The following is a 233117-nucleotide window of genomic DNA, read 5'->3' as shown; positions in this document are numbered from 1 at the left end:
ACACACTACAAAAGAAAAGACTAAGTCCATTTCATAGATAAATACATGGTCCATTTAGTCTGCGTCACATTTCCAGCAGTTGCTAATACCGGGTACTTAAGAGGGAATTGTGGGATACTGAACAGAGACTGCTAAGAAATAAACATAATCTTTCCACTACTCAGGGCCAGCTGAGAAGGCCAAACACGCAACTGAGCGGATAGAAAGCAACATTTTGATTTCCACAAAGTACTCTCACCCATACAGATGTTACGGGAGGTCCACCTACCCAGCTGAGACAGGGGTGAACACAACTGAACTTTTAACAAAAAGGCAGGACTAACAATTCACAAAGGCAAGAGATAATTTTTTATTTTTTTTTTTCCCCTGCCAGGCTGAAGGATTTGGACAGTTTATACAGAAACATTTAGACTTTCTAAGCACACTGTGCTCTCTCAGGTCCTTTTGTCACCTATTGTTTAGGAGGCTTCATTACCTATGCTTGAAAAAAAGCATTCTGAGCTGAGATTTCAGCCTTCAGCCTAGTAAAAAGGAACATTTTTGACAACTGCATTAAACGCAGACACACAAAAATAACCAACCAAAAAAACTGACTCTTTTCTGTTGGTATCTTTGCTTATACTTAAAGCTTCTTCTCCACCAACACTCAAGAAAATTTCAGTAATATGCATGGGCAGTCTGAGTCCCAGCACAGTGCCTGGGCAAGGGGGAGAGTCATGGGGGTTTTTTCACCTCTCGGTGCAGGTTGCTTCCCCAGATGGAAACGGCTCTTGCTCTTCGCTGTCCTGTGGCTCCCAAGCATCAGTTCTCTTCAGCTGTTGTCCTGCCCAGCACTTGTCCTTGGCTCATCCCGAGTTTTGATGTCCAAGTGACACAATGGCATTTACAAACACAGGATGTACCTTTTCACATTAGAAATTATGCTTTCAGTATCGGGTCGCTATCCCCAGACTACAGACTGTGCTCCAGGAATTGCCTAAAAAGTCAAAAAATACAGAAAATGTAAAGCCAAATTTAAAAAACAGATGAGAAAACCTTTGTAATGTCAATAATTTCATGTAATAATTTCATTAGTTCATTCCTGTAGCTTCTATAACTGCACATCAGCTCAAAAATGGAAAAGGAACATTTTCATTAAAGCAGTACTTCAATAATTCTTAGATTTTTACAACTGTAAGAGACTACAATTACATCCCACTGTGCTGAGATGGAGACATAATGCAGAAAGAGGACAAAAGACCATTTTAAAAATACATAAATATGTAAAAATACGAACAGTAAAAACCTACTCCCCTTCTCAAACTGCACTTGCAGTTATGAAAACAGCTAAATTTACAAGATAAATTATAAGAGAAATGGTAAATTGACGTATTGGGTGTGTTACAGCTCCCTTACCACGTTTCAACAATTTTTATAGCATACCTCTAGTAGTTGAGTAAGAGTTATATTCAATACATTATGCTCAGCAGGAATGTTTTTTATATACCAAGTGAGCAAATTAAGTGTCTCTGGAATTTCCATAGAAGCTGTTAAAACGCTGATAGTGACTTACAGACTGCCATTACCAAGCCATTATCACCAAATCGTAAGCAAACAGGACAATCACAACCAGTTCCTTTAAATATTTGTTCTTACTGGAAAGCAGAGACCATGCTGATCCGCTTGCCATGCTCATGTGCAGAAGGACAAAGAGAGAAAAGGTATCTGGGTTTTGATATTTACTTCCAAGAAAGCAAAATCCTCTCACTCTCACCCAAGTAATTCTCAACAGTTAATTAAATTTGTGCAGCAAATGGAGACTGTAACATACTAATATATTAGGTATGTATGTGTGGGCATCCATGTGTAAGTGTGTAATAGCTTTGATTTCCCATTCAGAATTTTATCTCCCTTCTTTGAACAGCTGAACTGTACAGAGCCTCAAACTCTTCCCAAATTTGAATTCATCATTTCATCCTTAAGTGCAATTCCATCACTGGCATTTATTTGCAAGGATAACAAGGAATCAGTAGGATTTTATAAAGAGCTGAAAAGATATCTAAAGAGAGGGAAACTCTTCTGCCTCTTTCACTACACTTTCATCTGCTAGCCTTTGTGCCTGCCTTTCTACACTTCAACAAAATACAAAGTGGAAACAAAGCATCATGTTGAGATGCCTGTACCTCCCTGTTGCACCCCCCACTGTAGAGGACAGCACTCTGGAGGATAAATCCTTCACAAAGCACATGCTCTCCCAGCTTTCCAGTGGGAGCACAGTCCATACTTCCCCAGTGGCATGTGCTCATCACAAAAACTAAAGCGATATACTTTCCAACACAAGGTGCATGCTTGCATACTTACCTCTGCTATTGTGCAAGCCTGCTTTATTTTTCCAATTTTCTTTGGTTTTTTTAAGCTAGAGAATAGTAACGTAACATCTCTCACTTGTTTCTCTGCCTCCTTATCACTCACAATCCTGTCCCACTGGAACGAGCTATTCATCCCACTGTTGAGTCTCAGCACACAAGGCAGGGCAGGCATAAACGAAGAGGCTGCATGCGTCAGGGAAGTTTCTGGTAAGAGCTGCTGGGAGTCCCAGGCCACGTTCTGGGCTGTGAAGGGTGACAACACTTGAGCACGAATAGCTGCTTTGTTGCTGTGAGAACTACCAGTGACAATTGGGTTTAAATCCATAGCTTTATCAACAACAACAACAAAAAAAACCCTTGATCTAGGTAATATTTGAGAATATTCTCCTACTGGCCATCTAAACTCCAGTTTTAATTTAAGGCATCCTCCCAAATTACTTTTTTTAATTACTTTGGGTTTAAACTGCCTTATAGTCACTGCTGGAAAATGCCTTTTTTTCATGTAGGACTATTGAAAACAATTCACATCTTAGAAGCATCTAAAAAGTTACGTTGCATTTGACCTCAGGTTTTTTGGTCCTCAGCACAGGATCTACCAGCTCCTTTCTCCAGTAGTTGCTGGTCTGCGAACCAAGTATATTATATCATGAACAACTAGTATTGTGCAAACTATTCACTCCAAAGCCACTTTTCTCTAGCACGCCTGGATTTTGTTAGATTTTATGGTGCAAAACGCTGCTGTGGTAGGTGGTAGCGCAGTAGGAAGTACCACCTTCCAGTGAGTGATAGCTGGGGTTCGCCGTATAAAATCCATTATCGTTTTAACCACACGGCACACCTCCTCCTTCCCTGGATGAACACACTGTAAGCAGCTGCTGGAAAAAACCAGCTGGGACTTTATCTAGCCAGGAGACACAGCATCCCTGTGCTACATCTGCTATTATTATGCAGATACAGGAGCTCAAAACATTTCATAACCTTTCCGTTTTCATTAACTAAAACCCCCAAACCCTACGAAAAGTAATCATGCAATACTCTGAGTCTCACAGATTTTACGTTTTGTTACACTACCCATACAAACGCCACATGAATAAAAAGCACCGCTTGAGCCCACAGTGGAAATTTTATTGAGTTCCTGGGCTGCAGCTGAGCGGCACAGGAGGTGACTTCTGTTGTTTGTGCAGTGTAGTCGTTATTCCTCCATTTCCTATCTTTTTTCCAGCACTGCCCATGTACAACGAGCTACCGCTGTCGTGGTAGCAGGCAGCGCTTTTTCACACACGTGCAGGTGCTCCCACCCTCCCCAGCGTCCCTGAGCCCCAGCCCTGCCTCCTGGCACTGAGCAAACAAATGCCTAGCTGCAAGGACTGATCCCTTCACCCTCCCAAACCGTCCCTCCTAGCCTGCACGTGAGCGCTCAGCCAAGGCAGCAGCAGCTGATGGGTGCCGGCTCCTTATTCTCAGGTGTTTCAGCCTCACAGTGACAGAAGGGGTAACACAGACATTCAGAAGAAGCGCCCAAAACTGGAACTGATTCAGGACTGAAATAAAATAGGAATACTTGACTCCCAGAACACTGCATCTTCCTCTTTCAACTCCTCCTGCCCTTTCCCAATTGCTCAGACAACAGGAAACCAGGCCATGCTATTACGTGAGAGAACGACCAATATTAAGAAATCTCCTTTCTCCTCACGCACAACCCAGATGAAGTATGCGCTAAAGCTTCCAGCATCCTCTGGCAGAGACACACATTCCTTGTTGGCAGGAATGGACAAATTGGGCAAATCCTGTTTTCCATTTCACTTCTCCTCCCTGACAGTTACATGAAGGATATTTCGGCCGGACTGTGAACTCTACTCACCATCTCTCTCCAGCTGGTGCAAAATGCCTGCTGTCCCCAGAGCCCCCTGTGTGTAGACACTAGAGGTACAGACCTCTTCGGTGAGATGCCAATGCAGGGCCCGTGCTGGAGGTCCAGCATGCTCTGGATCAAACCTTGCTCCCCCAAAAAAAAGCTCTGGCAGAGCTGTGTGATGCTGTTGCAGCCCGACGTGGGCAGATTTCTGTGCTACTTGTGGCCACTTCCCGAGGTCTGATCCAGGGTCCCTCGTGCTGCCCTCTCCTCCAGTGCCCAATTCCCGAAACACTGCTATTGCCTTTGCCAGATGTCCCCTTGTCACAGTTCTTTGCCAAGGAAAACCTTGGGGTTTTCCAGCCCCACCACAGCTCCTACGCCTCACTCCATCACCAGGCCAGGAGGCATTCCCCTCCTTCACCCCATGAGCCAGAAACACCTGTGTGTACTAGGCAAGGAAGCAGCTCTTAAAACCCAAAACACTTCCAAGTGCACGTTTTGTGTTTGCGGCTCCAAACCATGCTCTGCGGTCCCGATGCCATCCAGTTTGTACCACAGAGCTGGGCTTTGGCTTTGCTGCTGCTCAGGCTCTGCTGAGATGAATTGAGGAGACAAACCTCGGTGAGCTGGCAACCGGCAAATAAACTTTGGAGCAGAGCAGGGTAAAAATAGCAAAGTCTGAAGGAAGGTCAAGCTGCATGCCTGCTACCTTAGAGACCCTTCTAAGCCAAAGAGAACCCAAATTCCTCTTGTCATCAGGGCTGTTTGCATGTATCCAGATAGCAGCTGCATAGCTCAGCCAGGCTCCCTTCCCACTGCAAACATCCAGAGACAGCCTCAGATCAAAAGCAGCAGCCACCTACCCAGTATGTGCGAGCACATACCAAGGATGTGTCTGGAAGCATGAAGAGCGATCTGGCCCAAACCCAGAACGCTTCAGCCTGTTTGGCTGAGGTGTGTGGATCTGGCTCACCTTCAGTGTGCCATCTCCCAGCTCCAGCCATCGGCTCAGCCGTCCCCTCCCAGCCCCTGTAAGTTACACCACTAATTCCTCCAGACCTGCTATAGGAAAATGCGCATTACAAATGGCCACTCACCGAAACACATATAGAAAATGTCAGAACTCACAGGAAAATATAAAATTGAGTGGCATGGGTGGGGCTTCTGCAAAAACACGAAGCTTTTGCCAAAGCAACTGCAGGATTTGCCGTTTCAGGCAAGTAACCGGGTTTCTTGGCCAAAAAAAATTTACCCTGGCATACCCGAAGCCATTCACTGTAGCAGAACTATGACTGTGCTGTCCGTCTCCAAGGCACAAAGGCAGGGTGTAACAAATGTGCACAGAGCTGGGGTGGGTTACACTGGCCAGCAACCAGATCTTCACTGGTCAGCATGGGCCATGAAGGTCACAGAATGCATATGCAGAAGAGACTATAAAGCAAAGGTTGAGCTACTTCTTGCCATAAACTGTGTCAAAGGGATGAAACCAAGAAAATGCCCAGTCTGCAGAGTATCACGTGGTCTTCTTCTCAGGCCCTCCTAGTAGGGCCTTCTTGGATGTAAATATGAGAGATTTCTTCTAATGCTTCGATGTGGAAAATCTCTAGGTCAAGACACATGTAACAAGACAGCAAATCCAAGGCCTCGGTCAGAGCTTTATGAAAACTGCTGCTTTAATTCTCCCTTATTGCAAAAGAAAGGAGCCCGGTAAAAGGGTGGTAATTAATTCTACAATACTCAATAAGGGAAAGTTTGTTTTTAATAAACAAAATGGAACTACTGAATTAGCACAAACGCGTTCAGTTAGAAGAGCGGTGCATCTCAAAAACATTTCTATTAGAAGCAAGAACAAAGCAATAATAACCACACTCTGCAGGAGTATTACTTACTTTCTAGTGATTAATAAACTCCAGGAAAGAATAAAATAGATGTTTTTAAGTTTTTTCTTCCCCATTTCCCCCAAACTGAAATGCACAAAGGAGATAAATGCTTACTGTGAAACCTAAGCCAAAATTCATTATGAGCTTACCCTGTTACAGGAACATATTGAGTTCCCCTCCCCAGGGAGCTCAAATTATTTGTTATAATGGAGATAAATGAATAATAGGGAAGGTTTCTTTCTTCACTGGAAATTCAGTAAGTATCCAGAAAATACCCCCTGTATTTTCAGGTGCAGGCAGTTAAAGGTCCCAGCTGTCCCTGGCCGGTGCAGCAGGAGGTGGGTCAGGTACCTGTACCCCTGAAGCAGTGCCTGGATGCCACCTGGACACCTGTGACGGTGTGGCCGGGTGCCAGGCAGTGGGTGTGCAATAACCCATGTGCTTTGCAAAGGAGGGAGAGAAAAACTCTAAAGGTCTCCAGCTTCCTCAGAGCTGACCAAAAAGAGCTGTAGGTTAGTCAGCTGTCATTGCAGTCTTTGTTACCATTTTTCAGCTCTAGAATAGCAAAGAGCTTTCTGATTTTTATTAACTGTCTGTCAAGCAGGGGAATGTTTCCTCCCCTGCCAGCCCCAGCAGCCGCAGCTCCAGCAGAAAGCGGTGGGAGCTCAGGCACACACATCCTCAGCCAACAGCAACGGTTAATCCCTACCAAAACAACGCCAAAGAATCAACTAAAACCTAATTGCAATATTTCTCATCAAAACAGTTAGCTCAACAGGAAATAGGGCGTCATACAGGCAGTAAAAGTTGTTTTGGGTTTTTTTATTATCCTTTGTTTTTCCAATAAACTGTAGGAAAACAAACTACAGATCCAGTCACCCCTGGACGTGTGCCTCAGAATACTCCTTTTATCACTTTCATCTAAAATACCCTCTTATCCAAATCTGCCTGGCAATATTTTCTGAGAATTCAGTCTGTCATCATGAATGTGGCAAACAGATTTTATGGCCTCAATGCCAGACCACGGCACGGGGGCGGGTGGGCTTTTGGCTGTCAGACGCTCTCTCTAGGACCTCAGGCTGCACAATTAATCTCTCACCATCTCAGGACCCTAACAAAATGCACGTGTCTGAGTCTGGCAATGCAAGAGAACAACCTGGAAATGTTCATGAAATTTTCAGATGTTGTAATGAAGGTGACAGAGAAAGGCAGACAGTCTGTACGGATTTGGCAAGCAGACATTGGTTTAAAAAAATTTTTTGCAGTAATTTAATCTAAAGTGCATTTATCCAGACCTGTCTTCGCACTCTGGGGATACTGAATCCATCCCTTGCACCACACCACAAAGTTGTCAAAGGAGCCATTACATCATCTCTGCAAATGACATGCCCTTTTCGAGTGGCAGCTTCCTCTCCATGTGCAAAGTCCCCCAAGCCCAGCTGTGACATTCACGTTTCAGTGCTGCATATGTCGGTCATTGCAGACTTACCCTACGGGTCACGCATCGTCACAGTGGTACTGGGCACTCTTTGCTTGCATCGCAGCAGCTAGAGTCTGGCATCATCAGCTAACGTGTGAAAATGACTTTTTCTAGACAACTGGAACTGCTGTAACAGCCTCCTCTGCAATGTGCTTTTTTGGAAGCCAACTGAAATGTAGAAGTCACAGACATGTAAAGAGGAGGTAGAAACATTCAGGATCAAAGCAATGGTATGTTTTGTTTGCTTTCTAATTTAGGGTTGGGCATGTCCTTGGGTTTTTGCTTTGTTTAGCTTTGTTATTTAGCAGCACAGTGACAGTGGGGTCTGTCTGGTACTGTTGATCAAAAGCAAAAGAGTGGGCAAAGTACTGAAAGGTCCCTAGTGCTGGGGTATGTGTGTGGTGGGGATTTGGAATGTGCAGCAGTCTCAGAGGAGCTGCATGTTCACATGTGCCCATCAATTTTACTCAAGCAAGTCTTCACTTTTCCCACCCAGAGCTCAGTTTGTAAGCACTGGGCATGGTGCAAGCTTCAATACCAGAAAGTCAGTGGTGTGAAATGCCCAGAGGAAACATCGCTGCCTCCAGCTTACAGCCTGAGCGCCGTGGGAAAGATCATCTTCCTGCAAGCACAGCACAGACTTCAGCACAAGCTGCACATCCAGCACTTCAATGAAGGAAGCCAGCCACCAGGCAAAGGCTTGCACATGCCTTTTGCCCTCTTTCCTCCAAACACGTATTTGCCAAAATCAACCAAACAACAAGGTAGCATGGGGTTGACTGAATCTGTATTTGGTTTCTGGTCAAATTTGCTAGAACAAAGCCAACAAGAATGCAAGACAGTCTTCTCCTGCCTAGTGGAGGCAGGGCATTAGGCAAACACTACATGGCAAAGGAATCAAACCCTTCTCTTCATTGCCTGTGTGCACAGCACACCCACATGTGCCTATTGCAACACCTGGAGAGCAAGATACTTGGAGCTAAGTCCAAGATGAAAATTTTGTTTCAATTCCCCAGTCTGTTCTTCCTGTTTTCAGTTTCTGCCTCCAAAATGAAACTCTTGACAGTTCATTTCTGACACTTTGGGTTTTGTGCTGGTGGTGGATGCTCAGTAGTTAAACCTCATACCCCTGCGAGGGCTTTGGCTGCCCTCCAGGACCGAAGAGTAAAAGATGCACTTTCTAGGAAACTACAGGACACAACAGGCAAATTACTACAATAGCATGGCACAAGCACTGAGCTATGCATATGCCCCATGGTCCTTGATTTTAGTCTCACCTCTAATGAATTCCCAGCAAATTTACCATAAACAGATAAATCCCTAAGAAATCAGAGCTACCACTGATAGTTCAGAGGAGGGACAGGAAGGATTCAGGCAATGCATTTCAGCAGCTCAAGAGAAATAAATTACATTGTAAGTCACTCTCAGGATGCTTGTAAAGGGAAGTCTGAAAGAAGGAAAAAGAAATAATTTTGTAATACTCTGTGGGAATCCCCAAAATAAGGATATTCCTTTGAAATAGAAAACAATCATTCATTCCAGCTGTGTTCACATCCTTTTTGCCTTCCAGGGTTAATCTGCTGAAAGGCTTTTAGCTAAGATTAATGTATATCCAGTTGTCTCTGGACTTTTCTTTTTTATCCAAAAATTAACACTCACCAAACAAACAAACAACTATTGGCAATAACATACTAGCAAAAAAGGGAACATTTCAATTCAGACACAATTCCCACAACATTGCTTTTCATTCTGGAAAAATAGTTACTTGAATTTGTTTTCCAAAGAAAAAAAAAGGTTAAAAAAGCTGCTCTACTGATTTATAGCTTTGCTCAGAACACAAGGAGATTAAAGGGATTAATATGTGGAAGTTTAGCTGCCAGTCACCTGTGTGGTATGGGTAGTGATCACATCAGCATGGTAACTGATCTACCGATGACAGCAATGGTTTCATCTTATACCAGCAAAACCTTAAAAACCTTCTGCAGCAAAATACACCTCTCACTGCAGTGCACTGAATCACTGGGCTTGTGTTTGTGCTTAGTGGGTCGTGAGGCAGGGCTAAAATGTCTTTCCACCTTGCTGGGTCTTTTAAGCTCCTGCACGATGGAGAAACACGGTGCCACGTGCTCACCTTCAGCCCTGCCACCCCATGCATGCTGCGGGGCCATCCCTCTGTGGACACCCTCACCCCCAGCTGCCTCCCAAGGGCCTGCAGCAGCGGGACATGGTGAGGCAGAGCAGACCTGCTCCATTTAGCCTGTGCCCCTGCTGAGCCCCGTGCTCCCAGGAGGGAGGTTTATTGAGCAAGTGCTTGCCCCCACATAACACTGGGATCGGGATCCCTCCCCAGCACCTGCCTGGCCAGCTCGCCCTGCCCTGGTGTCTCTGTACTGCCTCACAAGAGGCGGTGGAGAGGATGCTTTAGCATATCTGAATTAATTCATCAGTTTGCCAAAGCCAGCCAAGTCTTTGGTCAGATGTAATTAACCTTCAGGTGACTGGGGTGGGGAGGTCAGGCATTGTTCACAGCCTCAGAGATGCAGGGGGGGGACCTTGGGCTGGCCTTCCCTCTCCAAAACTGCTCAGCAGGGGTTCAGCATGTCAGTAACAGGGCATCTCTCCAGGGTCATTGTGTCAGGCCTTCTGCTCTCAAAGAGAAAATGGAAACAGGTAAAGCATGGCTCCGCCACAGCTGGCTCTGGTGTCAAAGTTTCACCTGCCAGGTGGCTGGAGGAAACACGGCAGATCTGGAGATCCCATCATGCTGCCTGCCCACCACCAGAACAAGCCCCCACCCCCCGTGCACAGGGCAGACATGCCACCTCAGTGGTCCTGGCCAGGGGCCCGACACGCAGGGACAAGCAGCATCAAGCGGCCACCCCTTTGCCGACAGAGCCCCACAGAGACAGGGCCACCAGCAGCCCCGATGTGCAGCAGGGCATGCGGCCATCTGTGCTGCCCCCGCCCAGGGTGGTTTGGTGTTGAATCAGGGGACTAGATAATCAATTTGCAAAAATCCCACAGCAACTTAAAAAAAAATAAAATAATAAATTAACTTGATCCCCATGGTATGCTTGAGCAAGGCCATCTGCTGAGCAAATAAAGCAGTAACAGTAGATACGGTTTACACCACAAAAACAGACCAAGATGAAAAGTAAGACTCCGGTGGCCCTCTTTTCTGTCTGTGGGTGTCATAGACAAGAACCCCGGCTACGATCTCCACAAGACACACCTGCTTTCTACCCCTGGAACTGTGCTGGAGGAAGGGGCCCTTGTAGAAGTTTCAACAAAGACAAAGATCTAGGGAGAAAAAAAGGGCTTAACTAGTTTAGCAAAATTAATTCTTCACCAAAACACCATAAAACAAAACCCAAAAAACCAAACATGCAAACGTATGTATCAAAGCTGAAAAGGAGGAACATCCGTAACCAGAACAGAGAGAAATAAACCAACCAAGATGGCACCATCAAGCATGCTTGATCTAGTCTTGACATGCAAGGTTTTAAGGCATCTTTCTAGACCTTACTAGATTCCTTGATACACTGCCAAATATAACGTGGCTGTATTTAACTTACTGATTTTTACTTCTAACCTTTAATTTAGGTACTCACCATATGGAATGTTATTTAGTGCAAAGTTGCTGTCATTTCATGGTGCACAGCTACACATGGGTAACTGTTAATATCGCCCTTCCCAAAAAGAAACAATATACTTTTTACAGCAGAATTACTGCCTCTCCACATTTAATTAACCACTACCAAATTTTTGATTTGCAATAGCCACCACCTCTGCATAGGCCCTGTGATAAAAGGTATTTTTCTTTTTTTATAAGGAACCTGTTTCCAACTCAATTGAAAAAATATAAACAGAGGCGAGGACAACTTCCCAGAAGAGCATCACAGATCAGCAGAGAACATCTGTGGTGCGGTGGGAGGTTGGATGAAGGCTGTGCAGAAACACATACCTGCCCAAGCAGTATGGAGAAGGTTAATTCTACGGACCAAAGAGAAGTCCATTGACGAAACCGCACCACTACCACTTTACGAGGTCCATGTGTAGGTGGGTACACACAGCAGGTGGCCAGAATCCAGATATTTTTTTCACTGACAGTTTTTTTCAGTGGAAAATGCTGATTCAATTTTAATGAAACTGGAAGAAAATAGAATGAAACAATCTCATGAAAATGAAGTTGGAACTTATTCCATCACAAATGTTTTAGAAAGATGTATTCCAATATGGATTCTTTTTAAAGAACAATCTTTCAAGCTGTATGTACTACACCACATTTTCTTCTAAAGTTTAAAATGGAAATAAAATTAATTCTTGCACACAGTCTCTGCAAATGCTTAACTTGGGGCAGGGGGGAGCTCCCTCCAGTTCTCAACTTTTTTGCAAAGTAAAACAATCTGTTCTCTGATCAGCAGTACTAGCAGATGTATACCTTTGGAGACTACTCCAGTCCTTCTCTGTGCTGATCCACAGAAAAATGTGTATCTCTTACAGCTACAGGGAAGTTTAATTGGAGCTGCAGAAGTTCATGCTTTCAGGTTGGGAACTCCCCCTTCTAGGAACCAGCATGTGAACCAGGATGGGCTGACATTTGCCATTGCCTTGCTTCTGTGGAGTCATAAAATGTTGTAACATACAACACTTTTGTTTATTGAAATTTTTTTGTTTGTTTTTAAATAATGAGAGAAAGATTTTCCAACAGCAACTCACTAGGAAAATTCTTCAGGATGATCAAAAACTTCTGAAAAGGCTGAAGTGCTGACAAGGAATGGGAAATTCAGACATCACGGAAGTTCTGGAATTAATTCCCCTAACATGTGTAAAAACAATTATCAAAGAAACCTTAAAACATGAATTTGTTTACTTGTTTTTGAAGGCCTGATGTTTTCCCTGGAGGGTAACTGTGAAAGCACAAGCCTAACTGCATCCAAACCAGAATCCCCTGAGGAACTATTAAAAAAATGCTACATAAAGAGGGAACATTCCCAAATGTGCCAGGGCACTGCAATATCCAAACACTTCACTGGCAAATGAAATGCTAATCATACTATACCGAAGTTATAACAGACATGTTTTAGACTGTATCAAAAAAAACAATTAAAAAAACCTCAAACAAACAGCAACAAAAAAACAACCCAATGCAAACAACACAACCAACCAACCAAGAAAAAAAAAAAGAAACAACACACCCCCCCCCCCCCCCAAAAAAAAAAAAGCAATCACAGAGTACAAGATCTAAAAATGAGAGCATCTTGGACAAAATAACGTCAACCAAGCTAAAACTAGTAATGACACGGTAAGAGGTGGGAAAAGAGGCTCAGATATTGGTGCTATTCCTGGATCACTGCTATACCACTTCTACCTCCTCCTTTTCTGCTTATTAATAGTTGCTGCTGCTTTTGCCTGAGAGTGCAGTAATTCAGCCACATATCAGAGACACATGTCCGTAAAGCTGGAAGGTTTAGTGTGGGTTGAATCATCAAATGTCTTCTCAATAATGCCAAAGTCTAGGTTGCATCAGTAGACCACTGAGAAAAGAAGGATTCCTGATCTTCTAACCTTCCTTGAGACACTGCTTCCAAACCCGTCAAGGGTCTTCTGCAGCCTCCTCTGAAGTGCTGTGAAATTTACCCTCAGAAAGTATCACAGGCTGATGCTCTCTTCATCTTTTCCTACTTTCAGACAGCTGAAGCTAGCCTGGCACAGTGGGGGGTTCCATTTCAGTATCCCCCCTGTAACTGGCCTACTCCTGGCAACATCTTCTACCAATTTTCATCTTGCAGGTTTTCTGCAAGAAAGCAGACTGCAAGAAGTCATTTTGTTCTCTTAAAATATACAAAAAATACTTTAAAAAGTAGTTGGGGTCCTCTGAGTTCAAACTATGTACTCCTCAACTGTTTTTCTTTGCATGTAAAACTCAGTAGCTAGCTGCTCTGGAAAGCCAGAGCGTGCAATGTGCCGACGTCGACATATCACTGAAGAATTCAGCCACTGCAGTTTCTCAGCATTGGGTGCAGACCTCTTCCAAGCACGTGCAGCCTCATGGCAACACACACCCCTGGCTGAGGCTTCAGCAACTTCACAGGTCAAATAACCAAAATAAACCCCAGAAAATTCAACGTATGCTGCATGAAATACTGCCTTTTTCTTCAAGGGAAGCTCTATTTAACAGATATTCTGCTTTATTTTTTATGACAGCATCTGTTTATTTTATCAGGCTGTCTTCCAGAACATACAGAGCCTTTTGCGGTGCTCACTTTTGAGTCTGATTTGGTGCTCACTTGCACGGCAAAAACAACAAATCATGAAAATAAGATGCTGGCAAACAAGCAAATGGTTGAGACTGTTGGTATATGCAAAGCTGGCAGCATGCGTGCAGCCACCTCCCCCTCGTCCGCACATTGCTCAGGCTGTGGCATCAGCTGTGCCGTGCTCCATCAGGGTGGCAATCTAGTCCTGGCACCGGTGGGGATGCAGCCAGCCCTGAGCAGGCTGTGTGTGGGCTCGGCAGCACCACAGAGCACAGGGGAAGAGCAGAACCCACGCAGTGCCCCTTGCTGTCGGCGATAAACAAGTTTGGCTGAGCCCAATGCTGGGGTCTCAGCTGCAGCCACATCAGCTGTCCGCTGCCTCCCACCATCCATGTCATACGAGGGTTTACTAGTGGTACAGAAGCACGTTGAAATCACTTGGGTGGGAAGCAGCACCCCAGATCATTTGGATTTTCAGAATCTGCAAGGGTTGCAGAGATGTAACAGGTGCCCTGCATCCCGGCTGCTGCCCAGCATCCTCCACGTGGCCCCAGGGTTTCCATTTGCAGTGGAGTCATAACCATCACCTGTGACTTTCCGTAACAGATCGCTAACAGTATTGGGAAATGATCATCTCTTTCCCATTCACTTTATTTTCCCCTTACTTTTTTATTATTTACAGTCTTTTTTTTTATCTTTTCCCCTTTATTGCCTTCTTTTCTCAATTGCATAACTGCATCAACCTTCAAAGCTTTTTAAAGATTATGTTACATGTATAAAGAAAAGTAAGGAATCAGGCTAAAGATGTACCAATTACTATTGCCCTGGAATAAAAATAAGGGACAAAATCAGCTGCAGTTTCTCAAACACCCAAAAAGAACAGATTTGCCCTCTAGCAGCATTAAAGAAGAATTACATGCCCCTGTTGTGGCCTATTTGCTTTCTTCTGCTCCCACTGTAACACAATTAGACCCTAGCGAGCTTGGGTGCTGGAAGAGCCCCAGACAGAGAAGCCCAACTGCTGCCCCTCTGGCCCCTCTACTGTGCTCGCCCAGGTCACCTGCAACATTAATAAACTCTCAGATCATGGATTGCTGCAATAGTATATTTTAAGGATAGCTAATGAGTGATTAATTAAATACAACTCAAAGACAAACATACTTCTGCCTGTATTTATGAGATTTTTCATGCAGATACAGTGCAGTTGGAAAGCAGCATGTCACCTTTAAACAGCATTCACCTCTAAAGGGAAAAAAAGAAAGCAAAAACAAGGGAAAAAACAACCAACCAAACAAAAAAAATCCCTTTCTTATTGCCAGTTTTCTGCCAGCTTATCAAGCACAAAATGGAGGTGAATAAAGCCAATTCCCTGGACTGAAATACATCTCACACTGCAGATAAGCAGAGTTTAATTCTAAATACAGCCAGCCCCAGACCCACAGAAAACAGTGCTGGCAGGAACCTCAGTGGGTCATCTCCTCTATGCCCAGGGCACAAGGCAGGACCAAGCCACCGTGACAGCTGCTAACCTGGCCTGACCCGTGCTGACACTCTGCCAGCCCGGGAGAAGCCCCGGTCCCCCGAGGCTGGCTGTTCCTCACTCACCCAGCCCAGCACACACAGCCAGGGTCTTGCTTTTGAGCCTGTGGGATCATTTACAACCACCAGAGCTCCACCTGGGAGTAGAAAGGACAGTTAGCTTACTCCTTTTCTACAAGCAGAAAAACTTCACTATCTCCCCAGGGGTACCACAGTCCCACTGCCCGATGCTGTATCACCGAGCAGCTGGCCGTGTTTCACCTAGGACAGCAATAGGGCTTGTACAGAAACAAGAGAGGAACAGTCTTCATATAGTAACTCTGGATTTTTACAAATTCTCAATAAAGTCTTTCTAGACCTCACTGAGCACCAGCCAGGACTGCCCTTTCAAAAAGCGAAATCCTGCCACATCCCATCTTCCAAAGCCTCTCACACCCTTCAATCCCTCTGCCTGGGCTCAGAGAACGACACCACCCCATGATGTTTATCAGCCTGTCACCAAACAGAAATTGGGAGTGGAAGATCTCCCCAGCAGACACCGAGGGACAGCACTTGTGTAAATTCAGCTAAATCAATTGAACAGCTGGCAAATGTAATCCCGGCTTGTTGTTTGGGTTGTTTTGGTTTTTGTTTTTTTCCCAGAAGTATAAATTCACGTTAAAAAGGACCCTCAGTTCAAATGCCACAGTACTTTCAGAAACCCAGTTTGTCTTTGCAGACAGCCAGTTTGTGCTAACCTGCTCGGTCCTGTCAGCTCTGTCGCCATGTCCCTCTTGCTCTGCACAGACCTGTCACACAGCCTATCAATCCTCATTACGGGGCAGGAGATGCCTTCTGCAAATCATTATTGCAGGGAAGCCACGAAGCCGAAATACCTATGAGAAAGGGCAGGTTATGCATCACTTTTCTCAAAGGCACAAAATTAGGAAGTTGGGAATAAGTTACATGGAAGCTAAGCCTAACGTGGATTTTGAAGACAAAAAAAAAAGTCACCAAGGGCCAATGCCAGTGAGAAGTTTCTCCAAGGCTTCCTACCAGGGCCGTGGAACCACCTTGGGCAGCCAACACCTGGTCACACACCACTGCTTCCTCAATGTCGCCTGCAGCTGTGAAGACTGACAGTATTTTCTTAACGTTTTGTTACAACTAACATATGCAAGATTTCCACCATGCCCAGAGGGCTATTGCACAGCCATAGAGACGAAGGGCCACATGCAGGACAGAGAAGCTCACATCAGACACTTCAAAGGATGATTTCTGGATTTAAATGAGGTGGGCAAAACAAAGTCCCTTTGGTACAATGCAAATTAGCTCTTATCACATCTTTCTCCTATTAGAGGGAGAGGACCGGGACACTCCACCAACCAGGAAAGGAAAAGCTATCTTATTTACAGATGCTAAGCCACTGTCTGTTAAAAAAACCCCATTCTTTAAAACATGGCAAAAAAGGCACAGGCATCCCTCCATTGAACCTTCTCCCTAGAATCCTCCCTGCATCCCTTTCCGTTACTCATTTCAGCAGGCTGATGCTGCGCCGTGACTCACAGCCCCATGCCGAGACCAGTCACTTGGCATCAGCTGCCAGGCATCACCCAGCGCTCGCTTCCCGCTCTGCCGCCCCTCCCTCCTGCCCACCTCCCCAGCCCAGCAGCACCACCAGAGCTCCCCACACACCCCTCCAGCTGAGGGCAAACACCACCCGGTGGGAAGGAACGCAGCCAGGATTTTTGGTGGGTTTGGGGTTAAAAGAAAAGGAGAAAAAAAAAAAAAAAAAAAAAGGTCTGTCTAAAATTGTAAAAATGAATGTGTTCAGTATACTTTCATACTCAGCTGGGAAGGATTTGTAGTTCTATGTTCTGGAATTAGACTTCATTGAAAAAAATTCTGAGGGGGAACTCTTTACAGCTAAAAGAGGGGATGAGAATCAGCAATGCAAGACCAAATACTTACCTAGCCCACAGACATTAAAAATAGGAAAAAATTATAGCATCTCTGTATCCCCAACTCTCATCACACTGGCTTGCAAGCTGGGAAGAAATCAGGATGCTTCAGTCATCATGGACTGGATGCCTGAAACAGGGATTTAAGGATAACACAGCTTGTTACAGACTCCACAGTCATTGCAAATGTACCCTATGCACTACATAGGTATTTGAACCCTCCTGGCTACACTGGATAGATTTATCACTTAAAGGGGAAAAATGCAATAACTACCTCACTTTAACAATATAATGTGGAGCACCACCTATTACCTTGCATAAACAAGAGCAAGGTGAATTAAAAATTAGGTTAGCATAGGACTGATCAGGCTTGAAATCACACCAGTAAAAATTGTTTTTATAAGGAAAAGGTTTTTGTGGAGACAAATCCTGAAAGTCTGTGGCACTCTAAACCCCCCAAAAAAGCTAAATCCGGCTGCTTAGGTGATTCAGCTTAAAAATAATTATTTTTAACCTAACAATGCTTGGTTCTTCTTAATCTCTTTATCTACCTGGGTGCTTTTGTTAACACTTGGGTTTTGGTTTGGTTTTTTGGTTTTTTTTTAAATTTTTAATTTTAATCATCCACCTATGATTATGAGAGCTGAAAACTTCAATAAACGAAAGCTGAATTTCTGAAGTGGTAGGTTGCTTCTAGAGGATGGGAGCTCAAAAGGAGGGGCAGGGAAGAAAATCTACTGCTGAATCGAATGAGTAAATTTCATGTTAAAAATTTCAAGAGTTCATGATAGATTTGTGCCTTCATGTCTTTCAAGAGATTTGCAAAAATATATCATTATTTCCTACAAAATGTTACAAAGAGAAGTTTGGAAATTCCTCTGAATACAGTGTACCTAAAGCACTCTGGTGGCTATGAAATGCAAATAATTGCTGGATGGGAGGAAGAGGAGCACAAATAGAGATGAGAAATTACAAAAAAAAAAAAAAAAAAAAAGAAAAAAGAAAAAAGCAAACCAACAACCACCACGAAAAACAAACCAGCAAGCCCAGGCAGGAGCAGTCCCCCAACCTCTTCAAACTCGGTGGCCCGATCTTGAACACTGTGGTGTGCTCAGGGTTTCTGGTTTAGATGGTTGCTGAGCCACAGGTGTGTGGGACAGTGCTGCGCACACACTGCTCTCTGCCAGAGTACTAGGGGACAGGACAGTCCTGACCAGTGTGAGCTCTGGTCTGGAGAAATGGGCTCACCCAGAGAGGCGGCTTTTCCAGAAACCTGGCAGCTAGCGAAGGGAGAGGCCTGGAAAGGCTTCTGAGAGATGGCCACCAAGAAAGGCACTGAGCCAAGCAGGGCTGATGGGCCTCCCAACTCTTTCCGTACCCTCCATACAGCTGCAAGCTCTTTCCCCTCCTGGAGAGGCAAAACTGCTTTATCTGCCAAATCAGTGTGGTGGAAGAGGAGTCTTTACAGTTCAACCTTTTCAACCTCTGGGTTTCATGAGGGGCACATTTAAGCTTTTTGCCCTAACTTCTGAGTTAAAAGAAGACTACAGACTACCACATCCCGCCTTCCAGAGTTCCTGAGGGAAAAAAAGGTCACTGAATTTCCCTGTCTTCCCTGGGATTTGCTCCCGAGAGCTTAGAGTTTGCATGTTTGTGTGCCTGCTTTGCACTAAAGCACACCAGACCGTAATGAGCCAAGTGCAAGAGGAATGCTCTGCAGATGGTGCCAGATGGATGCCAGACAAACTCTTCATTTTACTGTCCAGCACAACCACTAAGCTTTTGCAGCCTGGTAAAACTTCCAAAGCATCCGACACGAGTAATTTACTAGCTAGAGGGATGTGTCTTTCCAGTGCCAGTTCAGGTCTCGTTTACTTATTCTCCTCACGTAGCACAATTGGCAGAAGTAACAGAGCAAGATCAAAAGGAAAAGAAACTAGATGAGAAGAGATGAAGTATGAAATAATACTGGTAACAGACAAGTTGCAATTCATGATCAAAGGAATGAGTCTGGCCCCAGCTATATAAATAAAGGAGTACCCTCCCCCATATCTGAAAGGAAGAACTTGCTGTTTGCCCTCATGTCACGCAATGCTTTCAAGTACAGTTATACTTGGGTAGCTGAAAGAAAAAAAGTGACAGAGCACCTCAGATTTTATTTATTTGCTTTAATCATCACAACAGAGGGCTCTTCCGGGATCTCACTGCTTTCCCATCCATGTTGCGTATAATTCACAAAACCAAAATAATCAAACCGCAGAACATCTCCCATTCCAGCTAAACCAGGAGATTGTCAAAACCGTGTGTCTCATGACCATTACCAGCTCAAAGGGTCCTCAGCAGCCAGAGCAGCACTGGCTGCCCCCAGCTTACACTACATGTCCTACACATCTGCCCCGCAAACCATTAGGCACCCAGTGCCCAGCAGTGCCAGTATCTGTGAGTTGACCTCACCCCCAAACCTCATCTCCCGGAATGAAACACAGCACTGCCTGGCCACTTTTGACCTCCTTCCTCCAACAGCTCTTCTATGGACACATCAACCTACAAGGCAGCAAAATTCCCACCTCCATCTTCCCAGCCAGGGAAGGCAGCAGCTTGATGCTACTTAGCCCATGGGGCTTCTTGGTCATCTGCATTAAACTGTAGGCAAGAGTCTCAGAGAGGGCTTGATAATCAGGTGGTGGGAGCACATGAAAAGAAACGGTTTTTCACCCCTACAAACTGACCTCAAATCCTGAAAAAGGAAAAACACCTCAAGCCTCTTGCTTTTCAACACTAACAACCCCACAATGAGACAGCTGCTGCCAGGTCTGCCACTGATGCTCAAGTGAGCAAAGGAGATCTCCTCGTGGGGTTACTGCTGGTCCTGCAGCACCCATCACACAGGCTCGCCCTGGGGAATGGACTTTGTGGCCCCAGGGGAAAAAAAAAAAAAAAAGTCTTCACTGGTTGAGGGAAACAAAAAAAAAAAAAACCCAAAGACTGCTATTGTGCAGTTCTGACAAAGTAAAATCAAAATAAATATCCAGAAATGTCAGTCTAGAAATCCTCACTTTGGCTTTAAAAGTCTCAAACACCATCCACTTCCCATCTTATTTATTAAGGGTGATAGAGTGCACCCCTTTGGCCACAGGACTCTGGGGAAACGGATGCCATCAGGGTGAAATCTAGACTGTGAGTCGGTGGAAGACTCAACATACTAAAGATCAGGAAGCAGCAGAGTTTCTGTGACACATCTCAGATCTGAATGAATTGTTGGTTTTCCCACACACACACTATCCCATGCCAGAAATGGGTCCAGACCCATCTCCCCACTTCAGGAGAGGTTAGTGCCAGCAGCAGCACCAGCACTGCCTTCCTCAGCGTGCAGATTTCTTGGGCTCTGACCTTTTGTGTCAGAGTCAGAAAAACATTACAGGGTTTCTTACTGAAATCGGTCGTCTCACAGCACACATGTGCATGGAGATTTTTCAGTGAGAAGTGCATGAGCCTGACACCATAACTAATGCATGCTCTGCGAAGCTGAGTATTAAAAAGCTTTGTGTACCCGTGGGAAGGACTAAGTTTTGCAAGACCTGGGCTCATATTTGTATGTTTTGCCAACAACCCGACATGCAGAAAACTTGGTTCATCCAAAAGTCTGCAGGTTTTGCATTCTATTTTGTTTTTCAGTGTCAGCTTTAAAATACACAAAACATCCTTGCAAAACAGAAATTTCCAAGTAATTTGATGTTTGCATGCTAAGATTTTTCAGTGCGATCATTCCTGCACAGAAGGTAAACATTAGTAAACACATGAAAAGGAAACATGCCAGCATCATTGGAATTAGTTTCTCCATTCCTGCTGGCAACTGCTGAAACACCTCCATGGAAATCTGAACTTCATAAAGCTGCACCTTCTGAGAGAAAACAGCTCCTTTGACAATCTCTGCTAAGCTACCAGGTCAAACAGTCCATCTCTTTGCTTTCCCTCGTCTCTTATCTATTTAAATCAACCATGCTAAGGCATCTTTCTTGCCCTATTATTTTTGGGCTTGCACTTGACTTCAGGGGAGCTCTCGCCTCCGTACAAGCCTCTTGCCAACTACTGTAATACCAATCATTCCAGCAAAAATTTTGACTGGGTATATTTTCATAGACATTTTCTTTATGTACCTTAGTCACCTAATAAATAATTGCCAAACAATACATGACTCCTGGCTCTGTGAATGGGCACAATGCTGCAAGGACTAATGAAAGCATTATCCATTAACACACGGTGTTTCACAGAAGAACAATAGCTGTGTGGATTTATGGCTGTGTGATATAGAAAGTGATGACAGCTGAAAGCAGGGAAGCTGGGTGGCAGCTGCAGAAATTAGTTTTGTTTGGCTTTGAATGCAAAACGGAGCTCCTCTCAGCCTTATATTTTCAGCTGACTTGGCTGCAAAGTATTTCAAGGGTATCTGATTGAAGTGGTGATGTGGAGCTGCCTCTCCAGGCTGTTTTACTGCCTGTGTGACCAAGAGCCGTGTTGTCATCCCGTCACTTGACAATCTGGACTTAATTTACTTCCCAAGACACAGAGACACACAGGCTCTGCCATGGGGAGAAGAGAGCAACCTTTCTGGGCAAAGACAAATGATGTCCCATGCTCCTCCATCTCCATGCTCCTCAGGTTGCCTTGAATTTTATTGTGTCCTTCAAGCACCCAGACTGAGTCTGTAACTCCTGTTTGACTTCTTCCCTCTTATTCCCACTTTACCCTCCTCACCACTCTTCCAGGTATGTCCGTACCTAGGGTAGTGGCTCTGCTTGGGCTTGGGGTTTGTTTCCTAGGGCAGCCAGTTCAACTACAGTTACAGCTGTGGGGTGACATTTTCATTTGATGCTTGATAGGATTGAGGGGAAAAAAGGGTTCAAGTTCAGGCAATGAGAGGACATTGTGAGATGGCACTTGGTTTGTGCTGGAGAAAGGAGGACTACAGAGGCAGAAGGAGGGAAATGAAAAAGAAAAAAAAGGAAAAAAAAGAAATCTCAATTGTTTCCCCCTGCCTGCATGCTGAAATGCAAGGAGCCTGGTTAAGAAGAGGACATGCCTGATAGGGCAAGGACAGCAGAAGAACCTGGACCATGAGGATTACAACTTCCATCTGAATGACTTCATGAAAAGACCATTTAACAACTCCTGCTTCCTGAAGCTGTAGACTCTGCTGAAAAGCAGCTCAGGTCTCTCTAAAAACACCGTACCTTCCTTAGACAGCCACATTACACGTTAGCAGACCCAGTAAGGTACGCAAAGTTAACATGAAAAGCCAAACTATTCCTGAGCAAGTGCTTTCTCACACATCATTTCCAGAAGAGCAAAGCCTGTCCCAGGGCAAGGGCTGGGGCTGCTTGTGCAGAAGCACCTTCCGACACTGAGCGTCCAGATCCAGCCCAGCCATCCCACTCTCCTGCCAGTCTCTTTCCTGCAGGCTGACATTGAGTCGCTGCTGAACAAGGGCAGTGGTCAAACTCATGCTGCTCAGACAAGGAATCAGCTCACTCTGGGAAGTTTTTCTGAAGACCATTCCAAGCCCACAAGGTACATTCTTCCACCTTTGTGCTGTTAGTGGGGCTTTGCAACTAGACCTCACTGGGGAAACAGCGCAGTATCCCAGCAAGTTAGAGTAGGGTCCTCACTCCATCCCAAGGCAGAACAAAATAAGGAAAGCACAGACCCAAACCTCTTCCTACCAGCTGAAGGATTGTGCCTGATGACCTGGCTCAGAGTTATAAAACAGGATGTTTAGGGGTAAAAACTCCTCTTTCTTACTTTAATAATTAAGGTCAATAATACTTCACAACATGTCCTTCTAATAATGACAATTTTTAAACTAAACATCTTGATTTATTCAAAAAAGTTTTTGCTTTTATCTAGGCTTTTTGTTGTCGATCAGTTTTTCTTTAAAACAGAGAAGTACCAGCAAAAAATAAATCTCTAGGGGACAAATCCTACAGTGCTTGATTACTACTGCAGCCCTTCAGTTACAATAGCATTTGGATGCTTCAGTAATTCACTCTCAACTAAATGTATAAAACATCAATACTACACACTATTTTAAAAAATTATCCCAGAGACAGCTTTATTTTTCATTCTATTCAACACAAGTTTAATGCACTTTCTCTAAGCAGCAGCAAAAGAGAACAATTTGCATTCATATTCTTGTCTCCTTACCCACTCCGATTAAAAGCCCATGAGTGTCAATATTAGAGTACCCATCAGTTCTAAGAAAAAAAAAAAGAAAGAAAAAAACCCCAACAGAAAATCCTTATGGCCAACCCTGACAAAAAGTAAGCTGCTTTCTGTTACTGACCACCACCCGAGCAGAGCTGCAGCCCTGTCCAGCAGCACTTTTAACCCGTGCACCAGGCTCTGAGGGACCCAACATGTGTGTCCTTCTGAACTGCCACCTTTTCCCTTAGCTTGGAGTTTGGCAGCATTATAACATTTATAATTCATCGGTTTTATATCTACTTGCCTGCACAAAGAGCTCAGAGATACAAGATTAAAATCACTGTTGCAAAACTGAACTCATCAGAAGTTCCTGCACCAAAAAAAGTACAACCTCGATTAATAATTCATCTGCCCAAGGAAGGAACAATATTTGCTTTACAGTGCAAGTCTGGGGGCTGATTTTTATGGCCTGGAATGTCCAAAGGAGTATTCATAAAATAATGAAATGTAAGAAATAGTCTGGCAGGCTATTTTTAGAAAACTAAATTATCAAGCTGGAACTTCAAAGCTAAAGCTAGAGCAGCACAGGACTAAGCAGAAAGGAACACAATAACATCACCATTTCTTAAATTGTTAAATATTTGCTCTTTTGAGTAAAATTGTACTTTTATAATCTCTCCATTTAGAGAAGAGTTTGGGGAAATATTGATGTACAGTCTGACAGCTGAATCACCTCCATTTGCTGTGCATCCCATTTGCTTTTTTTGTATTATTCACTACCACAGAGACACGGTGACTTAACATTAATTTAATTTACATATATTAAATGTGCTCAGAATATTTGCACAGCTTGACTAGAACTATGGGACCAGCTTTCTCAATTCAGCTAACTTCATGGCAAAGCCCACAGGATGCAGTTATTTTGCTAAACTGGCTGTGGAACACAGTCACCTCTTAACTCTTTGAATTTAAATATTCACAAAGTTAATTACTTCTGCATATTGGCAACAGCTTGACAAGCCTTATGCATTAGCTTCATCCTTTCTTAGACCCTTGTTCTGCATCTGTGTCTGCCTCAAAGCCTTGCAGAAATCCTCTGTGTTGATCAATACATTTTTCCTTTTGGAAATCACAAAATTTGCCGAGTATAAAGACGACCGTCATAATTTTGAAAGCCTAGGGAATCTGGACATTCACAGTTACCTTTTTGTTCCTTGCATCAGCCTACGCCTTGGACTGCAGTACTAACTATTGCAGATCATGGATTAAAGCAACCCTTTTCGGCCATTATTTAGAAGGATCTTTATTAGAAACTTGTTCACAGCTGGGTGCATTTCACAACCACTACCAAAAAAAGCAGTCACTGTGCTAGCTGATGGAAATGTCAGGACTGTAGTTTGTTGCTTTTAAATGCTGGAGATGAATTAAGGAGAGCCTAAGCCTTAACCCACAGAACTTGCTCTGAATTTTCAAAAGGTCTGTGGACTAATGTTTTGCTATACTCACGACAGAGAAGGGGCATCTGTGTCACTGCTGTTGGAGGTGGACTGGTACCCCAGCTTTGGGGCTTGGCCCTCTTCCAGAAAGAGTTTGTTTCAGTTGCAAGGAGAAGCTTGTAGCTATGACCAGCTACTAGGAGCCCAGCAGATGTATTGCAATGAACATGGCAGGTTGACTCAGTTGGAAAAGATCAGAACTTGGAAACTGAAAAAATAGGTTAATGAAACGCAGCCACATCTTGATGTTTTAATGAGCTTATGTTTGAAGTATGTCATCTTCTCTCCTCAAGTGAAGAGGAAGTGGCTTGAAGTGCAATGTGCAACAAAACACGACGATGGCTCCACAGTCACCAGCTCACACAGTCATACAGTAACACTAACAGCATTCCTCTGCTACCGTGAACATCGTCTGACCCAAAGACTTCCTGCTCTCCTGCACACACAACCCGATGTAGGTAATTCACAAAGGTTTTGTGAAAGGAAACACAGAGGCAGGTGTCTGTGGAAAGAACAGCAAAGAGCGCTGCAAGCTGCGCTATGGGCATACAGGGAACAGAGGAAACACACAGCATGAGGACATCCAGATGTGACGCTGGGAAGAACTGTTTGGGGGCACTTGGGGTAAGTGTCTACTGCAAAAGCCATAAAACAACCACCAGTGCCTGGCAATAAATTTACATCTTTAGTAAAGGATTAAAACCACCCTTCTATAAAGAATGATTGTGAAGGAGATGAGGGGATCTCAAGAATGTTACCAGTGTCTTAAGTCCCTTTAATAGTAGAAATGTATAAGATTTAACTCCCAGGAAAAGCTAGACTAATCATGCTCCATTTTAATACCAGAAGCCAGATAGGAATTTGTGTAGTCCTTGCCAGTCTCACCTGAGGAAACTCTCCTTTTGGTCTCCAAATGTGGTGATGCATTTCACTCTGAGACACTGAGCAAGACATATAAGCACCACCGTCTCCTGGGTTTAGTTACAGTCCAAGGAGAAATAAATTCCTTTTTAGTCTCAGCAAGCAGCCAGTTGAAGCCTTAAAGCATGGGATTAGCACAAAATCAATATGATGCAAACAGCAAACCTGTCTCCTTCTAAAGCCCCTTAGAAATACCTATACATGAATCACAACCAGTATTTTCTATATACATTCATTTCTCTGTTGTGTTATAAAATCCCTTCCATAAACTTATGAAGTTCTAGCTTAGATTTCAGGTCCTTGTTCTCAGAGATTTGCAGGGGTTCATCCCCCAGAACTTCATCTCTTGGCTGGCTGGAAACCACCTACTCTGCAAATTGGTCATCTATGCATTCAGGCAATTCATTTTGTGCCAGTAGTATTCCTTTAATTGTTTCAGGTAGCTCCTTTAATGCAAAGCTCCTCCACACGCACCATGTAGTAATCTTAAAATTATGGAAGGATGGTGGCCAACCTCTTTCACCTCTTACAAGAGATGTGGACAGTAAAGAAACTGGAACAAGCAGCAGAATCCCAAGTACAGCCATTCCCTAAACCAAAGCACATCCAAACCAGCTCAGTCAGGGGGATCAAAACGAAGTGCAACAAGAAGCAAACACAACTATCAACTTGTGTATGACTCGTTAACTGACCACTGCAAATAGCAGAAATTTAACTAATAACTCACTAATAGTCAAAAGCATTAATAGGCAACCACAAACATTAAAACATCTGATGAAATTCACATGCTGGAGAAATACTTGACTTGAGAAAGTGCTGAACCCATCTCCTGTGTCTTAACCTAAACCTTGTGCACAGTAGACAGATTTAAACAAAAGCACAAGTCAGAGCCTCTGAGAGCAGCAGCACCACCCCAAGACTGAAGGGGATTTCTCTGTCAGACCACCCATGTCCCCTTTCCTAGAGAGACCGCTCAATCTGCTGGAGATCAGGCTGTAGTCTCTAAGTAAATGATTAAACCACCTCATTGTTTATGCACTCTGACCTAACATGTACTCAATAAAAAAGTTCAATTGCCTTACCTGAAAATTTACATTAGCTTTAGAAGTTTGCTGCTTGTCTGTGACCACTTCAACAGCTCTTCACCACTTTTGATGCTCATGGTGTATTTGGATGTCTCAGCAGTACACGTTACAACCTTTGCAGAATGTCTTTGGCCAAGCCAAATAAACAACGGCTTTTGAAAGCCTAAGACAGAAATCTTGTTCCCTGTTCACTGTAGCATTTTTTCTTTGCTCTTGTCCCAGTTCAAGTGCACCTTTCTAGAATGTGAGCACCTGGCACTAAACGCAAGATGCCAAGTGAGGCTTTGAGGCCATTGCCGCGGGTTAACCCTGGTCGGCAGCTCAGCATTACACAGTTGCTCACTCGCTCCTCCCACAGGGGATAGGGGAGAGAACTGGAAAAGTAAGAGTGAGAAAAGTCATGGGTTGAGCTAAAGACAGTGTTATACGCTGAAATTAATAAATAAATAAACAATGAAGAACAAAACCAAGAAAAACAAGTGATACAAACCCCCCCAGTTGCTCACTACCAGCCAACTGATGCCCAGTGAGGCCCTGAGCAACGGCAGCCCTGGCAATGTCCCCCCTAGTTTTTATTGCTGAGCCAGATGTCATAAGGTGTGGAATGTCCCTTTGGTCAGCTGGGGTCAGCAGTCCCAGCTGCATCCCCCTCCCCATTTGTTGTGCCCACCCAGCCTATGTGCTGGTAGGGTGGTGGGAGAAGTGGAAAAAGCCTTGACTCTGTGCAAGCTCTGCTCAGCAATAGCTACAACATCCTCGTGCTGTCAACACCATTTTCATCAGGAATCCAAAACACAACACCATACAAGCTACTATAAAGAAAATTATCTCTATCCCAGCCAAAACCAGTGCAGCCCTGAAGGAGAATACTAATATTTCCCTAAGCCCTGAACCTGTTTTTTAGTAGAATCAGCTACATCAGCCTCTGGTTAACCGATACATTTGGATCCACGTCTTAGTCTCCTATTGATGTGTCATCCTCCATGTTAAATAAAATAACCTTGTTATCGATTCCTAAGTGTTATTCAACCCACCTCTCCCACTCCATCAAAACATCACTCAGTTCTCCAGGGCTACCATCAGCCTTCATCTCACCTGAATATTTATGGGTCACCCATATTTGCTAAGAAATATCTTGAGCTGGAACTAACCACTCACCATCCTAATAATCATCTTTTAAAAGTAAACAAGGGCTTCATAAAGCAAATGAGAAACCATCTTCTTTTGCACCATATAAGTATCAGAGAGGCTTATTATATTGTAAATGCCCTTTTATGGCTAGCTCAGGAAGCAAACTTTGTTAGGTTGTGACAAACCTTCCTACAGAAAAGGCTATACGTGCAAGGATACGTAGCAAGTTACTGCTAGTTGTGTCCTGCTCCCACCCCTGCAGAGAAGCTTTGCAAGGGGAAGCAAGGAAACTAGTTCAGCTCTTTGAGGTGATTTTAGGAAGGGGATATGTGCACAGAAGATGAAAAGTGGCATATACTAAAAGAAAATTATGAGAGTAAGAAAACAAAAAAGAGTCAGCAGATGAACCAGCAATGGGATTTGCTAATTAACCATCAGCTGCCATGAAGGTAAGTGGAGAAGAAGTGCACTGTCCCTAGGCTGTCACCATCGCCTCATCAGGGCTCACTTCTCCGCTCACTTCTCCCAGATTTTTTTTCTCCCTATCCTCACCATTGAAAGACAGAGTCCTCAGGGACAAACTGATCAGGAACAGCAAACCACGAAGCTTGGCAGCCAGGCAAACCTGGCACTGAAGCACTGACAGCTCAGAGATGACGTCTCTGTGCAAGCTTGCGAGACTTTTGCATCCCACCATGGAGATGAGCTAGATTTCGTGTTAGCTCTGTGGGTACCATCCTTCACTCAAGACAGCCTGAAAGCTGGCAGAGCTTCACGTTCACTGAGGCTTTGCAGTACAGCCCTTGTCATCTTTCGTCTGATCCCAAGCTGGATATGCAGAAGAAACCACAAACGAGAAATCCTCTGCTTATTAAACTATGTATAAAATTACTGTGTCACATGGGTGCCATCTGTGTTAGCAGTGGTGGGGTGGGTATTAAAAGCAAATGGTGGAAGAACGGAATTCGTGTTGCTCTAGAAAGGCAATTTGTGCTAAATAATACTCCATAGTAAAGGTGTTACTTTAAAAGTTATTTGAAAATCTGGTAAGGCAGTTGGCAAAGTTTTATTAAAGTACCGATTAAAAATTAGGAAATGAAATTATGATATAAGAAATACTAATAAATTTCATTTGCATTTTCCACTTAGCCCATACCTGGGATAAAAAGGACTCTTAATGAAAATTACTATCTAAAAGCAATGCTCTCAGAGAATTTTCTATAAGCATTTTTTAGGTCTGAGTTATCACTCCCCCTTTTTTTTTTTGAGCAAAATATATCTAATTTCCCATTTACAGAGCCCAATCTCTGCTTGATTTGCAGTCCAGAATTTGCAGCATTGTGTTAATTCATGAGAAGCAAAGAGATAAACCAGCTGGAAACAAAAGGAAAACAGTCAGGTTTGTCTCACTATGTAAGAAGCAAATACAAGGAATTAATGAACAGAAGAAATAGGAAAGGCATGGTGGAAAGAGAGGGAAAAAAAAAAAGATTTTACTTTGCCGTTACTTTTGAATGACTGCGAACAGCCCCTCCCATCTATCCAAAAGCACTTGCTCTCTGCAAAGAGATCCCTGACTCCCACAAAAAATTAACTGCTTAAAGATGGCACATTAACACATGCCGAGTCCCTGTCTCTATCTCTGGACTGCACGAATCCAAGCAGTCGCCCTGTCCAGGCTGCAGGGCTGCATCTTGTCATCCTAGACCAGACAAGAGCCCTGAGCTTTCTGGCAACCCCCTTCTTCACTCCCTCTCCCCCTCACATTTGGGCAGGGGAATTTATACCAGAGCCCACTGGATTGTCACTCAATCCTTTTCAGAAAGGGAGTCTGTAAAAAAATAATTTGAAAACCATTTCTACCCCTGCAAGCAGGAGAGCACTGCAGGTGTTGCTTTAAAAACAAATTATAGATTCAATTTCCCAAAGAGCAGTCTTAGTCTTCTTTCTTCCTTGACTAAGTACACAGAACAAAAAACGCTCCCTGATTTCCCCCTTTACAACTTTCTGCTAGTGATAACGTGACAATCTGCTACCTCTTTGGTCAGGAAAGCACCTGATTTTAAAAAAACAGAAATGTCCATCCTTCGTTGCTGGGAGCCTTGCAGACCCCATCCCCATCTCTCTACCTGGAAATCAGCCCAAGAAAATCAACAGCCCCCTAGCAGAAAGTGCTTGTCTTCTGCAGACAGCTCTTCCTGGCCAAAACAAACGATGCAGAGGAGCACGGCACTGCAATTGCCTGAGCTGCCTCTTCTCACTGGTAACACATCAGGCAGAAGCAATACCTTGGGGACAAAGCTAGAGGAATTGGTGCTCCCCACAGGTTTACAAGAAGCGATGTTACTGCTTTCCCGGCCACTGCGTTGGGAACACCTACCCCACCTTGGGCTTTGCAGATGCAAACACCTCTTGCATCCCAACCAGCATCAAATCCGTGCTGAAGAAAGGTGTTTTAAATCAACAACAAGGCTGAAATACCAAAGAACAGTCATCAGATAGTATGAATAATCCTGAAAGGTAGAGGGGCTCAGCCATCAAAATGGAATTCAGCTTGGCAGAGACAGATCCCAAATCCGTCACAGGAGTAGCTGAAGAATGCAGAAATGAGGAAAACTAGTTTTGGCATTTGTTTTTCTTAACTTGGACATGTTTTGAATTTTAAATGGGAAGGGCGTGTTATTGTAATGAGAAGGGGTAATATATGTTGTTTTCTACAAAAATAGGCAGAAGTTACATCACTGTTAACACAGTAACACAATTAGCAATTTCCATGTAAGCATGGGAGTGCATTAAAACAGGTAAGGCAACCTGGCTGGACCATCTTTTTACAGGATATACACCATGAACCTTTTACCTTAAGTCAAATAATCATTTTCTATGAATTACAAACACTTTCACTACCTTTTTGAAGTAAATATTTTTCAAATGAAGTCTCGAGTGGTTGGCAGCAGGAAAGGACAGACCATCTATTTTTTTAATTAAAGTTAGTATTTCTCTTGGTGTTTCAGTCTCTCAGTGACAGAACTGGAACAGAAAAGTCTGTGGGGAGTCCTAGAAACAGCTGAAATTCAACCCAAATTGTTAATCTTTAGGAAGTGGCTCATGACAACCCTGCCACTTTCTTGCCCCTTCTTCTTTGCAGATGCCCGATCTCCAGCAAAACACAGTTGCCTGCTGTGCCAGGCAAACTGGGGCTGGACTGTGCGCAAGGCTGAACAGAAAATGAACAACCCTCAGATCACCAACCTAGAATATTATCTGACCTCTGCTCAGCTCTATCTTTCCGATATGTTACTCTTGCATGCCTATCTGAGAAAAGCGAGCGAGCAGGGATCTCTTTTACAAAATATGCTGGCTTGAAAGCTGGAAAAATGCCTTCTTGGCAGAGCTTGGGCTAGAAACTTAGTCTTTAAAAAGGCAGCCGTAGGTATTCGCTTGCACAATCTGCCTGACTGCATGTGTCGAATCTCTGGCATTTATTGAAAAACAACCCCAAGATTATTGTTACTGTCAAATTATTGTTACTGTCAAATAGCAGCAGGCCTCATCACGGGAGCTTGGTGCCACTCACATTCACCTTTTTGTTTCATTTTCTCCCAGAGGAACTCATAGTGTTGCACCAGGGGTTGGAAAGCACAGACTTAGAAGAGCGGGGTTTGAAGAACTTACTGGAAAACATACACAACTGAGATAAAATAAGTGTACCCTTTGATATTAGATGTTCAGAGGGAGATTGCTTAAGCCAGAGAAGCAGAGCAGAAGGAAGGGAAGGGGTAGGATCATATCTTCAAAGAAGGTACACCTTTGATTTTAGAGTGGAAGAAGTTATGGAAGAAAACTGACACCTTGTTGGTAAGACACAAATAGGCTAAATTATACAAAGGTTCCTCTTGCCTTATTAACAAGGGATCCATTCTCTTCTGTAAGATACTGGGAGAGACGAATCTGAAAGGCTGCACTGCTGTGACAGAAAGCAAAAAGCTAGATGGACAGGCTACAACTGAAAGCACTGAGAAGAAGCCTACAGGTTAGTGTAATGAAGCTTCTGCAGAGAAAGAAGTTTAATTTTACTTTAATAACTGCTAGACCATCTCCCAAGGAAAAAAAAATAAATTGCAAACATTTGCATCCCATGGTTGATAGTGATCAGTTCAGCCCATACACCCTCTCTGAAGGCCAGCAGGCTGTGAAAACCCATTTTCAGTTTAACAGACACATGTCTTACATCAGCTAGTCTAATCACACAAGTGTTCAAACACACCCAGGTGGAGAATTCGAGGGTGTTTTTTCCGGCAGTGCTGTTGTGGCATTTAGGGATTCACACACAGGGCAGGGAGGACGTCAGAAACATATTCTGTGTTCATGTCTCTGGAGTTGGGGCCTGGAGCATCCCTCTGGCAAAAAGGAGTTGCATGAACAGCGATAAGGAGAGGACTATCACACTTTTAACCGTAGGGTCCCTGTCAGGCGCTGCCAGGAAAGGGGTTCAGGCTGCAAATCTTTATGAGAGTCAGCTGGCCAGGAAACATCCTGCACCATTTTAGGTACAATGGGATGCCCCACGTAGTCTCCAGTTGCCATCCTTCCAGAAAGATGTCTCTCTTAAATCCCATCACCTTTGTTGTATTTGCCACCAGAGTCCAAATATCTCAGATTAATAAAGACATTACAAGCGGCACCAAGACCCTAGGTATAGACAGTCAAATCACACTTTAAGCATCCTACCCAAATAATCACTTGGGTAGTTTGCAGCAGAACTGATATTTTGACCACAACATTTTTCCTCCATTTTTACCCTCTAGCCTTGCTACCATTCAGGGTTCACTGGGTGCATGGATGCACTTTAGGATGTTTTTTCTGGAACAGGTAGCAAGAGCCACTTTCAGGCTCAGGAACAAGAAAAGCCAGTAAGACATTGCTCTTCTCCAGGTAAGTTTATATAAATATTCAGTGAATAAACTGTGAAATCTAGAGGGTATTCTCTCACAAACAGAAAGTAATTGCCATGAATGCAATCAGACAAAACAACACAAGTGGTTTTAACTGGGGATGGTTGGGAAAACTCATGATAAGCTTTTCAGTCCAAAGCTTTCAAGGCTAACGATGCATATTAGAGTTCAGTTAATACTATTTAGCATGCTTTGCTTGTTCTTCTGGTCTTGCATTAATCACAATCAGATTGAATTTCCCCAGGCACATTTATGACACCAATATATGCAGTAACGTCTGCATATCTTATTCTTGCCAGGATTTAGGCACCATCTTCTTCCACAGACTAAAAGAAAGCTGAGGTTTTCTTACCTTGATGAATTGATCTCAAGAAGTTTCTTTTTAGTCTTCCAGGTCTCAGAGAAAGTGGCAAAGAAATTCTGGTTGCTCAGAATCAGTTACATCAGATCACAGAAAAAAGGTGGCACAAAGTGGGCACTGACTGCAAATCTCACCTGGGAAAACAGCATTTTAGTTTTTCCACAGCAAAAGAAAGAGAAATACAAGAACTTTTCAAGGAGGTTTACAGTCTCAGAAGTTAGAAAGGGTGCTCTCTATCCTATGCTGGGATCCATTCCTTAAAAGGCTTTTGCAGAGTTTGTCTACTTTTAAATACCCCTGCAATGACAGAACTTAAACACGAGAGATGATGTATGATCCAAAGATCTTTACTGACCACCCCTCCCCATGGCCCCACAACCTCCCCCCAAAAAAAGCCCAAACAACTCTTTGGTGGTTTCACTTCATTGGCTTTGTTAACTTCCCAAAATTATTAGATCGCTAAATGTTGTTTATCTCATGGTTGTTCAGAATGGTTAGATAAAGCTGAGGATTGATTTTAGCAAAGTAATATCCGATGGCTAGATGCTCATAGATGTTGAGAGAATCAGGAAGGAATCATGCAGGAGCACTGTGTTGTCATGGAAGGGACACAATCACTTCCATAGCTTCTCTCCATTTATAATTCCTATAATTATATAATCTCATAAGGAAAATAACCTCCAGCATCTCTAAGTCAATGACAGTTATGTTCAGCGACAGCTTTCTCAGATCAGTTATAGCATGTAATGTACGTTCCAGACATATTTTCTCCTATTCTTCCCCATCCTTAGACAGGAAAGGTCACCAACGTACAAGTTCAATGGAGCTCTAGTGGCGGCATTTAGGTTGGGGAATTTATTCACTTTCAAGCTAAACAAGTAGTAGGTTGTTTTGTACAAAATTAATCTTAGTTTGAGCACTGACACTCAGGAGATAATTATGCAGCTAAGCGCCACTCCACAAGCTCTTCTGTTCCCCATAACCCCATTCAACATCATCAGCCCCAGCATGGGAGGCTGAGGCCAAGTATCTGAACAGCACTAAAGCATGTGTCCCTGCAGAAACCTTGGCAGAGGGGCTGTTGGGAGTTAAGCATGGCAGCACGCTTCCCAGAACAGGCAAGAAGCTGGGATTTCCCAGAATAGGCAAGAAGCTGGGGACAGTACCTTTCAGCTTCAAAATGAGAGCAACCTGCAGGCATTGTCTGGTGGGCAAGAAACACCACATAGTCAATAGGGGGCCAAGAATTATCTTCCTCAGCTTTTTTTCTTAAGTCTTCAGGGACAACCATGCCTTGTGAACAGCAATAAAAGATTTTTCTCTTGTTTTCGAAACTAGAGCTTCATTGGGGTAGGATCCGATTTTATCACAGTGTTCCACACTGCTGCCTTGGCTCCTACAGAAGTGGTCAGCTTTTCACATCTCCCACCTGGACGAAATACTTCATGCCTGTCTGCCCAGGATAGCCCTCTCAGTGCTCCTCTGTGCTGAGCAGCAGCATTTTTTATTATTATTATTTATTTATTTTTTTAGTATCTGTCTGGTGAAGTTGGACAAAACCCTTTTCTTTCTAGACTACACAGCAATTCTGTGAAGTGAGGCAGCATTGGGGCTATTGCCCTACCCCAAACCGGACGCATGGAAGCATCTCTCCTGAGGGCCACGAACTACAGATAAGCTTAATCGACTTCATCACTCCCTCAACCCTTCCCAAACACTGTGGGTTTGAAATAGCCTTTTATCCTTTCTTAATGGATTTTTTTTCTTTATTCACAGGGCTGGCTCTCCTCAGCAAACTCAGCCTTTGTGTTAGTGCTCCTTCCTGTAGCTCTCCACTACTCAATTCCCTTTCTTTGCTCCTGTCTTGGCTCTCCAGGTGGTGGCAGTTCCTGCAGCTTATTATGACCACTAGACAAATGGGTAAACTTTTCATGCAGACATTTTTCTTATCTAGTGAAAGTAAGTATGCTTTTACCCAAGTGTGCAGAATATGCTTCGTTTCTTTTTAAAGATACACACTTTAGTGTAGCCTTTGTAGAAGAGAGGGAAAGAGATCAATAAATAAAATAAATAAACCATAAAGGCATCTTTTCCAGAGTCAGAGGGATGAAAGGGAAATGGTACTGAGGAGGCCACGAGGTTATTTGTGCACTCGGTGTTCATTGGTCTACCAGCATTTCTAGAACATGTGCTGAAATTAAGGAAGATTGTATCACAGGATGCAGAGTTTGGGCGCATTGCTCAAAGCCTTAGCTCCCGGAATCATAGTAGTACATTGCAATTTTAGTATCTTGGAAGAAAGGGGGGAAAAAAAAAAAAAAAAAAGTAATGAAAAGTAGTTTCCAGCCCTGGTTGCTGGGAAAACAGCACATATAAAAATATGCTCCAAGACGACACAAAACATAATGGTAGAGCTCAGGAGGAAAAAACCCAGGAGTTTTGCTTCCCAAATATGGCTTTTTAGCCAACTAGAGTGCATCACCATCATACAACTAATTTTTCTTGTGAGAATAGCAGTGTAATGCAATTAACATTAATTTGGAGAGGGATAAGGAAATGGCTCACCATGACCACGCATAAAGGATGGATCACACGTACAGGCAGAGCCTCTGGCTGTCAGCAGTCCAGTCACAAGTCGGAGATGCAGGGTAGCGTGGCTAACACTGAAAAGCAAATTTAAGCAGGCTTGGAAGTTAGCTGACTTAAAGTTAGTGTGAATCTGAAGTGGCAAAGGCATTTAGGAGTGGACAATGAAGTCAACTGAATGTGACAGAAGGTTACTTGGATGAAATTACTTTGTACGCAGGGGCTGAATCAGCGGGGGTAAGGCTGTGCAGGCAGAGATGCTGTCAGGCACTGGGATTCAGTCAGGCACAGGCAGAAAATAGCAGCTGTCACAGTGAAGAGGTACTGGCTATGGTCAGGGAGACAGGTGGTGCCACCATTTACCTAAGACAAAGCACCGTTAGGGAAAATGTGATCCCCATAGTCTTCTGTCTTAATGTCGTTATTTACCATTTTTCCAGACTTCCTTTGAATCTGATGGACAAGTCTTAAGGGCAGGGACTAGACCTTCCCAACACCAACCAGAGGAAGAGAAGTGTACTTTAAAGTTTGGTTTATAAGCCATTTCCCCTGATAACTTATGCAAAACTTACTGCAGAGGCACCAGCTGAAAGTTTGGCCCATGATATTGGACTATGAACAGTTTTCTCTTTTGAATATGTCACTTCTCAAGTGACCTTGAAAATATCTGTTTATGCTCCCCTAATTTTTTTTTTCCTTCTATGTTTGAACAAATGACTCCTCTCAGTTCCTCAGTTATCTCACAGTGGTTTTTCCAGCAATACAAGTATCAAATGCTTAGACGTCAAATCACAGAAGCCAGGCAGGGGTGGAACAGAATCAGCTGGATGGCATACTCGCAGCATGTCCCAAGATACTACAAAACCAGAGGTGGCTACAAATAAGTGCATCTTTTCCCCAAGCAGGGCATAAACCAAAGTTGCCAGGAAAATGGGACTGTAACCTTGACTGGTCCAGATTCTAGGACTCACTGTACTGAGTCCAGATCAAAGTCAAAATTAACATCTTTATCTTAAAAATAAGGTCACTTTAAAGCTCTAATATCTGAGAAAACATCTAAAAGGTTAAACTGAATCACCATTCTTGAAGAATCAAACAAATAGCCAATTATATGCTAGCTCTGGCATACTAAAAACTATTAGGTCTTAAAAATGTAATTCTAATTATATTCTGTCTTTCTAATCACTCTGCCATGAAACATTTAGGATTTAGGATTTCCCAAGTCTAGAAAATTAAGGTTTTGTTCCTTAGAAAAAATACAAGGAGAGCCACCCCTCAGGAAAACAGGAAGGATTAATCTCTAACTCCAGCAGCCCGTGAGAAACCAGATGCTGAAATCAGGTAGATGCAAGTGTAAATGATGCAAAACAGCTTATATTCAACAGACCTATATGAAGGCCTTCAGAAACAGTCAAAATTTCTAAATCCTGGCCTTAGACCAGTGATCACTAAACAAAAAAACCAAAAATCCCTCTGGTGAAGGCACTGGTGATAGCGGTACTGTTTTTAAGATGAGATAGAAAAATCAAGATCCTGTACTGCTGTGGTCATTAAGATCCCTTAGCAATCTTTCTAAAACAGGACCGCCCAGCTTTCTGCTTTGCCTCTAATTTAACTGTTTCCTCCCTCCACTGCCTATTGAGAATGACTTCATACAATTTGAGTTTGGAAAGTACCTTTCCTTCCTGTCCTTAATTTCGTGTAGCATTGCAGCAAATTGGCATATATATCACATCTGTTTGATGCAAGGTGTCCAAGGGAAACATGTACAGGCTTTAACAGCTTTGGATCCTGTGGAAGACAAGTACTGAAAAACATAATTATATAAGCAAGTTAAACAGCAGATCCAGGCTCACTTTGGCAACAACAAAAAAGGATCCATTAGTTGCACTGCTTTGATATTGAAGAACGCATTTTTCAAAGGGCATCTAAATTTATGCTTCCTCATTATAAGCACAATTATTTGGTACCAACAAGGCAGTTCAACAGCTAGCTAAATGGTTTGCACACAGAGCTGCTTATAGATGCAGAGTTCACATAGGGAAAATGTATTCACAGTACTGATACCTCCCCTTGAAAATGTCACAGTACTGCTCTAAAGCTCTAGAGACAAAGCCTCAGCCAGCGTGTAGTGTCAGCTCCAAAAATGAGGCTGTGAGGACGTTTTGTTTTCACAACTTAGTATCCACATCAGCCACTTCCAACTTAAAACCGCAAGTCATGAAATGAAGGCAAAGTTTTACAGTGCAATGCTTTCAGTTCAAAGCAGCCTAATAATACATGGGTAAGGAGCTCTCTCTTCCCAGCTATGCCCTTTTTCTTAAAATTCAGCATAAAATGCTTCAAAGACTTGAAGAAATGTAGTATTCTTGATCTGCTGTTACTCTATTGAGCATAATTTTCCCTATTCTTATTCTTCATTCTATTCTTGAATTAATATGGATGGTTTCTTCTACCAGAGTTGATAGTATTTCATTGTCTTCCCCAAAGATCTGGCAACTTATAATAGCACAAGAAGTAGCCATTCATAAAGGCAGAATTAGAAAAAGAATTATCAAAAATCCCTTTAAGTCCAAATCCTAGTGAATCCTATTTGTATAACAAAATATTAGAAGGTAATTATCTTTCCTTGCCATCTCATAAATTTCCCGGTAAAATATTTCCACAACAGAATTACTGTGGTGAACAAACCAACAACTGTAACAAAAGAAATGAGACGGAATTCATTCTGCCACAAATCATTGGTTTCATACAAAACAAAATATTGTTTCATACACATATTTATGTGTATGAAAATAGGGTTTATCAGAACAGCATGGTCCGATGCAGCTGTTTTCCTAGAAGAAGCTTGATGCTATGAGATGTTAAACATCTTGAGTGACCGCAATGAGTCAGAAATCAAGTATACTCTGTACCTCCCTCATATGGCTAGGACCCATCACCTTAATCATTCAGCGGTTACAGTGGGAGCAGCCAGCTGCCCTTGTCACCTACCTGCAGTGCCTGAGGCACCTCCACTCTTCCCACACATGGGAATTGCCAGCAGTAATGTAGAAGGGTGTAGAGTAAGGGTTTAAGCATTTAGGTAAGCCTGGGAGCTGTGAAGCATTAGTTACACAGGATCAAAGTTTCTAAAGATATTTTTTTTAATAGCTTTGCAAAGGGAGTTTGCCAATTAAAAAGCATATCTGCTGAAAGATTTACTGGGGGGAAATATCACTGTTCAGTGTATAGTAGGAGAAAAGGTAATAAAATGGATGCTAGAAATGTAAATGCTATTTAATTAAACTTTGGAGAGAGTACTGTGCATCGTTTAGAATTAGCTGCGTAGGTTCATTCAGACCCAGTACCTAGTTTAACAGGAGGGAGTTTGTGCATATATTCAGTCTCCGAAGAATAATTTCATACAAGTTTAAAACAGAAGCCTTTTTGTATTTTTTTCTTTCTGAAGAATAAGCCAGACAATAAGAGCATTGAAAACCATTTCAAAGTTGAATAACATGAAACTCTAAATGTCCTCTCTAAAGATCCACTGCCCCTCCATGAGAGGTATCATTGCTCAGCAATCTCATGCTGATCCACGTTTTGGATACCGCTGTCTGTCCCAAGTTCACCAAAAGGTCGTTCTTGGACTCTAAGGATGCAATTTAAAACTGAGCTCTGAAAATAACCTTTCATCTATAATGATGTGTTATAATCTCCCTGAAAAATACTAATAATTTGTAAGCCTTGTTGAGGTAATTGTGTTTACCCAAACCTGTAAGTGTGAGGTATTGAAGTGCTGGAGTTTAGATGCAGGTGGTCAAGTCCCTGTGCAAGTACATTCATTCTCATTTAACTTACTGATTATTTTTTTTCTCTCTCCACACATCTTCAGCTGTCATTTAGAGCCAAAGAAAGAAGGAAAATAAAAGCTACTTCTGCCAGCCTTCCTCCCTCTTCTAGCTGTATTTCTTTCTTTCTTCTTTCAGAAAAGTCCTCCTGTGAAGGATAGCGTCAACTCAGTGTGGCAGAAAACAGCAGCTAGAGGCACATACAAATAGCAGAAAGACTGATAATGTCAGTGGGTTAAAAGGGTCATATCATTACTGAGAATCTGCTGTACCAATTACATATATCCTTGCATATTCATAATGAAGACACTCAGGATACCCATCTGCCATGAAAACAGATGTAGCTCTTGGCTGCTATGATGGTGGTCAGCACCTCAGAAGAAACAATGCAAAAGAGCTATGAGAAAAGGGGCTGGGTCCCAGAGATCTGTCGTGAGATGGACTAAACCTGCACCTTCATGTAGGTCTCAATAACATGTGATGTCTTTTCGTAAGCGCCATGTTTTAGACTTGCATTATTTCAAGGGACTCTTGACACCCACTAGAAAAAAAAGCATCTAATATTTTCCCAAAGGAAATATGAGGGTAAGGCAAATGCTCAAAAGCTCAGAGGAAGAATCAAGAGTCCTTAATACTTATTTTTAATCTTTCACTTTTTAAATATCCAGCTTTTTCTAGGTCCTCAAGACTGAAAATTGCATTTCTTTTGCCCTTTTCTGCTTCACGTTCAGATAAGCAGCAGTTATCTAGAAACACACTGAACAGAGCAATTGAGGGTTGGTTGTTTTTTTTTTTTATGTAAAGCAATAGATTACAGAAGGTTACATACAGCATGGGAGCAGTATATTGGGGTAACATCACCAGGAACGAAAATAACATGGCATGTCAAGTCAAAATCAGTTATGGGGAATTTTGCTATTATTTCTACAGTGTTGTGCCATCATAGATGAGATTAAAACGTGTTGATAGCGGGAATGGGGAGGGGAAATAACTTCGAGGTAATCTGTCCTGTAAAATGACATCCAGGTTAGAAAAGGAATTAATCTCCTTTTTCATTTCCAGGGAGATAAAGGCAGCCAAAGGACGCCCACACTGGGGGTAAGGAGGCAAGGTGGGATTCTGAACTTATTCAGGGGGTCTAATGTCATCATCTGTATCTACACTCCGTTAAAGCAGAGAAATCAGTGGTTACAGGCTGAGGGGTACTGACATAATTTTGAATGCCCACATCAGGCAGAGATGCATTTACTGCAGAAGCCTCCTTTCTGTCCTTGGCTGTAATAGGAATCTGAGTAGTTCATGGGTGTATGTGCTTGGGGTACCTAACTTAACTGAGATCCCACCTGTGAGGGTTTCCAGTGTCAAGAGACAAGCTGCCCAACACCTAGAAGATATTTCCACAAGCTATGTGCTTTAGGAAAAGGAAGCCAAATTTATCTGAAAAACTAGAATCTCCAACACATGGGCTATTCCATCAAAACAACATCCCCTTCACAGAAAATCAAGAGTATGCAAATCAGATTGTTTCTGATAAGATTTTTTCCTCCAAACATCCCAGAAGAGTTACTGTTATACAGAGGAATCACTAATCACCATCAGGATTTCCTTAGTCCAATTTTTTTTATTTTTATTTTTTTAAATAAACTCTGGCAAGCTGCACTGTAAAATGAAATCCATGTCTTTAGATTTTGGGGACATGATTACCAACCCTGACCTTGACTGACAGAGATCACTTCACTTCTTGCAAAGATATGACCACTCCACACCCTCAAGCACATTGGTTCTTTAAATAAAGTCTGCAAAATTTGCCTGAAATTTTTCAACAGGATATATCAATTCAGAACTGGAGGTAGAAAAAAATAATAAAATGAAACACACCACCACTCAACTGTAGCTCAAAATAAGGCAGATGTTCCTTGCAGGATTTTCCACTTCTCTTTTTTAAGTTACTGCATAAAATCTAATCACACTGTGTAGCTGCCGCAATATGCACAACGTTTATCACTGAAGTTTTAATTAGTTAAAAATCATTCTCATCAGTAAAAACACAGATGGCTCCTAAAAGCAGCTTCTTCTATACCAAACTGTCCTATCCATCTTCATCACACACTTTCCAGGCACTTAACAGAACAGTTGTAAGATCTGGGCTCCTTTGTGGTGCAATGTAGAACATTTTGAAATATATGCTGTCATTTGGTTAACTGCAGGACTACAGTGAGTTTGAGTCAATGGTTTTTTTTGAGATCTTTGACATGAGAGCAGCATGTCTAAAAGTTATTAGTATTCCCTGTAAATCAATTCACCAGCATTTACTCTATCTGTCAGTGTATAACAAAGAGTCATTTGCTCACTTGGGCTTCCAAATAGGAAATATTAGTACATCTCATGAAATGTCTTGAAAAATTGTAGTTATGATGGAATGAGTTTTTCAGCTTGCAAAAATCTGTACTGCCACCACCTTCTCTGCAAGCTACATGGGAGAAAATGCCGGTGCAAAAGGTAACGAGTGAGGCACAAAGTCACAAACTTCATTATTTCCCTTTTCATGGGCGCCACTGCGAACATGCACTCTGCTTTTCTGCAGGTGTCTAGTAATAAAGTCAGCACTCACCATACCAGCAGCTGGGTGACTAGTAGAAGAGTGATACAGCTACCAATGAAACACTTGAAACGGCCATTACTCTTACAGAACTAATGAGAATTAGAGTGGAAGACTTGGACGGAGTCATTCACACACTGACATATTTATACAACTAAGATCTACCTATCTGATCTGCTTCTACCAGTTGCTTTTGTTAAAGGTGGATTGGGAACCAGGCTGAGAGAAGGTTGTCTTAGAGTGAAAAATGGTGTGCAGAAAAATTAACCCTTTTTTCCTTACCTGCCTATATAGTATGTTCACATAAACAAGTACTCTCTAGCTTTCTCTTATGTTCATACACGCTCTCATTCTTCTTTCCAATCCAAAATACTAATTTCCTCAAGAACTTGTGGCTATAGGACATTAGACTAAGATCCACCAAAAGTTATCAAAAGAATTACTGATCAGCGAAACTTACCCCTGTTAGCATCCAAATTAGCATCAGACTGATAAATATGCATTAGTCTGAAATTGCTGGTCCTGCAAAGTATGAATGGCTAAAATGTCTTAATTTGACATCACCTGCATTGCTACTGGACCTTGTGGTACATCAGCAACAGCCACATCAGGATGCCATCCACAACCTAGGAGTTGAAGTTTAATAGAATTAAAAGAGCAAAGGACTGGTCTTCAGAAGCGAGTTTCCTTTTCCATCAGAAAGCACATAGTCTTCACCTTTATAAGAAGGTAAGTTATAATGAAAAAAGCAGCGCATGTTCTAATATTTAATTGAGGGCAAAAGTATTTCAACAAAATTTCCTCATAACAAAGACAGGGATAGAGGAGAATTTAATTACAAAACCGATTGAAAATGTGTTAGCTTTTCCGTTCTCCCTCCTGTCATGTTTCTCCATTAAGCATAATGAGAAAGCTCACAGACCAGGTACTCCGATGAAAATGCCAGTTTATGAATATAGTGTAAGCTACTGAACATACTGCAGGCAGGAAACCTTTTTAAAAAAATTTCTCTTTGTCTCCATGACAAATAATTTCTACCCACCATTGCACTGATACGCTAAATACAAGGCTGCCAAACAATACGTGGTGCTCACAGCACTGCGACTTACCTTTGGATTTGGTTTAAGAGGATGTAACACCACTGATTTCAAAGGAAATTTTTCAAGGTGGGATTGGCAGTGTTAATGGTCGGACTCAATGATCTGAAAGATCTTTTCCAACCTAAACAATTTATGATTCATCTCACATCCTTGCATGAAAATTGAATAGTAAACTGGTTCTAAAAAATAAGCACCTTCAAAAACAGATGCCTTCAGTAAGCCAAAGGCACAGTTACCAAACTACTGAGATTATCAGAAGCACTAGGAAATCCCACAGAGGCACTCAAACCTTTCAAAGTTTGATCAAAATGCTACTGGAGCATCTGAGTGGGAATGACACTGGCAGCTCCAAGATTCTCAGTCTCATGAAGATGTCCATGAACATTTTCCATTCATTTCTGCAGGTGCACTGTCAGCTAAGCACATGCAGGCCACAACAGCATGTGGTCAAGCTGCCTGTTGGGAATGTCAGCACGTGAGTGAAATACTCAGTTCAATACTTTTAATGTACAGATTTAGTCATTCCTCCAGTTTGTGTGCCACCCTAGAAAGATCCATCAAACCTTTAGAAGTATCTTTGTTATGTGGAGGAACCTGCGGTCAGGTATTTCCACATACAGACCACTCACTGAGTTATTACCAACTGCTACTATGGTGTAGCACATTCTCTGCTGGCTATCTGCAAGTCATGGTGTATGACAGATTACTTAAGTCACTGGGTATTATTTCTCCTCCCAGAGAGCTTTCAAAATGGCTGTTTTCATTTATAGAATAAATATTTTGGGAACCATTCCATTGCCTGGATATTTGCACAAACCTAAGCCCTTTTCTATAAACCCTAGGAATTAAAAGAATTAAAAAGATAAGAAAATAGCTTCAAATCTAGCAGGTAAGTATGTCATCTTCATTTGAGTTCAAGTAATAATAATAATCTATTCATAGCAATAGCAGGAACAGCAAATGTAAGAATCACAGAAATTAATGTGGTAGTTGTGGGATGGTATGCAAAACCGGGGAGAGAGGGTGCACTGAAAAAAAATATTGTTCTAAGAAGAGTTTGTTTAATATATTATTTCATACCTATAATAAAATAAAATAAAAAATAATAAAAAAAAACCCAAACGTGCATCTCTATTTTTCCTTGCTTTTCTTTCCCCCTGTGAATCCAAAATGATTATCTTAGTTGGAACATTAATTTCATCCAAAGGGATGCTGTGTTTTAACCAAAGATGATAAAAAGTATTAAGCCACATTGGGCTTTATGAACTCAGAGAGGAAACTCATTAAAGTTTAGATGCTGTTAGCAATCCATCATGCTGCCTTCAAGGTAATTTTGAATCGAGGTGTTAGGCTTTGGGAATACGTTTTTCTACCCAATTCACAGTGTCATTTTTCAGCTCCCATTAGAAGTTACTGAACACCTATTGTGCTTCTAGTGGGAGGAAGCCCACCACCTCATCACCAGGGTGCAGCTCTTGAGAGCCATCTTCCATGCTTAGACACAAACCTCTGTGTGTGACCTTCAACACGTTCACCTGATTACAGGAGGAACCGGGTCCCTTACCACTTTATGAAACACCTCTCAGTTGTAGTGGGGACAAAATTGCTTTAAAAGCCATGACTTTAAGGGTATCAGTGCTTCAGCTCTTTTGCTGCAAAATGGGACTGACTGCATACTGTTCAAGACAGCATCTAAATAGATAAAAAAGAAAGCATGAGGAAGATCATATCAGAAACCCAACTGAAAATGCTGCAAAAAAACCCAGAATGTGTAATTTGTCTCAGTTCAGAAGGAATAAATAGCAGAGCTGGGAATTGAAAGCAGAAAGCAGATCTTCTGGCCTTAATTTTGAAAATATCTGTATCCAGCACTACCTTTCCCCAATGAGAATTGATAGAAAAGCAGCTGTTTGATTTCTTCTTCCTCCTAAGGAAAATCTCACTGTAAACAAGATGACAAAGTGAAGCAGGATCTAACCAGGACCAGGGCAACGTGTGGCAGGGCTATCAGTCCTGATGCTGCAAGAGCTCTTCAGGGACTCAAGGGAAGGCATTTGCTCCCCAGTCCATGAGCCTGTCTCAAAGGCTAGCTTTGCCCAGCCGTTGGGTAAACTGGATGAAATAAATCCCTGAGGGAGCTGGGAAGAGGTGTTCCAGCATGGGTGGCAGGCAGTGATTTGACTTCAGTAATAACTGATGTAGCTGGGCATCAAAAGCCATGCTAATCTTCACAGAAAAGATTAAAAAAAAGCTATGATGAAACAACAAGTTTAGGATTAAAAAAAAAAACCAACCATGGAGAGGATATCCACAATCACTTTAAGGCAATCTGATTTTTTTTATGAGATAAGATCCATCCTACATCTCATAACAGCAAACAGCCTAACCTCATGACAACAGAAGTCCTTAACTCCTCTTACATTCCAGCAGAATCGAAACATTTGTAATGTTATGATCTTACTACAACAAAATTACACCTGCCAACTTTTACACAAACCAACAGTATAATAAGGTATATAGGTATATAAGGAATAAACTAAGGTACAGCCTGACTCCATTTGCATTGAAACCGCTGCAGAAGGCAGAGACCTTCCCGCATGTAACCCCCTATGGCAGCTGCTCAAACCGCCTGTGCGGCCACGCTGCCCCGTGTCCAGGCGTGTTTCCAAATGCTTTCGGCCCTTCCTGTGGAGCCTGCTTTTCCTAGAAGAACCTCACAGTCAGAGCCTGTTTTCTTGACACCCTGCTCTTTTTATTTTAATTACTTGGAATGTGTTGGGTGGGTTGTTTTTTTTTTCCCTATATGTTTAAAGTCATTCGCAAATGTGGCTATAGTTGTTTCTCTTTCCCATATCACTATCTGTTATGGTATTTGCCAGACTTACGCACCTCCTTTTCAGCAAGCTAAGGAGCATTTCAGGCTACTGGTCACCTCAGATTTAGATTCAAAAGATCTGAATTCTCTTAACGTGCTTCATGTTAACCACTGTAGGACAGAAACACTTCACTACGGAAAGCGAGGCAAACAACGAAGAGCACAGAGATTTCACTGGCAGAAGGATGCCATGTCATAGAAGATTAATAGGTATTTAAAGAAGATACGTAGGTGCCCTTTGTAACTATTTCAGACCTGCTACAAAATATAACCAGCTGACAACAGTGCTAAACTGCTTCCCTGGGTACAGTTGTTATCACAAATAAGAAAAAGAGGAGACATGTAAATAGCAGTACATGTCCAGTAGGACAACCTTTTGTAGATATGGCCTGAAAAGGCGGCAGTGCAAACCATCATAGGAGGGGAGCATGGCGCTTTCCAGAAGGACAGCCAGTGTTGTTAGATACAAAATTAAGGACAGTCCAAGTCACAGCAGCCCCAGCTTAATTAGATTTGTAATAAGCAGCTCTTCAATACCAACAGAGACCTTTGTTCACAAAGGATGAGGAATCTGGGCAAGGAACATTTTCAATAGTAAGGCAAGTTCTGGAAAATATCTGAGAACACGATACTCTAAATGATAATAATTTTTTAAAAAGAATTTAAAAAGATCCAGTACTGTGTTTGCCATTTACTTTTCTACTGCTTAAATGGTGATGAACATTTAGGGGTAGACCAGTAGCGGTGGATGGGGGTAGACCATGGCTGACTTGGAGGAATAAGGAAATGCAAAGAGTAACCAACAGCAAAAGAAAAAAGAATAAATAAATAAATCCACGAAAGAAAAAACCCATGCCTTTGAGACAAATAACATGTCATATCCCACAGAGGAGGCAGATGGGAGCATTCCCAGAAAAGGAGAATGTTACAGTTAAAACTAACAAAGAACAGAATGGAGATTGCACTGCACCCATTGAGAGTTAATAAGATGTCATTCCCAGTACATAAGATAAAAGAGGTTAACTGAAAAGAATCAGTAGTAACTCAGAGACTAAGTAGAAGTAAGTTGGCAATAGCAGAGGCAGAGATAACAGAATATTTAAATTAATTGCTTACTTCCCTGATCACATGGGGAGATGAGGAACTGATGTCAAGGAAACTGAATTTTATTTTCTTAGGAAGAGATAGTAGGAACTAGGACAAACCAGGCTATTAGCAACAAAATTAAGAAAAACACTGGCTCTCTACAAACTTCACCACAGATTTTGGCAGAGACCCAAGTGGAAATGCTTTTACACCCAGGGAATAATCTGAGAGTGTGACAAAAATCCCTGCTACATGGTGCTGAGTGAAGGACCTAGACACAGTTTAAAGGGTAAAATTTAAACCCTAAACTGTGGAGAGAGCATCAATGAGAGCAACAAGATAGTCTCTAATATGCATCTTAGTCTGGAAAAAAAACATATTCTAAATGGCTTAATGAAGGAAGAAATATCAAACCTAAATGTGGTAATGCTGAAGAAGCAAATGTTAATTAAGGACACAGGAGAGCCTGTGTGGGGCTTGACTTGGTACCCTGGGTAGAGGTCAGAAATAGGTCCTGATCCCAGTTTGATCTCTGATCCTTGATCACACATGCCAAACCTCTGCTGTTTGTCTTGTTTCATTAATTTGCTAGCAAACTCTTTGGGGCCAGTGCTGTTTCTCACACTCCACAGGCAGAACACCTCTGTTACAGATCCAGAACATAATTCACTCAGTTGTCGCGTGAAAGTGATGAAATCCAAAGACAAGGCCATAAGATAAAGCAGAAGATGACTTAGCAACTAGAGGAAAATCCTAGAAGCAGTTTTAATTGAAAAGCAAGAATAAGCACTGCAGAAGAGCCATGGGAAAAAGTAACAAATGCTATAGATGTTATCACAGGGCGTACTGTCTCAACAGTGAGCTGTCGTAAATGACTGCGACAGTGTAGAAGACAGAAATCATAGAATCATAGAATAGTTTGGGTTAGAAGGCACCTTAAAGATCATCTAGTTCCAACTGCCCTGCCATGGGGCAGGAACACCTTTCACTAGTCCAGGTTGCTCAAAGCTACATCCAGCCTGGCCTTGAGCACTTGCAGGAACGGGGCATCCACAACTTCTTTGGATAACCTGCTCCAGTGGCTAGCCACCCTCACAGTACAGAACTTCTTCCTAATATCTAATTTAAATCTATTCTCTTTCAGCTTAAAGCCATTACCCCTTGTCCTAACATACATGCCCTTGTAAAGTCCCTCTCCAGGTTTCCTGTAGGTCTCCTTGAGGTGTTGGCAGGCTGCTATAAGGTCTCCTAAGAGCCTTCTCCAGGCTGAACAACCCCAACCCTCTCAGCTTGTCTTCATAGGAGAGGTGCTCTGGCCCTCTCAGCATCTTTGTGGCCCTCTTTGGGACTCACTCCAACAGGTCTCTGTCCTCCTTACATTGGGGGCCCCAGAGCTGAAAGCAACACTCCAGGTGGGGTCTCACAAGAATGCAGGAAAGGGGGAGAATCACCTCCCTCAGCCTGCTGGTAACACTTCTTTTGGTGCAGCCCAGGACACAGCTGGCTTTCTGGGCTGCAAGTGCACATTGCTGGGTCGCGTTGAGCTTCTCATCCACCAACACCTCCAAGTCTTTCAACACAGAGCTGCTCTCAATCCATTCTCCACCCATCCTGTACTGATGCTTGGGATTGCCCCAACCCCACATGCAGGACCTTGTACTTGGCCTTGTTGAACTTCACGAGGCTCACACAGTCCCACCTCCCAAGCCTGTCAGGGTCCCTCTGGATGGCATCCCTTCCCTCCAGCGTGTCGACTGCAGTACACAGCTTGGTGTCACCTGCAAACTTGCTGATGGTGCACTCAGTCCCACTGTCCATGTAGCCAACAAAGATGTTAAACAGTACTGGTCTCAGCACTGAGCCCTGAGGAACACCACTCGTCACTGGTCTCCACCTAAATCAAATTCAGAAGAGCATGTGAAGACTAGCAACAGCAGCAGATACAGGCAGCCTGATGTACATGAATATTCACACGTTCTTGTTGGGGGAAACGCCAGGCATGCTTTAGGCTATCCATTTACTTTCAGAAGAAATATCCGAATCCTTCTTCACCAAGGCAAGCATTTCATACCAGCTTTCCACCCTGTTGTACCAGTGGATGCAAAGTTCTCTTACAGTGTTTCTCTTTTCCAGCTAGATAAACATAGCCCTTAACCAGGTTTCCTTTGTTGACAAGTATTCCCCAAGCTTCTTTTTAAATTATGCACTTTCAATTATTTTCCTTCTAGTAATCTTCTTAGAAAAGAAAATGAACATGTCATGAGCAAACAAAGCAGAACAAATGCACTTTAAAACATATGAGTATTATTAAAAGAGTTTTCAGTTAGGTAGCAGAAAAAAGGCAGGTAGATGACATATTTTATGTATTAATGCTGTAAGCTGCAGCACTGTACAGAGCGATCCAAGCTCACTTCAGAGGAGTTACCTTAGATCTTGCAAACCCTGCGCCGGTCTGGTGCACAGTGTGGGTTGATTCCCCTGCCAGCAGTAGAGGTGGAACCAGTCTGCTTTGAAATCCCTGTTGTTTCATTCAGGCTTAAGGAGACAAACTGCCTTAGCTGCCAGTGGTCCAAGTTAGCACCGGGTAAATCTCAGCAGTCACAAGATATTTGTTTTTGCTTTAATTGTGAACAATTACAGGCGAGCAGTTGAGCAAGTCATGAGATAACCTACTGAGGTGGTGGAAGCACGAGCTAGGTAATCCCCAGCGGTGCTAAGAGGAGTTTCCTTGCTCTTTACAAGCAGTGGGAAAACTTTTCTCCAGCTCAGCATCAGCTGGAGCCTTCTGACACTGCTCTCAATGAAAGCTCAACATCTCCCGGTGAAATTGCATGGGACATGACAGACATACCCCAACCCTCCATTGTGCAAACCCCTACAGGCTGTCAAAGGCAAGAGGTAGCATGCAATATTTCTTGGGTGTTAACATTAATTAAAATAGTCTTTAACCTAAACCTGCATTTTTCCTTTCAGGTCAGTGCTAAGTCCGGTGGGAGAGGTGGCCTCATGCTCCCTCTGGTCTCCAGCGGGCCAGGTGCTCCACAGGGTTTGCCCTTGCATGGCCCTGGTGACACAGACCGAAGCAGGCACTCAGCCAGGAGTGTGGGCACGTCAGACCATGCTTCCTCTATACACCAGCACAACATCTCTCTTTCAGGCTGAACTACTGAAGTTTTCTTGTTTCTTACAGAACATCTGTGAAATTGTTTTCCCAGTAGCTTTAAAAACTCTGTGTTCCTTAAGAGGGATCAAAGCATGTTAAGTCATCCCTGGCATGCTTTAACAAATATATCCATATTAGAATAACATCCTATTTAAATACAAAATGGCCATAACCTGCAGATACAGCTCAGAAAACTAAGAATAGTGTTGAAACCATCATTACAGGATAGCATGTTGGCTAACGTTATAAAACAGTGGTGTCACATTTTGAAGTGTTTGCTCATCTCTGGCTGTTCTATTAAGGATGAGAAATGAAGAAGTCAGAAAAATATCTAGTGAAAGCTCCCAGCTGAGAAAGCGTAGCTGTACAGAATGTCCTAACAGCCCATGTCATCTCCTCGTGAAGGAGCAAAAAGTTGACTTTGCAGTGACACACAGTGTTCTGAAAAGAGTAAAAAACTCCTTAAGACAAGAATTTATGTCACAGACTAGAGACAAAAGATCGAAATGGTCACGTTATCAAGGAAGTTCAGTAAAATATCCTTTTGAGGAGACCAGCTAATATCCTGTGCCAGTGAATTTGGAAAGGCTGATTAGGTAACTTTTTGGTGAGCAAGGATGGAGGGCGTACACTACTGCCAAGCTGAAGACCAGAGGTCTTACCCAACATTTGGATGTTTTCTACCTTTTCTAGTTAAGATTTTAGATTTCATGTCTCTACCTCAGAGAAGCCCAGAGTTGTCTCTTTTCATTTTCTTCCCCCCACCCCCTGCCCTCTTTTATAATATTTTTCTACCTAACTGCAAACAGTTTTGATACCATGACCAGATGTTCAGTCCAGGGGGAGGTTCCTGTATGAAACAAGCCAGTCTAATGCTAAAGTGAATGAGCACAGAGAACCAGTCTGAGGTGCCCTTCCATATATCAGAGGCTTGATGGACTGCACTTCTGGTGATTAACTCTACCTGACTGTTGAACAAGACAGTTTTGTTTAAAAAAATTAGGATAAGGCCTTCAGTGTTTTGTGCATTTCAGTATATTTTTTTTTTGTCCCCAAAACTAGTTTCCTTTCCACACTGACCATGTGGGAATTCCCCCTCATCACTCCCACAAATCTCTGAAATTATGACAATATTGTAGTACAATGGCATGTAGAAATCATAAACGTGAGCTTCATTGTAGCAATTGTATATTCACAAAGTTAAAAATATTCCTTGTTATAGTCTAAATATAGGAAAGAAGGAAAAAGGAGAAATAAATCACCTTACTTTGTAACTAAGGAACCAAAGCCCCAGGACATTCAGAAACAGTCTCCTGGAGCCAGTAAACATTTTTAACAGTTTTCAAACAAGACTCAGTCTTATGTGACAAAATATCCAAAGCCTGCAGTTCAATTTTTAGACATTTTTGCCCCACCTAAATCAAAGCCACTCACAGAGTCCCTGAGCCAAGCACCACATCATATACACCTTCCCCTCCTCAACTCTATCCAGTATATTAACTTCAAAGTGGTTTCACCAGTACTTGGCATATCTGAATTCACTGGGATCACACAAAGACTAGATCGCATATCCTACAATGGCCTCCAGTGGGCCATGAGAAACTACTAGAAGAAATAATAATAACAGAAAAATCTCTACCTTAAATCATTTCCTTCTGCTTTTACCTTCTCATTTTCAATAGGTCTGTTAGCTTGCACAGGCTCATCTACTAACCCTTTAATCTACAAATCAGCTAAACATTGAAGTTTATCTTTGTTTCTATACCTATTCAACCAAGCAAAGAGATATACATTTCACATTGGTGTTTTGCTTAAATCCTGTAGGTCTCAATACCTTTGTAATGTGTTCAACAAGCAACAGGGGCTTAACTTTTCTCCTTATTAATGACAGTTAACAAAAGGTGATGACTAGCAAATAAATACATGACAAAAATTCCCAGTTTTATCAATAGTAGAGGTGGTGATGCCTGACTCCCCTTATCAAAAGACCTTCCCAGACACACAAATTCATTGAACATAAAGCCCTGGAGAGAAAGCTTCTGGACTGCTTTTTGAATGTGACAAGAATAATTATTTTCTTTAGTATAAGTCTGGTGGAGGGAGGGGGGGGGGGGGGGGGGGGAATCTGTGGGGTGGAAATACTGCTTTGCTATTTAAAATTTTGAAAAACTATTTTACTGAGTAATCACTGACATTCCATGATGTCATGCATAGTTTGAAGGATGATATTATAATATTTCAGAGGTTATTCCAGTACTTGACCATGCCTTTGTCACTCTGGCAAAACATTATATTAACTTGGCTAATAACACATCTCTGAATACAAAAGCTTAAACATGTTTGAGAGAGAGAGAGGCAGCTACGTTCCCCAGGTATGTTATTTACTCTTGGCTTACTCTGTTATAGGTTTGCAAAGGAAAATGCAGCTTTCCTGCCTGCGTTTCTTCTCCAAAGTGCAAAGCGTTGCATAGTCACACAGGGAGCTCAGATGGCATCACTAGCAATGCAGGAACATAAGGATGCTGGAAGGGTCTTCAGCATCATCAAGGCTGTTGCTGCCAGGCAATGGTAGAAATAATTGCGTAACTGACCAACTTTTACCTCAGAAATAGAGCTCCGCTACACTTGCAGAGGGGTTACTTCAAAAATCTTATATTTCTGGCAGCTGGATACCTTCTAATTTTCAGCTAAAGCGCATGTACAACAAACAAACACCTATTACTTTTTGCATTACTCCTCTATTAGTGGAAACAGTTCTTTTCCATCCTGCTTCCTGCTACTCCTCAATCCCCAGACAGATAAAGGCTCCAAACTTTGTGCCAGCAGCAAATTCCATTAATGCATTCTTACTTTTTCTGCCTATATCACTAAATAAAAATAAATACAAAAGCAATAAATGAAGTCCAACTAGCATGTTTTGTTTTAAAACACCCTGTTACCTCCCCACTCCTTTCCATGACAACACCACAAGAACATGCCCAGATTGCCTTCCCCCTTGCATCTGTGCACCAGTCTTAAGGTCCATTTGCACCCCGGGGGGTATCTCCCCACCAGTGAAATTACTCAATGTTGTACAAATATTTCGAGCAACTGACTCCATTGCACAATTTTGCTGATAAACTGTAATGGCTTTGGAAAGGAATGTGCCTTTGGCATTGCAAGACATCTTTTCTCGAGCCCAAACCATTCCTTAGAGAGAAATAACTGTATGTGCCTGCATACATTCCTTCCACAGGCCAAGGAATCAGAGACTCTTCCAAGTGTCACCGATTAAATACACATCCATGTCAGAGATTTATTCATCGTATTATACCTATAGTTTTAGGAATGTTACCAACTAGCTACCTAGCAACCATGAAAATCACAGGGTCAGATAATTTGTGCCAATCAGACACACAATCAGTTGATTAGCTGCACCTAATTTGGAGTTTGATTTCTTAATTTTTCAGCCACCTGTTCTCAGGCAGATTTTAACACTCCTCATGTTCCTCAATGAAAAATAGCTCAGCTAATAACACTGAATTTTGCATAAATATCTTCCTGTCAGGAATTAAGATCTGTACTGCTTGTTACATATACAGGAGGAAGAGAAAAATAAAAAAATCCATTTGCAAGAGTCCTTGGACGCAGCAGTATACCAAATGGTGCAGAAGCATGTGACATTCCAACACACAGCAAGTAGAAAATGTTTAACAACATTCTTTTTTATTCAGTAGATTCCACTAAAACTTTTTTGTTATTAAAATGACTCAGCGTACCAGTTTATCACACAGTGTAAGCGCCTTTGTTATAAATAGATGCATATGCCAAAACACCACCTACACATGAAGACCACCAGCTGCATGCTGTTAACAGACCCTTGATGATATATCCATCTGAAAACAGAGGACTTGTTCTTCCTCTCCCAGGGACAAAAAGAAAAAAAGCCTTTCATCACCTGTGAGAGCCCTGCCTGTGCTCACTGCTTAGGCAAGCACATGCCAGAGCACTGCTGTGGAGCTGACCCAGTCCTGGTCTCATCATATCGACTCTTCTGTGCTTGCTCCCAATCAGAGATGTGACAACGCCCCAGCTATATCATGCGTTCAATTGTGCCATCCGTAATAAGGGTTATGCACTACCTGCCCTCTGCAACAAATACTGTTCTAATTAACGCAGAATCCCTATAAGAAAAAATCCACGTTTATGACACCTTTAGGACCAAAGTACACTGGACCTTGAAATAGCTGTGATATTTATGCAGAAAAGAAACAAAAGCATATACAGTTTAAAAAGGGTCTGTGATTTGACCCAGAAAGAAATAATGTCCTCTAAGAAAAACACACGCTAAGAGCTCCCAACTCTAAGGGCTTCTATATGAAAAAATAATGAGACCCCAATTCTTTCTTCAACTACCCCATCAAGCTGTACAGCAGCATAGTGATGGGAGATGCTTTTGTGCTATCGTCACAGGCAGTGCATGTGCAATGGCTTGGGCAAATGGAATGTTGACCCAGGATGTCAGAGAAGCAACTCACACTTAAAACCTTCATTCATGCTGCTAGCTAGAAGGAGAAAGCATCCACCTCCCCCCTCTGACACCACATATACCTTCCAGACACAAACCAAAGCTTGTGGAGGGCACAGTCCCTCTTGGGACCCCCCCCTGCCCCCCAACCCCTTACCTTCGGCTCTCCAAAGTCCTGGAGCAAAGCTGTGAAGGAAGCAGACAGTTCTTAAGGTTACAACAGCATAAAATTGAACATTACTGTTCATAAAATGCTTTTAGGTGTCTGAGGGTATCATCCAGACAGTGTTGCATTAGGTCTAAGGTGGAGGTACCACCAACCCCCACAGGCAACCTCCTATCTATTCGCACTTCCATTAGAAAGGATGTTAAGAAATGGATATAGAAATATAAATATTTTCTGACTTCCTGCCAGTTAAATGCATGAGGAAGTTTCAAATAAATTTTTGGAAAAGTATTCCTGCAATATTGTGGGAGGACTTGAAGGAAGATGACTGCTACTCTTGATTTCACTTCAGGAAAAACATATGCTAAATTGTAGGAATTAATTTTCCCAGCTAATATTTTGACATTTCTACAATATGGTCAAATTGAAATGATAATAACTATGTTTGGCTTGTTCATCTTGTGTGATGTCTGAATGTATACTGGTGGGAGGAGTGTGTGTATGCTAATTAGTGTGAATTTGCATGAGATGAAAGCATCATTTGTGTAGAAGCCATGAGACAGCGTAGAATCTTCTTACCAGCCTGATTTTTAATTCATCCAGTTTAACTAATAGTTGTGTGTGCCACCAAGCCACTGACCGCAAGTACAACTCCACCTGCATTCAGAGTTACATGAACTCACTTTGACGCTGATGCACACAAACACACCCGATGAGAAAACACGGACCCACACCTTGACAGCATCTAGAGCTCCATGAAGGGAGATAACCCTTTAAAGGGAGGCTCTGCTCCAAAGATGTGGCCTCTTCATGCACTTGTGCAGAATATCCACATCATTTCACTTTAGGAATTGTATTTTTTTCTAATTTCTAGCCCTGCACATACAGGCTTGGGTATGAAAATCAAACAGTACGCCTTCCTTGTGGTAACTCAGAGGGATTATTTCATGCATGTGTACAATCACCAGTCTCAATCTCTGGCTTTGACCTAGGTGGAATGGTGCAATGGCTCCAGGCCAGGGTTCAGCCTGGTGCTAACACTGGGCTTTCATACAGAATCGTTTCAAACTATTGTTCTGGCTGTTTTCCCCTCCTTGGTTTATTGATTCAGCAGGGAGGTGTCATCTCTGCTAAGAGTGTACTCTGTCATCCTTATTCATGCAAATAACACGTCATTCCAATGGTTTAATTAAAAATACAATCACTGATTAGAAGAGAAAAACCATAACAGGCCAAAACAACTGCCAAAAATACCTCCATGAGCACTGATCCTGTTCCTTCTGAAGCCTACAGAAATGCTGATACATATATATATTCAAAGCCAATTCAAACATTACAGAAAAACAGTATCTCAGCCATGCACCCTACTTTGAGAGAAGCTGCTTGGCTTGTCTAGAGGGCTGCTGAAGTGGCATGCTTTTGCCTTTACACCCTACAAATCTGACTGGCATGAGGTGCTCTCTGTTGTCTCCCACACAGAAATCTGCAAAATGTCTTGAAGAAATTATCACCTTTCCTTAGGAAACTCTCAAGTCTGGCTGCCCAGGTTCCCTTTGGATTTTTCTTTATCAGACACATTTTAAAAGTTATTCTAGAAAGAAACGTGTAAGACCAAGACCTATCCCAACATCTTCCTAAATAGCCACCCTACCCCTGACCGCCGCAGTCTGTGTTCTGGCTAGTCTTACCCAACAGCCATGGTTTTGTCTGTATCAGCACTACTGGATAAAGGTTGCGATCTGGTGCCCACTCAGTTTGGTTTTAAAAATTGTACTATGTATGAAATGAATTCTAGCCTACATCCACTCGTAATTAGGTTGAGACTAAAACTCATAAATATATCATGTAACTTACTTTCTTCAACTGGTTTGGTCCCACAGGGCCCAAAGAAAAAAGCAGCAGGAATCAAAATGATTTCCACGATTGACTGTGGAAGACGCACCTCCGACAGCACAACACCCCTTGGCGAAGGGAGTGTCTTACTTTACCACACAGCCCGCAGACCTTTTAAATACTATGCAGATGCCAGACTAAACCCAAAGAAGCAACAACAATTTAATTCTGCAGATACTGAATTATGTCTCCTGACTGCCAGCCAGCTGCCACTTATTTTCAGATTAATAGGCAGTATGGCAATGCGCAGGCATCCAACCTCAGGCAAAAACCAAAGGAAACAAAGTTTGTCCAGCAGGTGACTGAAGGAAATGTGCATGTTGGGAGTCTTAATTCGCTTTTTTGCAAGCAACTTAAAGATGTAATACTCTTCGCTCATGAATTCAGAAGATGCATACATTTTCAGCCATCATCCCACAACCTTCCATACCATACGAACAGCTGCAGCATACTATACCCAGCCTTTAAGTTAACATACACCGAGCAACAAAGGATAGTTCAGACCATCACGGCATATTGCAAATGAAATTCTAGATCAGCAACTAGCAATTAACAATTCATATAGCACATTTTAATACACAATCTGCTTGACCTAAATGATTGACAAGGACCTGGAAGTGTGTTAGCTGCAATGTTTTAGCTCATGTGATTTTAAATATGCCCTATTTTTCCTAATTTAGGCCCAACCCTTTTTTAAAAATTACTAAAATATCATGTGAGGGCATGAACATTGGTGGATGCGTGTCAAGGTTTACACTTCCTAAAACTTCTGGCAACAGTATTTCTTCTGAATGGCAAACATTTCCTTCTTTAGCAGATCATTTAGCAACATCCTAGCACAGAACTAACTGTACCCAGGACAGTAAATTATAATGTTTTTCATACCATACAGCTGGGGTGAAGAAGGCTTTTAAACTTGGTCAGAGCCCTTTAAAAGTCACTATCTCAAATAATTGAAGAGCTGGAGGAGACACATTTTAGGTCAGCATCTTAATGCTTTGACTCCTGCCAGAATTCATGAAAAACTTACTTTAAGTCTGATATTTTAAATCCCACCAAACCAGTGCCCTATCCCAGCCCCTGGCATGGGCTGATGGGCAGGGAGCCCGCTTTACTCTCTGGCACTGTGCTCTCTGGGGCACCCATTTATTAGGGACAGCTCAAGGGGGTGCATCCCCACTCCTGAGCTCACCAGCTCCTAACACCAAAGGAATAGCCAGGCAAGGACCGAGGAGTAGCTGGCACGAACCCAGCCAGGGTCCGAGCAGCCAGGCACGGGATTTATATGGGGTGTTAGTGCTGGGATCAGAGGGATGTAGAGGCAAAGGAAATGGAAAGAGCTGTCATACAACTCTCTGAGGGGTAACAAAACAAACTGATTCCTCTGGGAAAGCAGCTTAGCATTTGTGCCAGCACGTAATCCTCGAAAGCTCTCAGACCCAAAGGCTCCAGAGATGGGGGAGAGATGCTGTGCAGCAGGCTCACAGCATACAAAGCAAGGCAGTGCTGACAGGGGGTCATCCACTGCCAGTGCCCCAGGTAAACCTGGCCACAGGTAGCCAAACAGGGTAGAAAAATATTCAAAGGAAAATATCAGAGCTAAGGAAAACATACTAACGTCTAAAGTATATTTTTTCTTATGAGATGCAGTATGAAAAGCAACCAAGTAGTATTATTTGTTTTAAACCTAGTAGCGTAAGAGAGCAGATCCTGCTAACCTCAACTTGGTTGAGCAGTCCTTATGCCTATGTCGTCCCAGTGAAATTAATTATTCTTTTCAGAGAGCAAGATATTTCTTTATAAAGGAAAGCCAGAATCAAAACCTCAGGAATCTTCAACCACTGTACATGGACACACTATCTGCCTCAGAATTAAAATAAATGTAAAAGAATGGATTAACAGTGAGATTAATGGGAAAATGCATGTTTGCCACAGCCAACATAATCAGAGTAGAGGGAAGAAGGCAACAACTGACACTTCTTCACTGCATTAAAAGGTAAAAAATTATTGGCAAGCAGAATACTGCATTGGGACAGACAAAGCAATAATTCTCTTTATCTACACCCCAGGAAAAAAAATCCATTTGCCCTAAGGAATACAGCAAACATAAAAAATGATGATATGATAATAATATAGTGAGAAACACCAAGAAGGCAGACCAGCCTGCACACAGCTAATACTTCGTCTCTGATCGTGAGAATTACCGAGAAGGCAGATCAACCTGCAGACAGTCAATACTTTGTCTCTAATTGAAAAGCTAAACAATACTGGATAGTCACGAAGCTCTGCAATTTAAATAAAGCTGCACATTGTGAATGTTATCGGACACCGGTGGTTGACAAAGGGGCAGCAGAGGTTCACAGAAGCAAAAACTTCCTCTGTATTAGATGCATTTCAGCATGGAAAATTAGATGAGTCAATATCTAATTTGGTATTTAATATACCATTTGAACATTATAAATGTAAGCGGATGTTGGCATGCAGGGACGATAGTGGTGAATGAAAGCAAAAATTACTTGTAGCAGAATGCTGCTAATTTGCACATCATTAATCTTCATGCCTCGTAATTCAAATACATAATAACAGTATTCTCTCCCCACGTCTCAGCAAGAGCTGAATAATGGTGCTGTACTGTAATCTCACATTATGCATTCAATTTTCTTGGAGTCAGGGCTGATAATACCAGCTATTATTGAAATTGAATTGCTTAGTATTGCCTGCACAGTGCCACGCTTGCGGCTGCTTACAGACCTGTGCCTCTACATAAGGCATCTAGATGGACGGTGGGTGTCTTCCGTAAAGATTATTTTTTTCTTCCAAATTAAAAGCTTGAGACAAGATAATTTACTTGTTTCTGAAAATGTGGGCTTGTGAATGGGAGATGTGTTTTCTTCTGCGGATCTTTTTTGGAAAACTGCTACTTTCTGTGTTAGGGTGACAGCTTGGACAGGGCAGGTGCTTCTTCGTGATCTTGTATCATTCTTGCCATCAGTAGGACAGCTACAATGTGACAGCTAAAACTTTACCAAAGGCTCCGCCTCATGGCATTTAGCAGTTTCCAGGGCTGAGCAGCCAACAAGTGCACTGTCTGCTTGGTGCCACCAAGTGTGTTCCCACCTCAGCAAGGCTTTAACCTTGACCAGAGGACAGCCAGGCTGTGTAGATCCCAAATGTGAAGTCTGGGATCTGGAGCCTGGGGTGGGCTAGGTAGGAACAAGACTTATCAGTGGGAAGGTAGAGACAGACGAAAACAGGGACAAATGGGAGGCAACAGCAGAGAGGAGTCAACCGCTGGGGAAGACTGAAACAGGTGCATGTCAAACCATGATTCCCTCCAGCATGAAGGGTGGGAGCGTTAAGCCCCAGGCTCGCTGTTTTGCCCTGAGCATCCCTCACTGGTTTTACTTCACGTACAGCGTAACCCCCTGCCACTGCCGCCCTTCACTGCCACTGCCTCGTTAGCCCCAGAGCTCCCTGTGGTGGACCTGCAGCCCTGCTGGTAGCCCGTGTCAGCATCGTGATGAGGCTGCACAAAGGAAACGGTTTTGTTTTCTTTTGCACAACCTCAGACAGTACACATAAACAGGCTGAAAAGGATATTATAAAAGTCAAAGAATCAGGCAGCCAGCAGTCGGGATGTGTAAAATTGAAGGCATAGAGGGGGATCTGAATTCAGCTCCCTTACACATATACATGAAGATGCAGTCTTTAAATATCTGATCACTCCCAGGTTTTCCACAGAGCACCTTTGAAGGCCTCTGTACACAGGAGACACCACAAGGACAGCCCTCCTCCTTCTGCTGCCACTGCCCCCAGCTCTATTTACTGCCTGTTGCTCACAGTTGCTCCTGAAACCAGAGCAATTAGCTTTCATATAGGGTCTCCGTGACATTACCACCAATGGTGCTGTAGCGATTTTTAAATAAATATCCTCTACCTGGTGAATGAATACAAAAATTAATATACAAACAGAGTAGCCTGACTCCAACTGTGCTCAGTGGACCTGCAAATCCAGATACCAGGGTCTCACATGAGGGCACAACCAGGGATCACCCCTGAAAAGCTGGCTTTACATGACCAAGCGTCCAACAGAACAGACCTGGGCAAGAAACAGCTGTTTGTTGTTTATTATTACTACTACTGTTATTACTATTATTATACCTTAGTAGCTAGAGATAGGTTTTCTATAGATAGATCAATATTAATTGGTCTATACAGAAAAAGATATATTAAATTAAAACTCTGAGGATATAAGAAAAAACCCCACAACTATCATAGTTCCCAACAAAACCAGAACACAAGAAGGCAGCATATCTTAATGTCTCCGTCAAAGGATGCTCCTCATCCTTCAGGCACAGGTTTCTGATACAGATACTCTCGTCTGTGCCTCAGGTGACCACAGAAGACTCAGTGTGGAGGTGGACAGGGAGAAGAACAACTAGATGCCAGCATAAGAACTGAAGCCAAAAGACTCTCACATTCCTACCAAGCTGCATATCACTGCCTCTTTTTGAACATCTGTAACCTAACATACCCTACCTGCTCCAACTTCATTACTTTCACAGATTTCTTTCAGAAAAAAAATCACATTGATTTTATGTATTAAAAAAAATCAATTGTATTTATTTATACGCACATATGTATAAAATACGTATGTGTAAAATACAAACATAAATAAATAAATAAAAATACATGTTTGGCTAAACAAAATTGCATAAAGGGCTTGCCTTGGACTAAGTGTCATGTTCACCCCAACTTCTAGATTAGGAATGTCGTCATCTGAATGAGTGTTGGGATTCACCGAGCAGACTGACATGCTGACCGCAGGTGCCTGAGATTCCTACTGATCAGAACAGTGGTGAGGACATTCTGAGAATTTACGGGGAGAAAGGACCCCAGAGCCTTCTGCTGATGCCTAGGGCTCCCAGTTTAGAGTTTCTGAGATTGCAATGATATTTGTCAGTACTCAAAAATTTCATTCCTCCTTCCAAGCCATTTGTATGCAAAACTGAGCCAGAAGAGAGAGCTAAACCAAGATATTATTTCCGTGGCATGTTTATAAATACTCAATTCCATAAGACAGCAGATTCAGAAAGCACTCCAAAGGATTGTCCTCATTAAGACAGAAGACATCATCACAGAAATATGCCTTTTGCTGTTGAAGTGATTTCCCTGGATTACAACTGAATATACGCCAACGAGTTGGAAGGGTTCCATAGCATGGGAGTAAAGTGTTTGAGGCATGCAAAGTTCTGCTCTAGCACATGTTCCTGCTTAAATATACTCAAAAGGGAGTCCTTTTGGAGATGGAGAGGGAGCGTTATTGATAGCACAGTGAGAGCAATCATCATTTGTTGAATACCAGCTATACCTCTCACTCTTAATCAAGTTATACGAAAATTAGAAGCCTACAAACAAACAAGAAGTGTATCGAATATAATTAGTCTCTGATGTTACCTGGAAAATCTCCAAAAAAATGTCAGAAGTAGCAACTCAACTACTAACACCTTTCTGAAGGTCTATCAGTTAATCTGTTTTACAAGATGAACAAATGGAAGTATTTGGGGTTTTTTTCACTTTTTACTGTAAATTAACAAAGGAAATGGACAGAACCGAGTCACTAAGCCCTTGAGAATGAACAGGCTTTGGGAAAGGCCTTTTATTATACCTTGCTCACTACAGAGGTTGAGTACCAGAGAAAACAGGACCAGAGAGGCAGAATCCTCAGGTAATAGTCTTTGATTGCATTTGGATCCTTTTCACTTTCACTTCTGCTAACACTGTAGTCAATAAGCATAGAAGTCTGTTTAAAACAGATATTGGAGAAAATATCTATTTGCATGAGAAATTTGATGGAAGTGTCATGATTAGCTCAGCTGTAATAGTAAATAAATAAATAAATAATAAATAAAAAAAGTGATTCCAATTCCACGCACATTTCTATCTCACTGCCAGGGCGATTTCTCTCTATAGAACAGATTTATTCTTCTGTTATACTAACAAAAAAAAAAAAAAAAACACTGAAAAAAACCCACAAACAGTCAGAATAGAAATGAGTGAAGGATTAGGCCACTGTAAGGCCTTAAGGTGTCTACAGCAATCCACTTCAAAATCCCATTTCCATCTAAATTAGCTGTAATTTCATAATTAGTCAATCACAGAATTTCATTAAACAGTCCCCTAAACCTGCTTTTTTTCCCCCCTTTCTTCTTAACACTCTCAGTCATTTATTATTCATTTATGGGTTCTTCTCCATCAGTCGGCAGGTGACAGTAACATATGTAGGATTTGAATTTCTTTCCCACTGTGCAAAGTCTTTAGCATCACTTTTTATGTGCAAATTCGACCCACCCAACTGGCTTGTGTACCACAAGGGGCTGCTTGTCTTCCATGGCACAACCCAAACCTCCTTCATGGGTATCAGTGGGTGCAAACATGAATATTCTGCATGGTACTTGCAGCTCCCTCAGATCTTGATGCCACCAATGACAGTTCTGTCAGGTGTTCAGAGCAATTCTTGTCCTGTGATATAATTTAATATTTCAAATTACTCTTTGCTATTCTAAAAATACATGTTTTACAGCTCCTCACCTCTTAGACATATCACTTAAAGTATGAAGTCTCCTGTGAAGTATCAATGAAATCACAGAAACAAAGTTTTTGAGAAAGAGGCAATAGCAAGTTAAAGTCCCAACAGGACTGGTTTCTTAAGAAAATTCAAGCTAGCTAAATGCATTGGGCTTGGCCCAAAAAAATCTAAAAACCATGTAAAATAATATTAACAAGAAAAAGTTAAGAACTGCAAAAAGGAGTATCACTGGAGGAAGTGGAATGAAACCAAACAGAAGGAAATTTTTACAAAACATAAAATTAAAACAGAACAATGGTGCCATTTGGTTCGTGAAATGGCTCTATCCTCCTGCCTCAGACATCTAGCACAGAGCAGCTCAACAGGCTGTGTCAGGGAACAATTCTGTCATGGTAGGGTGTCATATATATTTATATACATACACACACACACTCGTGTGTACACATGTGGGAGGGTGGTGTATAATTTTATTCTGTGGTGAAATCCTCTAAGCAGGCCATATTCAAGGATGAAAAGCCCTGGAATAAGCTCAGCGAGTAGAAGGTAGATGTTCTAAGCATCTCTACTTAAAAAAAGTTGGGTAGGGTACCCAATCAGTTTAACCTAAGTAGCAGCTAGAAGGAGAAGTAGGTACAATAACCCTCTGTCTTCAACAGGTTGCTAATAAATAACATGGACATAATATTAATGACCTATCTTATGGAAAAAACTGTGCAAATCAGTTAACTGGCATTTGTGAAGCACTTTAGGGGCCTCAGAAAAATGGAATTTTTTATGTAGAGTGCTTGTCTTTGGGAATTACTAAACAAATATAAATGATAATACGGAGCTTGGCAGCAGTTAGCCACTCCAGGGAGTTCTCCATCCTTGCCATTTGGATACTGAAAACAAGGACTGTAAACGGAAGCAAATGAACACACTTGTAACAGAAGAGGAAAATGGTAAATGAGCCAGAAAAGTCTCAGCAAAGCCAAGGGAGCAGTGATGTGCAGCTCGGTGACTGCCACAGCATGGCTGGAAAATTGGCCTCATAATATGCCAGGAGGAACCAACTCTCGGGAGAGGCTGTGGGCCCCACAAAAAGGATAGTATGGCTGAGTAATTAGAGGTAGCTCTCATTCCATATGGACAATTTGGACTGGTGGAGGAAGTTCTTTGAGTCCCCAGCAGTCCTCTGGCAGTAAAATGTGCCAAAAGAGGAGATACTGCAATCCCTTGCTGGAGGTAACTCATTCTCTGGGATTTTCCCCTCTGTCTAGTGAGATATTGAGCCATGTTCCACATCCTTTGTCCATGTGCGCTTGGGAACCTGCCTCTGAACAGGTGACATTGCCTTTTTAGTTGCTCTTTAATAAGGTAAGCCAAACAAACATAAGAAAGCCTAATGTAAACAAAGCAGTCAGAGTGCACCTTCCTCACACTTCATTATCACCAAGTTCACTTGATGCGGCCACTGCTCAGCACCAGCTGTCCCTCAAACCCATGGACAGACTGTGGCTTTACTGTGACCTGCCTGCGCAGGCTGTCCTTGACCACCCTTACTCCAGTGGGGGTGCTCCAGCAGCCACGGAAGCATCACCTTTCCCAGGACATGCCACAGAACTGTTCTGATGCAGAACAACTGATTCAGTTGTTGGTAAAACCCACATTCACTCAGAAAAGCCCCTGAAGTATGGTTTTACCAAGCTGTGAGTAAAAACAACCGTTTCCAGCACACAGTCATTTGCTTTCCAGCCCAGGAGAGCTTGTGCCACCAGCACACCACTCACCAGATAGCAGAAGGTTATCTCCCATGTTTCTGCCTGTTTGTTTCCACTCCATGCTACACAGGTACATCAACAGTCGGCTCAGCCATGGTCATGGAGAGTGACACCGGTGTGGCTGAGGTGGCCCTAGGTTGCTGTGCTTATGCCTCAGTCCTATATAAGCATAATGAAATAAAGTGGAACACTGATAGGCACCAGCTACAGTCCCTTGTCCGAACTATCATCTTTAGTGAGCATTAATCCATCCAGAAGGCAGTTCACCTTCCAGGCTGTGTGGGAGGCTCAGAACAAGTGCCCCAGCATCACCCAAGCTCTAACACCAAATAGTCAGTGTGAGGACTGTGAGCACACACCAAGGAAAATCCGGACTCCAGGTACTACCTGGCTCTTCTGCACTCCCCGTGTCACTGCAGAGCCTGCCCTTCACACACCTGCCGCATGAAGGAAGTTGGCCTCTCCACCACACAGCTGTTTTTCACCAGAAGCTTCTGGGTTTTTTAATTAAGAACAGTCACTACTGAGCCATGTTCTTCTTGCCTGTCCTTTTGCTAACCCCCTTTTCTTCTGGAGTATTCTTTGTATTGCCATGCTGCAAAAGCCTCAAAGTCTAGTATAAACAAGAACCCCACACACCTAAGCATCTGCCTCCTTACCCTGCTTTGAAATCTCATTCTGCAATGCCACAGTCCAGCATGCTGGACCTCTCAAGTTCAGATATGTGCATCCTGACCAGACCCTTGCTCTTCTCTGCTCAATTACAGCCCCCTTTCCCTCTCTGATTTTTTTTCTCATCCGCAAAGAACTATGCATTTACTGGCTATATAATTTCTTCCAGGAGCAGCAGCCTTCCAGACCCTTCCTTAAGCATCATCAGTCATCACTGATGTCTCTGCTCCCCCTCAATATTTGTCAGCTGCCAAGTGCCTTCAGAGATGTTGGGAAATCAAATTTGCCCCCTCCACATTGCACTTCTCTGCTGGGACTGGCCCAGAAATCTTTACTTTCCCCACAGAAATCCCCTTTAGAAAAACTTTTGACCCAAAATTTAAGAGCACCTTAAAAAGAAATAGTTTCTTTAGACCTCCTCTTTTCAAGGGGGAGAGGGGATCTGCAAATGAGAACTTTCAGTTCCTTTTATTGAACACCTGGGTCATGAAGGGAACAGGCAGTGAGAGAAGGGGGTTTTATTTGTCTCCAGGAAAGAAAGTGAAGAAGCTGGGGGGGAGGGAGGAGGGAAGGGGAGGAAGGAGACAAATGAGCAAAGCTAAAAATAATGCTATTTTGCATGATTTTACATTATTTTTCTTTTAATAGGCAAACACAGCATTTCAAAGTATTTCCTTCAGAAGCCTTTCGTTAAGAACAGTCACATTTCTGTAACACTACCTCCAAACAGTTGGGGTTTTTTTCTTTTCCAATCATTTATAGCTAGTTTATTTATTTATGATACAGCAGTTTAGTTTGCTATGCTCAATTAAACTGGCTTATGGCTTCATTCTTTTGTTTTTCATAGCTCTAGCATCAACTGATCTAGAAAACAATTTGCAATGGGAGGGCAAAAGCAAGTTACAGCCTAAAAAGAAGGCAAATAAACCATCTAATATCCACCCATAAATACAAGAATATCCTTCCTTTCCATGCCCTTGCTACAAAATGAAAATATTCTTCACTATCAGGTTTTGACCATAAAAGGTGCACTTAGGGTTCAGGCTTCCTGATTTTCTCCAGTATTAGCGTGATAGCATCCTTTTGCTTCATCACATCCACTTGTGTACCAGACCTCTGGCAGAGCACTCATTTTCCTGATTCAGAAACAATTTTCCAGCATAATCACAAGATGTTCTCCATTAGAAAGATATATGCGTATGACCAGTTCCAGATATATTGGCTTTTCTTTTTGTGTGTAAACAAGGACGGCTATAAAAATTCCAATGATAAATCGCCTTGTGGCCAGCCATCCTCTGAAGCTTGCTGCACAAAGCATTACTCACCACTACTTTCTAAGAGACACAGACAGATTTTTTAGGCTTCGGCCAGCTTGAAAAAACCAAAGGCACATGGGAAGAGGGCTTCTAGGGCACTGTGTGCTGGGCTGGTGCTGTTGTGGTTGGAGTTTATCTACTTCTTCCCTTTGCAGAGAGACTCTGGCACTTTCCTGCCATGAAACATTAATGCCATCTTGATCTATCGCTTGCAGGATTTTTATTCTGTGGGGCAACACTATGATCCAAATGTTTCCCAGAAAGACATCTGTAGCAATGAGCAAGGCTTCTGGTGGGGTCTATGAAGTGTTGGGTGCTGCTGCCTTCTCTGTGCATGGTCAGTACTGAGGCAACGGAAGGAACCGTAACATAATTTCCTTCCCAAAAAAATTGTTTCATCATAAGGCATCTGCACCTATTTTAATTGATTACAGTTTTGTGTGAGAAAGGGATATCAATACTGATGCCATTTTGGCCTCATGGCTAAAAGGTCAGGGAAGCACAGTCAGACATCCCATGTATTTAATGCAGAGGAAATGCTCCTGTAAGATGGGAACTGTGCCAGAAAAAAATACTGTGCTTTGGCAACACCTGGGTAATATGGTTAAATTCTTTTCTAACTAAATGCTTCGTTACCGAACTACCAAGAAGATGATCCACTTCAAGGCAGTGAGTACCTTTAAGAGTCTTTAAATAAAACAATAACTCCATTAAATTACAAGTGCCTCTGTCCTTCCTGGGTATTAAAGTGTGAACCTCTTCCACTGACGTAGGGAAGAAGTCTGAAGAAGAAAAATATTTGTGGAAAAATAAAACCAACACAGCCTTCTGCCGTAAAACGAGGGATACGTCTAGAAAAGGCCAATTCTAGTCAAACCGCCTGCTGCTGACGCAAGGCACAGACTGACAGCAAAATCTTAGGACAGGTAGCAGAATTTTAGGACTTTAACAGAGTTGGTACCAACACACAACCAGCCACATAATATACTTGAGATGAGACACTCAGCTGAGGCTGTGGGCTGTCCTGTTCCTCATGCCATGTAAGCAGTGCCACAGGCCAGGGTGAATTCACCTGGAGGATGTACACCAGGCAGCTACAGCTTGGGTTGCTGTGCTCTGACAAAAACCTGGCTATGCACAGCTCCAGGGCTAAGCTGAAGCACCTGAGATTGGATCCTATGCCTAACACAGAGAGCAACGCAACTAAGTCCTTCCACCGAATTATTTTATGTATCATTACATGAGATCTGTCACTTTAGAAAAAAAAAGAAAAGGGGCAAAATTCCCAGGTAGCCCTTTCACATCTTCTCATCATGTTATGACACCTATAGCAGTTTCCAATACTGGGAAGTTTGAATTATCATACAGAGACTAAACCCAGCATCCATAACTTGCACGGAGTGCATCAAGCTGGGTAAGTGCACTACAAAAAAAACTAATTAAGCCCTCACGGGTGCTCTTCTTGATTTATGGAGTATTTCTCTGTTAGTTCATTCCCCAGTGTGAGCACTAAAACATGGTGTTTTGTTTCAGTCTCTCAAATCTTAGATGCTCAATACTGACAAGATGAAAAAACAGCCTTTCACCTGTAAAGACTTCCTCAGCAAAGCTGCAAGCTACAAAGACACCATTGCCCATCTTAGCTATTCCCTTGCATGATTTTTTTATTACCTTCAGATTATTTATAAAGCCATTCCATTTACCCCAAGCAAAGATACGTTAAGAGATATCCAGAATGAAAACAGAGGAACAGAAACCCTTGTTCTAGTGGCATCACAGCACTTGGGGTTGAAACATCTCTGAGGGAGGGACAATTCTCCCTCTTAAATATTGGAAGAGGCACAGTGCCTCTCTTCAGCCCCACAAAATCTCTGGGAGAAGATCAGGACAACAGCAGCAGTGTCAGAGATGCCTCTTTTGGCATCCCCATTTCTTTTTCTTCCCCTACTCCCACCCCCCTCCATAACACCAGAGAGAGAGGGAAGGGTAAGGCAAAGCCAGGCAAAATTTCAAAATCTGTAGCCAGATTCTACATGTTAATGTACTCACTGACATGGTATAGGAATAGACGCAAAGCTTAAAGGGGGAAAAAAGTCCCAAGCCCCAGAAGAAAGGGGAAAAGTTGCACACACATAACTTTACAATGGCATTAGACTCTGAGTGGGAAAGAAAAGTCAGCAGCTTTTGTTTCCTCCACACATTCTTATTTCTTTTTTAAAAATAGCAAGCCAGTGGAGTATCCTTTGAAAGCAGATAAGCCTGGATATTTCTGTCAGGAATTACTGGGAGCAAGCTGCTAATGCTATTATTTTTCTAGACCAGCTACCTGAGATTTGCTCTTATGCATCCCCCTCCCTGCCCCAGGGCAATCATTGGAGATTCTTATTGAAAAAAAAAAAAAAAAATCACCACTTCAAAGATTTTTTTTCTTGGGGGGAGGTGGGTGGTAGTGTTTTGGTTTAGGTTTTTTAATACAAAGGTATCACTATCACAATGGCTTTCCCCATGGTAATTACCAGGAGTATACCTCAGACACTGGAATCCAAAAAACAGAAGAAAGGCTGGAAGTATGACCACTGTGCCTTAAAAAAAAATAAAAATCTTCATATATTAACTGTCTTAGTGTAAAGTCTAAGCGAGCCGACTATTTCCAGCCTTATGAATTTCCCAGGCTTGAAAACATTTATCTCGGCAGGTTGCAGATCTTTCTGCTTTTGTCTTTATTACATATAGTTGCACCATCTTAATTTCTCGTTTTCTCTCTTGCAGGGGGTTGTTTTCATGGGCAACCACTGTTTGTTTTGAAAGATTTGTGATCACTCCTGTGCCAGGCCATGAGCCATCTCATCAGTTAAGGGTAGGAGGAGATTCCACCCAAATATAGCTGTCCTCCAAGTGTCTATCACAGAATCACTGTAAAGCAACTCCATTAGAGATACTGGTTTACATTAGTGCTTTTTTCTTTTTTTTCTTTGCAATTAAAAGGGTATCTCTGCCTTGACTTGTAATCACGGAGACATGTGGATTTGCAACTAAATATAATCTTTATGGTAAACCTGGTATCTGAACTCCACCCTCAAGGAAAAATTCTTCAATGTAGCATGTGTTTGTCCAGATTCTCCCTTCACATATCAGAAAATGATTACTGAAATTTCTTATTTACTGGATTATTCACAATTTAGTCATTATATTCATTCAGGTACTTTGAAATGGAATTTTGTAGAGAATTTAGCATGCAGAAAGCCAGATGAGCACAATATACACACCCTCCGTACACAGTGTCAGACACTATGGATACCTAGTGAAAGAGCATTTTGAAATGAAAAATAACAGAGCCTAAAAAAAAAAAAAAAATCTGAAAAAGAAGTTTGACCTGTTTCTGTGTGCATCCATTGAGATTCCTGAGCTGGGGGATGTTCCCCATCCCATGTACTGGAAAACTCACGTTCCACATGGATCAGCCTCCCAGGCTGGCTCCCCAGTAGCGTGCTCTTTGTGCAGACACATGGCAGCTCTGTCTAGGAGAGCTGTTTAGGTTCTGAAATAGCTTCACATTTACCGCGCTCCAGGGACATGCCGGTGCCTTTATAATAGATGCCTTCACCCCGGCCACCTCGGGAGACATCCGAGCCTTGGCAGCTGCCCACTGCAGAGCAATACAAACACTGGCATGTGTGCCGAAGGTCGAGACATTTGGAAAAGCTGGAATTAAATAAATAGATAAAACAAGGAGAAAAGCAGAAACAATAACTTTAAGAGCTGTTTCAGAGATGGAGGGAGTTGCAGGTGTTTTATCTCAGGTCTCCAAAGTAGTAGGGGTGCTCGCTGGTGTAGGCAGGTGTTGTGGAGCAGTGGGCAGAGCCTGGCATCTTCCCTAAAAGCAGACCCAACAATGTTAATCACACGCCTCCACAGACGCACACTCCTGGTTAGCAACGAGCCTGCTTACGCAAGGAAGACAACGACAGCCACAGAGGGAGTTGGCTGGTCAGGCAGCAGGGGCAGGAGGGCTGCTCCCAGGGGCTGCCTCCACCTGTCCCCCCCAAACACCACCATTAATCGGTTTCCCCACCAGGTCACCCTGGCCAAAACAAAGTCAGGGTTTGGGCAGCACAGTGCCCAAGGGCCATGCTAACCATGAGCATGCGCAACTCTCCAGCTGCTCTCACCCCAGCACCCCTCCTTTTCCCACATCCCCACCCACAGGGACCCCCATAGCAGCAGCATGTCCCCAGAGTCACCTTTCCCACCGCAGAGGCAGTGCCTGGCCCCAGCCGAGGAGCTGTGGCGGCACACATTCCTGCAGAGACCACTGCCGTGCATGGCAGCTCCCTACCACCACTTCCCAGCAGGACACGAGGATCACCTCATCCAGGAACATTGGCTTTCCTGACTATGAAATCAATCTAGTTTGCAAAACTCTTTCTTTCTTTTAAAAAAACCCAAACTCCTCATTACAGGGCAGCAAGCCAAGCAACCATTAAAACACATCCTCACAGGAAGATAAATATGAAATAAAACTTGCAGCAATTGGATTCCTAGAGCTGTCAAATCACAGAAAGACTGATTTTGGAGAGAAGCTTTTTTCCAGTATGCTTAGCCAGGCTATTTGCTGATGGATTTTGTCATGTTTGATTATCAATCAGTTAAAAACCAACCCCCTTTCTCGGGAAGCACTGGCTGTCCACAGTCATTTCTCCAAAGATAACACAAGCAGGATTTCCATAAACTGTTTGCTTCAGCTCCCCGATAGACAATTAATTCTTAAACCACTAATACTGGATTTGCTTCTGCGCTTGGATGAGAGGAAGTCCGAGATATCAAAAAGTAATAAGGAAATATCCTTGTTAGTGCTTAAATACCTTTTTGCTATATGCAAATATGGCTAAGTATGCAAAGAAGCTGCCACTGAAAAGTCAGCACAAATGTCTGCAGTTAATCAAAAATAGCTTATGAGCAAAATTGAAGTGAACATTTCATGCTGCTACTAGGATTGCAAAGGAGCGTTTCTTGATTGGACTGGCTCCAGGCCAGCAACAAATGGATTTTCTAGAACCACCAAATTTGTAATAGATTTTGCTCCAGAAGAAAGTTGTGAGCAGGAGGTGGGATCACCTCCAACATGCATGCCCATAGCTCTCCCTGTACCAGGTCAGCACCTGGGTGCCCACTCTCATCCCACCCTTGCTTCCATTTGCGTCCCACGGGTAGAGTCTGTCACTCTCACAAGCACTCAGCGACAATCCTGCTTGGCCTGGGAGCTGCTCTGGAAGGCATCCAGGCAACATCCTCACAAATGGTAGACTACATATTTTGAAAAGGATTTTCCGAAATGCTCTAATTTGGCTTAACTCCCACTGAATTCACAGTTAAGTCAATGGTGGGTGTCTTGGAAAAAAAAAAAAAAAAAGAAAAAAAAAGAAAAACAAAACACACAACAAACCACCATCCATGAAATTCTGGACAGTGTTAATACTTTCTCTGGGTAGAGGGGGTAGGAGAGGAGGCATTGCCTGCCCCAGCATGTGCTCCGCCTCTTGTCACACACTGTCACCTCTGAGATATCGTCTTCTTTTCTGCCCTCAGCACTGCGTGGTCACTCACTCCTGTGCAAAGCTGCCTGTGTATGAGCACAGTTACATGCTGGCAGCATTGCTTCCCCAGTTTCTGTAGGAATGAACTCACAAGGAGCAAGGCTGTGAGAAGTCAGAGAATAGAGAATTTTCCAGCATGCTCAGTAAGGTGGTTTGCTGATGGATTTTTATATGCTTGAACACCAATCTGTTAAAAAACTTCTTTGAAAGTACTGGCTGCCCACCATCATTTCCTCAGACGATGTTCTCATGAGCACGTCATGTAAGTGTCAGCCTATAGATGGCAGGGCCCCAGCAAAGACCCGGGTCTGAGACCACCTTTCCCAGGCTCCGCACCAGCAGTACAAGGCTAGGACCTCAGCAGGTGGCACAGGCTGACATTGAAGCAGGCTGTGCTCAGCGTGCTGGTCACCGAGCCCTTTGCTCTAAGGGACCCAAACTTGCAGCTTCCCAATCACCCAGCTTGCTCCTGCTGGGTCAAGGCTTGGGCAGGTTTCTTGCCTGTATTACTGTGTCCTCGTGCAGTCGCTGTCTTTGAAAGTAAGACATGAAGAACTGCAACGCTGCTGAGAAAATATGAACCTTCCCTGTGCGCCTTCCAGCCTCATGCTTCAGTCCCAGCTGAGTCTCTTCCTTCTCCGGGCCACCTGTGCCCCCTTACTCTCCTCCCCTGAGCAGCACATTTACCTGCAAGGTCTTGCAGCCCCTAAGTCCACATCCCTCGTTGCCCTGCCATGACGCACATCTTTCACGGAGTCTTTGCCATTCCTCCCAAGGGGTGTTGTCACAGAGATGCTGATCACGTCCCCCCACCCACAGAGCTGTAGACTCCAGGCAGGTTTCATTCTCCCTGGAAACCCTAAGAGATAGCAATGATGGTGGCGAAGAGGTACTGAAAATAGTAGTTCCCTCACCCCACTGGGGGCACTGGCAGCTCCACTGGTGATAAGGAAAAATGGCAGTCAGGCTGAAGCAACATAAAACTGGCATATCATGATTAATAACAAAGTCATAATAAACCCATGCCAGCTGGCAACAGCATCGTCTGTCAGCGGGCTGGATTTGCAGGGAGGGAACCTGCTGCTGTCTGTGTCTTGAAAAACTCAGAGGCCTGTAGGAATTGTGTGTAGTGAGGATGCCAGGGCACCTCCTCCTTCCCTCAACCTTGTCCTTGCCAACACAAGTCTTAGCACCTACCAACAAGTCACAGCATCTGACACAGTGTTGGCCAGCACTCTGGCCAAGGTAGTGACTGGACTAGTGGTCTGCAGAAGAAAAAACACAGTTTTTAGGGCTTGCACTGGAGAACTCAGTAATATGACTGACTTTCATCCTCTAGGTTTGGCACAGATGGGTTCACACAAGACACACCTGGGCAAATGGATTTCATATGCGAGATGTGCAACAAGGGAATGTGAAACATGCATAGCGATTCGCAGCTACAGATAACCAGAAAAAATACATTTTAAAGACATTAGCATCCCTTGGAATGACACACAACCACAGCGTGCAGAAATTCAAGCTCCTCAGATATCACTGTAAACACTATCCTGTGACTCAGTCTTTGGGATGCTCAATATATCAGCTCAGCTTAATAGCAAGTAGGTAACTTGACAGTAGTTTGACTGTCACTCATCCGACAAAACTCAAAGAGCATTGCAAAAGCAAGTCACTTGGATGTAAAACCTTGACCTGCTTGCTGAGCATACCAGACCAGGCCAGGTGACAGCCAGATCAACCAAGTACTTTTGCCTATATTACACTACAATGTGTGCAATAAACTGTTTCAGAGAAGAGAGAAACATGCAATGACATACGGAGAGAAACCTGAAGAAGATAATCAATCCTCCTAGGATCCCTTTGCAATATGATCATGCTTAATATGATCAAGCTATACATAGATCACTTTATTAGTACTTTAACATCCCTGTTTGTGTATGCTTACTTCTTATTGTTAAGACTAAACAGTAGTTTGGTTTATCGAATCTGTCTTATCATAGCTGATACCAAACCTAATAGACTATTCTGCATTGATGTTAAAAGTCTGTGGAAAACATACCTTTTTTGCAATAAGTTCTGAAGTTTCCATGTTTCTCCCATTCCAAAATAAAGGGAGGAATATTTCAAGAAGTATATTAAAAAGAGAACAAATATACAATTTCATACCAACTGGAGGGAGATTGTGGCTTTGGAGTATGAATCAATTTCATGGATTTCGGATTGCTTTTTCTACTTCACACACTCAAGACTCCTTTCCCCACCTCCGCTCAAGAGAACAAGCAGGGACACAACTTCTAACATTTTTTTTTTTATTATTTAAAAAACTTTTGGTATAGCAGATGACACAAAATGTGTTAGCTGCCTACTTTTGCAGAGATGCGCAGTGAACTTCAGTAACATGCTATGAGCTGAATTAAATTGTCTGCCAAAAGCAAGCAAACTTTTCTAGACAATCTGTTATTTGACACACTGCAACCAGTAAAGCCTGTTGTACCATCTGCTCTGTATAAAGTGCATGGTACATGTTTTACACGGTTTCTAAACTTAGCAGTGAGTCAAAGTCAACATTTCTACAGAGGGGATCCCCTATAAGAAATTCTATCAACAGCTCTTGCCCTTTTGGCTTCATGTCCAAGATCCTAGAAAATTCCTTTCCCTGTAGGCTTCGTTACCCTTCCTGACAGACTACACTGTTAGGAGCACTGAAATTCTTTGCAAAGCACATCTTGCTAGTAATCTCCTGAGCAACTTTAAGGACTAAGAAAGCACTGAGATCAAACCTATGGCTCTTCAAGTTCCATTACACTACTAGGATGCAAGCTTTACAGGTATTTGTACATAGAAATTACATGCTTAAATTCCTCTTATCTAAGATACACTAGTTTGGAGGAGTTTTGGTGCGAGAGCTGTGTTCCTCTTGTCTGTGCTGTAACTGTCCCAAAAACAACCTCCAAGCTTTGCCTGAGATGTCCAGCCTTCTATTACTGTTTGCTATTGATGAAGGCCATCATCATGTCGATATTTCTTACACACAAGTATGTGCACAAAACTTGCAGAGTGTACACAGAGCAAACCTGGAGGTGTCACAACTATGAGCTATATCCTATGCGCACCTAATTCTGCTTGCACACTGCCAGCCTGACACATCCAGGAGAAGTTACACTGCTACACACACACAGCACAGCAGAGGGTACATCCCTATCAGTGCCAGCTGGGAGACAGGTATCCAGAAATCCCACACACAACCACAAAAAATCCCAGTGTACAACAGCCGCTTCAGAGAAGCCTGATCTGCTGGAGTTCTCAAACATTCAGAAATTTTCAAAACCTCCCTGCTCAACATTTTCCTGCCAAAAAGGGAACACATCCAGAAAAACTACACACAGACACACATATGACATCCTAACTGCCTTGCATCAAAAGGTAAAATGGGGGTGGAAAACTAGCTCATTTCTGGGATCTGGATGTACCTCTGCATCCCTACCATAATGGTCAGTCAAAACACTATCTTCTATCTTGGATTTTTTTTTTTATATATATATTTGAGAAGGACAAAGGAATTCTTCTTGCATACCATTAAGAAACATTTTAAATTCTTATACAAAGCAGCCAGCTGGTGTTTCCAGATTTTTTTTCCACAGCTTTTTTGCATTGCAAATATGACTTGTCTAGAAGAAACCTTCCCAGTGACGCTCCGACAGCTCTGAGCACAGAGGGGGGAAGGAGCAGGCGCTGCAGAAAAGCAGCTGTTTGATCACCTGGGCCAGCAGCATGAGCGGGGCACAAGAGGGAGGAATGTTGGGGGGGAAACAAGGAGTCAGAATGCCAAAGTACTGAAATATGCAGAAGGAACAACACATAGAAAAGTCAGATGTTAGAACGAGGCTGTTAATTGAGGTTGATTTTTAAATTTTTTGCATAATTTTAGTTGGTATGTCTGTAGAATAACCTGACAAAATACATAGACCTGATTCCACTAAGACTTTTTTTATATTACTATGACAGTATCATAACTTCATGTGGCCCAAACTATCTACACTCTTCTCTATTTTGTAACATAATCGTATTCTTTAAATACATTTAGGATCATATCATATGCTTGCAATAGTACTTCTAGTAAAAAAATCCACAAGAACTACTTTTGAAACTTGTGGCTTTTTTACTCTATAGATTTTATTTTTCATGTCTTTTGGTCCCTAGAAGTCCCACTAACTCTGTGCTTAGAGATTTTAAAATATTTAAATCCTGTCCTGGGGCTGGCAACCAGGTTATGCAACTGGTGGTCCAGAAAATCATCCAAGCCCAGGGATAAACTGGCTCCAGCCCCCCCCCCCCCCCCCCCCCGGACATTTCAATGGAAGTACACTCTGCAGTTTAGGATCCTGAGACAGATCCTGCCCTGGCATGAAAGTGATGATTGAATATGATGGTTGACATTTTTTCATTAAAATAAAATGCTCCTCCAATGGGAAAATTGGGCTTTAGGCAAAACGGGGGGGTGGGGGGGTGGGTGGTAAGGAAAGAAAAAAAGGAAGGAAGGGGAATTAAGTGGGGGAAAAATGAAAAAAGATGGAAAACAACCATATTTTTGTTACACCATAGGCATTTTGGTTCACATATTTCAACTTTCCATTTACCACCATGTGCACAACTCTGCAGGTGGGCTCCGTTTCCCAAAAGAGTCTAAACCACCCCAGTGCTGTAGAGCACGTGCTCCCTACAGCGTGAGGACAAGCCCAGTGCAGACTGCAGATCTCTAGAGGAGATGAAGCCCAATGGGCATCCAGAATACAGGTGCAGGGGACAGCATGGACCAGATGAATTCCCCAGCATTTCATGACAGCAAGATTTTAGGACTCAACTTAGATAGTTCCTACCCAAGCATCCACCACTGTTCTACAGACAAAACTAATCAGGTTTTGACTAATCTCCCTTCTCTAATATTTACCTGTTATTTCATATTATTTTATGGGCATCTTGCCATGGTGTGTGAAATTCATTAATTAGCCTGAGAAAGGGTATCAATGGATAAAATCCTTAAACATTCCTAAAAATTTTAGCCAGTGGCTGGAGCAGAATGGCTTTGGGGACTCCATTCATATTGGAATGACATGGGGGAAACCTCTCAGAAATCTGGAGGTGTTAAGGGGAAGCGTCAATAATAAAGGTGGCCTGATGCACTTTGTTCAAATCAAAATGCCAACAAAATAGAGGTAGTCTGTTGTGGGATGTGTCTGTGGTTTGTTGGGGTTTTTTTTTCATTTTTAAGTTCTAGAAAGTACAGCTGGCTGATGGAGAAGACGGGACAACAGGGATGTTCCAGCCCACAGTACTGTTCTCTTGATTTCATTCTCTAGTCTCAAAACTCTTTATCTCTTTATCTTACTTTGTCTCCTGCTCACCTTGTCACCACCCTAGAAAATGTCAAATAGCACAGGAAACCATCCGTCTCCACAGCAAGCAGAAGGGCTCATACACACTATTTCATTTCCTCCAAAGTAACGCTTTCATCTATCCTTCATTGTAATATTAATTGACTAGAAATAAAAATCACTTGTGTAAAACCTGACAATGGCTTTTATTCTTTGGGGAAATTTTAGCTGCCTGTAAGAGAAAGAACAGCAAGATCCCTTCAAACAGCCACAAACACACACACACCCTTCGAGCTCATGGAGAGGAGGAATTTGAATTAGCTGCTTTCATGGTTTGAAAGCCTAATTGCCAAAGAGACTTCTGGAAGCAACTGTGTGGATGGCTCCCTGCAAGAAGCAACACAGTAGAAACCATTGGAAAATAATAAGAGAAAGGGAAAACACGAGAGGAAGGGGATAGACACTAAGAATAGGCACCACTGCAGAGGAGTATAGGTGTTGCTTCCACCTGTCAAGCACATTTGGGGGCTGCCAGCATTTTCCATCTGGAGTTTAACTGCCTGGTTCCTAGAAAAGCATGCCAGCGAGGTCCCAGCTAGGGGGCTGTAGCCACACGAGGGTGTGAAGAAAATGACAGTGTAATTCTACAGGAGGTAGCTCCTGAGGAGAAGGAGGGAGTTGGACAGTAGCGACATATCTCCAGTTTGCTTTCCCAGGCTTTACAGCCAGTACCTGTCTTGTTCTCTTAATCCCATTAATGAAAACTTCCGCGCATCCACTGCTTCCCCTAAAGTTATCGTGGTAACTCTGCCCCTTCCACCTGTGCTCCTCTCCACAAACCTTGCCACTCTGCCTGTAGAAAGACATTTTTATATGTACAAGGCCGTGTGTTTTGGAAAGACAAGGCAACAGAAAGATAACAGCAAACAGGAGTTAGAAACACTTCAGATCTGTTTGTTCCATGTCCTGGTAGTTGCCTTGCCGCAAGGCCACCACGCCACTTATCTTTAAGACAAGGATAACAACAGAAGCTCCTTGTAGGGCTCTTCTCTGGCTCAGAAATTCTTGGACCATTTACCGGTTATTTAAAAGATAAACAGACTGCATTTTCTTCCTCGGAAAATTCTTCAAAGGCTGTTGACTGTTCATTTTTCCATTACAGTTAAACTCACATACCTAGCTACGGAGCACGATTAAAAAAACCCAACACCTTAATAGTTCACCCTGCTTTTCCATCACAAAAGGCTTACTCTCCAGGATTTAAGCATGAAAACTGTAAACTTAATTAACGGGTCAGTGAATGGGCTTGCATAGAAAGAGCTCAGTTTATTCTAAATATTATCATTCACTTGCCAGCTTAAACAGTAAGCAGCTTTGTTTTTCATTAGCTTACACTTGTAAGAGAAAAGGGAAACAGGTTATCTTGATGTAAGGCAAAAGTAACATATGAGAAAAGTAATATAAATGTATCTTTTTTTCTCCAGTTCCATACTGTTGGAATATTCTTTTTAGCTCTGTCATTTTATATTTATTATTAAAACTATGCCAAGTCTGTGACTACATCTCAAATGTAAATAGTGCACTTGTATATTCTACACCAACTTATGGAGTGGGTGCCTGTATGATGGATTAGTAAAATTCTGTATCATGTTTTAGGAATCAAACACAGGCTCTTTATCAGAGTGTTTAGTGACATCAAACATGTTATAAATTGGCTTGTAGCATAAAAAAACAGATTAAAACATTCATGTTTGGTCTCACTATATTTTTGATTCAAGCACATTAGCTGTCATTTTTCCCCCCTGTATGTTTTCAAAAGAATGACTTGTTCAGAACAAGTTTAGTAGGCAAGCTGGTGCTGGGAAGGGAATATAACCCTTTCTTTTACTAACTATCAAGAACACCACTTCCCCTGCCAGGGATCTGCATAAGTGCAAACGCTGGGTTTACTTATGCCAGAGGAGTGGGCCACAAAACTCAGAACACGCAGAGAAAAAACCAAGCATTTCCTTGAGCAGTAATAACCATCTACCCAGGACAGCACCAGCTAATCCCCCACCGAGTCTTTCATAGCTTCTGGGTTATACCTAAAGTCACACACTGGAAGTGACTTCTGGTCCCAGCATGGGGGAAGAGATTCAGGTTGGCTTCCTAGGTGGAAAAGGCCACGGTGCTACCATATCACCACCAAACGCCCTCCTGCCCCGCGTCCCTGCTCTCCACAAGCCACATCCCAGTTTTACCTGCTCAATAACTATTTATTCTACCATCCACTTGCCATGTTACAGCAACAGCAGCCAGGATCTGTGAAGCAAGAACAAATTTCTCAAGTCTCCCAGTCAACTGTTAGAAGCCCATTAAGGAACAAAGCAAGATACCTACGGAGACTTGCATGTCAGAAAACAAGTATTCTCTGCTTAAATCATTCAAAACAGCACACATAACTAACATCTGCTAGGGAAGCAGCTGATTTTCTTGTAGCTCATTGGCACCACACATTGGATTTTTCTCTGTAAAAACATAACGAGGTAATTATTCGTGCAAAAAGGATTAGGCTCAGGGCAGTTTGCAGACCTCTTTCCTCCAGCAGCTGTGCTATATTACCATTTTCAAAGGCAGGACTTGAAGACTTATCGGCATTGCTATCTAAGGACCTTTCTTAGGCTGCGTGATCCAGAGGTAGACACAACAAATTCTCATCTGTAAATGTCAGCACTTGCACTAGGCGAGCTTTGGTTTTCCGTAAACACACAGATGGAGGATCAGATCAGAGATCAAATGTCAGAGTCTCCAACGACAGGAAATTAAATCAGTTTAAATGGAAGGCAAAATATCATCAAAACCTCTCTTTTTTTTTTAATTAGATCTCAAGCTTTATGCAACACAAACATGACATAATTTTAAGGTTAAGGGAGTAGACTGAGGGCTTGAAGGAGTTCTGACTTAAAACCACTGAGAAAGACCAAGGGTGACAGGTAACACAGAGAGCAGCTAGCCTCACTGCATCCAGAGGGAGCTGCTGGGATGCCTGGGGACAGTCGCTGGACTGACTAATCCAGCTAGGAGAGTGTCAGAGGAGTTTGAGAGTCCCCACAGCACAAGTATGTTGTCAGAAGTAGCAGAAGGCGAGAGCTTCACTACTCCCGTTCACGATGGGCTCTGCTTCTACCAGCTGCAGAGGAAGCCAGTATCTAACCACCTCCTATCGGAGAGAAAGCACTCATGTTAGTCATTCCTACAACACAGCTGACACAGGAATTAGCATTCCCACCAGTCTGACATCACATTAGTGCTGCAACAGGCTGGAGCTGACCACAGTTTGGCATTAGCTTAGCAAGGAATAAGGGCATCTTTCTACAGCTGTGCAGGAGATCCCTCTGCCACTGCAGTCTCATGCCAGCATGTCGTTCTGAGTCCCTTTTCCATATTCGAGCAGGCAGATGGTGAAACTTTTATCATGCACTTGATGTGTTCAGATTTCATTTGTGCTGCCTATTCATTTGGTGTCCAATCCATATCCTTTTGTCTGACGACAGCTGGCTGCCTGTCTAAAGAAGGTTTTGAATGCCATCTCCCCAGAGATGCCAAGGTGGGTCTTTCACCACTCTGGTTTTCAGAGTGACTTAGAAGTAGGAAAGCGGGGAGGTTGCAATAACAGCTTCCCAATTCACCTCCAGACACATACTTACAGTGACTCAGTCTGTATATGTGAAACATTGCATGAGTACATGCTTGCATATACAATGTTAATACAGCAAGTGTCAAACACAAGTGCAAGCACATAAACAGTAGCAAATAGAGCTGGGAATCCAAAAATCAGACCATGACATGGTAGGAGAAAAAAAAACCCCAAAAACAAAACCAACAAAAAACCCCGCCAAAGCTCTTGGCCTTGCTCTTCATGTTTCTTTGGTCTTGTATTTGGAATACAAGCAATACAGAATCCGCATTGTAGTCTTCACATCTCCGTTCACAATATCTGTGGATACACAAACCAGAAACAACAAAACCAGATGGGAAGTATTAGCAATCCCTGGAATAGAAAGAGACTGCAACTGCCAAAGATAATCTTCCACCTTTCCCCAATTATAATGTAAACTTAGACAATCTATTTGTTACAAGAAGCAAAACAGCAACTACAGAGCTAGAAAAAGTATTTATTCATTAAATTAACTTAAGGAAAAGGTACTTTCACGCACTATCTTGCTGGAAGACAGGATAAAAAATGCAGAGTAAGAAATAATTCTTCACTAGCAGAGAACAGAGTAGACAATTCAATAGGACTTTAAAGCTTTAGGTTTGTTATGATTCTTCTGTGGCAGGAATCATGATGGGAATTACCTGACGCTTTTTTTTTTTTTTTTTTGGTTATAACATTTCCATCACACTTGGCTGCCATTGACTGTTTTCTTTTTTCCAATTACTTTTCAGCTTCTGTGTTCTTGGCTAAACAAATTCCTCTTGTATTTTTAATAATTGTAATGGAAGAGGGTAACGGGTAACGGATTGAGAGGGTTTTACTGTTCTTACAGTGCTGTAAATCACTGAGAAAAAGACTAATAATGAAACACTAGTAAATGAGATCCTTAAACGCTCTAAATAGTGTAACTGTACTAAGTACCCCTAAATCATATTAAATTCAATCACTAGCTGAAGATTTTCCCAGTGAAGCTAAAGGAACTGCGGATGCTGGCACCAATATTTCTTACGCTGATCAACTCTGTGTTTGAGGCAGTGCAGAACAGCCAGAGGGAAGGAAAGAAAGCATGGGTTTATCTCCTTTCATACAAAAGGTGGATCTCAGCATGGAGACCTGAGCTCATGCAGATTACTCTTTTCAAAGTTAACATAAATAGCTTTCCAAACTCCTAGCTCTATGTAATATGGCAAAAAGCCCGCAATTTGTGAATGCCTGTTTTATGCAAACTGCCAACATTACCAAAGCATTAGTGGAAAAAGAAAAACCAATGAAAGCCCTAAATTCTAGCTTTCCCTCTCCATGATGTTATGTACTAAACACATGCGCCTACTTGCTTAAATAACTAACGGGAAGAGATAATGCTTTGTATTCATAATAAAGATTTGACTGCCTTATTGAACAACAAACTTTTGAGCTTGATAGAGGAATGATGGGGTGAGGTTATGTACCCAGCAAGAGGTCAGGTTAAGCAGTCAACAGCACCACCCACTAGTGTAACCACATCCTGCATGCCACCAGGAGCTGGTCAAAAAATTTTCTGTGGAGCATTTTTTAAAATTGGAAAATTGCACTCAAAGGAAACTTTTTTTTTTTTTTTGTGGTGGGGCAAGAGAAAGGAACATGCATGTACATTAACTCAGCAATTATTCACTTGGATGTAGGAGATCAAGATTCAGCTTCCACATCTGAACTTGGCAGAATAGCATCTTAAAGGCTATGAATTTCACATTCAGGAGACTGACCCACCAGCTTTTCTGGGTTTGAATAGAGTGGTAGAGTGGCCGGTGTTTCTGATTTTCAGGACATATTCTGAAAGGTATCTTCCCACACGAAACAAGCTTGGTTTTAACACAGTGAAACTTCTTACGAGAAAGGAAAAGAGCTTTCCCTCCAGCTCAGCCGCTCTAATTTTCCTAGGAGCTACTTCTATATTAAATCTTTAACAAACAGTTAAACTGACTTACTAAACAGTTTAAGTTTAGCATGAACTTACTAAAGTTAAAACAATCCAGCCTTTTTAGTATAGACATAAAGATTGTTCAAGACAGTTCTCAGCTTTATTACTATTCATTCCGAATGAGGACCTATGGGGCAGCCATATTAATGAAATGTCTCGGTGTCACCCTGAAGAGCCTACTTTCCTCAATTACTCTAATTTTTGCTAAGCTAGGATAAAAGCAATTCTAATTCTATTCCAGGCAAGTTTGCATGCCATGACTCACCTTCAGAGTTCACAGAAAAATTCAGAAGACCTCCATCTGCCAGCAAGTCTAGTGCAAGGTTAACATTGTGAAGCTGTTAATGAGACAGTAAGAGAAATCAATATAGCAGAAAATATTTCCCACCCAATGGGGCAGTGGCCAGGAGATTTTTAAAAGTATTTCTCTAGTAGTTGAAGATACCGATTCATAAATACGTACTCATATTCATCTCCTTAGTTTTGATGGAGTGCTCTACCAATTTTCATGAATAACTGGATGTAAAATCCATCTCCAACAAAACTTATCCCATGAGGTGGGCTGAAGAATCCATTTATTTAAAAATAGACTTTGCACGTGAAAGTCATGTTAATGGATGTTTCCATGGCGAAAATAGAATAGATTCGTAACTGGATCTAATAGATGCATGGAATTTGTTTCTTTTTTTTTTTTTTTAAACAATGCCCATATGCTTACCACATATGGAACAAAAAGTACATAAGGAGAAAGTTCTCTATATTTCATTCAGAATTACAAAGATTGGAAACCTTCCTGTCAGCTATATTTGTGAGCTAGAAGTTTATGTTTTAAGATAGAAAGATGTCTATACACAGTAACAGTAGTGATGATATCCTTAATATTACTCATGAGAAATTAAGTACACGTCTATGAATGAAAGCTGGGGGTTATTTTCTCATTTTTCCTCACTGCTTTTTCTAGCCTTTTCCCACATAAAAGCAGCATCACATGCATATGCAGTAGTCATGAATGATTTTTTAAAAGTAATATAACATCTCATTACTAGCTTCTAACAGCTTAAGGGCAGTTGTTTACTTGGCTGGTAATTAGGCAACTCCCTTCCTCTAATGAAGTAACAAGACCTGAATGAATGTCAAATCATCTCTTTGTACATTCTTTAGGCCACCGAGCAATTTATGCTTTGGGAGGCGCATCATAACTGCTGCCATGCTATTCCCTATTATCTTCTGACAATAAGCACAGGAGTCCCCCATGCATAAGCCACACAAAAGCTATGTTCTTTGAAGTGAAGCAATAGATTTATGTTTCACCTGTTTCTCTGGTTTACAAGTAACAGAGACTGACAGTTTGGATTCAGGCTTATTTTCTTACTTTGACAGTCAGCAGCCAGGAGAGCTTAAGCTCACACAGATCTACACATTTCTGATCAGAATGAATAAATCAAATGTTTCCTTAATGAACCAGCACAGGCAAAAGGGGCACATTTCCCCTTCTGTAATGCATATGAGATTTGCAAGGAACAGTAACATGCAAATTCCAAAATAAATTTTCAGACAGAAATACTGATAATTACCAAAGAAAGGCAACCTAGAAAAATAAGTTGTTTCATCCAGCTGCACTTCCAGACTCATAAGAGCTGGACAGTTGTCTAGGTTTTACGGCTGGACAGAGGTGAGGATGTTTTGGGGTATTACAGCTCTGGGCCTGTTTTGGCAAAACTACAGAGTTCACAGGTTTGATAAACTACAGAGGCCCTCTATCATCATCATCATCTTCATCTCCTGACTGCACAAAGTTTATCCCTAATTTCAACCTGACCTATTTTGAGATTATATTCTTTGCCCCAAAATACACACCTTCCTATACACACAAGCACCCAGATGAACTTTCTTTATAGCCACTCGTAAACCTCATGGGTTTTGGTTTTTTGTTTGTTTTTTTTGGGGGGGTAATAAATGCCAAAATACCCTGCAACAAATCTACCCACTCAGGGTTGTCTGCTTGCACCTGTAGATGGGTCATCTCCTGAATATCTGCTCCTGTTTTCCTCACCCTTCTCATCCCTCTAAAATGGGCTCCTGCCCTCCCTGTTTCTTGTTTCTATTTCCTCCTCAATATCACTGCTTCCATCCCAATTTCCCCTCCTTGTGATTCAGGAACTTTCTGTACCAGCTTTGAGCCACAAGCTTTCAGCTTGAATGAAAGGTGATGCACTGCACCGATCAGAACAGTGCATGTGGTTGTCACCATTTTCATAAGACAAATGATGTGTTTTAAGTCTCAGCAAAGGTTACATTTTCATACTTTACTGTACCAATTAATGTCTAAAATGACAGGGAGTTAGAAAGCACAGGGGAATTGAAAGACATATTTTATGTACAAATGACAGTTGAACTATGGTCGCTCAATATTTTTAGTTATATTGTCATCCCGCTTTTCATCTTGTAACAAACATCAGAGCAGAAACAAATGGTAAATACCACTTTGGCAAACTGTTCAATAATAAGCCCAGTACCTGGAAGTAACTTTGCTAAAATGAAATCACTAGGATGCAGAGAATTGTACTGAACCAGTACCCAACCCATTATATTCTTCTCTGAGGCCAGTGACCAACCAGCACATGCAGAGTAAGAACTAGAAAGTCTGAGCTCTGATTTGTACCTGAAATGTAGGGGTATCTAATTTCTTGAAAGAAATCTGTGAGGCTTGAATAGGGCTGATTCAACAAGGAAAAGGTTTTCTATGAAATTTTAAATTAAAAAAATATATTCATTGATTTCCTCTAAATAAAGTTAATGGAAATGTTAAAAATGTATTTCCAAGTCAATGGTCCAGAACAAATAATTTTGAAAACTGAGTGGAGGAGGAGAAAAGGAAAAAAATACATGCAAGGAAATGCTTTGATTTTGTTTGATTCAATCCTTCAACACTGGATTTTCCCTATTTTTGGATTTCTAAAAGTTTGCATTTTCCTAATACTTTAAACAGTCACCAACTGACAGTAATGCTTTTTTGACAAAATTTGAACCTAGGTCTTAATTCTGCTTTTAAATGTTTTAATGAAAAGCTCCACAGAGGTATTTATTAATTAATATGGGACCTCTGAGGATTTTCATTACAAATAAGTATTGCCCAGAGAGAATAACTGCAGTGAGGCTGGGAATCAGACAAAAGCCTCATCTGTGCAGGGAAGCTGTAATGCAAACCACGCCAGAGGAGAGATTCCCTTCTCAGGCAGCTCTGAAGCAAAATGGATCTGACATATTTCACCTTCAGAGACCTGACTGAATATAACCCAGGAAAAACAGCTAGAGTTTCAAGATTTTCAGAGCTGTTCAGTGACCCAAATGACAAATCGCCACCCACATCAGAGACAGTTTGAAAATATCTCAAATACCTCAAAATATATGAACATTCTAGATCTGTGGAGGAGGCATTTACACCAGCAGCCCAGCACACACTATATTCTAGCTGATGACACCTTTTTCTTTTAAAGCACTGATGAAATCTGCCTGGTGCAGGTTAAAAAAGGAATCAGGCAAGTCTGGCTGGGTAGGTTACAGCCTTAGGGCTGTAGCCTTGAGAGAGGAAAGGATGTAAATTCTCAAGGGCTTCCTAAGCACAGAGGGAGCCTTCAAAATGTTCTGGTCATGTCTTGATTAAGGTATATTTTTAGAACAGCATAAGGAAACCTATAGGGATCCAGTTCTGCTATGCAAGGGGTGTCCTCCATGTAAAAATGTTGTTTGCAGGACAAATTTGTAGGAGATAGCATACCAATTCCCAACCACACCTTCGTATCCCAGTTCCCCACCAAAATATCTCTGTATTCAGAAGGATGTATATGCCAAATAAATGCAAGTAACAATAGTTTGCCTCCCATGAGACAACTAATTTTGAAGAGGACACCAACCTGTTCCAAGGTATTTTAACAGCACCAAGCGTGTGCATTTGTCCTGTCCCAAACCACTATCCTGCAACACTGCATGCATAGGACTTCACACACAGCCACAGCAGTTAAAGCAAGAGGCAGAGCTCTTCACTGACATATGGAAGCATTAAATACACAAGTCTCAAGCTCTGAAGTAATTAAATAACAACCTACCATCTCCGTGGTGCTGGCTGGAGTCAGGAAAAAATTCCTTAAGTTCAGAAAGTAACCCTCCAGTTGTCCAATTAACAGAAGTAAGATAACTCCATCTGCAAACTAGATGACAAATGATCTGAATATATATTATACACTGGCTTTTAGTAGATTTCATCAATAAACGGCATTTTAGCAATAAATGAATCTAAATGGTACTCTGAGGGAACTGAGTCATTAGGCTGTCTGCTTGCCAATCTCTTCCACAGCGAACTTCATATTTAGTTAAATAAGGCTCCCAAGTTCATATTAGTGAAAATATGACACTGTAAAAGGACAGCTATTAAAACAAACTATTCCAGATGTGGAGAGACTTCAGATGACCACAAGCGACAGAGGCGTAACTACAAATAAAAGAAAATTGTGCCTAGTGCCTGAGATTTACAACAGAACACTTGCGAAACTTCCTTTCTCACAGCTGCCCACTAGGAAAACCCAGAAGAGCACCGCAGCACAGCTCCACTTTTCATCTGCATGGTATAAATCGCAGGGACTGCCACTGCACCAAGGTTTTGAATGCTTAGAGCAAAGCAAGAACTGTGGGCTGATTTCTGCATACGTGTCTGCAGAAGTAGGGAATGAGAAAGCCACGAGGGATGGCCCCAAGCTCATTTCCCATCGCTCATTCACTCCCCAGAGAGGCATGAGAGGATGCTGTGGCTCCCCGGCTCTGCAGGAGCTGCTGTCTGCCCTCCCCAGAGGCAGCAGAGGAGGACAGCGGAGGTGTGGTTGTGCCTCTCTTCACCAGCACCCAGGGACCTGATCCTGAGGTACCTAATGAGCACTTCTTTTGCAATTTCATGGACTTTAAAAAAGCTCAGTGTTCAGAGGATGGGACTTTGAAATGTAATGAAAATTAGGCCTTCCTACCGTGAAGCAAATCTACCATTAAAAGTCACTGAGCACCAGTAATCAACTTGACTTTCAGTTTAATTGTCAGAGAACCTTTATTTCCATACTGACAGAAAGAGCATCCACAAGAGTTGGGCAAATTCCGAAAGTTACTCCCTGTAGCATTACAGGGGCAGCACTGAATACGAAGCTGTATTTTTTTCATTACTTATTAGCTTCAGAAACTTCAGAGATTGAAGCCTAGTATCTTAACCTGAAGCTAGAAATAATTGTTACATTGCCAAGTTTAAATTACTACAACAAAAAGGAGTAATCCTAATGGTGAGGGAAAACAGTCAAACGGCTGACAAAACATGGTTAACATGTAGCTTAGAGCAGGCTACCTGAGATTCGATGTCTTTCACATTTAATCCTAATTTTCCAACATGCTGGTTGACAAATTGCAAAAATACCTAAAGAAAACAGAAGGGGAGGAGAGGGTAGAAGAAACTTCTTCCAGTGAAATCATGAATTATGTTTTAACTTACAAATTTTGATGTCTACTAAAGAAGTAAATTACCTTTTTTACAGCATCCAGTTTATCTGGAGCACGGCTAAATAATTCATCAAAGGCATCATCTTCTGTATCAAAACAATTCAAATAATACTAATTAAATGTTAACTGTCAGATCAGAGGTTTAAAGTGGCTCCAGAAGGAGAAAGGTGTTCACACCTTATAAGCCAGGGAGGAAGAAAGTTGTAGGGAGACAAGGAAAAATCCTGCTTTTGTATTTATCAGAAGACAGGGTTAGAGGCTTCCCTTCAACCTAACTCCAAGAAAACAACTTACTTCATTCAGGTCCATAATTTTAGTCTGTAGAGGTTCTCAAGATTTGTGCTGCCACCAGTATGAGCAATGACTGAGTTTTGCATCTCTACAGTTTATCTCTTTTCAGTTATGTTTTTTTAAGCCTGAACCTCTAGGTTAAAATACTGTAAGCAGAGAAGAGCAGCTGTATATTTTACTGCTCTCCCTCAACAGAAACATCAGTTACATCACATTTGCAGAAAAACAGCCCCCTTCCTTTAAAAAAAAACAAACACAAACTAGATATTGGGTTTGGAGACACTGCCCTTCCTCTGAAAACTCACAAACCTCAAAAATGACCAGTGCTGCCACCCAGTTTAAAGGCAGGCATGAGCTGGTGCCAGCAGCACTCCACCAGACAACTAGCATGAGTTTAAAGATTTCCAGGGAAATGAGATTCATTGAAGTCCCTGTGAACACCCACCCTTCACGTCCATTTTCTGCCCAGGTTTAGCAAAAGCAGGACACATATCCTCCCAGTAACCTGGCCACAGGACTGCTCTGGTTCAAGCAATGAACAGAAGCATTTGAAACACCCTTCAAAATGACGGGCACTCTAGCAGTGTAACTAAATAGAGAACCAGTTTCTGTGGTGCAGGAAAGCAAAGGCAGCTTTGCTTAAGGAAGATTCCTCCTCAAAGCCAGTGACAAATATGCCTCCACTCCAGAAGGGAGGTTTCTCCATTCTCCCTGTTAGGGTGTTGCTGCAGGAGCAAAGTCAGGGAATAGGTGAATCCATCAAAATCACTGAGGGACAATGGTCTTGCAAGCTAGAGAGCCCTCTTCCGAAGCCATGCTTTAGGACTCCTCTCTTTGTTAAGCAAGCTGTGTCGAAAACAGAGTGCATTTTGCAGATTTCTCTTCCCAGCAGAATCAGCCCACTGGAAGAAACACCTAATTACAGGGGGGGGTATTTTGGTTGTTTATTGGTGTGGTTTTTCTCCCGCACAATTTCAGCCCACATTAGAGACCACTCAGTGGAATAAATGATAAATATGTATTAAATGATACAGTTTGCACCTCTGCAAAGAATGAAAACACTAACATAAGGGGCACAGCAGAGAATTAAAATGGTTGCCCTGATTCACTGGGGATGCAATGTGCTCCTTTGCAGTAGCGAAAAGCAGCTCACACGGAAGCCTAAGCAGTGCCCAGACCTTCTCCAGGCTCTGCATACATGGACATTTTTCACCTCAAGTATTTCATAGCCCTTAAAAATCCTATGGGCAAAAACTCTGGACACATTGGTTTTACTGCACTGCCGTCCATAACTGAGTGCAAGTAGATTTCAAAACCTCATTTGCAAACTGCAGAAAGGAAACTATGTTGAAACTGGTAGCAACAAGAATGAGGTCAATGCATAAATCCAAGACATACTTTGCCCCTAGCCAGGTCTTCTCTGTTGGGTCATCAACCCACTGTTTCATTTCTTGTCTCATGTCCCATCTGCTGCCTGTAGTCCATGGGCTAAGTGGCCACCCAATTTCCAAACCATATTATGTTGATACAAACAGACATTAACAGGAAATGTTTGGAGAAAAACACTAGGAGAAATCCATGAATCACCATTAAATCTGGTGGGAGCACACAGATTTTATCATGAGGTAAAAATGGTTCAGAATGTGGTGTATAACAGCACAAAATGGTGAAACACTGAACTTGGCAATGCCAGTACTTACTTGACTGCACTTCTAAACTCTCCCTAGAATTGTAATAAAAAGCAAAAATTAGAAAAAGCATTCAGCAGAACTAATCTTATTCACAAGCAAAGCTTATCTAGGCCATCAGCTATTTTGTAAAGCAGGAGACAATACAAAGTGCCATTAACGTTCCATCAGAATAACTCTCCAACAGACATTTTTAAGTACTCTGTATATTTGCCCAGGCTCTTGGAAGTATATGAGATTTTAAATTGGCCCACAGACCAACAAACATTTATTTTATAAGCGCAATCCAAAATATCCTCTTCCAATAAGCTGCTCATGATATTAGAGTTTGAAGATGCTCTAGTGTATTAAAGATAAAGTAGGAAAATCTGTTTCTAGTTCTTGGAATAATGTCCATATTTTCTCAGTATACAAATGGTATCCTACTACTAACCTCCTTTAGTAATGACTACTTCACACGCTCAGCAAGCTCAAACCTTTCTTTCACAGCATAATCAGAAAACAACTGCCCCCTTTCTCTTTATTTAATAATACAATAGCAACAAATTAAAAGTAGATTTAAACCACTATGGCTTTAGAAAATTTCCAGTTTAGTCTGGGACAGGTAAATTTACGGTACTGGATTTGTATTATTATATTTGTTACTATATTTCATGGCAATAAAAAACACTAGGCCTCAGAAATAATCATGCACATTATTTTAGAGAAGTTCATATAAAAAGCATTATATTATAATACTAAATCTGAAGAGAAAAAAAAAGAAATCAGAGAAACAGTTTGCATGCATACGCATGTCTGGGTTTACACTTGTTGTCATCATCATGATACCAGCTATTTTTTCTAAGGGGGAAACACCCACAATGTTTCTTTTCTGATTGACAGTGTAAAAAGCAGATATATCCCCTCTTACTTGTTTTCTGTGATGTATTCCACCGCATTTGCTGTCTTTAATCCTCTGGAGGTGTTCTGTTGAAAGGACAATAAATATTTTTGGGTTTGTCACACAGAAAAAAAATACCCATAAGCATTAGTAAGTCTTTCATGACCTGTTTGCTGCCTTAAATGACTACCAGAGGGCATTTATTCAAGAAGTCCAGTGCAACTAGTACAGGCACTTTGAGAGATTGTGGCTCCCCTCTGCTCTCTTCAGTCTTCCAGCAGAAGCTGGGTACTTCCCGTCAGAGGAAGCCAAAGGAGAAGCACGTGGTCCCTCAGCTGGTGAAGTTTGGAGGCTGGCATGTTCACCTGGATTCCTGATGATGCATCAAGCTGCTTTGGGCAGGCAGCAATCTCCTTGTGCACCTCACTGCACTAAGGACACTTCAGTTTTGTAGCACTGGAGGTGGTCACCTCTGCCTTATAACAACCACATGCCGTGGCCTGCCATTGATGAATGCCCCCTGGCCCCGACAGAGGACTTAAGATGTCAATTCTTAGTATTTCTGAAGCTAATTGGGATCTTTGCTGATGTCCTTTTATTTTTTTCCTCTATGCAGATCTTAGTACCCCACATAGCATCAAAATAAAAAGTGCTTCAGCCCAGCTGACAGCCCGAAGAGGCAGGAGAGGCTGGGCATGCCTGCTGCTTCACATGGGTACACGGAAATGTGTCAGCACAGGAGCATCCTTGGTGTTTGCCGCCCTGTCCTCTCAGGCAGTGAAATACATCCTCTGTTTACGCACTTCAACTCCTTTGGGTCAGCTCGTGGCCAAGGAGCACACCCAGCCCCGCCGGGGCCGCGGCAGGCCCTTCCTGCAGGCACGCGTCGCAGGAGGGCTAGGCCTTCCCTGGCCTCCCTGGGCTGCTCCAGCACTTCCCCCTTCAGAGCACTGCCTTCGCGGGCTCTCCTCACTTTTGACCTAATGACTACCGTTGCCACCAGAGGCATTGATTCCTCCTCCAGGGAACCAGCTCACTACCATAACCCATTACCCCTCTTGCTCCTCCTCTCCGTCCCAGGGTTAACAGCCCTTCCTTTCTGATGCTGCAATTTCACAGATAATCACTCCCAATTTCTGTGCACCTGAGGCAGGGCGGCCCCGTAAGGCACCAGATGGAGGGCTGCTTCCCTCAGAGCGTGGGTCTGATCAGTGACAAGTCCAATGCACAGGCTGGGCTCCCCTTAGATACCAGAGGGAACACTCCCCTGCTGAAGTGCCCAGCTGGGATGGGGCCACAACTGCTACCTTTGCAGAACCCAGCAGCTACCTTTGAAGCTTCAGAAGAAGCTTCTGGGGGACGCTTAAACCTCCTAAAGTGGCACACATAGCTCGAGGGCACGCTTTGTTTCAGTTCCAGTTATGATCCTCCAAAGAGGGAAGAGCGCTAGATAATGCCATACAGACCGCGTGCTGGGCCCCCAACACCACTGCACTGCAAACCCTCTGTTAAAACTGTAACACGGTGGTACTAATTTTTGCAATTATATCCCAAGCTGCATGATATTTGATGTTCTCCTAAAGTCCCATAGTTGACTGTAAGAAACAAAACAGAGGAGGAAAGCATCGGCTTGTAGAGCAAAATACCAAAACGTGACCTCAATGGAAGGGGGTAAAAACTCCCTTCCCCTAAAGAAATAAACCCTCAGCATTAAGCCAGTATCATGGTTTATGAGTACAGGCTTCTATTTCAAAACACTTAAAGACAGTGACAGCAGAATTTCTTCTTTGTCCTCTTTACAGACTTCGGACCATTCCTTTTTTTTGATCAAGGAGAAAAAACAGCATAGTGGTTCTGCCCTTTCCTACCCTGAACTGAGAACAACATGGTAGTCTAGTTCAGCAAACTCAGAAATTAAAAGGCACAGTTCATAGAAAATACTTGAATCTCCTTCACAGCTGCACACACATTTCTCCTGAATTCTAAGCAAATTAGTCTCATCAAAGCTCTTTAAGATCTACTGTAACAAATACTGAAACTATAATTACCTCAATGGTGATTGTTTCCACTTGAACATTTGGAGGCATGGCCAGGCTGGGTTTGAAGTGCTTTGCCATTGCAACCAGAAGATGCAGTGTGCTCAGTAAGTCCTTTGTCAAGATAGCTATTCCATGTAAAGAAAAAAAACCAATGTTTAGTGTGCAAAACTGAGTAAACCTCACTCATATCATAAATTCTCCCTATGCAGAGGATTCCAAAGTTATGGAGGACCATAATACAGGTGGGACATCAGATTGGGGTTTATATAATATCACAATTCAGCAATACCGCACCTTAAAAGTCCTATTTGTGAGACATACACATGGACACTGAGGGTTTTTAAGTGGTCCACAAGCCATACAACTTAAAGGATGCAGCTTGCATGACTCAGTCAGGGTCAGATATTCCCGTCTCACTTTTGATCCAACTAGTAATTGAAAACAGGTTGCTTAATTACTGTTCTGGTACCCCTTTGCCTCATAACCGCCTTATAGCAGAGGAGGCTCTGTGATGGACAGTTTTCTCCAATTTCACTTCTGCACCTACATTCCACACTCCATTTCAGCTGACTTTCTTCCAGTTGCAAACACTTAGCCACAGCTTCCAGAATCACAGAGAGTTTCTGTCGCTGTTTTTTTTCTGTTAACGCGATCTTGTCAACATCCAGCTTGAGAGATCCTAGGTTTTCTTTGACAGAGAGTCCATAGGAAGAAGAAAGATGTATTTTAACATCACCACAGGAAAAATAAACCAGAAATATAAAATGACAGCAAAGCACACAAAGTCTTGTTTTAAATGTTCAGTAACACTTAACAGCTTCCACAGGCCCACATCCCACAGCTGTATGCCCTGTTAAAATCCTGTGCTCTCCGAAAGCCTCAGTAAAATGAGTGAAGCTCTGAAAAGGGGAGAGGAAAAAAAGTCATTCCTTGCAGCAGCATCCCCCAACCCTAGCACTCCACACTCCTACTTTTCCTAGTGGAAGCTACAGGAATCCAGTGAGTGAATCTTTCATGTAGGTAGTGTACAAAGGTAGTATCAACTCACATATATAGAAGAAATGCCAGCTCATTGCTCAGGGATGTAAACTACGAAAATAAGCCGATCCTGTTCATGCTACTGGCCTCACCCTTGGTGAAAAGGAGATATGATTTGAAAGACGTCCCCAGAGAGAGTGAGAAAGGGGAAAAAAAGTGAAGCAGGGACAGGAGAGATGGAGAAATAGAAATAGACTAACAGGCTGTTCCAAGAGGTCGTATCTTTATGCAAGCATGTTGTTGCCTAGAGAGCCTCTTAGACTTTCGTCAGTTTCAGCCCAGTGCTTTAGACCTAGAACATTTATTTTTTTTTAAAGCAGGAAAACATATAAATGATAGTGCTGATTCCATTCAATGTTTCTGGTAGCATCACAAGTCACCTTTGTGCTCCTGCCTTATGAAGCACTCCTTACTTTCAAAGGCACTGTAATTTCACACTTCAAAGTTACCTTATTATTATGTTAACTAGCAGGTAAAAAGACTTTCTTAGAAGAAATATAATTATATGAAAACAATAGCAGATCATCAGGCATTTGTTGTTCAGAATTGCTGTTTTCACAGATAGTACACAATGTAGTGCTTTCTCCCTTAGTGAGAAACAAGACTCCAGCAGATCACTGCTATTGCGATTTGTGGGGTTTATTCTCTGATCTGGAAGTTTCTCCATGATGTGTTTGCAAGCTAAACTCCAAGCAGTAGCTTACCCAAAAGATGATGAAGTACCAGCCCGTCATACAGATCCTCTTCCAGACTTTTAACTACTATGTGTTCCTCTTTCAGGGTTGTGTTAATCCAGTCAATCAGTAACTGTGGAGGAAAAAGCAGCTGGCAATTACATTATTGCTGTTTAGACAGCAGAGGACTCAGTGCTATGTTCTATTTCACCTTTCTCTTTAGTCCCTTATTTCACATCTTTGTTTGCTTTCAACCTCCACTTCCTTTGTGCTTTTTGGTTCTTTTTTAAAGGGAAGTTAAGCATCAGTTAGTTCTCCCTAATTTTCAAGTGAGATAGACATCTTACAAGTTATATTCCTATGAATTTTCTAGAAATAGTTATACAGATGGAGACAGATCTTATTCCTGCTTCCATCAGGGAAAAGCCTGCAGAGTACACTCCCCAATCCCTGCCTTCATTAGACATCACAAAATTCACACAAATACAGTAGTCAGAAATGGTTTGTAAGAAAAGAGGCTTCACTCATTCTGTTGGTTGTCTCTCAATCATCCATGTTACTAGCACTCCCCCTCTTTCTCTCATATTTTTGTTTTCTTTTTCATTCTGTAAATTTGTACTAATCTATCTCCAAAAACCTTCTTTTTTGGTAAAAAAAAAAAAAGGGCATTTTGTTTATTTTGCTTTCTTATGTGGCAGTCTTCCCATTGTCCTTTCCAATATTCTTCCTGCCTTTGCAAGGGCAAGCTGCTCAGGAAGCCATGGGCTCGGCTACAACTGGAAAGGAACCACATTCCCAGTTACATCCCTTGGTCCTGCACCCCTTTCTTGAACACCACGCTCCTGAGGCCAAAGGAGCTCTTCAGCGCTTCCCCAACCATGTGCTTTATCCACATCTGTTGACAGAAAGGGAAGATGACCTGCTGAAGCAGAACTGAAAAGCAGTAGCCCCCACTGGCTGTTAGCAAGAACCTCTTGAAAGAGGGATGGGTATTGCTTGTATTGCTATTATTGCTACACAAGCGAGTGTCTGGAGTTTGTTTTATGCATAATATCCTTCTCACTTTCTGTAAACAGAGGAGAAAATTCGTAGCAGATCCCTGTAAGTTAGCCAACATTAACAGAAATGTAAAAAGCAGTATGGAAAAAAAAGGTTATCTCTGAGATGCTTGAAACTGCACAAGAGACAGAAGTGCCTGGTGCCAGGACTTGCATGAACTGAGAAGCTGTCAAAGTGTTTGCAATATACTTCCTCAGCTAAGAAGTAACAAGAATTTTCTGGAGCAGAAAGCTGTGCTCCTCAGCTAATGCTTGCATGTGAAGAACTGGCGAAGCTTTAGGTGTGAGAGAGACAGAACGGTACCCCAAACATCACAGTACAACTAGATGGAAGTCAGAAAAGGCAAAGCACTGCTGAGTACAGAGCTATGAGATCCCTTGTTTGCTATCTCAGCTCTAAACAGCCACATCCACAGCCTACAGGGTACACAACTCTGCTTTCAGTCCAGTTGTTGAGCAGAGCGCTGTGTCTAAAAATGAGTAAACAGGGAAAGGAGAAAAGGAATACTTCAAGAAGCTTGCTACCGGCTTCCAAATGTAACCATCTTCTATCTTACAAGCAATTCAATATTTATAGTAACTACGGTGAGCCATTTCACATTTCTTATTTTCCTAAAGCCACCTCAAAATGAAAATGTAGTGGAACACAGTCTTTCTCCCAAGCGAGTTTCTTTGCTTCCCTTAAAGATACCTCTTTGTCCCTGGCTCCATCCCAGTCTCTTCTCTAGAGGAGCCATGAACTGTTTAGATTAAGGTGGCAATCGGTGCCGTCAATGGGCACCCAGAGGATTGCCTCCCCTGGGACCTGCTTTCCACCTCCTCCTCATCCAAAGAAGAACATTTTTTCAGGAGTCTCTGATGGAAAATGGATTGAGCACTGAAGCTCACAGAATTCTCCATAAACAGGAAAGCTCTTCATTTTTGGCAGCACAGAAAGAACAAATTCAGTGTCTCTGTAGACAACATAATTGCATTTTGCAGCACCACCTTTCAAATTTTCTCTTTTGTATAAAAACATTGTGAAAAATTAAGTCTTTTAGATCAAATGTGCTAAAAACTTTAAGAAAACGTAACTAGAAACATGCGTATTTCTGGATTTATGAATGCCATATAACACACCCATCAGCACGAAGCCTAAGCTGGCTTTTATAATATTTATAAGAGTTTTAGTATCTCCATAATGCAAGAAGTGCTGGTCTTATAAGAGACATGCCACTTTTCTTCCAGGAAATTTCAGTATGCTAGCCTTCCCCTGAGCTGTGCCATTAAAGAAACGCAGTGACTGAATGCACAGGGAAGATTTTCAAAATTACTTAGAAATAAAGTACTTTCCCATGAAATAGGATTCATCATTCACAGCTACCTCAAGCAGATGATGTACTATACAAAAACCTTGTACCATACTTAAAAGCTTTTCCCCAAATTCTTGGTGACTGGTATACCTTTCATCCCTTTTCCCTCTGCTCTGTGCTATCCCCCTCGGGCTGCATCACAGCTGAGCCAGCTACCACTGGAGGTAGAAGACAAGACCAGAAGACCATTGATGATCAGCTCGGCAATCCCAAAACTTGTTAGCATGGGATCAGGGCAGCAAACCTGCACGTACCCAAACACACATTTTTAGTCACAGCAAATGCTGATGTGGGTTTGCTTTCAGTCATGATCGTTCCAGCTGACTTCCAATTGCTATTACACCATCATTACAATGAAGTAGCAACTGGGTGTAGAGGAATGAAGCTGGGTTAATTAACATTGATAACACAGCTGTGGGCTGGCTTGGGGGTGTTGGCAATGTAGATAAGGTGCAGCTGTGGCTGGTTCTGTTAGGGGGCTGGGCAGCCAGCGAAGAGGGAGCAGCCAAGGAAGAGAGAGAGGAAGAAGCAAGAGAAGAGGGAGCGGGCCCTGGATGAGGTGAGACTAGAAGGCAGCAGAGGGACGGGCACGAAGAGTATGTTGATACGAGATGGTAAAAGACCTTGTTCCAGCTTAATAATTTTGAGAGTGCTGTGACAGCTGGGTACTTCTGGCATGGCTCATCCACATGTCCCAAGTTAGGAGAGGTATCATAGTAGTGTTTAAACCTACGCTCCACTTTACACACAGCAGTGACCACCCTTGGGTGATGCAGGCATTTGAACCTGGGTCCTGTGTGGCCCCAGCCATCCTAGCACCATGCTTAAGCAAAAGCTCTGGTTTACTTGTGTGGAGCCCACATGCCAAAAGCAGAGCTCATCCCACCCCTAGACAGTGGGGAACTGGGGCCAAAGAGCTGGGTAATTTACAGGGATGAACATTATCACAACAGGTTAAAACAGCTTGAGGTGAGGGTTAAACAATACAGTAAAAGAAATGGTACCAGTTTTAATTCTTCCAATTTAGTATTGTGGCTTGAGGTCGGTTTTATGAGTTTCTTCTTCTCGCCTATGAAAGGAAGCAAACAAGATTCATTACAATTATCAGATACGATGTGGATAATACAAGTTTGCTGTAAAGTCTGCCATCAGTTTAATATTACCCAATATCATATTGCCATATGTAGAAACATTATCATTTTTTATTTTAGCTGATTCCTTATGAGCAAGAAAATGGTATATCACGCTATTAATGCTACTGTTGGAAATTATGCTTCTATGTAATTCAAATCAGTAAGATCTAGGTGGACAGTTCTGGAAATAAGAAAACAAATGTGGTCAGCTGGAAAAGACCTTTAAGATCATTGAGCTTAACTGTTAACCTAACGCTGCCAAGTCTACCACTAAACCATGTCCTTAAATGAAATTTAAATTTCAGTTAAAGAACCAGCTAGAATTTGCGTTGTTTCTTCATTATCTGCCTCTAGAGAGTCAGCAGCCAAATTACACACACAGAGTTTAGTCGCTGCTGATAAAACCACGGGACTTCTGCTGAAAAAAAAATACACAATTCATTTGTACTGCACATTTTCTGCTTGGTTTTTCAGGTCATTCTTTGGACCTTTTTCTGTTCTGGTTCATAAAGTACATACCTTGAGCAATGGCATTCTCAGCTAGGAACTGATTAAGCGCAGCAGGCTGTGTAAGCACATTTAAAGAGGCTGGATCCATTGCCTTTTCTCGCTCCTGGTAAACTGGTAAAAAATATGGGGGGAAAAGGAACATGAATAACAGCATGTAAAGATCAAAATCAGTGCTAAGAAAAAAACAAACCCAAGGGATTTTTTTTCAGTTACGATTTCATGACTGGTAGATTGCTTTTTTAAAAAAATCTGAAAATGTATTTAAATCTGTGTAAAGAAAAAGTAGCTTAAAAGAACTTTCCTTTTTTTTTCTGTTAATCATCAAAATATAAGAAAGAAGCCCTGAAGTACTAAAACTTGCCTTAATTCCATCTAATTCCATCTGAATTAGATTAGTAAAATCCTATTTCAACTGAAATGAAAAAGCTTTCAGTTTCTAACTACCAATGGGTATCTGCTACAAAAATGACCATTACTTAAGTAGTATTAAATCCAGAATACAGCAGTTAAATTACTGAGACAAGCTTATAAATATAAGGAGTTTCTTTTATTGCTGGTATAGCTTAGGGGAAACAATGTCATGATTCTGGGTAGATAATCCCATCTCACGTTAGATTAAGTTGCATGGCTTCTTGAAGATTTCTTTATTTTAAACACAGATTGGAGAATGACTTTCTTTCCCAACCTAGATGTCCTCAAATGAAAGCAGAATCACAATACGCAATACAGCAGTGAAAATACCTTGTCAACAAACACAAAACTATGGGCAAGATTTTCCAAAGCAGCTAGGAGTTGTGTTGGAGGACAGCAGAAGTCTGAGAAAGGAATGGGGTTATCAGAGCTGGGTGGCGAGGCTGCATAGCCATCCATACACATGGTCCTACCACACATCCAGCTGAAGTTCATTTCTATCACCAGCTATCATCTATGAATAAGAGGCAATGGTATCCCCCCAATCTTCTAGAAGCCATAACTCAAACCACAGTGCAAGCAGAGATGAGTCTGATTTTCTAACCATGGGTGTGTAAGGCTGTGCCATGCTGCCTACACAGAGAACACAAGAGATAGAGCCAGGCTCTACAGGCAGCCTACATGGTAGGAAATATTTAAAGTGCTTGCTTTTGCAATCTTAAAAGTTCACGTACAGGTTTTTCAGTCAAGTCCACAAGACTCAAATAATTAGGATGCTTTAGCCTGGCAAAGACTAAAACTCAATAAAAAAGTTACAGATAGTAGAATCTGAATACATTCTTTTACAAACTGTACTAAAGAATCATAGAATCATTTAGGTTGGAAAAGACCTTAAAGATCATCAAGTCCAACTGCAAACATAACATGGCCAAGTCCACCACTAAACCATGTCCCTAAGCACCACATCTACTCATCTTTTAAATACCTCCAGGGATGGTGACTCAACCATTTCCCTGGGCATCCTGTTCCAACACTTGATGACCTTTTCTGTGAAGATTTTTTTTCCTAATATCCAATCTAAACCTCCCCTGACACAACTAGAGGCCATTTCCTCTCGTCCTATCACTTGTTACTTGGGATAAGGTACTGACTCCCACCTTACCACAACCTCCTTTCAGGTAGTTGTAGAGAGCAATAAGGTCCCCCCTGAGTCTCCTTTTCCCCAGACTAAACAGCCCCAATTCCCTCAGCTGCTCCTTGTAAGCCTGGTGCTCCAGACCCTTCGCCACCTTCACTGCCAGTCTGTGGACACGCTCCAGCATCTCAGTGTCCTTCCTACAGTGTGGGGCCCAGAACTGAACACAGGATTTGAGGTGCAGCTGCACCAGTGCCCAGTACAGGAAGACAATCACCCCCTTGTCCTGCTGGCCATGCTGTTCCAGATACAAGCCAGGATGCTGTTGGCCTTCTTGGCCACCTGGGCACACAGCTGGCTCATGTTCAGCTGGCTGTTAACCAGCACCCCCAGGTCATTTTCCACTAGGCAGCTTTGCAGCCACTCTTCCCCAAGCCTGTAGCAGCGCTGCGTGGGGTTGTAATGACCCAAGGGCAGGACCCAGCACTTGGCCTTGTTGAATTGCATAGAGTTGTCCTTGACCCATAAACCAGCCTATCCAGATCCCTCTGTAGAGCCTTCCTACCCTCAAGCAGATCTACACTCCTGTCCAACTTGGTGTCATCTGCAACTTACCAAGAGTGCACTCGATCACAGAATCGCGACTGGCCTGTAGTTCCCTGGGTCTGTCTTAATTCCTCTTTTTAAAAATGGGGGTCATGTTTCCCCTTTTCCAATCAGTGGGAATTTCACCTGACTGCCACAACTTCTCAAATATGATGGATAGTGACTTAGTCACTTCATGTGCCAGTTCTCTCAGGACCCACAGATGCATCCCACCAGGTCCTGTGGACTTGTGCACCTTCAGGTTCCTTAGATGTTCCTGAACCTGATCTTTCCCTACAGTGGGCAGTCCTTCGTTTTCCCAGTCTCTGTCTTCATTTTCTACAACTTGGGATTTGTGGCTGGAGCACTTGCAGTGAAGGCCAAAGCAAAAAAAAATTGTAGTATACCTCAGCATTCTCCATATCCTGGGTAACCAGGTCTCCCATTTCCCTCTGGAGAGGGCTGACATTTTTGCCCCTCCTCCTTTTATCACCGATGCAACTATGGAAGCTTTTCTTGTTGCCCCTGACATCCCTGGCCAGATTTAATTCTGTCAGGGCTTTAGCTTTGCTAACCTGATCCCTAGCTGCTCAGACAATTTCTCTGTATGCCCCCCAGGCCACCTGCCCTCATGTCCACCCTCTGTGGGCTTCCTTTTTGTGTTTGACAGACCCTCTCATCCAGATCATCGATAAAGATATCAAACAGAACTGGCCCCAGTACTGAGCCCTGGGGAACACCACCTGTGACCAGCCACCAACTGATTTAACTCCATTCACCACAACCCTTTGGGCCTGGCCATCCAGCCATGCAAGAAGTAAGATGGCTCTTTATTAAACCAAACGTATAATGATTTAAGTGCAAGAAATCAGAGTTATATACTGCAACTGTACAAATAAAATTGTTGGCTGCAGAGGTGAAGGGAACTATGGAAGGATCATGGCTCTGAGCCCTGGACAATCATGGCAGCATATGGTTTGTGTCACAGTAATATCTGTACTAGCATGAGTAAGAGATCTCATCTTTCCCAACAGTCCTAAAATATAAAAAAGCCAGAGCAAAGACGACAATATAATGACCAGGAAGACTTTTTACACTCCTCTGAATCATCAAACCCCAGCTGCTGCTGAGCGCAGGATACCTGGCACAACAGCCTGCTGCTCTGCTCTCTAATTGGGAGTGCTGCCCGTTAGTGGATGGAAAATGCTCTCCCTTCTCTCTGAAGCTCAGTGCTGCAGGGTCGCTGAAGGAGAGGGGAGGCTTCTTCTAACAGAAACCAAGGAGATGCCCCGTGTTAAGGGTTCACACAGGAGAGGGCTCCTGCTCCCTACCCAAGACACCCATACTAGGAGCCTTGTCTCTCAAGGTTCCCTGCGTAATGAGTGGACATGGCACCTTTAAAGAACAATCCACAGTATTTAAACAAGGATCTAGCCCTGGCTTGCATTTTTCAGTTACCACCTCCATTCTGCTACCAAAAAGACAGCCTCAGCTGCTCCGCAGGTGCCTGAAGTGAGATGCTATGATGACCCAGCCCTGTAAGTACAGTGGAGCGAGGCAGTTGCTGCAAACACTGTTGCACACTGCCCACGGAAGACCTCCAAAGTGACATTTTCCTCTCCTTAATAGCTTTATACACACCAAACAGCATGGTGCAGCTCTGCAAGCTCGCTCTCACATATTTATTAAAGGCTCCAGTCAAAGTGCATTACGAACACATATTTTAACACAGATTTTGTCAAGCCAAGAATATTGGTAGAAAATAGCTACTGGATGCTTTTGCACATCAGTCTGGTAAAATGAATTAGGTACAAAAATCCCAGCAAGCCACTAGGGGAAAGGGTCACAAGAGAATTAGTTTAATTATGGTGGCTGCAAAACTGAATTCTGTCTCTAAAAAGATGCTCGGTAAAATAAGGTAGGAGAAATTGAGTCATTTAGTGCCTAAGGAACAACTGAACGGAGATAAGACTCCCAAAATGAAATTAACAGAGAGAGGAAAGTTTAATACAGAGCAACCTAAGGACAACTGACTTTCAAAGTAGGTTTCTGACAGCTGTTATAGCTGTTATTCCTTGGGATGTCCTGCTCAGAAGTCTTCTGTAGTCATCTGCGTACACCACAACTTACACTAACTCAGCCTTGCTGCAATACTCAACTTGTGTATCTCTTACTTCCTTCGACTGCTTACACATCAAAGTAATGTACTGCCTGCTGCATGCTTGATCTCCGGCCAAGGAACCCAAACATCAGAAGCCACTTTCTAAAATTTGGAAGCCTGTAAGAAAAAGCCTGAAATTAAGAATTTGCAATAGTATAAGTTCATATCCTCTAAAGCTTCAGTCCTGTGTCCTAGAGTGTTAAAATTGCTATACAGGGTAAGACGAGCTTGCCTAGTATCCAGTCCCATACAGCACCCAAAAAGCAGAAGATTACAGGGAAAAAAGAACCAAACCAAACCCAAACCAACCCCTCCAAAAAAACCCCACAAACCAATGGAGCAAGCATATACAGGTACTTCCCTGAAACATTTCAACATCTTACAAATCAGCCTTCCTAAATCAAAACCAGCGTCCTGTTTAATTAGAAGCTATCAACACATTTACTTCCCCTTCACCTCTTGAATATGTGTACCTCCCACCACTCAAGAGGAGGTGAGGAGCATGGCTTCCCCTTGCCTGAAGCACCACCTCCTGCTGCCTGCTCTGACCTGCCACCTGCCAGCTTCCCCTGAAGCTCCCCACTACGCACAGTGCAAAGAGAACCAACTGATTCACATTCTTCACGTCACCGTGTTACTACTCCACGTTACTACTGTATTACCATCCTACACCCTCAACAGTCATCTCTTTCCAAAACTGAGCAAGTACAGCCTACATCTTAGTTGCCCTTCACAGGGAAACCACTCCACAGTACCTCTGACCATCCTGGTTGCCATTTTCTGAACTCTCTCCAGCATATCACAGCTTGTTGAAGTGCTGGGAACCAGACCTGCCCAGATTTAGAGAGGAGCACTGCAGCATTCACAATGTTGTTCTCCATTCCTCTCCCCCTACTCCCTATTGCTGTTTGCTATTTTGATCGCCACCACGTGCCGAGCTGACACTAACGGAACTACCTATTATATCCCTGAGATCTTATTTCTAAATAGCAACACATCACTCTGAGCCCATCATTCATCTGCAGAGCTAGCATTGTTTTTTCCCCCCTCATGTGTTTCACATCACACTTATTGACACCGATTTCCCACAGAGAAATTTCCCATTTCCCATTTCAGAGCCTGAGAACCGCAGTTCCTTGACAATTAATAGACTCATTGCTTTTTATACTAATCATTAGCATTCGTGAGCAGTCCCTCATGTCGCAAGCTGCATTTCTGTGAGGCTTGGTCCTAGACAGCAGCCTTTCAAAGAATAAACTACTGCAGAAACAACATAAAATGGAACATGACTTGGTTTGGACACCTTCCTGGGGTTAGCTGTTTAACAAGAAATAGGAAGGGGTGCAAGACTCTGTTCTCACACACAAACTTCCACATTTGCTGCAACCAGCCTCTGCATCCATCGTTCAAATTTGCTATTCGGAGCTGTGACTGACATGCCGGTTTTTCCAGCCTCCAGCACAGATCAGTACTTGGAGAAGAGATCATTGTAGGAGACAACTGCTTGAATACTGATTCATTTTGCGATGACATTTCTAAATAAAATTGAGGTTTAATTATTGACTATTCAAATGAAATGGCATAATTTGGTCCTTCAGTCCCTGAGAACATCATAGATGTACAGGCTTGTGTGTTTTGAAGTCAAGAGGCATTTTTTTCTCCTGCGCCACCTGCTGAGGCAGCCAAGAAGTTAAGACTTCTTAGGTCGAGAGGTAGACTATTGCACAATGTTGCAATGCTACAGCTATCAATAAAAGAGCAAATTCCCTAGTTGGGTCAGATCAGCTCACTTTTCCTCCACGAGTCTTCACACAGTCTGGCTCCCACAAATCCCTGATGTATGATAAAAAGCATTAACGAGCCACCAGTGGTCTCCAGCATACAAACTAGCTGTAGACTATACACAAGGTACTTACCAATGTTACCGAATTGTTTCAACTGTTTATTTCCTGTTTGAAAAGACAAAAGCTCTACTCCGCATTAGCTCAAGCACACTTCCTAGGCGCAGTTGACTAAATAGATCACACAAATGAGGGAACGAAACCCAACTGGGAATGTTGATGTTAATAGTGATAGTTCTGCCTTTGGAAAACCAGAATTAAATAAATAAATAAATAAATAGAAAGAGAATATGGACTGCGTGCCCAATTTAAAACTTCCTTTTACTTCCTTGTTTAGTACCAGACCTTTCAAGCACCATTTTTGCTCATTAGCATCAGAAGAGGTGCCATCGTAGCAAGAACAATCCACAGGAACACAGAAAGTCTTACAGTTAAAAAAAAAAAAAAACCAAACAAAAAACCACGCATTAAAAAGCACCCAAAAGAGTCCCTTTTCCCAAACTTACTATTCTCTCCTTCAGCAATTTTCCGAAAGCCTTTCCAAGACCTTCTCACAGCAGGTGCGATTAAATTTGTGGGGAGAGGGGATGGACCCCCAGGCTCGGCGCGTCCTGCGCCAAAGCTGCAGCCTCCCATGCAGCACGACGCACCCCGAGTATGCAAGGGGGAAGTTGTGCCGCGCGATACTGGCTTAAAAACGAAACCACAGTCGTATCCGGAACTTAATTGTCTATGTGCTTGGTCCCTGCTGGAGACTAAAATAAACAGAAATACAAATGCAGGAAACATGCAACCCTGCAATTCCTTAAATACCAGAAAGCATTAGAAAGACACGCTCATTCCTCCATGGTACTGCATGGCATGACTGCTTGCTAGTCTGCGGCTGGGGTGACTCCCAGTGCACTTTTTCTTTGCATAAACAGCCAAAATCGTCATGCTATATTACACCTTTTACCCATGGTCCTTTGAGCATTTCATAAAGCAGATCAGCACTACTCTACTTACCTGGTAGAAGGAGAAACCTAGGCACAAGGAGATCAACTCATTTGTCCTTAGAGAGCAGATTAGCCACACCAAGGCCCAACACGCTCATCTGACACAAGTGTCATCTCCACTAGGCAGTGCTGCTGCTCTTCCTCCCCTTTCCCATCACTGATTAAAAAGGGAAAGCTCCCTACAGCAACCACTTCCCCCGGACATTTGCTTCAGGTACCAGTTGCATGTGTTAACTCTTCTGGAAAGCAAAAGTAACTCTGCAGTCCTCCATGAAACCCCTGAATGACACAGTAGACAGCCACACTAACTAAGATGGTCCGGTTTAGCACTGCTAAGAGACTGACTCCTGTGTTTAGCTCCATGCCATAGACAAGAACAGATAGTTCAGCATGAGCTAAATGGGATAAAGGAAAATGGGTTGAAAACAGATTTCCAGCTGCCATGAATTCTTAGTAACTGAGAACTTCACCCAAAATGCTTAATCAAAAGGAAAACTTAACTGTACAACATATCCCATTAGCAAAGACCCAGAGTACTTTACTACCTATGCAGAAGTGCATGCAACAGCCCAGAAAAGTTGTAAGTGAAAAACAAAAGTAAGTATAGTTAGAGATGCTATCGGGAACTTTGGACAAATCCAGTTTCATATCAGCAGGCAGAGGGAACAGGAATAATTAAACATTAGGAAAGCCATTTGTAATTACGAGGTCTCTCCTTGCTTCAACTGGCAACTCAAAGGACTTCTTTCCTGAAAGCCTCGCTCACAATACAGTGCAGCAGTGCTAAAAGAACAAGTCTGAAACGTGATGGACAAGCACCCGTTTTCCTCCAAAAAGTAATGTTGCCACCAGTGTATGAAGTATCCAGTCTTCTGTAGAACAGCACTAGTAAATTCTGTATCAGAGTTCATTGGACTTCATACCCATCTCCCCCAAGTTTTTCTGTACATTCCCAAAGCACACCTCATGCACACACACACCGCCACACCTGACCCTTACATAAAAATAGCCACTGCAGAACAATTCAAGGAATCAACAGTGCTCCCACCAAAACCAACTTCTGATAATGCATTTTCCTGCCTCTCCACACAGCTGTGCTTTATTGGAGAGCCCCTGTACACTCTCTCCATACCAGTGCAAGGGGAAACCTACAGGCATTTTCAACTTCACTCCAGACTTACTTAGGCTTCGGGCTTCCCAAGCGCTCTGCAGACGCATACGGGACTGGCTTCAGCACACCAGGCTTCCCTCCTGTGCCACTGCAGAAGAACTGGGCCCCAAGTCTCCTAACAGTATCACAGAGTGTAATTCAGCTACTTTACCTTTTCCTTTTTACAAGGGAAAACTACTTGATCAGGTCCAGTAGCTGAGCAATATAAAAAAGATCCCACCCAAAAAAATGTGGCTGACAAAACCTACAGAAGAGCTCATTTGCATCTGCCCATACAGTCTCATCACCTGCACCAGGGCCAGAAACCTGAGATCACTGCTTTGCTAGGTCTTTATATAAAGTAGGACCCTTGATGAAGACGACAGATGAAGCTCACCTTTCAAAAGTTCTTCCCACAGACTAGCCCATTTGTGTGTGTGTGTGAAAAAAAGACATAGAAAACAAAGTTGTCATTATTTATTTATTTGAATAAATAGTACAACTGTTACAAAGCATGCATAACACTCCTGCTGTGATTTTTAGCAAACATAGCATTGCATTGTAACTTGCTTACAGTACACAACTCTTGTCACAGCTGGATGTCTGCACATGTGACAAGTCCAGAATTTTACCTGCAAAGCTGGTTTTTAGTAGTTAGAAATCCAGAGTAAACACTGTTAAAAACAGTAGAAAAGATTCTTAAAAAGTACATTAATACTGAAAGCACTGAGGTGTGGGGAAGAGGGTTGGAAAATCCTGTAAGGTTTAAACTGATTAAAAAAAAATATCTGCCACTGTTGTTTTTTCATCTTGAAAAACAGGATGCAGCTGAGGAGTATCTGGGCTTCTGTGGTAATATAACTCACTGGACCCGAGTATGTCAAGTAAATGCACCTAAAAGGCAGTTGTATGGACTGGAAAAGACAGACATTCATTAAGTACTTGCAAATGGGGAAGCTTTAATGCTGCAGAGCGTTCAGCATTCCAGATGAACTCAACAGGATTTAGATCTACCCCATTGGCACACAGGGAACATATCTAAAACCCCAGTAACAATGAGTTCATTAATAGTATTTTAAATGTTGACTCATCTTTTTGAGAGGAGAAGTAGTAAATATCATGCATTTGTAACAGAAAAGCATGACAAAAGCAGGTGTTTAGAGAAGCTTTACCTACACTGCTCTTCCTAGAAACTGGATTGACTGGGATGAAGCTCCAGTTCAGTTAAATCCATCCTGCCAGCAATCCAGCTAACAATACATACAGTATCTACAGGAAGAATGAACTGGCTAGACAGCAAGGAGCCAAGGAATGAAAAAACATTTTTCCTGTACAACATTTGCCAACAGACTTAAAAACAAAACAGGGTATGACACCTGCCCCCAACCTGTCCAGGGCATCAAGCCTGCAGTCTTGATTGACAGTGATATTAATGTAAGGAATGCAAAAATGGATCCATGCCTCAGGTTGTAGAGGAGGGACTCTGGTTTCTGCAGAGTGACCAGAAACACATATTGAACAAAACAGAGACTCTTAAAATTTGGTGGTACGTTCACATCTGCTCAGATGCAATGAAGATGCCAGCTGTATAATCCCACCTCACAAACAGCCATTCCCCCTCCCAAAGCCAAACTGCTCTTACCAGTCTCTTCTTGTTTTTATTTTCTGTTTGCTTTTCATATTAATATTGCTTCCAATTTTGATAGATTCTCTGAAGGTCTTTCTCAGCAACTCAGAGAATATAAACAGTATTGGCACTTCCATGTCACCTGAAGGGAGGTGGGTGGAATGACAGGTCTTTAACAGACTGATTTCCAATAAATAAGACTGCATTAAACTAGAAGTTTAAGATACCTTTCAGTTCAATCACCTTCCAGCCTGACGATACCCCAGTTCACAGCACAAGTGTTAGACCGATTTCATTAACTTGCCAGGAGAGCTGACCCACCAGGCCTTAGTGCTCTACAAGTCTCCTCTGCAATAACTCCTAGCGTCATGGCCCCATCTGAGATTCAAGTCCAATTGTTCTAGGCTCTGCATGAACAGCAAGAGGTCAGCTCCCTTATAAAGGGCAGGCAAGCAATGATTCCCCGCAGAACCTCGTAGAGCAGATGAGATCTGAATTTTCCATGGAAAGAAAGGGCAAATTCCTTCTTTGTTTTGGAGGTGTGAGGGGAGGTGACCCAAATAATTCAAATACTAGAACTCAGAAGCCCAAAATACAAAACCAAGAAGCAGAAGCCCATTTCTATCCCTTTGAGATTAAAAAATATTTAATTGTAAATTGTAAAATTATACCATTCAAATAGCAGGTTCCCTTATGAACTCACAGGGTAAATAAAGTTTGGTGTAAGAAATCCATTTTTAGGGAAAGAAGATGCCTACTTTGAACAGGACTCAGGTGAGCCCATTGAGCACAGCAATACTACCTGCTTCCTCTCTGGAGCACTCTGACTAATGTTTCACACAAAATCATGGCCGCCCATAAAAGAAAAGTTGCTGCTGCGATACATAAAAGCAGTAGTAAAACCTCTCCCCTGTGCACTCCAGGGAAAAGCGTGCTATTATATCCATATTCCACAAATAATTTACCCTGGAAATTACAGTCCAATTCCCTTCACAAAGCTCTCCTCAAAAATCTACTCGTAGAGCTCATGTTCCAGCACAGCCTTTCATTCACACAGCAGCACCTACCACCTCACCAGCCAGGAACAGCTCTACAAATGAAACCTGCTAAGCACTATGAGGTAACCAGAGCCTACTGGATAAATCTAGAAATCCATTTTTAAAAACAGATTCCCACTAAAATCCCTAACAGTTTAAAAGATTACAGGACTAGGCCAGAGCCTAGAGAGTATTTCTTGGGATGGCACAGGGCAATCCGATGAAATTAGTTTGAAGCATAACTGATCGCTGAAGAGCTTCACGTTTTGAGTGCTTACCATTGATTTGCACTATGTGTACCACATATTGCATAGCCCAGTGCAATCCATAAGTACAGACAAGCTCTTATTTATACAGGAATTCAGGTTTATCCTTTAGGAAAGAAAATATATAATCCCCCATTTATAAAAGCCTGACCTCCAGAACTGTATAGCTGCCAATAACTACAACAGGAATGAATCTGACCCTTTAACTCAGCTATGGGAAATGAAGAGTCAGCCTTTAAACTGGCAAGTTCATTATTGCCCATGTTTGTTTCAGAAAGGACCGGGGGCAAAATGCATTAATCCAGCCTGTGCCTACCTGACCAGCTCCTGACTGACGTGACTGAGGCTGCATGCTTAATGGATGACAGTGGCTCTAGCTACCAAATTTCTCCTAGAAAGGAGATGAAATAAAAAACAGACAACAAAAGATTAGCTGGACATCCCATTGCAAGACTTATTCTATGTAAACAAACACTGAATGGAAATAACACTGAATAGCATGAGGTTAACACAAAACCTGCAGCTTTTGACATTAGCTTCAGATAGTGCCTGTAATTCCCCTCAGCCCCACCCACCCAACAGAACACATAAAACCTTATTTAACAGAAAAGGCTCATCTTCTAAATAAATTCCAATGCTGATTTTCTATTGCTAACACTTAAGCCTGGAAAACCAAACGCCAGTTGCAGCCAAGGAGTATGCAAAAGAAAGTCTATCATAGAATCAAAGAGTGTCCAGCCATGAGAAAGGTCTCATGTTTTCCCTGCTTAATAAAATAGTTAGTGGTATATTTCCTTTATCAAAAAGAATGTTTGTTGATCGTAACAAACAACAGACCTAACAGTATCTTCTGGTAAAAGTGTGAAATATTACACATTTTTCAAGTGACCTAGAGAATATGCATGCATTATTTTAAGTGAGATTGTCAAATAAACAGCTACAGACAGACCACATCAACCGTAGAAAGAATGCATGAAATATAGCATAAGGCACAACGGGAGCGTGCAGAGGGTGAATTTATTATAATTTCTGCCTAAGGAGGTTGGAAGGATGAAGACCTCAGCAGCTTCCAGGATCATTCAACGTTCTTGTACTTTGTGAACAGGTTGTATAGAACCCTGAGGGTAGACTTCAGATCCAAGTTGACAACATCTGTGGAAGAAAAGAAGAAAGCCTTAATTTGCTTTTTGTTCTCTCTCAATTGTCCTCAAAGGAACAAAAGTCTCCACATCTCTGAGCCAGCGGGACCAGCAACAAAAAACCCCACAGAGTTCTGATCTCCTCAAGTCAAGTCTTTTCAGTGTCCCATATGATGCACTTCAAAACAGCCTCACGATAACACAGTCACAGCTAACTTCTCTGGGAAATGGAAGAAAGGTAATTCCCTTCCTCACCTAAATCTGGTTACTTGAAAGTACTTCTGCCCGAGATCTAGGATAATGGCTTTGCGAAATACTACCACTGGCTTCACATGACTTCACTGGCCACAGAAGCAGCAAACAGGTAGCCACACACATCATAGGAGATACTGAACCTCACACGCACATAACTGTAATGATACAGTCTACAAATAAACAAAGCCTGAATTCTCTTAGCAGACTCAAGACTTTCGATTCCCTTCTTACCATGCTACGCCAAGGAACAGGTCTGGAACAGTTCTCAACAAAAAGCTTTTCTGCTCACACCTCCCAGTGTATTACTATGATAAAATGCCAGGAAATACCACTGACATGTAATCCAGGGACTATGGGGAGAGGCATAGCACAGAGAAGGCTGAAGAGGTGGAAAGAAAGGTTGGATATAGTACCTAAGAAAGGAGGAGGAGGAAGCAAAAACTACACAGTAAAAAGTATATATGGAAGCAGAAGGAACAACAGATAATTAAAAAAAAAAAAATAATCATTCAAAGTACCAGGAAGACAGCAAACAATTAACAGACTAAGTACAATTAATGCAAGGTCCAGGGAAAACATCTACTGCTCGTTTTGAAGAATCATTGCCAGGACCTCTCCACCCTTCCCTCCCACCCCACGCTGGGTAACACACTAAGCTCCACACTTCATCTGGTATCTGGTTCAGAAACTTCTCAAATTTTTCTTTGCACCCTTTTTCCTGTATTATATTACATATTTCACTCATGATTTTTTAGTTTGCATTTGCAAAAAAATAATCTCCTGCCCCAAAGAAAGGAAAGTCCTAACTGCTGTGAAGTAATACACCCTGAAAAAAAAGAGATGTCTTACCTGGATAACCTAAATATGAAACACGTTTCTAATTTTTCCAGGTATCATAGAAAGTTGCTTACTACCACAGCAACAGCCAGAATTAGCATTGGCTCCTCTGTATCAAGATGCAGTTCACTCAGAGAGAGCTTTAAAATGTAAATCTAGCCAGATGAAACACTGCAACAGCCATGCATTTCTAAGGTGGGGAAATCAAGGCAAGTATCTGGAGAACAGACAACTGACCCTACTGATGCTGGTAGTCACTTATGTTTGCTAATCAAGTAAACAATTAAACCAAGACCAAGGTGCCAGTGGAGAGACATAGAGATCTGGAGGACAGGGCAGAAACATTGCTGAAAGCTAGAAGCACAGCTAGGAAACTACAGCATGTCCCAAGGAGAGAGCAGCCGGGAGTAAGAGGCAGCAAACGGCCAGAGCAAGAGCTAAGGGCACCAGTAAGAGCACAGGCAGGAGCTGGAACGGGGCCCATACCTGCAGCAATGTGCTGAGCAGGTACCATCCATCCGCCCTCATGCAGTTATTTAAGGCTGACTCCTACTAACCTCCATCAGCAATACGAGCTAGACACCTGCTGCTGTTCACCCCTGGTTACCCTGAGGAATGAGAGGTACTGGGAGGTCCCCCATCACTCTTTTAAATGACATGTAGATTTAGCATCAGAGCTAACTATTAAGGTCACACAGTCTGGTCTCACATACAACAGTCCTTAATTTTACCTTGGAAATCCTATACTGAGCTTACAAACCAACCTTTGGCTGAATTAAAATACAAGGTTAACATTGCATGCCTTTTCTCTGCTTTTTCTTTCTTAAATCTTCCAGTAGTGGAAATTCCACCTCCATCCCCTGACAATTCAGACTGATGGGTAATTACCTTCTCTGTTGCAAAAGTTATACTGTAATTCTAGTTTGACATTTTCCTAACTTTCAGGCCTTGTTATGCCCTTGTTTGCTGCATTAAAGAGTACAGTAGTGTGAGATGCATCCTCCCTGTGTGGGTGATTACAGTGTTCCTTATTGATCAGTGCCTAACAGGCATTCCCAGGAATAAGCATACCCACAGCCTCCCATTTATTATTTTAAGATGAAGTCATAACTTTACCAAAAACAACTAATAAAATGTTAACTGAAAGTGGCCATAAATAATCAAAATAGTTTAAAATATTCCATTAATTTAAAATGTTCACACTCCATAACAACCCCATTACAGGTTAATAAATTAATCCGCTACAACATACTTTTGCGGCAATAATTCAGCACCAAGTTCTGCTGCTGACTATCTACTGAAATGGGCTGGAAGAACAGAGAAAAGGAGCTGTCCTGTATGCTATTCTTGTTCGCCACCTGTACTAAGACACCCTAAAATATTAAACAAGACCTCTTTCTTGCAAGCACTGCATAAAGCATGGGCTACAGAAACAGAAGTTGTGATGTTCTGCTCTAGACAAAGTTTTACTTGAAAATCCTACAACTAACTCAAGATGCATTTACTACCCAATTCATGCCAAAGGACATGATTCACCTAACAGGTTTTCCAGCCTATTTAGGAACAAACACTAGATCAGTATGGCATTAACAGAGTATACTATACACAAAACATTTTGCAGAGCATCGGAGTCTGTGACAAAATGAATTCCTGTTCTAAGGAAGACATATTACATGACTGTACTGCCTGTCAAGATCCTGCAGAGGATTCCACAGCACTATGGTGACAAAGCCCAAGATGTTACTGTCCTCTCCACAGGAGCAGCTTTTCAAAAGCAAGTCAGTTTTACAGGCAATTTCAACACGCAGGCACCACACAAACACATTCAGTCCAACAGCTGTAAATAACTGCTGCCAGGAATGAGTACACACACAGAAAAGAAAGGAATACACACAAGAGACCGTACATCTTGCAACAGCAAAAAGCAAAGGAATGTTCTATGACTTAATGTGGCTCTCTAGCTTCTATTAATAATTAAATTTCCAATCAGTAAAATACTTAAACATATTTTGCTGCATATATCTACACACCTTGTCCAGAGCAAACAGAAGATCTACTTTAGCGCTCTACCACTCATAATAGTGTAAAGGTGTAAGATAGCCTTATAGGAAGGTAATCTCTGTTACATCAACCAATGAAAAGAAAACAAAGGGCAAGCTTTCAACAGAGAAATTAGGATTTTAACATTCTCTCTCTCAAAACAGGCTTGTCTAGCTTACCTGGTCTCCTACTGCAATCTTTTTAACCCTTTCACTCAAAAAAAACTGCCATTCTCGATTGTGCATTTGTTTTTCTCCAGTTTTCTCATCCTCCTCATATACTCACTGACTGAGCCCTAATACTCAGAACACTCCTTTACTTTCTCAAGTTAGCGTCTTGTTTCACCGAATTCCTCAGCAGCACTTTTCATCATTCATTTAAAAGAACAGTGCTGACAGAACACATATGCATTCAATATTGTCTTCTGCCTTTTTTCCTCACTATAACCAGCTCCACTATTTGTTAACCTATCGCCTATCACCACTTTGTCTCATTTTAAGTCAGACTGAACATTTCCTGGGGACTCCTCATTCTTTTTTCTGCAGAAGCCTCCAACACCTACGTAGTTTGTAACACAGGAATAAAAATTGCTCATTTAGCAGTCATAAAGTTTTAATTCCTCTGCTGATCCCTAGTGCAAGCAACAATGCAGACCTCATCATTAATTAATTTCAAGGTTCAGAGACTTTAAAGGAAAAATTTCAGGTTTTACGCTTTTCAGTTCTGACTCCCAAGTCCACATAAATCAAGAAGAGTTTGCTACCTGTTCTCCTAAAAAAAAAAAACAAACAAAAAGCCTTCCAGTTATCTGCCACTGAAATCTGATCACAAGAGTCCAAACTAGCGCTAACTGTAAGAATTAGGAGAATTAGACCATGAAAAGCTTCCTGCTTGGACTGCTATTTAGAATACCAGCCACATTTATAATACAGCACTGAACAGCTCTCGGATCATTCACTAAAGTTAGACCTGTACACCACAATGAATCTATTCCAGACAAGCAATACAGGTAAAGATATACCCCAGACACAGACAATGAATACTTTGGAAAACTGTCAAGGGGGGCATTTACAGCTCCATTTTGTGGTAGTACTACTGTACTACTACTACTACTGTCTTTAAATAGAGTTGCACTTGAAATGCACCTGTTATTATGTCTTTATATACAGTTTAAAGCTGCATGGCATGTCCGTACCTTCAGGGCGAGCTTTTGGTTTCTTCAGTCCTCCATCCTGCATCAGCTCAAAAGCAAAGGAAACATTATGGACCTGAAAGAGGCAAAGTGTTTAGAATCTCAAAGCTACATAGGCATTAAAAACCTTTAATCATATTTTAAAAAATGCTTTATTCTCTCCATATTTGACATAGAGGATGATAATTCTATTTAAATCAGTATTAAACATTTACGCAGTTAAGCATGACAGAAGGTACATAGGAGGCTAAGAAATGAAAGCTTGTATCATTATAGGGCAAATATTCACTTTTTGATACAAAGTAAATATTTAAGATTTCCAAATTTCAAGTGGAAAAATGTGAGCGGGTACCTCATGAACCAGGAAATCCCATTATACCCCAGTCTCAGTTTCTATGGCAGAGGTCAGAGAGCTCCCAGTGCCAACTACAACAGAGCTGCATTTTGCAGAGTTCTTGCTGCCTGTACCAAAGATCAACATTTCCGACTACAAGGCAACAAGGCATGTAACAGAAGTGACATAACTGAACAGAGATGGGTTGTAATAAAGAAGAAGTAAAGAGACTAAACAGAATTATTTTCAAACATTAGTCTTTTCTACATTATTATCAGCTGCACATCAAGCAACATCAACAACACATCATCAAGGAGCCTGGCTGCTTGTTGCATGACTTTGTGCTAATCCTTTAGTCTCTTGGTGCTTTGGATTCCTCTACTTGAAAACAGAGATAGAAGTCCAATTAGGTTTCTCTAATGAAGCAAATGCTTCAAAAAATGCTTGGTGGTGGCAGTTCCTAGACAGACTGTGCAGTGAACTTGCAAAACAAGCTAGGCACAACTGTACAGAGCAAGCTTCTTGAACAAGCCACCAAGGATCATACATGAATATAAAGTCAGAGGAAAAAAAATGGACAAGAAGGAAAAATGCAAAAAAGTGGGTGTCTTCTTTTAATCTCCCCTTTGAGGAGTGAACATTATGGTTTAAAAAGATCTGTGTAGCAGCTTTCTCACCCATGCTTACTGAAATTCAAGCAAGGTAATTTGGATTATGAATTCTGTGCATTTTTGTTACTGCAAATGACAGTTCTGGAGATACATAGCAAGTGGAAGAGATTTAATTAAAGCTACTAATCTTGAAAATCAGAGAATTACACATACAAAGCTCCCCCACAACAAGGAAGCAAGGCCCCTTTCTCTGGCACTTATTGCTCAGGACTTAATTAATTCATTGTGACAAACCAATAACTTTCAAGATGAAAATATTTCTTCCTTTCCCAAAAAACACAGAGTCTACCTCTGCTGCTTGGATTTACAAAACCCCTTTCCTCAAGGCAGAGTCTTCACACAAAACCACAGCATTACTTCAAGAATATTCAATAATCTTTATGAATTTAAACTGCCAACAACAAAATCATAGCTGAAGAGGTACTGGCTACAGCTCAGCATCCTGCATTTCTACAAGGGCAAAAATTCAAGATACCAAGATACTCAATTTCCTCTTGCATTGCTGATATGATTCACCCAGACAAAGCTGGGTTATTCTACTGATGATGAAGTCTCACCCCTCAGAGCACATAACTTTGCTGAAGGGTGCTTGACAGCAGTAATCTGCGCTAAAGTCGTTATGAAAAAGCCACCATTTTAAACAGCCCTTGCCTTACAAAGCACTCTGTCTTTTAACTTTTGCCAATGTTTCCACTCCTGACCTAGCCATCACCTGCTCCAGCTCAGCCAACACAATTCTCACATCCTCTGCACTGCAGAACCTGGCAGAATAAAAAGCCGGGGGCACATGCATTACTCCAGAACAACCAGGCTCAGAGTATTCTGATACCAGGCACTGAATATACACAGATGTGCATGCATGTTGGGGAACAACTGCAGAGAGGCAAACTTTTGCTTATAACCATAAAAGAGGTTAAGCACTCTTCTCATCATTAACACTAGGAAGGACACAGGACAATGGAGCAAGTGTGGGGCCAAGAGCAAGACACTTATTTCACCTCCTTCCATCTCTAATACCCTGATTATGAGTAAGACAATCAAACGCTGCAAAGAATCCACTCTTCTTCCTCAAAGCTCATTTTGTCTGAGACACTGTTAGGCAGCAAGTCATTCACTCCTTACCAAACAGGAAGAAAAATCAAAAAACAGGCAAGTTAACTTCAACTTCTGAGAGAATGCGCTAACAACACTGGCAATGATCCTGCCAGGAACTGGACACAGAAGCAGTATCTGTGCTCACAAATTGACTTCAGACAGGCCACTTTTTGCATACTCCCTCCCTGGCAGGATCAGGGCATCCATCTTGGCTTTAAATCAGCTTCAAAACATCTTACCTGTGAGCACTCAACATACGGTTTCTAACCCCAGATCAACAAAAGATCATGGCCCAGGTACCACCTCTCCTGCTCCATAGTATCTCATTCGCATATCAAGTAATAATATTTATTCGCTTGGTTTGTAAGAACATTAAATAAACTACAGAAAAAGAATTAATGCGTATTAGGCAACTGATGAGGCATCAATGAGATGACGGGGCAGTTTTTAAGGATGACATTCTGTGACCTTGGGAAGCAGCTCTATCTCCATGTCAATCCCAGCACATCGGGTGCGGCTAAAAGAGAGCTTCCCATCTCTCACTGTTTTGCCATTCTTGCCTATTTGCATAGCACATGCTAGGCAAGGCCAGGCATCAGCTCTGCTGTCTAGCTTAATAAGGCATTCCTGTGCAAAAAAACAGTTCAGGCAGTACTACAATTTAATAAATCACTTTGATTATGCAAAGTACTAAACAGTACAAAGCACTTATTACTGACTAATTCATTATGGATATTTACAAGCTTTATGTGTCATTTGATGCTAGTAACAGAATACCCTTCTTCCTTAAATGTGAGGAATTTACCCATTCATTTCACAAGCAACTTTCAGTGATATTAACTATCAAGTGTCACAGCTAGTGTATTTTTGCTATGGTTCCTGAAGAGACATATATACCAGGTTCTGATTTACTGGGCCCAAAGAGAAAGGACACAATGATTGGCAAGTATCATGTCGTAAAAAAGCGAAAAGAAACTGGAGTTTCCACTCACCTTTTGATCAAAACTTTCAGGTGTTAAGTAGAAGTTATGAAGTGGAACAAAATAGTCTTCAAGGAGACCCATGAGTAAAACCAAGTAAACACCATCTGCAAACTAAATAGAAATACTGATGACATTCCTAGGTGAAAACATCTGTTTTCAAACAAGCATTCACAAACAAGGAGTACAAGGAATGCTTGGCCCAAATTATGTATTTTTGATTTCTGCCACTGTTGTTTTGCTAGCACAGAAGTGCAAGATAGTTCAGGAGTCACAGCCTGCTCCTTTCAGGCATAACAAGTAATTGACAGCAAGTGTAACATTTAGGGCTTTCTTTCATCTGCTCCCTGGATTCACCTATACCCTTGCAATCACCAGTGCAGCTGAACAAGCCAGATCAGTCTTTCCTTAAGAGCCTGTTGATATAGCTGCTTTCTTGTCAGTTCTCTAAATAAAAGGAAAAAACACAGGATGCAAGGCTTTCTCCCTACATCTGGTAGCATTATTTCCCCTACTCTCATTTCCTGAGCAAAACAAAGAAGCCCACCGCTTATTGCTATAGCATTAACCCATGCGAGATCATGTGCCAATGACTATTTAAACTACTCGCAGTAAATCACTCTAAGCAGAAAAAATGAAAAGCAATTCACCTGGGGGTTATCTACAGTTCGTACTCCTCAGTTATGCAGCGTACTTGGTCTGAATAGGCAGAGACTGAAAACATCTTCTCTATCCCCAGCCAGTTATCTATTTACTAGGCTACTGAATACTTTGGGGTGAGGTTAGAGTATGTATGTTTGTTCTTGCTTTTGCCCGTGTTCATTTTATTTACTCGAGGAATCTTGCCAACTACCCTACAGTATTTAACAAGGCTCTTTTTTTTTTTTTTTTTAATCAAAAGGACTTCGAGAAACATGTTTGCACATTGTATACTCCCAGTCCTACTACTACAGTACCTGGTCATTTCAACCCTTCTTAAATGATGCATGCTGGACATTCAAACCTCTGCCTTTAATCAGAACTTGGATGGAATCAAGTTTCCCCTGTCACAGTCTTCCTCATTTAACTTCACCAAATAATTTTTATTTTCCAAGTCAAAATAGATTGTTTAGAGTTTCAGTAAATACTAAATAATATACTGAACAGTTTCACCGATACTACTCAGTGTTCCTACCAGATAGGCTGACTACTTACTGGCTAAAGGGGGTAATGTTATGTATTTCTAATAGACTTCTTTCTTGTGTCCTGATACGGTACATGTGACATCCTCTAACCTTTTCAAGAAGAAAAGTTGGGTATTTCCAAGGCATTAAGCAATAATTTCTTGTGATCAGGTCAGATCCAGTCACCCATTTAGCTTAGCAAAGCTATAAAATAGCAGTGAATGACTGGTATTAAACTAGGACAGGCTCAAACCAATTATACCCGTTCTCCTGGTATAATTTTCTAGATGCTGTGCTTATCTTTTTTTGCCAGGACAGTAAGATAACCATCTTCCCACAGTTCACTGAACTCTGGAAAGAATATCTGCTTTTGCTTAGCCAAGCCCATGTCTGGAAATTGCTTAATTTTATCTGTCAAGTGAGAACCACCCCACTGACACCGAAACTCATACTCAAGTTTTCGAAGCATACTCCGTACCTAGTTCTGCACTAGAGACAGAGGAACCCCTCAGAGCAGACACCGATGGTTGACAATCACCTCCACTACCTTTACACAGACCAGCCTGGATACCACTGCCAGTCAAGCCACTGCAGCACAGGAGCTTCGAGTCATTAATCCACACTGCTGAGAAGCAAGCACTGCGCACGTGCTCACAAGATAGCAAGGTAAAGAGGAGGATATGAAGGCCTTTGCTGTAACAGAACTGTTTCCAGTCCCACTTTGATGGGATCAAAGTTAGCACTGGTATCTCTGCCACGAACGGCACACTGCAGTCCACACTCCTCCTGAGAGCCCCAGGCAGCCAGCTATTAAAACTTTACACCAGCTCATCACAAACCCTCACAGCTAGAAAAGACACAACCCAGCATCCACCCATAACTATAGCAACTGCTTTGCAGCACTCCGCTTTGATCCAAGAGACAAGCTGCCCTGAAATCTAGTCATATTCTACAGTCATTACTATGGCCCTATTAAATATCCAAGACTTTCACCTTATAATGCAAATCAACAGCATTACAAAAGTCCATGTAAACATGAGTAAAGGAAGCAAGCATCAGTGAATGTCATTGCTACTTAAAAGACAGAGCCCTGATCCCATAAATTAACATGCCCAAAGACAAACAGTTCCATAACATAGTTTTATGGAGCAAGGGCCTAGATTTGCAATTTACACAGTTTAGACTACATACAAAAAAAGACAAAGCCTCCTACCTGGGTTTCCAACTCCGTTACTTCCAAATTCAGTTTATTCAAGTGTTTATTCACAAAGGTGATCAGAGACTATAAAACACCAGAACCAGCGATGTTAGTTAGATACTACAGTCAGTGCCTATGTGAAAGGGTTAACATCATCTTTTAAGATATTTTTTGAGCTTAATAAATATGCATGTGCACTATTTGCTTTTGTGTAAATAAGCGCATAAAACTGAAAACAGCTCAGTCGTATAGTCATTTTTGTTGCACCATATGCCAGAAGTCGCCAGATGGTGCTATTAGATACAGCTTACTAGTTATTTTTCCTAGCACATAAAGCATACTTTAGTCTTGTGGGGAAAAAAGCTGATGACATTGGTTCTTTTGTAGGCTCTTTGTGAAGATGAAGCAAGCAGTAGGTGCATTTCCTGTCCACACTAATCTCTTCAGGTTTCTGGGGAAGTTCCACTGCCAGGGAGCAAGGCATCAGCAGCACTGAGCTAAGACTCCCAAGAAAGGATGCCAACAGCACAACTGTTCTGCACGTACCTCTGTTCCTGGAGCGATGTATGCATATCAATTAGCAAATTACAGTCAGGATGTAACCTGAGTCTGGCATTTCTATTCCTCTAGGAAGCAGACATGCAAGATCCTGCTACTATGAGCCAGATATGTGCTAATGTACCGAAGCAGAGCTTCCAGCCTGCTTAGGACACTTCCAAAAGGGATGCAGAATTGGGTGTTAACACTTCTATTGCATGGATAGAGTTAACTTAATTTTCTATCAACTTTAAAAACACACTTCTAGAAGATGTTTCAGACTGGAAAGACAAAATTTTCCATGGACTGCAAAGCATTATTCTAAATGCATACATCTTATGTTTCATATGCAGCAAAGAGACAAATTACAACACTGTATACTACTGCTCCAGTAAGTAACTTAACAGCCTTATTGGAACTAGCTGATGGAACAACATGGAGTCTCTTCCTTCTGTGTTCTCTAAAACTGACAAGAGATGGCAGAGATCAACAGCTACTTTACCCCTACACTCTGCCTAGCACAAAGAGCCATGTCAAGAATATGTCTGGATAGGTGTGCTTTGCGATGATGCTCAGCCTGGGAGGACAGACCAGAGGACCACATGAATTAATGGTAAGTAGAAGCACCCTGGGACAAAAGCAACTCCTCTGTAAAACCTTTATATATAGCAAACTTATTTTTGGGTGAATCACATTTCAGGGTACTGTGGAAAATATCTTCCAGTTGCCAAAGATCATCTTTAGAACAGGAATGAGCTGAAAACCAAACAGCAAGTGCTTCCTGGGGAGACTGAGGCTGAAGACACATGCACGACTGAGTCGGTTGCTGCTGACCGTAGCAAAGGGGTCCCCACCGCCAGCTGCTCACTAGCCTACAGCCCAGCCCCCTCCTTGCTGGAGGACAGCACCAGCGATATAAAAGCAAGTATGACTGTCCAGTCAGAATGATCTGTACCACTACAAATACTTAGCAGAGTAACTTTTTCTAACTTGTGTCATTTTGATTGAATCTAGCAGCACTACCCAGAAAAACCCTGGCCAATAAACCAGGGTAATGAGACAAGCCTGACTGAAGCCAATGAATCCAGGTATCACCGGAGTGAACTCTGGGGGATAAACACTCTTTTCACTATTTCAGAATCCTCTTTGCTATTTTCCAGATCCTTCTAGATATCATTCCAAAATCATAAGGAAGAAAAAGGAATGCAGAAAATGAAACTTGAATTTTATTTTTTACCTTTTTGACTACGCTGAGTTTGTCTGGTGCATGATCAAAAAGTGTGTCAAAGGCATCACGCTCTGATTTTAGAAAGAAAAACAAAATAAAATTAAAACACCTCCAACAGCCATGTACGGGAAGCAAGTTCTGTCCCAAGCTCAAAGGTCTTTCTCAGAAAGCCACATAACACAGTCTCAAGCTAAAAGTTATCACCCTATTTTTGTGTCTAGCTAAATGCCAGAGCAAAGTCCGCTTGGAATTTTAGAGGTAACTGAAAATAAACATATAATTCACTGAATTCCCTTTTCTGCCATTCATGAATATGAGCGAGATCTAATTCAGCAGTGTACAAAGAGCAAAGCTTACATACAGTACGAAGATTTGAATTATGTTTAGACATTCAAAGCATTGTGTAACAATATCTAATTCAATCTAAAAATCTACAAAATTGACTACATTAGTGCAACATTTCACACTGTGGCAACTTTTGGGTTGACTGAAATTTTCCAAACACTGACTTTTTCGGATGACAACTGTCATCATCAGGTAAAGCAAGAAAAATTTAGAAATCCAACCAATTGCAGCTGCATTAAACATATGAGCAAAAGCATTAAAATGCTGGGAAAAGTGTGTGGGGTTTAAGCTGTTAAAGTTTTCAACATAAACTTGGAAAAACTGTTAAAAACTAAGTTTTTTTTTTATTTACAGAACATATTTTCATAGTCTTATATTGTTAAATAAACAAACACATTTATTATCCAAATTCCTTTGGTATCTGAAGGTATGTTATTTAGCCCCTATAGCCCCAACATCACTTGTTTCCAAGTACCTTATTAATTACTAATGCAGATATTCTGCAAGAGGAGAAATAGTAGCGTTCACATATTATAACTGGGGGAACAGAGAAACTAAATGCCTTTATCTCACACAGTCCTTTACAGAAGCCCACATCTCTTTGGTGAGAAGTGGTGACTTAATGCCACTAAAAACTAAATGCAAAAAGAGAGGTCTCTTGGCAGCAACACCAAAAAAAAATAATAATTTATTTAGAACACCAGATCTACTTTTGGTAAGGTCTAAACTCTAAAATCTAGCGAACAGGGAGGAGATAAAATACTCCATGCAAAGGAATTAGAGGGGGCTGACTGGTGGCTGAAAGGGGACAGATAAAGGTAGCTTTCTTAGACCTTGTACCATCCACCTCTGCATCAGTAATTTTCATGTGTTCATTTATATATCACTTACATGGTCACATTATGAAGGAGGTGTAATTCTTAATGCTGGAGGTTGCAAAGATTTTTACTTGAAAGCCACTAACAACAGTACTAGGAAATACTGCCCCTGTGCAGCATTTTCACTATTTGTTACTTACAAATGGAAACATACCAAGAGACCTGTCTAAAGAGCACAAGCAGTATAGTGGGTCATCTGGTTCTACCCAGTATGCTCCACATTTGTGTGAAGTAACAAAACCTGTTCCCATAACACATTCCAACCCTGAGGAATTCCTCAATCCATTGTCTTGATCTGCTGAAGAAAAACAGGATTTCTGTGTCTGATATAAATAAACAAAAAAAATTCAGCGTCAACTTTGTTACTTACCAAATCTTCCCATCATCATCCTGCAAGTCAGAGCATTCAAAAATACTGGGTTAGTTCATGAATAATCACTTTGAAAAGACCAGGCCATAGACTTAATGGGCCTTCTCCTGCAAGATGCAAAGACTAACCACTTCTACCAAGTCAGAGGGTTGAGCATGTTGCAGACCAAACCCAACGTGCCACAGGAATGTCCCCAGCAGACCACCCACGATGCCAGGGAGATAAATTTGAAGTTAATGGAAATGCATAATTATGTTTTACACATAATTATGATTTCTTATGCATAATTATTTTTATGATGAAGAGTGAATGAGCACATGTACTTCCATGTACAGTTTCTACCAATATAGTCATCAGACTACACCACACAGCTCAGAAGGAGCAAGGCCATCTATCTCGCTTTAATCTGTTTTCTCTGAAGAAAGAAAACATACATCATATCTGGAGATTATGGAAATATGAATGATATACGCAGCCAGTGACATCAGACATATGCAGATGTTTATCAGCTGAGAATCAAGTCCTGATTCGCACAGAGGAATCTGAAAGTATTCAGTGAATGTTGGATTATGCTGATCATTGCATTTTCTGTAGCTATACTTGTATCTGGGTATGCAACACATTAAACAGCAAACCTCTTAATATTGTGTAATATTAAATAACTTAATAAAATACGTGTATAAACATACATGCAAATCTATGAACATTTGGCTTGCTAAAAAAAACATCTAAACCCCACTCCACAGAATACATTTTACAAACCACATCTGAAGGAGAGGACACGCTAACTATATTGTTCAAGAGCATAGGAGGGAGGGGAGGAATTCTGGCCCACAAACCTGAAGCAGAGCTCTGATCCTACAAAAACACCATGAGATCTTTAATGTCCACACAGAGATGTTATGATCTCATTTTTGAGCGTTTCCATCTGAAAGCTCTTCCCCACTGAGCTAGCCACATGGTACTTCATTTATCTTCAAAGTCACTGAAAGCTGAGCCAACTCTACAGGGAGCCAATACACTGATAAACTGAAAGAGGGCTCATGTTAAGTCCCTCTTAGAAGGGATGCCTTCAGGCCATGCAAAGGAAAAACTCAGCTTTTATTTGCAGCCAAAGTGCATGTCTAGCCTTCTCCTTATAAAAAGGACTGTAAAAACACAAAGCAAAGCAATCTGTTGCAAAAACTGGAGAGGGAAGAGCTTTATTTATTTTATTTATTTTTGCTGAGCTCTAGTTAAAGTTACAATTTTAACAGGGTATTACTTCAGTTTTGAGAGGTATTTCAAAGAATTGCCTTTTGTCAAGCTAATTCTTCTCCAAAATACCTACATTGGTCCTTCACTTGAGACAGGCAACAGCACTGGGCAGAAATTAATTCTAAATGGCTACCTCCAGAAGGCAGGAGGGAAAAGAAAAGAAAAAGCCCCACAAAGGGCAATGAAAAAAAACTGTAACACAAGAACGTCAAGAAGACACTTTTCTCCTTCATAATATATTTCCATAGACATTCTCTATGGTTAAAAATGCACAACATAAAGACATTAAGGGACTCTGTTAATTTAACAGGGGCAGGGGAAGATTGTCTCTCTCTCATCTTTGCAAACGGTCTCACATCATGCACCACAGCCACATTCTGAAGCTAAAGTGTTTTGTGCTTACTCTGTTGTAGTTGTCAGCTCCTCTGTAACATGAGTGGTCTGAAGGAGGCCTTCACGTTTCTGGAAAGGAAGACAGAGTCAGAAACAGAGATGGCATTAGCAAGGGAGAAGCTCATTAGGGCCTCTGCAGCATTCAGCACCTTTCAGAATTCTCAGAGCAGAAAACTGGATAAAGCGTGCTCACTAAGTTTTGCAGATGTAGAGGTGAAACAGCTGACACAGGAGGGCTCACTCCCAGAACAGTGGCATTTATCAGGCTGACAGCCAAATGGATGTTTGGGAAGTGTGTGTGTACATATACAGATATATATATCTGTATGTATTTGCAGCCAACAAACTGGCTAACAATTCTCCCAAGACCACAGTCACATCACGCCTGGAACACAAATTAGAGACAGTTTGTCAGCCCTGTCTTAAAATCCCCAAGGCCACTTGTTCGTGTCACGGCGTCAACCAACAATTTGACACAGTTGGCAGCCTGGGTCTGTGGAGAGGTCTGGGGCCGAAATAACACAGATGGCTGCCCCCAGGCCAGGGCTCCAGTGTGCTGGCAAAGCTCTCTGGGCACAAGGGCAGCTCTCCTAGAGCAGGCAGGTTACTGAGGCCACCAGCCACATGCCTTTCAGGCACACATCCACCAAGGAAATGTAGGGAACATAAAAAGCCCAAGTAGTGATTTCACAATGAATATTATTTCCCTGTTACATGGTTTTCTCTCCTTGGGATAATTTTCTGCATGAATAAGGAGTCTCCTACCCAACAGAGTTAGCATGCAGTGAGATTCAGTTTCAAAACAGCTTTTTAACAGCCTCCTCAGCTCTGTTAAGACACAGCGCCTTGACACAGGTAGGGTCAAATGTTTCTGAGCCTCTCCAGAGTTCTGGAGACAAGGCACATGCCTCTCAGAAGCTGGAAGTGCTTTCACCTGAATCAAAAACTTTCTTAACATCTCTGTGGGTCCCTTCCAAAACTATGGGATATAGCCTTATGCCTGAATGAAGGAACTTCTTTCCTCCCTTATCGGCACTTAGAAAGCTGACACAAAGAGCTCAAATCTCAGCAGCCATCTAGGAACCAGGTCTGTCAGAATGACTTATGGCAGGGTTAATAAAGCTGCTGGCTCAGGTAAGCAGGGAAACCACCACCCCCAGGCACAAGCTCCATACACACATGCCATCTCAATCATTTTTGCCAACTGAACCCCAAATAAGAACTTAGTAGAGAGAACAGCTTTGAGGAGAAACGCGTCCTTCCCCAGAAGCAATCTAAGAAATAAAAATTGAAATCTGAAAAACAGAAGAACTCCTGCCCTTCCAATCCCTACTCAACAAATAAAGGTAGAGTTGCGTTCTCAGGCCACCACCAAGGGAGCCTGGCTGAAGGCACGGTGAGAGCCACGGTCTCCCATAGCTGTGCTGTTACAGCTCCATGCCTGTGCTGGATGCCGCCAGTTGGCCATGTCTTCACAACACCTCACTTCCCTATCATGCATACATCTCATCCTGCTCCCCCAAGGGAGCCCCAGGAGTGGTGCCAGAAGGTTTGGTGAAACAAGCCAAGATGACAGCATGGATGGAAAAATGAGGAAGCATCTGACAGGGCAATGTTTTCTTGCATACAAAACAACGTCATCTTTATTCCGTTCCATCACATCCATGCTTTATTAAAACAGGTTTTGGGACCTTCCTGGCACCACACACCCCAGGGAGAAAATGCTATAAACTGTGAACAAAAACTCAGTAAGCGATGACTATCCACATGCCTGATAAGAAAGAGGAATGGATGCCAACACTGACTCCCCAATAGGTGGAAATGGCAGCATTTCTGTGTAGCCCCCTCCAAGGCAGCTGAGCACGCTGCTGGCACAGCAAGCCTAGGTCCCTTGGCCTTGGAATCCAAAAGCAAACATCATTCTTTGACTCCTTGCACCACTGCTAAGAGACGTCCTGCCTTGCCTCTGACCTTTCAGTCTGCAACTCTGACTAGAAGGGAATTATTGTAAAAATACCTCTGATCTCCCAGCAGCACCAAGGTGGGACATGCTGCAATTTCAAAAAGAAGAATGAGGAATGCTAAATGCAAAAGATGGCAATTCCTGAGCCTTGTGAAAATAACAAACACAGTGAGCCTTCAGAACAATTTTTAGACTTCTTCTTTCTGAGAATATTTTCCTGAATTAGGGTGTTTCTTCATCATCAAATTTACATTTCAAATATCAGGCAGTAGAGTCAGCTGGAAGAAAACCCTCAGGGTTTTCAGTTTTCACTGGAAGCACACAGCGAAACCATGAAGTTTCTCTCCTCCCTGCCCTCACTGGGGAGGGCTGGAATGACAGGCACATGCCAAGTGACACCAGTGTGAAAACATGTACCATCTTAGACTCGTAACTCAGCACTTGGAGTAGCTATCAATAGGATCTTAATTAGAAAACCCACCTAATCCCTTACCCTGCTAGGACAATTCATGTGTAACTTGGACATATATTGCCACAGTTATGAAATTTTCTGTTTTACAAAAAAACTACCAATAAAAAACATTTCTGGAGGTTGATTTAAAAAAAAAAATGTTTGAAAGTAACTAGGTTTCAGGAACTCTACTCTTGAGAGAAGCTACCTCATGGAGTTCACTTTATAATATAAAATAATATAAACAGAAGTGTTTTTCTGTTGGGTTAGTCTTGTAGTTGTTCTAGGTAACACTGACAGATAGATTAGGTAAAGGTTCTTCCTTCAAGTAAGGTAAAGCAGAAGGCCCTCTCCAAAATGCTTGCGAGTTTCTGAGCAACCTATACAGTGCAGGACCAAAAGAGGATAGCTTATTGTTTGACAGATACAGATCCTTCTCAGACTCTAAATTAACTATTTTTAATTTTAAAGAAATACAACACTTTATGACAGTCTCGGTCTGTCACCTCAAGACGCTAAAGGAAGGGATAAAGGAAGGGAAGAATTTAAGGGAAGGGCAGAATCACCACCCTTCTGTTGAGGTCTTGGTAAATACTTTCCATATAGCACAGTGATGTCATAATATCTCATTTTATGGAGCAGGACACTAAAAATTAGAGAAGAAAAAGCCCACAATACTTACACAAGCTAGTAAGGCATTTCGCATTGCTCCAGGATGGGCTATGGAAATGCACACAACTTGGCTAAGCAGTAACTTGCTAAACCAGTATGACTCTTATACTCACAGTGCAAACACAGCCCTTCCTGGGCAAGCAGCACCTCATGCATCTGCAGTGTGAGGGCAGCTCAATAAAGTTGGTAATGAAAATCCTAAGCACCCAAGTCACTCATGAAAGTGAGACTTAATGAGTTGAAAATTTCAGCGTGGGTGTGTACTTGCACAACACTCCCACAACATCTTGCAAGGTTTTCTTGCTGTGAGGTCAATTCTGCAGAGCTTACAAAGAAGGCACCTAAACTGTTGATTAATCCCCTTAAATGCATATTCAAGCCAGAAAAGTCATGTAAACTAAAAACTCTCAAGAGAAGACATTTTATGGTAATTGTGATCTAGTTTGACAGAACAGTAATCATTAGTAGGATCTATAATAAGAGCCTATTTAACAATAAAGTAATAATTATAATAATAATCTTCTTAATAACGGTTTTCTTACTTGGATTAGGAACAATATTAACCTCATTAACACTCTTCTGTTTGTCATTAGTATAACAAAGGCTAAATAAAATCCATTTAGAGAGATCTGTGTTACTGAACCAACATGTATTTTTAGACTAGATTATGGATGTTGAACTACAGAAATTCAATTTACCAAACTATAAGGCAAAAGTTATTGTTCCAGAAGAAACATGCTTTGGTTGATACCGTGCCTTGCTTTCCATTTAAATAAACAAAGCTGCAGAGTTGCAAGCCTTTCCTAGCAGTATGATAGGGGGGCTGAAACAAGCCTCCTCTTGCCTGGGGCCAGCTGAGGTAGGCTCACAGCCAGCAGCTGTCCTAACCACCGCCAGGACTCCAGGCTCTAGATCCAACAGCAAGAGCTTAGAGCTTAAATTAACTCTCATTGTACCATTACTCTCACACCTTCAGGCACTCCCTTGGGGACACAGAAGCAGCTCTTTTTCTCTTTTGTTTTTTTTTACTAGTTTCTGTCAGCCTTTATCTCACCCCATCTTCACCTCCGCCTTGTCTAGCCTCAAGATGCATGAACTCTGGTGAACCACATGATCTCAGTAGGTCTCTTCTCTGTAGCCCTCCAACACGAAAAGATGTGAAAACACCTTCTCCATGGCCTTTCCCTCTGCTATAGACGTGGAGGGTCCTGAAGCTTGAACTAAGGACAAGGAAAGGGAGGCTTTACCTCTTTACCTAATGATGTTTTCCGATTTATCAATTATGGAAGACACTTCACTGTACTGGGCAGAAGGAGATTTCTAGCATCAGGGTGTCAGAGCACTGTTGACCACTTTATATTTGCTTTTTCCTCCTTACCTTTCCAAGACAGTAAAAACATTTAAGAAGAAATTGGTGTCCTATTTACATTCATGTTACTTTATATCTGACTCACCATTCTTAACATGAAAAAACTACAGCAGGCTGCTATCAGTTCAAAATCACCTCTTAAAGATAATACATATATTTTTTTTGTGAGCCAGGGAGTATCCATCAACTACTCATTTACATCACACCCTGTACCTCTAGATCATTCAGGCAGGCAGCCTGGAAAATGACATTATTGAAATGTAAAGTAAAATAAGGCTTACTAAATCAACAACTATGCAATCATATCTTGTAAGAGGATCCACGTTTGCAAAACAGAGCCCAAGATCACTTTATCCCTCTCTATTCCTGCAAGGAAACCTACTACCGCTTGACAGCTCAAACAGTGAATGGCATGAACAAAACGCACTTTGACAGTCTGCTGCCAGCAGCTGAGCCTGCCTTGCAACAACAGCACTGAGCACCACAGCAAACAGTCACCACACAACCAGAGTGCCAGCTGGAACAGCTCTGACTCGTGTTTCAACAGCGGTTGAGAAAAGCTGGGTTTGCATGCTACAGACTGTACTGCCACAGGAGCTTCCGCTGGGATAGAAGGTGAGGTAACAAGCAAGGGCACATATGCTCCAAAAGTACAGTCTTTGTAGAGTGAACAACTTGGTCAACACCAAGCAGAGACAGGAATAACTAGAGCAATATCTAGGGCAGGATGGAAAAAATCAGGGTTCCTCAGGTCAGATCTCTTTTCCATATCTAAGGAAAGCTAATAAAAACACAAGGCTGTGAAAGAAACGATAGAAGTCTATTAGCATGCCAAGGAAAACAACATGTCTAAGTCTGCATAATAACTTATTGGGGCAAAAGCAACATCAGTAACAGGCTTCCCAGACTAGGGAAATTCTATGTGCTGAAACTCCTTTGTGTGCTGTTTGTGTTTCAATGGCTTCTCTACAAAAAACGCATGCCAAAAACCATTTATTAAAGTGCCAGAAATTACAGACATGACTCTCTCTCATAGAAAATCCCATCACATGTTTTTAGCTGGATATTGCAGTAGCAAATGTTGGTACCAAAAATATTAAAGATACGATGTTCTTGGGGTGACATTTAAGCACAGCAAAAATACATTCCCAGGACTGGGACTCACTGAACAACTGGGACAAGAATTTTCTAAATGACAAAGAGATCAGGGGGGCAATGGATGAGAGCAGCCCAATACTGCAAAATCAGAGTTATAAACAGTGACTGTTCTGATCAGTTTTGAGAGTTCATACTCACCCGTACAACTACCACTTGTACAGACACATGTTCAGGCAGTCGAATGGGAGCTCGGAAATGCATTGCCAAAGCTACCAGAAGGTGAAGAATGGAAATCAGATTCTTGCCATGGATTGCTAAAGGGAACAAGGAAAATGAAGCAAATAAAAGAATTCTGAAGACTTATTTTAAACATACAGCTCTGAGAAAAACGCAGGAAAAAGGCAGTGAAAAATCCCTTTGGTGAACACAGACTTTTTACGCTTTAATCCTTTTTCCTCTTTTTCCTAAATTTACAAGGCCTACAACACAATTTTATAGGTAATAAAACCTAGATCCAACCCCCCCTTCAAGTTACATGCCTAACTTAGGAGTTCAAACACTTCAGCTCCCTCTCTTGTCAACAAAGACTGGCAGACTCAATCATTGTCTTCCACTGTACTGCCAAAACTGGAGAATTCTGCTTTTAGCAGACTTCCAAAGTGTTAACACAAGCTTTCCTGGCTATATGAGATGAACCCCGCTCAGTGCTTAGGGGAACAGACATCTCAAATTCCACTCTCACTTTTGGACTGTAACAGGCCATGCTTGAACAGAGGACACGTTTTGCTTAGCTTGTCAGAAGCTGCATCCTCCAGCAGGACACAGGATCCTTTTGCTCTCACTGGGGTGGCCTGAAGGATTAGACCACACTCTATAGTACTCAAATGACTAATACATCTCTCACACCTGTAGGGATTCAAATTCAGGAAGCAAACAAACAACTTTCTAATGAAAACATAACTTTAAAAGAAAAAATTACTTCAGTTATCCCATAGCCATGTACATCTGTCCTTAAACTAAGACCACAGAAGAAGGTACCAGTTACAATCCAATACATGGATGTTGCAACACCCTCTACGCAAACAAACAGATAATTTTTAAAAACACACTGCATCACAGAGAATATGATCAACCTACTGATTATCATACCCTCCTTGCCTGTGAAGCCGAGACAGAAAGCCTAACAGAGTCCTTACAGTCAACGTTCCACTTGATTGTCCAGCCATGGGGTCGGAGTAAATCATGGACAGCTTCCAGTACTGTCTGCAACTTTTGTTTCTGACCAATTTCAGATTGCGTCACTTCTGCCACGTTCAGTTTACGGTCAGCCAATTTTTCTGTATTTGGAAAGAACAACAACAAAAAGAACAGACAAAATAAGATTAAACAAGGGCCTGGGCGGGATTAATGAGCACAGAGCACTGGGTAGAGCTGGACTCTGCTAGAAATTTTCCAAAAGAATGATCTTCCTTAGAAAGCAAAATAGCTGAAAGCAAACCTTTCATCGAAGTGCATCAATTCCAATAAAACTTGTGTTAGAAAACTGGTAAGGTCTGGCAGAATATGCTCATCAACCAGGTGTCAAAATACATAACAGTGTTCAGATAGGCACCAAGTTAGTAATAATATTTATTGTAACTCCCATTTTCTTTCACTGTTGAAAAGCATTTGGCACAACACAGCCTCCACTACACAAGGAAACTGCACAGGTTTAATGGACTTTTCTAACAACAATTCAATTTAGGACAAAAAAGGGGAAATTTTGTGCAAACATTTACTTCAGCTTGATAAGCTTTATTTCAGGTTAGCTAAGGTATGAATTTAAGCTAAAGCAAACTGCCTCCACAAACCATCATTTATGAGTCACAGACTCATATGACCCACAGATTTGTACTGGCTTAGTGGAACTAATTTAAAGAAAGAAGTAAGTTGGTACAATCTTGTCATGTTGTTATGACATTGTCACATCATGATTGATCACTTCTAAAAATGAACTAATGCAGGAAATTTTGTAAAATGTCATTACTAAAATTTGAATTCTGTTTCTGTAACACAATTATTTGTTGCCAAAGCCACAGACAAGTCATTCTTCTCTTCCTCTGCACTGCGGCCCTTGCCAAAGACACAGAAGCAGAACTTCTCAAGAAAAAAAAAAAAAGAAAAAAAAGGCGAAGAGAGCTGAGAAAGTGGGGTAGAGTCCTCCAGCCATCAGAACAATGGGAACAGCTAATCTCTTTTCTGCCTTCCACCCTGGAGAAAAAAAAAATCATCAAATTCACTGTGCTGCTGAGACTACGAAGTCAGGACAAACAAAACATACTTCACCAAAACTTTTTTCACAAAGTGGCATGGGCTTCAACTCTAAAGATTCTTTCAGAAACATTTCAGAGTTGTCAAAACCTGTTATACCAATATTGAAAACGGTTCTGCTCTCAAGTTCAAGAGTATGTTTCTTCTGGACATTTTACATAGCTGAAGATATTTTTTTTTAATTTTTTAGTTGGTTTTTTTTAAGAAGTGACAGAAATACAAAAATACTTTAGTAACCCAAACAGAAGAAACTTGAAGGTTATCAAATCACAAATACCTTGAAGATTTTGACTGCTTCTGTCAAACTACAGTAGGAAATTTTTATCAATATCTGAGTAATATTCATTGGGAAAATGTTCTTTAACTAATATGTGTCTGAGTTTTTAAAACTGACTACCAAAACATGGAATTATTATTTTAAATTATTTTACATGTTTTTACAAAAAAAAAAAAAATATATTACAGCATTCACTCTTTGGACATGAGTTATGGCTCCTATTTACTCTCAGCCGAGGTTAGCAAGCAGAAATTTATTTCCTTTCACCCTGACACCATGTATACCAAGCCACTGCAGTCCCTCTGCACCTCACTACTTGTACCTTGATAAAATTAACTAAACAAGCTGCCTCAGTCAGACAGCTATTTCTAATCTCTTATTCCAAACTGCTTCAAAATAAGCCCACTGACAAGCTGTGGTCTTTCATCTTTTTTGTGTGTCTGCCTGCTAAGGCAGATCTTCTTGAAACAACTCTCACACACAAGGAATGGTAACAACTGCTTTAAGTATAATGGCCCTATTTTGTTAGCCTTTCTTGCAGGCACCAGAAGACATGCACAACAGAGGGCTGACCATTCCAAGGTCTTGAGTAACAGGAGCACCACCAGAAGCGTGACGGGCTTTGCCTCTTGGATCAATGACACAGCACAAAGATGGACAGATTCAGTAATATAAAGTCTTATTGAAGAAAGCAGGAAACCACTGAAGAAAAACACATGATGGTGGTTGATTTGTGATAGCTTCAGGTCGGGGGAGAAGCATTTGCTGTCCAGTAAGGCCCAACAGGAAGAAAATGAGGAAAAAACAGCCCAGTTAAAGTCTCGGGCTGCAAGATGTACATGCCTATGTTTCCTCCTGTAGGATACGCAAAGTCCAACTGAGCTACACGTGTACATATGTATGTAAAACTAAGCACTTTCTAAATGTCTGCAGGCCTGAGGGTGGAACCGTAGCCTCCACAGGGAGCGTAAGAAAGCAAAGATACCTACAACAAATGTCTACAATGAAATGCACTACCACCTGCTGTAACAGCAGTGTCTCTATGTTAAGAAGTACAACTGTATTCACACAAATACTCCCCAGCTAAAATGAACTCTACACCCCTGCTCCCCACCATAACTGCAGGGTTCCAGCTGCAGTCTAACCAAGCAGTGTTAAAAAGTACTCTTGTTTTATTCCTCAAGTTATTTTTGAGGAGTTTTATTGCACACAAAATTAATTGCTGTTAACCACTTTCAAAAGTTTGTGAATGCTCACCAAAATGCTGCAGACCTGTTATTTAAGGCGCATACGCAGAAAATTCAGTAAGCAGCATCCGTCAGCACCAGTGGAATTAGCACCGCTAGGTCCTCTTGCCCCACTCTGACACATACATCCCACATCCCAGCCCACTCTGGAAAACATGTCACAAGTAAACCAAGAAAAGTTCTGACTATCTGTCTCCAAGAAACAGTGTGGATTTACAATGGCACTTGAAGCTTCCAAGTCTATTTGTTTGCTAAAAGCACCCCCCCATAAATCACTACGTCATCATAAGGTTTTCTCCATTGTGCTTCTTGTGTGAACACACACATTGCAAAGATGTAAGGGGGTTGCAAAATTAAAATTCTTTAACCGAGTATAGGTTTTCATGAAATATTCACACATAGGCGTGTATTACGAGTACATGCCTGCTGCCATGCATTCTCTTTTTCTCATTTTTTTCTCCCTAAAAAGTAATTCTATCAGGACCTCACAAAAGTTCTCAGCCCAGCAGCTTTCAGAAGCTAAATACACAGACAAGATTTTGGACCACATGGCCTCTACTTGGTTCCCCACTGTAAACACCAATCTCTTCACCTTTTTTCTGCCACATACTTCAGCTGCCTGGACTATACTTAGTCCACGAAACAAATACCTAAGAATCATCTGGATTTCCTCCCCTTTCAGCAGACAGCCTGAGAACAACAGATGGAGAAGCTGACACTGTAGCTATCAGTAAAACAAATTGTATCCCTGGTGAGATGGTGAGTTACTGCATAGGCCTGCTGCTGTCTGCAGCTTTGGAAGAGATTAACTTTGGGCCCCCTCCAGTCCTTGGGGACGCCTTCTCTTGTGTGCACTCACCTAGCAGCTTTTGCAGCACCTGCCCATCATAAAGGTCCTCTTCAAGCTGTTTGACAATGATTCTCTCCTCCACCAGCACATCATTAATCCAGTCAATTAGAACCTGGAAATACAGAAAAAGGAAACAAATGTCTAAAAACCACTGAAATATGTTCCTTTCATTCAAGACAGTAATCAGGAACATAAAACAGAGCAAGAGTAACGATATTTATGTATTTCCAAGTTACAGAGATAGACAAAGAGATGATTTTGCTCTATTGTTTTTAATTCAGGTCTGGCAGCATGACAATTTTAGTGCCCTCTATTTTTCCTCATTAAAATGTCTCATTGCACCAGTTCTACAGCAAGTAGCAACTAGCAGCTCTGCAACAGTAACCTTTGCTAGTATCTATATTCTCCAGGTCCCACAACTCACGTCTTACCTGCTTTATGTGAACAGCAGACCTGCCAATAGATAACAATAGTCCTATGCTCACACCATGATCTCTACCCCAAACAGATGAGTGGTGTGCCAAAGAAGAGCTTCAGAGAGCAAGTACGGTCCTACTACTAGAAGCTAAACAAACCCACTAGCTAGATCCCTGCCATCAGCAACAGGATAAGGCACTTACATCTTAAGTTGTTGCAGAGTACAGAACTCTGAAATTAAAAATTTGGTCAAACAGGCCTGATAAACCATTCTACAACATATATAATAGTCCCCATATGCTGACTAACATAACTATAAAAATCATTCAATCACCTACAAAACAGGAATGAACATAAAGAATGTTTAAAAAGAAAAGGAACTGAGTTTATTTTTCCAGGTGCCAAAGATAATAACTTCAAAACAGTTACAGGAAAAATAGCCTTGACTGATTGAAGTTGGCAGTAGTGCTTTCCTCCAATTTATTATTTGGAAAATGAAATTACTTTCATAAAAATATCATTGTGTGGGAAGAGACACAATGTTAAACCCTGCTAAATCCTTGATTCTGTAAGACGGGAAGAATATTGACAGTCACAGACATGCAAAATCCATTAACTAGAGCCACCCAAAGCAATAAGCCTCATTTAATAATTCTGCAGTTTTAAATTTGCTTCATATAAAATCGTGGATTCTTTAAATTCACTTTCTGATTAAATCCCATACTTCTGCCTTTCCTCAGTAGTCACGATGGCTAAGAAAGTTTTGGTGTTTTAATATACAAGAGACAGCGAAACAAAAGAAAGTAAACAAAATATAGACAGGTTTGCACTGGATAACATCCACCTTGGCAATCCTAGGAAACACAAGCATTTGAATGTGTTCATTTGAACATGTTGGTCACAAGGACATTTATGTTATTAAGCCTGGCTACCAAGGTTCATTGAATCTACCAACCTCAAGTAAGTTTCACAAGGTTTAGTGTCCACAAAGAAGTTTACAATCCAAACACAAAATATTAATGTTTTATGCATGTCTAATCTCTATCTTTAGTACTTCCAAAGCATGCTGAAAATGTGCAGGGCTGAAACTCAGCTCTAAAAATAGCATAAGTGGCAAATTTTAGCTGAGTGATATGGCAACTAGCCAATTTATAGAAAGCAAGGATCACCATCAATGCTCACATATTCAAATCACTTTTGCCCTCTCTAAGCTGCCCAGAGGGATTAAAAACCTCAATAATAAAAACGACTCCTCTAAAGAGGAGCTTTATTTCTTTCAAAATAAAACTTTTCTGGTAAGTTATTCACTAGTCAGTATCAGCAACTTGTATCAAAAGCAATCTTCTCTAGAGCAGATAAAGGAAAAGAGGAGGTAATGCTTGAGACAAATGTGGACATACAAAGTTGTGCTCTGCACCAGTATTATTTCCCCAGTGCTCCCCTGTAACCTTGCAGGAACCTTACCTATCACTTGGGCCATTCCCCCTATCAGATGGTCTCTGCTGTGTGGTTACAGCTACCACCACTGTTCCAACACATGCCGCCAAGTTGTTCCACACTCTCACATCTACCTAATGCCTTTTGTTAGGCAAGAGGGTCATACAGTTCCTCCCGCTCCTTCCCCTCATGCAACACCTTCATGGCTTGTAACGCCAATGAATTATCAACTGCACTTGAGGAGCCCAGCCTGCTGGCACAGCAGCTATCCCTGGCACCTGGGGTGCTGGATTGAAAGGGGTATTGCAGCAGCATGCCCTGGCCCGTACATGTCATCCTCTCACTTTGGCTGTGGTCATGGGAGCCATGCTAGGAAGCCTGTCTCCTGAAACATGCTCCAACATGCCCTAGAAACCATCTCCTTCCATTGTCACACAGCCTGATATATGTTACCACATGTGGGCAGAGAAAAATGTCAAGACAATTCTTCCTGCATTTCACCCTCTATCCTCTCAGGATGCCTCTTCAGCAGCCTCTGCATCAGGTAAACTCTCCCTGCCTAGTCCTTCTCCTCTATATTTAAAGCTATGGTTTCCAAAAAAATTGTAACACATCAGCTAGCATCTGCCACAAGGCATCAAACCTTTGGAACTCCTTTGAAAACCCCAACCAAGATTATCTTATCAGGGATTATAGCCAGCAAAACTTAAAAGCAAGAAGATGCAGCCTAAATAAAAGTTAGCAGAGATCTGCTCCACAGGTGGGGAACCATGACCACATTTGGCAAGAAAACTCCAATCAGCTATTCTTGTCTCTTTTGATCTTTTTCAGGGTATAGAAGGACATTCACGTTAAAAGGCGGAGAAAGACATTAGGCCAGACTTCCAAAAGTCCTCAGAAGCTCTGTTAAAGGAAGACTCAGGATGCTAAACTATTTGAAACCATTAACATTTTGTCTGTCCTGTCCTGAATGGTACTGAAGTCAGAATCTAGAAAATGTCAAGGAATTAAAAATAGAGGTCTGGAAGTACCTTCTAATGTAGAAGTCAACATCCGATTTCCAAGAGTGTAGGTACACAGGAATCACAAATTAGCTTTGGGTACAGGGTGTTAAAAAAGGGAAATACGTACACTACATCCTACTTAAATGTTTCAGAGAAATTTAGCACTGAAGAACTTGTGGCAAAAAAGTACATAACAGAAATATAAGTTAAAAGAACTATGGCTAGACCTTGTTTATTATTTTAATATTTCAGAACCTGAATGAAAGAAAAATATCCCAAAGAACTTTTTAACTTCTTTAGTATTCAGACTACAGCTCCAGCTCCGCCACAAAAAAAATGGATCTGCAGTTTATACTCACAATAAAAAAAATAAATCCAAGTGTTCTTTTTTAACAGCCCTTGAAGACTGGCAAGTGCTGCAATTAGAAAACAAAACCAAAAATTAGATGCCCCACCTCTGATTTCCTGGTTGTGTCTTACTTTGGAGACTGGAAAAATCTTTCTGCACAGAATTTGTTTTTTTTAAAAAAAAAAACAAACAAACTTTTACAAGGGAAATAAAGCACCATATTGCTTATTGAAACGGTGAACACACAGAAATATGTTGACTCTCTGCTCATGAAAAGTCAGCTCTCCTGTTCTTTGTAGCTGCACCTCCATGCAAAGACAGAAGCAGAATATATTTAATAACACCTACAAATTAAAAGAGCCTGATACAGGCACATAGTACATGGTGGGAAACACACAGAAGATGTGTTTCCACACAACCAACGCTGCGTTCAAGTTTTGGGGCAAGACACTGAGGTGTTGGAGCATGGCCAGAGAAGGGCAGTGAAGGTGGTAAGGGTCTGGAGCACAAGTCCTATGAGGAGCAGGTGAGGGAAATGGGGTTGTGTAGTCTGGAGAAAAGGAAGCTCAGGGGAGGCCTTGTCACTCTCTCCAGCTACCTGAAAGGAGGTTGTAGGGAGGTGGGTGTTGGTCTCTTGTCCCAAAGAACAAGCCATAGGATGAGAGGAAACGGCCTCAAGTTACATCAGGAGAGGTTTAGATTGGACAGTAGGAAACAATTCTTCACCAAAAGGGGTCATCAAGCATTGGAACAGGCTGTCCAGGGAAGTGATTGAGTCACCATCCCTGGAGGTATTTAAAAGACATGGCACTTAGGGATGTGGTTTAGTGGTGGACTTGGTAGTGTTGTGTTTGCAGTTGGACTTGATGACCTTAAAGGTCTTTTCCAACCTAAGTGTTTCTATGATTCTATGCTTACCTTCAGTCTGCCTGGTCTCACACTTCTCTATCCATTTTTTCGTTTCTGTGCCTGCATTTCATACACCTGCAGTTCAATATTGACCTTTACGCTCGGGCTACATTTGCTGTGTTAAATAACGGGTGTAAGAGGTACACGCCAGTGCTGAGGAAGTGCTTTATTGCAAAGCCTCTCCTCCCAATGTGAGCCCTAACATCCTTACACACAAGGGCTGGTGAACCCACAAGATCCCCCACGTAGTTAATAATCTTCAATGCACCCGAGACTCAATCTTTTGCAGTACTTGGAGACTCACAAAACAGCATGCAGGTACACGGAAGTGTTCATTAGGTCACTTGTCATACCTTTATATAAAGCTGCTTTTCTATAGTCTTCTATAGTATTTGGGATTAGCAGCTTGATTTTAAAACCTTGATACAGTATCTCAATGTCCTGACAAACATGCTTACCCTTTCAAGCATATCCATTCTCACACAAAACATCTCTGAATTGCATCAAATGCTCAGACACATGCATTTGTAGTTGCCAAATTTCCAGTGGTGCTTTAAATTCTGACACATCCATTTATCGTATCATTTTTAGGACAAATGCATATGTCCACTTAAATGAGCCATGTTACATTACTAAACACTGGGCTGAAAATTGAAATCTGCCATGTGGCAGACAGCGGAAACAAAAGTGATGGAAATCTAGAAAGAAAAATTAGCGTGCCTGGCAAATTTGTTTTTTTAGTTCATGTAAGATGGGTTTTTACATCACACTTCATCAGCTCAGTGAAGTATTTTTGTTCTGCAGGCTGGCTGCTCCCATCGCAGTGACGCACATTCAGAGTTCAAGGGCATAAGGACCTCACAGTCATCGCTACACAGCGATAGATAAAATGAAAAATAAGACAAAATACATGAACACATGTGGCACAATGGGAAAACAGGAAGCCCAGTCACCAAAAACAGCAAAGAAAGAAAACTGATTTCAATGACCCTTTTCCCCCTGACTTCTGGGAGAATTAGGAAGCAGAGATCAAAAGGTATGAAAGCTTAACTGGCTTTAGGGTTTAGCATGGAAAGTAATATTAAGAATTCATATTCAGGCCTGGAAACTGTTGACTAAGCACAAAGCACTGCCAGCCTGTAAACACAGAGAAGGCTTCTTGTTTTCAGAAGCACACCACATAGCATTTAGGAAGCACAGTTTCTTCTGGTCACTTGCAAAACCTTACCCAAAGGCCAGCGGCTTCATTTCGGTTTTCTCTTCACCACAGTGAATTTTAAGAAGCCACAAAATTAGACATGGAAAAAAGCGATAATTTACTACAAATGAGAATGTTTACTCATTTTAGGAAGTATCTAGATCAGCAGTGTTTGGATCTGTATTAAGTTTAGATGAGGCTTTAAAGGCCACAAGTTGTTGCAGTATCAGCCAGTTTTAGGGAAGTCTTTGCAGGGACAGAAAGCGTCTTGCAACTGTGACTTGCTGTCTTTTGTCAAGGCAAGGCACTTTGATGAGACCCAGTTCTTGCAAGTTGCTGTTTGGATTCAATTAGTAGAAGCTCTTCTTCATACTTTTCCCACTGAAATACATGAGAAAACCCTAGGAAATCTGCCACATATGTGATACGTTAAAATGTTTTTTCAAAGTCTCTGACTCAATTCCTACAGCCTGTTAAGTCTAATTATGTTTAGGACGACAACCAGCAATGAAGCTTTTGAAACTTTTACCCTTCGGCAATATCTAAACCAGAAAGGGGGGAAAAGATTCTTTCCACCTTTACACCCAATTGAAAGGGATTGTAAACAGATTCACAATAACATATAGACTAGAAACCTGAGTGAAGAGTAGAAAAAGAAACAATGTATCACAGGACACTTCTATATCCCATCACAAAACCACCCAAACTTACAATTCAAACACTCACTTAAGTCAGCAGTGCACTTGTCACTTGGCAAATATTGGGAAACGAGTAAAAGAAGCTCACACATTCAGACACCAGAAACAGTATTTTGCAAATACACACACACACATATAAAAATATAAGTAAAACAGTAACTCATCTCTTTCCCTGATTCGAATTTTCAGGTTTAGGTCTGCTCAGCCATGTATCAAACTGATTACACACAGAGCAAATGAAGGCTTCTGGCCACAGAGGGAATTTGGTTAACACCTGTGGCCAACTATTTTTAGAGTACCATCAATGATGATAATGAGCAACATTTTGAGACATAATTCTAGTTCCTGATGATTTTCCTATGTGCAAGAGGACTTAAAGCTGGTATTTTAGCTTCCCAAACTACGCAGCCTTCAACAAGGAGATTCACTATTTGCTTTAATAAAAGTGAGGGTATGAGGCTTTTTGTTGCATTGGGGTTTTTTCTGTTGGTGTCTCCATGTTACCACAATGTGATACAATCTGTCTCTCCAGAGTTACAAAAGCTCTGTCAAAATCACTTCCAAACTCTCACACATGGCTTGCACTATGCATGTAATTCCTATGGCATGAGGCTAGCAGAAATTAAAACAACATTCTGTGGAGACAAAGAGATATTAAAGCAGTGTCAGCAACAGATAACTGCAGCTTCTTTGCACTGAGATCCATTTACCCAACTGCATGTAACTGACAGAACAGAAACACTCAAAACCAATGATGGTAAACCATTGGCATGTCTAACTGGTGTTGAAAGAGATTTGGGCTGGCACCAAGGAAATGAAGTCATACTGCCAAATCTCAAAAGGCATGAGGCTCTGTTGCTGCTATTGACACATTCCTCTCAGAGGGGAAAAGAGAGAGAACCACTCTGAACTAAAAACACCCTCCATCTATTCAATCCTCACTCTTTGCTAGTCTGTGGAAATCTTTCATTCCAAGCTCTGTGGGGCAGGCAGTCGCAGTCTTTTCTGCTGGCTGCTGCTGTACAGCATTTCGCACAGCTAATTCTCATCCCAGCACTGGGGCTCTTGGAAAATATCATTAACCACTGAAGAACAGAAAACAAAGAATAAATTGCTCATTTTTTTGCATTATCCAACTCTGGCATAAAATAGGTTTTGCCAATGTAACTCAAACCCCTCCCTGCCTTACAGATTCACACCAACGTAGCGTTTAATATTTTTCTAGCTGAATCTCCATAAAAACTCTCAACTGCTGAGAGGTATGCAAATGATTAGTCATTACCTAAATTACATCATTTTCAAGTAGACACTCTACAGGACACATCTCTCCTTTAAGGATGATCCCAAGGAATCAATTTCCAGTTATGTGCTGTTCCCCGCACCAGCTGCTCCAGTTCAGTTGGTAATATGCTACTCTCTCTTCATGCAAAGTGTGAACTGGCACGGTGAACCACAGCCTGATTCTGCAGCGTGCAGTAAGCACTCAGATACATTTCCAAGTGCCGCTCTAGCCCTGATTTTCGTTCTTCCTGAAGGTTTTCATAACCTTGCTAGACTACGACATCCATGGAAGACTCACCAACTCACATTAAATTCAACAGCAAAATTCCCAACTTAAAAGCAATTCTGATCTCAGTATCAAGTCTCCTGCATCACAGAGTGCATCTGGTTCCTTCACTGCAACAACTGTTTCAGCCAAATTATGCATGAAAATATCACTGTCACACTAGCAGAGAAACCACAGTGCATTTTAAAAGAGTGGTGCAAGACCACTGTACCTTTTGAGAGAATTAATAGATTTAGGTACTAACAAAGAAAGAATGTGCAAATTCACTTAATTTAAAACACCATGTATTCCAGGTGAATTAGAATAACAAAGAAATTTGATCACAACTCTTTGCTAAACTCGATTTGATGTGGTTTTGTAATTCTAAACATGTTACTGCAGTGTTAATAAGAGGTCACTAAGCTTGTTTTAAAGATGCACCAGACGAGCAGTTTGCTGAGGCATTCTGTGAAGCATATTTGTGCAGCCAGGGTGCACAAGGTTTCCTGAAAGGAATGTACCACAGCTCGACCCTCTATCCAGAGACGGTATACACTACCCAGAGTTCTAAGACTCACCCAGCTACAGCTGCATGGTTGTTTCCAAGAAGTGTGTGTGCTTGTGTTAATTTTCATGCTATACTTTGTCTGTATTATTTTTAAATTATTTTTTGTTAGAAAGAGGACGCATTTGTTTGGAATTGCCATCCCTTCTCTTCCTGCTCAAGTTTTCACTATGTTAACCTCAACGACTTACTGCATAGAAAAGGTTCTCCTAAATGCTAGACCCTCAAGATCAAATCTTTCATCATGCCTGGCAGAAACTATGAGCACTGCTTCGGCAGGAAGCCATACTTCACATCAGCACAGCTGGAAACACCATTATCAACACCTTGGGCAGGCATCTCCAGTGACAATACAGATTCAGGACAATCTGGTCCTTGCCCCAAGTAGCCAGGTAAACTGATTACTTTTCTTAAAAAACACCACAAAAACACCAAACCAACAGAATATAGGGCAAGAAGAATCTCAGTTCCAACTTTTCTGTTAGCACTAGAGGTCTCCTCCTTGTGCCCTACCATGCCCGTGCTCATTTCAGTCCTACGCTTTTTTTCTCCTGAAATCTCACTAAGGCTTTCCAAAACTCCTTCCCTGTTTTCATAAACAGAAGGAACCTATGTTTATGTGTGGTGAGTGCAGGTAGATTCAAGCCAAGCACTGATCCTCACTGTGATAATCACAAGGATATGAATGGACAATGGAGCCTTACTCTGTAAGTACCGTGAGCACTCTGACATTCAGCCTTTTCTTTTTTCTCTCATTGTTACTTTCAGCCTTACCTTGTTGATGACCTCAGTTTTCACATATACTTCAGTAACAAGTTGCTATTCCTCAACTACATTCTTAGTAATCAGCTTGTAAATTACTCCAGCTTACTAGTTGAAGATTTGAAGGAGGACAAAATTTCTTACCTTGATCAGTTCTTTGAATTTGGGGTCTTCTTTTGAGTTAGGATCAATCATCGTGCGTTCTTCGTTCTCCTCTGTCCAAGTAAAAATAGGAAACTTTAGCGAGATCCACCTCAAATGTACACTGCTGAAATACTGCAACAATTCATAATCATGAAGTTGCCTGTCAGCTGATCAAGAAATGACAGTGCCTAGTCATCATCTTAGCAAGGGAATTTCCGATGATCAAAGTGTTAGGCGTTTTTAGAGACACACAGAAAGATAACAGCTCTAACTTCCCTAAAATAAGATTGTTTCCACTGATTTTCCCCAGCTCAGACCCTGCTGTATGCAGAATACTTCAGAAAAATTGCCATCTTCTGTACCCTGAGGGGCATGATAACATCAACATACCAAAAAGTGCAGTCAACTAGTTTTCTCCCTCTCCTCAATTTTTATTTGATTTCTATTTGAAAATACCTGTCCCAAATTTCACCATCTTGAAGAGTACAGCAAGTTTATGGTACTGCACTCAGTGTGGCTGCTGAGACTTGGGCTGACACTTTGTTCCTGTGCTCTCTGGTTCCCTGAAACTTTGTCACACATGTGGCCCCGAGTGCATGAACTCCTTAACCTCTGGTTAAGCTGGAGAATGAAAATTACCCCAGTTTGTATCAGTTGTACTTGTGCATGGTGGAAGAACATCAAATAGATTTCTGAGGTGTAAAGTCTTCTATTTCTTCCGTTGCTGGGAGGTGGAGAGATGTGAGAAATGCTCTCCAATGGCCAGCAGGACAACCACAAGAGGCACAAATGTAAAGATCTATTTTTAGAAGGGATGATTTGATGCAGAAGTGTTGGTAGCAAAATTAACTTGACTTCAGTAAGGTTAACAATCAAACAATCTTTGGCAAAATTATCTTCAAAACAGCACACATGGACACATGCGTGATGTGCATGTTTGTATGCTACCATAAATATGGACACCGGTATTTAGGAAGCAGCTGGAGTAAGTCTCATTTTAGATTCTGGTGCTTGCTTTCAAGTAGCAGACCTCTCCCTGCACCCTTCATTTTAGCTCCTTCAGTAGCCAAGTAGTAGCTGTGACCTAGGTTAGATCCGTTCCTTCCAGTGGGGTGCAAATCCTGTCTACTACAAAACAGGAGCACAAGGATGGGTGGCAGTGTCACAGCTATGCAAGGAGATGCACATCTTTTCAGCTGAAATTATTATTATTTTTTAATATATATTATATTTTACATATTATTATATATTATTACTATTTATAAACCCCACGGATTTATCTTTAGCTGAGTCTAGACAGTCCATATGGAATTCTATTTTCCTATTGATTTCTTAATTCCTTGCAGCACGACAACAGAGGGGTTTCGGTATGACCATTACTCAGGCCACTGCCACACTGTATAGAGGAACCCTTTAAAACCTGACAATGCCCAGCCTACAGTGACTGCCTATTGCAGTTCTAGACTTCACTGCTATCAGATGGGAAACACGACACTCGCACAACCTAGACAGAAGACTGACTATATCATCTAACTGGTTACCTTAGACTTTACCCAGACATTTGGGTTCAGTATTTTCCAGGGCCCCTTATCTTTCTTAAATAAGACCTTGCTACCTGAACATACTTGACAAATTTCCACAAACCTAGAAAGAAAACCATGAATTCTTTTGCTGCTTTTTTCCTCCATTCCTTTACTTTGTTACTGCCTAGGATGAGTCAGGCAGTCTAAGCACAAGGAAGTGACACCCACTACACACCCAAAATATTGCTAACTGAAACCCTGGACCAGATTTGACCCATAATGCTATACGATTCACCACAGAACTTTGCTTAAGGTTCACAAGGTTCACTGGTGGTCATGCCTTTACATGACAGACTTTCAGCAGGGATCCTGAATCTTCTAAAATCTCACACAGCTTTAGAAGAAATCATTGGAGACACTCCTAATCCACATACATACACAGAGCAATCAACACTTTGTCCGCATCTCAGGAGAACAGTACTTGCATTTGCTACTACTCTTTTCATCAGAAAGTCTAAATAACTAAAATTTGTTTTTTAGTTTACTGTTTTAATATTTGTCTCCATTACAGAATTAGCTGAAGCAAGCTGTCGATTAAGAGACATATGGCCAGGAAAGAAAAAAAGTCTTTTATTTCAACAAGTTTTAAAGACTTTCTGCTGTTGTAGGGACTTGGGGAGGAAACGGAGAGAACAGGTGAATATTTAACTTTTTTCTATAAAGAATTACTTCTTTTACATACTTCTATCTTAATCACATTTAATTACTATTTTCAAAAGCCTAAATGCTCATCTGTTCATCCATTACCACGTCTCATTTTGCTGCACTGTCATTGCAAAGTGGCAGCAGTAACCCAAGGAGGAACATGGCATACACTAGTTAACAGTGTAGTATGTACATTGAGACAAGGCAGTTTTAAGGGTTCCACAGGAATCATGACACACACTTCTGCCACAGACTTTCTGTGGGCTGATCCTTTTGCACTTCAGTTCCCCATCTATACACACAGAAGAGAGAACATACCACTTCCTTACCAAAGGAGGATGCACTTGGCCAATGGGTTAATGGAACTGAAGTAAATAGGCACACAAATTCAGCAGTACTTTCCATGTAATTCTTTGCAAACCTCAACTTTCTATCTACTTTCAGGATGAGCACAAAAGAACTCAAGCTCTTTGCCAATTCATTGAACAAGTCCATTTTTGCCTAAACTACCTAGCTTAAGTGTATCTGCATAATTGGCACTGCTCTTTAAATTCCATTTTAGCCCTTCTAATTTCTAACCTACATGTAACATGCAACAGTTCTCAATTCTCATGCCCAATTCTCTCAGTTCAAACTGAGCAATCTATATTCAACAGTAAAGCAATGGCTACAGGAGTCACAGTGGCAACCTTAACTAATAATCGTTTAGCTGAAGTCTGTAGCATGAATACTTTACCTAATAACGTGTCTTCTGGATGGATGTCCACAGTGCTTGGGTTCATTGGTGCATTGATAGCATTTTTACCTTCTTCTTGGAGGTCACTCACTGAAGACATGGAAGAAACAGAAAGACAGACTGTAATGAACACAAAGTTGGCAGATATGTAGGGATTGAAAAAGGTATTTATTCACAGTAAGAGAAAACTGGATCTGGTAGCTCAATTTCAAAACAGGTGCACAGTTTATGTAATTAAGAACTGCACCCACAGTGGAAAATAATATCAAAAGCAACATCCTTTTATATCTTCTCATTAAACTGAGCCGCCACACAACTGGCCAAAAATACTTCACAAGAAAATCAATTACGTGGTAAGAGCAACCTCGGAGTGCTTGTTTCTCCAGATGGAAGGGGTGTGAGCTTTGTCTGCAGGACAGCCCAGATCCAGAGAAGACAACAAACTGTAAAAACAAACTCCTTTTCTGATAGCATGACCCCCACTCATCACCACCTTTTCCAGCTGCAGAACACCAGGAACTGTAGCTTGGTACTGGCCTTATTAAAAGCCTCAGAGTATTCCAGGGAAACCTCCCAAATAAAGATGAAAATTTATTTAATTCTAGCATTGCCACTGGCTAAAAATACATGTAGCATGATCCGGTAAACACAAATCTGAAATCTGTGATTTCAAGCTCTTGTCCTAAACCTACAGCTATCATTTAGGAAAGTCAGTAAAGTACCCTTCATCAAGAAAACAGATATTCAAATATTTCCCTGTGTCCTGCCAGATGGGAGGAACTGAACTTGAGGACAAGTACCGAACAGTTCTTTAGTATCTTCACAGAGCCTGACTGTAAGAAAAGCACTAGCAATGCTGTAACACTTGTACACTCTCCAAGGCACATCTCCCTCCTAAACTCAGATAACGATTATTTATTTATAATAAGCCAAGCTACTGAAATAGATGCATTTGAATTAGGAGACACAAAGACACTGTAACAGCCCCATCTATTCAGTGACAGTTCTGCATTAGCATGGGCTAAGATCATCTGTAGCAGCATCCGAGGCATCACAGTCTCCTTTGAGAGAGGTCCAAGCCCCATACTCTTTTCAGGAAAAAGCAAGGACTTCCGAATAAATAAGGTCTGCTAGGCAAACTTTTCAGGGAAAGAAAAGGAGGTACAATTAACTAATAGTTACAATACCCCAACAAGGACTACCTTCAAGAACCGTCACTATTCCCCTTTCCCACTGGAAAAATCAAACCACAAGCTAATCATTTGCACACAGTCTGCAAAGGTTACAAAATCCTGCATCAGTACTCGCTCTTTTCCTGCTTGACTGACAGAGAAAACAGATCCTACTGCCCCAGAGGACAGGGAAGAATGCCCACTCCTTTCACAGATACTTGAACCGGGTGCTTAAATCAAGTTACCACATTTCTTAATTGCAGTTCCAAGATGTTAGTTGATTCTTGTCTACAGCATGATATTGAACACAACTAAAAATCCTCAATTATGAAATACTGTTCTTATGTTCTCCAAGCAACAGACACCCGTCTCATATTTTGAGACCTTATGGCTTATGATCCATGTTAGAGCAGCTGGTTGGAGCTAACGAGGAGCAAAGACTGGTGGAAGGGGGCTGCCAGCAGTAAGCACAGATTGCTTTCTGTATTCTGTACCTTCTGCAAAGGGAAGAGGAGAACAGCGTTCTTGACTGCAAACATAATACAATGTCTGCTCCTGAATAGATGTCATTATCAAAAGAAACTCGTAATTACACCCCTTTCCTGCATTCATTCTCATTTTCTCAGAAAACTCTTCAAACAGAAGTCAGGGAGCTAAAAGGCCTCACGCAACAGACCCCAGCAGCTCTAACAGCATGCCTTACCCAGCCCTGTTTGCATTACGCCCGTCTAGAGCTTTCTCACCCCAGCAGCTGGTACACCGCAATGCCGACAGGAATACAGCCACCAGGAGGCAAAAGAAAAATCGTGTGGAAACCAGGCATTAAAAGTAAGATTTTTAAAACCCTGCTAGGACTATAAATGCCCAAATTCCACTTAAATCAGACTCCTTTTGGAAGTACCAGCCTTGTTTCTAGACATAAGTTTCTTCATTATTGTAGCTTTGCTGTCATTATGGGAATGCCAAGCGTTCAATAAGGTCTGGGCATCACTGTTCCTAATGCTCTGCAAATGCAGAACAGAGCTGCTAAGTTCCTCCAGGCAGCGAATACACAGTACTATCTTCAGTGCATGCTATAGAAACTACATGTGGCATATACGTCAAGCCAGAATACTTTTAAATGCAGCTATACTAGTTTTATTTCCAAAAGTTCATTTAAGATGCTACACTTTTTATTTTTAATGTAAAGATGATCCCTACTCTTTCTAACAAAAATACCTTGTTTCTGAGCAATTTGCTAAACTAAAATATTAATATGAACTTGTGTATTAAGCCCCCATCCCTCACAACCTGAAGAGCTTGCCTTCAGATCCAGCGCAGCTGGGCCAGATCCCACAGGACCAAAACATCCTCTTCCACCACCACCGGCAAAGCACGGCTATGGCAGCAGAAAGCCCCCCAAGGCCTGCCGCCCAGGGAGAGCCCTGCTTACAGACAGCCCAGCCCATACACCAGGCCCTAGGCAGACAGCTTACGAAGAGATTCTTGCTACAAACGTAATGTTTCCTACCTCCTTTTTTGCGCCTCTTGCACAGGAGCCCTGCCATCCCAACCCCGGCGGCACAAGCAGGTCGCAGACAAACCGCGTGAGCTGTCTGAATGCTGAAGGAGCAGCAGCAACTGGATAAGGGGCTGCCACCTCGGGACTGCCAAACCTACGTTATTTGGGCATGGTGACACAGGAGGAGTCACTAAGATAGCCTCCCAGCTGCTAGGTGCCAGGGGGGCGGGAGGGAGGGCACAACACTTGTCTATAGACTCCCAGCCAGGAATCCCTCCGTACCCTTGCTGCTTCTGCAGATGGCCAAGTGCCTCCCTTGGCCTGCTGCTGGCCACCCAAGAGCAGGTGCCTCAAAGATGGTATTTTCTCTGCAAGGAGCTTCATGACAAAGTAATCTCCACGCTCTGGCCAAACCACAGCCAGTTTCCCACCACAACAGCTTGCCCCAGGAACATCAGGCTTGCAGAGCAACAGCCAGCATGCAGAGAAGCAATTCCACTCACAAACATAAATTTGCCAGGGTATTTCCAAAACCTGCACTCCAGAACCCTTTCACACTGCACCTGAACAAATGCTGAGGACTTTTTCCCCTGCTCGCTGCCCCCAGTATTCACTTATCACTGTTAAGCAAAGAAGCAGAAGCAGGAAAAGGAAACGGAGCCATAACACTGCAAAATCAGCAAAGCCACAAATGAGCAAGTGGAGACAGTTAAAGTAACAGTCAGGATGGAGCAACAGGTACATTTCTCAGAAGAACCTGATAGGTGTTTTCATGCAAGTTTACAACAAAGAGCGGCTTTCACAAACCCAAAAGTACTGTAAAAGATAATGGATATTAATCGGCTGGCAAACACCAGCCTCCTCAACTTTGTATCAGCAACAGTGGCTTTGCTGTAAGATTTATACCAGATCCTCACAAATGAGTCATCCATGCAAAAGGGCATTTTACTGGTAGCACAGAGCTGCACTTGCCCGGCAGGTTATAATCACTGGTAGGTCCCACATGAGGTATTACTGCTCCTTGCCTGCTCTCCATCTGCCCATTCACAAGTCCCCCTTCTTTCCCCCTTCCCTTCCCCACAGGGAACATCATCTCCTGTTGTGCTGGCATAGTTCTTTGCTCTCTAAATGAGATTTGTGTAAAACATCTCTCTCTAAAGCCTGATCACTTCATTTCATAGATCGGTCAGAGGAAAACTGCAGTAGGGAAAGACACAAAGAGGTAGGAAATTGAGTACAGGCTGGAGTAGCATCATTTAGTCCAGGCCGGTCCCCAGCAGAACCTTTCCTGTATCTTATCCCTGTGCTTTTGTTGCTCCTGCAGGTTTTTTTGCTCCTGCAGGCACACCACGCCAGGGCAGAGGTCTCCCTCAGATGTGCCAGCAAAACTTGTACAAGCAGCCCCAGCATCCAGGGAATGCTCTCCTGCCCACAAAAAGTTTGCCCCCACCTTGACCCACAACACAGGCTCTGCTAAATGGTTACAGCCTTAATATAAAACTTGCCAATGGTCTAAACGACTCAGCTGTGAACTTACACAGGACAAGTCAGGTGTAACTACAGACACAGAGAGACGATGCCTTGGAAAGGTACCTGGCAAAATTCACTATGATTTCTCCCAGATGTCTGCTAAGGCTTCCCTCCTTTCTGGCTAGATATCTCCTCTCTGAGCAGATCCTCAATTAACAGGCAGCACTAGTCCTCCGAATTGCTTCAGTACCCCATCAGCCAGCACGAGCAAAATCCAAATGTAACAAGGGACGGGCAAGCAGCCAAGGCATTCAGCAAAAACCCTGAGTATTCCCCTAAACCAGAAATTTAAATTCATGAGTAAAAGGTCACTTCTCTACCAGTCCCAAGGAAAGCAGCAAGGGTTCCTGGCAGGCCTCCGATGTTTTAACAGTCTCCTGGCAGTGCCAGCAGTCAACATGATTTAGTCACATTGGAAGCTGTGCTGGCCTTTCAAACAAATTAATATAATGAGCAGACTGCATGCACAAATGTTATACAGCACTACATCTGGAAGCCAAGCAGGCTGTCTCGATGCATGGGATTACATGCAAACTGCACAGAACAGGAGCAATTAGCTGCAGAAAGTTGGAAGTGCCACTGTCAAGGATTTCTCACAAGTCAGGAAATGGCCTTTAAAGTCAGCAGGAGTGCTATAAAAAGAAGAGATGTCCCTGCTGTGTCCTTTTTATAAGGAAGAGTGAGCTGATGTCAACAATTTGATCCTTTCTGCCTTCACTCTTCATAATTTTAGTGTAATTTTCAAGGATAGCACCAACAGCACAGTTCACCTCCTAAGTCTTTACCATTCATTGTCCTGTTATCAAAAAATTGACCACAAGCCTCTGCCTCTTACAAAAATAGATGGTAAATGCTACTTAATTTTAGCTCTAGTTATTTCTGACTGCAAGGCTGAATCCCACCCTGCAGAGAGCAGCAGCTGTCATGATGCTAATCATGGGTTTCTGCATACACTACTTTCCTTCGCATTCAACCAGCGCTGAGCTGGCACCACAGCACAGCCTTTCCGCAGCTTTTATATGATGTACTTCCATCTCATGATTAAACCCTAGATTTGGAAGTTATTAAACTGCTTTGTTAGCCTTGGCTCCATTACAAAAGATTTGTTCAAGTAACTTTGTCATCCTCTGAGGCAGGAGCAGCACACAGACAGGAAACATGCAATGACCATGTAACTCAAACTGCACTGGAAACTCTCTTCCCACCCCAATGTCTTACTGCTTCCCAAGTTTCCTTGCTCCTTCCAGAGAAAAAACTACAACCAGCTGCACTTTTTCAGACAGTGACTCACCTGCCTGCAACTCATCTCCCAAGAGTTCAGACAATAACATCCAAAACAAAATCCATATTCAAGACCATTTCTACCCGATTCAGACCAGCAACACAACCCTCGTTCACTCACACCTCAGGTGAGACGACCATTTCTACCCGATTCAGACCAGCAACACAACCCTCGTTCACTCACACCTCAGGTGAGACGACCATTTCTACCCGATTCAGACCAGCAACACAACCCTCGTTCACTCACACCTCAGGTGAGACGACCATTTCTACCCGATTCAGACCAGCAACACAACCCTCGTTCACTCACACCTCAGGTGAGACGACCATTTCTACCCGATTCAGACCAGCAACACAACCCTCGTTCACTCACACCTCAGGTGAGACGACCATTTCTACCCGATTCAGACCAGCAACACAACCCTCGTTCACTCACACCTCAGGTGAGAGGTGGCCACAGGACAAATCCCCCTGATGAAGCACCCAACCCTTGCATAAAAGGCCCAGTATCTGCTGGAGCTTCTACTCCCCATGGGAGATATCAGACCAGAAGGCAACAGGTCCCTGGTGGGTGAAGACCCTACAGTGTCTATGCCTTAACCTGCTCCTCTGTTTGCCTGCCGCAGACCAACACACACAGCCATGCACATGCAGAATTTCCACCTGACACCTAAAACTCTTTCAGGAAAAGTTTTCTTCCAAACTGTAAGAGTTCTAGAAAAATTGAAAAAAAAAAAGTTTTATAAAAACTGGCATTTTCCAAGAAAAACTGTTGTAGTGAAAGAGTTCAAAATCAGCCCCAAAGATAACACATACTGATAAACTGAGACTCTTTGTCTCTTTTCTACAGACAAACCACACATACAACTCAGTCTGCCACTGCACTACTAATCGCTGAACATTTACAAAAGACTCTGAGATCTTTTCATAGAGACTGCAGGAGAAAAGACAAAGCCTCCATTAATTATAATAGAGAATTAATAATCCCAGGCAGATCAAAGGCAAAGACTTCATCAACTCAACATAAAGGCACTGTATCAAGGGACTGCGGTAATAAAGGAAATTATTTATATGCCTTAGCAGGCAGACAAGGTACTTGCAACAGTCAGGCTCTGTCATTTCAAGAAATGGAAAGACCTTGAAAAAGGAAAAAGTAAAGCTAAAGGCAACTTTAAGGAGAGGGCTGTAATAATGCTTTTGGTTTAGTTGCAAAGAGCAGGCCATGCTTGCTTATATGGATGTATTACACTTACACTGATGAGGGGTCTTATTCTGCGACTGCCAGAACACAGATCCCCGCTTTATTTTTGCCAGTGGTAAAACATATATCTAGCACACTAGCAGTATATTCAGTATTTGAGCCGGTTGGAAATGTTTGTGAGAAGCTGGGGCTCCGTTTTGTTTGTGAAGGTGAAATACCACTTTCAGATTTTCACCCACAAAAATTCTTATCTCACTATGGAGTTGGGGGGGGGGGAGGAGTGGGAGTGGTGAAAAAATAATTTGCATTTTTTTGTAGGTGACACTTGTGTTGAGATAGCCAATAATGACATGGCTACAGCTGTTCTGGCCAAGCCCTGCACAGGTACCAGCCCTCCTGAAGAGAGGAGGAGTGCAGAGGTAGAACAGGGACAGAGATGCAGCAGCTTGGGAGAAAGAAGCACTGAACAGACACAGCGACGAGCATCTCTCAACATCACCAGCACTGGCAACTGAACACCAAAACAAACAAAATAAGACTCTAATAATTATATATATATATAAATATAAGCAAGTAATTGCTAAGCAGACAGATCTTTATCCAGTTACATGGCCTGCTTTAATTCAGCAAGAAAGCCGAATCCTGCAAAAAGCAAGCTGCTGTGCACTGAACCGGTCTTCTGCTCCAGCTCCCTGCAGGGCCCTGCAAATGCAGCACTGCTGCTGCTGAGGAGGGAGGACCCCATCCTCACCCAGCTGCTGCCATACTGGGCAGCCTTACCTTAGTCTGTCAGCCACCGACAATGCAACAGCCAGGAAAGCAGGACTGACTACCCCTGCCGTCACACTGCTGGAATAACCGAACCCACAGATCTCCCCTGCAGTATTTATCCGGCTCCGATAGCAACTGACAAAGCCACAGTTGACCCACAGCTGCCTGGGCATAAACAATGATAAGAGCCAAGGTAAACCCACAGTAGCCATCATATAGCCCACATAAAGCCATCATATTTAACAGCCAGGTCTTCTTTCCAGCAGCCATACTAATCCCATACAAGTCTTACAGCTACCAAAGGACCAGACCAGAGGAACTCAACTCAGCATTTAGCTCCTCAGTTGTTTCAGTCTCTTGCTCAGCTCATGCAACAGGTCTAACACCCACTTAGTAAATACTTAACTAGGAATCCTTCAAAATAGGTTCTGCAAGGCAGAAAAGCAAAGTGCAGACTTCGACAGAAGCATACAGAGAGCTATGGAACTAAACCTGTCAAATCTGGGATTCATCATACACTGTTTCTCATTTCTTTCTTAAGCCATAGTTATGTAGCTGTCTTTGTCAGGCAGGCATTCACGCTGTCAGGAAAGGGGCACTCCACACGTTGCCTCCATCTCTAGCTGCCACTCACCCCTTCCCTTTTGCTGGCACTAGCAGTTGCAGAAGCCACATTATGGGACAGAAGGAAAAAAAAATATATAATTTTCACTGTGTGGACACGCAAACACCAATGCTGGCAAAAAAAACCCCAAAAAAAACCACATACACACACACCCCAAACAAAACTCCAACCAGCAGAAATAAGAGTGTGGACAAGAGTGGTGTTTTAAAGTATTTGTAAAGTTACACCTACAAAGGCAAGGTTTTCATGTGTAGAAAAAGCCACCCTGTAGGATACTGAGCAGACATACTGACCTAGTCAGCTCTGTTTCAGTCTCCCTGCAATCCCACAGCTTTGAAAATGACACATTAAGTCACCTTTCCTCATGCCTGAGAGGTGTTTAAGCAGCTCCCAGCAAACAGTTCTGACATTTTGTGTCCCCTGCCTGAAACAGAACAGTCCCCTTCATGCAGATGAGCAAGGAGAGGTCAACAAGCTGCATTCGTTACTCATAACATGCTGCAGTACTCTCAGGATGCACCCTGGCTGTTAACAGCTCAGTGTCACTGAGACCCTGTGCAAACTCAGGTCTGGAGCCAGCACCTGGCTGGAAGCAGGACCCTGCAACTTAACGCCATGTATCCGTTCATTTCACATCGAGATTGTTCTCCTCCATTTCCCACCTCTTGCACAAGCCTTTGCATAGCCTTGTTAATAAATGGGAAAACATTTCAGGTAAAGAGAGGGTCCCAAGCAGGTATTTTATTTTTAAGGCAAAAATAAAATACTCTTTAAAGTACCTACCCCTTACCCAGCTCATACACACCAAGCTATACAGCTTCTACACTCCAGGACACGAACCGGGCATACTTTTGGCATTTGCTTTGTCCTAAACTTGTAAACAGATTGCTTCAATCCCAGAGTTTTTTGACAGGGGAAAGCCAGGCTGCTGCCTTAATCATCACAAGCATTTACTGCAGCTTGAGAGGACCTAAAAAGCAACTCGGGAAAGCTACGTTCCTCCCTCTGCACACAAGTTCTACTTGAAAATGGGGAAAACATACTTTCTCAGCCTCCCCCATTACAATTCCGTCACAACCCACAAAAGGTCATTTCTTCACATGAAGCAATGATAGAGGATTATGTTCTCATGAACATACCACACAAGCACCAAGACAACTTCCACCTGAAACAAGGATGTGGAGTCAAATCTGCCTAATGACAACAGAAGGAAACAAAAAGTCTGGGAAGAAGAGGAAAGGACTGAAGGAGACTTCTGGCTGTACCTACCCCCAGTAGAAAAACTGAAAGGCATTTTAAATTTACTGCCATCAATTCTCCATGAAATACTGTATTCTACTATATAGCGCTTAGCACTCTCCAAGGCTTCTGTGTACTTCTACAACCAAAGCTAATGGGCACAAGCAGGTAGAGAACAGCATGCTCAGCCTAGAAACTCAGCCTGAGATCCCCCAAAGCAGGTTGATTTCTGCAAGGCACCAAGCACCAACAAGACCTTTGACCAAAAGCAATTCCAGAAACCAAAATCAACTCACTAAAGGTATCCAAGTTTGATGGGTCCAACTTCCAAGCAAATCACCAAGGGAGAGACAGCAGAAGCTGTCAGAAGCAGAGCTAACAGCATTACTCTGGAATAGAGATGCCTAGTCTACCCAGTTCTTGTCTTCTACATCATGAATAAGTCTGGCAGAAAACAGCACTTGAGTTGACTGCCTCCTACAAGCTCTCTCTCTGATCCCACATACAAATCTAACTGTGCAAACATCAAGCAAAATCTATCAAGCAGAACACACAGCATTAAAAGAGTTACTACTGTAAAATGTGTTACCACTAGCCACAACTGAGCCAGTTTCTATCCTTCCACCAACTTCTTTCCACCTGCTTCTCAAGGTTTGAGGGTTCATTGTAGGCACCCAAATGAAACCCCCCTCGTTAACTGCCCAAGCAGTTTTCCCTGCTTCAGTTTACTGCTTTCCCCACATCCTTCACCCCTCTTTCCAAAGGCATGAAAAGGCTAACAACTACCACCAAAAGCAGTCTGCTGTGCAGATATGAAAACATTTGATGTTGCCAGTTCTTCTTAACCTGTCAAGAGAAGCACAGAGCAACAGACTCACTTCTGAAGGCAGCAATGGCAGGTGAGCACAAGAAGTAACAAAAAGGCACCGTCTTCTCCAGCTGATACTACAGAGCTCAACAAACTTCATGCAAATGAAAAGGCGGCCACAGCTATAACTAGCAATTCAAAAAAAGAAACTTTTTTGCTTGTGCAACATGATTCTGCAGGAAGAGTAAACTGAGATAAATGATCCTGCAAACCACAAAAAGTGCACATGGCCTAATCGCTGGAGTTGCCCAAATGTCACCCAGAAAGACAAGGGAAACCCTGAAAAACACTCACACATAGCAACTATATCTGCAACGTATACATTGAGGGTTTGCTGGTAAATACTGGGTTTGAGTTCAACAGAGCACAGGACCAATGGAGGGACAGACAGTGCTCCAGACTAGAAGTTTTAGCCTAAACACACAACAGAGCACCATATACCAAGGCTGCTCATGCCTAGCTCTACCTTTCCTGTGTCCTACCTGCATCCATGGCAGTAAAGCAGCATATTGAAAATGAACTGAAATGTCTCGCTATACAAACAGATGCTGCAAAATACAAAGAATTTTTCTCAATGGTTTCCAGACAAGTCATTTGTGGAAAATTATTTTACTTGTTGCTCCGAGCACCACAGGAGCCTGCCAAGACAAGCACTTCAGTGATAAGCACTACAGACCTCACAGTAAAAGAAAGTCTGGAACTCAGAGCCCACAGTCAGATAAAAGCCATTCCACAGGGAGAAGATACAGTGAAGACAGAAGCTGCCATAAAAGCATTCAGATGCTTAACTCTGCTAGGCTTACGTAAGAAGTAGACAGCACCATGTCCTAACAAAGCTGATGAAGACCATATAAAAAGAGTGGAACCCAGGCCTCTGACTGCCATTCCAGTTCAGTCCCCAAAACACAGCCCTCAAGGGATAACAAAATGCAATCATGAAACAGCCAGCCCAAGAATCAAATCAAAACAAGTCCAAAGCACAAGAAAATGTCACATTTCATCTAGTATCAAAGACCTGCAGCTGTTGTTACTTGCTTACTTAGTCAGCACACCAAAGTTTTATACAATTTGCAGTTCTAGCTCTCTGTGGTCTCTTTTGAAACCTTTGCACTGATAATACCAGGTCCTACGAGTTAGACAAGCTGGTGTTTCAGTGGAGCTAGACATCTTAAAGACTTTCAAGCTCAGCTACTGGTCAGTCCCAAAATAGCTTTCCAAGTATACAGCCTCTCCAATTCATCCTCACTAAAGAAGGAGCCAGAGCAGCAGCCTAGTAGAATCCATGCTTTCCTCCTAAAAGGTTAGACAGAAAAAGAAAAAAAAAAAAACAAACCAGGGGAAAAAAAAAAAAAATCATACACTTACTGTTACTGGTTTGGCACTGAGGTACAAGAAGAGAAGCACAGCTCCACTGCACACCCTTGTATTCACATACTCATAAATCATCATTAACCCACAGATTTCACGCTGTTTAAGAAATGTCCTTACTCCAGCCTTTAAAGGGTCTAAACTGCCAGGATCATTTGATAATTCGGGGTGGTAAGGACCTCAGGAGGTCTCTAGCTGAACCTCCTCCTCAAAGCAGGGTCAGCTTTGAGATCAGACCAGGTTGCTCAGGGCTTTATCGTGCCATGTCTTAAAACCTTCAAGAGCAGAGGCTGCACAAACTCTCTAGACATCCTGGCCCACTGCTTCACAGTCCCCGGCATGAAAAAGTTTCTCCCTTTGTCCAGACTGAACCTTATTTGTTTCAGTTTATACCTGTTGCCTCTCTGCCTTGCTATGCACAATGATGAAGAATCTGGCTGCACCTTCTCAATAACCTCCTCATAGGCATCAGCAGACTGCTTATTAAAAGTCTCCCTGAAGCAATCTCTTCCAAAGGCTGAACAAGCCCAGCTCCCTCAGCTCTCCTCACAGAGAGAGGTGGCCCACTGTTGAAGGCACTCCAGCTGAGCCACCTCTTCGCTGCATTGAGGCCAGAGCTAGACATATCAGCTGGGATCTAAGGAATGCAGCCTAGAGGGGGATAAGGACTTTGCTCAGTCTGCTGGCGTTGCTTCTGTTGATACAGCCCAGGATACTGGTCATCTTCACCGCAATGTCAAGCTGCTGGCCTGTGGTCAGCTCACCAGGGCCCCCAGTGCCTTTCCAGAAGATCTGTCCCCTGGGCAGGCAGTCTCCAGCCCCTATCACCGAGGGGGGCTCTTCTTTCCCAAGTGCAGGACTTTTCACTTGTCCTTGTTGGATTTCAGAAGGTTCCTGTCAGCTCATTTCTCCTGTCTACATCCACCTGAGCAGCAGCCCTGTAACAGCCCAACTATATCAGCTGGTCACCCAGTTTGGTGTCATCTGCAAACTGTATGAGCATACACTCCACCTCCACCAGGTCATTGATGAAGATGTTAAACAGCACATACCCCAGGTCAGACCACAAAACAAAGAGATCACAGGACACTGGGGCACTGCCACAGGCAGCCATGGCGATCTTTTCCTCCCCTTTTCTTGCACAGGGATTAGTTACTCTGTTTTCACTCTTCCAATGTAATAGATATGAAGTCTTTCACACTCTAAATACAGCTACACAGAATCATCTGGCCAACTATGCTACGACACACCAAACTACTCAGCCTCCCTGGAACAACAGTGCCCATCTCCCTGTGCATTCAGTACAAAAGCAGAATTCCCCAGCTCTGACAGTTTCAAAGTAACTGTGTTTGCATTCTTGGAGAAGCCTCCTACCAACCACTGGGTCAATAGCACATTAGCTTAGCAAATGACAGAACCCAGTGAGAATGCTTTCTACCAAGATTCTCGGCAGCACAGCATCTGCACGTAATGTCATTTATGGAAAGAAGCGTTACTCCTACAAATTACAATTTGTTTTACCATTCTGCCCACAGAAAAAAAATCCATGTATGCTCCCCATTGGTTAAAGAGCTGCCAAAGAAAGGCTTTTTACCAGGTGCTGAGCTAGCTTGGCAAATATTGGCTCCTGTGACCTGTTTGTTAACATGTAAATGACAGGAATTAAGAGATCAGAAATACACAGTTGGAAAGACAGAAAAAAACTAACACACACCTTAAATGTCAGAGTCATGGCTTGGTCAAGCATAGCTCCACAGCCGCCTTATTGCTCTTACTGATGTCAGCAGAGCAAACAGCCACCACAGTTTATTTTTTTTTAAAATAAATTATATGAAGCTAAATGACACTGAGGATCCAAGGTGATGATTTAGACTATGGCCCCTCACTGTGTTAATGCAGCTACAGTTGCAGTGCTACAGTAAAAGTGAGCATTTTCAAGACAGCAGTCTAATTAAGTACATCGTAAGTGGTCAAGAGGGAAACTATTAGTCTGAATCTGTATGAGCAGTCAGAGGAAAAAAACTCACAAGCGCCCTGTTATCCCAGAACACATCATGGAAACAAATACATACCTTTCTCCTTCAACCATACAGCAAAGAGTGGGTACCAAGTCCAGTCCTTCTTCCCTTCCCATTATCATCTCTCTCCCTGACGAGGAACCCCAAAAAATCCCAGCTCCACAAAACCACAGAAATGCTGCTTGCAAGCAACTGCCAAGGTCCAGCTTCAGGCTGGACTATTGCCACATTAGATGAGGTCAGTCATGACTGCTTCATCCCTTCCACATGAAAAAAAAAAAAACCAACCCTATCTGTTTGTGTGGCAGACAGCATCAGATTTGCCACAGAGGCAGATCTGGTTTGCTCCTGGCGCAACAGAACCATTTGGATCATGACATCCTGCACCCAATTCCAATCCAGTTTCCCAGTGGTAGGGCTCCATTATACAGGCTTATTTAATTGCTTATCCTTCCAGTTGTAGGGAATCATAAGGAAAGAAATAAGAAGAGCCAGTAGATCAATACCTGGCATGGAGACTGGTGTCACTAGCAGAATTTGGGGGGTTTTTTCATCGTGGGTCAGTTTACACAACAGCAGACCTGCTGGCAACAGATAGGGTACACCTGTCTCAAAGGGGGTAAAGGATCTTTGCACAGGAGTTAGCAGGGCTCACCGAAAGAGTTTTAACCTAGGTTTGAAGGGGGAAAGGGATAAAACCAGGCTTGCTAGAGATAAGCCTGGGGGCAGCATGCCAGTGTTTGAGGGATGGGTGCTAACAAGGTCCTTCTGTCTGCTATCCCAGTGGAGGTAGAGGATGGAGATCCATGCAGCAGCAAATGTGCAAGAGTTATCAATGTGTTAGAAACCACGGAAGCGCCTGAGAATGGTAATGGAGAATTAGGGCTTCTCCCTCAAAAAAGGTGGTGGAATCAACAGCCCTACTGAAGTGCACCTACACCACTGCACACAGCATGGGCAACAAACAGGAGCTGGAAGCCACTGTGCAGTGGGAAAACTATGATACGGTTGCCACCACAGAAAGATGGTGGGATGACTCACACAACTGGAGCAATGCAATGCATGGACAGAAGGGACAGGTAAGGAGGGAGAGGCGGTAGCGTAGCCTTATGTATCAGGGACTGTTTTGATTGTCTAGAGTTTAACATCATTAAGCTGAGTGTTTATGGGCAACAACTGGGGGAGAGGCCAACAAGGCAGGTATCACAGTGGGAGTCTGTTAGACCACCCAATCAGGATGAAGAGGCAGCCAAAATATTCTATAAGCAACTGAGAGAAGTCTCATGATCGCTAGCCCTTGTTCTCATAGGGAAATTCAACTCAACAGACATCTGCTGGAAATACAATCCAGCAGAGAGGAAACAGTCTGGGAGGATCCTGGAGTGTGTGGAAGATAACATCCTGGCACAGCTGGTCAGTGAGTCAACTAGGGAAGGTGCTCCACTGGACCTGTTCTTTGTGAACAGAGAAGGACTTGTGGGTGACATGATGGTTGAAGGCCATGTTGGGCATAGCAATCACACAATTATTGAGTTTTCGATTCCTGGAGAAGGGAGGTGTAATCAGCAGAACTGCCAGAACTTCCAGAGGGTAGACTTTGGCCTTTTTAAGAGCCTGGATGACAGAGTCCCTTGGGAGGCAGTCCTGAAGGGCAAAGAAGTCCAGGAAGGCTGCACCAGGAAGGTGCAAGGAGCAGGCCATCCCCAAGTGCCAAAAGACAAGACGGGGGGAAGAAGACTGGCCTGGCTGAACAGAGAGCTTTGGCTGGAACTTATGAAAAAAAAAAAAAAAAGATGAAGAAAAAAATTGAGTTTGTGACCTTTGGAAGAAGGGGCAGGTAACTCAGAAGGACTACAAGGATATCAGAAGATTATGCAGGGAGAAAATTAGAAGGGCTAAAGCCCAGCTATAATTTAATCTGTCTACTGCCATAAAAGATAATAAAAAACATTTCTATAAATACATTATCAACAGAGGGAGAGCTAAGGAGAATCTCCACCCTTTATTGGAAGCAGAGGTAAACATGGGGACAAAGGATGAGAAAAAAGCTGAAGTACTTAATGCCGCCTTTGCCTCAGTCATTATTAGTAAGACCAGTTGCTCTCCAGGTACCCAGCCCCCTGAGCTGGAAGACAGGGAGCAGAATGAAGCCCCATAATCCAAGGGGAAATGGTCAGCACCTGCTACACCACTTAGACACACACAAGTCTATGGGGTCAGATGGGATCCACTCAAGGGTACTGAGGGAGCTGGCAGAAGTGCTCACCAAGCTACTTTCAATCATTTCTCAGCAGTCCTAGCTAACCAGGGAGGTCCAAGTTTACTAGAAGTTAGCGACAACCATCTACAAGAAGGGCCAGAAGGAGGATCAGGAGAACTACAGGCCTGTCAGTCAGATCTCGGGGCCAGGGAAGGTTATGGAGCAGATTATCTTGAGTGCTATCATGTGGCACGTACAGGACAATCAGATGATCAAGCCCAGTCAGCACAGATTTATGAAAGGTGGGCTCTTCTTGACTAACTTCTTTGACAAAGAGACCTGGTTAGTGGATCACGGAAAAGCTGTGGATGTTGTCAACTAGACTTTAGTAAAGCCTTTGACACCACTTCCCACAGCATTCTCCAGGAGAAACTGGCTGCTCATGGCTTGGACAGGTGTACTTTATGCTGGGTAAAATAGCATAGAATTCTATTGTTGAATAGAATAGCATCCTGGAGAATGCTATTCTATTCTAAATAGAATAGCATTCTCCAGGAGAAACTGTCTGGATGGCTGGGCCCAAAGAGTTGTGGTGAATGGAGTTAAATTCAGTTGGTGGCTGGTCACAGGTGGTATTCCCCAGGGCTCAGTATTGGGGCCAGTTCTGTTTAACATCTTAAACAGCTATCTGGACAACAGGATCTGAGTGCACCCTCAGTAAGTTTGCAGATGACACCAAATGGAGCAAGAGCGTTGATCTGTTTGAGGGAAGAAAGGATCCACAGAGGGATCTGGACAGGCTGGATTGATGGAGGCCAGCTGTATGAGGTTCAACAAGAGGAAGTGCTGGGTCCTGCACTTGGGTCACACAATCCCCACGCAACATAAAGGCAGGGAAAGAGTGGCTGGAAAGCTGCCTGGTGGAAAAGGACCTGGAGGTGTTGGTCAACAGCCAGCTGAGTATGAGACAGAAGTGCACCCAGGTGGGCAAGGTGGCCAATAGTATCCTGGCTTGTATCAGGAATAGCGTGGCCAGCAGGACAAGGGGAGTGACTGTTCCCCTGCACTTGGCACTGGTGAGGCCACACATCGAAAACTATGTGTGTTTAGTTTTGGGCCCAGCACTACATAACAAACATCGAGGTGCTGAAGCATGTCCAGAAAGGGCAATGAAGCTGGTGAAGTGTCTACAGAACAAGTCTTATGAGAAGCAGCTGAAGGAACAGAGGGTTTTTTAGCCTGGAGAAAAGGAGACTCAGGGGACACCTCATCGCTCTCTACAACTACCTGAAAGGAGGTTGTAGCAAGGTGGGTGCTGGTCTCTCAAGTAACAAGTGATAGGGTGAGAGGAAACAGCCTCAAGTTGTGCCAGGATGTTTAGACTAGACATTAGGAACAATTTCTTCACCAAAAGGGTTGTCAATATTGGAGCAGGCTGCCCAGGGAAGTGACTGAGTCACCATCCCTAGAGATACTTAAAAGATGTGTAGATATTGTGCTTAGGGACATTTAGTGGTGGGCATGGCAGTGCCCGTTTAGTGGCTGGACTCAATGATCTTTAAGGTCTTTCCCAACCTAAATGAGTCTATGATTTCATTGGAGAGTCAAGATCTGTCAGACCAAATTCAGTACAGATCCCAGATACACCTATGATGTTAGCATTCTTGCAGCCTGCCTGATTTTCCAATGGAACCAATTCACTGCAACAATACTGGGAGCCACACATAGGGAAGAAGACAAGCAGTAATCCCGAAGGACAATTTCACAACCCCTGCTCCTGAAGAGGAGTATTAAGCAGAAAATGCAAGTCTGGATGTCCTTGTACTCGCTTCTATTCTACCACTTCTGAAGAAAATCCTGTCAATTTTGCAAAGCCTCTAAATTCATCTGCTGGGCTAGGCAAGCCAGAGAGCTAACAACAGTATTCTATTTTAAAATGACAGAAGTGTCTGCATCTGCTTAATAACACACATGCATACATCTGCCAAACAGACCTAGTGGGAAAGACACTTTCCGAGGATTACACATTTTTCTGTTTAAAGACAGTAAAAAAGACACCATGCCTCTATACAGATATCAGAATAGCTCTCCTCCTCATCCAGCTCTCAGTCTCCCTCCTTACTCCAAAAAAATCGTGTATGCAATCATCTCAGCTAATTAAAAATTGGCAATAAGGCCATGTGGCAGCTATAATGGAAAACACACTATTTCTTTTTTTAGTGGATTTCATTATGGTTCAGCCACACAATGAAAGAAGCACTAAAGAAGGAACTGGAATTGGAATTCCAGGAGTCAGAACAGCTTGCTTGTTTTATAACCAAAATGCAGCATATGTTGAAAATCGATTCTATAAGAGTTTCTATCTGATTGCCAGACAGGTCTCCAGGATTATAAAGAAGTCTCTTTTAACTTGGAGAAACAACCACTAGGAGTCAAAGCTGAATTCCCAAAGATCCTGTTACCACTAGCAAAGCCAAAACCAGAATCCCATCCCATGGCCTCCCCTCTCAGCAGAAGGGCTCTGGAGAGGGGTCTGCTGTGGGCGCATGGAAACAAATCATGTGTACAGGATTTATAATTAGAAGCTTTGTTGTGTGGATATATGTTCCTCCACAAGGAACTGACAGTGATTTAAGGGCCCAAAGAGTACGGAGCCACTGCTCTTGGCCAGTACATGCTGCCAGGTGTGCACGTTCTCTCCACATCTGGTTTTCAGAGCAAGACTTAACTGGATTCAAATTACAAGACTCTGAAACCACATATTAGCCCTAACACTTTTCCAGCTAAACTGGACAGGCACAACAGAAGTCACAGACTTTGGGCCGCAGCTTTCTACTTGGCCAACGAAAGGGTACAAATTAGGAAGTCTATACCTGAGTAGAACATGCTTCACCCTGGAGAGATCACTTGGCCACTGACCTATTAGCTGTGTAACACAGAGGTTCCTGTTCCCACTTCCCTTCCATACTCAGCCCACCCCCAAAGATAAACGGGGGTCACTGTAACCATGCAAGAACTGCTGGGTTAGATCACACGCACAGAGCCCCTTCTGCAATGGTGGGGATAGCACGGTGCACCAGCACTGAGGCAGCCTGTCCTGCAGCAGAGGTCCCAGGATCCAGCACTCCTCCTGAGGGCAGCCTGGAAGAGCCCCCTGAAAAGCAGGGCTTCCCCACTGCTCACCCTGCCCCTCTTTCCCTCACACTTCCCCCCCTCCTCACCGCAACACATGCCACACATCACCCCCAACCCCTCAGCCCAGGCAAGGAGCGCAGATGCAGCCTGTAACAACAACCAGAGGTAGGTACACCACAGCCACGAGGAGGGCACGTAAAGCAAGGGCTGGTTCATGTATGCCATATAGACCCTGGGGAAAACCTGCTGCAGACACACATACTTTAGAGTTAAACAACTCTGACAACTGCATCAGTTGATTTTGCTGTGCCCTGAGGAAAAAACCTAAGCTTCATCAGTGACAATACATATATATGCCACATTTCAGAGAGCAGGCAGAGGACATACAAGGGAGAAGATAAGCAACTACCAAAGTCACCATGCAGAAGAGATCAATTAGAGGACTGCGCAGAGTAAGGCATGTGGACATCACGACTGCTGACCAGAACAGAGTCTGTGCCATCAGTCACAACCTGACACTGGCACAGGTCAGATCTTTCTCTGGAGTCACCTGGTTGACTTTCAAATGGCTGGCTTCTGCAACAGAATACCCAGATCCCATTAGTTCAAAGAACCTGCAGGTTTCCCAAAGTCATGATGGCTATAACGAGCAGAGGTCAGCACAGGGAGAAGCCTTTGGGAAACAAGGCTTCCCTTCCTTCTTTCTTGCTGGCCTCCAGGTCTGCTGAAACAACCCCGAGGAGTTTTGAGGGCTGGCCCATGAAGACCTCACCCCACAGGCACAAGAATATGGACAGACTGAAAATGCTGAAAAGGAAACAAGGCTCCAGGATTAACTAGGCACGCACAGAGCCTGCTGCGTTACCAGCCACAGCAAGGGTGACATGGATCACAAAAATGATGTTATAAGGAGAAGGAATTTCCTGCCTCATCTGTGATACACGTCAGTATCTCTGTACAGTCGTTATGTCCCCATCAAGACACAGATAACCCTGACACAGACAACCTCCCAGGTATGTATCTGCAGACCAAGATTTACAGCGGTGCCCAAGAGATGTGTACACTCAACGTCCTTTGAAAACTAACAGCCATTTAGCATCCAAATCCCTCATGAGCAGCTTTGAGGCACCAGCTACACTAGCACCTCCACAGCTACAAACTTCAATCTCCTCAGCTGTGTCTGTAACATTTGTATGCATGAGGTATACACACTAAAGTTTATTCCCACTGAACAGCAAAGCTCTAACTGCTGACACGCCAATTCCTGCAACTAGCAGACTGCCTTGCGCTGGTCTTGCCACAGACCACATAACCCTGAATCTCTTAGCAACAAGTTGTTCCGACATGCTTTTGCAATGGAAGGAGCTTGCCAGCTAATCTCCCAAATCTCCTAACATCAAAGTACAATCCCAAGCTCAAAACAGTGCCTTGGAAAACTTCACCAGCTTCATCTGTTTTCGGATCAGCCGGCCTGTAACAGTTCTTAAAGTACATGAAAAGACATTTAGCACTGCTATGCATAACTATACTAAATCTTATGGACTCCTGTGCTGCTGATGTGCAAATCAGTAGGATGCATTTATATTGATAAAAAGATCTAAACACCACAACTTTTAAAAGCACAAGCACTTAAGTCAATATGATTAATGCATTCATGACAACGCACTGCAGAACACAGCCTATCTCCCTGCACAGATCCACCAAGGGATCCTGTGGTCCCCAAGGGGACCAAGAATCTGCCGTTCACACCATCCAGCATAGAGCATCTGCAGACTTAGCATGAAGTCGTGACTTTGCAGCTCCCCCCATTCAAAGTCTCATGTGGCTCACCCACGTGCTCCTTGAAACAGAAACAACCAGATGCCAGCTTCTAGAAGACTCTCTCATGATGTTAGCATTAATAAATCCTTTAGAAGAAATGAAAACAGGTATCACTGAACAATTGCTTTTGAGTAAGGGCAGACTTTAAGAAGAAAATGAGTCCCTTTCCAAATCCTTACATTAGTATTTTTAAGAAATGGTGTTCATAACCACCTTGCTAAGGTTTTATGATGAAATGTAATAGTGTTCTTACAACGAATCTTATTTTAAAGATTGCAATTCTGAAAATGTTTTATTTTCATTTAACTTTAAAATGTCTGGTTTTCTTAAATAAAAGCAATTCACTTTCTTCAGTCCATTACTGTAGCACTTCAGAGCTACTCTGCATATCTTGCTGCATGCTGTCTGGAAGAAAACTTTCAGCTGTAATTTAAAACTCCATTGTCTCACCAAGAGACTGTGCCTAAAGCTGTACTGGGTGAACCATCCTAGCCTAGCTGCAGTTACAGGAGAAAAAGATGGGATTTATGACACTATTAAAAGGAGGATTCCTGTGCATGTAAAGTTCATTTTGTTTGAGACATTGACACAAACTACATCAACAGTACAGCTTTTGCCAGAACAGAACACTGTCAGAATGTAAACTGGCACTGCTCTAGCAAGACTGAAACCAGACCTAGTCAGAGGTATGCCTGAATCCTACAGGAGGAACTCGGCAATTAGGCTATGCAGGTTCCCACTGGAAATTTAGGTCTGTCTGTTCCAATTAGTAGTAGAAAGTCCAATAAATTGGACCTGAATTTGCATATGTCTGCACAGTCTTTCTATTGATATACACACATATCTGGAATGCTATGCAGCTTCAATATAATCATATGCAAATTCCTCTCTTAAAAAGCAAGTAATTCTGCTTAACCAGCACCCATCTCCTGTTTGGATATTTCAGCAGCAGTACACCTTTACAATGCACAAACATGCTTCCCCAGCCAAGCATCCTCTCAGACTGCTGCAAATGTACTTGTGTGAATCAGGACCACAGAATTACACCCTACGTCCTTTGTATTTGTCTCTTCATCTAAGAATTCACTGTCACATACTATGAGCATGGAAAGTGAGTGAAGATGGGAGTGAGCTCCAACACCAGTCTATTGAAAGGAAGAGTGTTAAAACTGCATTGAGGATCAGGTCAGCAGACAGTGAGAGGCAACCAGTTGAACCCAGTATCTCAGATCACACCTCAAGGACCTGCAAGAAGCCGATTTGCTCATGAAGATTCCCAGCAAGCACCCTGCAAGTTATCTGGCACTTCACCACTAGTCAGAAATGCAGACATGCCTCAGGACAAAACCTAGAGTGCAAGCACCACATCAGTAACACACCTTCCCCCCGAGCTTTCTAGGCACCAGGTGATGCCAAAGTCCCAGCTCTTCCACATCAGAGTGGTTAGAAGAATTACCCTGCCTGTTCATGAAGCGGGTTACCATGGGCACAGCCAGAATGAAACACAATCTACAATGGCCAGGAACGGTTGTGACTGGGGCACATCCTGGGCATGAATAATACCACCAACATGAGTGGCACCTGCAAGGTGAATGAAGATTGAGTTAAGGATGCCTTACAGCTTTACATCTTCTTTTTAAGATCTATTGAACAGCCATCTTCCAGAAACATTTTAAAGCTAAATACACTAGGCAGTGACTAATACAAAGGTGCAGTACAACCCGTGTACACTGATACACCTCAGAAACCATATAACAGACAGCATTAAAAAGAGATCTTAACTATTTTCAGTATACCATATTCAAATGAAACATGAGATCCATTTTCTCAGCAAGTCCAATTTCCCTATCCTGTTGGGAAGCCCTAAAGGCTTGAGACGTGCTGCTCATCAATACAAAGGCAATGAAGTAGATCTTGTTTTGAACCTCTTTTCCCTCCAGAGAGCAATTACCCACAAAAATAGCCCCATCAGTTTCAAAGGAATGATAAAGAAACTGTTTCCTCCAATTTAACTCTGCTGTTGAGCTTATTTCCCCATGTTCTTCCATCCAGAAAGACAAAGTACATCGGGCAGTCCCACCTGAACAATTTGGAGCTAGGTTTCAGCATGTGCAGAGCCATGGGAAATAAGCAGATTATGCGGCACCTTTGCCAACGGATCAGAGCACTAGAGACAACGCAGGAGAAAGTTCCTTTCCCTGCTTTGTCACTGGCTTCCCAGATGACCTTAACAAACCATCTCTTCACACCTCCACCTTTTCTCCCTGCAAAATAAAGGCAACAACTGTCACCTTTCTCTGGGAGAAAAATCTCGCCATCTAGTGGAAATACTAGTCCACCAAGCTATTTACCAGACTGGTGTATCCCCAGGCAATTACAACAGTAAACTTTTCACAGTCAGGCTAACGCACCCTTACACTGAGCCACAGACCCCAAGAACAATACTTTAACGTTACTCCCTTGATATGTGTAAAACTTTTGTATTATTCAGCTGCTGTTGCAATAATTCTGCCCTCTGCAGCACTGTCATTTCCATCCTCCTTTCCCTCTCTCCTACTGATTGCATCAGGCACAACAAATCACGCTTTTCTGAAGCAGTTTCCTCACCCCTATGTCCACCCTCAAGCATGTCACTGGGTAACAACACCAAGCAATTAAGTTTGCTCTATTTTTCTCACTGACTCCTCCATATAGGCTTTATATATATATTCACACACACAGATACAGTAATAGAAGGTTTATTTAGCCAAACACCTGCTGCCCAGATCTTTCATACAGTGTGTTATGAGGAAAAGAAAACAAAGCTTTGCAAGAAGGCTTGAAGCAAAGCTTGCAGCAAACTCCTTCATTTCAGTACAAAGACATCACTCTGACTGACAGGAAAGGGGAGAGTTTTTAAGTTCCATTTACAGATGGAGATGAAACACAGCACTATCTGAAACAGCATCTGAGAAGAAGCAAAGGGATCATCTAGCTTACAAACCGTACACTGCTATGGGCCCTGCCAGCACCCTAATAGTTTCCCAAGGTATTTAAAGATTTTGGAGCTCCTGAACAGGCATGATAGGTTTATTAAGCACATTACAGATGTGGCACATTTGGAAGCCCAAGATACACCAAGAGAGTCATGTCACAGTAGCATCAGGCAAACTTAGATTTTTGCAGATTTCTACCACAGCTTAAGGGGTGGGGTGTGGGGGGCAGAAATTAAAACCAGGTGGGCGCACGAGCACTGGAACTAACACATCCCACTTTTCTAAGGGTGTGTGTCATGACTGATTGTAAGATTAAGAACACACATCTCCATGCAGCACTCTCCCCATAGACACGTCCTTTCTCTGGCCATGTTCCTACCACACGGGCTATCTAATAGCTCATCTGTATCATAGATGAGCTCATCTACAGGTTTTCCTGCTGCGGGACTCCACTAAGGGACACCACTACTCACTGGTGACACATTTTGACACAATCTGCAGTCATTTCATAATCCTTAAGACCAGTACTTTTCTCTCAAGGGCATTTTCGGCCAAAATATCAGTTAAAAACTTTCCTGGGAGGGAAGAGGAAGGGAGGAGCCAAACAGACAGTGAGATCACCCGCCCCGTACTTCCATAGGAAACCAGGGTAAAAACGGCTTCCCCGTGAACAACGGTGGCTGCTGTGTTGTTTAAGTCAAGGCTCCCTAACAAGTCAGTTCATCCATAAAAATTCAGAAACATAAATATAAGGTGTAATAGTGTAAAGCAGAGGTTTGAGGTAGAAATTCAAAGGCTTCCTCAAACAGTTACACAACCTATAGAATTTGGCTTAAAACACTGACAAATTTGACCTGAGGTCTTAACCCTACCTCCCATGCTAGCACCCACTTACAAAGCACTATGTCACACCATACTGCTAAAGCAAGAGCAGCAGCGCAGTTGTTTACATGCTACAGTAAATACTTCAAATACTGCCACAGTGACTGTACCCCAGAACGTTACTTATCCTCCCGTCATAAAGCAAGGGTATGAACTTACACTGGCCACCTTGATAAGCCTAATAAACCCTCCTCTCTCGATACAGTCTCTCTAAAAATAGATTGCAGCACGTTATAAAGTAATTAGCCAAAAAAATATTTAAATTTAGTTGCTTATGTGTTGGTAGCCACACATTTTGGTTATTTATGACACAACTGCCACCCATGATTAAAAAAAAACTGCGTAAGTAACAACCAAAAACTTTTTCAGTACCACCACAAGGATCTTTAAGCTCAGAATTTGTGCACAAAGACAAAAAGGATTAATATAACTGGATTACAGCGCTTGCACAGAGCAGGCTAAAGGTCATTGTATCAACACTGCTGAGATGGTGATAGCAGGCCCATATTTACCCTACAGTACAAAAGGCAGGCAGTGAATGCAAGAAGTCTGTATAAAGAGCCCTCCGGCTTGCTTGCTTTTCATGCTGTTAGAGGCAGAGGAGGCAAGAATGATTTTTGTTTGTGGCAAATCAGCAGCCAGCGTTCCCATTTGCTGTTGTGGAGTGGGCAGTATTTGCTCTGGGAAGATCACTCTGACCTCTGCTGGTCCCCTCAGAGAAAGCCAGCAGAAACCGCCTGAAGGGAAGGAGGAGATCCCCCAAGCGCAGAGCAGTTCCCAGGCACACAGGGAAAGTTGACCACATGGCTTCTACGTGGTCTACCAGCTCCTTCAAGGAACGCCCCTCGGGTGAGCTTCCAATTTACTTCCGCTTCACACATACAAAGATTTCATTTCTAGCTATGAAATTTGCTTCTGCAGCTGTGCAGGTCCTACCACTAGCCACAGACCAGCCTCTCTCCCCCTGGTGCAGACCCCACCCCACCCCAGCACCTGGTCACTGCTTAGCCCTTGGTTCCCTCTGACTTCGCAGTCATGGTCTGGACAGCCTGCATTTGAGAACTACCGCACAAAGAAAGTGCAAAACATAGGAGGGTAATAAGCATTTCCCCCTCCAACAAAGGGCCTCAGCTGCCTGGAGCACCACAGCGTGTCACACCCAATGGGTGGCTCCACAGGTTCTGCAGACTGTCTTTCCTCCCTTCGCATTTTCAGACTGGAAGGAATACCCAAACTAAAAGCTGTGTCACATGTTTCAGCTTCCTTCCCATCCCACTGACAGAAGTGTGACTGTCATGCTTTACCGCAGCAGCGGTTCCCCACGAAGTACCAAGGGCAGGAGCTGCGGCCACAAGAGTAGGCAAAATAACAGGCAAACTCAGCAAAATGAGTGGGTGGTCCCTGCTAAGGTCCCTGCTGAAAGCAGTCACCTCAAAAACATTGCCTAGCATGCCAAAATGTCTCATTTAAGAAGGGATGCAGCCAATCTGTTTAAGCTTAGAAGCCACCTTTGAATGAAATACACCCTTTCAGAGTGTGCGGTCAGCATCTGCTGGAAATTAGTTTTCCCCACCATCTTCCTTCAGAAGCAAATGAGATCAGGAAGGCACAACCATTTCTGCTGCTCCTCAGCTGAACCATAGTTTCTCTAAACTTGATTAAAAATAGATAATAAAGGAAATACCAATAAGCCACACCAAAACAGCCAGCAGAAGGAAAGGGAAGCAATTTCCCTGAGCCAGTTTTGAGGCTGCATATTTTATTTTTGAGTATTAAAAAGCTGCCTCATAATGTTGATGCCAATTAATAGACTCAATATGGATAAAACATGTGCTCACTCAACAGCCAGCTGAAAGGAGGCTGAAACTCAAGTTACATCCCTACCCTACACCCATCAGACACTAGAACAAAACTAAGGCCGGTTTTAACCAGTCAGAAAGTCAAAATCGCACTAAACAGCAAGGCAAGGACACCCAGATTTCCTGCTAGCAGCCATCTGGGATAACGTAGAACAATTTTCTCTGCAGGAGCCAGTACTTGGAGAGATGGGGAAGCAGAGGACAGAGTACACCATCATCGGTGGAGACGACACTCCGGAGAAAGGGACACTTCGCGCATGCAGGGCTGGATCATCTTTAATGATAGCACCACCTCCCTATCTACAAGCACGATAAAAAGTCACGTTGCTTCAAACAGCGCTATCTCCGCACAGCCCCTTGTGCATGCGGACAGCCGAGGGCAGGCCCCGCACGTGTGCCCAGGTGAGAGGCTGTGCCAGGGCACAGTGCCCAGGTGGCCCAGGGCTGGGGCGGGCAGGCGTGGGTGAGCCACACTGACACCGGTGCTGGCCCACTGGGCCCAGGCTGCGGGAGCCTGCCCTGGACCCCCGCACCGAAGGGGGAGGCCAGCGCTGGCAGCGACAGCCCGAACGCACACCCTGGGAGCGCCCCAGCGCCTGCGTACCCACGCGAAATCCGGGTGCTCGAGGACAAGGTGGTTTTACTGAGTATACTTGGTTATGAAAAACATGCTGAGCAAAGTATCCACACCAATGTAGACCCTATGGATGAAGCGTGCCTGGAACGAAACACGGGTGGAATTAACCGTCCCCTCGTGGCTTCCTTAATGCTCAGACGAGAAGAAAAGCGACGCCCACAGCCCCCTCGGTCACCAGAAGTTTGTTTCGCCGCAGCAGGCGGGTGCTGGGGCTCCCTTCCCGGCGGCGGGCGGGCAGGGCAGGCGGGCCAGCCCCGGGGCGCGCTCGGTGACCGGCCGCCCCACACCGGCGGGACGCGCCGGGAGCCCCCGGGCGCAGTCACCCCCCGGCAGCGCCCCCGCCGCAGCCGCCCCCCCGCGAAGCGCCCTCCCGCCGCGCCGCCGCCCCCAGCCGGGCTGAGGCGGGCAGGGCCCCGTTTCCCCGCCGGGGCTGCGGCCGCTCCGGGGGCAGGGAGCGCGGCCCCTTCCCCAGGCGACGCTGCCCCTCCGCGGGGCTGGCGAACAAAGGGCGCTTCTGCCCCGCAGCCGCCGCAGGCTTCCCGCGGGGGGACGGGACGGGGCAGCCGCAGCCAGCCACGCCGGCCGGGCACGCTTTCCTTCCTCCCCGCCGCGCGGGCGAACTCACCCTCCTTGGCTTTCTTCTTCCTCGCCAGCGTCCCGCCTAGCTTGCCCAGGAACGACTCGTCTTTCTTCATCCTGTGGGGCCGCAGCGTCGGGGATCGGACGGGCGCGGCAGACATCGGCTTGGCCGGGGGGTCAGCGGGGGGAGCCTGCCCGAGTCCTGCCCGAACCCCTGCCCTCGCCCGGCGGCTGAAGCGGCCCGCGGAGGCGAACAAAGCCCAGGAGCGAGTGAATCACCCGGCCAGCCGCGACCGAGCGGGGAGAGCCGGCGGTGGGAGGCGTGCGAGCCAGAGCCGCACGGGGGGCAAGGGGCGGGCTGGGAGCCGCCGCCGGCCACAGCGCCCTGCCACGGCCGGGAAGTCCGCGGGAGGCGGGGGCGCGCCGCCACGCCCACCCGGCCCGCAGGCCCCCCGCGGCGGCGGCCCGGGCCCTGAGGGGGCGCGGGGCGGTGGCCGCGCCGGGGAGGCGCCCGGCCGGCCTCGGCGAGCTCCGAGGTGACACCTGTGGAGAGCCGTGCGGGCGGGCGGGTGTGTGCGGGGACAGCCTGGCAGGGGGCTGCGGCACCCCCTTGCCGAGGCAGCGGCAGAGGTGCAGGGACCGGGTGGGCCCAGCGGGTGCAACCACCGCTGGGCAGCGGCGCCGCCGGTCCCGCCCCGGCCGGAGCGGAGGGACAGCGGAGAGCCCGCTCCCAGCGCGCGCTGCTCCTCAGGGCTCTGCCCCGCCGCTCCTTGCGGGCCGCGCTCGCGTTTGCCGCCGCCTTTCGCCGCCCAGCGCCGCTCGGGCCGGGCTCTCCCGGCGCAGGGCCCGCCGGGCTCGGCCTCCCGTGCGGCAGGCTGCGGGGTGAGGGGAGGGGGCTGCGGGGACGGGCTGCGGGGTGAGGGGAGCGGGCTGCGGGGAGGGGGCTGAGGGCCCCGCGTCCGCCAGGCTCCCGCCGGCGGCGGCCCACACTCCTCCGGCAGGGATGCCACCACCTCGCCGGTCTCCAAGCAGTGCTGCCACTGTCACCAGCGTGTGTGCACGCAAAAACGGCCAAAAACTGGAAAGCTGGGTTTTATCCCACAGAGAGAATTTCTTATTATCATTTTACAGCGCCCGGGAGCATGATGAGGGCTTCGTGGAATACACATTAAAAACAGATCCTGAAGAGTTTATAGCCTTAGGCTCTGATCCTGCGAAGTCTTACGCACATACTTAATTTTAAGCCCCTGAAGCAGTCCCATGGACTTTAATGACCCTACTGGGTACCTACAGCCACACAACCTTTGGCCCCGCTCCTGCTAGCAGCTCCCTGTTGGCAGCCCTCGCCCCAAAACAAAGAGCCACATTCAAATCAACACAACTTGGCACAGGATCCGCACACCCATCTTTCAGGACAGATTTTCATGCTTGACCAGACAGTAGAAATAATGCTACATGACACATCCAGCGCATAAGACAGCAGAGATACTTTTCTGACTGTAATTTCACAAGAGATTTAACCCAAGCTAATCCCTTCGGTCATGAAGATCCACTTTTGTGCCTCACCTCCAGCTGCTCATTGCTTTTCTAGAAGCAGATCGGTAACTAGCCAAAAAAAAAAAAAAAGCACCCAACAAACCAAAACCAAAACCACCCTGCCCAGCTTTCCAGTATCACTGAGCATAGAGTCACCCAAGGGCAAGTGCCAGCAGAAGGGAAGTGGAGGGAGCAATGACTGGGGCTGGGAAGACCCTTCTGAATGACAGCACAGACTTCTATGAACTGGAGATTATCATGAACTGACAGCCCGATACAGGATGGAATGATGGCTTGAGTCTATGCTAACTCTTTGGGGCTCCAACTCTAAATAAATTGAAGCGTGAACACTATCCTTTTTTATATTTTATTTTTTTTAAGATGATGCTTTAAGAGGAAGGTGCCAGACTGCACTCACGCATTTTATTCCAGCTTTGCAATTACCAAAATATTACCAAAGAACAGGAAGGCTATTGCTGCCGTCAGCAGCAGAACAGCAGATACAGGAAACTCAGATTCTTTTTAACAAGAACTACACATCTCAGAGAGTGAACAGTGAAGCCCACCAGCCGAGGCACAGCAGGGAACTTTAATCAAGAGCCTGTAACTCACCCTGCGGTCACAAGCCAAAGGGACCTGCTGCACCCAGCAACTATCCCACCATGTCTGCTGAGAATACAATACTACTCAAAACAGGGCAAGGCTGCCCTAAACTGCAAGAAAAGCTGCACAACACTCAGCATTTCATGAAAATGCCCTTTCGTTAACTGAGATGGCGGCCATGAAGGATCCTTCAGACTACAAATCCAAAACAGGAGAGTGTTTGAGCTGAAATGTGGCTTTTTGTCCAAAGAAAAACACACCGCAGGATATACTTTGATTTTGCCTGAAAGTGCATGTTTGTAAAAGACTGAGCAATCTGCATTTCTGTCATAACTGCTATTAGCAGAACATGGGGCAGTATCTACATATAGAGATAGTTAGTTTAGCTATGTTGCATTTTAAAATCTGTAAATTTTTTTGTAAAATTCTTTTGCTTTTTCCCTCTTGAAAGTAATATTTAACACAATAGCTAATGAAAGATTCAAGAAAACAATGTTGGCTCACCAGTTTCTCTAATCTGCATTTGAACCATAGGTTTGCCTTACAGGCTTTATTTCTGTTATGATTTGTAAATCAACAGGAGAGTGGCAAATAGACAAATCAGTGTTTCAAAGCATAGAACTGAGGGGTAGCGACAGTTTTGGAGTAGGACCTGCACCTGCTTTTAATATTCACATTTAATGGATTAGTTTCAAGTTTATAACATTCCCCTGCTCAAGCCACCCACTGCTCCAGCGCAGCGAGGTCCAAAGTTGCCCGCAGCACTGCTGTGCGTCACTGGCAAAAGCAACCAAGCACCAGGAGTGCTGTTTCTACGTCTCACAAGTCCTGCATTGCAGACAGCTTGGACCAAGGGTTCCTCATCAGTATGAGCAGTTTTCCACATCTGTAATTTCCTCCAGCCCCATACTACCATTACTTTATGTGTTATCACATCATTTAAAAATCTCACAAAATAATATATACTGTAGATTTTAATGTAGTGGTCACTCTCACTGGCTGTGCAAGCAGCATTCGCTGTTCCTGCAAGCCATGCTTCTTACAGTCTGCTCCGCCAGCCAGGCTGCTGAGTGGTGATGCTGCCCTGCTGAACTTCTCCATTCAGGAGCCCCAGGAACACTGAGCTTAAGAATGGATTGATGATAAACAAAAAATCAAGAAATCCTGGACAAAGCCCCTCTGAAGAAAGCATGACTTCTCTAAAAACAAGCAAGCCAAACCAAAACTGTAATTGCACTATGCTTGAGAACTTCAGGGCACACAGAAAACCCCAGTGTAAATTAGGGCAGTCCCTTACATCTGGCCCAAGCCTCAGTGTAACATACAGATTCACTCTACTTGATCACAGAACCCGTCACAGAAACAATTATAAAACTTCACTATTTTGTTTGCGTAAAAAGCAGCGAGAATTATTATAAAGAACATACAAACGAGGCGTATCCTGCCACTGTTGCTTCAACAGTGCATTCTGCACATTTTCCAGCTGCCAGTATGTCTACCCCCAGACCAGACCAGTGGTTCTCTTCTTGCCAGGGAACTGTAGACTACAACAAAGGCTCCTGGCACCTGAGGAAATGACCTTCACTGACCAAACCACTCAGCCCATGTTCTGTCTTGGAGGATGCAAAACAGTTTAATAATTATGATGACCCATATGCAGGCCCAGTATGTAAGTGGCACTGCTGGAATGAAAAGAACCACTTTGCCAAGTTTAGGAGCTGCACAAGCAGAAGATGACGCCAGAGATCTTTAAGGGCTCATGTGATAAATTGGTGTCCAGACACTTCATGCACTACATTTGCAGTCTAGTTTGTTGGGGGGGGTTTAAAGCATAATTTCTTGCTATAAGCACTCATCAAAGGTACCCCAAATCTTACGCAAAACCTATTTTCTCATTCATTCCCAAAGTTTCTTTTTCCTGATTTTCAAAATAAATTTCAATAAGTGGAAATCCTGCTTAAGACTTGGTTATAACCTCAACTTCTCTTCCTGTTTCCTTGGCAAGTCTCAAACCTGCCGGTGGCTTTCCATTCTGACCTGGTTCTATCGCAGGATATAGGAAGCATCCTGTGACCAGTGTTGCATGGACCATCCAGAGGGGATTTTATGAGTCTGTCTGCACTAAACGTTTAATGCACAGCTGTTGCAAATTGTAGTGACCACAGAGTCTTATTCCACATCATCTCAGCTCTGTGCTCCTGTGTACCAATCGCTAGGATTTTCTCCTCACATGCTCACCTCTCCCCCAACCAGGATTTTCTTCAACTGCTGCACCAGAGCACTCATGTCTTGCTTTGTTACAGAAATGTGTGCCTTAGCTCACAGATAACACTGCCTTTAAGAAGCTGTGAACCTAATGCTATGCTAATTTCGGAATGCATAGAAAATCTAAATCTTAAAATGGAGCAGATTTTTCTTAATTAGACAGCCCACTGCCCCAGCTCTAGTCAAATAACCTCCTCCCTGCAAACACTTCATCTTTATACATCACAGCACGCTAAGCCTGTCTTGTCCCCATAATGGCAATGATGATGATTATTTTTTTATTGATACTGCTTCTTTGGAAGAACAAATACATTCTTCTTCCTGGGACAATAGCGTGTTGCCCATAGCAAAGGCTTCTAGACTGTAAGAGAACTCACCAAGGGTGGGGTTAATACCAGCTAGAAATCTGCCTCTCATTTAAATTACTTTGAGGTTTCAGGCTATACCTAATCAATATTTTATGTTGATTTTCTGTGCAGGAGGGACTTCTTCCCTGTGCTCTTACCAGTGGAAAAGGTGGATTACCATACCAAACATTTCAGCTATTATACTTTGTTCAAATACCTACACTTCAATTATTACACATTTTTCTAGTGAATATTTCAACCCTTGGAGTTGCTAATGGAGTTTGCCATCCAGATCCACATACAGTACTAGTAAATCAATCTTTCACGCAGTTCTGTGTCTACATATCTAAAAACATGGCTGCCACGCTTCTTCAGCACTAGGTTTGCCAATTGTGTGTTGTTGCAGTCAGTAGTAGTGCTACTACAGCAGTAGTGCCACTACAGCAGTAGTGCCAGTGCTGTGAGTGTTGAAAAGTTGCATCATTTCTTAAAGAATTTAATTCAAATAAAGCTCCTGCAGCTTTTTGGAGGAATGCTCTCAAAATCTCCAGAGAGTGGACCTTATGGCCTATGAGACTTGTGTGTACAATACAGTGACGGTAAAATCAAATCCCATGCCCAAGGACCAGGCCCACATCACATCCACTGAGAACAGTCTCTGCAGTTCTTACTACATTGTATGTTAACATTACAATCAATACATCAGGAAAATAGAAAAAAAATTAAAAAGGAGTAGCCTTAATTATGCTGAAGAAGCACATAGAAAGACAGTAATTGGTTAAATTACCCATATAATCTTTGCAAAATTAAATAATTAGCAAGGATATCAACTGCATTCTGCTGGCACAAACCAAACGAGACACTTTACAAACGCAAGCCCCATTTTCAATGCATCAAAAATAACCTGGATCCATATGAAGAACACTAATAACACCAAAGCACACACGAATGTTGATCTGCACACTAGCAGAGTGGATGTTTTCATTTCACAACATTCGCTTAGCTTTAAGGCAGCATGGCAAAAGCATTTTATCCAACCTCTGATGGAAAAAATAAAAATCAATCAGTTCTCATACTAGATTTTTTTATGAAATGGTAATCACAAAATCTGTAAGTACAAACTTCAAGCAAGAAAGCACACAAACTGGTTCACAAGCTATACACACAGTCCAAACGGTATATAAAACTTTACTAACTCAATATAGCACTCAAGATGTAATGACTTATAAGCAAGTTATCTTTTAATAATAGAAATAAACCTACACAGATAGATCCAGTCACCTCTGACTTCGATATCCTATGTATTTATAAAGAAATGCTTAAATCTGTAGCTAAGTAGAAAAAGTGTGCCAGCCTATTGCAAAGTAAAAGGCGGCAGGGTTGTCTGAGCCTGGGAGAGAAAGCCTATGGCAACAGAAAGTAAAAGGACACTCCAAAAAAACCAAAACAAAACCTGGAGTCTTTCTGAGTCCCATCACGGTGCTTCAAACAAACAGTGCTCTTCTAAACAGGAAAGTTAAGAGCTTGCATCAGTACTTTCAAGTGTGTGTTAGTCTTTGATAATTTAATTGGCAAATGGCCATTAAAACTGACACAGCTGCTGGCCTTCGGTCTGAAGCAGATAACTCTGTCTTAAAGCGAAGCATGAAGGCGGCCAGCTACGCTCTTTGTTTCAACCTTCCATACTGAATGAGATACCAGCACTCTGCATACCAGACAATACTCTCTGGTACCCTACCTCTCAGCAGGGATGAGATTCTTGTGAGCATATTCATTAAAAAACCTGTCAGAGCATAAACACATCTTTTCAGAAATACAGAATCACATTGGAAAGACTAAACCTCGTTCAAAATCTGTTTTTAATTTCAGCTCTGAACTGTTAGCTTTAATATTTAGCTGAGCTTTTAAATGTCTGAAGTTACATTTGTTCTTTTTAGCATTGCTCACCTTTTTTAAAGAGGCGTTCCGTTTCCTCTGTTCTAGCCTTACAGCAATTTATACTGTTCTCAAAATCGTAGACTACCTCAGATTACTGTAATTACATGTATCACAAAATAATAGTGATACTATGTGGTCTCTCACAGTTCTTCACATGTTGAAGCAAAGCAAAACCACCTGGTTTTTAAGCCACAAAATCATTATATACAGCCTTGTTCTGTAATAATACCTGTACTCATTTTCTAAGATGATAGATATCTTGTAGACATAAGACACTGTTAATTTTTCTTCCTGGTCTGCCAGATGAGTGAAAAGGTGGGGGTTTGGAGCTTGGGTTTGGGGGAGAGTGGGAGGTGTTCTTTTTTTGTTGTTTTTCTATTTTGATTTCTTTTCAAAATAATGCTATTTATTCAATACTGAGGTAGAAATGTACCACCTAACTGATGCTACTGATTTGCTTCAGAATAATTTCTATTATGTACTCTATTTAACTGAAAACTTACAAAGACCATTTACTCCATGCAGACATCAGCTCTTCCAGCTGCAGACTGGGTTGCATTTTTTTTGCGTAACAACAGAAGAAAGCTGAATGCCCTGACTTGCACAGCATACATTCAGCATAAAGTCTCATCCCAATTAAGTTAAAATCATCCAAGAGCATCCACCAGCAATTTAGCACTGCTGTCATGAAAACGTACATTCAATTACACTATTTCAGAAACCTTTCCGTGGTAGAGAACTGCGTAAAAATCTTCCTGAAAAGGACTGCTACTGCTGTGGCTGCCAGGCTCCAGCCCTTTTAAAAGCAAGGCAAGAATAGCAGAAAAAATCCTACAATCCTAATCACTCCAAGGCTGTAATTTTAGGATGATTTTCTTACATTGTCCCATACAAAGTTCAGGATAAACTCCCAGACATCTGACCAACTCCTTAATATTCCCTCATGAAGGAGAAAGTTGGGTTTTTTTCCCCCATCACATCACAGTAAAAAATTTACACTTTTCCATTTGAGTAACTGCTCCCACTCCGTAGAGGAGAGAGCTAGCCTGGCCCTCCGCTCCTTCCCCGTGGGCCCGTGCATTTGGAAGTACGCAGGAAGACCCTGCATGCTTCCTCAACGGGCACAACACGGACAGCGATTTCTACACAGATGCCCAACAAAACCAACAGGTATTTCAGAAAGGTAGTAAGTATCAAACATTGGTTGCTACAGCTCCGCAAAGATTTCCATTGGCAGCAAGTACAGACTTGTATTAAAAAAAACACACAGAGAACAGCAAACGTACTTATGTTGAAGCGTGCTTCTGTATTATTGAGGTCAGCATTGTATTTTATTTTTAAAGGTTATGGTTTTAAATCAAATACAGTTATGCTTTTAAGAAGATGGCGGCAAACTGGCCCCTTACGTTCTAACAACCTCCCAATTTCCTCTTCCACCCTCCCCTGAAGCTCCCTAGCAGCCTGCTCATTAACAAGTACCCAATACCACCAGACCTTCCCTAATACGCTCTTTATTTTCAACTTTTTAATGGAAGTAGAACAGCTCCAAGGAATCGCCCACCACCTGAGAACTGGTGATACAATTAGCTCTGCTTCCGACACATTACTGCCCCCATTATAAGCAACAATACCATGCAGTCATTGTCCCCAAAAGCTCTCCTCTCCTCCCCAGGCCACCTTTAGCCCCTAGAAAGGATTGTAAACAGTAAAGTTACAACACAGCTGAAGAAACTCTGCACTTCAGATGGTATTTGCAGCCTCAGCACCATTCAGATAAAAAGCGTCCACAAGCATGTGGGTGGGCACTTCAGGTGCACCATTTGAAGGCATTTATCAGCGTCTTACCGTCCCTAACCGTGGGTGTGGCTATAAAAGCAAGAGCATCTTAACTAGTCAATAGGTAAAGCGATATCCGTGCTTTTGAATCACAGTTATGACTGCAGGCCATACCCTTACACCTTCTACTCTTTCAGATACACTCTGGCCAGAAACACAATCAGCCAAGAGAAGAATCAGCTCACATCTGTCCAGAGCTGTTCTGCCACCGAGCCTGCCCAGCATGACAGCAGCTTCTAGTGGGATTCCGATTTCTGTCTTATCCATCCTCATTATTAGAGTCTCTGTGACAAATTTCAAATGGGATTAAGCATACCAATATTCTATAGGACTAACTGCATAATCCAGATGTTGCTTCCAGAGGAATACATGAATACTTTAGATACTGTGATAGCTTTTGTGCACCTGTTATATACCATTAAAAAAGTTACCTTTCAATGTGGTGCAATACAGGTGGGGAAACAGTGACCCAGGTAAAGGTAACATTTTCCTCTCTTTACTCTTCCTGGACAATTCTATGGGGTGTGGTACAGCGTGGTCTGTCAGGATGCGCTTGAAAGGCCTCTTCACACTTCAGCAGTTTCCTCCATTCATCCCTTATAGATCACAGTTCTTTCAAAACTTAATTGTGGACTAGCTGCTTCTCAGCATGCAGACCAAGGTGAAGGCTGTTTCTGTAGGCCTGCCCAACTCAGAAAGACTACTGTGCTCTCTGAAATGGGCAACTGATACTTGCTGAGGGCACTCTTGTGTAGTATCCAAGTGCTACACTGGAGCAGCCTTTAGTGATAAAACAATGTGCACAGGAAAACATTCTTAAGGCAAAGAATACATCTCATTTTATGAAAAGGAGCAAAACGAACTTTGAACTCCTAGGAGAAAATCCTAACAGTATTATGGTATCTAAACTTTCCCATTAAAAATATTTTTGTATGTCAAAACATAGATAAGTGCTGGAAGAAAACTAGTAACATTTGTTGACATTCTTGACATAGTGTCACATTTTATCTTGTAACAATAAAAATCATCAGAAATGTTTTGTTTACTATGTATTTGCTAGAGTAGCTGTTAGATACACACACACCAAAAAGGGGGGGGGGGGGGTGTGTGTATATTAAATTTTGGTATTTTAAATAGACCTGACTTCCATCATTCACACAATTTTCTGTTTTGAACATCTGCGAGCCTGCTGCTGCTGCAACTTTCTAAGGGAAGGATGTTAGGTCAAGCGAACCTCTGCAAAACTAGGCAGATCTAGGAAGCCAGTTACCAACATAAACCGTTAGTTACTATATTGCAGCAACAGTAATCATACCAATGCTAAAGCAATATAAAACTGTGGTGTCTGTAACGGGAGTGGAGTCTTAGTGCCAGCCTGACTGGCAGCAAGATTTCATGACAGTTCTGACAGCATTCAGCCAAGACAAGTAGCATGCCAGTATGTCCAAAGCCTGTGTCTTCAGCTCAGTAGAAGAAATCAGGAGTATAATAGCTTGTGTATTTCTGTTCTACTCTCCCAGAATCTTCTTTGTAGTAAGATTTTAAATTTGCCAACACTTAATAACCAAAAAAAAGTAAATTTAAAAGGCAGGGAAAGTGAATTCTAGGTTCAGATCCTCTTAGGATGACATCCCAGGATTAATACATAGTAAAAAAAAATTAGTACGTAACTATCCTCAAAGATGAGTTGTTAGGACGAAACTAGTGAATTAGTCCAACCGTACAGAAACTGGAATACAAGCCGAGTGATAAAGCAGGAGGTCACTTTTAAGAGAAATTAGCAGTGAAATAAGTCAGTAGAGAGGCACGCCTCTCACACAAAAGCAAACCAGGTAGTATCACATGATCACATGTCTAGACATCCCTTTTTGCAACTGCTACAAAAAGATGTTCACAAGACCCACATCAATGGCTTCACTAAGAACATTAAAACATTCACAACTGCCTCACAGTTGAGACCCCTGAACCTTTCAAAGTTATTTTTGAATTTTAGTATTTACTGTGCTAGAGCGCCAACTTGAATTTTTACAGTATGCAGTTCAGATTGTAGGAGGTATTTAAATATAGATGATTTACAATAAAGAAATATATTCAAATGAGAACATTTTGGTTCACTTACAGTCATTACTGGTCCAAAACAGTTTCTGATGCATTAACAGAATTTTTTCAGGGTTATCTGCTGACAGAAGTTGATGATGGACAAAACCTGTTCCCCCTTAATTTCTGCTCCACCCATATTCACACTTGGCCATCCCACCAGTTGTGAGAATTGTGGTTGGAAGACTGAAGGCTATGCAGGCCAATGACATCTATGATCATGCGAACCATATCCAAGAGCCAATTTCTGACACAACTCTAATATATTCAAGTAACAACAACACCTAAAGGCTGTAAGTCAAAGTAGCTAGAACCCTACAAACACCCTCCTCTTTGATAAGAATCAGAGATACAATGAAACTTTAGAGCATAATTCTTTAATGTAGTTTCTTGTGGAGTCTGAGAGGTAAATCATTCAGATGTGTATCTGTATTTCAAGAAAAAAGTTAGACCACACTGAGATACATTATAGTCTTGATTTCAATTACAGAACATGGTTTCATAAAATGATGTAAAAATGTTTCAGTATTATAGAAATCTGATTCCTGCTCCAAACTGAACACCATCACATATCCTGAAAAGAAACAAATAATAAACAATGTAAGTGATATGTAAGTTACTGATGAAATTAAAATCAATTCTCCCTATCCTCAATTTCCCAAGCTTTTCAATCTTTGGGAAGTTACAATACAAATACTAGCTGATAAAGGCTTTTTAAAATAAATACCCTGCCAATCTGTCATCCATATGGAGTATTCACATCTGCAAAGTAAAAACCATAGTTTTCAAATTGCCATTATTCACGTTTCACATGAATGACAAGTAGAAGCATAATCCAAGTCCTATACAAAATACAGAGTATCTCACAGAGTATTCACAGGCAAGAACAGGCTCCTTGAAGCTTTTTTTACTGTGTACTGTAATATTTGCTTGATGTAGGATAACTGGCTGCTAACAAATTAATTTGTTCTCCCTTTCTCTTTATAGTTAATCTTGTTTTTGTTTTTCAAGCAAAGATATTAAACTAGGTATTTATCTGATCATTTGATTTTGGAAGGCTCAAGAAAATCCCATGAGCTGTTTGAGCAATCATTTCACCTAAACAAAATCTGCTACACAGCTATTCATACATTTCAACAGCTGATCTCAAGTTTGAACTTTGAAACTTGACAAACACAGTCTTAAACCAAGAAGTACTGTGAAACCAACAGGAATACAGAGATCTGAAAGAAGAGTATCAAGTGCTGAAAAATCTCTAAATTGGCAAAGAGCAAACAAAATTAAAAGGCAGCAATTCTCTCTGACAAAACCAGACAGAAGTGCAGTAGCCTTTAAAACCAGTTAACACTTAAGAAAATTGGTGTAAAAAACTAACCTGTCACCGGACTGTACTCCCATGGGGAAACAGTAGTTAAGCTCTAATCTAGCAATGTTTCCAAGTCGAAGCACTATGCCGGCACCGTAAGACCACCGGATATACTCTGCCAGCTTCTGCAGATGAGCTCTGGGACCATCACCTGAAAGCAAACCAGCAGCAGAACAAGCAGAACAAAGTTGACTGTCAGGGTGGTCAAAGGCTAACTGGGTTTTCAGAGCTAGAAGACACACTACTTAGGAGCATCTCCTGCAGATTCAAAATGTATGTACTACCCACAACTCTCAAATGCCAAGTACCTTGGACTCAAACTACTATGGTTTTGCTGGTTGATCTTCATTTCCCATCGCAGGGTACCTACTTGCATGAATCTGGAAACAAGTACCAAACACGTAAATGTCTTTAGTGAGTCTCTATTAGTTTTGAAGTTAATTAATCTGCTTTTCAATTGTGCATAAAGTGTTTCACTCCCCTACGGACGCCACCTCTCTTCCATCAAGCGAGGCAGACATCAAAGACTATATCCCAAAATTAACTGAAATTATATTGAAAAGTCATACACAATTGGTGATGGGAGAAAAAACCCCTGAAGGCACATCAGCTACCACACCCGCACCTACACTCTAATGCCACCACTTTTTATTTAGTTAATCCCAGTAAACACTGGAATCCCACTAAAACATCATCTTCCAATCTCCCTTCAGAACAGTGTAAGCAGCAGGTGTAAATCAATTACCACACTGGTCTCTGAACATCACCAATTCACAGATACTACTGTCACCACCCTAGCTCTCTTTTCCACAAGTTGTGCTAGACTTTCTGTAAAAAGCTAAAAAAATTACTGCCAATCTGTCAAATATACAAGTTAATAGCAGCAGCTTTTTGACAGGCACCAAAATATACATAGTAAACAAACTGCTTCTGAGTAAACAGGCACAGAACAGCTCTCATCATCTTTTTTACTTTTATATATGTAGACAAGCAGGTTTTGTTATATACAATTCTATCGAGTCTTACCATAATTGAGATTGCAGAGGTTTCCGGCATTAAGGAAGAAATGTGTTCGGAAAAGGTCTCCAAACCCTCCCCGGCCTGGCCGGAAAGGCAGAGGGGTGTACAGATGCAAGCCTCCAGCCCAGTAGGCTTCTCCTCCCAGGTAATCACCTATTTAGGTAAAATGTTGAGATAAAAACATTTACTGTGGAATATATTAAAAGAACCAGCTGTTAAAGGTATGAGAACGCATCCTTAAGTTGTTTTACATTGCACTTCTATCCTTTACAACTCTTGCCATTTGCTTCTAGCTCTCTCCAACCTCACCACTATCAAGTAAAAAAATTAACACTTACACAATTCTTTAAACCTACCAAGTGAAGTGCCCTTTTGCTTCATTCCCTCACTGGAACAGCCTGAGGCACACACCTACTTGTGGTTCATCAGAGACTACCTCCTGAACATCTCTGAAATACTTGCCTTCATTTTAAAAATGGGAAATTTATGCAATTAAGTAATTAGTTTTAAAATATACTGAATACTGAATCCACTGATAACAGCAGGTCATCAGCAGGGTAAGGAATAGAACTGAGGAAGCTTCTGGCTGTCAAAACACCTTTGTTCATCATGTAATCCTTCCCCTAAGCTCCCTGAACATATGCTGTATCACACAGAGATTGAACGTGACTGTTGCTATAACCATCATTCAGGAACTTTTTCAACTTGAAGACTGCTTACTAATTAAAGTGACATACTGGAAGTATGCAAGTCTGAACAACGCACTTGGTTTACAAAATTAACTTATGGCTTAATGAAGAACTACTGGGCTTTATTCCATTGTGAACTAATATATAAGGACAGATCAAAGACATAACACTTCTCAGATTCAAAGTGCAGAATGAGTGCAATGATTTTTAAGATATACAAAGCTTGGGGACAGAACTGGAGACTGTCACACACTGATATTTACAGTATTGTCAGAGGAGCAGGATGTAAAAGTTTCAGACCTTCACTCTGCGGTCCAATGCTGTACATACTGAATCCACGCACACTTGTTGGTCCACCAAGGTAAAACCTAGTGAATACAGTCAAATTTAATTTAATGCTTCACTTGAAAGGATGTATTTGAAAATACCTAGCCATACCTCTAACATTGCTTTTCAGAGTTACAGGTAACTTTGTAACGCATTTAGTAAAGTCTATTTAAAGAAATACAAAAAATCATATCTAAATCTAAACCACGTATTTGCAAATAAATCAAAATAAATAGAAGTATTAAAAATAAAAATCAATCTTCCGTTACTTACAAAGATCAAAGCAGAAAGATTCTCAGCACCAAAGAATCAGAAATATTGTAGTTAAGATCTATCACATGTGAAGTTAACACCTAGTATTTACTGTAAATAAATGTAAGTCTAAATGATTTATTTAAACACAGGCATTAGAAGGCAAAATTGTCTAAAAAGCCACCGTAGTTACAATAGGCTTTACTTCTAAAAACACCTACAGTTTTACATATGCCTGACACAAAATTTTGCAGATAGTAAATATCATTTTGTAACGACAAATATTGGCAGGCAGAGATACCATGTAGCAAATCACAAATTTAGACTAACCTAATACAAAAATCAAAACCAGAAGGCATGGCTTGAATACTAACATGCAATTAAAGCTAACTAGAAACATTTTAATCTCCTCAGAACCAGAACTACTACTGCTTCTCTCTTCTACTATAGAGTTTTCTTTATACATTACCTGGGTTGACTGAAAAACATAAAGAAACATTTAAAGAACTTGCCTGTCAGCTATACTGGATGGCTTTTCTCCAATAGGTACTAGCATTCCACCCCAAAGAGATGCTGAAAATACCTTTGGAGAGAAAAAGAAGTTGTTTATTAATATGTATTACATAATTTCCCCAAAAACACTCTTAGTAAAATTTCATTGCTCAGTAACTGGCAGAGTTCTCATTAGTCTGACAAAGTTGCAGATGATCACAGCATACGCATGGATATCACACCATCAGTAATGGTATTTTCAGGGAACTCTTGATCATTGCTGCCCTCTTTCTTTCATATGGTGCTACATCTTGAAGAAGTCAATGCAGCAGATTTGAACCAAGTGCTGCTTTCACAATAGCTGAAGGGAACACTCATCAAGCTCCTATTTTCTTATGCATTTTCATGACTTTTTTTCATTTTCAAGAATACACTGCTGACATAAATTACTCCTGGCAATTTTAAACCCACAGGAGGCTAAGTCCAACGTATAGCTACCAAAAACCGTACAATTATTAACTGTCTGTAAATTAGCCTTATAATTAAATGAAACCACCTTCTGCAACTCCCTGTACTGACATCAAACACATATACTAACTAGTTATCTATACAGTAATTCTTGGGAGCTAATCACTATAATGAATACATTTAATCGCTTGCTGCCTGCGTACCAAGTAGAAGTACTACTGCCAGATGGTAAGATCTATTGTCAATACCTAGGCTGAAGGTATTGGATAATGTCTCTAATTTTACAGCACCCTCCTGCTACCTTCTGCCCTGAGAGTCCCCAGATGATACAAAATTTTGCAGATGATAAATACTGCCTGCCATTATCAGATATAAGCTCATCAGGCAGCGTACAGCATATGCAAAAGTCAGTTCCACGCAAGTCTACACTCATGAACAATGAGTGATAATAAAAGTATGTACACCATGTGATGAGACATGCTTCACTTTCACTCACAATGTAGGCATATTAGCAGTCATGGGAAAAAGCAAAGCCATGAAGCCATTAAATTATTTCATAGGAGAATACGCCATCTTTCTCAGCTGAAGGTCAGCAAATAAATGTAAGATGATTACAAGTACGCTTATCAGGCAACGCCCTTTCTTCCACCATATGGAAGGTGCAAATACAATGTAATAAGAAAGGGGTATAGCAAAGAGCCTTAAAATGCCCTTCTGTGTTGGCCTCGTTGGTCTAACCCAAGAACTTCATTGCACTGAGTCGCCTCAGAATAAAAGCAGGAAACAGCAGACTGACAGATCCTTCCAGCATCAATTGGTTAGTATCTGCACTATGGAAGTAGTTTGGAGTTTTTCAGTTGTACTGTTGGCATAATGTTAAGATTCTTCCAGTCTCCTAGAAGTTCTTCATCATTAGTGTACTTCTATAAAAACTATCAAGAGGTAGACATCTTCTCAATGCTTTTTTGTTTTTTGTCAGTATGTTGGGATGCAAATATTGTAACCCTCTGATTTTTTAATCTTCATAACAGAAGTTGCTGTTTAATTCCCCTTCAGCTATGAGACAAGAACTTACTGCACCATCTCCACGTGATGAAGAACTTCTTTCTAAATACAGACAGAAGTATTTCTAGGATATATTGAAATTCTGATTTCACTAAGCAGAAAAAAAATATTTCCACCCAATACTAGGTCTGTGCTGTTAAAGCCACTCGAAACTTAAGGTCTCTATGTTCTCATAAGCAGCTGAAGTTCTTTAAACATGAACTTGGAGTTATCCTGTCATTTCCTCTGAAAGAAATCTAGGTAGTATACACAAGAACTGCTCTGCCAACCAAACCCAGTCTTTAAGTGATGATATAGGAATTTATTTCAAAACCATGCAGTGACTGCAAACCAATGCACTAACACAGACACCACACCATAAAATCTGTGACGTGTTCTGCCTATGGGGTGGCAGACTGGGGTCTCATACAAACTTCTCATGGTAACATGTTTTTTTTATTGGAACTTAAGTTTTTCATTGTGCACAAAATGTTGTAGTGCAAGCTTAGCGTTGTAGTGAAATCAGTCTTCCCATTCTTTCCCAATAATTTTACATAGCAGAAATAATTACATGCCACGATACCAAAATTGGTAGTCATATATTCATAATTTACAATGACAAAAGAAATCTAAACCATGATTAGTCAGAATATTCATAACCAAGGCTGTAATAAGTTTTTGAAAAATCACTCAAGAAAGATCACAAAGAACAGACATGCCCAACATTACTTCTGAAAGGAAAAGAGTTCATATGGTTAACTGTCAAACAAGCTGTTCTTTCCAGAATGCCCACTTCTCACGTGACTGCACATGCCAGGAACATCAGGTTAAAAATAAGAGGCTTTCACTTTCAAAAAAACAAATCAAGATATCTATGCCATCCATCTTTTACTTCCACAATCTTTTTCTAACCCATGGTGAAAAATCATCATAGACACAGATTCAATAATCTAATTTGCTAACTCAGATTAATTACTAAAATATCCTTAAAAAAATTACCGAATCCCAGATGAGTTGCTTATTCAACTGAAATTCAAAATCCTCTTTCAGAAAGCTCACGTCTCCACCTGTATAGCCAGCCAACTCCTGTAAAGACATGTTTATGAAAGCTGTAATGGATATTACACGTTTCTTCTCTCTAACGGTTCATCATATCTGCATCAGCATAGGCAGTGTTTTCTGTACAAGAAATACAGATATACTGGTATGGAAAGACAACAGAATTTTGGGTCAATGAAAAACCACGCATGACCCTCAGAACAATGAGCTGCATTTTTCTCTTCCAAATAATAAACCAAGGTATTGCTTTCTAAGCCATTTTGTATATGACAGCAAAATAAAATGGAGCAGGAAAATTCAGCACCCAAAATCAAAACTCTTACTGTATTTACCTAGACCGAATAAGATTTCAAATGTACTAAAGCAGGGCTGAAGACCCAGACAGTTGCATTCCACCAATGCAATTTGAAAATAACAAGTGAAGTGACTGAATCAGTGTTAGAGGCAGCATCTAACAAATAATTTGTTATCTAAACCCTGAATTATAACCACCTTTCTGACTCAGAATACTTCACTGTTGCTTACAGGAACAGTAGCACTTAAAAGAGTCCCACTGGCATTTCAAAACAATCTGCTTCTAAAGCATCGCAGAAGTTAATGCTTCTGAAGTCTTAACCCATACAGTAGAAAAGCCAGCTTTTCTAAAAGCTCTGAAACTAGTAAGAGTGAAAAACATTTTCTGTGCCAAAATGATTCATGTGTATGGCGTTGAGAGTTCTTTTTACCCCGTCTCTCATTTTTAATTCTAAGACTTACAAACTTTGTAAGTAGCAACAGGACCACGGTCTGGTAGTCTCACATTACAGTGTTAGAAAACAAGGACTAATATCTACTGGAAAGTGTAGAGTAAATACTGTAAGGGATAATATATCTCAGTAAGTAAATAATTTAATGCTAATGGCAAGATAAAATGGTGGTGCTGTTTGACCAAATGGTATACAAATGAAAATTTGCCATCATAAAAAAGGTTTCATGATTTTAAGTGTCACACACTGTAAAAATAAAAAGTAAATACCGGTCATCACTGTCTCCTAGTCAATTTACGATTGAATTCTATCTTTAGACATTTCTAAGATGAACATCAATTAGGTAAATTAAGACTTACTCAAACACACTTACAGATATAAATACAGTAATAGCATAAGTCACTTAATACTACCTGATTAATTTTCAGCAAAGCCCCTCGTCTTGGCAAGATTGAGGAGTTCCGGGAATCAATTACCATGGCATGCTGAAAAAAAAAAATAAATCAAAAAAATATTTTTAGGTTCTCATATCTGTTGAATACCACAGAGTGACACTAGTATTTTCCTTCAAAACCTGTGCAAACAGTGGAAGACAACCACAGCTCCAGCTAAGGCTAGTGCAGCTTCACAGATCTGCGAATAATGTAGAATCACAGAATCATTTAGGTTGGAAAAGACCTTTAAGATCATCAAGTCCAACTGTTAACCCAGGACCTACAGACTAACTTAGTTTTGAATTTAGAGGCTACATGAAATGCATACATTTGTATCTTTTGGGCATGGTACACACCAGAAATACAGCAGCAACAATGCCCCAGTGTAAATCATCAATTTTGTGACAGTAACCTGCAAATCGTTTATCTCCTACAATTTCTAAGCTACAAGTTAAAGATGGCAAGTGACCAAAAACTACTATAGGTAGGAAAGAATATTTACAAAGGGCACAGCAACTCTAGGATGAGGAAATTTACTGATCTCATCTTCCAGAAAATAAGACAATTATGCAAAAAGAGATAGCAGATGAGACAGAAGGAGGCCCTGCAGAAAGAACAAGCCAGCCTATGCCACAGTCAAAACGCAAGAGCCAACTATGAAAATACGTTTTCTCTCTGGACCTCCTGGATGGCTCTGTGTGAATGACCAAACACAGCAAAAGATGTCTGAAGTAAAACACAGTACCCACTAAGACAAAAAGCTCCTTCGGTTCATTCGTAAGTATTAGATGACTCAAAATAATGTGTTTTAAAAATTATCATGAAAAAGTCTTACAGAGAGAGAAGATTTAAGAGAGTGTCCGCTTTCTTCTCGAACAGAAAAGGATGCTGTTCTAGCAAGGCAGCCAAGCTCTCTCCACACGCCCTCCCACTTCAGTGTGTGATTCGTCTTCCAGATTGGAAACTACAAATGAAGAATTAAGTAAGAAATTTTAAAAAATCTTGCTACAAAATTAAAATAAACATTTCCTTGAAAAATCTTTCTCTCTGAAGTTTTTTTATAAGATTCTATGCTTTTTCTTTCCAAGCTTCTTGGATCTGAGAGAAACCCTTTTTCATTTCAGAGTAATACTAATTCTGCTCCAGCCAAGAGAGTTTCTCCAAGTAGGTACACACTACTTAATCCAACCCAAATGAAAAGTATCTTGAATTGGGCTGATAAAGTGAGCTAGGCAACAAGCTGCCTCTCTGAAATCACACTTTAAACATTAAAAATTTGGAGAAAAACACACTGGTATTTTTATATGGCCAAAATAAGATTGAATTCTAGCAGAAAGACTAAGGTGTATTACTTCTGTCATTTTAAAATTGTTGACCTCTTTCAAATAATGACAAGTTAGCCCTGTGCACAAGTGTCTCAATCATTAAAAAAGTAAACCAAATATTTGTGAAAGCCAACTGTGACCCGAATTAAATCTAAATGAAGCATGTGTTCCACAAACCCTTGTGCTGCACTTACATTGAATTCTGTTGAAATTCCTCTATCCGTTTCACGAAGAGAGCTCCAAGGGAACTGTCCAGTTACTTTATACAGGTTAACTGAAAAACTGAAACACAACATTACTGGTAGGTTTGAAAGTGAAACTATGTAATTAAGTGGAGGTTTATCACAAAAACTTAAGAAACTAGCTCTGCTACATTATTAACAGACCCTCAGGAAAGAAATACATTTAATTATTACTCACTGGAAGATCTTATTAATTGTTTTATATTCCTTCACTAAAAAAAGAGTAGTACTCAAAAATGCATCCCTTACTTTCTTTCAAAGTTTCCAGGCTGTGGTTTGAAGAATGACAGGCCATATGAAGTTTCCTTTGTTCCATAGGAGAACTGGAAGGTTACCTTTTCTGCACGTCCAAAGAGATTTGGGAACTTGAGCCCAAGTACCTATAGAAAATAAAAAAACCCCTCACAGCATTTCACAGTTTGTTGTCTTGCACCTTAACCATATGCTGAACGCAAGCATATCTATGATGAGAATGAAAAATGAAGACATTAAAAATAGCTGCAATTGAATGTGTTTTTCTTGTAAGTTAGATTTCTCTTTGCACTGGCAGCAAAAGCCATCACAACAGCACAAGTTACAGTTAACCATCCACTTTTTATTGCTGTCCAGTAGCTACTGACTTCATCTGCATTCTTGGTGTACCATCAGTACTGCTATTACGTCAAGAAAAATATCCCAGCCAGTCTCAAAGCCCAGGAGAATAAGTCTTTGGCATAATAAGCAGCTGCTCTACCAACTGCAGACTTTCCAGCTGATCATCAGGAAAAGTACCCGTCAGGTAGGGTTCATTGGAACCTCAGCAATAACCCAATGGAAAATTATCAGTACAGAGCCACTTCTCCATATTTTATTTCTAGTAACAAGATACTCTTGCAATCAGTCCTGACGGCACTACAACATACCATTACAATTCTCCAGAAACTAGTCAAACACTTCGGCCTGTTCCAACATAAATTTCTTACATCCCTTTGGCAGTACTTGGCCCTTTGGCAGAAAGGATAGGGCAGGTTTCCTCCAAGCACGGACACTATGAGGACTGTTCTATTGTGGAGTGCTCTATTCTAAAAGAACATAAAAAAGCTACCAAATCCTGACTGCCTTTGTCTAACAGCTATTGGAAGCAAAACAGTCACCTGAACTTTGTGATGATGGCTACTATGCAATTATCCAACTAACCAGAAAGGGCTATTAGGATGAAATACTAGATCTATAGGCTTCAGATGAATTTTAGGCATTAGAATAAATGTCAAATCTATTCAACTTTTCAGGAAACAATCTCTGCTGCCAATACCAGCATGTAAGAGTCATGCTTTTACATCACTCAAGTGTTTTGCTTTGCTGTAGAATTAAAATCAAATGTAAGGGGAAGCTGAGCACAGAAGAAACCAAAGTAGCTTTCAGGCTGTTTTCAAAGATACTAGAACCAACGAGGAGGACTCCCCACTGGTTTCATTTGGGTCATGATGCTCTGGACATTGCTCTTAGCAGCAGAGCTGCATAAGCAGCTCTCAACTCACTAATTTCCTATTCTCCTTGCACCTACAAAATACCATCACCTGAGTCATACAGAATCTTATCCAGGTTAAAAATACCTCTAAGAAGAAAAGGATGAGTCCCTTGATCTGGCTTATCTACCAGTCCCAGGCACAGCTGCACTGTGCACATGAGAAGGTAGGAAGGGTGCAAGAATGAGCACCTGAAAGCACCATCTGCTTACACCAGCACTTCTGTTAAAAGGACATTAACAGAACAGCAGCATGGCTGTTACTTTTTTGCGCCAACTGGTAAACATTTTTCACACAAGATTTTTAATGTGATGCATCCTTAACTGAATCCAGTGGGGAACAAGTTCCACTGTTTATATGGTTCTAGGAAACCTTACCCTTTGCAGCTCAGAATAACTGGTATTGGGCTAAAACAGTGAAAAACAAGAACAATTTTTAAGTCATATACAAAGCATTTCAACTGAGAAGAAAAACACTTTAAATAGATCTCACAGAAACTAAATGCTAAACTCCTTACTAATTGCTCCAGTAGACAAAGCATCTTAAACATTATCAAGAAATAACGTAAATCATTTTAAGAATTAACATACTGAGTTGGAAGTTACAGCATTCTTCCCTAGCTCAAAATAGGCTTTTGCTAAATGAAAGCCTGACTAATACAAAGACTCTTTAGAGACAAGGGTCTGGCCAAGCCTCAGTAAAGCTGGATCAAGAAAATAATTTGGCTTGGATCACCAAATTCCTTGCTAGGTTTGAAACACAAAAGACAGACAAATATCAAAATGAATTAATAATTATTTGAAATTATCCATACCATACTGCCTTCATTGTTGCCAACCATAGTGTTATAACTTCCAGTTAGTCTTCTCAGCTCTGTTACCTCAAAAGTTACATCTAAACCATTTGGAAGGGCATCATCTCCTACATAAACAAAAAAAAGTATGTTATCTTTAAAGAGATATTCAAAAACCACAGAAGGTGACTTGAATTACTTGAAAACTGGTTGAATTAAATTACAATAAAAGTCCACATTACAAAGAAAAATGGCTTGAGAAAAAGATGCCCTTTGGATATGAGTGGATACATGCCATCATAGCATGCCTGGCTTTAATCATCAACATGTTAGTTTAATTACGAAATAGTTAACACCTGTTTGCTACTTACCCACTAAAAACAAAAGATGTACACAACTTCTTATATTAGAATAAACAGAAATTAAAAACATGGCAAGAACAATGCTATCACTAGGGCAGGGCTCCCAGCATTTTGCAGGTAAGTGCTGATCAACAGAAACCACCCAGTTCCCTCAGGGCTCTGGCTATGGCAGCTGTTCCAAAACACACCCGTCAAGGGTACCTAATTCTCCTTGAAGCAAATGGGACAGAATCCCATCACCAGCAACCTGTGGGACTGCAATGCATTTCCTTCTCAGAAACACAACTTCCCTCTCTGCTGAAGAGAACAACAATGAGTTTGAAAAGCAGCCACAAGCCTGGGAATACCAACTGAGCGTTACTGTGAAGCCTGCACACATTCAACTGCCCCATATATCATACAAGCCAATTTTTATGCACAAGCACTGATCCAGTTACTAGCATTTCCTTAAGCACCAAGGATGTGCTGATATAATGTCAGTAATGGGATGTGTAATACATGGAAGTACAGGACACATCTTCAAGTTTTTCCTCAAGTGTTCCTCTGAAACTCCGGACTGAGAGATGTGTACTGTAATTATTTTAGTGCTGGAAATACACTCATTTTTGCATGTATACAAGTAGTATTTATATGCACACACGTATACACAGACACATATGCAAGTACATCTTCATAAGGATAATGGATGTAGACACATACATTCATATATGTAGCACACCTAAACGTACATGTGAGATATGTAAAGGTATATGAGAAAGTAAGTTATATACACAAAAAATGTCCAACCTCTTACACGGGGAAATATAAATTATAAGCAAGCACGTGTCCATATGTGTGTGAGAAAACAGGTGAGGATTCATGAGGCGATACATACCTTGACAGGTATCAATCAGAACATCTACATGTCTAAAGATTCCTAGACGAAGCAACTTTTCACGCGCTTCGTGTGATTTTCTCATCACCTACAGGATGAGACAAGTAGCTTAGTCATGGAATCATGGAATAATTTGGGTTGGAAGGGACCTCCAAAGATCATCTACTCCACTTGAGTCTTTCAGGTTACCCAAAAAATAACTAGGATAAAATAGTTAAAATGCAGCTAAGTTATACAATATTCACAGATTTTGTGTACAAAGACACATATATGTGCCTTCAAAACATATCACAGCCACTTTTAACACTTGAATTGATAAATAAATTAAACCCAGAGCATCTGGCTTAATTCCTACCTTTTGCTAGTATGCTTCCTAATTGTTTTAATATTTAAACCTATGACTCAAACAGGTTTCAGCAGTTAAAACTTATACACCTATTTACAGGCCCCATGCTTTTGGTAAAAAACCCAAACACCCTAATCTGTTTAAATGTAGACCAATTTACAGGTCTAATTGCCAGCCATACTCCAGAAGGAGTCACCACCTAAAAGTGGAAGGACGTACAGCCTAACTCACACTTTGACCCATTGTGGAGATTGGTATCAATCATCTGTGCTGAGATCCAGTAATTCATCTTTAGCAAATTAACTGAAAATGTCACCTGCACGGTTAGCAATTCTCAAATGGGAGGAATGAAGCTGAGAAAGTATCTGAGAGTACTGTTAGCCACCTCACAACGTGAGCTGAACAAATCAGAAAATGCAGGACCTGCCAGTATTTCATATTTAAGTTTGGCTTTCATATCACAAGATCAGAATCATCATAAGACTTGACAAAGTTGCCCCACATCTGAAGGGAGTCTCCCAAAAGCAGGAAAAAGAGAAAATAGTAACCTGAATTTTTAAACAGGAGGTCTGATACTACTACAGTACTTACATCAATGAGATTTTTAGCCTTGAAAACATCAGAGATTTCATACATTATAATGTCATCTTTGGTCCTTCCAAGTCCTTCGAAGTGCACATGCTGAACTACCACCTAAACAGAACAGATGTTTAAACACAAATACTTAATTTGAATCTAATAACGAGTATCAAAAATCACCAACACACAAAAAAATATTGTTGTCCAAATGAAAAAACATATAGATTCCTAGGATAGTCACTGCTAACCTACATTATCAGAAATCAGTGCTACTGACAATCGTGGAAAGTTGTTCCCTTAACATGAAAATTAAAGAAAAAAGAACTCTAACACCAAAGCTAATACTGGTTGTAACAGAAGAGACAGTAACAAACTGTAGCTGATGGGATTTTAGTCATAAGTGTTGTAAGGACAAATAAAGTCACTGCAGAAATCACACCCAGATATTAAGACACATTAAGACAAAACGTAGTTAGTCATTTCTTGTATCAGCTACACATAAGCAAAGAGTTAAAGGAAAAAACAAATCAACCATCAAGCCATAAATATTTAAACTAACTATTACAATTATCACTGCCACTGGAGCATTCTAGTTTAAAATGCACATTAAGATCACTTCCATTATGAGGTTTTATATTTTCTTGAAATCATTCATCTTTTATATAATCATCTGAGGTAATTTTATCTTAAAAATCACAACACACTCCAAGTTAGCTGGTACAAATAGACTACAGCGATTGCATTTCCCTTATTTTTTCAACCTTTTCAGTGTATACAATTTTAGGAGTAGGTGTAAAAAATAACAACTGCAAATGTTTCATGTATTCACTTATAATAAAAACAGCAGAATAAGAGCAACCTAGCATTACTGCAAATTGCTTAAAGAAACCTATCAGAATATATCCATAATCAAATAAAATCATTATTACCAAGCTTCTAGTGAGTGTGATTCTGAATAGCACAAAGGAAAGGAAAATTTTAAAAAGATAACAGTTGTTATCTCACCTCTCTAGCCTGGCTAAATATATCATGGGCCATGACAGACATGCTCTTACATGTAAAATACAAACAAACAAGTTACCATCCTCTGCTGAATTTAGTATTTCCCTCAGCAACATAATTCATGTTGGTGGCATTTTACCCGAAGCTGGCTAATACTGCACTCTAGCAGATTAAGGACAGTTGCTTTGTTTGCACCTAAGCGGTGTTGCAGAAGCAGTAATCTCTTATGAGAGAGAGGGGAAAGCAGCATCTGGAAACAAGTCTAGTAACTCAAAGCTGAATTCTAGTAACAACTGCGGTACGGAAAAAAAATAAATAACAGAGACTAGACAACATCAGATTAAACTCACAGCATTAAATTTAATTCTTCCATATCTCAAACCATAATTTAGAAAGCTCACTTAGGAAAAACATGCAAGCAAGGGTGTCAAGGCATTTCTCTTGAGAAAAAAATGAGCATGTTGTACAGGTACTTACATCTTTGTTTTCGAGAATTTCCTGCTTGGCCTCAGGTTCAACTTCAACCAGTTCAGCTTCCTCTCCCAAGGCACCAAAGTCTGGCCCACCCATTGGAAGAGGCTCCAAGCTCTGAAAGCATAAAAGAAAACTGCATTTAATATGGTATGTGGATTTATGATTTATGCCTTTTGCAAAGGAAAAAAATGTATTGTTCTTGATACTGTGCTTGTTCAGATCCTAAGGGGAAAAAAAGCAAAAGAGAAGAACCCAAATGAGGGGAACGACCAGCACACTTGCTACCTACCTGCTTGCTGAATTTTTTAACGATAGCTGAATAGCTTCCATGCCAAATGATTTCTCAAAAATACTTTGCACTTTTCACAAAATAACCTTATTTTTAAGGCATGCTTCCTATTTTATCTTTAAAAAAAAAAAAAAATCTAAAAAATCAGGGTGCCACTACTTAGTTTGGGTTTTGGGGAGGGAGAGGAGTGTTAATGTTGAACAATAAAAAAAAACCAAAAGGTGTTCTCAGCATGTTACTTCACATATATTTATATGTTTTTATATTTTAATATTTCCTTTAAAAGTAACCTTCCAAGTAACACTCAAGAACCTCAGTCCCTATCCATCAGAAGTGTGCATTTTAATCAAAGTGGTTTCCAGCACAGCATGGCTTTATTTACTATACCTGAAAGAGTCCTAGAATAAGACTTATCAGAAAATAAAGGATTCAAGCATGAATGAGCAGAGGGTTACCTGCAAAAGCAGAGGTCAGGATTGGATAACTCTGTAAATCTACTTTTAGTCTTAAGTGACTAATGCAGTACTTGCCGTATTATGTAGGGATAGTTGTTTTGCTGGAATAGTAAATTGCTATTACATATCAGAATCAAGTTAAATGAGGACACAATACTCTCTCACTCCCAGTAATTTTCAGGCAAACATGAAACGCTCTGCATCCACACAATATTGTGTATCAGTTTATACTACAGATGGATACAAAACCCAAGCATACAAGAAAAAAAAATTTTAAACCAAAATTAAATTAGTCATGGTAATGAGATACTCTGGAGCCTTTACAAGCACCCGGCAGCTGTCCCTCAGTCTAATGAAACACTATGTAAAAGCCTGCTGCTTTTCAACCGGCTCACAGAAAAGACTTAATTGTACCTGGGATCTTGAGGAGTCACCCAGATCATTCTCAGACTCCAAATAAGTCAGTCACTCATTAATCATTCCTGAATTATCTACATCACAATTTTAAACACCCCTGTGCCGGCTCCCCACGGTTACTTTAAGGGGCAAGCACTTTTAAGTTCACAAGGTCTTAACATTTGCTCTGCAATTCCTCTGCTTTACAGTCAACAGCACTGCTGACCTTTTTCTGCGTTACACTGATATAGCCTAACTCTCTCACAACCTGTTTTACACATGCTCCTACACTTTTCCATAAAACAGACTGCTCAATCCAGAATATCCTGAGAAATGCTTCTCTAATAAAGCCTTGAGGCATGGAGAACCCACTGCCTTCCTAAAGTACTTCAGAGCCTACGTATCCTTACTCTTTGAAATTATTTTCTGATAGTTAAAACACAATTTTCCTGTTGCCATTACAAACGCTACTTCTTGTCCTATCTGAACAAACACTTAAACCTTTAAGCTGCTTCTTTAAGCAATGGTATATGGATTTGGAGAGTCACGTAGCTCATCAGGATGGTCTCCAAGTGCTTCAGGGTGCGAGACAGGACAGAGCTCTTTAAGCAACACCGCTGTTTACCAGGGAAGTGCAAACCTACAACCTCCACTTCTCACCGTGCTGCCTGCAGCTGTGGGGCAGTTTCTCATTGCTTAGTGGTTTGGGTGTTTAGGGGGGTATTTGTTGGTTGTTTTGTTTTTTTTTTCTATTTTGATTCCTACAGCCAGGCTCTCTCCAGGCCCCTGCGGCAAGGTCAGCCCCGACCGTCGCCAGGAAGGCAGGAAAGTTCCGGGAAGGGAGGGCCAGGCCCCTCCAAGCACGGCGGCGGCCGAGCCCGTGCCCGGCTGGGTCCCTACCCCGCCGCCTGCCACCAGCCCGGCCCCGCGCAGGCCCCCGGCCGGACAGCGCTTACCGGCCCGGCTGCCACCCAAGCCTACGTGGGGAACCTCGGGCAAGTCAGGGCACGGCACGGCGGCCCGATCCTGGTCCCAGCCCCAGCGGCCCGGCGCTCGCCCCCGCCCCGAGCCTGGCCCGAAGGTCGCTGAGGCCGTGCTCTCCCCTCAGGCCGTGCTCTCCCCTCAGCGACCTTCGGGCCAGGCCCCGGGCGGGGGCGAGCGCCGGGCCGCTCTCCGGCGAGCCCCTCCCCGCAGCCCCACGGTGCGGCGCTTACCCGTGCGTACACGGTGCCCATGGCGGCAAGGGGAGGCGGCGGCCGGGGGCAGCGGGACCGTGCGAAGCGGGAGCCGCCGCCACTTCAAGGCCGCGACACGGGGGCGGCCATGACAGGTAGCCCCGCCCTGCCTCCCATTGGCCGCAGGAGCGGGAAGAGGCGGGTGCTTCCTCGCGGTGAGAGGGCGCGCATGCGCGATGGGGGGCGCGCTCCGCCGCGAAAGGGCGGGCAGGACTGGGACGCGTGTGGGCCACCGCGGCAGCCCCCGCGGGACAGGGGCGCTAAGCGCCTCAGGGGAGCGGTGACGGGCGGGTACTCCCTTCTGCACAGCATATGCCCGTTACCTGGCGCTGCTGCCTCTGCCGTGTAAATAACTGAGCTTTAACTGAGGAGACAATGCTTGTTTTCCTCCTCCTCTGGTTTTGTGTTGCTTCTGATCAAATACAAAGAGTAACTTGTGAACTAATGAATTGCAAAGAAAGAAGGGTTTAAACGATGGTAGCTTTCAGGTGCAGCTGGAGCATGAACAAGCATCCATCAGAGTAGCACCCTAAGTTGGTATTCTTAAAAAACAAAAAAAAAAAAAGGACACCTTGCAAGCATTTATTAAGTCCTTTCAATATTCAATGCAATTACCACATGCTTGTTTTACTTACACTAGGTGAATTACACTCAAGAAAACATGGTAACAGAAGAGATTGTCTTTTTATTTTAGAAAAAGGACACAAAATTAGAGCTGCGCACAACAGAGTTAAGTAGTTGAGGTTGATTGTAGTTAGCAGAACTGTTCCAGTATACAGAAAGGAGACAAAACTTGGCCTTCCTGCTTAAATTCTAACTTATAACTAGTAAACCCAACATTTTGCAGCAGGTTATAAAATTACACTATAGGAAGCTTAAAATTATAAACAAAGACAATATAAAACAGATCTTGTTTCAACTTTTCGCAAATTTGAAGATGCACACGCAGAAGAAATGAACAAAAGAGCTGAAGTAAAATAGCACCAGCCTTCTGTAGTACAGAAATGGGTAGCCTGACACTTTCTCCCACCCCCCCACCATTCTAAAAATCAGTTTTCATGTTGTAAAAGTTTAGCACTTCAAGCTTAGTGAAATCAGAACTCAGAAAGAAGTGTGTCCAATTCAGAAGTGCTACATCTTGCTATTGGACTGACTTCTGGATACCAAAGTTCCCACTCCTGAGCAGCACAATTAATCCCTGCTTCTCCTTGTACAAGATACTCGCAGGAAGCATCTAGTCTGCTCCCTGCACTGCACCCAAATTGCACAGAATTCACGTTCTTGAATGAGCAGCTTAAGTGTCACACGCATGCCCCCAAACACTTGCACAAACTCAATTTTAAAGCCATCATTATTTCCACCTACTTAAAAAAAATTGTAAAAGACATGAAAATCAAACATCTGAAAAGTTGTTAATATTAACAGTTATTTACTTCTCCTGATGTATTCATACACTAATGCATTGTCTTTATTAAAATTATGCAGAACCTTTGTAGTGGAAAGCGTTTAAAATGCTCATCACTCAATACAGATATGATTTGGCTGACTTTCAACCCATTATTTGAGACCTTCACAGCTCCCTGGATACTTCCACTAAGTCTTACAGATTTGCTTCTCGTAACAATCAGTATTCTGATTTCCCAACTTCCTTAACCTAACTTCCTTTGGGTTATCATACCTCAGCGAGACAGGAGGGACCCCTTCTTTCTTCCCTCCTTCAGCAAGAGGGATGTGAAAGAAGGGAAGAAAAATCTCGCAAGTTCAGGGTGGGGCAGAAATTAAGAACAGTCAGCAGTTGGACAGAAGACCTAAACATCACCACTTGTTAACAAAAATCAACATATAGCATCTTCTGTGAAGTCTACCACCAACTCAAATTACTGTTTGCTACTAATCAGTCACTATTTTACCTACTTTTCAATACTTAGTCAAGTATTAAGCCCTTATTAAGTACAAATAAAGTCCTCCAAAATCACTGAAACTGTACTTGTTTACACTTCAGGGGAATGTGTCCCATTTCTTATGTCTTTTTCCCTTGAAGTATATCAAGGGGGGAAGGAGTCATAGAGGAGAAGCAGTATGAACTGTGGAATATATACAACCACCTAGCATAATATTGTCACTACAGTATCTTGTGTAGACAACTCTTCCATAAACACAACAGTATGTTTAAACATAAGGCAAATGGACGCTGGAGGCCACTAAACAGCTCATTTGTGTATTTCCTTTTATGAATTAAAAGTCCAATTTCATTTAAGTGCTGTAACAGTATTATGTGTTAGGATTACTTTTAAGAACTATATTTTTAAAAAGCTTTTGTTATCGACACTTGTCTAACAGTGTTTACAGAATTTACATTTTTATGCTGAAAGTGTATTTTTTAAAAAATTATTTCCAGAGAGACAGTTTACTACAAGTCTTAGCACAGCTGATTGAGCTGGTGCTTCGTCAGAATTGTAATCTGTTAAGCAGCCACTGTTTTTACAATCCTTAAAACAGTAGAACTCCCAAGGCAGATTTGTCAAGAAGCTGTAAACAAATGATTTTCCAAGACTTATTGGCAATAAAGTGATCTTTAGTCCTTTAGGACTTAAGTTTCTCTGCCAAACTGGAATTTTGGAAACTGTGGCATCTACTTCCAAATTAATACTCTGGAGCAGTTCGGAAACTTGTCTCTGAGGAAAAGTCAAAATCTATTTCCAACCCAGACTCATCAGAATTTGGGAGAAAATTAGGATGGGAGTTTAAGCCTGAATGCTCCTGCATGTTAGCAGAAGCATTTTTCATAGCTGAGTGCATGAAGCATGAAGATTCCCAGAGCCAGGTTTCAAGGTCTGCAGAAGAGCGAGGCATTTTAAGGTGGCAGTATGAAGAATGAAATTCCATAGTAGATGGGACAGTTTGACATTTTCTTAGTGATGCATAATTGTCTTTCCTGTTAAAAAAAAAAATAAACCCAAAAAGATTATTAGTGTTTCTATGACGTTCCTATTACTGTTCAGATGTCTGACAGGGAATCTTCATATAAGGAATACTACTAGAGGAAAATAATTAATTCTAAATGCATTTAGTGAGTTAGGATATGAGACAACAGGAAAAGGAGCTTGAAACTGTCATATCCAAAAGAGGGGCACTCTGCCATTATGTGTTGTTCTCAGAAGTAAGTATAAAATAGTTACACTAGAAGTCACACAATTTTGATGAGTTCAGAGGGGTAGACACAGCTCGTACATTACCTCTTAAATAGTCCTGATCTCCCCCCAGCTATCCACTTGGAATATTTGCTGATTTACCAATCACAGCACTAACAGAACATTAACAAGAATAGTCTCAACATTTACAAGTTGAGTAGCAAATAACAGTCGTTCAACTTCCCAAACGCCATCTCTGCATTCCACTTTACATCTAGTTTATTATCACCAACCTGAACAGCTGGGACAGAACTTTCCTACACTCTAAAACAGCACCTGAATCACCAGGTTAGTCTTTTCCAGTTTGAGAAACAGAAAGCTGAAGTTGTCGCCTAGAATACCCAGTTTTTTCTTTAAAGTTCTCTCTCCTCTCTCGCAGTGCTTTTGGGGAAAAACCCACAACAATGCGCAACACCTCCTCTCACACACAAAAAACACAACTCACCATACACACACTTCAACACTAGTTTCCATACCTGAACTTTAGGTGCACTGGAAGATACCATCCACCAGGTTAAGTTTCCTAAAAGGATTTTCAAACTGTAAACAGCGCAAATTTTCATGAGATTCAAGTTTGATTCCAAAACAGAAGCTAGATCTGGTGACAGAAGGGGAAGAGCATGAAAAGGGGAGGGGGGGATTACTTTCTGCAAAAGCAGCAGTAAGTTCTTGGTGGATGCTGAAACGAAGTAAAAGCCCACCAAGAGTCACCTGTAGAATATAATGCAGAATTCTACACACAAAGCATTGGGATCTAGCTACCTGAAGAGGGAATCCACTTAAAGGAAAGCTTCAGAAAACTTGGAAGTTTGACAGTGTCTACAGGTCAGTGTGAGATGATCACCTTGAAGACGCTGGTCTGGGAAGACCATAAAAACATACAGCAAAAGCCACATGACCACCATATTTTTCTTGTGGTTTTCCAAGAGGAAAGAAACAATGATTCTGGTTAATCACGACTCAATGACCAAGTAACCCTCTGAGAAGGTAGATCTGAGACAGACTCGTGATACCGTGCCTTCCAAGCACCCATTTCAGATGAAGAGTCTCACAATGGCTAAGGCTGGAATAGCAGCAACACCAAGAACCTGCTGAATAAGGGTAAAGCAGGAAGCTGACTAGACCCAAATCTATCATGCAAAGGAGTCAGAAATATCTTCAAGAAAATAAGGAAAAAAAGACACTGGATTACATGTGGTATCAAATAATCAAAGAGATGACAGTAAGATGATAGCAAATATATACCAAGAACTACTACATTTCTGCTCGGGGAGATGGCCTCAAAAGCCAACTAGTGTTACACAAGAAAAGGCTTTAACTGATTTCACAAAGGGAGAAGAGAGAGGTTATTTGCATACAGGAACTAAATGCTGCTGAATTCTGGATAAAACTGAATATTGTAAGAAAAAAAGTATCTTTAAAACTTTAATATTAAAGCCACCATGTAATACTTCCAAAGGGGGGAAGGAAACACAAGCTTCAACCTCATTAAGTCTTCCATTAAGCCAGAACCTTTAACAGCAAGTTTTATTACTCTGTGCCTCCAAGGGATAAAGGGTATGAATTGGATCTTTCATGATGCCAATCCAGAACCTGGCAAAGCTTCTTATGACTAAGTAGGATCAAAGAGATCTCCTCAGACATATCAAACCTGAATTTCTGATAGGTCATTGTATAGCACTGCCAGGGTGAAAAAGAACATTTTTATCTTCCTCTTTATCTAATTTTATTACTGAAAATAGGAACACAAAAGCTCAAGAACTCTTGGTTTGAATAAAAGGGTATTTTTCGTTCTAATTTAAAAATGTGCTGTATATAGAAGATGGAATGTTCTTATGCTTTAGTTGAAATAACTGTTGCAGTTAAGTCTCCAGTGCTACAGCTATCTCTTGGAAGCTTTTATGAAGAATTTAAGAATTCTGTTCACTCCTAATAGCTTTTCGCACTAATTTGTCTGCCCCCACACCCCCCTTCTTCTACCTCCTACCCACCAATTCCAAATTAATATTCATTTTGTGGAAGTTTGCAGAGCTCCTTGGGCAAATACGACACTCCCCAGCAAAAGGTGAAACCGTAACGGTATTCTTAGATTCATACAGAGGTGAGTTGTCACAGATTCCTCCATATACACAGTGCTACAAAGTTTTAACAGAAGTAAAAATTTAAAAGGCCAAATCTCACATCAGTTTGGTAAGGGATGCATAATGAACCTAGTTACAGCCAGGTTAGAGCAGAGGTTTCTCTTCCACAGAAACAGAGGTTCCTAAAAACATTCCATATGTCTTATTTTAATTCTTCCCAACTATCTTACAAGACTGTCCTTCATATTCATCTGCTTTTTAACTTACAACCTTTCCTGTCCAGACTCCTAAGGGTCTAGTCTTTCTCCAGTATTTTCCAGTTCCTACCTGCTACATCTGATTTAGAACATCCTGAGCAACCCTTTCCTCCTGATTGCTCCAGCTACTGTGGAGCAGAGAAGAAACAAAGTCTTTGTTCTCAGTCCAATGCCTGCTCCATAACCCATCCCTGTCTGCAAACAGTGTAAGCCTACCGATAGGCAACACCTCTCCATGTACAATATGTAGCAGTCATTGATCAGTTATAAACAAGAAGCACCAGGAAATATACTTCAGAAACAATGCTAAGGATTAGAACCACTGAGAACTGTTTTGTGTCACTTTCAAGAAAATTATTAAATCCTGTTTTAAGACAGAAACTTCTTGGTACTTGAAGTTCTGGCAAAAGAGAGAGAATTTCTAAAAATGCATTATTTGCATGCAGCAGCAGTCCACTTTACCTGGATGTACAGAACAGCTTGCTTTTAGCCTGGGAATAAACTGTACCAGCAATCCGACAGAGCTGTTCCTGCATCCATCGAACATCAGCAGGCATGTCAGGAAACCAGTTTACTAACCTACAAACAAAAAAACAATACAATTGTTTTGTAAGCAGTAGATCTAATTTATATTTTTACATACCATGCCCAAAATCCAACCAAACAACACAGTTTTCATTCTCCCAAGTTAACGCCCCCACCAGAGTCTCCAGTTCTTCCCAACCTCCCTGAAATCCCATCTAGCCTACTCTCCTCTTTTCTGCAAGCCAAGAAAAAAGGCAGTACAGACCACTGGATCTCTGTCTATGCTGAGGGGCTGACCAGTATGTGTGTGCTACACCCTGCGATCAACATTTAGGAAGCCTGCGAAATACTCCTGTCTCCGAGACCTCTTTCTCTGTGGTGGGAACTTTCTGGTCAGTTTAAAGCTAGGTGGAAGAGGAAGGAAGAACAGAAGAAAAATACAGCGGAATAACAAATAGAAGGCAGAAACAGAACAATGTCACAAATGTATAGCTTTTTCCTTATGATGCTCTCAACAGAAGTCAGTTACCAGCGGGGGGAAAACCCACATAAAAAATCTGTTGACATTTGTTTCCTCCCCATCCACCAAAAAACCCACACATAAGTGACATACTAAGTGGCACAGAGACAAAATATTTTACTGGAGTTCCATGTAGTTCCACTTACAGAACATTTTGTTTTTCAAGTGTTTTCTAAAGATAGGAATGACATCTGCTCAAGGACTGGAATTCTCTTAAGCAAGCACAAAGCGTAGGGTTCATGCTGCATTTATTTAGCAAAAATTCTCCTTTATGAGGATTGAAAAATTTATAAAATTAAGCCCTGTTCCAAGAGCATAACTTTCAGTCAACCTAAACAAACCTAGTAAGAAAATGTGTATGTTGAGTAAACACTGGAGTTGCCTCCTGACTTCAGACAGAAGCTAAAGCATAAGAAGTATCTGGATAGAGTTTGAACATTGCAGAATACAGTAATAGCAATAATGTGCTCCTGGAAAGCAAAAGTAAAGGTGCTTCCTTTCAGCAATTATGAGACAGCTACTAGTAGAAAGAGTAAACTGTTTAGGCATCTTCTTAATATGTTTATCTAGCTTTAGCCTATTGGGGCTATTAGGTAGAAATAATAGCCTTTGGACGGTTACCACTTGAATTCTAGAGTACCAGAATGCCTACAACACTGAATAAGCCTTCAACAAGTAAATTTCCAAAAGTACATTAATTCTAAAATAGTTCATTAGAAGTTCCTTACCGTAAAGCAACAGAGTAAGCAGACTCCACTGGCAATGTATACGGCAGCATCAGATAGGATATAACCCGCATTGGGAAGAGTTTAGAGAACTGAGTGTAGAATCCATTCTGTTCTTTACAAGCTTCCTGCAGTGCTTAAGAATGATTATTTTTAAAAGTATGTTAGACTATTTGAAAACAGTTGAAATAATTTGCTCAAGGTTTAGTAATCTTCAGTCAACATTATCAAGTGTTACTGAATAAGGGTCAGATAGAAAATGAAAGAATTAATCTCAAAGCACTCTTAACGTAAACATTCTCTGTGTTATTTTAAAACATAGGAAACACAGACTCATACCACAGGGACAAAAGGCATTACCCAGAACTTTTATGCAATAAGTCTAAGAATTAATTTGTAATAAGAGGATATAAAATTCATCTCTCCAAAAATACTTATGTATTTTAGATAGCGTTCCTGTCCTGTCGAGAGACTCTATAACTCTGAGGAGCTTGTATAAATTCTGGAGTTCTACAGATTCCAGTGGTTACATATAGTTGTAAGAAATACCACACTTCAAATTTTGCACTGGGATCGCAAATTTCAGATCTCAGTTCTGATCAGCATCCACAAAAGAACCTTGGTATAAGTTACAAAGACATATCAGAAGTGGGTTTGGTCTATTAACAGCTTATTAAAAAGACAGGAAAGCCAAAGAATTAGAAATCCACAGAAATCTGTTTTAAAAATAAGATGGGGATAACCAGTGTTTGGATTTGAGGTTCAACTTAGGTGTGAAATACATGTTTACAGAAATACTGTGCATGTACAAAGTTTATCCAAAATCAAATGAGAATTCAATTCATGACCCTGCAGTGTTTAATGTACCTCCTTCCTCCTGCTTCAATCTTATTACTGTAGCTAAATCAAAATGTACATGTTCACATGTAATAAGCATTTGAAGAACTTTTTTGGGTTGAGCTAGTCTCTAGCATCACAGGCAGTTATAAGATTAAACAAAAAGCATCTTATGCTAATCGTAAGAGTAAACAGGGGAAAAAATAAATCGAAGTTTGCAACTCAAAGTAACAGGAAACAGTCTGTAGCATATACCTTTACGAAGTCTAGGAGGTAGACTCTCAAATATGCTCTTCTCCAAAGGCCATGGATTTTGCTTCAGCTGGTCATTAAATACTGCCATTTTCAAGGTTTCTACTCTGTTATTTTCTGTCAATTTTTTTTTCTTCATGTTGTCAACATGCTGTGGAGCCTCATGAGGATTTCTTTTTGTGAAGGACAAGTGGATATAAATTGAGTCATTCAGAATACCTGAAAGAGTCAAGAGCTTCCACTTAGGCTTGATCCACAGGTCTTCAGAGTACCTGTGTAGTACCTGTAATCTGTGTATCTGTACAAAGGCCTGTCCTGAGGGAACATTATCTACACAATGTCAAATACACTTGCTCTTATAATCCCACAAACTTTTAATCATGCTGATGAATACTCTTTTGCAAGTTTAGGTCTTACTTTAGAACAAGTTCTAAAGGAAAGAAAAAAGTGATTAATTGAAACTGCACTGGAAACTTGGTCATTTACCAAAGCTGTTTTCCAGCAAGAAAGCCAATGATTTAAAGGAGAAGAGGAAAACTGATTTAGTATTTATTTGGAACAACACACCTAAACCACTTAAGATATTTGTGAAATTCGACATGGCAGGTATCACGTGAGTACTTTGAGGCACTGCTACAACAGGGCAGAGAAGGAAAGCGAGTAGTGTACAATACTGTTTTTAAGATATATCCAAAGTACCAACCTAAATCAACATCAGTTGCCTTGCAAAACTGGTGCCAATGAAGAAATAGCACTGATAGTCACCTTCAAAACAAGTACTAGGTAATGATCACAAAATGAAAAATACAAGAAGGGTATTTATACTCAGTTTCCAGAAAATGGTTATAAAGCTATTTTTATATACAAACTACCAAATTTGACTAGGATTTATACCTACATACAACACAATCTGTATCCTACTTACAATTACTCCTAAAATACAAATGTTAAAAGAATATACAGGAAATTTAGCAAAAAGGTTATCTGAAGTGTTACAGATGGGGGAAAAAATTAGTATCTACAGTCAAATTCACAAGAAAGGAGGTGCATAATGAATGAGTTTGGAAAGGTTATAATTATGACTGATTAAGCTTGAAAGCAAGACAAACCTGTGACAGAATAAGAACAAAGGTGACACAGGATCAGTAGCGTGAAAAGGAGGACAACAGTGCAATACACAGGGGACGGGGTGGGGGAAAGACACCAAGGAAGAGTTGCAAGGAATCTCAGATGTTAGTGTCAGATGGAAACATGCAGACAGGAAACTTGCAGGTCCAGTACAGCAACGCAACCTGTTTTAGCACAGACAACCACAAATTATAGGCCCTTTGTATAGCTTATGCTTTTAATCACCTGGTAGAAGGTATAAAGCATTAAATATTACTAAGAAAATCAAACTCTTAATGAATGATGATCTTTAACATTTAAGACAATTTTCCCATGAAAACTTGACATGTAACGTTTAATTGTAACAGAATATCAGCAGTGAGCACATCAATCTATGACTGTGAATTACAGTACTGCAGCTGGTACTATCTGTAGTACTGCAAACATCACATTTCAGTTTCCATTCCTCTCATCAGACACAGTACAAATTTGCTTCTGTAACCAAAGACTACAGGGGCTAGGCGTATTTCACCCTCGATTAACTTCATGCTATTATCAGGTTACTGTAACTTGTTTGTCTCAAAGTATGCAGAGAAATAATATTTATTAATATAAAATACATTACTAGAAATCTAGGAGTAGAGTAGAACAACTTTTCAATTCTTCTTCCTAAACTTATCTGGGTCCCAAAAACTGCTACATTACAAGTCATCTTCTTCTAAAGTCTTTCATGATACAGAGTAAGGATTTGTCTGTGACTGAGTTTATATTGTTGTTAGCCAGCTCCCAGTTCTGGACTATATGTCTTTACCTAGAAATACACTTGGATGACAGCAAAGAGGAGGTCGTAAGAAGATACAGGTTTCACAGGAGGGGGAAACAATAGCCTATTCCTATTCTTCACAATTAACACAAAATAAATTAATAACATTATTTCCCTAAATTTGGGCTTCTTTGGTAATTTCACTTAACAGTACCTTAACATTCACTTCACACAAATTTGACAAAACCCCAAAAGTTCAATTTTTGTGTCGCAGCACAATTTAACCCGGGTGAATAGTTACTACAATTATGTTATTTCTATGACAGCTAAACCTACCATGATCTCTTCAAAAGCCTCAAAGACCTAGCCCCTTCTTAGCTACATATAACTCCCCGCACTTTTTTTTTTAACTTGGGTTGAAACCATATCAACAGTAATTATCCACAAGTGTAACATACCATTCTCTTTCAAGAATTTAAGAGCATCTGAATATCCTTGCTCACAGATCTCTCCTAGTACCTGCAAGCATAGGGTAAATCAGTCAGACAAATAAAACGAGATTCAACTTAAGATCAACACACTTTGCAGAATAAAAAGCCACCTCCACCCACCCTCCATTTTTAAGAAAAATTTACATTAACAATTGCTATAATTCAACAGACTTAGCTTAACATGCCTGCTGTGAAGATAATACATGATCATGCATACATGAACTTATCTTTCAGCTATTACAGATGCACAGAATTATTCACCTAAAAGGACAGCATCCTAATGGCTTGCAAGAATTCCCTCCCTTTTTGTTTCTTTGATTAGCCTTTCAGCAGGTGCAAGCAACAATGAAACAGGATGGCTTGGAGTATGCCAGTTCCCCTCCTTCCCTCCCAGTCCTTTCCACTTCCCAAAACTATGAGAAGTCAGCTGTGCAATTCTCATGCTCAAACTCAAGGCTTAGTCTTCCATATGAAAATATCTTTCACCAGATGCAACACCAGCTCACCTACACAAAAAAAAAATAATTAAATCCTACTTAAGTAGAATTTAACAGTTTTCTTCAAGTGGTCAAAAAGCCCTCACTTAAAAAAAATTATATTTATATCAGTCAGGAATGTTCATTCTCCTCGGTAGGCTATCCCAAGCCAAATGGCAAGATCTGTTTTCATTTGTTCAGCTTCCACAATGGGAATTCAAGAGCATTTCCTTCATCAGATCCACAATTAACAGTGCTTAGCAAAGTTTAAAGGCAACTTGCCTGTGTGAAGTATCAATTCAGAACTTCACAAAATCAGGAAGCTTTAGAACTTCTTTTAAGTTCTGAAGCACCTGGTCAGCAGGTTAAACATGAAAGGACTACAAACTGACAGTTATTAATTTAGCAGTGTTGATTTTATGATTGAATCCTGAGGTAATTCCCAAATAAATACTGAAAGCCAACAGCAAGAAATGCATTTCTAGTCTGAGACTAAAAATAAGACGACAAACTATGAAAAAAATAGAAAAAAGAAGAGAAATGTCACCATAAAAATTTATATGACTAGATGAAATGATAAGATTACTGTAACTTTCTGCAAAGGGAAGGCTTTTATATGGAATTTTAGTAGATATATGTATAGATGCGTATATATATAATATATAAAATATATAGACTTTAGTAACTGCATGAGAACAGTGACTTACCTTAGGTTCTGGTGGAAACAGTGCTTGTGTTAAACGATAAAGGTTCCCCAAACTGAGCTGAATGCTGGTATTAGTCACGTTCATTTCATGAAAGTTGGCAGAATTCCCCTTTGGACAGATATCACACTCCCCAGCGAAAGGCGAAACTGTGATTGTATTCTTAGATTCATAGTGAGGTAAGTTGTCACTGATTCCTCCATCCACGTAGCGCTAACAAAAATTAACAGAAATAAGAAGTCCCAAAGGCTGAAAATTTCTAACTAGCAGATTTCCCATGCAAGAATTACAGAGCATTTAGGACTGCAACAGAACACTCTCTGCCTGCATTCCCAGGCTAAACGTTTTGAGTAGCATGGTTTGTCCTCTAATACCAATAAAAAACATTTCCATCTATAGTTAGATGACTATCTATAGATAGACTAAGAGTATTCTATTTGGGATTTTTCTGTATGTTTAAGAAAAAGCAAGTCCATTTTAAAGTTCACAATCCTACACAACACACAGAGAAAAAGTAGTACAGTTGTGTCTGCCTCCTCTTCCCCAAAGGACAGAACGAACCAAAAAGCCGCCAAGGTACTTCTTTAGAAAGAACAAGTAAAAGAAGAGCTCTCCACACCAAAGCTCAAATTCTGTGCTATTAAACCCTTCAGTCAGAATAACAGTAACTTAAAATTAGTCTTAGTAATTAGAATTTAAAATAAAAGCATCAAAAATATTTGGAAATAAAGAAACTGCAAGTAAAAATGGACAATGCTTTAGAAACCTCGCCAACAGTCACCAATACCTATTCTACTTTGTGTGCAAGTTTAGAAGTTCTTCCAGGTTATGCTTTTGTCTCCTGTGCATTGAATTGCCCATTTCTGTAGTTTTAGTACATCACCATCTCAGACATTTTAAGATCCAAGAACTGAAGAGTTCTGTGTGAGGGTAACTAATCTACAGCGCAGCAGCTGCTACTGCTAAAGGCAACTCCTCCACTTGCCCACAACAGCCACCTTTCCAGCAGGGCCAATTGTAGGTAGTTTGCTCTGCCAGTGGCAAAGACCACCAACTTTGCTGATTTAGTGGCTGCATTTTCCTTCTTCCTCAGTAGGCAACAGACATAACTTGTAGGTCCCTGTAAAATGTAAATGTAACAGAGCAAGTGACTTGAGCAGGAGCAACCTGGATTACCGGTTTCACATGCCTTGATACTGACTCCCCAACCATTCTGAGAAAAAAAATTTAGGAATTAGGAGGACAGCTCAGAGCACTTATCCAACATGCTCTTGGACACTCTTTAGACCCAGCAGCATGCAGATACTGACAAATTTCCTATAGGTGTATAATGCAATCACCAATTGGAAGTATCAAGTACAATACAACAGGTTGGGCCCGCAGCCTTCTCGTGAAATTATTAAAAGGTAGAAGTACATGTCTAAGTCACTGTTCTACAGAGGTAAAAAGTTTTAATTATTTAGTTTCTGCCTATCTGATCCCTTTAGTAATTTTTTAATCTAACACCATTGCTGTGTTTGAGAAGGGAAAAATACCCAAACAAAATCCACCATACCCAGAACATTCACAACTGGCAGTTAGATACACTTATTGCAAGTTATGTTTGTCTGTCTTAAAGTGTACAGGCACAAAGCACCAAGCCAGTGAACAGCCAGATGCTACGAAGTTTACATACATGACATTCTGCTGTGTTTAAACCCTACAGGAGTCACGCAAAGCACATGCGACTGTGGTATTGTCGCCAAGTTGCATCAAAAATGCCTCCTAAGCATTAAAATCATACCAACTAATTGCAAAGATCAAAAGGATACAATGATTCCTTCCTTCCCCTTCCCTCAAAACAGGACCAAATAAAGCATCACTTGCACGTTTTCGTACTCTGAACTAAGCCTTTTAAAATAACATTGTTGTCTGGTGACAAGAACTGAATAGCCAGATTAGCCTGGATCCACCTAAACCTTGGATTCAGTCCAATGTCCTGTTTTCATAACACCTATAATCTGGAAGAGTTTAAGGAGACACACAAGGTTTAGAAGTACAGATAAAGAAAAATCCCTATACAGTTGTAATCACTTTTGCTTAAATTTCAGCATGAAGAAGAAAACACATTTCACATCTATCCTTGACCTTTTAGCGCTTCCAAACTGCCATAAGAACAGGCTGTAATCAACCACTGTGACAGATGTTTTGAGTTTTCTTTCAGTATTCTTCCCCTCTCCTTGTGGAAGGGGCACCAAAGTTGGAAGCAAAGCAAACACAAGTTAATACAGCACTGTAACAAAAAGCTATGAATGTCACTGCCTTGATTTGAAGTGCATGTCTGCTTCCAGAGCTGTTAAAACAACACCACCAATCGACACCAACTTTTCTACCGTTGTTGCCCCTTTAACGGGGGATTTTAGAAAACCCAGTATAGCCATGAAGTATTATGAGGTTTTGTAACTCATAGTTCTCTGACTAGACTAACACACTGACACTCTACCTTTAAAAAGCAACCTTTCTTACACTCAATACAAATGACAGAAGACATTAAACATCTTTGTTTATATCTAACTGAACACAGTACTTTAATCCAGTTGTAAAGTGGATCTACCTACAGCAAGAACACAAAGATACACAACAAACTACCTTACAAGATCAATTTTTTTTAAAGAAAGAAGTGTAAGTGACACTGCCTACAAATCTGTGCAGATAAATGAGCATCGCTTTCTTCAATTACTATTCATCCTTAAGTTAAACACTTGCTAGCTTAGAATACTCTCATTTCTGCATCAACAAGCAAGCAATTGGGGGGGGGGGGGGGGAGGGCAGGAAGAGAGAGAGTGTTTTGCAGAGTGGAGAAGAAATAATATGTAACAGATATTCCTCACATTTAGTGTTTCCTTGCTCTTTTGCAAAGTTGTAACATACAGCTACCATACTAGAAGCTATGAAGAAGGTCTTTATTTTACAGTAGGATAACTGAAAAAACATACGCATTGTCTCTATAATATTTTCAGAATAGCTAGAATTATTAACAAAAGAGACTTACCACACCTCTAAATGATGGTGGAATTAGGCCACAATAAATAGGAACAAATGAACTACAGATTAAAGCCTGTAGGAAAATGAGACCATATAAATTAAATGGTAACTGTTGTATTATTGAAATTATAAATTATATTTATCTCTTTAGATGCTAGCAAAACCAACCAAGCAAGCAACCAAAAAAATCCCCAGCAAGTACACTTCAATAAAAAGAAGTGGGGAGGTTATTATCCAACATTATTTTAAACAGGATAAGGGTATTGCACATTTCTTTTTTAGAATGTAACTGTGCCCCAACTAAAAAATTGTAAGACTCACTAAAAGACTGTTTCTAGAAATGCTAATTAGCAAGGAAGTTTATGATTGTTCATGCAAGCTATGTATTTTTTGAGTAAACAAAGTAACTAACTAGGAACACAAATATCAGCATTCTTGGATCATATTAAACTAGCTTTGTAACTGATACTAAGAATTTTAAAAAGCTATTTGTTCATTGATCACTGCTTTTATAAGAATGACCTTAAAAAAAGTCTTACTCATTAAGGATATAATTTCATTAGACACACTGCAGTTAAATGAATTTATCCTTTCTATGATTGATCCCTCACACCTACTCACTAAAAGTTTGCTGATACATTGACTGGGAAAACTATTAAGTTAATTTATTGTAATGAAATATGACCTCATCTTGAAGATACTGTCCAAGTCACAATATTCAAAACTATTGAAAAGAAATCCAATGGGTGACATTAAATGGACTTAAGATTACAGAAACTTTTAAAAGTTGCCAATAATAAACGTACCTGGACAACTTCTTCTTTAGAGTTAAAATTAGATATCAAAGCATTTTTACCATCTGATACTCTGGTTAGTGAAATACACAGTCTGCCCGATGACAACTGGTGAGTGTTTTCTGGAAGATTTCTCATCAGTCCATCTCTTATTATCTTTATCACATTAAAGGAAGGATGAAGAGGACCAAGATTTCGCTTTCTAGCTTCTTTGGCTAATGCCAGAACATCTGCACAAGCCTGAGCTGAAAATAAAATGCATTTAATTTAAGAACAAATATACATCAACAATCAAAAAACAACACTCCCTATAATAAAGCACTAGAGCCAGTAATGAAGTCTAGATCTCTAACTTTTCTCTCTGACTGCTAGCATGAAAATTCAAGAGCTTTTTAACAGATAATATAACTGTCCAGTAGTATTTGATGGAGTTTAAGAATTTTCTGCAGAAAAGAAGTCACTTTAGATGTTTAAACAGAAATCCTGGTGAAGACCCAGCCACTAAGTTACTTATCTTTGATTTATATGCAGGCTGTAAGGTGTAAAATACCAATTTCAGATGCTTCCATTAGGGGTTATCCCATTCCAGAAACACATTATTTAAGAAAAAAACCAAAGATGAGTGACCTTCTCTAAGTATGTATGCATGGACATATTCCATATTCAACATCCATAAAAACCTACGGTGTATGACACACAGATTTAGGTCCACAGTGTGTCTGCTGAAGAAGCAGAGCACCTGGGTTCATCACAGCACCTGGGTTCATCACAGCTAGCAACCCTTGCTGGACTTTAACCAAACTTAAGGTTTCAGGGCACACTGATCTTCATTTATACATAAACACAATAAAGGGCACATTAAATGTGGTAAGGAGCATCAGGAATGAAGTTTTTAAAGAAGCGCATAAGGAATGTGGATGAGATCTGTAGCACCTCTCACACAAGCCTCCACCTAAATAGGTGCATTTTTACCAATATGTAACAGACTATAATCGTTTTTTCTCCAATTAAATCAGCATTGGGGAACTAGATCAAACTACTACAGAAGACACAATTGTTCCCAAAGAATACTAAAATCGTTGTACCAGCCACACACCTAGTAATAGTAAGAACAGCAGCCCATCTACCCGCAGTGTTTTGTTTGACTTTTTAATGTCGTGTTCCTCCAAAGCATACTTTGAGGAAACTGCCCGATAAGCTTGTCAACTTGGTAGAGGAAAGGGGGTGGGGAGGAAGGTCAAAGTAGCAGGTTATTAACCTGAACGATAGCTACAAGGTCATCTAAAAATACTTCCAGAACTTGCATATTTTAACTTACATAGACTCTTTCTAGAATAGACAAGATTCAACTTAAAGTTAAATGTGAGCACTGCACTGGAAACAACTCTGCTTAAGCTTTTGAGTTTAGATTAATTTCGCAAAATATTATCTTTGTACAATGTCACTTTTGACCCCTCAAATAGCAATACCTAAACCTTTCTCATTTTTAACACAGTAAACCAAGAGTCTACGTTCAAAAGAGTTATCTCCCAAAAAAATCTGAGGCATCAGACAAACTCCATTTTTACCACTACAATTTTTTCCCCTTGCAGAGTGAAGCCTTGGGCCACGAATCCACTGATACCAGTAGTCTGACCCCACCTCCCACCCCAGAAGACAGCAAAAAGTTTAGGCACAGCTCACTGCTCATGGTCAAACAGATGCTTATGTTCGTAAAACATATTTTACATGAAATTAAAAAAATGGCACAAGTCACATTCTGGCAAGTGAAGAAGTTATTTCCAAAAGTGGCTATGTAGACAGTTCTGTTTCTCAGGCACTCAAATATAAATTACCACCTCCCTTTTTTTATTAAGCCGATTTATCAATGTTCAGTCTTGTAAGCTTTCTAAAGAGGGGAATCAGGCATGTTGCAGGAGTCTGAGGTAATGAACTACCACAACTCTGCCCAGGAACAGCAGCCTTAGCGCATACATTAACGTCCTCTTGCAAAATTAGTACATTTTTGAAAACTTACACACCAAGTGAGTTGCTTGTTCTAAAAAACAGACCAAGAGCACTAGGTGCATGGACACATGATCAAATACACACGCTCACTTCTCTGCCAGATCTTGACCCTGTTTTTCTAGCTAATGTCCTGTCAAACTGAAGCTCAAGCCATTACTTCAGTTTGAAGCATGGTAACACCTTCACTTATTTGCACTACAGGCCTGCTTCTGTGGAATGAAAATAAACTAGTGCCCGCTACAAAACCTTGTGTTGTGATTATTTACCTCTCACCATAAAAAATGTCAAGTAAATATCAGCACACTTTCCATACCCTATTAAAGGGCAGCAAAACTAAGGACCTCTAACAGTTTAGATTTGAATGCCTCATTTCAACTTCCTTTCAGAAAATAACTACCCATCAAAATGAAAACTGATTTCACAGTTTACCCATCTCTTCCACATACAAGAATTTCTACACTTGATGTAGTCTGTAGGGAAAAAAATAAACCCAAGTTTACATACTTTGTTTACCGTAACCTATTTTAAATATGAGAAGGGCTCCTAAGGAAAAAAACCCACCAAAACCAACAAAAAAAACCCAACAAAACAAAACAACAAAAAAGTGAGAGAAAAGAGGAAGTTGTGTCTACCCAAGAGTATGTGATATTAAAACACTGAAAATTTAAAAAGCTGTTAATTCAATAGACTTCAAAGTATTCCAATTGTTTTCCCTTCTCCTTTCTCTCCTCAACAGGACTAAAATACAGCCTCTTAGGCTGGTGTATCAAAACGGGATCTTCTCAGAAAGCGACAAGGGGCTAGAGCTCAATCAAGTCAGACTAGGATTTTAGGCAGATCTTGGTACATCTGTTTTATTTTTGAGATGCAGGACAGTTAAATAAATTAATATTCCTACTAGATGTGAACTGTTTCTAGTTAATATTTCTATATTCCTAGTTAGATTTCTATACTCTTATTTTTAACAGTTAAAAATTCGTTTCCCACAGAGTAAAACCTGACAGCCTATTTACAGCCCCCACCAAACCTGTTCTCTTTAGTTCCCCATTAGAATGGGTGGGCACATCGCCATCGAAATACCAGTCCTCCAAGACATCCATGGGGAAGAGCTAACAAGAGGAGTGCAACTTCACAGTTCCAGTTTGAAACAGCCTGGAATGTACTTTATCCTCATAAAGTCACCTCTAATCTTCTCCCTCTACCTTCCCCCAAATTCAATGAAGGAAACTTCTTTCTCAATCTGGAAAAGTACACTTTCTTTTTTCATCCGTTCAATGCCTAATGTTTACATTTATTGAAACTTGAAATTCTACAGACTCTCAGTTTGCCTATCCAACACGTAACATGAAGCACAAAGAAAACCCTTTATTTAAAAGTCAGCCACAAATCTGTAAGAGAGGAAACATACACATCAATTTTAGTCAAAAACCCTGTTCATATATATATATATGCACACTCAAGAGTTTTATGTGCACCAACAAGCATACTAATTCAGGGCTGGATCCAGTGAAGTCTTGAACACCTCCAAGGACGGAGATCCCACAACCTCTCTGGGCACCCATTCCTGTATTTTACCACCCTCATGTTAATCTTCCTTATATTCAGAATTTGCCCTGTTTCAGCTTGTCTGCTGCCTCTCACACTTCCACTACCCAATCTCTGAGAAGTGTCTGCCGCTGTCTTCCAAGACAGTGAAATGCAACTGTGAAAATACCACATGGTATTGTGGACTTATAACCACAACTGCAGAAATAACAAATACTGTATATTGAAGTATATCAACGTAAGGGAGGTATACAATATGAACTAATGAAATAGAAAAAGTTATTATACCACAAAGTGTTTCTTTAGCGCTTATTTACAATCCTCCGCTTTCACAGCAACTCAAAAAAATAACAGCTAAAAAGATATAGAATTAACTAAAAGAAAATACATTCTTAGTTTTACAAATCTACAATGATTGACAGATTTTAGAACATGGCTGGTGTTGAACTGTCTTCCAAAATTCCCAAGTGGGTTTTTGTTTATTTAAAAAAAAGTTTACAGAAGAAATACACTTATCTGTGAAATGCAGTACCTTGGGCAGTGATCACAAACACACTAGCTATTCTATTAGGGAAAAGCAGAAGTCTCAATTCTCATAGAAGAGAAAGACAAGGGAATAATTTGAAGTCTGCAAGTCTCAATTATTAAAATGGTCAAAATTTTAAAAGCTGTTAATAACATGTACTTTCAGGTAAACAAGGTAAGTTTTTTGTGCTTAAGAGCACTTCAAAAATTCAAAGCCACTTAAATCGCTTACAATGACTTAAGACTTAAAACTGGATACATTCTAAAAATAGATAGCTATTGTGGATAAATATGATTTGTTTTAAAAGCTGGTATTAGGCTCATAAAACTCAAGTACGTTAGGACATTACAGCAAAATTAAAAAGTTGAAGTAGCACAAGTTTATCGCTAAAGCTTTGAAGAAATTCAGCATGTTAGACATCAGCGGCTAAGCAGCAAGGCCAAGCATTTCACAATATTACTCTTGCACGTAGAGAGAACTTCTGTTCACTTCAGTCAGTATTTATCCCTCAGAAATTTAAAAGCAAAACTCAAACCATCTCCAAATTCAAAATAAGTATTTGTTGTTTTCCTCCTCCATCTGTAAGTAAAATGAAATGTGACTTTACAAAGCCTTCTAGTTCTAAAGCTGTTAAGGGTACCATTAACAAAAACGGTCAGTGTTGAATCATGAACTAGAGAAGGTTTTATTCAGTGGATTTCTTTGGTTAAAAAGAAAATTATTTTCACATTTCCAGATATTTAACACGCTTTTTTACCTCCATTCCAGTCACTATCCTAAACACTTTGGTATTTTACTTGTATTAAGGTGGCTTTAATGCCTACCGTATCTAACTCACTAGGATAAACCTGCATTTGGGTTCTCATGAGCTCAAAATAGGTAAAAGAAAGGTATACTTCTCCTACGGCTAGAAAATATGCGCTTATTTCACAAGAGAGACTATATTTAGTTGCGAACTAACATCTTTTATCTGGTATAAATACAAAACAAGATTAACCCTATTACTTAAATCACAATTAAAATCAGTGATTTTAATCAATCCAGTTTCTAATCATATACCTAAGTGACCTATGCAATACACACTGCGCACAGATTAAAGAGGAAAAGCATGTTAAAGCTAACCTAAGCCCTGACCTTAACTCCCTTAGCCCTACCCCAAGAAAGGGGAAGCTTTAGAGGAAGCAAGTTAAAGCTGACTGGAACTCGGTGCGCAAAGGTACCTACGGCAGAAAAGCGCTATTTCCCGATGATGGGTAAACGGTGCGTTTGAGGCCGACGGCGGGGCGACGCCGCTCCCCTGCCCCGCTTCCCGCGCTGCCGGCCGCCTCCCGCGGTCGCTGAGGGTGAGGGCGGCTGCCCCGCCCCCACGCGGGCCGGGGTCCGTCCCCGTGCCTGAGGTACCGAACTCCGGCCGCCTGACCGCGCAGGCGTGGGGCTCGGATGAGGCACCGCCAAGACCGTTTCTTGAGCCCGGGAGGTTACCGAATGCCCACCCGAGGTGGCGACACGCTAACCGCCGCCTGCCCCTTCCCCTGCCCTCCAGGGAACGGTCGGCCTGCGCGCACTGCGCTCGGAGGGGAGGCGTGCGCGGCGGGACGTAAAGGAACAGGGGAAAAAAGGCAGCCCGGCAGCCACGGGGCCATATAACCTGCTCGAATTTAACACCACAGAATTGTCACACTCCTCTTCGGGGCAGAAAACGAAGCGAGACAGCGCCGCCCCGCCCACCCCGCGGCTGTCCCCGCCAGCCCGCACCGCCGGCTCCCCGGGCCGGGGCGCTGCCCGGGGCTGTGCCCATGCCGGTGCCGCACCTGCCCCTTCCCGCAGGCCCGCTCCCCGCCGCCCGCCGGACCCCCCGCTGCCGCCGGGCTGACGCAGAGAGCCGCCGGACCCCCCGCTGACCCAGAGAGCCGCCTCCCACCAGCACGGCGCCGGCCAGCGCCCCGGCTGAGGCGCCGTAGATGTGCCGGGCGTCGCGGATGACATGGGGGGCGCGCTCCTGCAGGCAGGTGGCGGCGCCGATGTGGTAGACGCCCAGGAAGCCGCAGCCGGCGAACGAGACGCTCCAGCCGCCCTCGCGGTCCAGCATGGTCCCGGCCGGGGCGGGCGGGCCGCCGGGCACAGCGCTGCTCCTGCCGCCGCTGCCGAGCGACTGGGGCGCCAGCGGCAGGGCCGTCCCGCGGCTTTAGATGGCGGCCGCGCCCGGCGCCACCGGCCGGCACAGCAGCCAATCCCGCGCTCCCCGCCGGTGGCCCCCGGCGCCCCAGCCAACCCGGGCACAGATGCAGACGCCGCCCCGCCTCCGCTCGCTCCCCCCGCCAGAGGGAGGGCCAGGGCCGGGGCCGCGGCCGGGGCGGGGCGTGGTCCGAGTGCCCGGGCCGCCCGCTAGGCCCGCCCGCCGGCTGGCGGCCCCCTGCCCGCCCGGGCCCCGCGGGGCGCGCCCCGCACGTGGGGCCGTAACGGCGCGAAGCGGGGCCCGGCTGGGGCAGGAGAGGCTGCGGTGCGGCCGGGCGCGCCCTGCCGCCGTCCGGTGGGGGAGGCAGGCAGCGCCGCGCTCTGCTGCCGCTTACAGCCGCGGAGGGGCGGCGGGGTTCGGCACAGCCACGGCGCGGGCCCGGGCGGGCAGCGGGAGGCGGGGGGCCGGCAGTCACCGCGGCAATCACCCCGGTTATCCGAGGCTCACAGGAACAGATCGTGCCAGCCCGTGCTGTCACTTGTATTTCCTGACCCGCTGTAAGAGCCAGCACTGTTTAGCAATCCTGTAATAAAACTTTTAAGAAAATTCATTATGATAATACATAGCTTACAAAGGGAAGATTAGAGAATAATCTGCTTTTCGTGATTTGAGATATTCAGAAAACTTACACAATTCTGTGCGTTCATGTTCTACCAACACTTTACAGAGAGAATTTCAAGCAAAATGGCAAAATATCATCTGCAGTCTAGAACAGCGTCCCCAAACAGTCTCAGTCGTTCCCAGCTGTCTGATCCATCGAAACCAGGCAGACTTTTGGGGGTCTCAGTTTTTAAGCACCTGAAGAGCTTTAGAAAACCTGAAAGCTTGAAACAGGAACTGTTATTCGTACACGACTCCTCTCCATCACCACAAATCCCCAAGTTTCTATTAGGCTACGGCTGTAATGCTGATAGAGACTTCATGGCTCAGAAGGGAATTCACAATTACCTGGCCCAGCGGGGAGCTCCTCCCCCCAGCTGAGCTGTGAAAACAAACTGAGGACAACATGTCTGAAATGTTCTAGGATGTAATTGCCTCACTCCGGGCTGCATAAAAGCTCTTTAGCTACCTGTGCTCACCATCGTATCCTAATATTGGGATTTAAAAACATCTTAAGAGTCCAAGAGGAGCTCATACTTTCCAAATACAGAGGTTGTGTTGTGCAATTTTTTTTATTTACAGAAAGCACGGGAAGAGAGAGCAGGATTCAAGCTCTCTTGAAGCAATACTGAGCAATCACTAAATAGTTCTACGGCGGACATTGTGAGCAAGCCTCAGACAAAACAGCATGATGGGAAACTCTAAATTCTATCTTTAAGTGAGCACCACAAGCACTGGCCATGCTTCCAGTTTTCCCACCTCTAACTTAGCTCTCTAGCCACCTGTCTTATTGGGCCATGCATCTTCATCCATTCATCATTTTACCATTTCAATGAGCAGAACAGAGAGTGTCCTAATCCCAATCCTGCCTGTCATTCGGACACTTCCCTTCATTTAGGGAAGAGGAAGGTGTGAGACTGAATCCACTTCAGTTCACAGGGAAGGAGAGAGCTGAAACCATATCCTACACTTCCTAGAAGAGTCCTGTTTCATTAAAAAGGTGACGGTGACCCCTACCTTTTTCCATTCTTTTATAAAGGAAAAGGCCAGCCACCTCTGCTGTATTTCGTATTCTCTCCACATGTGTTCTTATGCTATTTACTCAGAGCTTAAGTGCAGGAGAGTACCATTTCTTAATCTGTATTGTTGGAAGAGAGACACTAAGGTGTTCAGAGAGGGGCATTTCTGAACATCTACAGAAATTTGACAGGGGGAGCCAATTAAATGGCAGGGGAGCAGGGGGTTTGCAGAGCATTATCCCATCATTAGGTTTTTTCAGGGCTAATCTCAATTTTGCCAGTAGAGATCAACTCCGTTTAAAAATATTTTTTATCCCTGAATAGTCACTAGAAGGCTGTTCCTGAACCTCGTTTCTCTAATAGTTAGGAGGAGTCTTACTTCTACTGTAAAATTACACACAGCCAGTTAATAACCACCTGCTCTTGCACTTTGTCCTTTTCCATTAGTATCTCCTATATGTCACACTCAGTGTTTGGAGTGATAAGCCTTATTCCCTGCCAGCCATCATTCTGTGATTCTCAGGGAGCTGAGCTCCTCTAGCTTCCCTCTCATGAGAAAGGTGCTACAAACATTCCCCAACCAGTGCTGTAACCAGTCCTTCAGACAGGTTTCACTAGAGCCTTACACGGTCTTTGCTAGGGAAGCTGAATTACTGGTTCTGATTACTTATAATCATATAATGATCAGCTGATAAATCCAGGTCTTTCCCCATCTCAGCTTAGATGATTATTTTTTTTTTAAAATGTATGGCAGTTCCCCAGTACACAACACCAAGTCTGTTCCCAATGCTGGATCCTCCTTCCTGCATACGCCTTTTGTTTTCAGTACCTGTTTTTACGTCTTGGGTTGCTCCCTAGCAGACCTTGCAATTTCTTCACTACATCATCCCCATCTTAGCAAACAGCTTCTCGTGCTGGAAACAAAACAAAACAAAAATCAGCTGAGGTACATACAGACAGGATGGATCCCACTTCCCTTCCCAGGAAAAGCAGCTGTCTCATCAGAAAGGTAGATTAGTTTGACACGCTGAACCTTTGGCTAGTAACTGGCTATCTCATCTCCCTTTTATCTCCAGGCCTATAAAGATAATTGTCCTTCCTCCCAAAACCTGTTCTAATCCCTTCTTTTTCTTTCAGTTTTTTTAGGTGTGGGGTTTTTTTCCCCTCACATTTTTCAGTTTATTCGTTTATTTCCAACTGCAGGTTTTACTGCCCTGCACATAGCTGTTTAGGATAAAGATCCTGGAGCTAGCTCTAAAATCTGGGACCTCTGAGAAAGCTGATGCAACCTCGTCACAAGCACTACCAACTAACCCTACTGCAGTTGTACAATACGCAGTTTGAAGATTGTCCCATTTATCTCAAGAATCGCGACACATACTATGCTGCAATCTGTGTTGCAGGCATATCCCAAATTCTTTACTGATTCCAGTCCATAATAATTTCCCCATAATTCCAGGAAAATACAGACAGACCTGAAAGGCAATGTGATGAAAATCAAATATAGTTTGATGGGGGTACAATCCTACCCAATATCTGGTACATAAATTCAACAAGCATGCCATGTGTCCATCATTTAACCACTGAAAGCTTCTCCCTTAATCCTTTCTGTCTAGCTACCATGTTAATCATAATATAGGCATGCCAACTTCCTAAGATACAAATTAAATCAAATCTATTATAAAAGAGAGAAATTGATAGTACACTCGTAAAGCACCTTTAACTCCTTTGAAGAAAGGAACCATTTAAGTACTAGAATAGCTGGAGGCATAGAATTTATAGGAAAAGGAACCACATACGACAGAGCACCAACAGGAGGTAGCAAGAGCACTACTGCACTAGTGATAAGTCATTGGGTCTGAGATCCTGGCCAGCCTTGAAAATCTGATAAGAATTTCTGTCATCAGAAGGCGAAGGATATGAACACCAAGAGACGATTGCTAAGCCCTGACTGGAAACAGCGAATGTTTTCTGTGATCTTTTTGCCTTTCAGGGATTCATTAATAATCATTGGTCTCTCACTTTTCATAATGCATTTTAGAAGAGATTGATGTATCACGACAGCCATTTTCATGGAGGAGGTGGAAGGATATAGTAGTGAAGTTGGTCCAGGGTCATTCAGCAAGGCCAGTTTCAAAGTCAGAGGAGAAGCCTAATTTACTGAGCGCTAAGCCAAGTCAATAGCCTAGCACTTCTCCAGAAGGATGACAAAGTACCTACTAGACTTTCTGGAGCCCAGGAAAATTGCCTTAACTTGCTAGTACAGTCTATCATGTGTGTCTGTGACATTATTCTGGCCTTATCAAGTGATAATTTACCTAAACTAAAAACATCAAGACATCCTCTCTGCCTAATACCTTTCTGGGAATGCTCTATTGTGAAAATCTTCTGAAGAAACACAAAGCATTTGTTGGTGTAGTTCAGATGCAATAATGCAACCTCGTCTCATGATAGAAAGCCTTGTTCTCCTCTCCCTAAAAGTATCCAAAGATCAAAATCAAGGGACCACTTACACTCCCTTTGAGATGTCTTATATGGGATGCTGTGAGTTTAACTCTTGTTTCAACGCATGCAGGGGAGAAAGAGTAGGAGCTATGCTGTCTTTGTTATTCAGGCAACTCCTGGTTATGTTCCCCTGACCAATGCCAGTTTTTCCACAGAAATTATAATTGATAACAGAGATTGATTTTACTCATTTTGTATCATCATTCTGTATGATCATCCTACTTGGGCAGATCATAAGGGAAATCCTACTGGATTGGTGGCCAGAAGACTGTTAAACAGCCTTTACTGTTTAAAATGCATGAGGAACCAGCCACAGGGCAGGAACGGAGAAGTGTTGAGTTACAGAGGGAGGTAAGCCGAGGACAAATACCGATCATAACCTGGACAAGGAATCCCATTACATTCCCAATGCCAATGCCCCACATGCACACTTGCACCGCTCTCTTCACCGACTTCTGCCACAGGGCTGTATGCTGGGGAGCAGCGACAAGGACAGGATATTTAAGTTTTCCTGGCCAAAATAAGTATTTAATCTGTTTGCAGCATCAACTGAAATGCCTTCACTACACTCAATACTAACATTCACAGAGAAACTATACTTGGCACAGGCATCATTCTTGTTCCATTATTGGCTTCCCGTTCTGTTTAAAACAGTGACATCAACCAGCAAAAACACAGGCACTCTGTGGGGCCTTGTTCCTCTTTGCATGTTATATCACAGCCTATTAAGTTTGCAAAGGTCTCAAGTTAACTGCTCAGGTTTCTTTGGCAAGAGATGGAAAGTAGGTCATTTCAGTGAAAGCTACTTACGGCCTTTTCCCTTGGGCTTGATCTACTAGAGTTTGAGCAACATTATGGGGTTTGGGTGAATAGTCTGGTGATTATGTTCCTGAGTGATTATGGTAGAGCATAGTAAAGGTGTAGAAATTTAAGAGTATGATCTCAAAAGTTTGCTTGTATACATAATACCGTAGATGCTGACAGTTTTATCAGTTGTAGTGCGGCTTCCAAGCTTCACAGCCTAATCCTAATGATTTCTTTGAACTAAGATAAGAGGCCTGTTCTCTGAGTTTTAGTTGTGACTGTGGACTAGCAGGCTCTCATTTGGGCAA

General features: G+C 42.1%; 4 protein-coding genes across 14 annotated transcripts; all 4 read right to left on the bottom strand.

The window, feature by feature from the left end:
- Positions 1–81391: 81391 nt before the first annotated feature.
- On the bottom strand, positions 81392–107674 carry PARVG (parvin gamma). 4 transcript variants are annotated; one of them, XM_056340078.1, is made up of 14 exons: positions 107551–107668; positions 107052–107300; positions 100422–100523; positions 99774–99838; positions 96390–96510; positions 95195–95335; positions 94657–94772; positions 92639–92694; positions 91741–91763; positions 89774–89835; positions 89598–89666; positions 88324–88425; positions 84483–84555; positions 81392–82539 (listed from the first exon to the last, which is right to left on the bottom strand). In XM_056340078.1, exons 2-14 carry the CDS (start codon positions 107179–107181, stop codon positions 82460–82462), a joined length of 1140 nt encoding a protein of 379 aa, XP_056196053.1. In that variant the 5' UTR covers positions 107182–107300; positions 107551–107668; the 3' UTR covers positions 81392–82459. The 4 variants fall into 4 exon arrangements, with proteins under 4 accessions (XP_056196053.1, XP_056196054.1, XP_056196056.1 ...); XM_056340079.1 differs by having other exon boundaries at positions 96390–96492; positions 107551–107663; XM_056340081.1 differs by lacking the exon at positions 107052–107300 and having other exon boundaries at positions 107551–107674.
- Positions 107675–109152: 1478 nt separating this feature from the next.
- PARVB (parvin beta) lies at positions 109153–183720 on the bottom strand. Of its 3 annotated transcripts, none has more exons than XM_056339321.1 (13): positions 183629–183720; positions 149763–149852; positions 146799–146869; positions 137779–137881; positions 134282–134422; positions 133284–133399; positions 127543–127601; positions 125883–125902; positions 124299–124360; positions 122540–122608; positions 120176–120277; positions 117087–117159; positions 109153–112772 (listed from the first exon to the last, which is right to left on the bottom strand). In XM_056339321.1, the coding sequence occupies exons 1-13, from the start codon at positions 183648–183650 to the stop codon at positions 112696–112698; spliced, it is 1005 nt and encodes a 334-aa protein (XP_056195296.1). In that variant the 5' UTR covers positions 183651–183720; the 3' UTR covers positions 109153–112695. The 3 variants fall into 3 exon arrangements, with proteins under 3 accessions (XP_056195296.1, XP_056195294.1, XP_056195297.1); XM_056339319.1 differs by lacking the exon at positions 183629–183720 and adding an exon at positions 177471–177838; XM_056339322.1 differs by lacking the exon at positions 183629–183720 and adding an exon at positions 159961–160075.
- A 4687-nt stretch (positions 183721–188407) lies between these two features.
- On the bottom strand, positions 188408–205953 carry SAMM50 (SAMM50 sorting and assembly machinery component). Its single transcript, XM_056339318.1, has 15 exons — positions 205800–205953; positions 203449–203559; positions 201982–202083; positions 201045–201132; positions 199830–199936; positions 197760–197890; positions 197463–197550; positions 196779–196907; positions 195923–195994; positions 194704–194790; positions 192213–192283; positions 191422–191489; positions 190439–190585; positions 189422–189563; positions 188408–188620 (listed from the first exon to the last, which is right to left on the bottom strand). Exons 1-15 carry the CDS (start codon positions 205818–205820, stop codon positions 188575–188577), a joined length of 1410 nt encoding a protein of 469 aa, XP_056195293.1. The 5' UTR covers positions 205821–205953; the 3' UTR covers positions 188408–188574.
- A 532-nt stretch (positions 205954–206485) lies between these two features.
- Positions 206486–227863, bottom strand: LOC130150176 (patatin-like phospholipase domain-containing protein 2). Of its 6 annotated transcripts, none has more exons than XM_056340835.1 (10): positions 227548–227863; positions 221580–221812; positions 220781–220846; positions 217753–217962; positions 216537–216597; positions 214212–214427; positions 213123–213255; positions 211812–211928; positions 209488–209551; positions 208525–208755 (listed from the first exon to the last, which is right to left on the bottom strand). In XM_056340835.1, the coding sequence occupies exons 1-10, from the start codon at positions 227732–227734 to the stop codon at positions 208675–208677; spliced, it is 1368 nt and encodes a 455-aa protein (XP_056196810.1). In that variant the 5' UTR covers positions 227735–227863; the 3' UTR covers positions 208525–208674. The 6 variants fall into 6 exon arrangements, with proteins under 6 accessions (XP_056196807.1, XP_056196808.1, XP_056196810.1 ...); XM_056340836.1 differs by having other exon boundaries at positions 208623–208755; positions 209488–209609; XM_056340837.1 differs by having other exon boundaries at positions 208623–208755; positions 209488–209534; positions 227548–227862.
- Between the last annotated feature and the right edge of the window lie 5254 nt (positions 227864–233117).

This window comes from Falco biarmicus, chromosome 5, assembly GCF_023638135.1.
Source record: "Falco biarmicus isolate bFalBia1 chromosome 5, bFalBia1.pri, whole genome shotgun sequence".
NCBI classification, from domain to species: Eukaryota; Metazoa; Chordata; class Aves; order Falconiformes; family Falconidae; genus Falco; species Falco biarmicus.
The sequence above is the reverse complement of the archived record's forward strand: the minus strand, read 5'-3'. Positions and strand labels throughout refer to the sequence as shown.

Bases quoted from the DNA above. Each gene is read 5' to 3' on its own strand.
- PARVG (XM_056340078.1), bottom strand. From the start codon at position 107,181: ATGGGAGGCTGCAGCTTTGGCGCAGGACGCGCCGAGCCTGGGGGTCCA. The intron at 100,524-107,051 runs GTAAGTTTGGGA...ATTTTTTACCAG, and splicing joins AATTGCTGAAGGAGAGAATA to TTTACCAGGAGCGAGAAAAG. The intron at 92,695-94,656 runs GTAATTATAGTT...TCCTTTCAACAG, and splicing joins TGGAAACAATCACCATTGAG to AACACCTCCAGAGGATTAAA.
- PARVB (XM_056339319.1), bottom strand. From the start codon at position 177,585: ATGTCTGCCGCGCCCGTCCGATCCCCGACGCTGCGGCCCCACAGGATG. The intron at 127,602-133,283 runs GTGAGTATGAAC...CTTCCTTTCCAG, and splicing joins TACAAGTGGTAGTTGTACGG to AAACGTGAAGGCCTCCTTCA. The intron at 122,609-124,298 runs GTAAAAAATAAA...GGTGTTTTATAG, and splicing joins AACTCAGCGTAGTCAAAAAG to TCTCTGATCACCTTTGTGAA.
- SAMM50 (XM_056339318.1), bottom strand. From the start codon at position 205,820: ATGGGCACCGTGTACGCACGG. The intron at 192,284-194,703 runs GTAATTTTTTTA...TTCTCTCCAAAG, and splicing joins AGCAACTCATCTGGGATTCG to GTATTTTCAGCATCTCTTTG. The intron at 191,490-192,212 runs GCAAGTTCTTTA...TGTATTCACTAG, and splicing joins CCATCCAGTATAGCTGACAG to GTTTTACCTTGGTGGACCAA.
- LOC130150176 (XM_056340832.1), bottom strand. From the start codon at position 227,734: ATGCTGGACCGCGAGGGCGGCTGGAGCGTCTCGTTCGCCGGCTGCGGC. The intron at 220,847-221,579 runs GTACGTTTATTA...ATTTTCCTACAG, and splicing joins CTAAAGAAGAAGTTGTCCAG to GCTTTAATCTGTAGTTCATT. The intron at 216,598-217,752 runs GTAAGTCACTGT...CTATGCTTGCAG, and splicing joins TGTTTCCACCAGAACCTAAG to GTACTAGGAGAGATCTGTGA.